This window comes from Hevea brasiliensis, chromosome 14 (genome assembly GCF_030052815.1).
Source record: "Hevea brasiliensis isolate MT/VB/25A 57/8 chromosome 14, ASM3005281v1, whole genome shotgun sequence".
NCBI lineage: Eukaryota > Viridiplantae > Streptophyta > Magnoliopsida > Malpighiales > Euphorbiaceae > Hevea > Hevea brasiliensis.
The window spans coordinates 23,046,416-23,296,827 of NC_079506.1; the positions used below are offsets into that span (position 1 = coordinate 23,046,416).

A 250,412-nucleotide genomic window follows, 5' to 3' on the forward strand; every position below is an offset into this window, starting at 1 on the left:
GAACCTCCCTTTTGGAACCAAGAGGACATTGTCCTTCAAGATTATAGTTTTATGGCTGGCATAATATCCATCTATTAGGATATATGATGTTATTTATCTAAGCAGATACACGTTATTTCAGTTTCCATAGTTAAGGTGAACATCTGATCAAAATTAATCAAACTGTCCAAACTGCCTCAATCCAATTCCAATATCTTGGTTTTAATAATGTTTAGGTTGGTTTAGGTATCAAAATATGTTCAGCTTGAAAATTGGTTTGGTTGGATTAAGATTATTACAAAACATATCCACCCTGAATCAACTCAACTCTACTAAGCCTTTATCCCAAAAATTTGGGGTCGGCTATATGGATTCGCTTTTTCCACTCTGAACGATTTTGGGTTAAATCCTTAGAAATGTGTAATACTTCTAAGTCATGTTGTACTACTCTCCTCCAAGTCAATTTAGGTCTACCTCTTTTTTTCTTTCTATCCTCTAACTTAATGTGCTCTACTTGTCTAACTGGAGCCTCCGTATGTCTACGCTTCACATGACCAAACCACCTTAATCTCCATTCTCTCAACTTATCTTCAATTGGCACCACTCCTACCTTTTCTCTAATACTTTCATTACGGATTTTATCTAGTCTAGTATGGTCACTCATCCACCTTAACATTCTCATCTCTGCAACTCTTAACTTAGATGCATACGACTCTTTCAGTGCCCAACACTCACTACCATATAACATAGCCGGTCGTATGGTGGCAGACGGTAAAATTTTCCTTTTAATTTATTGGGAATCTTACGATCACATAAAACTCCTGGCACGCGTCTCCACTTCAACCATCCGGCTTTAATCCTATGACTAACATACTCCTCACATCCCTATCTACTTGAAGGATCGAGCCTAGATATTTAAAGTGATTTCTTGTGAACTGTAACACTCCATTCAATATAACTCCTTCCCTATAACCTGTTTTTCCTTCACTGAACTTGCAATGCATGTATTCTGTCTTCGTTCTACTTAACTTAAAACCCTTTGACTCTAGAGTACTTCTCCAAAGTTCTAGCTTCCTATTGACTCATTCTCGTGTCTCATCTATTAGAACAATATCATCCGCAAACATCATGCACCAAGGAATACTCTCTTGTATATGTTTCGTCAGTTCATCTAAAACTAATGTAAAAAGGTAAGGGCTTGTGGCTGATCCTTGGTGTAATCCAATTGAGATCGGAAAATTTCTTGTGTCCCCTTTCACTGTGCGCACAATAGTAGTTGCTCCTTCATACATATCTTTCAATACTTGTATGTACCTAATAGATACCCTCTTTTGTTCTAACACATTCCATAAGACCTCTCTTGGAACACTATTATAAGCCTTCTCCAAATCAATAAAAACCATATGTAGATCTTTCTTCACATCTCTATATTTTTCCATCAAGTTTTTAATGAGAAAGATCGCTTCCATAGTTGAACGACCGGGCATGAAACCAAATTGATTGAGAAAGATAGAAGTATCATGACGTAGTCGATGCTCCACAACTCTCTCGCACAACTTCATAGTATGGCTCATGAGTTTAATTCTCCTATAGTTTGAGCAACTCTGTATGTCTCCCTTATTTTTAAAAATAGGTACTAAAATACTCTTCCTCCATTCATCAGGCATTTTCTTTGAGTTTAGAATCTTATTAAATAATTTAGTTAACCATGCCACTCCCATATCTCCCAAATACTTCCACACTTCAATTGGAATTTCATCGGGTCCACAGGCTTTACCCACTTTCATTCTCTTAAGTGCTTCCTTTACTTCTAAAGATCTAATCCTTCTAGTATAATTTACATTCTTTTCTATTGTTCTAAAATCTATATTCACGCTATTTCCATTTTGACTATTATTAAAGAGATCATTAAAATAATTTCTCCATCTTTCTTTAATGTCCTCATCTTTCACCAACACTTTTCCTTCTTTATCCTTAATGCACCTAACTTGATTGAGATCTTGACATATCCACCCTGAATCAAACAATGGAAATTTTTGTTTAAATTTGTAAGAAGGAAATCTATTAGGATGATGCCCTATTCTGTTTCTTTTTGTAACTATTCATCTGCATACTCTTTATAGTGAAATTTTCTTTTAACAAAGACAAAATAAATAAATAACTAAAAAGATTAGGAAAATCGAGTAAATGATTCTTTTGAAAATAATGAAATCAGGCTAAATATGGATAAAGTTTAAACTTCCTTGGGTTAAAAAAAGGAGATGCTGTAAATGCTGAGAAAAAATGATTGACATTCTTTCAGAATATCCATAAGTAACCCTAATGCCTAATTGAAATTCTGATTTCACAATACAAAAAAAATTTTTGTTAAATGCATTATTAGAATCTTAGTCTATATAAATAACTCAATTTTAATGCAGTTGAATTCTTTATGAAAAATACAGTTTTTGGAATGTAAAACCAATAAGCTCTTAATAACTATAACATGAAATTTTAAATAGCATTTATTTAATATTGCTAACATCATGAGCCTACATTGATTTTCAACAGTATTTTGAAATTTCTCCTTCATAACAGACATAAGGGAAACCGTTTCTCTCATGCTCTACATGTCATTGGTTCTCCATTCAAAGTAGAAGAATTCAGTTATGTAGAGTCCATGCTATATCAGTCAGCTCTATCGCTATGATTCTAGAATATCCATATCATCTATTTCTCTTTCAGGGATATGTTGGAAATAAATCGGCTGTCTTTCCTCTTGAAATACTTGGCTTTGATGTTGATCCAATCCATTCAGTACAATTCTCAAATCACACAGGCAAGCAGCTTATACTACTTCACTCAAACAGTCTCAGGACTCTGAAGCCTGATATATGGTGCAATGTCATTTGTCAGTCTGTATAACTTCAGGCATGATTTGATGGCGAAAACATATGTCGGTTTATGTTTGATCAATCTGTAAATTGAGCAGGATATCCTTCCTTTAAAGGCCAAGTTTTGAATGGACAGCAACTATGGGATTTAATAGAAGGCCTTGAAACAAATGACTTGCTGTATTATACTCATTTGTTAACAGGTATATTACATTTATTGCTCTGCTTGTTTCTAATTTTTAAGAGATTTCTCTCCTGTGCCATAATGGGTCTATGTCTCTCTCAATTGAGAGTTTTGATGTGAGTTAAGAAAGAATGAAAGAAAGAAAGAAAGGAAAAAGAAAGAGTTTATGACATTATAAAAAAAAAAAAAGAAATGAAGTTTCTTTTCGTGAAATGGCCATTTCCGCCAGTCATTTACACCTGTGATTTTAGATTCTACATCATTTGTCGGAAAATTGGAAAATCTTGGATCACCAGATCAAATTTCTGTCATGTATTCTGATATATTATGTATCAGCCAATAGTTAAAGTCATTAAGTGGCAGGAGCATTTCTTGGTCTTTCAAGTATTCAAGCTTTTGTTGAAACAATTAGTGTAAGAGATGATTATCTCAATTTTTGAAATATACCTTTTAACTCTGATGTCCAAAATAACATTTTGGAAATGATTGTATGTCTGCATGTATCCTCTAAATTTTAAATTCATGTTCTCAGCCAATTAAAGTAAAAAAATCTTGTATGATTTATCAAGCTTGAATTATATTTTCTCATGTCTTCTTTTATGGATTCATCTCACCTGTAATATAACATCTCTACACTTATATTCCAATAGTATGGCACTTTTTAAAGATGAAGCTTGATTGCTGATTTAAATATGGTGGACTTCATAGAATAAACTTCTGTCATATTCAGTAAACTGATTAGAGTCTGATTTGTTCCTTAACAATAAAACATATAATTTGTAAATGAGACTGTTCCCCTTTTCCTCTTTCTATAAATAAAACTTAAAATACTATATAAACATTTATTCCCATCATTAATGCCAAGACTATGGTGGCCACCTTTTTTAACTCTATCAAATATCAATTGTAGCCAGCCATTAAGGATAGCTGCCAGTGTGTAGTTGAAACCTGAATGATAGAAACACATCTTGGTCTATCTATAGAAATACATCTTTTACTCTTTTCAATGGTTGCAAGTGTAAAATAGTAACTTCTTAAATTTTTGTTATCTTCTAAATAACATTGTTTAAAACTTGTTCTCCATTCCACCACAACTGTTGATATTTTCATCTTTCATTATTTTCTCACTCAACCAGTTACCAGAGCTCAACCTGTTAAAGCCCTCTGCATGTTATGATTAAGGAAGTGGAGTAGTTAGTAAGTTGTGAGGGGAAATATAAGAGTTACTAGAGAGGGAGGAAGTAGTTATAGAACCGTCAGAGATCTGTTGTAATTAGTTGAGTGTGTCTATGATAGTTATAAGAGGGGACTAAGTATAAAATGTAGAAAAAGCACTTGTATTTCTCATTCAAGAATCAAATACAAAGAGTTATCTCTCTTCTTCTCTATATTCTCTCTAAATTTTCCCCTCTTTCTACTTTTTTTCTCAACCAAGTCTCTTTCTAGCTTCCTTTCTCTGTGTCTGGATTAAGTGCAGGTCTGATACATAACAAATTGCTATCAGAGCTTGGTTCCGAGTGGGCTTAAGCTGAAAAATGGTTCATCTGAGTTGCACCCAGGCCAGAATTAGGTTTCTTTCTGATCTTCTCTCTTTCTCTCTTCTTTCCCTCTAAATTTCTTCCTCTTCTTCCTCAATTTCTTCTTCCTTCTTACCCAGAATTTTCTTCCCTTTTTTTCCAGAAATTTCTTCTTTTTCTTCTCTACTATTTCTTGCTCTGTTTCTTCTTCTCAATAGAACCCTGTTTCTGCTCTTTTTTTCTTCTGAGAATCCAAATTCCCTTCACATTATCTTCCTTTCATTCTTTTTCTGTATTTCTTTATTCCTTGAAATATAGATTTCATTCTCTCTGTATTTCTTTCTTCCTTTTCTATTTTTTTTTTCTTTCCCAAGAGCCCTGAAATTAGGTTTTCTTCCTTCAATTTTGGAAACCCCTCTTTCTTCCTCAAATTTCTGCTTCTTTTCTTGAAATTTTCCATCATTTTCTTGAAATTCTTCTCTATTCTTGATCTTTCTTCAATCTTTTCTTTTCTTCTATTCTTTCTCTTTGTTACCAATTATTAGCTCTGAAACTCTGTTAGGGTTTCAGATCTAGTACGTGGAGAGACTGATTTAATTTTCAGCTCTTGTGTGTCAGAAATATGACTAGATTTGTGATAGTAAGTCAAGAAATGGTTAGGATTGCTGAGCTGGAAGAAAAGATGAGGGATTTCCAAGAAGTGTCTCGGGGCCTAAAGGAGGAGGTGAAGAAAACTTCTTTGAAACTCAATTCTTTCAGGAAGGAATTTTGAGCCTTTATGAATATTATGATAAAAGATAAGGGTAAAGAAGTCTGCAGCAATGAGGATGAATTGGCCAGATTTGATAACAAGGTTTCTGAGAATAGAGCACTGTTGCCTACTCCCAAAGACTTTTTTAATTCTCATCCAAAGGATGAAGAGCCCCAATAAGAATGGCAAGGGCACTGAGATGGAACAGGATTTCATTATTGAGATGCAACAGAATTTCATTGCTAATACATTTAGTGTGATTGAGCATTCTAAGGAGGAAAATACTAAAGAGCGTGATGAGTGGCAAGTAGATAATGCAATGGGGAAAACAGGAGGTGAATATGAAATGAAAGTCCTTTGTTCAATGATACAAAGGATGATTTTGTCTCAGTTAGAAATGGAAGAAGTGTTTGAGCAGAAAATTACAATATTAGAGATTCAAGCTGCACAATCCAAAGAAATGTTGGATCAGAAAATAGCATTGGAGATTAAAGTTGCACAACCAACAGTCCATAAACCTGAAATTTCTTGCATCAATGGGGATGCATTGAGCTTACTAATGCAAGAGGACCTTGATTTTGAGTTCTATTCTTGTGTTTTCCTAATTTCCATGGAGGATAAATGAGAGAAATCAAGAAGGCTGAAGAAGAAATTAATCTTGAAGGGGGCTACATCTATAATTCTTGAAGAAGATGAATTTGAAAGATGGAGAAGGCAGAAAAAAGGGCAAATATGAAGAATCAGTTCCAGTATGCAGGATATTAGATTTGCACATTAAGATTCATTACAAGTCCCAGTAGTAGCATGTGGTCTATAAGTGCAATATGTTTTTGCTGATTGTTATTTCTTTCATCATTCTTCAGGACAACAATGATTTCAAGGAGTGGGGAATGTTATGATTAAGGAAGTAGAGTAGTTAGTAATTTGTGAGGGGAAATATAAGAGTTACTAGAGAGGGAGGAAGTAGTTATGGAACTGTTAAAGATCTATTGTAATTAGTTGAGTGTGTCTGTGACAGTTATAAGAGGGGACTGCATATAAAATATAGGAAAAGCACCTGTATTTCTCATTTAAGAATCAAATACAAAGAGTTATCTCTCTTCTTCTCTATATTCTCTCTAAATTTTCCCCCCTTTCTACTTCTTTTCTGAACCAAGTCTCAAGCTTCCTTTCTTTTTTTCTGGATTAAGTGCAGGTCTGATACATAACACTGCATTATGTTGTCTTGCTCTTTTGGCCTCCTATAATTTCTTGCTCTTTCGGCCTCCTATAATTTCTTTCTTTTTTCTTCTGAAGCTTTATCTTAAAATTTCTCTTAAGTAAATAAAAGTTGTTTGATATATAATTGCAAGGAATGTTGTTAGGCTCTTATATTTATTGGTTTAGTTTTGGCTGATGTTGTTAATGAAAATGGTTTTCTTTTGTTGAAGTATGAGGATAGTTATATGGTGTATGTGGTACTAGGTTTGAGGAGTGGGTTTCAGTCAACACTGTTGGCATTTGGTTTTGGTCGATCATAGTTGGAGTAGACATGCTTTCCCTTTTGTTGCTTTCAAAACTGATTATTGGATTTATGGAAAGGTGGGGCTCCACAGTCATGGCATATATGAGTTAGCTAGGAGAGAAGGTGGCGGTGCTAATTGGCGGTGGGTTCAGATGCAATAACATTGCTGTTGGGAGTAGTGGTTGATCATTGATATGTTCTTTTTGTGGAGTGGTGGTAGTGTGCAGTGTGAAAGAGAAAATTGGAATTGGTGGTGGTGGTGGAAGGGGACAAATATGGCTGAACTAATATATTGATGCAGTGTAAGCAGGATTACACATAGCTTGTTGGCTAAAATTTTACAAATAGTAAAATTAAACTTCACAATTGATAAAATTAATGGCAGTCAAAATGGCAAATTTGATTTAAGTTTAGTTTTTTTCTTTTAAGGGATGGAAAATCACAAAAGAGCACAAGGGGATACTGCTCAATTACAAAATGAAATTATTGACATGATAGAGAATAAAAAATATCTAAAAATTTATAACCATTAAAAGCATTCTCAAAATTCTGTCCATTATACCAAATATTCGTTTGACTTATTGATAGTCACAGAAAGAGATTCTCTTACTTTGTAATAGCTATTATCAAGTCGACTTTAAAAAAAATGTTGGCAAGTTGTGATCTATTCAATTTTGGTGAATAGCAGTTATTCAATCTGCCACTAAGGAGGCAGAGTGGGATTGGGGATTTGAACACGGAAAATTAGATAAGATTTTATTTTTGCTTTCCATGGTAGTTGGCACTTACCTTTATCATTTAGTTGGGAACTTTCTAGTTTCATTTCAATGTGGCTTAGTTCTTGATGTTGTATTTGCCAGGTTATATTGGTTCAGTTTCATTTTTGGACACTGTATTGGAAGTTGTCAACAAGCTTCGCTTCATAAATCCCAAACTTACATATGGTAAGTAAATAATTAAAGTTGGAAAAGTCTTTGCAATTAGTTTTGCTTCTATCTTGCTTGCAAGAGAGGGGGAAAAAATGAAAATCTGGATACTTTTGCAATTTGAATTTATTTACATATTAAATAAATATTTTTTCTTTTCTTTTTTTTTTTTCCTCAATTGATGGACAGATATTAGCCTACCTATTTTATTTTTGATAATTTTCCCCTTCCTTTATATGATGCAAGGTTTTGAGTGTATAACCAAATATCAAAGTATTAGCATAAGCAGTATAATTTTGATGACAGAAAATGGATAACTGATTAAATAAGCAGTACTAGTTTTATTCTTTGAACAAAATAAAATGTATAAAAAAATTCATGTTTTTGCTAATATAGTTGATTTTAGAATTGACATTGGAGGTTTTCTTGAAGAGTTAAAGATTAGTTAAAATGACTTTCAAGGATCAAAGATGGTATTGTAGATAATGCATTATTGAGGTGTTCTTAGTTTGTTGTTTACTTTTCAAATTTCTTGATGTCTAGTAAAATTAATGAGCTTGTCATTCACTTAAACAGCTTAGTCTATTGACATGGAATGTATTAGTGATAATTTTATTGGAAAATGGGAGAAGGTTCAAAACAAAGGAAGCATTCTGCAGTGAAAATGGGAGAAAAGACACAAATCTGAGGCAAGTTTGGGTGGTCAGTAAGGGGAGCTACGATTTTTAATTAATTTTTAAGCTCTAGTAGTCGTAGGCCAACTTGGACTAGTTAGGCTAGGACTAGTTAATTTCCTACTTTATTTTTATTTTTCTAATGTATTTGGATTTAGTTTAAATTCCTATTTAGTAGAGCTATTTCCCTATTGGGATTGAGAGTCTTAAAACTCTATAAATACTCCTAAAACTATGTATTTCATATTCAGATTTTAATTAATAAATTTTCAGCAGAAATTTTACTCTCAAATTTCCTCTCTTACGTGTGTGTGTGAGTGATTTATCTAGCTTCGCTAGGTCAGGTGGTATTAGATCAAGGATGGCAACTGGCGATGATGATAACAATGGCCCTCGCAATGATGATCGAAGAGCTAGAGCCCTTGAACCAAGAGACGATGCATTGCAACATTTAGAGCAGCGTTTGGAGCAACTACTATCGCATGACGGAGCCAAAATTTTAGTTTAGGGGGGCCTAAATAAAATACACGATTTGTTAATAAATTACTTACTTAGGTGTTGATTGAAGGGATTGATTAACTAATGATGATAACCATTTTATAATTATAAAACAAAATTTATATAAAATTACTATTAAACTAACTTAAAATTTTTAAAACCCTTAAGATCCCATACTCATCAAAATTTAATATAAGAATAGAAAAAAAAATTTTTTTGAAAAGTTACTATTAAATCATTGAAAATTTTCAAAATATCAGGGGGTCCAATGCCCCCCTTGGCCCACCCTTGGCTCTGTCCCTGCATGAGTCCTAAGGAGAATAAGATACTTGAGGAGAAAGTGGAGGAGCTCTTGCGAAAAGGGCTTATCAAGGAAAGCATGAGTCCATGTGCTATTTCCGCATTGTTAACACCTAAGAAGGATGAGAGTTGGAGGATTTGTGTAGATAGCCGTGGCATCAACAAAATTACGGTGGGCTATAAATTCCCAGTTCCTAGATTGGATGATATACTAGATCAATTACATGGTGTTAGATAATTCACCAAGCTAGATTTGAAGAATGGATACTATCAAATACACATAAGACCTGGTGATGAAATGAAAACAACATTCAAGACAAAGGAGGGGCTTGTCATGCCATTCGGGTTGTCAAATGCACCTAGTACCTGCATGAGATTAATGAGTCAGGTATTGAAACCTTTTATTGGACACTTTATGGTTGTTTATTTTGATGACATTTTAATATATAGTAAGTCGGAAGAGTGTCACTTAATGCACTTGAGGAAGGTGTTATCAGCCTTGCAAGAGAATAAACTATATATCAACCTTAAGAAGTATAGTTTCTTGACTATTCTCGGGGTATGTTATAAGCGCATAAGACATACAAGTAGATGAGGCAAAGGTCAAAGCAATCAAAGAGTGGCCAACCCCAACTACTATTTTGGAGGTTTGAAGTTTCCATGGGTTAGCCACATCCTATCAGCGATTTATCAAAGATTTCAACACCACAGCAGCGCCAATGACTGAGTGCTTAAAGAAGGGAAAGTTCCAATGGGGCGAGGAGGCCGTAAATACCTTTGCAATTCTCAAGGAAAAGTTTTGCACCACACTAGTACTAGCTTTACTAGACTTTGAAAAGCTATTTGAGGTGGATTGTGATGCAAATGGAGTTGGGATTGGAGCGGTTTTATCCCTAGAGAAAAGGCCAGTGGCATATTTTAATGAAAAGCTAAGTGATGTTGGGAGGAATTGGAGCACCTATGACAAAGAGTTCTATTCAGTGGTGCATGCTCTTAAATTTTGGGAGCATTATTTGATAGGCAAAGAGTTCATTTTGTATTCATACCACGAGGCCTTGAAGTACCTAAATAGCCAAAAGAGGATTAGCAAGGATATGCATGCAAGGTGGTGCCAATTCTTGCAACGATTTCCTTTTAGGCTCAAGCACAAATCAGGAGTTCAAAATAGGGTGGCGGATGATTTGAGTAGACGTGGAGCATTATTGATAACTTTGAGCCATGAGATTGTAGGGTTTGAGCAACTAAAGAAACTCTACACCAATGATGAGGACTTTGGAGAAATATGGGGTAAGTATTCTCAATGTCATCCTTATGAAAATTTTTATGTGCTTAATAGATATTTGATGCATTAGAACCAGCTTTCCCTTCCTCAATCCTCATTACGGGAGAAGGTAATCTGAGATTTGCATGGAGGGGGACTAGCGAGCTATTTGGGAAGAGATAAGACCATTGCAATAGTAAAAGAAAGATATTTTTGGCCTCAATTGCGCAAGGATGTAACTAGATTTGTTATAAAGTGCTTTACTTGTCAAACTTCTAAGTGACAATTTCAGAATACTAGTTTATACACGCCTTTGTCTATACCTAAAAATATTTAAGAAGAGTTATCCATGGATTTTGTGTTGGGGTTGCCAAGAACACAATGGGGAGTGGATTTGGTATTTGTGGTTGTTGATAGATTTTCCAAGATGACACATTTTATTCATTGTAGAAAGACTTCCGATGCAATTTGTGTTGCTAAATTGTTCTTAAAGGAAGTGGTTTGTTTGCATGGGGTGTCTAAGTCAATCACTTCAGATCGAGATAGTAAGTTCTTGGGACACTTTTAGAGGACCTTGTGGAAACTTTTTAATCATATTTGAATTTCAATAGTACAGTACATCCTCAAAGTGATGGCCAAATCGAAGTAGTCAATTGCACATTAGGAAATCTAATTTGAAGCATCTGTGGTGATAAATCCAAGCAATGGGATGTGGCTTTGTCCCAAGCTGATTTTGCCTACAATAGCGCTATTGGAAGGTCTCCATTTTCAGTAGCATATACAAAAGTGTCTCAACATGCTCTTGACTTGGTCAAATTGCCTAAAGAAGATGACAAGAGTGTAGCAGCCAAGCATATGGCAGAACAAGTTGTTGAGGTGCACAAAGAGGTAAAGCTGAAGCGAGAAGAGGCTAACAAGAAGTACAAAGAAGCAGCTGATAAACACAAGCGAAAGCAAGTGTTTGAAGTGGGTGACAAAGTGACGGTGTTCCTAGGCATGAAAGGTTTCCCATGGGTTGTTATAGCAAGTTCCAACCAAAGAAATATGGACCTTATAAACTTGTCAAACGAATCAATGATAATGCATATGTTATTGATTTGCCAGATAGCATGGGAATTTTGTGAACTTTCAATGCAGCTGATTTGTATCCATACCGCTCCATGGATTAGCCTTTGTATCCTCTTAATGACTCAAACTCGAGGTCAAGTTTTTCCCAAGTGGAGGAGACTGATATGGAATGTATTAGTGATAATTTTATTGTAAAATGGGAGAAGGTTCAAAGAAGAAAACAAAGGAAGCATTCTGGAGTGAAAACGGAAGAAAAAACACAAATTTGATGCAAGTTTGGGTGGTCAGTAAGGGGAGCTACAAATTTTAATTAATTTTTTAGCTCAAGTAGTCCTAGGTCAACTTTGACTCCTTGTTTACAAGCTACAACAGCAGTAATTGTTCCAGAATTAATTTTGAGGCTTTTTCTATTCTATTTAGGACTCAATCATGTTTCCTTCTTAGACGATGACTAATTAATTTCCTACTTTATCTTTATTTTCCTAATGTATTTGTATTTAGCTTAAATTCCTATTTAGTAGAGCTATTTCCCTATTAGGATTGGGAGTCTAAAACTCTATAAATATCCCCAAAATATGTATTTCAAATTCAGATTTTAATTAATAAATTTTCAGCAGAGATTTCACTCTCAAATTCTCTCTATCCCATGTGTGTGTGTGTGTGAGTGATTTATCTAGCTTTGCTGCATCATCTATACATATGTGCATATATGTGTGAGCATATGGAAGAATGTTTTCTTTAATCTGATGGATCTTTTTAAAAAGCAACATCTCATAATTTCATCTGGTAGAGTTACACTAGATTTGCAATCTTTCATTGTTACCTTTCGAGAAATCAGTTCTCCAGTCAGCTTTGAGGAGTTAAAGCTCTTAATTGCATTGAAATTAAGGCCATAAGCGTGACATTTGTTGTTTTATAGTATAATATATTTGTAATCGTCTTTGGGTTAGGATTGTTGCTATGTCTCAGACATTAGCACTTCACAAAGAGGGTTTTTTATTTTTTTTTATCTTTGCTATTCAAAACAAAAGCAAAAAAAAAAAGTCCATTCATGAAAATTTTGCTTTGCTTGTCCAGTTTGTGATCCAGTAATGGGTGATGAAGGGAAGCTTTATGTACCACCTGAGCTAGTAGCTGTATATCGTGAGAAGGTGAGCTATCCAATTGTTAGATTTTTCTTTTTTTTTTTTTTCCTTTTTTCTTTATTGGTCTTTGACAGGGATGCGAACTTGTGATCCAATTTGTTGGATTTGAGTATCAATGTTTATCATTTGCTTTAAAATTTAATTTTAATTTTAAACTCCTTTTACAACATAATTTGCCTCTTGATAAGTCATAACTTCATTATTTAGCAACATCAAAAACCACATATTTGGTATTCAGATTGGACTGATAACTGATTGTTTGGATGAAACAACTTGCTCATACAATTGTCATTGCATTTGATCTTCAAATCAATTTGTTTCATTAAGAAACATCTTGATTGAAAGGTAAAGTACTTTAAATTAAACTTGATGTCATGATCAGATGGGCTTCATACTTTTAGGTTGTTCCAGTGGCTTCAATGTTGACCCCCAACCAGTTTGAAGCTGAAAATTTGACTGGGTTAAGGTATTTGCTGATATGATATGAGTGAAGTGCTAAACTTATCTTGTTCAGTATGTGATCTTCTTTTTTTTTTTTTCTTTTATTTTATTTATCTGTTTTCCCTAATAAGTAGCTTCATTGATTATTAGTTAACTCAATTGTTGAGCAAATTTTGATTGCTTTTTTCTTGTCCTTTTCTGATAGTGTGGAAGAAATTTGTGATGTTGAAAACAATGTATCTGCAGTCAACTGCATTAAAAAGCAATAAATGTTGAATGTGTGAATGAAGTTTTATATGTATGCTTAAAAGTCATTTTCGCTGGTTAACCCTTGTTTTTGCCTTTCCAAGTAGGGGTGAGCATTATTCGATTCAAACCGAATAAACCGAACCGAACCGCCTTAATTCGGTAATTCGGTTTAGTTTTTAAGATAATTTAGTTCGGTTCGGTTTTATATTATAAAAATTTCAGTTTTTTCGGTTTGGTTTGGTTTTGAAGAGAAAAAAAAAATCGGTTAAACTGAATCGAACTGAATAGTTTTATTGATTTTTGAATTGATTTATTTTTATAGGGAATTTATGAATTATATGTAATTTTTTATATATATATAAATTGTTTAATTTTATTAATTAATGGTTATTAGGTTCAAATCAAGGTCAAAATTAGATCAAATAACTTGAAAATTAAGTCTAAATTAAAAAATAATAAAAAATAAAAACCGATTGGGTTGAACTGTACCGAACCAAAATAGAGCGGTTTGGTTCGATTCGGTTTTTTACCCATTTTGGTTCTGTTCAGTTTCTAAAATATGTAATTCGATTTTCATGATTTAATTTAGTTTGGTTTGGTTTGTTTCGGTTCAGTTTGAATCGAATGCTCACCCCTATTTCTAAGGGAGGGAGGGGGAAGCAGGGTTCGTTGATTGTTGCCTGCCCCATGAGGCGGTTATTAGACTACAAGTATGGTGCCCATGGCATTTGATATTACCCCTGAGATTATAGACTTGGCGAACCTCAATGATTAAGGGGTTTACATCAATTTTTTTCCCTTTAAATCATCGTGGACATCAGAACCAAGCTCAACCATTATCACACCTGCAGTCTTTAATGAATGAATAGAAAGCATTAATGCTACGTGTACTGCATATAATTTTTAGACTCTAAATTTTTTATAAATTCAGGAGAAGGTGGTACATATTGAAGATTTTGCAGATTAAAACTCTAGTGCTGATATTATATACAAGGAGGATGGAGCCAGATGCGTAATTTCATGTTAATGATGTGTTCTCGTCCAGTATTTTGTCCTACTCATTTTTTTTATTCTTTTCTTTTCGTAAAATACATAGTTAATTATTATTTCCTTTTCTTTTCTGTAGGAGCTTCATCCCTCTCCTTTTTTCTATGAAAATTTACCATCACTTCATTTTGCCTAAGCTTTATTTTTATATAACTGTGAAACTCATACTCAACTCAACTAAGCCTTTATCCCAAAAATTTGGGGTCTGCTATATGGATTCTCTTTCTCCACTCTAAACGATTTTGGGTTAAATCCTCGGAAATAACTGTGGAACTCATAACCATGGTAATTTCAATTTTAAATCTGTCAGAATTGAGTAAAAATTGTTCGATTCTATATTCTTGTTCTATCTTTTGCTTTTCATTGCAATCAATCTTTTGCCTTCTAACAATATTCTTATTACAGGATTGTGACTGAAAAAGATGGTCTTGAAGCTTGTAATATTCTTCATGCTGCTGGACCTTCGAAGGTTTTGTGATATATTTTTATTTTGAACCTACTTCAAAATTCTAGTATCTACCACATTTCAAAATTGCTTCTTTTGGGCTTGGTTTCTTGCCTGCAAATCATTATTATTGATTGTCTGGGTAACATGAGGCTTATAATTGGTCTCCTTTGATGTTTTGGTTATTCATGGCATAGTATGCATTTGCTTAATTAGTGCATATTCACCTCATCAAGGATCACTTATGTTATCGCCTCTCCATACTTTACTTTTTCCCTCTTGAAGGCAACAAGAAAAATTCATTTATAAGCTGCTTTTTGCTTTATAAAATCGACATCTTATAGCAAAACTCAACCTTAAGCTCTGTATCTACTTTTGTTAATCATGTTATTTTTATGAGAAACTTGCCTATGCACTGATTGTTGGTAATCTCAAAGCAAGATGTTTACCTTTGATGAATTTCAGGTTGTAATTACCAGCATCAATATAGATGACAATCTTCTTCTCATTGGCAGTCATGAAAAGGAAAAGGTAGGCTAATGGTATGTGTTGGGGTTTCCATTTCATTGCTTCAGAGTCTAAGCTGATGCCATCATCACTATATCAGACGTCAGTTGCCAAAACATGCTGCTTTGTGGGTGCTATTTTTTTGGAGTTATCTAAATCTAAATCTATGCCCCTTTTAGCAGATTGATAAAAACTTATGTGTATATTTAAGAAATATATTTTATTAGTAAAAGATTTATGATTTTTAATATTGATGTGGAACTAGTCTCCGAAAGAGTTGAATGGTAAAAAACAACCCATATAGCCGACCCAAACTAGTTTGGGATAAGGCTTAGTTATCTTTATTTATATTTTACTAGTACAGTGGTGAGAGTTTTGGGTTTGCAAACCAAAGGGCAGGTTCAAGACCGAACTGCCATTTCATGCAAAATTTTTCTGGTAAATTATTTGTGATGCCTAGTTAATGGACTTTTTGGTTTTTTCCCCTTTGCAATATGTTGTTTGTTTTCTGAACTTGTTTGTATATTCAGAGCTTTATTTATTAATGTATTCATGTCGATTCTATGCTAGGGCCAAGATCCTGAACGATTCAAGATTGTGATACCCAAAATCCCTGCATATTTTACGGTATGCAAATTTTCCTTTTGAATCCCTTAACTAGTTGAATGTGTTTTGCTTTTTGATGTTGTTAAAAAAAGAAAAGTCCAAATAGTCTGATTTTCATTTTCTTTTTCCCCTTTTTTGATATGGTTGTTTTTTAGCCAAACATTCATTTATATATGTCATAATCATAATGAATTAGGCTTTTGAGATCTTTATTGGTCCAATGATGTGTATAATTGTTTACCATTTGGTTATTGAAAAGAGCACATTATACATAGTTATGAACAAGTTTTTGTCATGCCTACTAGAACATTTGTACCAGTTCAAAGATGATGAAATGGAGGACTCTGACCCTGTTTCCATTCCTTGAAACATATTAAATGCGGAGTGTTTTATTATGGAATTTTAGTATCTCACTGAAGTTAAATGTGCAATGTAAATCATTTTGAGAATATAACTGTGAAGAATTAAAATGGTAAAAAGAAGTAATACACTGCATTTTTAATATGCAATGTAAATCATTTTAGCATTTTTAATATTAACTATCAAATAAATTATGTATGACGTGGGTTGTCTTTTAGTTTTTTTAAAACACAAAAACTATTTAAAATTATATTTCTTTAATTTTTTATTTGGACCATCTCTTTGTTATATCAGTTTTCTTTTGTAATAATTTATTATGATTATCCATTCATATACAACTACAAATTTTTAAAAGACTAAACTTTTGCAATAAATTATTTCTGACTTTAATTTTTAAATTATTAGATACAGAAGATCATAATGATATTTAATTACATTCTTTATGTGAATTTGCTCATTGATGTATGTACTGACATGCTTGCAGGGAACTGGAGATCTCATGACTGCACTTCTGCTTGGATGGAGTAATGTAATGTATCAACATTGTATTTCAATTTAAACTTGTTACGAGACATTCTTGTCATGATAATGTTTTTTTTAAATTTTTTATCACATCTTCTGTTCCTTCCATCCAGAAATATCCTGACAACCTGGACAGGGCAGCAGAACTTGCAGTATCAAGCCTGCAGGTATTATTTTTCCCAAGTTTTCTCTCAAGTGTGTACAAGAATAGTCAGAATGATAAAAAGCCTTCCAGTGTCTATTGCATATTACAAAAATGCTTCAATAAATTAATACGATTATATTCTGGAACACATTATTAGCTGTTTTAGCAAAGGAAAATTACTAGAACACCCAAGATTTAGCTTAGTTAGCACTTGAGCCTCTACTGTTTACAAAAAGAATATTGGGGATTTCTTTAACAGATTCATTATATATAGAGATGAAATGGAATTATTGTCCATATAAAAGTGACCTCTAATTAGAATAAACCCCAAAACAAGTTTTCCTCCTTCTATCGTCTTCTCTGACTCTCCCCTTTTTGATTCCCATGGCTGGCAAGATAAAAGACCCATCACAATATCTTTTGTCCATCTCCTGTTTCTTCTTTCTCACTCCCATGGCAGGCAACTTCCACTCATCTACTCCACAAATCCAAGACTAAGGCTCTACAATATCTGCCTTCTTATTTCGATTATTCCAAAAACAGTGGATTGAAAGCCGACTGTAATGCTCAGTGGAAGAGTAAGAACCGGAAAATGATGTTTAAAGGATTGATGGAATTTCTATTTTTGAGCTAAAGAAATTATGGACTTGATCCCTTAAAGCATATTTTATTAAAGGAACTTTCTCTTCTGTATTTGCAGCAGTTCAAAAAATTAGTATACCCTTTAACCAGAAAATATTCAACTTAAATTCCTATACACTCCATATACCAAGAAATGCTGAAAATATCTTTTTCATAAAACAAATGAATCCAAAGTCTTGTAGTTTTATTTTACACAATTATATCTTGCTTCATAAAATGGTACGATTAGTTGTTGGATGTCTACCTATAATTGCAGGCAGTACTGCAGAGGACTGTGAATGACTACAAAAGATCTGGATATGATCCACAAACAAGCAGTTTAGAGATCAGATTAATCCAAAGTCAGGATGACATTCGCAATCCTGAAGTTATATACAAAGCTGAAAAGTATTAATAAATAGGTGTAGTGTGTTGAAGTTTATGGGCACTTTGCATACGCAATTGAGACCTATTTGGTTGGACACAATTTTGCAATTCCTTTTGCAGCTATGCGTTATCTTCTCAAACATGTAATTTTTTAATGTTCAGCCACATTTTTTGAATTTTTTTTTTTTTTATGTGAGTGAGGAAAATCAAAATCACAAAATTAAACACAACAGTGCGAAGCATAAAATCACCAAAAGGATCACGAGAGTTCCAATGAGGAAGCGCAGCAGGAGGATCTGCCAGCTGATGAGAACCAGAACCTACTGGAAAGGATGACGTACAACTGGTCAATAAGTCCGCACAAAAATTAGCCTCTCATAAAATAAAATTTAACTTGCATTTCCCAATCTAACAGCAAGAACTGTGTAACAAACGCCACCTATGATCTGACGCTGCCAAGCGGAACTTCAATACCGAGAACACTGGGATTATCATTCAGAGATGATCTCTCGAAACTCTGGTCCACTCAAGACGGTGGCCAAAACCTATTTGAGCTTCTTTTTAGTCGCCAGAATATTTATTGCAACGGGATAAGTCCGAGGGGACCAAGAACTTGGTTGCAGCATTGCTTCAGGGAACATTAAATGATTGAAATGATTTGTGGACAAGATCTTATCCATTGTAAGATGAATAAGTTGTAATCAATTAAATGTGAATGAAAACAGAATTATTCTTTTAATTATTTACAAGTTTGTAGACAAATAATTGAAATGGCAGCGAGTATTCGATATAAAAAGCCAATAATTTTTTATTCAACCTGGTAAACTCAATCAGATTCTATTTAGAGTCGAAAGGATCTATAAGTTATTTTAATTAGTTTAAAATTTAAAATGATTCAAATTGAAATAATAATGATAATAAAGAAGCAATTAGATATATTAAAAGAAGGGGGGTTGGGATTTTGGCAAAAAAAAATGTCAAAATCATATTTAAGTTTTATCTACCAGAGTGTTGGAATCGTACATTGGTCAAATTGTTTGAATTGTGCCCTTTTCCTTCCTTTTTGTTATGGGTAACCAAACATTAGAGGTCACGTTGTTTATTGCCTCAGGAAAAATGTCCACTTTGAATTGTATATATTTGATAATGCGTTCTTATCCCTACCCATTTTTTCAATTCTAGATTTTTTCTTTGATCTTGTCGGTTCAATTAATTTAATGAATGAATCTATATATAATTTTAAAATAAAAAATTAAAAAATTAAATTAGATTAAATGAAACTAGACTAAACTAATGCACTCCTAATATAATCAATTAGATTACTTGATTTAATCTGATTTTCAATATCATAATTCTTGTATCTTTTTATCTCTTTGAAAAAAAAGATTTTTTTTTTAAGGTTAATTTGAAATAACTTATTTATAAAAAAAAGAATTTAAAAGAATTCTAACACTCTTATGCATGAATTCTATTTCTTTTAAAATAAAATTTTTTTAAATTAAAAAGAATCAAATTCTTTGATTCCAAACATAAAAATTTGTAAAAAAAAATCAATTAAATTGAATTTTTATAAAATTTTATACTCAAATAAGGGGTTAATAATTGTTTACATACAACAAAGATATGACAAAAGTGTATTTTAGACATTTTCATAATTCTGATTTAGTTTTTTACTTTAATTTTCTTAATTTAATTATATTATATATTTTCTCTGATGTAAAAGTTCTATTAATTTTAAGGTTTGATAGTTAATTAACATAAAAAAATTTTAAAATTATATATAAATAAATTTAAAATATGAATACATACAATAAATACAAACATGTGCAATAAAAAATATATATATATAAAAGAAAGAAGGGAAAAATATGAACAAAACTATCCACAGTAATTTGATATTACAACAACGAAAAGATTAAATTTAATTAGCTATTAAAAATTAATATATTTTAAATAAAATAGAAATATCCTAAAATTAAGAGAAAAAAAAAACTAAATTAATATGTTAAGGGTGACTACATTAATGTTAGCTTTGTATTTTTTAATAAAATTTTTAATTTATTTCCTATTTCTACATTGACTACTATATTTTTATGTATGTATTTTAAATATAAAGAAGTAAGAATATATACATTTAATTACCTAAGCCTATTAAAATTAAAAGAAAATATTGCACAAATACATATAATATATTTTCAATAGGAAATTAAATAGGTTAACATATTAGAAAGTAAAAGAGATTGTTGAGCACAAACTTTCTTTTTTATTTTCATTTTTTTATAAGAATTTATATTTAAATTTTATTTATCTATAATATTATTTATAATATTATAATTTAAAAACCATGAAATGTAATTAAATTATAAAAAAAATGTTAAAACTGTCATAATAATAGAAAAATAAAAGATAAAAGTCTATTTTATAATGTAATTCTATTATAACTTGAAAAGTAATATAAATATACCTTAAATAGAAAAAAAAATTAATGAGTGAAAAAATAAATTAGTAAATAAATAAATATTTTATTTTATAATTATTTATTTTATTTTTTTAAAATTTGAATCAACATTAAAAATCTATGAACCATCCTTGAGAATGAGACTGACATTGAGATATTATAATTCTAAAAACGATTCCATCTTCATTGAATTAAAGTTGATTTTGTTTTATTATCTTATACTCCCTTCGTCTCATTTTAATTGTTGTTTAAAAAAAAAATTATCTCATTTTATTTACTATTTTAAAATTTTAAATATTATTTTTTAAACTCTATTATTATCTTTAATGCATTTAATGTCTCATATCACGCATGATTACTCAATTTTATGAATATTTTTATAAAAATAATTAAATTTTAATTTTTTTTATAAAATTAACTAATTTTAATTTAATTTTATAAAAATTATTATAATATTAAATTATATATTTTTAGATTAACACGTTGACTTGTTAAATATTTTATAAATAAAATTACTTAAATAATAATTTCTGATGGAAAAAGAAACAGAGAAATAAGAGGAGTTTGACAATACGAGAATAATCGAATGCTTTTCATGAATTATATTTTCTTTTCTTTAAAAAAAAGCAATAGATTAACTTCTAAATCTTTAATTTTTAATTATAATAATTTTTATGAAATTAAATTAAAATTTAATAAATTTTATAATAAAAAATTAAAATTAAATAAGTTTTATAAAAACATAATATTTTACCTGATATTCCAAAGAAACTCAGCAAGTTCATAGAATCATATCTCTTTATTAAACGATTTGAAAATATCCAAAACCCACCACCTTACAACATTTATTATGTTAGGTTTCAATTAATCAACGAACCACTCAAATTCTTTTAATTTTTAATTTAAAATTTTAGATTTAAAGTTATTTATTTTAATCCCATCTAGAAACTTGCTTTATTTGTATGTTCATATTGTCTTTTTAGATTCAGCCAACCTTTATTAAAATTCAAACTCGAAATTTTATTTTTATAAAAATTATTTAAATAGTATTAAGTTAAAATTGTTATTATGCATTTAAAATTTTTGTTGAATTATTTTTTTTATCTTAATTAATTTAATTTTATGTAAAAATATAATATGTTAATTTCTATTTTTTTTTACTTTATTTCTAATTAATGAAATATTTTTTCTATTTTTTTTAAAAAAAAATCAATAAACTTCAATTTAATGGTGCTATAGCCATTTTCAAGTTTTGAAAATTCTTAAATTGAAGTCTTAATCCGAGAATCTCTCACTAAGTAATTAAAATTGAACAATAACAAATATCGAAAAATTCCTACTTATCTCCCGTCGGTCGATGAATTCCGTAAAATATGGAGAAAAGCCGTTGATAGGAAAAGAGAACAAAATACCCCCAAATGAGGCAGACCATGTGTTTGATGAAAAGACAAAGAGAGGCCAAATGGTGATGGAATGTAGAGCAAAAGACAGATGATGGCTGGTGGTTGATGGCTTAATGCCTGCTTTGTCTCTTGCATTGGCTTCTTTTCCCATGGATCCTTTTCTCTTCTCAAAAAGCTGGATGAGGACTTTAACACGTCACTGCATCCTCTGTGTTTTGGGTCCAGTCTTCTGCTCTTCCTTTCTGTGGGCCCTTTGTATGGCCCAATTCCAGCTCCCAACCAGGTTTCACATGTACACAATATCTACACCTGCCACTACTGCCTTATGCTACTCCTGCAGTGCAGGAAATTTGGTGAAGATGCTGACTCCCATCTACATACCCCTTTGTTTACAGCCTGGAATTGAGGCCCACCTTGACCAATTTTTATATTTTTATAAATAAATTTTAAGAGTTGTATTTAAAAAATTTTATATTATATTTTTAAATTTTGGATAATTATATTATAATTCTTAAAATTCAAGCTATTGAAATTTATCTGCTTATCATCTTATCCACAATTTGTGGGCTCCATTTTAGCCATAGTGGCAAAGAGGCTTAGGAGAGGTGACAACTGGCAATGAGGTTTAAAATTAAAATAGTAAATTATTATTAAGTGTTTATAATTTATTAAAATTAATTATTTAATTTTTATTTTTTTAAAATTAATAAAAATATTTTTATATTTTATAAAATTAAATTCTTTAAACTTTTTATTAAATTTCTATCAAAGAAAACGTAATTAATTGGTTTTAATCTTTGATTAATAAGACTAAATAATATACACAATTAAAATTATATAATTGAATAATATAAATATTAAATATTAAAATAAATTGACTAACGTTTTCTTTGATAAAATAATAAAAAAGTTTGATTTTATAAAATATAAAAATATTTTAATTAAACGTTAAAAAAATAAGGATTAAATAATTATTTTTGATAAAAATACAAGGACTTACTAATCATTTACCCCAATTATAAAGACTAAGGGGATGCTAAAGATGAAAAAGGTGGGGCATAGTTTTGGCCTAAGTTGAAAAAAAAAAAAAAAGGAATAATAATAATAATAATAATAATAATGAAAAAGAGACAATCTCGATGTAACCATACACCAGGAGAAAGGTTGAGGGAGAAAGCAACTTATCATGGGTGATTGGACCATCTAAAGTACAGTGCTAGCCCACAGTTACGCTCTTCCATGTGTTGGTATTTACAGGCACTCGGCGAATCGAATTTAATAAAATGAATTGAATGGTATATAAGTAAATTTAGAAAATTGTGATGATTAAAATTTGAAAAGAATAAAGCTTAATTTGCTCGAAAATGTTTAATTTAATTTATTTTTAATTTGTATTTAATTTAATTTTTATAATTTTAGTTTTAGTTTAAATTGGTCCAATCTTCCTCAATTGATCTGTGTGAACCATTTTTTAATATTTTTTTTTATTTTTAGTATTAAAATATTATTTTATATCAAAAATATTATTTTTATTATTTAATATTATTAATTAAAATAAAAAGTATGAAAAAAATTTTATTTTTATATTTTCATATAATTAATTAAATTAAAAATTACTATTGTAATTAATTTTAATTATTGTAATTAATTTTAATTATTTAAATTAAAAATATTATTTTATATTTAATTATTTTATATTTGCATTTTTTAATTAAAATTAGAAAATTATAATAAATAAAATTAAAAATATAAAATATTATTTTTTCATGTTATTAATTAATATTAAAAAGTTAAATATAAAAAACTAACTAATTATAATTATTTAATTAACATTAAAAATAATTAACTAAGTAATTAACATTAAAAATATATATATATATTTTTTTTTAAAAAGACAGCTCATGCACTAAGTGATGAGTGAGTTACACATTGGACTAAATTCAATATAAATTAAAACTAGAATGATTAAATTGGACAAAAAATTAAAAATTGATTAAATTGGACATTTCCAATAAGTATAGGGAGTCAAATTGAATTTTATTCTGAATTTGAAAAATAATACCCATATTAGATTTAAGTAGAATTTAAATCTTATATGTTAAGTATCTGTTATTCAAACTTATTTGTATAAATTATTAATTGAATATAAAGTATAAATTTTTTATAATAATATTTCTAAATTTTTTATATAACATATTTTTAAATAAATAGAATTTAAATATTTTAAAATTATTAATTTTTAAAATATAAATTATTAATAAAAAATATTTGTTATGTTAATTATTAATTAAAATATATAAAATTAAACTGGTTTGAGTATTTTTTTTCTTATAATAATCGAGTTTGGGACAGATTTTGATAATCAGAGACAATTTTTAGTTGGGATGAGATGGATTTAAATATTAAAAATATTAATTGGATTCGGGTTCGAGTGTGGGTAGTGTAACACACATATTAGCATAGCCTGGTACATTTTACTGTTTCGGTGGCCGGTGTCGGTCCGGACAATTAAAAGAAGTAGAACATCGTCTAAGACACCTAAATAAGCCCTAAACGTAAATAATTAGTAATTACCTGTCACGACCCAACCTATGGGCCGGACCGGCACTAGGACCTGGGCCAGCCTAAAGCCCCCGAGGCCCGTAGTAAGCCTAACTGTTCATTAACCCAACTCTAAGGCCCATTTGGGCCCAATATCAAGAAAACAAACGGACAGAGTCCGGCCATAAAAATGGACTTTCCAACGGGGAGTTTTTGACTCACCCGACCTGTAAACACAATATATAGTCATTTGGGGAGCTCAGCTCACCGTCCACATACTCATCAACATAAAAAAATAAATGGGAGCTCAGCTCCCTCATCCAATCCATCAAACATGCATAGCATATTAAGTTTACAGGTCCCAAAATAATAATTTAGTTTACAGACCCAAATCAAATAAACATTTCTAACACATGCGGAAATTCTAAGATTTAACAAGTTTATACAAACAGTAATAATTGACCTGCGAGGGAGAAAGCAGGTTAACCTCAAAAAATATCCTCCTGTGGCCTGTAAAAATTTTTGAACAGGAGTGAGCGTTCGACTCAGAGATTAAAATATCAATTTTAACCATAATCTCTATAACTATCTAAAACTAATGCAACTCGTGGAATGAAGTGCAACATCAAATAAATTCACATCATAGCATCAAAAGGTAATTTGGAGCACTCACACACCTGTAGTATCAATCATAACATATGGGAGCCGATCCCTATACGACTCTCTTAAATCCAACCCAGTGCCGGTAATTACTCAAGCTCGGACTTCCACTTAATAACCAAATCGAGGGTCCCAGCGAATTACTCAAGCCGTGACTACCCCTCGAAGGATCGGGTCCCAGCGAATTACTCAAGCCGTGACTACCCCGTCCTATCCATAGTCCACACCACATCACACGCACGCACACTGCTCCAAATTACCACAACAACATCCATGGCACATCAACAGTTATGAATGCAACATAAATCGTGCCTAGAGTTTAACTACATAAATATATACATATAAGTGATGCATGGGCATGCTTGAACATATAATAATATCGAAATTATAATTAAAATTAATATTCTACTCACAGACTTGACGATGGTCACTGAGGCGGCTGGGCGGAGGAAGAAGAAAGGTCGACTCATCGACAATTTTATTACAATCATTTAATAAATTTGACTCAATACAAACAAAGAAAAAGACCAATACGTCCTAAGTCGTGCCAAAAATCCGGCAGAGTTTCCCCCTATACCTAGGACCTACCCAACCTGCAAAATGGCTCAAAACACACTTCTATATTCACAATCCATATATCCACAGTTCAATCATATCACACAGCCCCTCCTGGGCCCATCAAATCAGTCATCCATCACAATACGCAAAATTTCAATTTAGTCCTTATTATTGATCATTTTTGCAAAAACTGCCCAAACAAGCTCTAAAAATTATAAAACTTTGCCCCGCGGTCCTTAGCAATATTACTAAGCTATTGCAAAAAGAATCGTAATTTTCTAATCTACCACGAATATTTTATGGATTTTTAATCCTATTTAAGCACTAGAAAATTACGAAAAAGCAAGGTTCGGGTTTACCTTTGCCGATTCCGACTTCGGGGACGCACTCGGGACGTCTGACAATGGGGGGGTAGCCAAAACCTCGGTCCAATTCGGAGACTTTTCCGGTAACGGGTCTGTCTAGCCGAAAATTCACAGACCCGATCAACTGTCGAATTTCCGCGAATTGAGGATACCTACACGAAGCCCATAACACGGGGGTTAGTACATAAATTTTTCAGAATTTTCTAAGCTCATTTAATGCTCAAAAAAACACTGCGAAGTTCCGTGGGACCCACCAAAAAACGGTGTCGAAAAATTTCGAAATTTATGTCGTTGCGAAGCTCTTGACGAGTGGAGCGTGCTGGTAGCCTCGGTTTTCTAGTGGGATTCACGGTTTTCGAGAAATCTAGCCCAAAAGTCGAAATGGGCTAAAAACTTCCCGAGCAAAAATTGGACAAACCGCTCGATGGATTTCGGCGTTCTTGGTGTCTATGGAAAGCTCTCGCAGAGTAGATGATTTTAGACACAAGACCCGATCCAATTGGTGGCCGGATCGACCGGATTTTGGCTGGAGAAGCCGAAACGCCACGCGCGCAGGGGAGGGGCGTTCGCGCACGTTTCCAGCCGTTTGGGGCGGCGGCCGGTCGGCGGCAGGGGAGGGGAGGAGAGAGAAAAGAGAGAGAAAAGGGAGAGGGAACGACGCGCGCGGGGAAGAAAAAGGGAAGAAGGAAAAGGCCGGTCCGATTCGACCAGTCCGATCCGGTCCGGTTCGATTCGGCCGGTTCGATTCAGAATACAAAATTTTGAATTTTTACTCTGCCTCGGGACCGAAAACGGGTCCAAAAATTCCAAAAAAATTCCAGAAAACTCAGAAAAATACGTAGACTCCAAATATATTTTTAGTTTTGCCATGTGGTCTTTAAATTAATTTTTAAAAAATCATCAAAGTTTATATTTTCGGAAAATCGAACCCGATTTTTAAAATCCGAAAAATCTCAAAAAAATTCCTAAATTTTAAATAAAATTAAAATACCAAAAATGCTCATAAATTTAAAATTTTTGGGGTGTTACATTCTTCCCCCCTTACAGAAAATTCGTCCTCGAATTTTACACAAGGCAGAATAAAGCACATGATTATACATTGAACAGATAGGGGTACTTGCTATGCATGTCCCGTTCTGACTCCCAGGTGCACTCTTCCACTGACTGGCTCCTCCACAAAACCTTAACCATAGGGATCTGTTTGGATCTTAGCTGTCTTACTTGGTAGTCCACTATGGCTACAGGTTGCTCCTCAAATGTCAAGTTCTCTTTTAGCTCTATCACATCCGGCTGCAGTACATGAGAAGGATCGGGAATGTATTTCCTGAGCATGGAGATGTGGAACACGGGATGAACGTGAGAGAGGTTGGGTGGTAGCTCCAACCGGTAGGCAACTGCTCCAACTCTATCCGTAACCTCAAAAGGTCCAATATACCGAGGTGCCAACTTGCCCTTCTTTCCAAATCTCATGACTCCCTTCATTGGAGAAACCTTCAGAAATACATAGTCGCCCACTGCAAACTCCACATCCCTTCGTGCAGGGTCCGCATAACTCTTACGCCATCGAAAATTTGTTTTGATCGTTCCCTGATTAAAGGAACTACCTCTGAAGTATACTACACTAGGTCTACATCATGCACCTTCGCTTCCCCCATTTCTATCCAACACAGAGGAGACCTACACTTTCTTCCATATAATGCCTCATAGGGTGCCATCCCTATGCTGGAGTGGTAACTGTTGTTGTAGGCAAACTCCACCAAAGCTAGCTGCTCATCCCATTGACCTCCAAAATCCAAGACACTCATGCGAAGCATGTCTTCCAGTGTTTGGATTGTCCTTTCGGACTGTCCGTCCGTCTGAGGGTGGAAAGTCATCAAGTTTAAGCGTGTGCCAAGTGCCTCTGCAACTTTCTCCAAAACCAGAAGTGAATCAGGCCCTCTGTCAGATATTATGGAAGCCGGAACTCCATGCAATCTGACTATTTCTCGAATGTAGAGTCGGGCGTACTGTGCCACAGAATATGTAGTCTTCACAGGCAAAAAGTGAGCTGATTTGGTTAGACGGTCCACAATTACCCATATCGAATCATATCCTCGCGTGGTACGAGGCAACCCAGTCACAAAATCCATGGTGATCATTTCCCACTTCCATTCTGGGATAGGGAGCTCTTGCAGCTTCCCTGACGGTCTCTGGTGTTCAAACTTCACCTTCTGACAAGTCAAGCACTTGGACACAAAGTCTGCTATGTCTCTCTTCATGCCATTCCACCAATAGCTATCCTTCACATCATGGTACATCTTGGTGGAACCTGGGTGGACACTGTACAGTGTATAGTGTGCCTCTCGCATGATTTCGTTCCTGAGGTTGTCCACATCGGGCACACATATCCTAGAACCTTGCACTAGGGCGCCATCATTGGCAAATCCAAACTCACCACCTTCACCTTGCTGTACTCTTTCTATGATCTTCATCAATTGTTGGTCTCTGTGCTGGGAAACTCTAACTCTGTCCCTCAAGTCTGGCCTCACTGAAAAGTGAGCCAACAATACCCCCTCATCTGAAAGATCTAGGATTAAACCTTGATCCATCAACTCATGTACCTCCTGAATCAATGGTCTCTTCTCTACTGAAATGTGCGCCAAACTGCCAGAAGATTTTCTGCTCAAGGCATCTGCTACAACGTTGGCCTTCCCAGGGTGGTACTGGATGGTGCAATCATAGTCTTTCAGAAGCTCCATCCATCTCCTCTGTCTCAAGTTTAAATCCCTCTGCTGAAAGATGTACTTCAAACTCTTGTGGTCGGTGTATATCTCGCACACTTCACCATACAGGTAGTGTCTCCAGATTTTAAGTGCAAAGACTACAGCCGCCATTTCCAAATCATGGGTGGGGTAGTTCTGCTCATGCCTCTTCAGCTGCCTTGAAGCATAAGCCACTACCTTTCCATTCTGCATCAAAACACACCCTAGGCCAACTCTGGAGGCGTCACAATACACGGTGTATCCTTCACCACTCACAGGTAGTGTCAACACAGGGGCAGTGGTTAGACACTCCTTAAGCTTCTGGAAACTCACCTCACAGTCATCTGTCCAAATGAATGGAACATTCTTCCTGGTCAACTTAGTTAGGGGAGCCGCTATCCTGGAGAAATCTTGTACAAAACGCCTATAGTAGCCAGCTAAACCCAGAAAACTTCGCACCTCAGTGACTGTTGTAGGCCTAAGCCAATCAGTTACAGCTTCAATTTTCTTGGGATCCACTTGAATGCCGTCACTAGAAACCACGTGTCCCAAGAATGAGATGCTTTCTAGCCAAAATTCACATTTTGAAAATTTGGCATATAGCTGGTGCTCCCTCAACGTCTGCAACACCATCCTCAAGTGCCACACGTGTTCTTCCTCGGTCCGAGAGTATACCAGAATGTCATCTATGAATACGATGACAAAACGGTCCAAAAATACCTTGAACACCCTGTTCATCAAGTCCATGAAGGCTGCTGGTGCATTAGTGAGTCCAAAAGACATCACCAAGAACTCATAATGACCATATCTTGTCCTGAAAGCCGTTTTGGACACGTCCTCATTCCTGATTCTCAACTGATGGTAGCCTGATCGCAAGTCTATCTTGGAAAAGAATCTAGCTCCTTGGAGCTGATCAAACAAATCATCGATCCGAGGAAGTGGATACTTGTTCTTCACAGTCACCTTGTTCAGCTGTCTGTAGTCAATACACAACCTCAATGACCCATCCTTCTTTCTCACAAATAAAACAGGAGCGCCCTAAGGTGAAGTACTCGGACGTATGAAACCCTTGTCCAAAAGCTCCTGTAGTTGCTCCTTTAACTCTTTCAATTCTGCTGGTGCCATCCTGTAAGGTGGCATTGATATGGGGTTTGTACCCGGAACAACATCAATGCAGAACTCTATTCCCCTTTCTGGTGGCAACCCTGGAAGCTCCTCTGGGAAGACATCCATAAATTCTCTGACAACAGGAACATTTCCCATGCTGACACCTTCTACAGATGTATCTCTCACCAATGCCAAATACCCTTGGCATCCACGCCTCAACATTTTTCTAGCACTAATTGCTGACACCAAATTATATGGAGCCACGCTCCTGTCACCATCAAAGCTAAACTCTTCCACACCAGGTATGTGGAAATACACTTTTTTGTTCCTGCAGTCTAAAGTGGCATAATGAGTTGACAACCAATCCATCCCCAGGATTACATCAAAATCCATTACTGGTAGAGGAACCAAGTCTGCTGGGAGGATCTTTCCATCCACTACTACTGGGCTACCCGGAAAAACCATATCTACATCTATGTTGTCACTAAGTGGGGTAGCTACCGACAAAGGACATTCTAAGGTTGTAGGGTTTCTACCCAACCTCATGGCAAACACAGGGGAGACAAATGAGTGCGTAGCACCCGGATCTATCAAAACACGAGCCTCATAAGAACAGACCAGAAGAATACCTGCCACAACTGCATTTGAAGCTTGAGCATCCTGGTGGGTCAGGGTGAAAACTCGAGCTTGACCCCTACCCTGAGTGGCAGAACCCTCCACGTCCCCCTTGTCCTCGGCCTTGTTGGCCACTGAACTGACTGCCTGCCATGTTGGAAGCACCCGGATACAATTGTCGAGGAACATTCGCAACAGAACCTTGTGACCCCATCTGTGGCTCGCTGAACACGGGGCATTCTCTAGCAAAGTGACCTGGTTGGCCACACACAGAAGCATACTCGATCCCATCAAACAAGGTCTGAATGTCCTCTTCCACATCGTGCACAAGGTGCCAAGAAGGATCTGAACTGCACTAATCTGCCAGACCGAACCGTGACCACCGCTGGATCTGCACTCGGTGCAATCCTCATGGTCTGTGTCTAAAACCACTTCTCTTGCTCCTACCCTTTCCTCTGTAATTACTCTGGCCACCACTATCCGGAGTACCCATTTGGGGAACACCTGAAGAACCCTCTGCTCTATTTTTCTTTGCTCTTCCGCTGTCATCCACAGCATAGCTAATCTCAATCTGTCTGGCTCGATCAACCACCACATCAAAAGACTGACCAGACATCATGGCCAGGTTTGCATACCTCCTGTCAAGCCCCTTTAGGAACCTCTTCACCTTCATAGTTTCTGTAGCTACTGCTGTAGGGGCATATCTGCTCAATTCCAGAAATTCTGTAGCATATTCATCTACAGACCTGCCATTCTGTCTTAGGGCCTCAAAGGCCCACTGTTTCTGATCTCTGAAACTTTCTGGCACAAACCGATTGATGAACAGTTCCACAAACTGAGCCCATGACAAACCCTCCATCCAAGGTAACACATAGTCATTCATCCATTGTCTAGGCATAGGCCCCATGACATGCTGCATACACTCTATCAGTCTCCTATCAGTCAACTATAATTATGTTCCTGCCTGTTTGCAGGAATCCAAAAACCGATATGCATCATCTGACACATCATAAGTACCAGGCACCAACTTCTTGAAATTTATGATCTGTTTGTAAGGTTCCCCTCTTGGTGCGGTGGACTGCTGCTGCTGTGGAGGGTGGACCATATACTGCGCCATCATATCGATGGTTCTCTGCAACCCAGCTAGAGTAGCAGCCATTGGGTCCATGGGACCCTGTGCCATAAAGGACTGATCCTGTACTGGGGGTGGCTGCTCCTCTACTTGAGCAGCTCTAGGCCTCCTACCCCGCCTCCTCGGGGCAGGCGCCTCATCCTGTGCCGACACCTCGTCAGGCACATCTGGTTCAGTGCGATGGCGGCTCTCGCTTCTACGCATTTTCCGAAATTCAAGAGATTAGCCCACAAAATTCAAAACTGCACATTGCACAGCTCTATAGACTCATATTTACACACAATATATGAAGCAGAAACTAGAAGCAAAGACGACAATGCAAGATGAATATGGACCCTATTTTTCTGCATGTGACTCCTAGTAGACTCTTCCCAACACTTTAGACAATTGTTCCCTATGAATCTGGAGCCTAAGCTCTGATACCACATTTGTCATGACCCAACCTATGGGCCGGACTGGCACTAGGACCTGGGCCAGCCTAAAGCCCCCGAGGCCCGTAGTAAGCCTAATTGTTCATTAACCCAACTCTAAGGCCCATTTGGGCCCAATATCAAGAAAACAAACGGACAGAGTCCGGCCATAAAAATGGACTTTCCAACGGGGAGTTTTTGACTCACCCGACCTGTAAACACAATATATAGTCATTTGGGGAGCTCAGCTCACCCTCCACATACTCATCAACATAAAAAAATAAATGGGAGCTCAGCTCCCTCATCCAATCCATCAAACATGCATAGCATATTAAGTTTACAGGTCCCAAAATAATAATTTAGTTTACAGACCCAAATCAAATAAACATTTCTAATACATGCGGAAATTCTAAGATTTAACAAGTTTATACAAACAGTAATAATTGACCTGCGAGGGAGAAAGCAGGTTAACCTCAAAAAATATCCTCCTGTGGCCTGTAAAAATTTTTGAACAGGAGTGAGCGTTCGACTCAGAGAGTAAAATATCAATTTTAACCATAATCTCTATAACTATCTAAAACTAATGCAACCTGTGGAATGAAGTGCAACATCAGCAATAAATTCACATCATAGCATCAAAAAGGTAATTTGGAGCACTCACACACCCTGTAGTATCAATCATAACATATGGGAGCTGATCCCTATACTGACTCTCTTAAATCCAACTGGTGCCGGTAATTACTCAAGCTCGGACTTCCACTTAATAATCAAATCGAGGGTCCCAGCGAATTACTCAAGCCGTGACTACCCCTTGAAGGATCGGGTCCCAGCGAATTACTCAAGCCGTGACTACCCCGTCCTATCCATAGTCCACACCACATCACACGCACGCCAACGCACGCACACTGCTCCAAATTACCACAACAACATCCATGGCACATCAACAGTTATGAATGCAACATAAATCGTGCCTAGAGTTTAACTACATAAATATATGCATATAAGTGATGCATGGGCATGCTTGAACATATAATAATATCGAAATTACAATTAAAATTAATATTCTACTCACAGACTTGACGATGGTCACCGAGGTGGCGGAGGAAGAAAGGTCGTCTCGCTCACGACAATTTTATTACAATCATTTAATAAATTTGACTCAATACAAACAAAGAAAAGACTAATACGTCCTAAGTCGTCTTGAAAATCCGTGAGTCTCCCCTATACCTAGGACCTACCCAACCTGCAAAATGGCTCAAAACACACTTCTATATTCACAATCCATATATCCACAGTTCAATCATATCACACAGCCTCTCCTGGGCCCATCAAATCAGTCATCCATCACAATACGCAAAATTTCAATTTAGTCCTTATTATTGATCGTTTTTGCAAAAACTGCCCAAACAAGCTCTAAAAATTATAAAACTTTGCCCCGCGGTCCTTAGCAATATTACTAAGCTATTGCAAAAAGAATCGTAATTTTCTAATCTACCACGAATATTTTATGGATTTTTAATCCTATTTAAGCACTAGAAAATTATGAAAAAGCAAGGTTCGGGTTTACCTTTGCCGATTCCGACTTCGGGGACGCACTCGGGACGTCTGACAATGGGGGGATAGCCAAAACCTCGGTCCAATTCGGAGACTTTTCCGGTAACGGGTCTGTTTGGCCGGAAATTCATAGACCCGGTCAACTGTTGAATTTCCACGAATTGAGGATACCTACACGAAGCCCATAACACGGGGGTTAGTACATAAATTTTTCAGAATTTTCTAAGCTCATTTAATGCTCGGAAAAATACTGCGAAGTTCCGTGGGACCCACCGAAAAATGGTGTTGGAAAAATTCGAAATTTAAATCGTTGCGAAGCTCTCGATGAGTGGAGAGTGCTGGTAGCCTCGGTTTTCTCGTGGGATTCACGGTTTTCGAGAAATCTAGCCCAAAAATCGAAATGGGCTAAAAACTTCCCGAGCAAAAATTGGACAAACCGCTCGATGGATTTCGGCGTTCTTGGTGTCTATGGAAAGCTCTCGCCGTGTAGATGATTTTAGATACAAGACCCGGTCCAATTGGTGGCCGGATCGGCCGGATTTTGGCCGGAGAAGCTTGCGCAGCAGGGGAGGGCGTTCGCGCGTGTTCCGGCGTTGGGGGAGGCGGTGAGGGGCGGGATAGGGAGGTGGCCGCGAGGGGGACGCGAGGCGAGGCGTGGCCAGGGGAGAGGAGGAGAGAAAAGAGAGAAAAGGAGAGGGAAAGACGCGCGAGAAGAAAAAGGGAAGAAGGAAAAGGCCGGTCCGATTCGACCGGTCCGATCCGTCCGCTCGATTCGGTCGGCTCGATTCGATTCAGAATACAAAATTTTAAATTTTTACTCTGCCTCGGGACTGAAAACGAGGTCCAAAAATTCTAAAAAAATTCCAGAAAACTCAGAAAAATACGTAGACTCCAAATATATTTTTAGTTTTGCCACGTGGTCTTTAAATTAATTTTTAAAAAATCATCAAAGTTTATATTTTCGAAAAATCGAACCCGATTTTTAAAATCCGAAAAATCTCAAAAAAATTCCTAAATTTTAAATAAAATTAAAATACCAAAAATGCTCATAAATTTAAAATTTTTGGGGTGTTACATTGCCAAATAGTTAAGTATAAATAAGAAAAACAGAATACAAGAAGTTAAATAAGTCGGGAGTCACAGCGATGGGTGACCTTCTCGGGAATGACTGCAAGGTCAGTCTAAACTCAAATTTCGAATCATAAAATGTAACGTTGCGATCCTTAGGACTATTGCGAACACAGTGGAAAAGAGAAAATCACGAAAAAGAATTGTTAAGCAGGTCAAATAATTAGGTCAGGGATCCAAAAGAAATATTGAATTACTTGCAAATCGGATTGAACCGGCAATGGGCAATTTAGTCAGTTCACCCCTAGAACTGACTCCTGACCTATCTGTCTAATAAGATTGGAGAAAATAAAATTTCGGGATCAAGAATTAAATTAAATAACTAATAAAAAAAAAAGAAAAAGGAAAAGAAAAATGTTTATTTACATCATGCATGACATAAGCATGATGTAATAAACCTAATATTTACAAAATTGGAATTGTGGGATAATTACTAAGTTAAAAGACAAGGAAACTCTAAAAGCTCTCAACTCTCCCAAAGGTGAGAAGTGTGAAAATGAGATAGATGACTCTTAACGTATACAGGAAAGGTATTAAATGCCCTTGGTTTTTGCAAAGGCGGCTAGGGCAAATTAATAGTCGTGATCGTTCCATAAATTTAAAGATTTAATAATAGTATAACTCAGACGCGAAAACAATTATTCTCCTCAAGAGTGACGTGGCATGATCTTAAAAAAAAAAAAACCTTTTAAGAACCAATATCAAACCTAAAGATTCGGACATATAAGGGGGACTAATGATGTTATTCACCCTACTTGGGTCACCTAGTGGGCGCTCGCTCTCCCGAGTGACCCAACCAGGTCTTGAATAGGTGCCTAGATGACCAAAAAGAGAGAATTATTTACCTTTTCCAGACAAGACCTGAGATACTTGCATGGTCGAGTTAGAATCCTATTTCAAAGGGGACTTTTAGACTAACAAGGACTCTAATAATGGATAAATCGATATATCTAGAAATTAATTCTTATCACAACTCAATACTCTTGGTCTTAATAAGAGTCTAATTAATATCTATATATATAGGAACTTACAGGTATACACGGTCCAACTTGTTCTCTCATTCTTCACTCTTAATTCTCCAGTTCTTAATACTAACTTAGGCATCAAAGTGATGATCAATTAACTCACTTGATGTTCTTGAATTGATTTGGATATTCGTACCCATGGAGATTCTTGAAAACAACATCATTTTCTTCCTTTGAAACTCAAGAATATTAAATATTTTCATAAAATATTATATAAAATGTTTTTTTATTTTCTTATTCATAAATAATATTGTAAACTAATGTAGTTTAAATTTTAATTATTGAAAAGTTAAAATTTAATGGTTTAATTTAACTCAAAAAAAGTATGGGAACTCAATTCGGTCTTCCTAAAGCAAAAGGGCAAATTCACGACTTTTCCCACCCAACAATTATATATTTTGCTTTTTATTTTTTTAATATTAACATAAAATAACAAAAAGAGACAATGGTGAAATCCACTCTGTTTGGATCTGTTGTTGTTGGATTGGGCCTTAGCCCGCCTCTAGTGCTCTTCCAACGAAATTTCCAATTTCAGTTTCAGATAAAAAAAAAAAAAAAGTCACTCTGTTAAAAATCATCCCTCTCCTTTTCCTTTCTTCCTCTGCTGTCAACCTCTTCTCTCTTAGCCTCCTTAGTCACTTTCTATCTGCACAATCACACAAACATACAAAGAGAAAGAGAAAGAAAAATGAGCCTTTCTTTTGTATAATGACTAGTGGACCAAAACCCTCTTCTTCAATCAGAAGAAGATGGCTATCCAACAGCATGATGAACAACAAAGCTCTTCTTTCTTGCTAGACTCCACTCTCTACTGTGAAGAAGAGAGATGGGAAGAGGAAGAAGAAGCAGAAGAGGTCTGTCAAAATGAGAGTTTACATGTAATCTGTGGCCAGAATGGAACAAGAAAGAGTCCTTTCCTATTTTCATCATTGCTTGAACAAGATTTGTTCTGGGAAGAGGGGGAACTTCTCGCACTCTTCTCCAAAGAAGAAGAAGAACAATCCCAATTCAATGTCTACAATGTGGAAACAGATTATGGTCTCTCTATTGCTCGTCAAGAGGCTGTGGAGTGGATGCTTAAGGTCAATGCCCATTATGGGTTTTCGGCTCTTACTGCAATCTTGGCTGTCAACTATCTTGACAGATTCATCTCCAGCTCTTATTATCAAAGAGACAAGCCATGGATGATCCAACTTGTGGCTGTGACTTGTCTTTCTCTCGCTGCAAAAGTAGAAGAGACCCAAGTGCCTCTGCTCTTAGGCCTCCAAGTATGTTCGTTAAAAACCTTACATATTAATTGTCACTTTACTGTTCCCATTTGCTCATTCCATATGGGTTTTTTCTTTTTACTGGTTGTGTATCAGGTGGAAGACACAAAGTATGTGTTTGAGGCCAAAACCATTCAAAGAATGGAGCTTTTAGTGCTTTCTACGCTTAAATGGAAGATGCACCCAGTGACTCCACTCTCATTTCTTGATCACATTATTAGGAGGCTTGGATTAAAGACCCATCTTCATTGGGAGTTTCTAAGGAGATGTGAACGTCTTCTACTTGCTGTACTCTCAGGTAAAAATATAATCCATAACGTCTCTGTAAATCAAACAATTTTAACCATAATTTATAATCTTGCCTTTAAAGTTCCTGACCATTCAGTTTACGTTTTATCTGATGGATTTTGTAGATTCAAGATCCATCAGCTATCTTCCTTCTGCATTGGCTACTGCTACAATGATGCACATTATAGACCAAGTCGAACCCTTAAATCCGATGGTCTATCAGAATCAGCTTCTGGGTGTTCTTAAAATCTGCAAGGTTCTTTCATCATTCTTGAATCTCGATTGTTTATTTATATATAACATTTGAACACGGCCACCAAGAATCTGACATGACACACTCATTATTACATGACTTTTAATAAGAGCTCATCAACAACTGCATTAATTTGTAACAGGAAAATGTGATCGATTGTTATGAACTCATTCTTAAGCTATCAAAGACCAAAACCATTGCTTCTGTTGTCTACAACAAGTCTCACAAACGAAAGTATGAACCAATCCCCAGCAGTCCAAGTGGTGTGATTGATGCTACTGTTTTTAGCTGTGACAGCTCAAACGATTCCTGGGCTCTGGGGTCTTCAGTCTCTTCATCGCCAGAACTACTTTTTAAGAAGAGCAGAGTCCAAGACCAATGGGTTTTTGTGGACATCGTTGGCAGCCCTCGTTAATCTGAAAAAAAAAGGAAGAAAATCTATATTTTATTATGTTTATTCATGTCTTTCTCCCTTTTCCACTCTGCAATTCCAAGATTGTCCACTATAGAATCCTGCCATGGAGATGGGTGTCATTTTCTAGAGAAGAGGAAGGATGAGATGAGAGGGTAGTGTTTCAATCTCCCTCTTATTTTATGTCTTTGGCACTGTACGTGTTAGTCTTTTTTAAGAGAATACTTTTCATATGGACATATTAATATCATATTCATAAAATAAATAATTCAAATCATTTTTGTTCATTTGTTAATATTATTGTTCGTTCTCTTTACTTTTGACATTTCTATTTTTAATGATATGTTTGGTTCATAATTGTGATTAACTGAGAACTAGTGATTAGTGCTTAACTTTTGATGAATTATAAAATAGGGAAGATTAAACAAATGGGGTTTGTTTGCATGTGAAGAGAGAAACAGGTTGTCTTGTCGGCCAGTGGGGTTTGGTTGGAGAGAGAGTTATGGATTGGCCAACCTTCCCTTTGCAGCTGAAAGTGACCGTAATATCTTCTCTCCCTTTTTCTTTTTTCTTTGTCTTAGCAAACCTAATCCCAACCTAAAACTCACCACCTCATCCATTGCTCTTAAGATTTTCTCCACCTTTTGGCTCCAACTGTTGCCTGTTGGCATACAGGCTATGGACATAGACTCGTCTTTCTTCACTTTAGGAGCGCGAAGGACTGAACATCTAGTACGGATTCTGTAGAGGCTGCGACCACTCCACTACTACAAATGTTATAACTACTTAATTTTACCGCTGTAAGTTAATAACAATATAAATAATTATTACTAATAATATATAAAAATATAGAATAGCAATTATTATTATCATTAATAATTTTTAATTTTATTATAAAATATTTATTATCGTAATTTTATAATAATAAATAATTTATATATTGTTATCATAATCTTATGTATTATATTTTATAATAGTAACATTATATTTGTTAGTGTTTATTAAATATATTTAATTATTATTAATTTTACATTAAAAATTATTAATATTATATAGAATTATTTAATAATATAGAGAAGAAAAGTGGGGCTGGGGAGAAGTGTTGATTGTACTCGTAAGCATATTAGGGAAATGATTTTGCTTTGACCAATGGTAAATGAGGAATCTTTAGAATAATGTAGTTTACTTTCAACTAATTTGTCTGTTCAAGTACAAGTTTAGCAATGCTAAGCTCTAATACATCTTCCTATATATATATATATATATATATATATATATATATATATATATATATATATATATATATATATATATATATATATATTTGGGGCTATGGGTATTTATTTCTGACACTTCTTTTAGATGAGATGTGCGGGATGGTGGGGGTGCCAACCAATCGAAACCAGTCGAAGTTTGAAGAGTAGTTGCTAAAAATTTTTTGATTTAGAGACGAAGCCGAGTTTGACATGCTTTTTAAACAACATAAATATTAATTAACTCAAATCTTACTTATTTAGAAATATATCGAGTTTTGAGTGACTTGTGAAAAGCTCAACTCATTTACGAGAATAATGAATTTAAAATTTAGGGTTATAAAATTTAAATTTACGTGACTTTCTCTAAGATAATAAATTTAAAATTAAACATTTTTAATAAAATGAATTAACTTGTAAGCTTATTTATAAATTGACTCATAAATTTATTAAATAAGTTAATTAACGATTCTTAACATGTTGTATATCAATAAATTTGAGTTTGAGTCGCATATTAAACGTGTTTAAAAATTAAATTCAAGCTCGACTCATTTAGGAAACAAATTAAGCTAAATCTGGTTTATTTACAACTCTAAGGAATACCAAAAAATGGAAAAGAAAAACATCAAGGGATAAAAAGTTATCCCTCATTTAGAAGCTTAATAAGATTGAAAAAAATTTATATGATTTAATTTAATTGAATTTAATTTAATTTTACATTCCATTTGAAATTGGTGTAATACAAATTATTTTTCTTTAAATATTAAGAATGTTTTAAAAAAATTTATGTAACTGATAAAGTAAATTCTACTTTATCAATAACAGTGATGGAGTGAATCAATAATAATTATAATAATTCATATGATAAAATATAAATACGAAAATAAAATAACAAATACAAAAAATAAAATAATAATGGAAGATGCATATCCCCAAAATCTGTCTAATAAAGTTATTTAATATCATTTGAAAAGACTGATATTTAACAAAGAAATAAAATAAAAATAAATAAAAGTGAACCTAATAATCAACATCTAATTGTTGGATGTAATTTGAGCAATCTATCTAATCATATTCTCCTAATAATGACTTCAATTTGGGTATATGCATGGATATTGTCTAATTATGTTTTAAGGAGAAATTATTGGCCTAATTTGCTTAGATAATCATAATTAAAACAAGTAATGTAGGGTTCCCATATGGTAGCCTAAAGACAAAAGAATGATTAATTATTACGTTGCTAAGATGTATAAAAACCAAAGCAAAAAGCAGAATGTCAAAAGCAGTACTCATACGTATATAATTGTTTTGTTTACTTTTTAGAGATAAAATTGAAGCTATCCCATTCTCATAATCAAGGCACATGCAAGGGTATGACTTTGGAGATTTTGTACATAAAATTTGAGAAAAAAAAAAAAAAGAAATGGGCAATATTCTACCACCCATCACTTGTAATAATTTTTTAATTAGTTTTACTTGAATAAGTTCAATGAGATGTGGGCAAGGGCAACTCAACCTCCATTCCCAATGAAGAATGCTAACTTTTATCAAGCCATTGAAGCAAAATTATAGAAATCTTTCCAAAATCATTGAAGTACCAATGTTTTTTACATCATAAGGATATGAAAATTAATAGCATTTGTTTGTTGCTGTTCAATTATAGGTAAGCTTTTGTGTCTAATGCTTCCAAGCCTCAGGGCTATGGCATTTCCCAGCACCAATAAAGCTGTCATGCACCTTATGGGCATATTTTTCCCATGATATGTGCCCCAGGCCCTATATTTTTGGGTGTATGTTCGGTGTGCAGCCATCTATGTCTGTCTATTGCTAGATGTTGTGCTTCTAGGGAATTATTGTGCATATTACATAAACTATTATGATAAAAGCTGATTTGAGATGAGCAGTGAAATTGGAATTGATTTCACTCAAGGTAAATTACACATTTGGACATGGTATTTTTATAATGCTTTGCATCTCTTTGTGAGTTGTAGCGTCCTTTTGCTGCATTTAGGTGTTGCGAGGTTATCCTTTTCCTAATCCGTCATGGCCCATCAAAACGACGATGTTTCTCAATATTTTATCATTGTTAGTTAATTCATTTGATGTAATATCTACCTTATAATATAACTTATTATAATCACTGTTTTTTAGGTGCATTGATTAGGTTATTATTCTGTCTCTATTTTATGGTTGACGGAAGATTAACCCTTTCTAGTATTTGCATAAAAAGTGAAGTTCTTCTAAGGTTGTCGATTTTACGAATCAAACACTTAACCAATTCATAGGATGCAGTGTATGTTGATCACTATATTAGACTTGCTTAGTTTATATATTAGACTTACTTAGTTTATATAGCCACTTTTTGATGCGATGACAATTTAAATTCTTAATATTATGAGATTATGAATTCAAAACATGAACTTGGATGGAGGCTAAAGCCAATAATTTGCATATTTGTCATATAAAAATATTTAATTCTTCAATTCAATTGTGTGTAGATATTTGTTATAATTAATTCACATATCAAGAAACATATAAGTTAATTTTTACAAATCATACTAAATTTATTTCTTTTTAAATATAATTAAAATAGCTAAAGTTAAATTATTCATACTAAGATTATAAAATTGAAGAAAGGAAAAATATTTTCTTTATACTTTAGTCTAGAATTCGAGGCTCAGTTAAAAAAGAATGTCACAAATAACTTTAAAATCGACATTGGAGACATTGTAATTAAAGTTCTAAAATTACAAAAGCTATTCTCGAAGCTTTCTCACTTTAAAACTTTAAAATTTAAAGTTTGAAGGCATTGGAGAATAAACTCAACTTTTTTTTGGGTTAATTTCTTAAACAATAATTTAAATTGAATGAATTGCGCTAACAAAAAGTGAAATTTCTCATTGAAAGCCAACATCATGTTATCTTGATTTGATTGGAGAGTTATAAAAAAAGAAAAACAGCTACTCATTATGTAATTCACTCAGCAGACCCATAAAAATATACCAATCTGGTATGGTGGCCACAGCCTTATTAATCCATGCCAAGCTAGGTAAACTCTAGATTTCAAATTCAGGATGATTGGTTTTGCCTGCAATATTAATTCTGTGAGTTGATGTGTGCTGTTTTGGATAATTGCACAGCAATAATTTATGTGCTTTTAATGCACAATTCCATCAAATTATTGATTATTGAAAAAGTAGGAATATGGCCTAGCTAAGCACAGTCCCATGGAAGAAGTTTCCAGGAAACAGCTAAGGCTTCCTTCACTTCAATATTGCTTCTGTGTGTCAAAGTTTAATTGGCCTAATTTGCAAACCTTAAATAGCATAACAGCTTTGCTTCTTGGCTATCAAAATAATTTGGCAACTTTCTTATTAGTGGTTGCATGCTAAAAACCAGACCATTTTAAGAAGTCACAGTAAAAAGGGTTACCATTGCCAATCTGTGATATGACCTTGATTTTTATTTTTCTTTCTCCTTTTTGCCCATGATATGACTTTGATTAATTCAATCTTTTGTGGGCTTTTCAGCTCATATGATCACTACTTACCACTCATGATAAGGAAATGCAAAGTTCTTCCTGTTATGATATATGGGTCCCTGTGAATCCACAATGATCTAAAATGTCATTCCAATATTCGTCCAGGAGCCCCATTAGCTGTTCAATTGCAAAAGTAACAAGTTTCTATTGACAAAATCATTCTCAGCCAGACTCAACAAGGTTTAAGACTAGATATTTATGGTCCAGTGAAGTTAGAATCATCCACAGGTACAGTATTCAATATTCAAAATCTCAAAATCAATATGAAAAGAAAATCCCATGACCCAAAAATAGGTGCAGCTTTTATATTTCTTTATGGGGTGGTGTTAGAAATAATTGAAGCTGCAACTGCTACACCATCAAAGGCACATGCCAAGACTCAGAACCTCTATACAGTCACAAGAAGAGTATTTAGTTTGAAACATTAGCATTCTGACAGTGGAAACTGAAAGACAATAAACAATGGGTGAAAAGGAAAGACAGCTAGAAAATAATCAGAAATGAGAGTAGAATATAATGGAGAATGGACAAAACCCATTTTCAATATTTATTTTATTGTCAACAAATTCAACCTTTCCTTTCCTGTTGAAGTGACACTTAAAGGCTCTTGACTTTGGATTGAATTTTGCTTTCTAATTTTGTTTCTTTTTCTTGTATATGATCATTGGAGCCAGCAGATATCCAGATAAAAAGGAGAGCTTGAAAATTTTATGATCACTGCTGATTCCTTGACATATTTCTGATGATCAAGAAAATTCTTGAAGTAAATAAACCATTAAAGGCAAGACAAATATGAATTAGTTATTGGGCTAATGACTTAGTATTTGAGTGATTATTTCATAGTATATGAGGTCAGAAATTTAAATAATAATTTCATTCTCTTATAAGAATTTCTTATTAATGTACCAGAAAAGTAGATATTAGCTAATAAAAATTTACTATTAGAAAATTTTAGATTATAACTATTGCATAGATAATGATTTAATTTTAACATAACAGTTAAAAGTTTTGTGTGTGTGTGTGTGTGTCTATATATATATATATATAGGGGAGAGCAGTTTTCGGTTTTAACCGAAAAATCGAATCGAACCGAGTCAATTCGATTCAATCGGTTTGGTTTTAAAACTCAATCGGTTCAGTTCGGTTTATAATTTTGATAAATTTATTTTAATCGTTTTTTTTATTTTCGGTTCAGTTCGGTTTATAATTTTGATAATTTCGGTTAATCGGTTCGGTTCGGTTATTTTTCATAAAAAAATAAAAAAAAATCAAACCGAACCGAAATTATTAATATATATATATATCAAGGAAATCAAAGAAAACCGAACCGAACCATAAGATTTAGGTTTGATCAGTTTAAAACCTAACTGAACCCAATTGGAAATCAAATGCTCAATTTATAAATTTTGGTTTGATCGGTTTAAAACCGAACCGAACCGATATTTATCTGTTTGGTTTGGTTCGGTTTTCTCTTATTAATCGGTTTGGTTCGATTTTTAAATTTTTTATTTTCGGTTTTTGGTTTTATTGGTTCGGTTCGATTCGGAACCGAACCGACCTTTTGCACACCCTATATATATATATATATATGAAGCATTAGTAGAAGGAAAAAAGAAATGGTAGGTTTAGGACGTTTGGCAAATAATGTTTCTGAAAGGCAGAAACTCAGCTCAGCCAACGTTGTCATGCTTCACACAAAAATTCAATACACATCCCTATTTGAACGGCCAACACATATATCATATGGAAATTTTTATCTAAATTCGATTCATCATCAAATGCAAACATATGAGGTTTATGCATTTAGTAGTGAACTAAGATAGCTTAATATCATATTTAAGAAGAATTATAATCCTAATAGGTAAGGGCAAGCTGGATTTGGATTTGGCAAAAATTTTTTGTAATGTTAATGTAAAGCTTTTAATCATTTGGCAACACCTTATTTTCTTTTTAATAAAGTTATTACTTATTATTTATTTAAAAAGAAAAAAAAAGGATTAAAAATACCGATGTTATTGTAATAGACGTCTATTACAATAACAACACTGAACATTAGTGTTAGAGTTGCTTTTAAATCTTTTTATTAAATCTAATATATTTTATTCATAAAAACTTTAAAAATAATTTTTGATTTCGAAAATTATGAGAGCTTTCATTAAATGGAGATGTAATATAAATTTAAAATACAAAATTTTTTATTACTATAATTTTATATAAAAAAAAATTTAAAATAAATTGCCTACATAAAAAATGATAGTAATTATTTTATTTTGAAGGATTTGATCGTGTTGACAAAGCATTTGAGTTAGTCATTCAACGGAAAATATAATCCACTTGGTAGTGATTTACCATTATTCGACTCTAAGGTATTTCTACAAGTCTAATTTCTTTATTTTTTTTCCAAAGATAAGATTCATTCAAAACCAACCTTATAAGGCAAGGGAAGAGGATACAAACATGATTTGTGTCAAAGGATTACAGAAAAAGAAATCATGTAGCAAACATTTTTTAACTAAAGAATGAGCTACCAAGTTCCTAATCCTATTGACATGGAAGAAAAAAAGGATTAATATAACTGTTAGTAGTATGCCCTAGAGTATATCATAAAATTATATCTTGTAAATATTTATTTCCCTTTTAATGACATTTATATTTTCTTTTAATATAAATTGTTTATATTTAATTGAAGATTTCCTTTAACAGCTTGTTCGATATTTCATTCTTAAGACGTTAAGAATATGAGTGACGGAATATTATAGTACAAGTGTTATAAATTTTGGATTACAATCTAGGATACCTCATTAGGGATGATTTATCCGGATAGATTGTCATTCTTGTTTGTTTCTATGGATTAGTATAAGATACTAATGATATGGAATGGGAGTCTCATACAATATTACAAAGAAAAATGATGGGCACTTATGAGATAAGTAAGCTGAACTAGTGACACGAATATGACATATACATAGAGTTTACTCTTCTTAATACATTATCATATAGATCATAATAGTGCATGCAATCCCTTGACCTGAGATAACACAGTTATCTTGTATATAGGTTGTTTGAGTTTGATACTGCTTGCATGCTTATACTAGGTATGAGTATATGGACATGTGTTGACTCCGACTAGTTATATATGGAGATAAGTGTTAGTCAAGATGTGATATGTTACCCTAATTAAATAGGGATAAAATCCTATGTCCATTTAAATTGTTCTTGATAAATCAAGTTCCTAGCCAGAACAAATAGACTTAATCAAAAAAGAGTTTCTGACTAGATAGTCTTATTAATCAATAATTAGAATTAAAATAAGGACATATGATTCTAAGCATCAAGAGTTTGACAAAAACCATGACTCTAGCAAGAATCAAAATTTTGTAACGGAAAAATTTTAATGCATGGTATGTATGATCAAGGTTCATAAGTCAAGGAATAATTCATAACTAATTGGGTAGTCATGGTACATTATGCTAGATGTCAATCATGATTTATGAGAATTAAAAATGAAAGGAAAATTTCATTTTAAGTGTGGAATAGTTCCAATAATATTAAAGAGTTAATATGATTCTCATTACCAATTAGTAATGAACCTAATAAGTCACACATATAAGAACAATATGACTAAAACAAAATTAATTTGATTAATTGATTCAAAGATTTAGTTAATTAATCAAATTAAAATATTTAGTTTGCAATTAGATTACAAAGTCTCTAGCACGATTTGAAACTAAATTCTTCAATTTAAGTATACAAGTTAATATTTGAAGTGTTTAAATATAAACTTGATTAATTAAGCATAAGGTAGGAAATTAATTTTGGTTAATTTGACTAATTTTGACCTGGTCAAAGGAGAGAGAAAGTGTAAATAAATTAGTATTTGTTCATATACTAATTAATTGAAATTTTAATTTCTTAATTATCTTAGTTTGACAAGTGGCCAAATTAAAGTTAAAAAACTCATTTTATAATTAAATCAAATTTGAACACTTGTAAAATTAATTTTAATTAAGGAAATTAAAATAAATAAAAAAGAAGAGAAAGAAAAGAAAAAGTTATCTTTTTCTTTCTCTCAACATTGCCGTCCATTCTCTCTCTCTCTCTCTCTCTCTCTCTCTCTCTCTCTCATAACCAAGTTTCCTTCCTTTCTTGCTTAATTCAAGAGAGATTAATTGTTATAACTCTTGAATTAAAGGTTGAAAAAACATTTCTCTTCACCTCCATAAAGCTAAACAAAGAAAATCCTAAACCTCACCTTGTTTCTATCTTGGCCGAATCAAAGGGAGAAGAAGGAAGGGTTTTTGGTTATTTCAAAGGAGCTTTGATCTTCTTGTTTGTGTGGACAAGCTAGAGGATCAACTCTTGGTGATCTCACTACCTGGATTAGGTGGTTAAATTTGATTCTGCGCCTAATGGATAAATTTCCCTATACTTTAACTTGTTAATTTTGGAGTTTTAGTTTCCTAATTGCAATTAGGCATGTTAGCAATTGAGATCTATTTTGATATGATCAAAATTAAGCGTTTTGCTATAGTACAAATTGTATGCATGTTGCATGAACACTAGGGTTAAGAAAATTTTAAATTCCTAACTTTGCACCATTAGGTGCATTTTTTCTTTCAATTGGTGTTAGAGCCACCCTAATTTGTCATTAGAAAATTTAATTCATGTTATATGATATTTAGGACTAATGAAAGTAGCATTGGATGCAAGTTAGAACAAGAAAAATTCAAGAGAAAATGCCAATTTTGAATTCGGCCCATGTTGTGAACATGTGTAATCAAATGTTGTTTTTATGGTTTTTCTTATTTTTCTTGATGGTTAAAATGTTTAATCAAAGTCCCAACATAAATATAGCATGCTTATGAATGAGATTCATGAGAAATTAATTTAATTTTGAATATTGGATATTTAGAATTAAATTTCATATTCAAGAATTGGATGTGTAAAAATTCAAGAAGGATGATCATGGACTTAGATAGACCTATGTGATTAGTTTATTCATTTTTATTTTATGGGATTGTAATAATCATTTTATTATTTACAAAGGGATGTACTATAAAGTGGTTATGATTAGTCCTAGGTTGTAAATTTATTTATTTGGGTTTGCATGCTCAATTCTTTTGTATTTTCACCTTGGTATGCCATGGATACATTATGTAATTGGCTTTGGTGGAGATTACAAGAAGACAAAGAGCTTAAATCATTGATAGAAATTAGTGGGAGTACAAGACTTCAAGAGTTGAAGATTGATAAACATAGTTCCAATAGATGAATATCAACTTAGGATGCCCTGAAATCCGATCCTTGTGGCTAGGATTGGATTTACATAGAATAGTCCATAATCATGCCTTTTACATTACTATTGATGAATGTATGTATGAGATATGTATGTTTATGAATGTATATGAGATATGCATGAAAATGGTTAATGTACAAAATGAGACCAAATAGTAATTAAGTCGGCCAAGAAATCTTCCAATGAAATAATTAAGTTAGTAATGGTGTTTTTTTGAAAATTATATCATGGCTCTCCACTAAGGCAATTATTTAAGAAATTTTAAACATTTACATTGTTGTCTATGGTTACATAGGAATGATGTATTTGATTTAAGAGATTTTCTTAAAATAATTGTTAAACATGAGATATTGTAAGTATGTAAATACTTTAGTGATCAAGAATGGATGTATCTGAGATCATTAAAGTTCAAATTTGCATGCTTACTGACTTAGTGAGCTTAACTTAATTAATACAAGATAAACCAAGAATAGATGTACTTGAGGTTTTGAGTATTAGGAGCCAAATAATTGATTGAACCTCACATGACATGTGATGAGTAAAGAGTTACTCACTTATGAATTGTTATGAATCCAAGAATAGATGTACTTGAGGATAATTAACAATTTATAAGAATTCAATCACCCATTAGAAATCCATTCCAACTAGGATTTCCATTTCCTACTTTGGAAGTGTATGATTCGCCAAATTAGTGGGAGGACCAATTTGATTAAAAGACCATAATCATTTTGGTTAGTCACATGGTATAATATACTAATTTGAATCTTGTTATTTTCTGCAGTTTAATATGATAAAATGACAACATAACCATCCAACATTTTAGCTGGTATACTTGATAACAATAGGCTAATTGGGCCTAATTTTTTGGATTAGTTGAGAAATCTAAGGATTGTCTTGAATTTAGAGCGTATAGGATACGTTCTAGATTCCAAAATTCCTAGTCCTTTATCAGAAGGAGCCACACAAGAGGAACATGACACTTTGGACAGGTGGAAGGAACATGACACGCGAGTCAAGTGCTATATGCTTACTTCTATGCCAATGAGTTACAGAAGCAACATGAGAAGATGCAATCTGCATCTGAAATCCTGGATCACCTGCAAGAGTTATATGATGAGTATAGCAGAAATGCTAGATATGAGATATCTAAGCAGCTATTCAGGATGAGGATGACAGAAAGGATGATTGTGGGAGATCATGTACACAAAATGATCAGGCTTATTGAGTAGCTTGAGGCACTTGATTTTACTATGAATTTCACATTGCAAATAGATTTGATCTTGCAATCCCTTCTAGAGTCATTTTGATCTTTTATTACAAATTTTTATATGACAAAACAGGAATGTACTTTAGCTAGTTTGTTGAATTTGCTAGTCATTACACAAAAGAATATGCCTGGCAATAAGGGAAAAGAAGTTGCCTTAGTTGCTTCTTCTTTTGGTAATAAAAAGAAGAAAACTTCAGTCCCTGGTCCTTCTGGGTGGATTGCCAAAAACAAATCCCAAAAGAAAAAGAAGACTAAAGTTGTTGCTGATAAAGGAAAGTGTTTTCATTGTCAGAAAGATGGGCACTGGAAAAGGAATTGCCCAGAGTATTTGGCATCTCTGAAGGACAAGAAGGATAAGCTTTCAGAAGGTATGTCCATATCTTATTATTTAAATTTCGGTAATACTCATTGTTTATTTATAGCTTGGGTTTTAGATACTGGTGCAAGTTCTAACTTATGTTTTGATATGCAGGAACTAGCAAGTAGTGAAAGCTTAGATGCACAAGATGTTAGACTCCGTATTGGCAATAGAGCAACTATTACAGCATTAGCCATAGGGTCTAAATCAATGTACCTAAAAGAAAGTGTTTTGTTTTTGGATCATATTTTGTATGTACCTGATGCTTTCCAAAACATCATTTTTGTATCTAGTTTGACTAGTAATGGACATGAATTTCATTTCATAGATGATGTTTGCAATATTTATTTTAGAAATAAAATTGTTGGCATGGGTTATTTACAAGATAGTCTTTGTTATTTGGATAATGAAAACAAAATAAATTAAAGAAATCAAATTGAGTTTAATGCCATCATTGAAACCAAATTAAGTCCAAAACAACTTTGGCACTTAAAATTAGGTCATATTACAAATGATAGGATTACAAAATTGGATAAGATGAGGATTTTAGATAGGATTACAAAATTAGAGAAGATGAGAATTTTATCTTCAATAGGTTCTGAAACTACTCCAACTTGTGAATCCTGCCTTCAAGGCAAAATAACTAGATCACCATTTATTAAACAAGGGTTAAGGGCTAAAGAAGTTTTGGAGTTAGTACATAGTGATGTATGTGGCCCATTTAAAAAAATGGCAAGATGTGAGTTTTACTACTTCATTACCTTTACAGATGATAAATCAAGGTATGGGTATTTGTATTTAATAAAATACAAACATGAATCCTTTGAAAAGTTTAAAGAATTCAAATTAGAAGCAGAAAAACAAACAGGAAAAAGTATTAAAATTCTAAGATCAGATCGAGGGGGTGAATATTTAAGTACTGAATTCAATGAGTTCTTAAAAGAACATGGCATTATTTCTCAATTAACTCCTCCTAAAATGCCATAATTAAATGGTGTATTTGAATGGATAAATCGTACTCTATTGGATATAGTACGAAGTATGATGAGCTATACTAACCTTCTAATCTCTTTATGGGGATTTGCATTAGAAACAGTTTTGTACCTTATTAATTGTGTCCCTTCCAAATCAGTCTCTTCCACTCCATATGAGATATGGTATAGAAAGCAACTAAGTCTTAAACATATTAAGATTTGGGGTTGTCCAGCTTATATTAAAAAGCTAAAGACTGATAAATTGGAAACAAAATTAGAAAAGAGACGGTTTGTTGGATATCCAAAAGATAGTTTTGGATATTATTTCTATATTCCTTCATCACAAAGAGTTGTGATAAGTAGAGATACTATTTTTCTTGAGAAAACATTTATTCAAGAAGGTGGCAAAGGAAAGAAGATAGAATTAGAGTTAGAGAATTCTGATCAATAAACAGATAAAATGGATATTAATTCACCCAGTGAGCCTAAACCTATTGATGATGTATACACATCAATTCCTCGAAGATCAAGCATAATATCTTATCCTCTAGATAGATATGGATTTCTTCATGAGAATAAACAAGAGTTATTTGTTTATGAAGAAGTAGATCATGGTGATGATCCTATGACTTATGAAGAAACTATATCAGATATAGACTCTTAAAAAATGAACAGAAGCCATGAAATTTGAAATGGATTCCATGTATAAGAATCAAGTTTAAGATCTTGTAAACTCACTTGAAGGTATTGTACCAATAGGGAATAAATGGGTTTTCAAGCAAAAAATTGGTTCTGATGGAAAGGTTGAAACATATAAAGCAAGGTTAGTAGCGAAAGGGTTTTGCCAAAGGTAAGGGATTGATTATGAAGAAACATTCTCGCCTGTAGCCTTGCTGAATTCATTAGGATTTTATTGGCAATAACGGCATACTATGATTATGAGATTTGGCAAATGGATGTCAAAACTGCTTTTCTCAATGGATATATAGAGGAAAACATTTTCATGAAATAACCTAGGAGTTTTGAATCCAGGGATGGTTCTAAAGTATGTAAGCTTAAAAGATCCATTTATAGTCTAAAACAAGCTTCGAGGAGTTGAAACATCTATTTTGATGAAGCCATTAAATCTTTTGGTTTTATCAAAAATGAAGATGAACCATGTCTGTACAAGAAGGTTAGTGGGAGTGCACTCACTTTCCTTGTCTTGTATGTGGATGTCAAATTATTAATGGGTAATGATATCGGTATCCTAACAACTATTAAAATCTGGTTATCTAATACTTTCTCAATGAAAGACTTAGGGGACACAACCTATATTCTGGAAATTAGTATCTATAGAGATAGATCGAAAAGAATAATACTTTTGTCCCAAAATCTATACTTGGAAAAGGTATTAAAAAGGTTTAACATGCTTGATTCCAAGAGAGGATTGTTTCCTGTAAGGCACGGTATTCATCTTTCCAAAGAAATGTCTCTAAAGACACGTGAGGAAAGAGAAAAGATGGCAAGAATTTTATATGCTTTAGCAATTGGAAGTCTTATGCATGCCATGTGTATAAGGTCGGATATCACTTATGCTGTTAGCTTGACTAATAGGTTTTAATCCAATCCAGGTCTAAAACACTGGACTGCAATCAAGAATATCCCTAAGTACTTGAGAAAAACTAAGAATTTACTCTTAACATATGGAGGAGGTGATTTACAACTAGATGGATTTACAGATTTTGATTTTCAATCAAATGTGGATGATAGAAAGTCTATCTTGGGTTTTGTGTTTATTTGTAATAGAGGTACAGTCAGCTGGAAAAGTTCCAAGCAAACAATAACTGTAGATTCTACTGCAGAGGCTGAGTATATTACTGCATCTGATGCTACAAAAGAAGTTGTTTGGATAAATAAGTTCGTTACAGAACTTAGAATGGTTCCTTTGCTTGTGTCACCAATTCCTCTATATTGTGATAACAATGGCATTGTTATTCAAATAAAGAAACCTTGATCTCACCAGAAATTTAAACACATAGAAAGGCGCTATCATATTATTAGAGAAATAGTTGAGAGAGGTGATGTAGCCATGTAGAAGATAGCTTCAGTTGATAACCCAGCTAATCCATTCACCAAGGCCATGACACAAAGCCAATTAGATCGAGATCTTAAGAAGATGGGTCTAAAATTTTATAATGATTGGCTCTAGTGCAAGTGAAAGATTGTTAGTAGTATGCCCTAAAGCATATCATAAAATTGTATCCTGTAAATATTTATTCACCTTTCAATGGCATGTATATTTTCTTTTAATATAAATTGTTTATATTTAATTGAAAATGTTTAATAACTTGTTAGATGTTTCATTCTTAAGACGTTAAGAATATGAGTGATGGAACATTTTAGTATAAGTGTTATAAATTTTGGTTCACAATCTAGGATACCTCATTAGGTATTATTTATCTGGATAGATTGTCATCCTTGTTTGTTTCCATGGATTAGTATGAGATACTAATGATATAGAATGGTTAGTCTCATGCCATATTACAAACAAAAATGGTGGGCACTTATAAGATAAGTAAGTTGAACCAGTGACACGATGACATATACATAGAGTTTACTCTTCTCAATACATTGTCATATAGATCATAATAGTGCATGTAATCCCTTGACCTAAGATAACACAATTATCTTGTATATAAGTGGTTTGAGTTTGATACTGCTTTCATGCTTGTACCAAGTATGAGTATATGGGCATGTGTTGGCTCTGACTAGTTATATGTGGAGATAGGTGTTAGTCAAGATGAGATTTTTTACCCTAAGTAAATAGGGATAAAATTCTATGTCCAATTAAATTGTTCTTGATAAGTTAAGTTCTTGGTCAGAATAGATAGACTTAGTCAGAAAAAAGTTTTTGACTAGATAGTCTTATTAATCAAGAATTAGAATTAAAATGAGGACGTATGATTCTAAGCATTAAGAGTTTGACATAAACTATGACTCTAGCTAGAATCAAGATTTTGCAACGGAGAGATTTTAGTGCATGGTATGTATGATCAAGGTTCATGAGTTAAGGATTAATTCATAACTAATTGGATAGTCATAGTACATTGTGCTAGATATCAACCATGATTTATGATAACTAAAAATGAAAAGAGAATTTCATTTTAAGTATAGAATAGTTCCAATAATATTAAAAAGTTAATATTATTCTCATTGCCAATTAGTAATGAACCTAGTAAGTCACACACATAAGAACAATATGACCAAAGCAAAACTAATTTGATTAATTGATTAAATGGTTTAGTTAATTAATCAAATTAAAATATTTAGTTTGTAATTGGATTGCAAAGTTCTTAGCATGAGTTAAAACTAAATTCTTTAATGGAAGTATGCAAGTTAATATTTAAAGTGTTTAAATATAAACTTGATTAATTAAGCATAAGGTAAAAAATTAATTTTGGTTAATTTGACTAATTTTGACGTGGTAAAAGGAGAGAGAAAGTGTAAATAAATTAGTATTTGTTCATATACTAATTAATTGAAATTTTAGTTTCTTAATTATCTTAATTAAAGTTAAAAAAACTCATTTTATAATTAAATCAAGTTTGGACACTTGTAAAATTAATTTTAATTAAGGAAATTAAAATAAATTAAAAGGAGAGAAAGAAAAGAAAAAGTTATCTTTTTTTTCCTCCCAACATTGCTGTCCATTCTCTCTTTCTCTCTCTCTCTCTCTCATAACCAAGTTTCCTTCCTTTCTTGCTTAATTTAAGAGAGATTAATTGTTATAACTCTGAAATTACAGGTTAAAAAAGTGTTTCTCTTCACTTACATAAAGCTAAAACAAAAAAAATCCTAAACCTCACCTTGTTTCTATCTTGGCCGAATCAAAGGGAGAACAAGGAAGGGCTTTTGGTTGTTTTAAAGGAGCTTTGGCCTTCTTGTTTGTGTGGACAAGCTATAGGATCAACTCTTAATGATCTCACTACCTAGATTAGGTGGTTGAATTTGATTCTGCACCTAAGGGGTAAATTTACCTAAACTTTAACTTGTTAATTTTGGGGTTTTAGTTTCCTAATCACAATTAGGCATGTTTCCAATTGAGATCTATTTTATTATGACCAAAATTAAGTTTTTTGTAATAGTATAAATTATATGCATGTTGCATGAACACTAGGGTTAAGAAAATTTTAAATTGCTAACTTTGCACCATTAGGTGCTTTTGTTCTTTCAATAACTAGCCTAAAATCGAGTCAAAAAGCCAGCAAAGCCAGCGTTACAGTAAAAAAGTCAAAGAGTTAGCAGGGTCAAAAGAGAAGTGACTCGATCGAGCATTAAAACACTCGAACAAAACCGAGCCAAGCATCAGTCCACATACAAGCTACTGAACATTAGTACACATTCTCATCCAGTATACTCGAACAACACCTAGCCAAGCACTAATATGGAAAGTCAACCACTAAGGAAGATTTACAGGCATGAATCTCGGAGTAAGAGTCGAGCATGCCAAGGTTCTAACCACTTATCTCACAATGGCTCTTTGAAGGCTTCAGACTACAAAATAGAAGACAAGGATCTAATCAGATATGCTTTTCTACATTACTTTACTGAAACTTTGTCAAATTCCTACCTTTTCATATTCTCTAAAGAACCAATATCTAATTTGAGTGTTAGAATGGTTGACCATTAGGCCACCGACCTCACTTCTCACTTCCTTTTTGTGTTATAGACTGACCTAACATCAAAACTAGTCAAAGACGCTCACGACAACATCTAGGACTAACAAACTTTGATCTCGTACAAGTCCAAGGTATTTCATACTATTATTGCACTCCTATCCAAATAGCACTACATCTAACAACTCCATGATATGAAAAGATATACATACAACTCTATGTTATGAAAAGATAGCAAATCCTCATGGAAGTAAGAACAGATCTAAGTACAACTATATACCCATTTTAAATGGATATAGATTTGAAAATATATTATTTGAAAAACATACAATATTGCAATAATAAAAAAAAAAAAGAAAGGTAATCATTGGTGACAAAATTTACTGATAATTACTCTAAAAAGCTAAAAAGAAATTGGAAGAAATTTAACAAAAGAAAGCAAAAGATAGAGAGCTTTTAAATTAATTGCATTAACATGAAGTTTTTAACTTGAAAAACAATTAAATAATTTTTTCAATAACCTTTAAAGCAATATTTAAAAAAAAAAAAAATCCTTTTTTACTCTCCTAAATTTATCCCAATCAGGGGCCAAGCTGTCATGATGAAAAAAAATAGCAATAAAGAAATGCCACTAATAAATCAAAACTCATTAACATCAATGAAAGAAGCAGCCATCATTGCAAAAGCATCATCGTCGTCTAAAATGGGACTGCCAAATTGAAATTGATGTGAAACCTTGTCCTGCATTGCATATGATTGTTTTGTTGAAGGATTACTTTCAAAGAAGTACTAAACCATTAGCGATTACGTAACAGCTGGAATATGAACCTACCAATGAGCCCAAAATCAGTACGACAATTTGTTTTGGGGTCAGAATCTAACCGTAGGCCCATATAATGGCAACAGATAATTTAATTGCTAATGGATCAACTACCTCTTTTCTTGATTTCCACTTAGGGCAAAAAAAGTATATTCTCTTTTTTATAAATTATATTTTAGATTTAAAAAATTTATTTATATTATTTTAAGTTTTTATAACTAGAATATATTAAATTTAATTTTAAATTAATTTTTAATATTATCTAACTAATAATTTTAAAAAATAATTTTTTAAATAACAGTTTAACCGTAATATTAAACAGGCCATTATTGCATTAAGGTATATGAGGTAAAATTACTATGAAAATTAATTAAAAAGCCTACATATATTATATATATATATATATATATCTTCATCTTTGCACTTTTGTACAAATCTTTTATCCAAGATTGCAAAATTAGTGCTGACCTAAATTAGTCAAAATTTCGAACAAAAATGAAGCATTCACTCACTTGAATTGAGAAAATCAAAATGGCCGAAGCTGGGAGTCCAATTTCCATACAGTTGGCCCAACTGATAAAAGAAGATCACATTACACATTCTAGTCATAACAATCAAGTGGAAAGCTGTTGAATTGGGCTCTTTTTTCCAGTGGTAATCCACATACATAGAGCCCAAGTTCTAAGGGCGTTACCTTCAATATAATTAGTTAATGATAATTACAATTAGAGTACGTTTGTTTTAACTTATAAGCCGATAAAATCAGTTCATAAATTTTAAATATAAGTTAATTTATTTGTTTATAATAATTTTTAAGCTTACAGAGACTTCACTTTTTCTTTTGATGCTTATAAATTAGTTTGATCAAATATTTTTTTTTATATTATCCTTATTTATTTTTTAAAATTTCATCATAAATTTTTAATATCTTTTTTAGTCATTTAAATAATAAATATGTTAATAAATTATTTTTTATCAAACACATTAACTATTTATCAATCAATTATAAGCACTTTAACTAATCAAGTAACTACTTAAAATTTTAAATATTTATAAGCATTAGGTACTTATAAGCTGATTTTTATAAGTTAAGTCAAATATCCCTTTACATTCGTATAATAAATTTATTTACACCTTATATCATTTCTTATTTTTTATATTTTCAAAAAATTTATAATTATAAATGTATTAAATGATTTAAAATTATAATTATTTTTAATTAGAATTTTTCTATAATTAAAGATTTTAATTGTTATTATAACATGATAAGATACCTAATATAATGAAATAATTATTATAAATCTTGAAAAAACATGTTAATTTTTATAATTAAACGTTTAGTAATGAAACAAAATTATACATTCAATGAATGCGTTATACAAATTTTATAATAATATAATAAAAATATTAAAAAATAGTGTATTATTGCGATAATTTATGGATTTCCAATCTTATTATATTAAGACATTGACAGTAATTATGAAAGAATTTTTATAATTAAAGTAAGTTAGAAGTTTTGGAGCCGAGTATTCTAACATTATTAATTTTATTGTAACTTTGAGGCAAAATGGTCTAAATAAAAGATAGATATTAAGATGGCAAATCTTATCTTGGTGATGCATACGTACATTATTAGTTCTCAAAAAATCAATTAAATTGTAATAATAGCAATAAATTTTAAGTTTTAAATTAATTTTATATTATTATTAGTGCAGTTTATAAGTGTTTATCTTATTATACAGAAAATTAATTAGAGACGTAAACTCTAAACCTCTTCAAAAAATCTTCAATGGATTAAAAAACTATGCCAATTTCTGTAAGTTAACAAAGCAATGGAGATGGTAGGGATAATGTAAACTTGGCATGATTCCATCACTACGATAAAGAGGCCATTTCATGTAGGCAATCTTATATGGAATTGCAAACTAATAAATGCAGGATATGTAAATAAAAGTGAGTCCTATAAATATGAAAGTGAACCCAAAGAAAAAAAAAAAAAAAAAAAAAAAAAAAAAAAAAAATATATATATATATATATATATATATATATATATATATATATATATATATATATATATATATTTGAAAATAACTGTATTTATCCATGCGTTAAATATTCAATGATTTGTTATTTCATATATTCATCCTACATTGAATCACAATGCCACCATATAATTTCTTGAAAGGAAGACAAGAAGCAAACCAAAAATGCAAAAATTTGTTTATCGCCATCATAAACAGCAAAGCCCGTATTCACTTTGCCTTCTTCCTACACGATGCCAAACCAGTCCAATTCAATGCTCACTCATTCATATAATGGGACATTTGAGACTTGTTAAAAATTGTTAATATCACACATTGTTTTTGGATTGGACTAATGTGGCACTTCTAAAATCTTGGGTACTCCTCTTTGAGTTAACTTTGATAGTGGAATTAGGCTTGGTCATTTTCTTTATAAAAATTACAAGTCTGTCTTATCATATCTTGCTTATATAAACAAGGAGAGTGGGAAATGTTCATTTTATCCATTTCACACATCTTTTCCCTCCATTTCTTCATTACTTTTAGGAGATAACTAGCAAGGTGGGAATTGTCATGGAAGTTAAATCCACTTGCATTGGAGAAGAAGGTAGCTTTAGAATTTCAGAGAAAAACTCAAGGCAAAAGCAGTTATAAAGAAAATGCCATTAAAATTTTGAAACTACCTTTTTGACAAATCTCATCAGGGATCAATTTGTGAATTACCCAAGTATAAACATATATATTAATATAGTATTAACATGAAGGGAACGGTCTTGTAGTCCCTCTATTTACTAGGCAGTGCTGAAATCCCCAACCCAACCATAAAGTTTTGGATCACCTACGAACAACACGTCTAAAATTTTTATGTCTGTTAAAATTTTATAACTTTTATATTAAATTTACATATATTTCAAACGTGTACTTATCTAAATAAATAATTTAATAATTTTTTTATTCGCTTAGTTTTAATTGAAATTGACTTAAAATCTCATAGTTTTAAAGATCACTCAAATATTATTGAGTTAAAACTCATAAGCAAAATTTGATAATTTTGATGGGAATGTGCAATTATTACAATTCAAAAAGAGATAGAGAGGAGTGAAAAGACATATAAATGAGAAAGACCTATAAATTCATTGCCTTAAGATTTTGGGTTATAATTTTGGGTTATATTTAGTGTTAAGCTGATGAGTATGCGATGATGTGTGATACCAAGGGTACCAAGAATGAATGACACGTGGTGCAGTATTAAAGATTATATGGAAAAAGATATCGGAATAGAGTTTGGTATACGGGTGGATGAAAGGCTTGTCCGACCTATTCTTAAGTGGATCTGGAAGTTCTCCAAACGTCTTTCTGTAAGACAGTAAAAGGTTAGAGAGCCAAGGGGGCCTTGTCCCACTTGGCACTACAATGCTTAAGTTAGTAACTCTAGGAAAGAAGGACAACTAAGAAAATAAGGATTTAGAGTGTAAGAGTTCGAATGTTTTAGCTTTAGGGAGTGTAGCTTTATATACTGACAGTTAACTCAATAAGAGAGTGCTAAGTGTTGTTATGAGATACTAGTGTAGTGATAACCTCCAGCTTAGGTGGCGTTTTACTCAGAGCTTATCTTTAGTAATAGGCGCTTTGTCATTCTTGCAATGGTAGTTATTGTGTCAATGATGATGACATTTGTTATAGACACCGTACCACTATTATTTGGCATATTAATGCACTTGTCTCATTGACTAAATGACTCTTCATTTGTCAGGAGGGTATGCCTCTCCTCTCGAGTGCTATTTCGAGGGATTGGGTTTCAATTCTGCTTAGTAGCTTCTTTGGAGCAATTCGATTCAATTTTTTTGATTGGTCAGTGTTAGCATAATTACAGCAATTAACATGATTATAGGAGTTTTGTGTAGCATAATTATAGCAATTAGCATGATTATAGGAGATTTGTGTAGCATAATTACAGCAATTATTATTCTTGTCTAAATTAGCTCATATTCTCATGTATAAATAGATGTAATATCTCTGTAAATCTGAAACAGACAAATACACAGACAAATATACAATCCTTTCCTTCATTACTTGTATTCTTTCTTCTAACATGGTATCAGAGCCGTAAAGTTTTTATTTCTAGTTTCTGGGGTCTCTCTTCTCTCTCTACAACCTGTTCTGGTTCATTCTTTCATTCCTGTTATTATACCAAAGAGCTGTTTCCAAATCCTGATCCAGGTGATTGTGATGTGCTCAATATTACCCATCCAGTTTACCTGCCTCTGTTGAATCTGCACCAGTTGTTGATCCAGTACCTGTGCCTGCATCTGCTCCTAGCACTACTCTTCGTCGTTCTACCCGTCCAGTTTGATTCCTGTCTCCTCTGTCAGCCAAACCGCTGATATATTCACCAAAACGCATCCTCCCGCTCACTTTCAGGATCTCTTAAGCAAACTCAAGTTGGCACCTGTGCTACCACCTTGAGTTTGAAGGGGGGTGTTAGCATAATTACAGCAATTAACATGATTATAGGAGCTGGAGCTTTGTGTAGCATAATTATAGCAATTAGCATGATTATAGGAGATTTGTGTAGCATAATTACAACAATTATTATTCTTGTCTAAATTAGCTCATATTCTTATGTATAAATAGATGTAATATCTCTGTAAATCTGAAACAGACAAATACACAGACAAATATACAATCCTTTCCTTTTTCCTTCATTACTTGTATTCTTTCTTATAACAGTCAGATCACACGACCTTTGTCGAGTGTTCATTTGGGCTTGCTACCCTCGTATACGGATTCAGCTTCCTTTGTATTTTAGTCTATGGGAATCTAGGCATCACCGATCTAGCAGTTGAATATTTTTAAGTGTATCAATGTTCTTTCACAATTCTCATCAAGAAGAATTATCCTCATGCATATTGGGCGTCCTAGATATCTAACAAGTGGTAGTATCAGAAACAATAGTTTGACAGGGATGAGTATGGAGATGGTGTTAGTGATTCTAGTGGTGCTTCTACACATGCATGGGGAAGAGCAAGAAGACTTTCAGTAGCCCAATGGAGTAGTAACGCAATATGCAAATGTTAGAATTTTCATGTTGAAAAGAGATGAAATGAGTGAAAAACATATAAATAGGAAGAATCCATAAAACCATTGTCTCTAGGTTTTAGATTAGATCATGATGTCAAGCTCATTAGTATATTTTTTCATAAGGCACATTTAAAAAGATTTTACCCAAGTGTTTTGAGCTCTACATCTCTAACAAATTTCATTTTTTTTCTATCTTGTTTTTATATGATACCTCTTTATATAAAATCTTTATATAGTGAAAATATAAAGAGGAAGATTAGGCCACTTTATATTAATTTTGTTAAATATTATAAAAATATACTTTTGTGTTATAATTTTTTAGTTACATACATATGATTTCTTCTCAAAATATATAAATTATTCATAAACATTATTTTTTTTTCTTGAAATGAACTAATAGCATTCAAACTCTAAGATTTATCATATACAATTTAATGATAATATTAATGGACATATCATATATCTATTTTTCAATGATTTATAAAATTATAAGATCAATATATTTCTTTCCTCAATATTAGAGTTTTGTTCTTATGATTGAGAGTCTTGTCTCCTCTTAGTGGGGTTTTGTTTTTATTTCTTACAGTTTTGAAAGATTTTTTTTACCGTTTCAAATACAGTGTGGATCGTCGATTCCTTTTAATTAAAGATTTTGGATGTTTAAGTATACGAATAATGATATTCTATCGATGGAGATTAATAGTGTGATATGTTCCTTCATTGAGATTTAGTGGCCATTTTAATCTCTTTTGGGGGCGGGTAAAAGAGGTATTAAGTTTTCAAAAAGGCTATGTTGCAGAAGATTTCTTTTATTATTATTATTATTATCAAAAAAATTATTTTCCTATGTTGAAATCATTTTTGAATAGAAACTTCGAATTATTCTTATTTATATATATATATTTTGTCTTATAAGTACATTATGATTCATATACATTATGATTGTTATGAATGAATTGGTGAAAAAAATAGTGCCCACCGCCGATTAATCATTGAATTGCCATTTCTAAATTTTATCGAAATTCTTAACTTCTTAATTAATGTAGTGTTAAAAATAATTTATAGTGTTAAAAATAATTTTCTTTTTTCTTTTTTTACAATTCTCATTATAATAATGTAATACCAAAAAATACATTATATATAGAAGAATTGAATTCTTTTTTTTTAGGAGATCATATAAAAAATTAAACTTGTTTATTTACATCTTCACTTGGAAGATTGAACTTGATTTATTGAATGAGAAGGCCTCTACATAATAAAAATATATAAAATATAAATATTTCATTCATATGGGGCATACTAGGCTACTAGCTGGATTGGACCTACCCCAAACATATACATTTATTATAAGATTAGATCAGGCCATAAATCTCCTACACATACCTAAATTTGTTGGGACACTGATAATTGAATATCAATCTTAAATTTAATTAAATGGGTGATATTCAATTGATCCAATCTTAAAATTCAATTCAACCCCTATCACCAACTTAATTAGAGATGACAATATTTCAAGTATTTTTGGATATCTAATTTATTCTAATTTTCATAAGATAAATTTGAGTAATATATAATTAGATTTAGAATAATTTTAGATTTAATAATTAATAAGTATATTAGATTAAGATTTTATATTATTATAAGAAATAAAAAAAATAATTACAAAATTACTGACCAAATAATTTTAATAGGTAAGTATTGATTATTTATTAAAAAAATTAAGAGAATTAAAATTTAAATTAATTTTTACCAACTAAAATATCATCTTATTACTAATTGATAATTTACTAACCAAATTATTTAGTAGGTAAAATGATAGCTACCAATAATAAAATATACAACTAAATATTGTGTCAGTAATTACTAACTATAAAGCATTTAGCAGGTAAGATTAAATGGAAAATAAAAAATAATATTTTAAAATGAAAAAAAAAATACTGACTACTATATATATGATTAGTAATTATTGACTATTTTGAGACTTGATGTAATAACCCAAAATTTTTAAATTATAAATAAAATAAAAAGAAAATATTATGGTTATTATTTTTATTTATTATATATTATAATTTTTATTCTAGGAATGAATCTAGACAACATGTATGTCCAGATTCATTCACAGATTAAAAAAAAAAAACCAGCACCCCCCCTCCCCCTTTAAACTCTCCCTCCCGTCACTCTCCCTCCCCCTCCCCTTTTCTTCCGGTCAGCGAGCCTCCAGCCACTATGACCTACCGGCGAAGCGTCCCCCCCACCCTGGGCTACGCCAGCGAGCTGCCAGCTAGCCGGAGCAGCGTCGACAGCGGTACAAATGGAGGAGTTTTCTTCCTCAACGCTCGCACAGTGGGCAGCAACTTCCCGACTCAATTCTGGCTTCATCCGACGTCCGATCAAAGCGATTCAGGTGGCGTTGGAAAGCTTGTTCTGAGAGCTTTCTTTTGATGCCAATTTTGCAGCAAATGGAGGTCGAATGAGTGAGATATGGAGGAGAGAAATTTCAAGTTTTTCAAGCTTTTGGGTCAGATCTAGGACGATCTGACCATTTGATTGACGATCCGAGACAACCTATGGACTGATGGAGAGGAGAGGAACATGATGGTATGATCAGATCCGGCAAATGTTGCCAGCGATCAACAACCGGCCACCGTGCGCGATGGTTCCGGCGGTGGCTCCGATGGGCTTTGGAAATAATTCAACTTCCAAAGGCTTTCTCATTTATTTTTTGAAATTTTTGAGATACAGATAAATTTCAGGTAAGAATATTTTCATTATTTCTCTGTCTGTGGAGTATAAATGTAGTGTTTCTTAAATAGAAAAAATTGGAGAAAAATTCTAAGAAAAATATATGATGAAATTAAAATTATTTGGAGATATTCTATGGTGTTTATTGAATTTTTGAGTGATTGTATAATATTTTTGAAAAATATAGATGGATTTTAGTTAGATTTTTAGCATATGGACATATAAGATTATTTGAAATTATGATATTTAAATTTTATATGATTGGTTGAAGCTTGAGGATGGAGGTTTAAATATGTGAATATTGAATTGGGTTGAATTAAGAATATATTAGCTGTTGAAAACTTATGAAATTGAGTAATATTCTTGAATAAAATATTCATGGGTGATTAGAAAATTACCATTACTTTTGCGATAGCTTTATAACTTTATTAAGGACCACGGGGCGAAATTTTAGAATTTTTAGAGCTTGTTTGAGTGGATTTTTGCAAAATGTCAATTATAGGGACTAAAATGTAATTTTTAAGATTTTGAGTATTGCTTGGTTTGGAGGACCCAGGAGGGGCCATATAATGATGATGAGATATGGGTTGAGTTTATAAGTGCTATTTGAACCATTTTTTGCAGGTTGGGTAGGTCCCAGGTATAGTGGAAACTCTGCCGGATTTCCGGCATGAATTAGGCTGTCTGTTGTCTCTTTAGAGTTTTATTTTGACTTAGCACTAATAAATTTATAATATAATTATTTAGGTGATCGATTTTAGCTATTTTTCTCCATCCAACAGCCATAATAGTCCTCTTGTACTGTGAGTAAAATATTAATTTTAATTATAATTTTAATATTATTATATGTTCAAGTATGCCCATGCATCACTTATATGTATATATCTATGTAGTTAAACTTTAGGCACGTTTTATGTTGCATTTACAACTGTTAAAGTGCCATGGATGTTGTTTGCGATAATTTGGAGCAGTGTGCGTGCGTTGGCGTGCGTTTGGTATGGTGTTGGATATGGACAGGATAGGTAGACACTGTTTGAGATCTTCGCTGGGACCCAATCCTTCGGGGTAGACACGGCTTGAGTTCTTCGCTGGGACCCTGTATTTGGTTTATTAAGCGAAAGTTCGGCTTGAGATCTTCGCTGGCAAAGGTTGGATTAAGAGGGCTGTATAGGGGATCAGCTCCCATATATGTATTGTTTGATACTCTCGGGTGTGTGAGTGCTCCAAATTGCCTTTTTGATGTGATTTGTATGAAATTTATGATGATGTTGCATTTCACTCTACAGGGTGCATTAGCTTTAGATAGCTATAGAGATTATGGTTAAAATTGATATTTTACTCTCTGAGTTGAACGCTCACTGCAGTTCACCATATTTTTCCAGGCTACAGGAGAAGACCTTATTCAGAATAACCTATTCCTTTCCTCGCAGGTTATGAAAATAAAAATTACTTAATTGTATTATTATTATTATCTAAATTTGTAATTTAGAACTCCGCATGTACTAGTAGTAGCATTAATCCTGTCAGGGATTGCATGAATTTAAGTTTTTATATTAATAAATGAAAAATTTTTATGAGTTTTAAATAATTTATAAATGATGTAATAGGGTTGAGCTGAGCTCCCCTAATTTTAGTTTCTGATAATTACTGGGCTAAGTTGGCCTGAAATAAAATTATGACAGTTTAATTTAAATTATTTTATATGCATATTGGGCTTAAATTGTGGGCCTAGTCATGGGTTGAGGAATAGTTAGGCTTACTACGGGCCTCGGAGGCTTTAGGCTGGCCCAGGTCCTAGTGTCAGTCCGGCCCATAGGTTGGGTAGTGACAAAGTTGGTATCAGAGCTTAGGCTCTAGATTCATGGGAAATAATATACTTGGGAGTGTAAAAGGAGTCTTGTTAGGATGTTACATGCAGAGTATAGGATTCTATTTCATCTTTTTTTGTAATTCCTTGTTTCTAGATTCTGCGTTATACCTTGAGAAATATAAAAGTGCCTCAGTTAGTGTCTCGATTTTCATGGAGTACATAGAAATGTGAAATAGAGTTAGCAGACATGTTGAGGTCTGTCATGAGGATACGTACTCCAAGAAATGCTATGTTTCTATCTGTATGGGTTTAAATGGTGTGCCCATTTCGTGCAAGGCATGAGTACATAAAGGTGAGTCTTGAAAGTACAGTTGCCCTAGATAAGGATGAGGATACCACTGCTGGTAGTCATCAGTGGATGACCCAGTCAAAATAAGTTTATGATAATAAAAGATTCAAGAGAGATAAGAAATTGGGAGACTTAGTCTGTCAGAACGTATCGTAGTAACTATACAATGTTCTCAATGTCTGCTCTGTAAGCTACAGATTACAGTACCGACATAGGATTATTGTGTAGAGCTGCATACTTCCCTATAGTGCTTATGATGAGGATGTTTGTAGGCAGTCTCTGTTTTGGTACAGTTATGCCAGAATAGGATTCTATTACTATAAAAGAGTTTGAAAATCCTAGGTAGAGATTTAAAACCCTATAGCTTGAATATTAAAGGGTCATAGTTGCAAGGTAGCTAGAGTCAGTGACTCAGTTACCCTAACATGAGCTACAGTTACATCAGGAATTGCTGAAAGACTAGCGGTTTTAGTATAGTCATAAATTAAAGGTAACAACTATAGGGTGAGGCCATTTGGTCTTTGATATGGGTTCTTAGAGAGTTTAGGCATTGTAATGGGCCTTTTGCCTAAAGTTTAGTGAAAAACAGTATCTTCCTTGTGTAGCAGCAGGGCGCAGGGTACGATTTTTCTCCCCTAAGGGAGACAGGATGCTATGGATAATGTTCATAGCCTGTGAAATGACGCTTTAAGGGGTTTGCAGTATGATAAAAGAGTAGATAGCCTGACATGGTTATGGCAAGGTGGAAGATGTAGTACCTTTTTCATAGTCAATTACGATGTAAAGTGGTCTTATTCTTTCAAGAGGGATACAGATTTATTATTAATAATGGTGACTAATAAAATAGTGCCCTAGATGGGACTGTAGAGTGTGGTAGAGAGTAGTTGGCTCGATTATTCTGGAGATTGATACAAGTTCCATTATAGGAATCATATATAACCAGATCATGATGGATGTAAATCCTTTGAATTGGATGACGGGTTTGGGTGCCCGGTATCTTAAGTTTTAGCTAATTGAGTAAACATGGAATATATATATATATAAAATAAAATAAATAATAATAATAATAATAATAATAATAATAATAATAATAATAATAATAATAATAATAATAATAATAACAACAAATAAATAAAAATTGTTGCAGAATCAGTTCTCGAGGTAGTAAGGGTATTATGTAAGCGAAAGGATAAGAATAGAGATCATACAATAAAAGTATGACAGTAATTTCCTGAGTTCCTTTCTAACATTATATTATTCAAAACAATAGTATAATCTAATTATAATAGTGTTAAGAGTAATAAATTGGCGAAGATAAATCACAGAAGGCCAATGGATAGAGAAAGTACAGAATGAAAGTTTGGACAATTGATTGCAGATGCAATATAATCTAAATGCCAGTGGAAGTACTTGATGCATACATTTTGCATAATCATTTAGGCTTAATTTCATAGCCATTTTTAGTCACTTTTAGCTAATTTCATTAGTTATTTAGTTAGTTTTTCATAATTGTCAATTTTGGATTAATTTGCAAATTTTACTTTGTTTTGTAGGAAAAATGGTGTTTTTGAAGGACTAAAAAGAAATTTTGCCATTGAGGAGTGATCTCTACAGCCAAAGATGTCAAAAACAAGTTTCAAAGTTGAAATATGCATTGGCCAAATTGCGCATAACTTACCACATAAGTCATGCAGATCTGCATAAGGAGAAGAATCACTGTTCCAATACCTGCCGAATTGTGCATAAAGAGAGTGCATGGCTTATGCAGATTCACCCCCCCTTATGCAATCTCACGGAATTGTGCATAACCTATGCGCCTGGTCATGCAGTTTCGCATAAGTGAGCTGAAAACTAGCGAAATCGCATAAGGGACTGCATGACTTATGCAGTCCACTTATGCAGTCCCACAAAGATTTCATTAATGAGCTGGCAGAAGATTCCCTCAGAAAATCTCTCCTCAAACACACCATTTTAGGGCTCCATGTCAGAAAATGCTATAAATAGCCCCATTTCCCATTTTAGAATGGAGGAAGAAGAGAAAAAGGAGCAGGAGCAGCTGAAGAGTCACAATCATTTTCCACACCATTTCTAACCAGATTTGGGGATTTCTTTCTTTTCTTATATTTTTCCTACATTTCTAGTGTTGAGCTTTTTGTTTCTTAGCTTAGATTAAAGTTTTATTTCCATATTAACTCACAATATCTTGTAAATATTATGGATAGTGAGTAGTTTTAATTAGATTCTGGAGTAAGGGTTGCAATATTTGAGATATTTTGTGGATTTTGATTGGGTAATCCATATTTTGTAGTCTTAATGAGTTTTATTCATTTCTTGTGTGCTTAATGACATGCTTAGTGTAGGATCCCATTAAGTAATGTTCTTAATCCATGGTTGAGGCACCGAAAGGAAAAGGCCTTGTGATAGATAATCAAGAAATTGAACTTAATTAACTTAGATCTAGAAATAGACTAAGGATTAAGAGGATTCACAGATTAATTAAAGAACTTAATGGGTTTTAATTAACTCTAACTCCACGAAAGTAGGATTAGATTGATTAAGGCACTCTTTGTCTCACTCGAAAGGGTATTCAAAGGATTTAAGAATTAATCTCCTTAAAACCCGTAAGTTCCACAAGATTGAATAACCAATTTGAAATCCCAAAATAGCTCGAATATGAAATCCCGAACTCCGGAATCGCCTTTTTATCATTATTAATTTCTAATCAAATTTAATTGCTTGCCATTTTAAATTTTGCCATATTTCAACTTGCTTATTTCAAATTGATGCAATTTTAGTTTAATTAATACATTGTTGGATAAATTATTAATTTTGCACATATAGATTTCATACTCCAATACCCATCAATTTATTGCTTTGATTTCAAAAATAGTTCAATTTAGTCAACTTTTTATATCAAAAATTCAATCATTAACACAACTCCTCGTGGGAACGATATCTTTTCTATATTACTTGTACGACCCGTGCACTTGCGGTTGGGCCACATCAAGTTTTTGGCGCCGTTGCCGGAGAGTTGTTTGTTTAAGATTGAATTCTTGATTATTTTAGTTGTTTATAGTTTTATCTTTGTTATCTTTTCATTTTGTGTTTGTTTGTTCTTTTTCAGGTACTTATAATCTTTTATGAGAAGAGCTAGAAGCACAAGTGACACATCCTTATTATTTGATCCTGAAATTGAGAAATTTTATAAAGCCAACAAGAAAGAAACCAGAAAAAGGAAAGAAGCCTTGAGAGAAATTGAAATTGAAGCAGACATGGCTGATGAAAGAATTAGAATTGGTGGCGGTAATGCTGGAAATGATCGAAACAATGAAAATGCAGCCCAAGGTGAAGAAGTTGTAAATGCTAATGTGCCTAGGGGAAGTATGATGGATCATGCTTTTCCTCGTTTTGATGACTTGAGAGAAAGCATAGCAAGACCAAGAATTGATGCAAATAGCTACAAGATGGATTTTGGAGTTCTTCAAATGATTCAAAATTCCCAATTCGGGGGACATCCTTCTGAAAATCCACACACACATATAAAGAAGTTTGCTATGATCTGTGACATGCAAAAACAACCTGGAGTGTCTGATGATGCAGCAAGATTGAAGCTATTCCCATTCTCTTTGAAAGATAGAGCACTAGATTGGCTTGATTCTTTACCTCACAACTCCATTACAAATTGGGAGCAACTTACTGATGCATTTCTTGCACAATATTTTCCACCTGGAAAAACTCAAGAATTGAGGAACCAAATGACAGCTTTCAGACCAAGAGAAGATGAAACTCTTTATGAGTCATGGATGAGATGGAAGGAATTAGAGAGACAATGCCCACATCATGCCATTCCAAAATGGATGATAAATCAGAATTTTTACACAAATGTCACTCCTGCAATTAGAGGGATTATTGATGCTCAAACAAGAGGAGAATTAATTATTAAGCATGAAGATGAAGCTTATGAGCTACTGGAGAAAATTGCAAAGAATACTCATCTTTGGAGTAGTCCAAGAGGACCAGCTCCAACTCAAAAGAGGCAAGCTACTGGAATGTATGAACTTGATCCATTCAACATGATTAATGCAAAGTTTGATGCACTTACAAATGTCTTGGCTAAGAAGATGGAAGATTTAAGTATGTTGGTTAGTTCATCATCATCATCTGGAAGTTCACAACAAGTTGCTTATGCAGAGGGAACTACCAGCTGTGGAGTAGATTATGGAGAGCAAGCAGCATATGTTGGTAATTATGGAAACAAGCAAATGGGGAATCCTTACTCTCAAACTTATAATCCAACTTGGAGGAATCATCCCAACTTTTCATGGGGAAATCAGCAAAGTCAAGTTCCAAATCAGAATTTTCAGCCACAACAACAACAAGGAATTCCATATCAGCAAAATAGGCAACCATTGCCTAATTTTCAGCAGAAAAATATGAATCCCTCACCAAAATAGCAAGAACAAAGTTCCACCACAGAAGCTTTATTACAACAGATTCTTGCTAACCAAACTAAGCATGATAAGGAGATGAGAGAGATGAAAGCAAGGTTAGAACAGATGCACACACATAACAGAATGCTAGAAAATCAGATTGCACAACAAGCATCTTCCTCAAGTACCAAGTCTTTTGGAAAACTTCCAAGTCAATCAGAAAACCCAAGAGAGCAGTGTCAAGCTATTACTTTAAAAAGTGGGAAAGTTGTAAATAATGAGAAGAGTGAAAATAGTGAGAGGAGAGAAAATGAGAAAGAAATTGATGAGAATGAAAAACAAGAGAGTGAAAAACAAGAAAGTGCAGAAAAATGTAAAGAGAAAATTGAAGAGAAGGAAGAGAAGTATATACCTCCAGAACCTTACAAGCCACAACTTCCCTTTCCACAAAGATTTCAAAAAGCTAAGCTTGATAAGCAATTTGGGAAGTTCTTAGAGGTTTTGAAGAAGTTATACATAAATGTGCCTTTTATTGATGCTCTTTCACAAATGCCCTCTTATGCAAAATTCTTAAAAGAAATTCTCTCAAACAAGAGGAGACTTGAAGACCATGAAACTGTAACTTTGACAGAAGAATGCAGTGCTATTCTCCAAAGGAAACTTCCTCCAAAGCTCAAGGATCCAGGGAGTTTTTCAATTCCATGCCACATTGGGGAATCATGTTCTACAAAAGCTTTATGTGATTTAGGGGCTAGTGTTAGCCTTATGCCCCTCTCCATTTATGAGAAGCTCAATATGGGAGATCTTAAACCAACCCACATTTCTCTTCAGTTAGCTAACAGATCAATTAAGTATCCTGAAGGGATTTTGGAGAATGTGCCTCTGAAGCTTGGGAAGTTCTATATACCTGTTGACTTTGTCATTTTGGACATGGAGGAGGATTCTAATATCCCAATCATCTTGGGAAGACCCTTTCTAGCTACAGCAGGAGCATTGATTGATGTTAAGGGAGAAAAATTGACTCTTAGAGTTGGTGAAGATCAATTGGTTTTCAATATTAATAACACTATGAAGAAGCATCATTCTGAAGCTTATACTTGCTTGAGAGTTGATATTATTGATGAGCTGGTTGAAGAACACTTGAGAAAGAAATATCCAGACGATCCACTTGAAAATTGCTTGGTTCATGGAGGAGGAATAGACTATGACAACCCTCATGTGGCTGCATATGCTCATCATCTAGAGGGAAGTCCACCATTCATTTCTGCTCCAGTTTTTCAACTTACACAAAAGGAAAAAGTCGAATCTAAGCAACCATCATTCAAGGAAGAAGATGCACCTAAGGTAGAACTTAAGCAACTTCCTTCTCAGCTCAGGTATGAATTTCTTGGCACTAATAACACTTATCCAGTAATTGTAAATGCAAACTTGAGTACCTTAGAGGTTGATAAGTTGTTAAGAGTGTTGAGGCAATTCAGGAAAGTTTTAGGATATACCATAGATGACATTAAGGGAATAAGCCCACACTTTTGCATGCATAGAATTATTTTGGAAGAAAATTGTAAGCCATCTATTGAACATCAGAGGAGGTTGAACCCAAATATGAAAGAAGTTGTTAAAAAGGAAATTTTGAAGTTGCTTGATGCAGGGATCATATACCCTATCGCAAACAGTACTTGGGTGAGCCCAGTACATGTTGTCCCAAAAAAAGGTGGAATGACAGTGGTCAAAAATGAAAATAATGAATTAATTCCCACATGAACAGTGACTAGTTGGCGAATGTGCATAGATTACAAAAAATTAAATATTGCCACTAGAAAAGATCATTTTCCACTTCCCTTCATTGATCAAATGTTATAAAGACTGGCTAGGCATTCTTATTTTTGCTATTTAGATGGATACTCAGGTTTTTTTTCAAATCCCTATCCATCCAAATGACCAAGAGAAAACTACTTTTACTTGTCCATATGGAACCTTTGCTTATAGGAGGATGCCATTTGGGTTATGTACTGCACCAGCCACTTTTCAAAGGTGCATGATAGCAATCTTCTCAGATTTCATTGAAGATATAATGGAGGTTTTTATGGATGACTTTTCTGTTTATGGATCTTCATTTGACATATGCTTGGCTAACCTTTCTAAAGTTTTGCAGCGATGTGCAGATACTGACCTTGTGTTAAACTGGGAAAAGTGTCATTTCATGGTTCAGGAAGGGATAGTGCTTGGACATTTGGTATCTAACAGAGGAATAGAGGTTGATAAAGCCAAGGTTGAAGTGATAGAGAAGATGGCTCCTCCTATCAATGTCAAGGGAATTCGAAGTTTTCTAGGACATGCTGGGTTCTACAGACGCTTTATTAAGGATTTTTCTAAAATAGCCAAACCTTTGTCTAATTTGTTAAGTCATGACATACCATTTGTATTTGACCAAGAGTGTTTGGATGCCTTTTGCAGGTTGAAGCAAGCTCTTATCACTGCACCAATCATGCAACCACCTGATTGGAGCCTACCTTTTGAAATTATGTGTGATGCTAGCAACTATGCAATTGGAGCTGTTCTTGGTCAAAGAAAGGACAAAAAGGCTTATGCTATTTATTATGCTAGTAGAACATTGGATGAAGCTCAAACAAATTATGCAACAACTGAAAAGGAATTCTTAGCCATTGTCTTTGCATTGGAAAAGTTCAGACCTTACATTATTGACTCAAAGGTGGTTATATTTTCAGATCATGCAGCCATCAGGTATTTACTCCGTAAAAAGGAGGCTAAACCTAGGCTCATTAGGTGGATTCTGATGCTACAAGAGTTTGATTTGGAGATTAGAGATAAGAAGGGAGCTGAAAATGTAGTTGTAGATAATCTTAGTAGGCTGAAATTGGATGATGAAGAAATGGATGAAATCCCTATTAATGAGTTTTTCTTGGATGAACAACTTTTCTCTCTTATTGCTAAACTACCTTGGTATGCAGACTTGGTGAATTATCTATCTTGTGGAGTTTTACCTCTAGGAATGACATGGCAACAAAAGAAAAAGTTTTTGCATGAGGCAAAATTTTATAGATGGGATGATCCTTTACTCTTTAGGAGATGCTGTGATGGTTTAATAAGAAGATGTATTCCTGGTGAGGAGACACAGAGTATTATGCATCATTGCCATGCTTCTGATTATGGAGGACATTTTGGAATCTCTAAAACAGCTAGTAAAATTTTGCAAGCTGGTTTCTTTTGGCCAAATCTTTTTAAGGATGTGAGGAAATTTGTGTTGGAATGTGATAAATGTCAAAGGAGTGGAAATTTGTCAAAAAGAGATCAAATGCCCCTAAATGATATTCTTGAAGTAGAATTATTTGATGTCTAAGGAATAGATTTTATGGGGCCATTTCCTCCTTCATATGGTAATAAATACATTCTAGTTGGAGTTGACTATGTGTCAAAGTGGGTGGAAGCTATTGCAACTCCAACTAATGATGCTAGAGTGGTAGTGAAATTCTTGAAGAAATTTGTTTTGAGTAGATTTGGAGCTCCTAGGGCTATGATTAGTGATGGTGGTTCACATTTTTGTAATAAGCAATTTGAGAGCTTAATGAGGAAGTATGGTGTAGTGCACAAGATAGCTACCCCATACCACCCTCAAACTTCAGGACAAGTTGAAATTTCTAACAGAGAACTCAAACATATCTTGGAGAAAACAGTAAGCAATTCTCGGAAAGATTGGTCTGTCAAACTAGATGATGCTTTATGGGCATATAGGACTGCTTACAAAACCCCTATAGGAACTACTCCCTTTAGGTTGGTGTATGGTAAGTCTTGTCATTTGCCTGTGGAGCTAGAACATAGAGCATATTGGGCTATTCAGACCTTGAATTTTGATCTTAAGCAAGCTGGTGAAAAGAGACTATTGCAACTTAATGAGCTTGAAGAATTGAGGATGGATGCTTATGAAAGTGCCCGTATTTCTAAAGAAAGAACTAAAGTTTGGCATGATAAGCATCTTAGGAAAAAGGAATTCAAAGAAGGTGATTCAGTTTTGTTGTTCAACTGAAGATTAAAATTGTTCCCTGGAAAACTTAAATCAAGGTGGACTGGTCCATATAGAGTTTCTAAGGTTTTCCCTTATGGAGCAATTGAAATTTGGAGTGAAAAATCTGGGAATTTTAAGGTCAATGGGCATAGATTGAAACATTACATAACTGGAGACCCAATAAAGAGAGCAAGCTATTATAAGCTCTCCAATCCCTCACCTCTTTTCAGTGAAGTGCATGAAGAGTCCGGCTAAGGACTATAAATTAGCCCTCTTGGGAGGCACCCCAAGTTCTTTTATTTTGCTTTTGTTGATTTACTTTTATTTGCATTGCTTTTGTTTTTATCTTAAATCTCCCCAAATTCAATTTTTGACATTGTTGAATCTTGTCCCTTGTAGATGTATTTCAATGGAGGAAGGTTGGTGAACCGTTGGGGAGTAACTCTTAATATGATATTTTGTCCTTCAACTCTCCCAAAATTGATTAATTTTTGCTGCATAACCTGTGCAGGTTTGCCTCCTTGTTTATGCAGAGGAAAAAAAAAATGAAATTTTGCAGCAAAGAAGGGTCTGCAGCAGATGGCTTATGTTTCTTGGTGAGGTTGGGTGTGTAACTTTTAAGTATTTATGCTTATCATGTTAATGTGATGGTAAGTGGGTCATTTTTGTAGTTTTGAGCTTATTTGGGTTGTGAGATTTAAGGTGGACATACTACATTTTCTTGGCATAACTTGGGGAGTCCATTCTCATTTGTGGATTAATGCAACTTTATGCAGATTTTATTGAGTTTTAATGTGCTAAATGTTGATTTGCAGAATTTGAGTTGAAATGGCATGATTCACAAATGCCTCTTATGCAGGATTCACTTCTACAAGCTTGTGTGATGCAATTTTGATGGATTTTGTATATATTGATGTGTTTTTGGTGACAATTTCTCATGATTTATGCTTCATAGAATTATATTTCTTCATTCTAGGGTATTTTTCACACTTGCAAATCATTTTCAATTGTAATCTCAATCTTGTTGAATTGTGCATAAGCAACTGCATAGCTTATGCAGCTTTTAGATCACAAATTTTGCCATTTTCTCATCTTGCTAAAAACTGCATAAGGATGTGCATAGCTTATGCAATCCTGCATAACCACAATTCTTGCCATTTTTCACCTCTGTTGCAAACTGCATAAGGATGAGCATAACTTATGCAACTCTGCATAGCCACATTTTGTCAAATTTTATATCTGCCGAGACTTGCATAAGAAGAGCGCATGACTTATGCACTTCTGCATGACTTCAAATCCTGCATTTTCTCTTTCCACCGAGACCTGCATAAGGAGAGTGCATAGCCTATGCATTTCTGCATGACCACACTCTCCAAAAACCAAAACCTGCCGAGACCTGCATAAGGAGAGTGCATAGCCTATGCACTTCCGCATAACCACGAACTCTGAATTTCAAAACCTGCCGAGACCTGCATAAGGAGAGTGCATAACTTATGCACTTCCGCATAACCACCAACTCTGAATTTCAAAACTTGCCAAGACCTGCATAAGGAGAGTGCATGACTTATGCACTTCCGCATGACCTATTTCTCTGAAATCCAAAACAGGCCGAAACTTGCATAAGTTAACGCATAAGCTATGCATTCTTGCATAATCAGTTTTTCACACTATTTATCTTCCACCGAAACCTGCATAAGAGAGTGCATAAGTTATGCACACCCACTTTTCCCCTTATGCAGCCTTAACACATGTCCTGTTCAAATCAAAATTTGTTTTCGGCACCCATTTTCCCACCTCCACCTCCCGATATTCCTGTTCACTCCTTTTCCCCCCACGTCCATTTATTCCGGCATTACCCCTCCCCTTCTGCTCCACTCATCTTTTCGCCGCCTTAGCCCTAGCTACCCTCTGCATCTTTCATTTTCTCCCTCATCTCCTCCATCCTCACCATCGGCAACCCAATGGAGTCGCCTCCTCATTCCCCTCAAACCTCCCCTCTCCAAGTTTCGCCCTTGGCAATGCGGCCTCCCAACCCCAATTCCCCTCCACAAGAAACCCCTCCTCCACCTCCCACAGCCACTTACAAGAGAAAAATCAGGTCGAAATCCACCCGACCCATAGCTTCTGCACCTCCTCTCTCAAAACGCAAAGAACCACCCACCACCCTAATGTCAGAGCCTCCACCCAAAAACCCAAAAACTTCAGCCTCCACACAAGCCAAATCACCCTCTTCCAGCAAAAAGCAAACATCAGTAGCAACACAGGTATCAAAACTACCTTGGCCTCTTCCTGATGCAACTCACAAGGCAACCTTTAAGAGACTCAAGGACAGGAAAATGCAACCCACTAGGTATATTTCTGCAGAGGCCCTTCAATCAGCTGGTTTATTTGATAATGTTGTTGCCTACCTTGATGGTATGGGTTGGATGGAATTTGTGCATAAGCAAGAAATAGTTTATCTAGCTTTAGTTTTGGAATTTATTTCCTCATTTTCTGCTACCTTGAAATTGCATGACATAGATTATACGCCAACTATGAAATTTAGATGTTTTGGGCAAAATAGAGAGTTATCATTGGACCAATTTCATAGCATTTTTGGATTTGCAATTGATGGGCTATTTAGGGTACCATATACAGGGGTAGAGGTAGCAAACAAAGGTATTTGGAATGCTGCTCAGTTTTGGAGAATTATCACAAACCAACCTCAGACTTTTTCTGCTGGCAGATCCAAAACTTCTCAAATACTAGACCCTGCACTTAGATTTATCCATAGGCTTATTGCTAGCACTATCTTAGGCAGAGGGACTAGTTCTGGTGCTGTTGGGAAATCCAAATTATTCATGCTATGGTGTGCTTTTCACAAAGTTAAAGTTTCTCCTGGTTACTTCTTTTGTGAGCATGTGTTACATATTGCCACCAAATCCATAGGTGACATTGTCTTGGGTGGGCTCATAACTGTTATAGCCAAGCATTTTGATTTTAATCCAGAAGAGCATCCACTATCAGCACTTTCAGACACCCTATATTTTGATGCTACACACCTATCCAAAACAGATTCACTTAATCGACACTACACAACCAAAGAATGTAAATTGAACCCATCAGACAACCAGAGGGACAATCATCCCACCACCCAACAAAGACTGATGAACCTACACCACCCCCTCAGTGTAACGCCTTCACCGTAGGTAATCCGTATATTTTACTGTTCCGATGACTAATATCTGTTCGGACAGTCAGGATGTCTAGAACTATACTTAAACTATAGTGAGGAGACATAAATTAATGAAATAAATATTAAAAAAAATATAGGAAAAATTTTGAGAAAAATAAATTAAAGTTTAGAGAATTTATAAATTGGTATAAAATAATAAAAATAACCCGATGAGCACCATGAAAGGCATTTTGGTCATTTTACCCCTAGAGGTGAATTTTGACTTAAATGTCAAATTAAAATTAGAAAATAAAATAATTAACATAAATTAAATTTATGAATTTGAATTTGGAAAATGAGAAGAGAAAGAAGAAGAAAAGAAAAGAAAAGAAAAGAAAAGAAAGGAAATAGACTTATGGCATTTAAAAATAAATAAATAAATAAATAAAGTACAATAATTATAGAATATATATATATATATATATAAGACACAAGAGATAAAAATTCACCAACCACAAGTCTTCTTCATTTCCTCTTCTCTCTCTCCTTGCCATCTCCATGTTCTCTCCCCTCCACCATTTTTGCTCAAGCTTTGAGCTTGAGTTTCTCTTCATTTATCCACCAAAACCCATGGTCCCCTTCATTAAAAATTTAGCCCACATCATAAGGAAGCTCTAGGTACCCATAGGGAGAAGGAAAGTTGAAGTTTTGGGAAAATTTTCAAGTGGGTCACAAGAGGTTAGTGCCTAATCTTCCTTTCTTCCTTTATTCATCCTTGAGTTAAGGTTAAAATGAAGTGAAATTTGTAAGAAATTAAAAGAAATAGGTGAGTTATGAGGGGAGTGAATTTTTGGTACCCATGGTGAGTGATGGTTTTTGATAACTATGATGTATATAAAGTGATTTAATGATGTTGGTTGATGCATTATAAGATTAGAAGTTGATTTACATTGAGATTTTATGATATTAAAATTGTGAGTTAGGGTTTGGTCTAACTTTGGTATTTTTGTATTATACCATGCAATTGGGATCGTTGAGATGTGTTGATGATATTTAGAAGTGCCTTGAATGTCAAATTGAAGCAAGGAAGTTGGAGGAGAAATGAAATTTTGGAAGTGCTATTTTCTGCAGGTTGTGTTTATTGAGGGCAATGTACATTTTAGGCCATAAATGAAATTGTGTGACCCCAATTGGTATGAGGCCAATTGGAGGTGAAACTAGACCCAAAATAGCCCATATTCTATGAAGAAACCATGCCCAAATTCTGTCCAAAACTTGACCTAAATACTGCCTAAATTCGGATTACCCTGAAACTGCCAACCCAGAAAATGACCAAATGAACAGTACATATTCATTTGGTCATAACTCTCTCTATACAAGTCAAAATGACCTAAAATTTTACCCATGGAAAGTTTAGACATAGGGCTACACTTTTCATGAAGACCACTTAACCCAGTTTTGCATTTAACAAATTCAAATTGTTAGCACAAATTGGGTCACTGAAACTGCCAACCCAGAAATGACCAAATGAACAGTACGTGTTCATTTGGTCATAACTCTCTCTATACTGGTCCAAATGACCTAAAATTTTACCCATGGAAAGTTTAGACATAGGGCTACACTTTTCATGAAGACTACTTAACCTAGTTTTGCCTTTAACAAATTCAAATTGTTAGCACAAATTGGGTCACTGAAACTGCCAACCCAGAAAATGTCCCAAAATACTATTCCTTTGGTATTTTGACCATAACTTAAGTTCTATAACCCCAAACTCAGTGATTCAAAAACTGAAATTCAAGTTTAAACATAGAGGAGCAATTGTTATGAAGGAATTGTGACTAAATAGACATCCCAACCTATTCAAATTCCTAGATAAAAATAACACATCAACATGAACCTAAAGAAAGGTTCATGGGAAAAATGCTATATAGGATAATTAAAATACTCATAAGGAAAATTTAATATTAAAAATGATATGAATATGTAAATTAGGACTAATGTCCTATTAATATGAAATTTATGGTACCAATGAACAGTACTAGAAAATAGTAATAGTTAATAGTGCTAAATTAATTAAAAATATTTAATTGCCTATTGTATACCTAGACTTATTTATTTAGTTGGATAAATTGGTATACCAATTAGGGACTACAGATAGCAGTACTGCTTACAGAGCAAATCATGAACTGACAATATATGTCTGGTATGATTGTTCTACAGGCTATATGCCTACTTACTGGCCATTGTGCCTACTTTATTTCTGGCTTTACAAGCCTGACAGCAGGTCTCGTGCCCGACAGCTGGCCTCGTGCAGCCATGGATGTATCTGGGGTAGACATATGGCTGTCTAACCCGTATACTCCCGTGTATCCAGCTTTTATAATTTTTTATAGGTTTCTTGGGCATTGATAATAATTAATTAATACTGAATATATAATAAGTAAACAGGAAAGATCCCAATAATTTTAATTGTTTCCAAAGTGTAATAAAAAAAATGTAAAAGACCCAGAATTTATGATTTGTAAATATTAATTCAATTGTTTAATTATTGTTATTATAAATTATGCACCACTAAGCGTTATGCTTAGCGCGTTGGTTTTCCATCGCGTAGGTACTGAAGATCAGCAGCTGCCACAGTAGTATTCGGACAGAGTTCCGACCAGATCTGCCACCGATCAGAGTCACCTCATCAGTCTTTTGTATTTTGGTAGGGCCCATGTGTAGACTAGTATTTTGGTTCATTATGTCTAGTCATGATGTAATTACTAGTTTATGATGTATTTTATTTTGGACTTGAAATGAAAACTTATAATTTATTATCTATGAATTTCCATATGAATGCAATAGATGACACTTCATTTTGAGATCTCATAAATAGTTGTGAATGATATGATAAAAGAGAATATGATATGAAAATATGTGAGATGACTATGAATATGTTAACACGTGATAGTGGAACCCGCCAGATGCTAATAAAACAGATGAGGATTTGTTCGGGTCTCCACAGAAATAAGATATATATATAAAAAAAAATTCTACACATAAATTACCTGATTTTAAATGACATTAAAATTTACAGTAGACATGACAAGACAAGATAGGGTGCTCCGGCACCGAATGTGGCACTTCTTGCTCGGCTATACAATAGACGGGTAAGGGGCGTCACACTCAGTCTACACAGGACACCCCAGCAGCTTCTGCACAGCCCACACCTTCTGCAGCTGAACCCTCTTCATCCACAGCCCCTCCTGCCTTCAACACTAAAGCCTTATTCACCTATCTTGAAAGGCTTAGTGATGATATATACTTTATGGATAGAAAGCTTGAATCTGGTCTTGATACCCTCAAGGATCGTCATGATCAACTCTTTGATTTTGTCATGGAAACCAGAGACAAGCAGAAAGAATTAAAAGAGATGATGAAGCAGCTCATGATTTTTCTGGGAATGCCACCTCCACCTCCATCACCTCCTCCAGCACCATCACTTCGACAGCAACCAGCTCCAACCAGCCCCTTAGCAACATCTTTGGACAAGGGCAAAACAATAGAATTAGATTAGTTTCTGTTTTACTTTTGTTCAAACTTTTAGGAGTTTTTCTTTGTAGATATGTTCAAACAATTTTAGTTTGTTTTGAATTCTGTTTTTCTTGAAGTTCTATTGGATGGCTATTACATTAGTTTTTCATTGATTTTCATTGCTTTTACTGCCCTTTTGTGCATATTTGTCCATACATTGTATATATTTGGATGCTTCTACTGGTGGTTGCACATTTTTCCTTGCTACTCATCATGCAGCAGCTTTTGAATATACTGCACAGGCTGTGAATTCCCTTATGCAAATGTTTTGCATAGTCTGTGCAGTCCTTATTGCCACTCATGCAGAACCGCACAGCTTATGCACCCCCTTATACACCTGTTCTGGACAGCACTTTATTCTGCATAACCTGTGCAGCTTCTTATGCATCCCCATTATTTCTTGAATTCTCATCTGCTCTATACCAGGTAACTCTTTCTTTTTGCTCTTAACTTTCACAATTCCTGGTAATTACTACTTGCTTTGAGTTTTGGTAATATACTGCTTGAGACATTAAGGACAATGTCTAATTTTGAGTTTGGGGGTGTGCATTTGGATTTTTGCTACATTTTTTTTTTACATTTTGAGTATAGGAACATGTCATCCAATTCCATTTATATACACTGTAAATATTTTACATATACATCCATACATACATATACATAACACATTTACACACACATTATACATCACTTAGAAATTGCACACATTGCACACAAATAGACAAATAGATTCACTCCATTTAGTTAATGCATTGCTCATTTTTAGGAATCATACATCGTGCATTAAAATCTTTTGCCAAATCCCTTGAGTATTGAAAAGTTACCTATGAGAGTGATTTGACTTACCTTTAGTTGGGTTTGTGGATTGAAAGTTTCCTAAGAGGTGCAAGGTTTTGAAGTGTCTATCCCTTGCCTATATCTTCTTAGCCAAAAAGCCACCCAACTAGTCCTTTAGAGATTGGAATGTTTAGAGGGAGTTATTGGATATAAAGTAGTCAAATGATGCCTCACCAATCCTAGAACAAATTTTCTAAACCTTTCAAGGCGAAATACCAGCTTGTACTTGAAAAGAGAGATGATTAGGCATTCTTTGATTTAAACCTTCTCATTTTAAACCTTTGGCCCTTTTCCTAATTAAAATTGACCCTTGCAAACCCCTTTGAGCCTTTTTATCCCTAATTTTTCTTGAAATCCTTATTGTTACCTAGCCAATGAACCAAACACTCCAACCCTTTTCATGAGAATAATTATTTATAACATTAGGTACATAAAAAAAAAAAGAAAAAAAAATTTAATAAAAGGGAGAAGAAATGCTTGTCACCTTGTAAAAGTGCTAGTATATGTGCTTTTCACCATTGTTATTCAAAATGAAAGAAATCCACCCAAAGTATTAAAAGAAATGAGTTTGGGGGTGGCAATTTTAGGGACAATCATCAAAAGAAAATGCAAGATACAAGTTTAAAGAATCAAAATGTCCCTCCATTTTTATGTGTTTTGTAAACTATGCTAGCACTTGACAATCCTCATTGTGTATTTCTCTCTCCCATATAAATATATAAAAAAAGAAAAAAATATAATAAAATAAGAAGTGTACCTTATGTTGTCAAGATTGAAAATATTCTCATGCTTTGAATCCTTTTTACCCATCTTTCTTCTTAGCCTCATTTTGAACCCCATGGCCCCATTACATCCCTAAAAAGACCTTTGATCTCTTGATAGTATTAGCTACATTAGTGGAGATAGGAGTAGGGAATTTGCCTATGGGATTGAAAAATTATCCATTCATTTATTTAATTCCATCATTCTACATAGAGGCACTTTGACTATTAATTATTCTAGAATTCCTTTTGAGCATGACTCTCTCTTTTGATTGGTTGGTTTGGGGATTTTGAATGATAATTGACTTGATGGCTAAGCGGTGAAAGCTTGGATAAGCATTAGATTCTTTGCATTTTGAAGGATGGGTATATGGATTGCTGGTATGGCTAAAGGTGTGTTAAGTTACTCTAATAGGTGATTTTCATAGCTCTTTGGATAAGGCACCCCTAAAAAATTTGTATCACATTCTAAAGTTTGCTTGAGGACAAGCAAAAGTTTGAGTTTGGGGATATTTGATTCATACATTTTGCATAATCATTTAGGTTTAATTTCATAGCCATTTTTAGTCACTTTTAGCTAATTTTATTAGTTATTTAGTTAGTTTTTCATAATTGTTAATTTTGGATTAATTTGCAAATTTTACTTTGTTTTGTAGGAAAAATGGTGTTTTTGAAGGACTAAAAAGAAATTTTGCCATTGAGGAGTGATCTCTACAGCCAAAGATGTCAAAAACAAGTTTCAAAGTTGAAATATGCATTGGCCAAATTGCGCATAACTTGCCGCATAAGTCATGCAGATCTGCATAAGGAGAAGAATCACTGTTCCAATACCTGCCGAATTGTGCATAAGGAGAGTGCATGGCTTATGCAGATTCACCCCCCCTTATGCAATCTCACGGAATTGTGCATAACCTATGCGCCTGGTCATGCAGTTTCGCATAAGTGAGCCAGAAACCAGCCGAAAACTGCATAAGGGACTGCATGACTTATGCAGTCCACTTATGCAGTCCCACAAAGATTTCATTAATGAGCTGGCAGAAGATTCCCTCAGAAAATCTCTCCTCAAACACACCATTTTAGGGCTCCATGTCAGAAAATGCTATAAATAGCCCCATTTCCCATTTTAGAGGAGGAAGAAAGAAAGGAAGAAGAGAAAAAGGAGCAGGAGCAGCTGAAGAGTCACAATCATTTTCCACACCATTTCTAACCAGATTTGGGGATTTCTTTCTTTTCTTACATTTTTCCTACATTTCTAGTGTTGAGCTTTTTGTTTCTTAGCTTAGATTAAAGTTTTATTTTCATAGTAACTCATAATATCTTGTAAATATTATGGATAGTGAGTAGTTTTAATTAGATTCTGGAGTAAGGGTTGTAATATTTGAGATATTTTGTAGATTTTGATTGGGTAATCCATATTTTGTGGTCTTAATGAGTTTTATTCATTTCTTGTGTGCTTAATGACATGCTTGGTGTAGGATCCCATTAAGTAATGTTCTTAATCCATGGTTGAGGCACCGAAAGGAGAAGGCCTTGTGATAGATAATCAAGAAATTGGACTTAATTAACTTAGATCTAGAAATAGACTAAGGATTAAGAGGATTCACAGATTAATTAAAGAACCTAATGGGTCTTAATTAACTCTAACTCCACGAAAGTAGGATTAGATTGATTAAGGCACTCTTTGTCTCACTCGAAAGGGTATTCAAAGGATTTAAGAATTAATCTCCTTAAAACCCATAAGTTCCACAAGATTGGATAACCAATTTGAAATCCCAAAATAGCTCGAATATGAAATCCCGAACTCCGGAATCGCCTTTTTATCATTGTTAATTTCTAATCAAATTTAATTGCTTGCCATTTTAAATTTTGCCATATTTCAACTTGCTTATTTCAAATTGATGCAATTTTAGTTTAATTAATACATTGTTGTATAGATTATTAATTTTGCACATATAGATTTCATACTCCAATATCCATCAATTTATTGCTTTGATTTCAAAAATAGTTCAATTTAGTCAACTTTTTATATCAAAAATTCAATCATTAACACAACTCCTCGTGGAAACGATATCTTTTCTATATTACTTGTACGACCCGTGCACTTGCGGTTGGGCCACATCAGTACTAGCTAGAATGGTCAAAGGACCAAATCTGAGTAGCACAGATATGTAATAACGCGGTAGAGACTCTGAAAGATATAGTTAGCAAGTACAGCTGTCATGTTAGGAAGAAGAATGAAACCAGGGATAGAATAGTCAAGTTCTATTTTGGGTAAGACAAATGAAATAAATGAAAGGACAACCTGAAGGGCGCATAATAAAAGGAACAAAGTTAAGATATAGGGTAGGCTAAGTGTTATTATTGGCAAGGTGAATGACAAGGATGGAGAACCCGAAATGGGACCATATTAGTGAGAATAGTGATGGAGGTATAGAATCTAGTAATGTGATACTCATAGCATGATGTAGTTGAGATAGTGACAGGGGCTAGAAGATAGAGCTTAGAGTTGCATGATTGGATCATACTCTATCTTTTCCCTATTCCTAAAGTGAAGTGGATAGCAATGGGGTAAGATTCTTTTAACTTGTTAACATTATCAAGAAGATTAAGCAGAGAAAAAGAAGTTAGTAAGTAGTAAATTGAATAAAAGTCAATCTAATGGATCAAATAGGTATGATGAGAGGAAAAGAATGATAGATAATGACACAGAGGCTTTAGGTTAGACTTTTGAGATAGTGAGAAGGTAGTTAGAGGTTCATTATGAATGTTAGGCAAACATTTTTAGTGTGTCCAACAAAATCACTTTGCAGTGAAGCAATAACGACAGAACAACAGTAGGGGTAGAACGAAAAGTGACAAGTATGAGTGGTTATAAATCACTAAAAAGTTCAAGGACCAAATTAATGACCATAGATAAGGGTGAAATTAGTGCTGGAAGAATCTATTAGTGAGAGAAATCTTTCAGGATTCAACAAAAGTTAAGGGCACAATATAAACGATGATAGATATGAATCATTAGTCAAGTATAAGTAAAGTTAATAAATTATAAAATATTATGTCAGAAAGGACAATGGTACGGTAAAGGGTTCATACAGATGATACCTTATAGGTAGAGCACAATTGTGCTAGGAGATGATGAAATTTGAAGAGAAAGACCAAGAAACATAGGTTAAACGTAATAATATGGACAATCGGGCGTAGTTGAATATAAGAGGATATTTTTCTTTCTTTTCAAGTTTAGCTTGTACTTTTGGTTCTAGAGGGTTATATAAGGAACAGAGACTGAGTCAAGAAGACCTAGTTATTTGAGTGTTTGGTAGGCACCAATTCATACACAATTTCCTGATATGAGAATGACAGTAAGTGCATACCTAGTGTTAAGTATGAAAGGACGATCAGAGTAATGACAGGAGTTAAATTGAGTTAGCTACTAAGGCTTGCAATTGTTTTAAACTATGAGCTGGAGGAAATACTAATTGTGGATGAGTTTCAATAGATGAAATTATTGCTAATGGGAAAAGTTGAGGCTGAAGTTTGGAAAGCTATAGGCAGTATATGTGATTATATTAAGGAGAATGAACATGTGAAGTATTTTGTTTGGAATTGAGGCATGGCACATATTTCCCACAGCCGTGTTAGTTCAGATGGAACTTATAATTTCTAGGGCTCCTATCCATCTAGGATGAGCAATTTCCTACTAAGGCTAGTAGGGAATGATAATGTTCTGATAGTTAAGTTGGGAAAAAGGGATACAAAAAGAATTTTCTATGGTTAATTACAAGTGTTACATAATGTGAAGAATGTTCTGGTAGGGGTCAATTGTAAGATTAAAATTCTCGAAGTAATGGAACTAGTAATCAAGATAGGACTAAGAAATAAAAAGAAAGTTAAAGTTGATGATGGGATGGACATCCTTGAAGGAAAAGGTGTAAGGGTGAGAGAGGACTAAGATTAAGGAATAAGTACAGCAGGTTGAAAAGATATCAACGATAGCAGAAACAGGAAAAGGAAGTGGATAAGATTCAAAGGACATGAAGAAAGCCCAGTAGAGCTAGTTATAACGATGAGGATAAGAAGGAATAGGTATGTTAGGAACACACTAAGAGATGTTTGAAACAAGTTATTATGAGATGATAGATTAAAGGAGTAGTAGAGCCTCGATCTAAGTGCCAATGTGTCAGAAGTAGGCCACATACTAAGACTCTTGAGGAAGAAGTCTAGATATTCTCATTCTAGAGGAGGAGTGAGAATTGATAAAGTCGCATGGATTGAGTTGTCAGAGAATAGAAACACTTTTGTCACATAAGAGAAGAGACCCAGTTTGCTTTCCAATGTTGATAAATGGTACACTTAGCCCTTGGAGAGAACTCTACCTAACTAGTTACATGAGATGGACAGAGGTTGGTCTAAGTACCTTAGTAATGACACAAAAGAGATTAAAAATTTGAAGTATCATGGGAGTGTGAAGATTTATAGGTATTGACCACTGAGGTCATAAGAAGAGTGAAGATCTCGAACAAGATGCCTAGATTATGTGCTATAGGAAAGCTACTCATAGGATGCCTTAGGATAAGAAACATAAGTCATGTTTTGGGGAAACAGAGATTATTAAAACAAAGGAATGAGGACTGAAATCACCAAAAGACACGTTAGGGCGTAATAAAAGTGAGGTAAGCGCCAAAGTTGATTAAAGTTATCAGATATCAAGTCGAGAGTAGTGAAGGTATAGTGAATACTTGAGATGTCAGAAAAATGCTCAATGAATAGCCAAGAGATAAGAGTATCTCTAGGAAGAGATGATGACAGTTAGGACACTATAGTAGAATCAGAGAGCAGTAGAATGTCACCTATAATATATGAAAAGTTTGAAGAATAAATGTTTTATCAATCTCTGCATAGCTAGAGGAGTAATGATTGCACTTGTTCTAGTAATCTTCTTTTCTTTATCTCTTATTTATTCGAAAATTTGAGGACGAATTTTTCTTAAAGGGAGAAGAATGTAACAACCCAAAATTTTTAAATTATAAATAAAATAAAAAGGAAATATTATGGTTATTATTTTTATTATTTTTATTTATTGTATATTATAATTTTTATTTCTAGGAATGAATCTACACAGCATGTATGTCCAGATTCATTCCCAGATTAAAAAAAAAAAAAAAACAGCAGCTCCCCCCCTTTTAAACTCTCCCTCCCGTCACTCTCCCTCCCCCTCCCCTTTTCTTCCGGTCGGTGAGCCTCTAGCCACCATAGCCGGCCAGCGAGGTGTCCCCCCCACCCTAGGCAATGCCCACGAGCTGCCAGCTGGCTGCGCCGGTAGCGGCGCAAACTGAGGAGTTTTCTTCCTCAACACACGCACAGTGGGCAGCAACTTCCCGACACGATTCTGGTTTCATCCGACATTCGATCGAGGCGATTCAGGTGGCGTTGGAAAGCTTGTTCCGAGAGCTTTCTTTTGATACCAATTTTGCAGCAAATGGAGGTCGGATGAGTGAGATATGGAGGAGAGAAGTTTCGGGTTTCTCAAGCTTTTGGGTCAGATCTAGGACGATCCGACCGTTGGATTGACGATCCGAGACCACCTATGGACTGAAGGAGAGGAGAGGAACATGATGGTAGGATCAGATTCGGCAAATGTCGCCGGAGACCGGCCACCATGCGCGGTGGCTCCGGTGGGCTTTGGAGATGATTCAACTTCTAAAGGCTTCCTCATAAATTTTTGGAATTTTTGAGACAGATAAATTTAGGGTAAGATTATTTTCATTATTTTCTCTGTCTGTGGAGCATAAATGCAGTGTTTCTTAAACAGAAAAAAATTGGAGAAAAATTCTAAGAAAAATATATGATGAAAGTAAAATTATTTAGAGATATTCTATGGTGTTTGTTGAATTTTTGAGTGATTAAGAATATTTTTAAAAAATATAGATGGATTTTAGTTAGATTTTTAGTATATGGGCATATAAGATTATTTGAAATTATGATATTTGAATTTTATATGATTGGTTGAAGCTTGAGGATGGAGATTTAAATATGTGAATATTGAATTGGGTTGAATTAAGAATATGTTAGCTGTTGAAAACTTATGGAATTGAGTAATATTCTTGAATAAAATATTCATGGGTGATTAGAAAATTACCATTACTTTTGCGACAGCTTTATAACTTTATTAAGGACTGCGGGGCAAAATTTTAGAATTTTTAGAGCTTGTTTGAGTGGATTTTTGTAAAATGTCAATTATATGGACTAAAATGTAATTTTTAAGATTTTGAGTATTGCTTGGTTTGGAGGGCCCAGGAGGGGCCATATAATGATGATGAGATATGGGTTGAGTTTAGAAGTGCTATTTGAACCATTTTTGGCAAGTTGGGTAGGTCCCACGTATAGGGGAAACTCTGCCAGATTTTCGGTATGAATTAGGCTTTTTGTTGTCTCTTTAGAGTTTTATTTTGACTTAGCACTAATAAATTTATAATATAATTATTTAAGTGATCGATATCAGCTATTTTTCTCCATCAACCAGTCACAATAGTCCTTAGTGTACTGTGAGTAAAATATTAATTTTAATTGTAATTTCGATATTATTATATGTTCAAACATGCTCATGCATCACTTATATGTATATATCTATGTAGTTAAACTCTATGCACGTTTTATGTTGCATTCACAACTGTTAAAGTGCCATGGATGTTGTTTGCGGTAATTTGGAGCAGTGTGCGTATATTGGCGTGGGTGTGATATGGTGTTGGATATGGATAGGACAGGTAGACACGGCTTGAGATCTTCGCTGGGACCCAGTCCTTTGGGGTAGACACGGCTTGAGTTCTTCGCTGGGACCCCGTATTTAGTTTATTAAGCGAAAGTCCGACTTGAGATATTCGCTGGCAGAGGTTGGATTAAGAGGGCTGTATAGGGGATCAGCTCCCATATATGTATTGTTTGACACTCTCGGGTGTGTGAGTGCTCCAAATTGCCTTTTTGATGTGATTTGTATGAAATTTATGATGATGTTACATTTCACTCTACATGGTGCATTAGCTTTAGATAGCTATAGAGATTATAGTTAAAATTGATATTTTACTCTCTGAGTAGAACGCTCTCTCCTGTTCACCATATTTTTCCAGGCTACAGGAGAAGACCTTTTTCAGAATAATCTGTTCCTTTCCTCACAGGTTATGAAAATAAAAATTACTTAACTGTATTATTATTATTATTATTATTATTATTATTATTATTATTATTATTATTATTATTATTATTATTATTATTATCTAAATTTGTAATTTAGAACTCCGCATGTACTAGTAGTAGCATTAATCCTGTCAGGGACTGTATAAATTTAAGTTTTTATATTAATAAATGAAAAATTTTTATGAGTTTTAAATAGTTTGTAAATAATGTAACAGGGTTGAGCTGGGCTCGCCTAATTTTAGTTTTTGATAATTACTGAGCTAAGTTGGCCCGAAATAAAATTATAACAGTTTAATTTAAATTATTTTATATGCATATTGGGCCTAAATTGTAGGCCTAGTCACGGGTTGAGGAATAGTTAGGCTTACTACAGGCCTCGGGGGCTTTAGATTGGCCCAAGTCTTAGTACCGGTCCAACCCATAGGTTGAGTCGTAACACTTGAAAATAAAGTTTAAAAAAAAGAAAATTTAAATGCCAAATTGTCAACGATTGTGAGTTTGGTATGTAAAATTAAATAAAAAAAATAAAATTTAAAATGTTAAAAAAATACTAACTACTATTTGTTGCTACCGACTATTTTGAATTTGGTTGGTAAAATAAAAAAAAATAAAAAATGAAATTTAAAAATGTAAAAAATTACCTTGATCACTCTTTATGGTTCCTATTCCCGATTACTTGAGTTTGGTAGATTAAATTAAACAAAAGATAAAAAAATAAATTTTAAAATGCTAAATAATTATACTGACTACTGCTTATAGTATCGACTACTTTGAGTTGAGTTGGTAAAATTAAAAAATAAAATAAAAAATAAAATTTTAAAATGTCAATAACTACACTGATTACTCTTTATGATTGGTAGTTACCGTCGATTGACTATATTGTATTTGTAAGTAAAATAAAAATAAAAATAAAATTTTAAAATATCAAAATATATATTAACTATTAATTATAGTCAGTAATTATTGACTATCTTTAAATGGTTGGTAAAATTAAAAAAATTTGAAAATACTAAAGAAATTTATCTATTACCACTTGTGATTAGCAGATAACGAAGGTAAAATAAAATAAAATAAAATAACTTTAAAATGTAAAAATATACTAACTAATCGGTAAATAAAATTACTAACTAAAATTTTCCTAAAATAGTCAATAATTTTAATAATTAAATTTTTAATTTTTTGTAGTGATTATGTTATATGTATTTATACAAATAAATATTAAGGTAGTGATAATTGTTTTTTTTAGTTATTTGGTAGTCAAATCCTTTGGTTAGAGAAAATTTGTTATCTCTTAAAAAATATAAATATTTAAATTATTAAACTGATGATTCGAATTTTCATATATTTTTCAACCTGGCGATCTTTTTTCTCATAAAATATAAGAAAAGTCCAACACAATTATTAATTAGTGTTTATTTTGCGGCACTTGTTTTCACAATAAAATATTAATTTAATGTGGGCTTCATTTAATATTCTTAAATAGTAAATATATTATGCTATTACGACCAGAGTTGACTGTCTAGGATATGAAAAAAAAAATAAAAAAGAATTAAAAACAGAAAAAATGAAGGGAATCTTGGTTATTTGGGTTTGATTCGCAGCTTGTCTTACTCGTCGTTATCAATAAAACATACTTAGCAGCAATTTTATTAATAAATAAATTTAGAAAAACCAAAGCATGAATAAATCAGACCATTCTTTAGTTAGTAGAACAATCCTTTACACCCAGACTTATGGTAAAGAAACCTGGCAATTGGGAATACATCTGTGACCAAAACCAAAAAGTAGCTAGTAAAATGACAATTACTTATGTAGAGATGAGTTGGCCAATAATTTTCTTATTAGGATTTAACCACTCTCAATCATAGAGTCCACGTTTGCACGCTGATATAGCCTAGCCTAGCCTAGAGGTGAGCAGATTTCGATTCAAACCGAATCGAATCAATTCGGTTCAATCGATTTGATTTTAAAATTTAATCAGTTTGATTCGGTTTTATATAATAAAAATTTCGATTATTTCGATTTGGTTCGATTTTAAAGAGAAAAAAATCAATTAAACCAAACCGAATAGTAATTTTATATATTCAAATCGAACCGAATTGATTTTTGAATTGATTTATTTTTATGGAGAATTTATGAATTATATTTAATTATATATATAAATTGTTTAATTTCATTGATTAATGGTTATTAGGTTCAAATCAAAGTCAAAATTAGATCAAATAACTTGAAAATCAAGTCTAAATTAAAAAATCAATAAAAAATCAAAATCGATTGGTTTGAACAGAATCAAACTAAAATAGAACGATTTGATTTAATTTAATTTTTCATTCATTTCGGTTCGATTCAATTTCTAAAATATGTAATTTAATTTTTATAATTTAATTTGATTTGATTAGATTTGATTCGATTTGAAATGAATACTCACCTCTAACCTAGCCTCTTATATATGCAATGTCTGCTGTTGCTCAAGATTTTTGCATTTGTGTTTTTGTCAATGGACTTGTTCTCTTGCACAATGTTTGCAGCCAGTGCTCTGGCTCGCAAGGACAATTCTGTTACTTTGGAAAAATTATATTATACAATAGTGATTTCATGTATGATGACCTGCATGGAATGACAAGCTAATTATAAAGCAAAAATTAAATTATAATAGGTTTTATAAAATTTAGTTTTATCTATGTGTTAAAAACAGTTTTTTTTTTTTTTCAAATGATAACTACCATTTTATACTTAATTGTTACTCTATAATTAGTTTGATATTCCATGTTAAATACTGACATGGAATCACAGTTATACTATATAATATCTCATTTCTTTAATATAATCCAGTTATATATATAACTCATAATTGAAGTAGGATTCATAGAGATAATTTTTTTTTTATTTGAGTAAAAAAAATCTCTCAATAAGATAGAGGATTATTTTCTATATCAAGTAAAATCCTGTTATAATAATATTCTTAAATTGAATTGAATTCATAATAAAATTAAGATTGAGGCGATTAATACTATAAATAAAAATATTTGTGAAAAAAATTAATTTTTAAAAAATGGCTCTTATCTATTGTAATTTCATGAAAGGGAAGAGACATAGAATTCAAAAGGAATGAATTCTCATCCATTAATAAGAGTTATTACCATGTAGTTGAAGATATTCATGGTAGTGCATAATATAGTTGTAGTAAATTTATTTAGGCTATGTCTAGAGAATAATGACATGGACTAATAAATTTATTTACTATGAATAGTTTGTAGTGAATATCTCTTGAGCACGGTAATTGAGATAAATAGTAGATCATTTTAAGCTTATAATTGTTAATTGTTTAATAATAGTGGAAACTCGTATATGTAGCTTCATGTTAATATAGTGAATAAGTTTTGTTATTTTATATATTTACTTTATTTCTATATAAATTACACGCTTTTACAATTATAACAAGATAAAATTTAATTTCAACAAATAATTTTGATAAGTTTAGTTAAAGGTAGAGTTGCTATATTGATTTTATTATTATTATTATTATTATTATTATTATTATTATTATTATTATTATTATCCAATCGGAGTAGCTTTCTTTTTGGTAAACCTCACTCCATTTGCTATTAGAAATCAAGAATGAGAGTAGGTATTTCAGCTCTCTTCATTATTTTTATCTTATGATTATTATAATTTATATTGTATAAATAAATAAATTATTTCTTACACCAATAAGACTCTGTGGCAACCAACCTTGTCTGGATTCCCATGAAAAATAAATCATTCGCAAAAATGAGCAAAACAAACCAAATCGCCATCAAAGAAAATTGGAACTAGAATTTAAAACCATTTTTCATTTTTTACATTTTAAAAAATAAAAAAAAAAAGATCAAGCTACACCCTCATTAATAATTTATTGAGAAGAGTGTTAAGGATTTGAAATTTTATATTTTCTCTAATTTAAAAATTAATTAACAAATCTTATGACGTTGGACAAGGTAAACAATCGATTGTGACAGCCATTGTAATCGCAACACTACAAATACAAATAAATATATATTGGGAAACATTATCCCTAAAATTCGCCATTTGAGAGAACCAAAAATAAAATAAAATAAAATAAACTAAAATGGATCAAGCTGCACCCTCATTAATAATTTATTGAGAAGAGTGTTAATTATTTGAAATTTTATATTTTCTCTAATTTAAAAATTAATTAACGAATCTTATGACGTTGGATAAGGTAAACAATTGATTATGACAGCCATTATAATAGCAACACTATAAATATAAATAAATATATATTGGGAAACATTACCCCCAAAGTTGACCATTTGAGAGAACTAAAAATAAAATAAAATAAAATAGAATGGAGGAATCTTGGCCCACATAAGAAGTTGAGCTGGCTTTTTTTTTTTTGAGAAGAAGCAATTTTTTTTTTTAATTATAGTATATATTTCTTTCGATGTACTATAAGAATATATCGCAGCAAATATGTTTATTTGATTGGCAAAAGATAAATCACTTATATCTCAAATAACATTAACCTTTATAAATAAAAAGTATAGCAACGTATAAAGTATTTTCAAATATTTAATTCGATCAAATTTATATAAATTTAATTAATATATAATTAATTTGAGATGGTTTGATTTAAAAAAAATAATATTACTTTTTTTGAGAAAAAAAACAATTTATTAAAAAAGAAAAACAAAGAAAGAGAACAAATTAAGTTTGCAGTGTTAGAGTCAGTAGTGGATGATCAACATATAAAATTTAAATTTATTTATATAAATAATTAATTAATATGATATTTATATTTTTATAATAAGATTTATAAATTTTTTATATATTATATTTAAATAAATATAATTTAAATATTTTATAAAATTATTAAATTTTTTAAAAATAAATTATTAATAAAAAAATATATTTTATTTATATTATTAATTAAAATATATAAAATTAAACCGACTTAATATTATATTAAAATAGTAATAATAATAATAATGAAGTTTAAAATAAGTTTAGATAATTTAAAATAAATTTTAATTAAATTTAAATTCAAGTAAAGTAATACACACGGAATATCCTTTCCGTTGCAATCTATTAATATAAGGAAATTCTATGGTTACTTGGTTTGTTATAAAGGATAATTACTTTATTATGGAAAGTAAGATAATTTCGCATAAATTTATTACTCATCTTATTATACTTTAGTAAAATGATTTTTTTTTTCGGTAAATTAATTCATTATGAAAATTTTATTAACTTAATAAAAAAATAAAGTTTCCTCAAATGAAAAAGTACATATAATATTTTTTTTAAAAAAATCTAACAGATAAATTATGTATGATAAATTTTATTAAAAAATTAACAGCACAAGTTTAAGTTTATTAAATATTATTTATTAGATTTTAAAAAAATTATGTGTTTTTTTAATGAATTTTTTTTTGTTAAGTTAATAAAATTTTTATAATTAATTATTTTACAGAAAAAATAATCATTTTACAAAAATTTCATGAGCTGAATTATAAATTTGTATCTTATTTTTCATAACAAAATAACTATACTTTATATAAAACTAAGTAATATATATATATATATATATATATATATATATATATATATTAGATTTAGCAGCAATACATCTAAAATTTGCTGTTATAGGTTTATAGTAGTAATATATAAATTATTGCATGTTGCTGCTATAAAATTATAATTATAAATATTTTATAATAAAATTGTAGTTGCTAAAAAAATTTAATTACAGGCAACAATAATTGTTACTGTAAAAGTTTTTAATAACAACAACAATTACTATTATATCTTTTTTATTTATCATTAGTCATAATTGTTTATGTTATTGGTGTATGTTAACTTTATAAGCTACAAAATGTTTAATTTTAACATTTATTGTAATGCATGTTAGTCGGAAGAAATTTTTGGTTTTAATGAGTGTGCCTTATTCGCATTAATCCCTCAGAAATTTTTTTTGGCTAGATAAATTTTTCAGACTGAATACTCAATGCATGCAGTATGTGACTCAAAGGAATAACTGTCTAGTATAACGATGATTCTATGTAGATAACTCATATGAAATGAAAAATAAATAAGAATTAGTCATATATTGATAAGTGGACTCTATAAAATTATAACTATTAGATAACTAACAAACAGTTTTTCCTTTTCTAAAATTTAATAACTGAAATTACTGACATATTTAATTTCTATTAACTTGCCATTCTATGTAACTGCCTGCATGAAATCACATTTTCATAATATAATTTCTCAACTCAAAGGTGTGCTAATTGGTAGCTTTAGATTTTCTGGCAATAGCTTACCTTTGCACCACTTGGAACTCAGAACCTAAATACTGAATATGGGGATATTTATTAAAACTTGAAATTAAATTCGTTGTTTATTTTTCTTAAATATTGAGTATAGGAATTATTAAATTTTCGTTTTTTTTCACTTATCAAAATTTCAATTAGAAAAATTAAATGAAAATCTTAAAAGAAGAAAAATACTAAGCAAGAGAAAAAAAAATAAAAACCACAAATTAGAATATGATTTATTATTATTATTATTATTATTACTATTATTATTATTATACTATTTAAGGCAATATATTTGAGCATATTTATCATTAAATTCGCTATCATAGACTTATTCTTCTTAATCATACATTATTTTTTTTCATTGCAATTATTTGTCAAAGTTATTTTATTGTTACAATGAATATTTAAAGGAAAATAATTAATAATTATTTAAAAATAAAAAATTAATTTAATTTTGATAATTATATAATCATTCAAAATTTTAATAAAAATTTAAATTGCATTTAACATAATTAATTAAGAATTTATCATTAACAAAGGTTTTAGCATGATTTTAAAAAGGTAAAATATAAAATAAATATTAAATTATATTATATTAATTAGACGCACACTCAAAACGACTAATTGAGGTTTGAATTTAAAATTCTATAAATTTTAGTACCATTGAGTTCAAGCACATTAAATAAATTATATTAATTTTATTATCTTCTCTCTGTACCTCTTGTTTGATCAAATCTGCCCCTTCCATTCTTTATATAAACTCTCCTTCTTGTCCACAAGAAGTACGGAGAGAGAGAGACACAGAGAGAATTAACAACAATGGAAGACAATGATGCATGTATCCATGGCTGCCCTCATTGCCAGCATACGCCATCATTTTACTTGTTCTTCTCCTCCCCAACATATCCCAAACTGTTCTTTTTTCCATGATCATGATGTCCTTACATTCCCTTGTTCTTCTACATGCCAACATAAATGTCCATCACCGCCGCCACCTGTTGAAACCGAAGAGAAGATCAAGGAAAAACCATCCCTCAAGGTACGGAAGCGGACCAAAGAAGAGATAATTAAGGAGACTACAAAAGAAAATCGAGAAAAACAGCCTACGGTGAAGTCCAGGCTCCCTGAAATAGACGAGGAAGATCCATCTTGGAGTAATTTTTCTCTCTCATTCATACCTAGTCAAATAGTTTCTCTATGTTCTATAATAAAATGAAGACGCAGGTTATATATGCAGCATTATTAATTACAGTGTAGAATAGCAATGGATTGAGTAATCTGGCGTAATTGAATCTTAATAGAATAAATTGCAGTAATATATAATTGGATTAAGAATAAGTTTGAATTTTGTCCGCTTAATATAAGAATTGCTGAAGTTACATCAAATTAATTACATGACTTATTGACATGTTTAATATAAATAAGAAAACCATTAAATTTTGTTTTTCAATTGATTATTTGTTCTTTAAAAGTGTGTTTCATATCAGTTATTTATTAGATAATGTAGATATATCATAACAATTAACACTCATGATAATCTGATCACAATACTATCATCAACATCTTTTAAACTTTATTTGGACAGTCCTATTGTATCAAATATCAATGCAATTTAATGGTGGTGGGAAAGAAAATGAATAAATAAAATTATTTTATTTGAACAAATATCTAATGATCTTGATATGTTATAGGTAAGAGTGTGTGTGATTCTTAGAGTCCCGAATCAAACTAAAAACTGCACCAAACTAAACTTATTTTATCATTTTAACTCGATTATAAAATCATCTTATGATTTTTATTATGATAATTTAGGTATGACTTTTCATGTAAACAATTGCATAAAATTGTTTCAATACCAAAACATGAAATGAAACCATTTTAAACCAAACAAAATTGAAAAAAGAAATTGTAATTATTTTTAAAAATAGGGATAAATTATGAAAAAAAAAATTATTGACAAAATTGAAAAAAGTGAAAATATTTGACATTTTTTACCTTAAGCACGGAAAATGGCTCATATGAATGCAGGTGATCTAAGTCTTTATATCACAGCACTTCAGCATAGCCTAGTGATAACTTGGACTTCTATGATCAGTCCCTACATGCTAGCGGCGGTGATGGGTGGTGGAAATGTAAGAAAGTAATGATGTCTTGAAATTACTTAATTAATTAATTAATTACTTATTTCTCTTTGTCTTTGATTTTAAAAATTAATCAGGTGGGGAAGGCCGAGGCAATCCAGAGTTCGCTCTTTACAGCAGCCATAAGCACAATCTTGCAGTACAAATGGGGTTCTCAGTTTCCTGTGATGATGAAAACATCCGACAGCTTCATAAGCACTGCCATCTCCATTGCTATATCAACTAACAATAAATATAGTGCCACACTTCTTCCACGTCAGGTTAGTTAATTGCCTCATTTCGTCAATGCTTGCTATCTATATCCTATACTCTCTTAAGTTTAAATTGTCAATAATTTGATTAAAATTGAGCAATGTTGAAATCAACACATCCCAACTGACCAGTTCACTATATATATATATATATATATATATATATATATATATATATAATCCTAAATAATAAACATGGATCCATTGCTTGTAGGGCAATGAATTCAGAATTTTCAAACAAATTCATGCACATTCATGTTTCAAAATAGTTATCCAAAACCCTAAAGCATTCCACTCACTATCTATCAAATTTCACAACAAAATCAAGGAAGAAAAATGGCAATAGGCCTATTCAGGGTTTATAGAAAAAGCATTCAGAAAGAGTGAGAGAGAGAGAGAGATGTAGTATGTGAAGCTCAACTTCTGGTGAGAAGTAAAAAGTGATTGAGGGTTCAATCGTAGTCACCTCAAGCTCATTAGGTTCAAGTGATTGAGGTGAAATTACTGAATCGCAATCAAGAGATAGAAAACAGTAAGGAACGCAGAAATTTAATCGTAGGAGGGATCAATTAAAATGTATAATTTATTGATCATTTCTTTAGGTGTTGATTGAATAGATTGCTTAATTATTGATAACGATAATTATGCAATGATTAAGAATTGCTATATAGCTATAAATATAGTGACAAAATTAAATATTTTAACTTTTTAAATAAAATTAACTTGCTAAAAATTAAATGGAATTGATATAAATTCAAAAATACAATGAATGTTAATATTATGAATTACTAAACATAGTGGTATAAAATTAAAAAGTTTGTACAATTTATCTCAAATCTAAAATTTTCAAAACAATCAAGAATAACAAATTCAATTAAAATTATAAATTAAATAAAATAAATGACATGGTTCACTACAACAAAAGTTAGAATTAGCAGCAAAAAATTTTGCAGCGACATTAATTTTATTACTATAAAGTTAACATATAACATCAACATGAATAATTATTGTTAATGGTATATAAAAAAGATATAACAGTAATTATTATTCATTATTATTATCATTAATAAATTTTTAGTAGTAATAATTATTACTGTCGATAACTTTTTTTTACAACAACCATAATTTTATTGTAAAATACCTACAGTCATAATTTTTTAGCAGCAACATGCAGCAATTCATATATTACTGCAAAAAGTATAAAATTTGCTGTCATAAGTTTGTGTCATAAGTTTGTGACAGTAATATAAGAATTGTTGCATGTTACTGCCAAAAAATTATAATTATAAGTATTTTATAATAAAATTATGATTGCTGCAAAAAAAAAAAATATTGGCAGCAATAATTATTGCTATCAAAACTTCATCAATGATAATAACAATGAATAACAATTGCTACTAAATCTTTTTTATGTACCATTAGCAGCAACTGTTCATATTGCTGCTGTACATTAATTTTATAGTAGTAAAATTAATGTTATTGCAAAATTTTTGCTACTAATTCTAATATTTATTGTAGCGGTTGCAACTTCTAATATTATGAAAAAAAATTTTTTTCTAATCAAAGTATGAAAAGATTTTAATAAAATACAGATTCCAACAATAATAATGAGATTATGAAAAGAAAATTACTAAAATTTTAAATTAATAAAAAAAAATAATGAGAAACTATGTTAGACTTCATTTTGATAACTTTTAACACTTGAGCAGTCTAGTTCCCCCAAAAAAATTGATAGGAGTAATAAAAAATATTACTTATTTACAAAGTTACCATTATACCATCTAAAAACCTTAAATTTTCAAGAGGTCTAATGCTTCCCCATCTAATGTTTGTCTATCCTTGGATAGAAGGGGAAAGGGAAAGATAGGTAGGGGGTAAAATTAGGGTTTTCAAAATAAAATGAGGGCGAAGGTTAGAGGCGATAAGAATGGCAATGGGTGGGTCGAAAGTAGGGATCGTTTCTCTTGCCCCTGCTCCACAGTAGATCGGGATCAGGGTCAGGGTCAGGGTAGGAACTTTCTCACTAGAAAGTAGAGCAGGGCTCTTGCAACAATTTTATTTTTATTTCAATTTGTCATTATGAAATATAAATTTATTTATGAAAAAAATTATAAATTAAAAATATAAATTTAAATATAATCTTAATATTATACATATATTTTTTGTTAAAATTATAATATTTAAATATATAATAAATACATAAAAGTAAATTATTTTTAATAATAATAATAATATTATTATTATTATTATCACCGGGTTACAGGATCAGGATGGGAATACTTCTTTCCATTACTGCACGCACAATATACTCGAATTTGAGATAAATCGAATCGAATTCAAGAAAAATTGCTATTTTTAAAAGGTGAGTTTTTTTTTTTTTTTTTTTTTTCAATTGCTAAGAGAGGATTGTTGCAAGTTAAATTAAGAAGATGCATAAAATGGTAGGCTTACAAATCCTTCATTAATTCTTCATTAATTAACAATGCATTGATGATAGATCACATCATTAATTCAAAGTTTATTATTTATAAATTAATAAAAAGATGACAACTCTATTGTTACTTTTTTTTTTTAAATTAGTACATAATCGTGATAATGGTACCGATAAGTGTTGGGTGTAACTACAAGTTTTATTGTGCTCTTAAAAAGAGAATTTATATTTATTTTTAAGAGAATGCATTACTGAGAAGGATAATCGCATTCTAAAAAAATTAATCTTATGTAGGCCTTAAAACAGGCATATTAAATATTTTAGTAAATAAAAAAAAACAAATACTGATTAAATATTATTAGTAATACACAAATAAACATAAATATAAAGATCAAGTGTGACAGTTGTTTTATGTTTTCCTATGAATAAAAGGTAAATTATAATTTAATTTTTAAAATTTGATAAAATTTATGACTTAATTTATATATTTTTAAAACCAAGAAATTAAATTCTTAAAATTTGACAAAACTTATCACTTAGTCTATGCCTGTTAGAATTTTATTAAGTTACCGATAATTTTAACAAAAATAATAAAAATGCCTTTAACTTTATTTTCAATCTAAAAATAATTTAGTATCTAAGATTTTATTTTCTTAATAATTTAGTCCCTAAGATTTTATTTTATTAACAATTTAGTCCTTTGTATTTTTAAAGTGTGGTTCCCATTAAATTAAAAATTTTAAATTTAAATTACTAAAATATGGATTAATTACTTTGAGGTCTCTAAAATTTTGCTTTATTATAAAATCATCCATATATTTTATAAATTGATCCTTAAATATTGTAACTATTTATAAATAAACCCTTATAATTTTATAAAATTCTATTTATTTTATTATATATATATATTGTATTATTACTATTATAAATAAAAAAATATGACTCTGGATACAAATTGTTATTAAAATAAAATTTTAAGGATTAAATTGTTTTTAAATTAAAAATAAAGTTAAAAGCATTTTGATATTTTTTACTAAATTTAATAAAAAATTAATTGTAATTTTAATGGTATGAACTAACTTATTTAAGAAGGGCTAGGTTTCCTCAAAGCTCCTTAGGTTTAATATTTTTTTTTTCTAAAATAGGTTTTTATTTATTTTTACTTTTTCAGTGGCTGTGCTAACATGGTCTTTTTGTATACTTTTGTGGGTGGCTTTTTACATTAGAGGTTTAAACTATCCATGAGACGCATACAAGGAGCAAGTATTATTGCGTCCTTACTCCAAATCATCATTGGTTTCTCTGGTGCGACGGTGCTCTTTGCAAGGTACAATAATATATATATATATATATATATATATATAATATTTCTAAAGAAATGTCACAAATATTTTTTCGTTAATAACTCTTTTTTATATTTTCTTATAATAATTATTATTTAATTTTTTTATTTTTTTAATTATCAATATTATTTATAATTTTACCTTAAAATTTACTATTTAAATTATTATTTTATTTAAAATTTAATTTTTAAAAATTAAAATCTTTTGCGATTAAATGTAATATTTAAAAATTATTTATATTATTATTTTTATAAATTTATTTATGCGAAAATATTATTTACCAAATGTCACACTCTATAATAATAATAATAATAATAATAGTTTAAAATAAAAAATAATTTAATAATAAAAAAAACAATAATAATAATAATAAAAGGTTAGTGATAGCCATTAATTTAAAAAAAATTAGCCATTAATTTATGATCTCATAATCAACTATCATATAATTTAATTACTTTAAATTATTATATATCTTTAATAAATATTTTTATTATATTATTATACTTTCTATCATTTTTATTATAAAATCTTTGTCAAAAAATTTAAGAGATAAAAAGTGTAATCTACATAAAAAATTATAAAAATAAAATATAGAGATTTGACTTATTTATAATTACTATGTATTAATTTTTATATTAATAATTTAATATTCTTTTTATTTCAATTTTCTATGATTAATATATGTATATATATAATAACCATAGGAATATTTCCAAGGAAATGCCATGTGACACTTTCCCGAAAAACTTGCCTCGTGTCACCTTCTATTAATAATTCTCTTTTATACTCTTTTATAATAATAATAATAATAATTATTATTTATTTATTTTATTTATATTTTAATTATCGATATTATTTATAATTCTATCTTAACTATTATGATTTAAATTATTATTTCTTTAAAATTTGATTTTTAAAAAATTAAAACATTTTGTGATTTAATATAATATTTAAAATTATTTATATTATTATTTTTATAAATTTATTTATGCAAAATATTATTTACCATATGTCACCCTCAATAATAATAATAATAATAGTTTGTAGTAAAAAATAATTTAACAACAACAATAATAATAATAATTATTATAATAAAAGGTTAGTGATGGCCATTAACTTAAAGAAAATTAGCTATTAATTTATAATTTCATAATCAATTATCATATAATTTAATTAACTTTAAATTATTTTATATCTTTGATAAATATTTTGATTATATTGGCATATTTTCTATTGTTTTTATTATAAAATCTTTATTAAAAATTTAAGAGATAAAAAGTATAGTCTATATAAAAAGTTATAAAAATAAAATATAGAGATTTGACTGATTTATAATTAGTATGTATTAATTTTTATGTTAATAATTTAATAATCTTTTTATTTCATTTTTCAATTATTATTATTATTATTATTATTATTATTATTATTATTATTATTATTATTATTATTATTATTATTATGACTATTGAATTGAAATAACAAAATAAATGAGAAATATTTTACTGTTATAAAAATTAAATTTAAATACTTTTGTTACTGTTTTTCAATTACATAATATTTAATTATAAAATTAAACTATTATTTAAATAGTTTTTATTTGTTTGTCTATATATAATATGCCATATGAGATATTTAATACATGTTAATTACTATTTTTTCACTGAGTATTTTCATTTCTCCTAAGTGCTCTCAAATCTTTTTTTGATTTATTCTATTTCTTTCAAAAGTTATTAATTATTCTATTTCTTTAAAAAGTTATTAGTTCTCATTCTCAAAATTTATTCATTTAAATATATTTAATTAATATTTATTTAATTACTGATTTTTTAAATAAATTTCTTATTTAATATTTCTTAAAATTTTTAATATTTTATTTCATTATAACTATATATCAAATGTAATTATAACTAATATTTTGATTATCCAAATTTCATTATCATTAATTTTTAATAGAAATATTTTTCAAATTTTAATTAAATATCTAAATTTTTATGCTTAAATTATCTCTCAACTATATTTTCATATAGAAGAAGAATTTCAAAAATAAAATACAAAAATGATTACATCGAAAATTTAACTACAAGTAAAGAAGATTAAAAAAAATAAAGTTATAATATTAAAATTATAAAATTTATCTTTTGAAAAATAGGACATGTTTTTAATATTTATTATATTAATAAAAAATAATGGCATTTTAAAATTTTAATTTTTATGAAATATATTTATCTTATATTATAAATTTATGTAAAACGATAACCATTTTTGTGAAAGAATTATTTTATAAAAAATATATCAGATTAATAAAAAAAATTACACATTATAAAAATTTAAAGATATAATATTGTTAAAGAATAATGTAATAAAATGTTATTTTTAATTAATAATAATGTTATACATTTTCATTATTATTAAAATTAAATAATTCAATTCATTATTAGTAATTTAATATATTTATTTAATATATTAATAATAAAAAATTATATTTATATATATTTTAAATAATATTATTTTCTCATTAATGTAATATATTTTCTATAATCTAGATACATAAATTATGAGATAAAATATAAAAATTTTATAAAATTTAAATTATTTTTGAAATAAAGTAATTTTATTACGTTTTAATCGAAATAATCATAAAAATTACTATTAATATATGTATAAAAAGAATTAAATAGGTATTTTAATTAATTACACTATAAATAAATCTAAAATTTATTATTATAACAGATTAAAATTTTTTTAAATTAAATTAAATAAATAAAAATTTTAGTTGAAAATTAATTTAATGATATTTAGAATGTAATTAAATATTAAATTAACAAATAAAATTATAAATTATCCATACATAGCACGGGCATCATGCAAGTATCTATATAAAATAAAGAGGTATTCTCAAGAAAATGATATGTGGCACTTTCTTTAAAAAGTTTGTCACGTATTACTTTTTATAAATACTTTTCTTTATACTAATTATTATTTTGGTTTTTTATTTTTTTTAATTATTATTATTATTATTATTATTATTTACAATACTACCTTAACATTTATGATTTAAATTATTATTTTTATTAAAATTTAATTTTTAAAAATTAAGACTTTCTGTAATTAAATGCAATGTTTAAAAACTATTTATATTATTTTATAAATACTAATTATTATTTAATTTTGTTTATTTCTATTTTAATTTTTATTATTATTTACAATATTACCTTTACATTTATGATTTAAATTATTATTTTTTTAAAATTAGATTTTTAAAAAATTAAGATCTTTTATAATTAAATGTAATATTTAAAATTTATTTATATTATTATTTTTATAAATTTATTTATGTAAAAATATTATTTGTCATATGTTATCCTTATTATTAATAATAATAATAATAATAATAGGTCATTGATAACTGTTAGTTTAAAAAAAATTAACTATTAATTTATGGTATCATAATCAATCATAAATATTCTCTTTTATACTAATTATTATTTAATTTTTTTATTTCTGTTTTAAGTATCATTGTTATTTATAATATTATCTTAACATTTAGTATTTTAATTATTTTGTAATATATAACTACTATTTAACACATAATAAATGACCATAACAAATAAAAAAATATTTTGCAATTACAAAATAAAATACAAAATTTTAAAAATCCAATGTGTAGGAGATACAATGCTAGGGGCTGATGATTTAGCAATATGCATATAAATAAATTTAAAGTAATAGAATTTAATTATTAATAAATGAAGTTCTACTTAATTTAACAATATGAAAAATAAAAAGACCTCAAGCCAACACAATTTTACAATAATAGTTATTTTTATAAATATATATAAATTTAATTACATATCAACTGCTTATATTTTATTACTCAAAACAAAAAAAAAAATTTAATATATATTAAAAAATGCTAAAAATGATTTCATTAAATCATGGTATATTATGTTGTACTGTAAGATAAATTGTAATGTATATGTTATAGTAAATTATAAAATTTTATGATCATATTTAACTTTTATTATTTAGTAATTAATTATGATTATATTTTCATATATAATCTAAGTAATTTTTTTTTTTTATGTATAAACAGAATTCTATTAGTTTAATTAAAATTAAAAAAAAAATATAACCAAAAAGAAAAGGCTCCACAGAAGTTTCTATTTACAAAAAGAATTGATTTGAAGAATAAAGTCTTTTTTTTCAGATTGTACAAATTATAAAAAAAAAAAAATAATATTGAAAACAATAGACATTTACATTGAAACAAAAATTTTAAATTTTTGAAAGTTTAAAATTATTTATTTATTTTTTTATATAGAATTTTGTTTTGCATGCTTTGAAATTTATAAAAATAAAATTTTTATTCTCTTTAAATATTAACAAAATATTAGAGTAATTATTATATTATAATAATATAAAAGTAATTATTAGAGATCAACTGCTTATAATAAATTTTATTTTTAAATTAAAAATTATAATATAATTTCTTATATAGTTAAAATCATTTGAGAATCGAATAATAATGTTAAAATTTTAATTTATATTATTAATATTAGTTAATATTTATAAAGATATTTTTCTCCATTCATAAATTCATCCTCTCATTTGCACATAATGAAACGTGTATCACAAAAAAGTATTGACATTCAATTAAACCTTTGAAAATAAGCAAAATCTATTCCAAGACTTTAAAATTAAGTAAGACTTAATCTAAAGTCTTAGTGATAAATAAAGCAAACATAGCTTTAGTGAAAGAAAATATCTGAAAAAGTTGAAAAAAAATATATATAGAATATAAATGCTAATCTAAATAGGAATTAATTTTAAAGTCCTAATCTAAATAAGAATAAAGTTTCAACTAACCTAAATTAACTAAGAACACAGATAAAACTTTTTGGGAAAATATAGTCTCTAAATAGAGCCAGGAATCCTTGCAAAATTGGAAAATCACAAGTCTACAGGTATGGTCGCATGCATCATATAGCCAAACTTTGTGTTTTTAGGCTAGCACGTGACTTGGACGTGTACCATTCTATGCATGTGTGATTTGGCTCATTTTCTCTCAAAAACTGTCAAGGATTTAGTGATTTCAACACCAAAACCGTGCCACACTTAGCCAATAAGATGGACTAAGTCAGCCTCCACTTTGTTAGCCCAACAAGTAGACTAACAAGAGTGATAAAAGTCACTTCAGGAAGCCAAGCACACAAAAGGAACAAAGGAGGAGAATTTGGCAAAAGGGAAAATTGTATTGCTCTTGAAGTAATATTTTACAAGGCTTTTGTGTACAAGTTGCAATACATTTGAAAATATGGAATGTGAATGCAAATGAGTTGCCTAAGTCCCTATTTATAGGCTTCTCCACCTCTTCAACATGTGGTGGAGAAGGCACCTCCAAAAGGGATGGAAAGGATTCAATTTCTTCCACCTCCATAGTTTGGATAGTAAGGATGAAGTCTCCTTGAAAGATTTGCACCTCTTTAGTTAGATATTTTCATGGCAACTTGCATGGAGAATTCTAAAGTTTCATAGAGGGTACTCAAAGTCACCTTCTTAGAAGTTTTAATTCCTTAGGAGTTACTTAAAGGTACCTTCCTAGAAGTTTCAATTCCTTAATGGCTATTCGAAGTCATCTCGTGGAAGCTTCCTTAGAGGTGTGAAGAAAAGGCTAGACAATTCTGGGACTTTCCACACAAGTCTCCTAATTGTTAGCATATTCTAGGCCTTTTTGGAGAGTTCCAGCCAATTCTGTCGCAACTGTTCACCTAGTTGGCCCATAGGTGCTCTTATGCTACCAACCATGCTAGCCACATGCACTGCTTGCTCCATGCAGCACGTGTCTTTCCTCCATGCCTGCAAGACTTGTGCCTAACTTTGCTAGCCAGTAGTTTCGCGAAGAAAATTTTGGATCCTATGGGAGTTTGGGGTTAATGTGTTACAAAACACATGGCTTGTGCTGGATTCTTCTTCTTATTATTTTTTTTAATGCCCTTATGCACTTACACTTATTAAAAACTCGACCTCAAGTTAGTCCAAACAATAAATGCACAAGGTTCTCCCATATCATTTTCCTCTACTTACAATAAATTTGGTCTCAAATTTTAAAGTGTATGAGAATTAGAATCTTTAGTGGAAGATCACGCCATACTACATTCATCAATGGTATCAACAAGATTAGCTTGAACAAAATTGAATTGATAAATTTCACATCTTTCTTGGCCTCCATAAACTCACTTGGATAATAAAATCAATAAAAACACTAGGAAAGTTATTAGAGAAAATTTCAATCTTCATTGGACCTTCTATGGCTTGATGTTCTTCTTTCCCCATAACACTATATTCAAACCCTTCATTGTCCACCATAGCAAAAGGCATTTCAAAATTCTCAAATTCAAATCCAAGATGATCCCTTTATTTTATAAAGCCTTTTGATGGATTGTCTTCAATCTTTTGCGAGAGCATCAACCTTCTTACTCATCTTGCTCTACCTCTTCTTCATTATCCTCTCTATTTGGTCCACAATAAATTTCATCATCATTATCATGTTTTTCAATGATGACGATGGCTTTTCTCTTTGGACATTCATTAGACCTGTGCCCTATCTCATTGCTTGTAGCATTTTTTACGAGCAGGTTTTGCATATGGATATTATTGGTTTTGGAAGGATTAGGAGTTGTACCTTATTGCTTCTACCCTTTGGATTTTTGTTGTTCACCTTTTCCATGCTGGCACTGTTTGAGCTTGATTTTCCTTATGCAACTTCCTTTTCTTTTTTCTAATTCCCTATGGTTGTCATCTCCACTATACTTTTGATAGGGATCATTGTAAGTTCTTTCTTTCATCACCATTTCAACTTTTAAGGCTAAGTTCCTAGCCTCTTGAATACTCAACACCATTTGGATGCCAATTTGTCATGTATAGAAGGCTTCAAACCCCTAAAATATCTTGCAACTTACTGATCATCACTTCTAGCCAAGTGATTCCTTATCACCAGCCTTAAAATCTTAGTTGTATACTCATTGACACTTAATGTTCCTTATGAGCAATTTTGATAAGTTTCAAAGAGAAATTGCTCATAATCAAGACATAGGAAACTTCCCCTTAACAATTGATGCATTCTCCTCCATGAAGCAATTGGATTGCTCCTTTCTTGCCTTCTAGTCTCCTTTAATTGATTCCACCATAAGGAAGCCCCTCCTTTCAATCTATACGCCACCAATATCATCTTTCATTCCTCCAAAATTTCTGCATATTCAAAGAAACGATCCACCCTGGTCAACCAATCAAGGAAACCTTCAATATCAAGGTCTCCACTAAAGGTAAGGATATCCATCTTCAACTTGAATTCATCATCTCGTCTATAATTTTGTTGGAGATTTTGGCCAACTCTCCCTTGTCCTTAGCATGGAACATACCTAAAATCCATCTCCTCTTCAACTTTTGTATCATGCTCTACCACGGTTATTCTTCTAGGATTAACAAAAATAGGATCAATTGCAGCTCCACTGGGATTAACCCCTTTGGCTTGAATGAGTTCTAGATTCCTATTTCCACCAATATTCAACTTGGTGTACAATGGCTCTTGAAACTCCTGATATTAGCAGCCCACATCTGTTCCTAATTGCTCCATAGCATTCTGCTATTCTTTGATCGTTCTCCAAATAGTGGGCAACCTCTTATCACTGTCATGAGGTTGATTGCCACTAATACTACCAATATTATCTTAATAAAGGTGAAGTCCCTGCTCTAATACCACCTAATGCGACGAATAGTACAGAAAAAAATCGACACACGATCAATCTCTTGAAAATAAATAAGATATAATCCAAGATCTTAAAATTAAACGAGACTTAATTCAAAGTCCACAGGATAAATAAAGCAAACAAACCTTTATTGAAAGAAAACATATGATAAAGCTGAACAAAACTTTAAAATACAAGATTACATGGGTATTTATAGAGTTTTAAATACTAATCTAAGTAGAAATTAATTTTTAAGTCCTAATCTAAATAGGAATAAAGTTTTAATTAACTTAAATTAACTAGAAAACAAAGATTTATAAAAATATATAAAAAAAAATGATAAAACAATCTAGGAAAATATAGTCTAGATAAAGCTAGAAATCCTTGCAAAACTGGAAAATCGTAGCTCTGTAGGTCTGGTCCCAAGCATCACACATCCATGCTATATGTTCTTGGGCTGGCATCGGCCTGGTCACGTACCATTTTATGCATGTGTGATTTTGTCCCCTTTTTCTCCTGAAAACACATTGTTTGTGTTAGATTTTTTTTAATGCCCTTATTAAATTTAACAATATTAGAATCATTTTCAAAATTGTAAAGTTTTGATTTTAAATTTTAATTGAAGTTAATTATAGAAAAAATTACAATTATTGTTGATATATAATAATAACTAATAAAATGCGATTTCCTTCTTAAATTATTAAATATTTTTTTATATAAAATTTTAAATCCTTGAAACACTTGGGCTTATATATCTTTTTTTTTTTTTTTTTTTTTTTTTTAAACTAAGAAGCTCTAATTTGGATTTCTATTGATGCCAGTCGTATTGCTATTGTCGCTTCTATTCCTCTTGTTACTGTCACCGGAGTTGGGTTGTATCAACGTGGATTCCCTCAGGTAATTAAGACGTATAAGCGGTCAAGTTTTGATAATCTATTCATGATTTGCATAATTCATAAGAATAAATGAATTGAATAGCATAATTCATAACACTTTATTTTCAGCACATTATAACTAATTTTTACAATTTAAAATTTCAGCGTTTATTTTTATTCAAAACTTAAAATTTACCTCTTTAGCATTTAATTTTTAGTTTTATTAAACTCCACCTGCCTTTATGCCTATATTATGAAAATCTTTTAGCACTTAAGACAACAAAATTTTAAAAATATGGTACTTTAATTCTATTATATATGAAATATTTAGGCACTTTGAATGAAACAGCCAAAGTGAAAAACAATTTTAAGAGGGACTCAGGAAATAGGGCTTGTTCACCTGTGGAAAACCATAATGGTTTTCTAGAAAAATTTTCCAAGAAAACTGGAAAACATAATTTTGTGTTTGCATGTGTCAGTTTTCCGAAATCTAACCAAGATTTGGAAACAATTTTTAGTTATTTTCGACTTCTTTATAACAAAATTTCTTTTTCTAAATGGAATATAATGACTTTCTTATCACCAAAATTATACTATAACTTTTCATAATTAAAATTAAATAATTATTTAGGAAAGTATTTATTTTCAATGATAACAATTTAATCATATTATTATAAAAAAACTTAGTTGGTTCAGACATTTTTGAGCTCCTCAAATCTCAGTACACTATGTAAAGTTACTTTGTTGTTAATTTGATTCATTCATGGTGGATACACTTTGTCAATATTTGCCATTGACAAAGTACATTTGCTGCATAACATTCATTATATCATTAGACAAATTCTCAAAATCCTATTTCATACCCATTTCGTACCTTTTTTTTTATTTAACAGTGACTATGGTTTAAATAAAATGTTTTTTTTTTCGTGAAAATTTTTGTGCAGAATAAATTTATTATTGACTTAAGACATAACATATAAGATGAGATCCATATATAAAATAGACGAAACTCACAAATTTATTTATTAAGTTTAAGTAAAATTTTCTGTCAACTTATTTGTTAACTAGTTGCCATATGGGTGGATAGTTTTCGTTGAAATTGCACGTTCTATTGTTGCATTTTCCTCCATTAGAGTATTAAATTATGCACGATATGACGTTTATTTTGATTGGTTTAATGTTTGTAGTTGAAGAAGTGTATTGAAATTGGACTCCCAGCAATATTTATTGTGATTTTCTCAACCCAGGTGAGTGACATGACTATGGAAACTTTTTCCAGGTCTTCTTGTGTGTAGCTAAAATAATAGATGACATGATTATCATTTTTTTCAAGTTCTCTTATATCTTCCTAGCATAATAGGAAAAATTATGCAATGAAACTAATGTACGTACAATAATTTTATTATAACCGTTGATTGTGATGGGTCTCACGTGAGTTTCACCATGATCAATGACTATGATTAAACCGTTATATGTAAAACAGTTGCACCAAATAAAAGTTCACATAACAGGGAACAACTTTTAACCTGACACCCAATTTTACATTCAATTAACTCATTTGAGTTTAATATAATCAATTTGAATTTGATCTAAAATGTAAATAAATAAAATTTATATTTATGTTTTAAAAAATAATATTTTGACCTAAAGATAATATAAAATTCATAAATTGATTAGAGATTGAATTAAAATTTTTTCTATATATTGTACCAAAAAATATATTTTTTCATAGGGCAATTTATCCATCTTAAAAAAAAACCTGCAACGACCCTGATAGAAAATAATCCGAACCGATCAATTTTCCATCTTTTACTAGCATGTGATTTGTCATAATCAGATGGTAATGAAAATTTGATGTGCATTACTGCTCAGTGCCTATGATATTACAAATGTTGATGTATAAATTAACCTCTAGGGTGTAAATGAATCTAACCAGGTTGAGTTTTAAAGAATTCAAATTTAGTTCATCAAAATTTTTTTGAACTTCAGTCAAGCACAAAATTAATTTGTGTCAAACTCAAGCTGAATATCTATAAATTCAAGCTTGACTAGTTTAGAAAACCAGCTCTGAACAAGTCAAGCCAAACCAAAATTTTTATCAAATTGACTCTAGAGCAATTTACGAATAATTCAACTCATTTACAGAGTGAGATTTAGAAATATAAAGTTTAAACTACATGCTTTTTTTTAGCTCTCATATAAAAAAAATTTTAATTTTTGTAAAAAATTAAATTTAAATTACAAATAATTATATTTAATAATACATTTTATATATTATATTGATTATATCATAATTTTAAATAATATATTATTTTTAAAATATTCATAAATAAAATAATAAATATTCATAATATAATGAAAAATAATAGTTAATATAAATATTTTTATAAACAAACCTGTTCATAAGCCTACTTAATGAGTATACTCTCAAGTCGACTCGTGAGCCTGCAAACGAGCTGATTCATGAGCCTTAACGAGCCGAACACTATAAAACTTGTGCTCGGCTCTTTTATTAAACGAGCCTAAAAAAATTGTGTTTGAGCTCGAATTATTTTCTAAACCAGCGAAACTAAGCCGAGCTTTTATTGAGCCGAACCTCGAGCAGCTTGCGAGCTATTTGATTCATTTATACCCCTATTGATTTTTAAATTTTATTTAAAAAAAAAAGTTTAATAACACGTCAACTTTAAAAATGAATTCCCATCTCACCAACGAATATTATAATTTAATAAACTTAAAAAAATTGAATAAATAAATTAATCCCCACCTTTACCAAAGAAGTCTATTGATACTTTTAACTAGTTCAATTTTTCCTTTATTTTTTTTTAAAAAAAAGTTAATATCACTTCAATTTTAATATTGACTAGGATTATAAGATTTATTTTACTCCACTTTTTTAATTTTACATTTTAAAGGTCATGCTACCATTAGATATTTCGGGTGAAGGTTAAGAATTAAAATATATTTTCCTATGATATATATCCCTTACTCTTAAATTTATTATTATATATTATATTTTGAGAAGAAGTTTTCATTTTTTGAAAAAAAAAAATAAATACCTAATATTTGTTAGTTTATTTTTCTTGTTTGCAATCAGGTGTTTTCCCGTTTTTGGAAATCAGAAAATAGCATTGCTAGGCGATTTGCAGTCACATTATCGGTGGCATTTATATGGACTATTTCAGAAATTGTGACTGCTTCTGGCACATTCGATAATGCTTCTCAAGAAAAACAAGCCAACTGTCGTACTGATCGTTCTGGACTCATTGCAGCTGCACCTTGGTGAGTTTAGTTCTACCAATTCAATCCACTGAATTAGTCGCATTATCGTTTTCTTAACCTCAGTATATATTATTTCATGTTACAGGCTAGAATCTATCCCTGAAAATTAAATTTTTTGAATTAATTACATCATTCTGTGATTGAAAAAAAAATTATTTAATGATATAATATTTTAGATTTAATAAAAAAAATTCAAAATTTTCCATAATTTTTATAATTATATCCCATCATTTTAATTTTAGTGATTTTGTTTAGTTTTAAAAATTACTTACAATAATTTTGTCTATTTAATCAAAATGGCTAAATTTTAAAAAATAATAATTTTTTTTTTAATGTTTTAATTGTCCCGTTTTTCTTTTCTTCTCCCCCTACTTCTTATTCCTCCTTCCCTCTTACCAACCCCCAACCCCTCCTTTGACCTCTATCTTTCTTTTCCTATCAGTCATTGTTATCTTAACAAGAGACTATTGGCATCAATAACAGCTAGATCGCCATCTTGCTATGTAATGTGTAATTGGTGTAACATGTGTATTATTATTGGATTTTATGTTAATTTTTCTAGGAGGCTGGTAGGCGTATGATCTTGAGTTTGTCAGTAGAGAGAGGGTTTGAGTTTTTACAATGTGAGACTGTCGTAAAACCTTCTAATCTGGTTTAGTGTTGCTTTTTTAGGAATGACAATTGTTTTTAAATTCAATTTGATTTGCTCAAATTCGATCAAATTTTTTTTTTTTTAATTTGATACTGTGTAAGGTGGGGAAACGAAGAGAAAGTCATAACCTACCTTGCATAATAATTTTTTTATTAAAATATAATATGCTTTTATAGATTGTATAAAATATTATAATTTTAACAATAAAATATAGGTATATTATTAAAATTATATTTAAAATTTATATTTCTAATTTATAATTTATTTTTTAATAAATAAATTTATTATATTATATAATAATAAATTAAAATAAAAAAAATAAAAAGAAAAATCCATGCGGGGAAATCTGCCCTGCCTGCCTCCCCAATGGGAAAGTCCTACCTCGACTCTAAATTCTTGTGGGGCAAGGACGGGGACCGATCCCTGTCTCTAACCCACCCTTTTATCATTTCTGGCTTTTTCATAACATTACTATGATATTTTGGTATTAACGTCATTAAATTTGAGGAAAGGAGTCGTCATTCGAATAATAATTAAGATAAAATTCATTAGAATGGACGTTAGTAACTTAATTTGAATAATACAATTATTTAGTTCACATAACTTTAAATATATAAACTATTTAATTTTTATAATTTAAATAATTCAACTATTTTGTCTCTTTTGACTAACTCGACTAATAAAAAATTACTTTAAAATAACAATAGGAACTAAACAGTACATAAACAAAAAATTACACTAAATTTATATTTTTCAAAATAAAAAAAAATTAAATAATTAATTTTATTAAAATATAGAGACTAAATAATAATTTTTCCGATTAACAAATCTTCTTCTGTTACAATTTAATTTGTTGGTCTACCCAATTTGTACACGCGCAACCTGCGTCTAGTCTCATCCCATCTGGTGACAGAGAATTGAATCGGTAAAACTTTCAGTATATACTAATATCTTACTTCAATATATGCAGGATAAATATACAATTGATCCATCCATTTCAATGGGGAAATCCCACTTTTGAAGTTCGTGATGCTTTTTTAATGATGGTCGCTTCTATTGTTGCTACCATAGAGGTTTGATTTTTCTTCATTTATAACTAAATATGATTGGTATTTAATGATTTTGAACCCGCGCCACTTTGTGCTTAGCTCCTTTATTTTACTTTCCCCTCCCATTGATACGACTATGTTTATGCAGTCTATTGCTACATTTTCTGCCGCAGCAAGACATAGCAAAGACGTTCGTGCATCCCCTCCTACACCCGATCATTCAACTGCTAAGAAGGTATCATGCTTATCTCACATAATCGTGGGTCATTTTGAATTTTTATTTTATTATTAAATTTAGATTTTTTTTTTTTAAATGACATTGAAATTTCATAAGATTATGAGGGATTACAAGGGGAGGCTAAAAAGGCAAGTCCAAAATAAAAAATATCACCCAGAAACTCAAAAGCCATGGTAATGAACCCGGCCCATAAAAAACAGCAGAGATGTCAGAGAGAAATCTGCAGAAACCAGTCAGTCCCAGACTTCTCCACTGACGCTATACCGTACAGTCACTGGCTGACCTTCACAAGCAGCCCAAAGGCAAAACTCACTCCACCAACAACACTACACAGCACAACTGAAGCAAAACACAAGCCTAGACATGGCTAAACCAAAGAATATCAACAGAAGGAAACCCATAAACACAAAGAGCACTTTAAGAGTCGAATCATTCCCCCCTCTGTCGCCTAAGGAGAAAATGAACCCTTAATGGTTTGAGCTTCCGATGCTGAGCCACCTAGCGAGGAGAGCAGAGCCGACATCAACTGGGATGTTGGATGACACAGACACCTACCACCATCAGCTTTTCAATCCCCACCAGTTACCATCCTCGGCTAAACAGGCCACCGCTACTCAGATCTAGCCATGGCAAACCCCCAACCAAATCCTTCATTCAAAACCTCTGCATGCTTGCCCTAAGATCTGGCAAACAAGACAAACAAAGCAAAACTGTGGACAACCAAACTGGAAAAAGGAGATGGAAAACCTTTACCAAGCCAGACTAATCTACTTGTGTGTTGTTGATTTGATCGTTTGAAATTGTGGGTTTATCCAAATTAACTAATGAATCGTTATAGAAAGGATTTCATGTTAAAAATATTAATTTTTTTTTAAAAAAAATTAATTTTATTCATTTAATTTTTAATTTAAAATTTAAATTAATTAAATCAATCTAAACATGTGAATTTTGGATCAATTTTCTAATTGGCTTGCCAATTTCATCCCATTTTATTAATAAGACTTTGTTTTCTGCAGTGCGATCATGAAAATTCTTATCGCTCAAAAGGATTAGAGAGTGCCCTGCCCATTGTGCCTTTTGTACTGCGTAATGCAATCGGGTTTCAGGTAACAAATAATGCACATCTTTTAGAATAGTATGTTCATATGGTATGGGGTAAATTCTTCTAAAAAATAAATTAAAAATAATAATAATAATAAAAGAATAAATTACTCTTTATTATCTCATGTATAGATATTTTTTAATACACCCAAACTTGCTTTGTTGCTTTTTTATCTACATTACGTGTTTATTAGTAATGAAAATTAGGGTATGATTTGTGTATTAAAGATTCTATAAATGGCTGGTTTCATAGAAATTTATATACTAATTATAAGACCTTTCATCTACCATTATCGTTGTTTCTGGATTCTGCATCACTTCTTATTAACTTTTATGGATTTCCAGGGAATTGGAACTTTTATTGATGCAGTGTTTGGTATGGGACTTGGCTCCATTGCTTCAACGTAATGACTAAACTTTGAATATCCAGAATAAATAGCTCCTCTGATCTTTACTTTATTATAATTTGGTGTTTCACAACCAACCTTTATGATTTAACACTTTCACAATCTCAATTTTATAACTTTGCATGGCATATTTTGGGAAAACAAGAGGAAATAGAAATGTGTATATATGAATTTTTCTTGCCTATTCACCAAAGACCGTGAGTCACGGTATTATCATACATCTTATATCTTTGATAAATCAAATTTAAATAAAATTTTTCATATATGTATATTGTATTTATTTTGGAAAAACAAGTTTATACTCATCGATCAATTTATAGATACACATATATACGTGTAGCTTGTGTGTTATAAATGACTTATCTGTTTAGAGTTAAAGTTGAAATATTTTTTTTAAAATATTACAATTTAAATAACTATTTTACAGTTTTGAGATTTTAAAGTTGAAATAACTATATTGGTATTTATTTTATCTTGTCTCAGTTGATGAAGCTTATAGTTGCGCTGCTTCTGAGCTTTTGGCTTGTTTTTATCTAATTCATATACTTAAACAATGCTGCAAATTAAGAGAGGAAGATAAAAGAGTTGGATAATATTATGAACCAAGACCCTCCCATCCTTCCTCATCCCCCATCCTCTTCTATCTATTTTGAAAACTTTCCATATGATATAGACTTGTTTATCTATGGAAACTCTTCTCAAAATCTTGGCATATTACTGAAGTGTTCACTCCTTACAGACTAAATAGACAGCGTAGAAAGTTTGGTTATGTTACTCTGTGACCACAAGAGCCTTCAACCTTCCCTTGAATACCTTAATAATCTCAGGGTCGATACTTGCAAATTGTAGGGTTTTCATCATCGTCACTAAGTAACAGAAAGCAACATCTACATCCTAGACATTATAGCTCAAGACAAACTTTTTCTCACAACAAGGTTTCATGGTCATCATCATAGAGGTGGTAATCATCAATGACATGACTTCCACAAAGCAGAACAAACAGAGTCTCATAGCAAGGTTCGATCAGATAGAGTTTCTCACAAAGTCAACCCAGCCATAAACCCACAAGCTAAATTAGGTTGTGGCATGAACAAAAAAGGTAAAGAGAACAAAATCCATCAGTCTTACAGTCAACAAGCAAAGTTGTCTCGCCATCAACAAATAAAGTTGACACCCTTGGTTTGTGTCCTGAGTTACCTAGAAAATTGTACATAACTAGAGGATCCTTTGAAGCACTGTTCGACAATTTGGAATGGCTTCAGCGTAGCATGGTTAGCATTCTCAAAAACCCTGCCCAAGCTTTCAAGCATTAGCAAGCAGGTGTGCATTTTATTTCAGCCTCTTCCTTGCGCGGCATCGTGATGTTGCCAATGTTCCTTTCTCTAAAAGATTGGAAGCTTTTACCTCCCCCTTGAGTAATTGGCTTTCAAGGTGGTTCTCCTCTGTTCTCTCTTGGGAGAAGAACTTTACCCCCTCAAATCGATTTGCATGGGTTCAATGCCATGAAATACCGCTTCATTTTTGGTATCCCAATTTTTTTGTTTGGCTCAATAACTTCTGTGGCTTTTTCATCTCTCTCGATAACAGCACCTCCAAGAAGCTGAAGTTAAACGTGGCAAGGATTCTAGTTTCGAGATCTAATCTAAAGTTTATTCACAAGATTATGGCAATGAAAATTGGCAGTATCAAGTATCATATCACCTTAATTGAAACAGTGCAGCAAGGCATTCCTCATGGCAAGGAATCTCAATCCTCTGCCACCTACAGTTACAACATCATCTTCCCTTCTCTCCTCGTCATCCAAATCCTTTCCACGTGCCTAATCTGGACATCTGCATGAACTACTTTATCCCCCTCTCCCAGTTGATCTGCAATCACACCTCAAGCTACTCTGTCTCCAATGATTGACGATGCTTCCCCCCTTTTAGAGCTCTTCATTCTAGATCAAATGGAAGACATACAGCCATCTTCTCCTATTTGCATCAAGCCACTCGGTGTCTCTTTTCTCAAGAACCGTTTAGTGTAGAATCTTAACAATTGGTCAATGGAAGACATTAGCTCACATCTCTGTCCTCCTTTGAATCCAGTGTTGTTACTAGAAAAAGGGGCATGCATCATCACTCCTAGGCTTGAGCTAGAAGTGGGCCCTATTTTAGATGTTGATCCAGAACCCTTAATCAACAGCCAATTCTTTCATTCGACCCATATTCATCTAGCTATCTCTTCTTATCGCGCAAAATCTCACAAATGCGCGAATCGTTAACAAGTAATAAAGTGATGAGTAAAGTATTGTTTCAATGAGAATTATATTGAACACTAAACTACATAGCAATTATAATTATCTAGACGATCAAAATTTAGACATATGATGAAATAAAAAATAATTATTACTAAAGGCAAAATATTAACTAATTAACTAAACTGAATATTTATGAATAAAAGCATTTCAGAACTAGGGGTTCATACTTTAATTAACTACAATTCAATCTAATTTTTTTAATAAATGGGAAATTATCACTTTAAAGGAAATTAATTCTAACTTATCTTAAATCCTCTCTCAAGGTACTCAAGTTATATTTTAATTAATCCAAATTCTATTTTCGTGGTATTTGAATCAATTAAAACTCATTAAGTTTCTTGATTAATTGTTAGATCTATATAGAATTTCAGCCTATCTCTAGATCAAGAACCCTAGGTTCAAAATCTTATTCATCTAATATTAATTTTCCAACTTTCAATTCTTCAATTAATATATAAAATTAATACTAAGTGGATACTAACAAATACTAAGTGGATACTAATACATTGCATGCATTAAAAATATAAGAAATCGAATCAAAACTAAAATTCCAATTTATTGAATAAAATTAAACTAAATCTATAATTAAATTGAAAGTGCTACATCCCCAATCTTATAATAAAAGAAACTACTCAGTCATGGTGAGTTTTACAATCAAGTTTATAAAATAATAAAGAAAAGACATGAGAAGAAATTGAACGAAAGAACCCAAATGGAAAATTACAGCCTTGGACTTTTGGAACTTCAGTTGGAACTTCCTCTAAAAATCTTACAAATCCCTCTCTCCTCTTGCCTTTCTCAAAGCTAGTTTTTGCTTTCTTGAAAGTAAAAAGGTTAATCCCTCTCAAACTCTAACTTATAGTATTTATATTAGTGAAAAACCCTTATTTCAAAGTTCTAAAAGCCTTAGAAAACCTCTGAGAACAACCAAGAATCGTGGAAGGTCAAATTGGATTTTTTTTATCATCGAAAATAGCACGGGCCATGTAATTTGGGTTAATTTACACAGCCCTACCCCGTGTAGGGCTCTGGGACTTGAATTCTGAAGTTTCTTGCGCTTAGGTGATAACATGGGCCATATTATTTTCACACGGGCCATGTATTTTTACGTATACAGGCCGTGTTATTTTTACACAGGGCATGTAATCTTACATCTCAGGAACATGGGCCGTATTATGTTCTGGGACCTTTTACACTGCTTTTTCACATTCCGACACTTTTCCAATCACCTTTATACCTTTCCGGGCCATCTATACACACCTAATAAAGGCTAAAAATCATGGGATGAGATCAAATTAAAACAAAAATTAAAAGATAACTAAATATGCTAGAAATAAACATGAAAGTAACTAAATACTAATAAAAGGAAATGAATATGCTTCCTAAATGGCTACATGAATCACTTCTCTTCCTTTGAGCAAGCCTAGCCTTCTTCTGTTATCCTTGGCAACAAGTTGAAGCCGTCTCGCCTTCTCAAGCAAAGATGTAAGTGTAGATTTGTTTCAAATTTGTTCTATTTTTTTGCCAAAGCTCTCTCGAGGTGGAAGGAAAAAGTTAAGAAGTCCTTAGACCATCCGATAGCGATATTAAAAAGATGAACAAGTTCCACAGAAAATCGTTTCACTTGCAAAACTCATTGGACATTTGCCTTGAAGCATGGCCAAAGTCATTGTTGGCAAAAAATTGGGCCTCGTTAGGTGGTGATGCAATATTTCCTAAAGCAGATTAAGGGTGACATGAATCTACTTCAAGGCAGTTACCAATAGCAATTCTTTCGGGATATTATAGCTTTGTTTTCTTCGGTTCTCTGTTGCTCATGGCAATCCCTCTCTTTCTCAAAGCAATCTCTTCTTTTCCTTCTCTTTTTTGGCTTGCTACAGCTTGGTTTCTCGGTATCTCAGGATGTGTTCTTTCTTTCACCTTTAATTTGCTTGTGGCTCCTAATTAGCATCTTCGTTGTTCTTTGTTCTAGAATCTTTATTCTTCTTTTGTTTGTTCTTGTTCCATTGTTCCTTTTTCAGTGTTGTTTTTCTTTTACCAGTTCTCTAGCTTTTAATAAAATCTTTTGCTTATAAAAAAAAAAAAAAATTGTTGCAAATAGGAAAACTTGCGGTTTCTTCTAATATTACTGTATATTAATTTAGTTTGTTCACTCAATGCCTGATCTAATGAGATCATATAACATCTTTAACAGGAAAACTTGCGGTTATTCTCGCTTCTATACCCTTGCCAATTGTTGCAGTTCTGTATATTGTATTCTTTCCCTATGTGGGTATGTATCCTAACCTTTATATATATGTTTTAGTGACTCTCTCTATATATATACTCTCTCTATATATACATATATTAAAATTCTATAAAAAAAAAAAATATTTTCTTTTAAGAAATGTTACTCACTAAACCGGTAATATGTAGCATGAATTAACCACTCTAATTTTATATTAATGATTCATTAATTACTAAGGATGAATTGTGTGCCTATAAATCAGTACACATTGCGACAAAACTTATTTAGATCTATGGATTTAAGACACATATATGTGAATCTCACTTATTTTATAATTTATTTTATAAGTAAGTTTCACTCATATGTTTTTGTTTTGGATCAACATGTACTAGATCTAAGTAAAAATTTTCCCTAAACATTGTAAGCACTCTTGCATCGATCTAACATCTAAGTTGATGACATTCTGCATTTGCTTTTTATTAATTAGTATTCGTCATATTTTATACTTAGTTAATGGACTTTTTGAGTGAGACTCATTTGTGGGTTAACAGTTTCAACTGGCCTTGAAGATATCAATTACTGCGATTTGAATAGATTCAGGCCAAGGTTCATTCTAGGGTTTGCTCTCTTTGCGGGTGTCTCCATCAATAACCACGACAGTGCATATGACGTATTTTCTGGTCAACCCCTTCCTAATAACTCCTCCTGGGTGAGTATGCATGCTTCAAACAGATGTAGCTGCTTGTAGGGACTCGGAACACTAATGAAACTGTTCCATTTTATTTTTCGTGGCTTTCAGTTCAATGACTTATTGCAAGTGATTGCCTCATCCCCACCAACAATTGCAAGTGTATTAGCCATCATTTTTGACGTTTTGATGGCTAAACCCTCCATAGAAGAAGGGAAAAAGGCTGAAGAACCACCGAAGAAGCCAGACAAGGAGCCGAAAATGGATGCGGTGGAGGTGGTGCAATTGAGACCTCTAGCAGATGATTTGAAGTCTTTAATTGATAAAAATCATTCAGCGGGTTCTCTCTTTGCGAAACTGTTCTCACAAAAACATTGATACACTTGAGTGTATTCATTATTCAGTATATTAATAATTCACTTTTTTTTTTTGAATGTTAATATTTCACTTTGTTAAAGAGTGATTGTTGCGTGATTTACATTTAGCTAATAAATAATTATCATGTATTAATTATAATTGATATAGACTCGCTTATACTCGGCATTCACTTGTTTGATTTGGTGCAATACTCAGCAATTATGTATTCATTCTGTTTTAATTCTGCTGTAGACACCGGAAAGGCTTAAGAGGGTGGAAATTCATTCAAACTAGGGGTGAGCACTATTCAATTTGAATCGAATAATCCGGACTGAACCGTCTTAATTCGGTAATTCAATTCGATTTTTAAGATAATTCGATTTGGTTTGGTTTTAGAGAGAAGAATTGGTTGAACTAAACCAAACTGAATTACTTTATTGATTTTTAAATTGATTTATTTTTATAGAAAATTTATGATTTATATGTAATTATATATATATATATATTGTTTAATTTCATTTATTAATTGTTATTAGGTTCGAACTAATGTCAAAATCAGACTATATAACTTGAAAATTAAGTCTAAATTAAATGTGTTAATTCATATCAAATAATATTAATGAGTCGTGTTATGTCGAATTAACCCAATACGATTTAATATTAATCATCTTATTATATAGCCCGTATAATAAAAAAATCATATTTGTGGTTAGATTTTGACATGATTTATTAATTGTGTCGTATTCATATCGACAATAATTATATTTGTGTTTGTATTCATGTCAACACAACACAAAATGAACACGAGCCACCGACCCGAATAGCCACCTATCGAACAGTATAACGAACTTTATAGCTTATACGTGTGTAAATTGATCTAACTCTGTTGGTTCTTGTTGTTTGAAATGATATTTTATCCTAGTCGGTCCAATATTTTTTCCCTTTATAAAAAAAAATACATATCATTTATTCAACAATGGTTAGTTCAGCTGGCCAGTTGGTAAAGATAGAAGTCCCTCTTCTATTTTTATTAACCATGGTTCAACTTCATTGGAAACCATGAGATTATTTATTCTAAATATATGAGGTTGATACGAAGGAGTGTACTCTCAAGACATTTAGGGAGAGGACTTAATTTCCGTACACAAATAAAAAAAAAGTGACATTCAATTAATAAAATAGCCATACATCTACCATTAAGAATATTGATACCGACAAATTATGATATAACCCTACGACATAAGAAAAATCTCCGAAAACCTACAGAGGATCACATGGCTATTGAATTGATTTCTTGTCTCAACATCTAGTAGAGACATTACAATTGTTATAGTCTTTTAAGATATCACATTTATGCCACAAAATTGATCAACAATTATCCCAAACCAACAGACACCTTCCCATGGAAAATATAAAAATAAAATCCATAAAAGAGAAGAAGACAGCCACATGGCAAATCAGCTCCTCATAGAAGGAGAAAAGTAAAACCAAAAACTCCACAGAATGCAAAAAATAAAAAATAAAATGTTAGAGAAGACATTGAATCTCTTATTTAATTATGGTAAGCTTCAAGTGCTCAGCCCTTAGGTTAAGAAGCATCTTATATTAGAAGTAATTTTTTAGTCTCTTATGGATAGAGGAATTGTTGAGTTTGTTGGAACTGAAGAGGAAAATAACTGCAGCATGATATGGGGAATGAAAGTGAATTGAAGTAACTTTGATAATTTAAGAGGCAGCTTCATACCAGCTCATGATATAAGTACTTTAATTCCCCATGCAGTATTGCATTTTTCTTCCGCTTCAGTTCCACCAAAAACTTGACAATTTACTTAACCATATTAGTATGGTAAAATATGTCTTCCATTATAGGATGCTTCTTGAAGTAAAGGGTATGCACTATGAGTCTTTGATAAAATAAAACAAAAGAGAAAGTAGCCTAAATTAAAGAGAAAAATAACATAAACTAAGAAGAAAACAATAGATATGACTTTTATTGGAAAATAACTTCAATTACATGAATATAATTCTCCAATAATGCTAAGATGCTATGTTCTTTCAAAAGAATAGACAAACAAATAAGAATGCATCATATTTTATCAGAAGGCCACACTTAAGAAATTAAGCAATTAGATATGCTCGTTGGTACGAGGGGAGAAGAATTAACCCCATCAATATCCTTCTTTTTTTTTTTTTTTTGCAGTGGATAGAAATTTCCGTAATAGCGCTTTTAAGATTCTTTCTACACACATATATCTATAATTATACTGTAATTACAAGATTAGCCAGTAGTCAGTATCCTGGCTTAAACTGCCCTATATAAATTTTCTTTCTTGTGTTCTGCATTTGATAAGACATTTAATTTGTTGCAAAGATGTAATAAATTGACAATATTCTATACTTTTACTCCTTTCTTTGCCTGGCGAGTGATTGCTTCAAAGTTAAAATGAAGGGAAGAACCTGTTAAGGTTGTAAGGCAGTGAATAGAACTCTTCACTCCTAACGTCTTGATCAAAATTTCTGAACTTGCTCCACCAGTGCCTACCGCTGTCTCGCCGGGTCGAGCTGTGCCTCAGACTGTGAGTGAGGTCCAAGAAGAATGCAACCATAATTGCCACTGTTGCCGGAGATGAGAAAATCAATTGCATTATGTTGTTGAACTGCAAGCAATAAAGAAAAGCAGAACTTCTTAAGAGGATGAACATGAATTTCTGTCATGTAAATGGATACAATTGCTATACCACAGAATTTGCAGCAATTCAAACGTGCATACCCAGGTGGCACCAGTGTGAACAGGGCCACGTCCAGATATTAAAAGATATTCATTGAAGTACTGTGGCACAGAGAGGCCCATGAAGAGAGAAAAGCCAAGGATAAACTTTGTCCTGAAGCTATTCAGGTTGCAGAACTGGAGAAATCCAAGACCAGCTGAACCTGCTCATGCCACAAGCATATCACAATAAAGTTAATTTAAATTGTTACCTTTCAAAGTGATTAATTAAACAGTTGGACAACAGAGCATGCCTGACCAGAATATGTTACGGTACTTAACTGAATTTTTTTTTTTTTCAGCAATAAGTTTCTCAACTAATCAACTTGTTCCTCAATTTAGTTATGGTGATACCACACTCAAAATAGAATGCAGCCACATTATTGACCAAGATTTAAGTAAGGGATGCTTACAAACATAAGCGAAGAGGACACAGTACAGAGCTGCCATAATTGGCAAGGGTATGGAAGCAAGAAGAGCCCCAAATTTTTCTGTTAGAGATGATTCATGACACCATTAGAGCAACCAATGATTGAACAGAATTATATACATTTTCCTAAGGTCCTAATCTCAATATTGTTTAAGAAGAAATGTAAAATAAAACCAAAAAGTACAATAGAGAATTATATACAAAAGTCTTTTGCTCCTGCGAGTGGCTTTGGAAGGCACCATCTTCTTCCTGGTGGGTTTAGCAGCAGGTGGCTGAGAACCTTGGTCAACCAACTGGCCATGCTTCTGTGCTTCATCTTCATCAGATGGAGATTGAAGGGCAGCAGCTAGGGACTGGTATGGATTTGACACGGTAGACTTAGATCTTTTTCTACCTTTCTTGGCTAGAGGTGCAGCAGCTGCAGATAGTTGAGATGGAGCACTCTCTTGGTGATCCTTTAGAGAGGCTTCCTTCTGCTGTGTAGAGGCAGCTGTGGGTTCCAGAAGTGGTTCACTCTGAGGTTCAACAACTGGCTCACTTTCGGGTTCTACAACTTTTTCACTACCATGCTCAATAGGGACATCAGTTGCAGGTCCAACTTCAGGTTCAACAACCTGTTCACTAGTATGTTCAACAGGGGCTTCAGCTGCAGGTTCAATTTCAGATTCAACCACTTGTTCACTTTCATGTGCCACAGCAGCCGGAGACTCACCAACCTTATTACCTTCACCCCTACCAGTACCATGAGCAGAGACTTGAGTAGCTGGAGATGAGGCATCATTTGCAGGTACATCAGTCTCAACTTTGGTTGGGAAACCAGTTTCCTTGGCCTGCTGAAGATCCACAATCAGTTTCTTCAATTCCTCATTTTTAGTAAGCAAGTGACTCACTTTGTAGTCAACCACATCCAGAAATTTTCTCAGAAGTTCAATGGACTGATGGGTTGTACTAAATTGCTCATTAATAGCAGTTTTTAGCCCTTGAAGCTCACTCATAAACTCATTTGTAGAATTTGAACTAACCTTAGCTGAGGAAGAACCACCTTTTTCAAACCGTTTCTTTCTTCCATCAGTATCAGAGTGAATTTTGATGCATAAATTTTGCATAGTCATTTAGGTCTAATTTTATAACCATTTTTATTTGATTATTAGTCATTTTTAGCTAATTTCATTAGTTAATTAGTTAGCTTTTCATAATTATCAATTTTGCATTAATTTGTAATTTTTACTTTGTTTTGTAGGAAAAATGGTGTTTTTGAAGGATTGAAGAGAATTTTGCCATTGAGGAGTGTCTTCTACAGCCAAAGATATCAAAAATAGGTTTTCAAGCTGAAATATGCATTGACCAAACTGTGCATAACTTGCCGCATAAGCTATGCAGATCTGCATAAGGAGAAAGATCATTGTTCCAGAACCAGCCGAAATGTGCATAAGGAGACTGCATAGCTTATGCACATTCTCGCCTCCCTTATGCACCTTCACGGAATTGTGCATAACCTATGCACCAAGTCATGCAGTTTCGCATAAGTGACTCGAGATCAGTAAAATCGCATAAGGGACTGCATAACTTATGCAGTCCACTTATGCAGTCCCATAAAGAGTTCATTAATGAGCTGGCAGGAGATTCCCTCAAATAATTCCTCCTAGAACATACCATTTTACGGCTCCATGTCAGAAAAATGTTATAAATAGTCTCATTATCCCATTTTAGAGGAGAGACAAGGGAGCAGAAAAGAAAAGGAGGGGCTGAGCAGAATTTGAGGAGTCACTTTCACCTTCCACACCATTTTCAACCAAGATTTGCAGATTTCTTTCTTTCCTTACATTTTTCTACATTTCTAGTGTTTAATTTCTTATTTCTTAGCCTAGATTAAAGCTTTATTTCCATTTAAACTCAATATATCTTGTAAGCATTATGGATAGTGAGTAGTTTACTTTTGATTCTGGAGTAAGGGTTGAAATATTTGAGATATTTTGTGGATTTTGATTGGGTAATCCATATTTTGTGGTCTTAATGAGTTTTATTCATTTCTTGTATGCTTAATGACATGCTTAGTGTAGGATCCCATTAAGTGATGTTCTTAATCCATGGTTGAAGCACCGTAAGGAGAAGGCCTTGTGATAGATAATCAAGAAATTGGACTTAATTAACTTAGACCTAGAAATAGGCTAAGGATTAAGAGGATTCACAGATTAATTAAAGAATTTAATGGGTCTTAATTAATTCTAACTCCACGAAAGTAGGATTAGTTTGATTAAGGCACTCTTTGTCTCACTCGAAAGGGAATTCAAAGGATTTAAGAATTAATCTCCTTAAAACCCATAAGTTTCATAAGATTGGATAACCAATTTAAAATCCCAAAATAGCTCGAATATGAAATCCCGAACTCCAGAATCGCCTTTTTACCATTGTTAATTTCTAATCGAATTTAATTACTTGCCATTTTGAATATTGCCATACCTGAACTTACTTATTTCAATTTGATGCAATTTTAGTTTAATGCAATACATTGTTGAATAGAATATTGATTTTGCACATATAGATTTCACGCTCCATTACCCATCAATTCATTACTTTAATTTCATAAATACTTCGATTTAGTCAACTTTTATATCAAAAATTCAATCATTAACACGACTCCTCGTGGGATCGATATCTTTTCTATACTACTTGTACGACCCGTGCACTTGCGGTAGTGACGCATCAAGTTTTTGGCGCCGTTGCCAGGGAGTTGTTTGTTTAAGATTGAATTCTTGATTATTTTAGTTGTTTATAGTTTTATTTTTGTTATCTTCTCATTTTGTGTTTGTTTGTTCTTTTTCAGGTACTTTTAATCTTTTATGAGAAGAGCTAGAAGCGCAAGTGACACATCCTTATTATTTAATCCTAAAATTGAGAAATTTTGTAAGGCCAACAAGAAAGAAACCAGAAAAAGGAAAGAAGCATTGAGAGAAACTGAATTAGAAGCAAACATGGCTGATGAGAGGATTAGAATTGGTGTTGGTAATGCTGGAAATGATCGAAACAACGAAAATGCAGCCCAAGGTGAAGAAGTTGTTAATGCTAATCTGCCTAGGGGAAGTATGATGGATCATGCTTTTCCACGTTTTGATGACTTGAGAGAGAGCATAGCAAGACCAAGGATTGATGCAAATAGTTACAAGATGGATTTTGGAGTTCTTCAAATGATTCAAAATTCTCAATTCGGAGATCATCCTTCTGAAAATCCACACACACATTTGAAGAAGTTTGCTATGATCTGTGACATGCAAAAACAACCTGGAGTGTCTGATGATGCAGCAAGATTGAAGCTATTCCCGTTCTCTTTAAAAGATAGAGCATTGGATTGGCTTGATTCTTTACCTCACAACTCCATCACAAATTGGGAGCAACTCACTGATGCATTTCTTGCACAATATTTTCCACCTGGAAAAACTCAAGAATTGAGGAATCAAATGACAGCTTTCAGACCAAGAGAAGATGAAACTCTTTATGAGTCATGGATGAGATGGAAAGAATTAGAGAGATTATGCCCACATCATGCCATTCTAAAATGGATGATAAATCAGAATTTTTACACAAATGTCACTCCTGCAATCAGAGGAATTATTGATGCTCAAACAGGAGGAGAATTTATTATAAAGCATGAAGATGAAGCTTATGAGCTATTGGAGAAAATTGCAAAGAATACTCATCTTTGGAGTAGTCCAAGAGGACCAGCTCAAACTCAAAAGAGGCAAGCTGCTGGAATGTATGATCTTGATCCATTCAACATGATTAATGCAAAATTTGATGCACTTACTAATGTTTTGGCTAAGAAGATGGAAGACTTGAGTATGTTGGTTAGTTCATCATCATCAGCTGGAAGTTCACAACAAGTGGCTTATGCAGAGGAAACTACCAGCTGTGGAGTAGATTATGGAGAACAAGCAGCATATGTTGGTAATTATGGAAACAAGCAAATGGGGAATCCTTACTCTCAAACTTACAATCCAAATTGGAGGAATCATCCCAACTTTTCATGGGGAAATCAGCAAAATCAAGTTCAAAATCAGAATTTTCAACCACATCAGCAACAAGGAGTTCCATATCAGCAAAATAGGCAACCACTGCCTAATTTTTAGCAGAAAAATATGAACCCTCCACCAAAACAGCAAGCAAGAACGAAATTCCACCATCAAGCTTTATTGCAAATGATTCTTGCTAACCAAAATAAGCATGATGAGGAGATGAGAGAGATGAAAGCAAGGCCGAACAGATGCAAACACATAATGTATCGCCGAAAACCAGATTGCACAACAAGCATCTTCCTCAAGTGCTAAATCTTTTGGAAAACTGCCAAGTCAACCAGAAAACCCAAGAGAGCAATGTCAAGCTATTACTTTAAGAAGTGGGAAAGTTATAAATGATGAGAAGAGTGAAAATGATGAGAAGAGAGAAAATGAGAAAAATACTGATGAGAGTGAAAAACAAGAGAGTGCAGAAAAATGTAAAGAGGAAATTGAAGAGAAGGAAGAGAAATATATACCTCCTGAACCCTACAAGCCACAACTTCCCTTTCCACAAAGATTTCACAAAGCCAAGCTTGATAGGCAATTTGGGAAGTTCTTAGAGGTTTTGAAGAAACTTTACATAAATGTGCCTTTTGTTGATGCTCTTTCACAAATGCCCTCTTATGCAAAATTCTTGAAAGAAATTCTCTCAAACAAGAGGAAACTTGAAGATGATGAAACTGTAGCTTTGACAGAAGAATGTAGTGCTATCCTCCAAAGGAAACTTCCTCCAAAGCTCAAGGATCCAGGGAGTTTTTCAATTCCATGCCACATAGGGGAATCATGTTCTACAAAAGCTTTATGTGATTTAGGGGCTAGTGTTAGCCTTATGCCCCTCTCCATTTATGAAAAGCTCAATATGGGAGATCTAAAGCCAACCCATATTTCTCTTCAGTTAGCTGACAGGTCAATTAAGTATCCTGAAGGGATTTTGGAGAATGTGCCTCTGAAGGTTGGGAAGTTCTACATACCTGTTGACTTTGTCATCTTGGACATGGAGGAAGATTTTAATATCCCAATCATCTTGGGAAGACCCTTTCTAGCTACAACAGGAGCATTGATTGATGTCAAGGGAGAAAAATTGACTCTTAGGGTTGGTGAAGAGCAATTGGTCTTCAATATTAATAACACTATGAAAAAGCATCATTCTGAAACTGATACTTGCTTGAGAGTTGATATCATTGATGAGCTGGTTGAAGAACACTTCAGAAAGAAATATCCAGAAGATCCACTTGAAAATTGTTTGGTTCATGGAGGAGGCATAGACTATGACAACCCTCATGTAGCTGCATATGCTCAACACTTAGAGGGAAGTCCACCATTCACTTCTGCTCCAGTTTTTCAACTCACACAAAAGGAAAAAGCAGAATCTAAGCAACCATCATTCAAGGAAGAAGATGCACCTAAGGTAGAACTTAAGCAACTTCCTTCTCAGCTCAGGTATGAATTTCTTGGCACTAATAACACTTATCCAGTAATTGTAAATGCAAACTTGAGTACCTTAGAGGCTGATAAGTTGTTAAGAGTGTTGAGACAATTTAGGAAAGTCTTAGGATACACCATAGATGACATTAAGGGAATAAGCCCACACTTTTGCATGCATAGAATCATTTTGGAAGAAAATTGTAAGCCATCTATTGAACATCAGAGGAGGTTGAACCCAAATATGAAAGAAGTTATTAAAAAGGAAATTTTGAAGTTGCTTGATGCAGGGATCATTTACCCTATCTCAGATAGTACTTGGGTGAGCCCAGTACATGTTGTCCCAAAAAAGGGTGGAATGACAGTGGTCAAAAATGAAAATAATGAATTAATTCCCACCAGAACAGTGACTAGTTGGCGAATGTGCATAGATTACAGAAAATTAAATGTTGCCACTAGAAAAGATCATTTTCCACTTCCCTTCATTGATCAGATGTTGGAAAGACTAGCTAGGCATTCTTACTTTTGCTATTTAGATGGATATTCAGGTTTTTTTCAAATCCCTATCCATCCAAATGATCAAGAGAAAACCACTTTTACTTGTCCATATGGAACCTTTGCTTATAGAAGGATGCCATTTGGGTTGTGTAATGCACCAGCCACTTTTCAAAGGTGTATGATGGCAATCTTCTCAGATTTCATTGAAGACATAATGGAGGTTTTTATGGACGATTTCTCTGTTTATGGATCTTCATTTGATATATGCTTGGCTAACCTTTCTAAAATTTTGCAGCGATGTGCAGATACTGACCTTGTGTTAAACTGGGAAAAGTGTCATTTCATGGTTCAGGAAGGGATAATGCTTGGACATTTGGTGTCTAACAGAGGAATAGAGGTTGATAAAGCCAAAGTCGAAGTGATAGAGAAGATGGCCCCTCCTACCAATGTCAAGGGAATTCGAAGTTTCCTAGGACACGCCGGGTTCTACAGACGCTTTATCAAGGATTTTTCCAAAATAGCTAAACCTTTGTCTAATTTGTTAAGTAATGATACACCATTTATATTTGACCAAGAGTGTTTGGATGCCTTTTGCAGGTTGAAGCAAGCTCTTATCACTGCACCAATCATGCAACCACCTGATTGGAGCCTACCTTTTGAAATTATGTGTGATGCTAGCAACTATGCAATTGGAGCTGTTCTTGGTCAAAGAAATGACAAAAAGGCTTATGCTATTTATTATGCTAGTAGAACACTGGATGAGGCTCAAACAAATTATGCAACAACTGAAAAGGAATTTTTAGCAATTGTCTTTGCATTGGAAAAATTCAGACCTTACATTATTGACTCAAAGGTGGTTATATTTTCAGATCATGCAGCCATCAGGTATTTGCTCCGTAAAAAGGAGGCTAAGCCTAGGCTCGTTAGGTGGATTCTGATGTTACAAGAGTTTGATTTGGAGATTAGAGATAAGAAGGGAGCTGAAAATGTAGTTGCTGATAATCTTAGTAGGTTGAAATTGGATGGTGAAGAATTGGATGAAATCCCTATTGATGAATTTTTCTTGGATGAACAACTTTTCTCTCTTGTTGCTAAACTACCTTGGTATGCAGACTTTGTGAATTATCTATCTTGTGGAGTTTTACCTCTAGGTATGACATGGCAACAAGAGAAAAAGTTTTTGCATGAGGTGAAGTTTTATAGATGGGACGATCCTTTACTCTTCAGGAGATGTTGTGATGGTTTAATAAGGAGGTGTATTCCTGAAGAGGAGACACAGAGTATTTTGCATCATTGCCATGCTTCAGATTATGGAGGACATTTTGGAATCTCTAAAACAGCTAGTAAAATTTTGCAAGCTGGTTTCTTTTGGCCAAATCTTTTTAAGGATGTGAGGAAATTTGTGCTGGATTGTGATAAATGTCAAAGGAGTGGAAATTTGTCAAAAAGATCAAATGCCCTAAATAATATTCTTGAAGTGGAATTATTTGATGTTTGGGGAATAGATTTTATGGGGCCATTCCCTCCTTCATATGGTAATAGATACATCTTAGTTGGAGTTGACTATGTGTCAAAGTGGGTGGAAGCTATTGCAACTCCAACTAATGATGCTAGAGTGGTAGTGAAATTCTTGAAGAAATTTGTCTTGAGCAGATTTGGAGCTCCTAGGGCTATAATTAGTGATGGGGGTTCCCATTTTTGTAATAAGCAATTTGAGAGCCTAATGAGGAAGTATGGTGTAGTGCACAAGATAGCTACACCATACCACCCTCAAACTTTAGGACAAGTTGAAATTTCTAACAGAGAGCTCAAGCATATTTTGGAGAAAATAAAGGAACAATTCTCGGAAAGATTGGTCTATCAAACTAGATGATGCTTTATGGGCATATAGGACTGCCTACAAAACCCCTATAGGAACTACTCCCTTTAGGTTGGTGTATGGTAAGTCTTGTCATTTACCTGTGGAGCTAGAACATAGAGCATATTAGGCCATTCAAACCTTGAATTTTGATCTTAAGCAAGCTAGTGAGAAAAGGTTGTTACAACTTAATGAGCTTGAGGAATTGAGGATGGATGCTTATGAAAGTGCCCGTATTTACAAAGAAAGAACTAAAGTTTGGCATGATAAGCATCTGAGAAAAAAGGAATTCAAAGAAGGTGATTTAGTTTTGTTGTTTAACTCAAGATTGAAATTGTTCCCCGGAAAACTCAAGTCAAGGTGGACTGGTCCATATAGAGTTTCTAAGGTTTTCCCTTATGGAGCAATTGAAATTTGGAGTGAAAAATCTGAGAATTTCAAGGTCAATGGGCATAGATTGAAACATTACATAACTGGAGACCCAATAATAGGAGCAAGCTGTTACAAGCTCTCCAATCCCTCACCTCTTTTCAGTGAAATTCATGAAGAGTCCAGCTAAGGACTATAAATTAGCCCTCTTGGGAGGCATCCCAAGTCCTTTTATTTTGCTTTTGCTAATTTACTCTCATTTTCATTGATTTAGTTTTTATCTTAAATCTCCCCAAATTCAATTTTTGACATTGTTAAATCTTGTCCCTTGTAGATGTAATTCCATGAAGAAAGGCTGGTGAACTGTTGGGGAAGTAATTCTTAACTTGAGAATTTTGTTCTTCAAAAGAACTGATTTGGTTTTTGCTGCATAACCTTTGCAGGAGCTGCAATCTGGTTTATGCAGAGGAAAAGTACATTCTGCAGCAAAAAGGGTGTCTGCAGCAAAAAGCTTGTGTTTTTGGTGAGGTTGGATGTGTAACTTTTTAATACTTGTGCTTATAATGTTAATATGGTGGTAAGTGAGTCATTTTTGCAGTTTTGAGCTTCTTTGGGTTATAGGATACAAGGTAGAAATGCTGCATTTTCTTGGCAAAACTTGGAGAGTTCATTTCTCATTTGTGGTTAGATGCAACTTCATGCAGATTTTATGGAGTTTTATGTGCTAAATGTTGATTTACAGAATTTGACTTAAAATGGCATAGTTCTCAAAGGTCTTTTATGTAGGATCCATTTTTACATGCTTGTGTGATGCTTTTTTGATACACTTTGTATATATTGATGTGTTTTTAGTGAAAATTTCTCATGGTTTATGCTTCATGGAATTATATTTCTTCATTTTAGGGTATTTTTCACACTTGCAAATCATGTTCCATTGCAATCTTAATTTTGTTGAATTGTGCATAAGCAACTGCACAGCTTATGCAATCCTGCATAACCACAATTCTTGCCATTTTCCACCTTTATTGCAAGTGCATAAGGAGAGTGCATAGCTTATGCAACTCTGCATAACCTCATTTTGTCAAATTTCATATCTGTCAAAACTTGCATAAGGTGAGTGCATGACTTATGCACATTTGCACAACTTCAAATTCTGCATTTTCTCTCTCTGAAACAGATAAGCAGCAGAGTGCATAACCTATGCACTTCTGCATGACCAGAAACTCCAAAAATTCAAACCTGCCAAGGGGTGCATAAGCAGAGTGCATAACCTATGCACTTCTGCATGACCAAAAACTCCAAAAATTCAAACTTGCCGAGGGGTGCATAAGCAGAGTGCATGACCTATGCACTTCTGCATGACCAGAAATCAGAAAATTTCAAAAGTTGCCGAGACCTACATAAGCAATGTGCATAGCTTATGCACTTCTGCATAACCAAAGATTCTGAATTTCAAAACCCACCGAAGAGTGCATAGCTTATGCACATCTGCATGACCACCAACCCAAGTTCCAAAAATTGCCGAAGAGTGCATGAGCAGAGTGCATGACCTATGCACTTCTGCATGACCCGATTTTCTGAAAAACCAATTTTGCCGAGAGGTGCATAAGGGGAGTGCATGACTTATGCACTCCCGCATGACTTCACTTCCCAATTTTCAAAAGTTGCCGAGACCTGCATAAGCAACGTGCATGGCCTATGCACTTCTGCAACATATTTTTCTGAACTTCAAAACAAGGCAACACTTGCATAAGCTGGTGCATAAGTCATGCACATGCACTTTCCCCTTATGCAGTCTTTCACAAAACCCATTTAAATCAAATTTTTTTCCTTTTTCTTTCCCACCTTCACCCCGATAAACCTGTTCACTGCCCTTCTTCTCTCACAATCCTCATTCCGGCATAACTCCTCCTCATGCCTTCTTCTCCATTTCGATTCTCACTACATTTGCCCTAATTCTCATTCTTCTTCGATTTTCTTCTTTCCCCATTATCTTTTCCATCTTCTTCATCAGCAATGGAGTCACCTCCCCACTCCCGTCCAGCTTCTCCTCTCGAAGTCTCTCCATTGTCATCGATACCCCCCACTTCCAATTCTCCTCCACAAGCGACACCCCCACCACCTCCCCCAACCACATACAAACGTAAAATCCCGACCAAAGCAGTGCGACCCAAGTCCACTCCCACTACTCTGTCCAAACGCAAAGACCCACCCACCCCATTGTCGGAACCGCCACCCAAAAAGCCAAAAGCTCCAGCCTCTACACCCTCTTCCAGCAAAAAGACAATTTCGGCAGCCTCACATGTATAAAAGCTACCCTGGCCTCTTCCTGATACAATTCAAAAGGCAGCTTTTAAGCGACTCAAGGATAGGAGGGTCCAACCCACTAGGTATATATCTGCCGATTCTCTACAATCCCTTGGTTTATTTGACAATGTAGTTGCATATCTTGATGGGATGGGTTGGATGGAATTTGTGCATAAACAGGAGATAGTTTATCCAACTCTAGTTTTGGAGTTTATTTCTTCATTCTCTGCTACCCTTAAATTGCATGATGTAGACCATAAACCAATTATGAAATTTAGATGCTTGGGGCAAAATAGAGAGCTGTCATTGGACCAATTTCATAGCATTTTTGGTTTTGCTATTGATGGGTTATTTAGAGTACCACATACTGGAGTAGAGGTAGCCAACAAGGGCATTTGGAATGCTGCCCAATTTTGGAGAATCATCACAAACCAACCTCAAACTTTCTCTGCTGGAAGATCAAAAACATCCCAAATACTTGACCCTGCACTTAGGTTTATTCATAGGCTGATTGCTAGCACAATATTGGGCAGAGGGACTAGTTCTGGTGCTGTAGGAAAATCTGAACTCTTTATGTTATGGTGTGCATTTCACAAAGTTAAGGTTTCTCCTGGTTATTTCTTTTGTGAGCATGTGCTGCATATTGCCACCAAATCCATAGGTGACATTGTTTTGGGTGGCCTCATCACTGTCATAGCCAAGCATTTTGGTTTTAATCCTACAGAGCACTCAATACCAGCACTTGTGGACACTTTATATTTTGATACTGCACACTTAACCAAAACAGGGTTCAATTTGTCATATTTTGATACTGCCCACCCTGCAGCAGAAACTGAGCCTATTGCACAACCAGAAACCCAACCTTTCACATCACCCCACAAAGACCCTACTACACCTACCCCACCCCCTCAGCCTGCTCAGGACACCCCAACAGCCTCTGTTCAGCCCATTCCTCCTACAGCTGAACCTACCTCATCCACAGCCCCTCCTGCATTCAACACTAAAGCCTTATTCACCTACCTTGACAGGCTTAGTGATGATATCTACTTTGTGGATAGGAAGCTTGACACTGGTCTTGATACACTCAAGGATCGTCATGATCACCTATTTGACCTTGTCATGGAAACCAGGGACAAGCAGAAAGAATTGAAGGAAATGGTGAAGCAACTCATGATCTTTTTGGGCATGCCACCCCCACCTCCATCACCTCCTCCAGCACCATCATTTCGACAAATTAGCAGACCACCACTTCTTAGCAACATCCTTGGACAAAGGCAAAACAATAGACATAGATTAGCTCTGCTTTACTTTTGTTCAATCTTGTAGGACCTTTTCTTTGTAAATATGTTCAAACATTTATAGTTTGTTTCAAATTATGTTTGTTTGTTTTGAATTAGTTTGTTTTAAATTGCTTTTTCTTGAAGTTTTATTGAATAGCTATTACATTAGTCTTCTTTAATTTTCATTGCACTTATTGCCCTTTTGTACATATTTGCCCATACTGTATATATTTCAATACTTCTCTGCTGGTTGTACATTTCCCTTGCCAATTCCCATGCAAAGACTTTTGTATACACTGCAGTTGTATTTCCCTTATGCAACTGTTTTGCATAACTCAGGCAACCCTTTCGCTACTTATGCAAAGATCGCATGTGTTGTATTCCTTATGCAACTGTCTGCATAGCCTATGCAACATATATTGCCTCTTATGCAAGACCGCACGCTTATGCACCTTACTTATGCACATGCTCGACAAAGACTTAACTCTGCATAACCTGTGCAGTTTCTTATGCATCCCTTTATCTTGAATTCTCATCTGCTACATACCAGGTAACTCTTTCTTTTTGCTCTTAATCTTTACAATTCCTGGTAATTACCATTTACTTTGACTTTTGATAACACATTGCATGAGACATTGAGGACAATGTCCAATTTTGAGTTTGGGGGTGCACATTCTGATTTTTGCTTAATTTTTGCTTCATTTTTCACATTTTGAGTATAGGAACATCTCATCCCATTTCATTTTCATATATTGTAAATATTTTACATATACATCCATACATACATATACATAACACATTTACACACACATTATACATCACTTAGAAATTGTACAAATTGCATACAAATAGACTCCCTCCATTTAGTTAATGCATTACTCATTTTAGGAATCATGCATCATGCATTAAAATCTTTTGCCAAATCCCTTGAGTATTGAAAAGTTGCCTATGAGAGTGATTTGACTTACCTTTAGTTGGGTTTGTGGATTGAAAGTTCCTAAGAGGTGCAAAGTTTTGAAGTGTTATCCCTTGCCTATATCTTCTTAGCCAAAAAGCCACCCAACTAGTCATTTGGAGATGGAAGTGTTTAGAGGGAGTTATTGGATATAAGGTAGTCAAATGATGTCTCACCAATCCTAGAACAAATTTTCTAAACCTTTCAAGGCGAAATACCAGCTTATACTTGAAAAGAGAAATGATTAGGCATTCTTTGATTTAAACCCTCTCATTTTAAACCTTTGGCCTTTTTCCTAATTAAAATTAACCCTTGCAAACCCCTTTGAACCTTTTTATTCCTAATTTTTCTTGAAACCCTTATTGCTACCTAGCCAATGAACCAAACACTCCAACCCTTTTTCATGAGAATAATATTGAATATTAGGTACACTTTCTAAAAATAATAGAAATAAAAATAAAAAAAGAAGAAGAAAAAATATACAATAAAAGGGAGAAGAAGTGCTTGTCATCTTGTAAAAGTGCTAGTATATGTGCTTTTCACTATTGCCATTCAAAATGAAAGAAATCCACCCAAAGTATTAAAAGAAATGAGTTTGGGGGTGGCAAATTTTAGGGACAATCATCAAAAGAAAATACAAAATGCAAGTTTAAAAAATCAAATGTCCCTCATTTTTATGTGTTTTGTAAACTATGCTAGCACTTGACAATTCTCATTGTGTATTTCTCTCCTCCACTTATATATATATATAAAAAAAAAGAAGAGAAAAAGAAAAAAAAATGTAATAAAATAAAAAGGTGTACCTTATGTTGTCAAAATTGAAAATATTCTCATGCTTTGAACCCTTTTTACCCATTTTTCTTCTTAGCCTCATTTTGAACCCCATGGCCCCATTACATCCCTAAAAAGACCTTTGATCTCTTGATAGTACTTGCTACATTAGTGGAGATGGGAGTAGGGAATTTGCCTATGGGATTGGAAAATTATTCATTCATTCATTCAATTCTATCATTCCATGTTGAGATACTTTGGTTATTGATTGTCCTAGAATTCCTTTTGAGCATGACTATCTCTTTTGATTTGTTGGTTTGGGGATTTTGAATGATAATTGACTTGATTGCTAAGCGGTGAAAGCTTGGATAAGCATTAAATTCTTTGCATTTTGAAGGATGGGTATATGGATTGTTGGTATGGCTAAAGGTGTGTTTAGTTACTTTAATAGGTAATTTTCATAGCTCTTTGGATAAGGCACCCCTAAAAATTTTTGCATTACATTTTAAAGTTTGCTTGAGGACAAGCAAAAGCTTGAGTTTGGGGGTATTTGATGCATACATTTTGCATAGTCATTTAGGTCTAATTTTATAACCATTTTTATTTGATTATTAGTCATTTTTAGCTAATTTCATTAGTTAATTAGTTAGTTTTTCATAATTATCAATTTTGCATTAATTTGTAATTTTTACTTTGTTTTGTAGGGAAAATGGTGTTTTTGAAGGACTGAAGAGAATTTTGCCATTGAGGAGTGTCTTCTACAGCCAAAGATGTCAAAAATAGGTTTTCAAGCTGAAATATGCATTGACCAAACTGTGCATAACTTGCCGCATAAGCTATGCAGATCTGCATAAGGAGAAAGATCACTGTTCCAGAACCAGCCGAAATGTGCATAAGGAGACTGCATAGCTTATGCACATTCTCGCCTCCCTTATGCACCTTCACGGAATTGTGCATAACCTATGCACCAAGTCATGCAGTTTCACATAAGTGACTCAGAATCAGCCGAAAACTGCATAAGGGACTGCATAACTTATGCAGTCCACTTATGCAGTCCCATAAAGAGTTCATTAATGAGCTGGCAGGAGATTCCCTCAAATAATTCCTCCTAGAACATACCATTTTAGGGCTCCATGTCAGAAAAATGCTATAAATAGTCTCATTATCCCATTTTAGAGGAGAGACAAGGAAGCAGAAAAGAAAAGGAGGGGCTGAGCAGAATTTGAGGAGTCACTTTCACCTTCCACACCATTTTCAACCAAGATTTGCAGATTTCTTTCTTTCCTTACATTTTTCTACATTTCTAGTGTTTAATTTCTTATTTCTTAGCCTAGATTAAAGCTTTATTTCCATTTAAACTCAATATATCTTGTAAGCATTATGGATAGTGAGTAGTTTACTTTTGATTCTGGAGTAAGGGTTGAAATATTTGAGATATTTTGTGGATTTTGATTGGGTAATCCATATTTTGTGGTCTTAATGAGTTTTATTCATTTCTTGTATGCTTAATGACATGCTTAGTGTAGGATCCCATTAAGTGATGTTCTTAATCCATGGTTGAAGCACCGAAAGGAGAAGGCCTTGTGATAGATAATCAAGAAATTGGACTTAATTAACTTAGACCTAGAAATAGGCTAAGGATTAAGAGGATTCACAGATTAATTAAAGAACTTAATGGGTCTTAATTAATTCTAACTCCACGAAAGTAGGATTAGTTTGATTAAGGCACTCTTTGTCTCACTCGAAAGGGAATTCAAAGGATTTAAGAATTAATCTCCTTAAAACCCATAAGTTTCATAAGATTGGATAACCAATTTAAAATCCCAAAATAGCTCGAATATGAAATCCCGAACTCCAGAATCGCCTTTTTACCATTGTTAATTTCTAATCGAATTTAATTACTTGCCATTTTGAATATTGCCATACCTGAACTTACTTATTTCAATTTGATGCAATTTTAGTTTAATGCAATACATTGTTGAATAGAATATTGATTTTGCACATATAGATTTCACGCTCCATTACCCATCAATTCATTACTTTAATTTCATAAATACTTCGATTTAGTCAACTTTTATATCAAAAATTCAATCATTAACACGACTCCTCGTGGGATCGATATCTTTTCTATACTACTTGTACGACCCGTGCACTTGCGGTAGGGACGCATCAAATTTCTCTAAGTACAATCAAATCTATCCTAGAACTTTCCTTAGAAACATTTATATTCAGCTCTTTAAACAAAGCAGTCAAGAGATGTGCATAAGGCAATTTTCCAATCCCATAAGCTTTACACATATTCTTGAAAATCAAATAAGCCAAATTCATCATTACTTTGTTAACAATGTGCCACATGATGCACATATCCAGGTAACTCAAATAGCTATAGCTGCCAGACTTAGGACAAAAAATGTAGTTCACCATACTGTGAATGAGTTTATGTTGAAAAGCTTTTGTGCTAGTGGACTTTTCATTTGTGACAGTGTTGGCAGGGAAGACTTCATTTTCAAACTCAGCCAAGTTAAAGCCTGGAACCCTAGCAACATCTCTATGAGTGAAGATTTTATTTCCATCATTAGGCAATTTCAAAGCTTTAGCAATCATCTCAACAGAAACAACATATGCACTATCATTCAAAACAACTTCAAATTTGTCTTCGTCATCAACTGTTCTTAGAGTTCTATAAAAGTCTTGAACCAGTCTAGGGTAATACGCATTTGTACACTCACAAACAGTCATCCATTCTTGAAACTCAAAAAGTTCTTTGAATTGAAAATTTACCTGACCAAAGTAATCCCATTTGATGAATTTACAATCAAGCAGCGCTTTATCAACAGAACCCGAAGATTGGGCAGCACCCTTTTTGCGTTGGGTATCAATCCCGCGCATTTTTCTCCTCTTTTTCTTTTCTGGTGCCGATACAGCGGGTTCGACAACCTTAGATGGGTCGGAGGATGCACTAGTTGATTCAGGTTCAGGTGAGTTCTTCTTTTCTTTCAATTTCTTCCGTAATGCGGCGACAGGGAGATGACGAAACAGCAGCAGCAGCAGGGGTTTTGCATTTAGTGCGAGCCATCGATGGGAAATGAAGACTAAAAAGAATGGTGAAATCTAAAAATGGCTTTTCGGTGCAGTGATGAATGAAGGAGAGATGAGAGAGATAAGCAGTCTGATGAAAATGGGTTAGATTTGCCAAAAAAAAAAAATATTTGGAAGTGTAATGCCTTAAGCCAATGCAGAGGAGAGAGGAAAAATGGGTGACGGTTTTCGTGTAGCAAAGGTTTAAGTTTCTTGAGTCCCGCGCTTTTCCATTCTAGTGTACTTTATCTGAACCTTTTTTTTTGTTATTTCAAATATGTCTATCTATCTTTATATGCACATATATATATTTCTATATGTCTGACACAGCACTGAGAATGTCATACCAAATGTGAATAGATAAGTGCAATGTTTGAAGTGCAGAGAGTTTCAAGCACAATCACTTTTTGGTTTGAAATTTGAACAGTACACTATATAGTAAACTGATTTTAGTCACGCAACATTAGCATACAACTTAGTAAACTAATATCCTGAGTACACAAACAAGTTAGCTAATGTTCTTTAGAGTTTTCTCAGCAAATTTATATCACAGCAAATTACTCACACATTGGATAAAATGCAAATATATTAAATTACTATGACTTAAATTTCAAGCAAGTGGTTCACTCATGCCAATTTCCCTTCTAATTTTACAAAAGGTTTCCTCATTAAGTGGTTTTGTAAAAATATCAGCAAGTTGATTTTCAGAGGCAACAAATTCTATTTTGATATTTCCATTTTGAACATGATCTCTAATGAAATGATGTCTGATCTCAATATGTTTTATTCTTGAATGTTGGACTGGATTTTTGATCAAGTTTATGGCACTTGTGTTATCACACCTAATTGGAACAAGATTATATTTTAAACCAAAATCTTCCAATTGTTGTTTCATCCATAAAATTTGAGCAACACAACTACCAGCAGCTATATATTATGCCTCAGCTGTAGATAAAGCTACTGAAGTTTGTTTCTTACTGTGCCAAGAAACTAGTGCAAGACCAAGAAATTGACAAGTACCTGAAGTGCTTTTTCTATCCAATCTACTTCCAGCAAAATCGGAATCACTATAACCAACAAGATTAAATGATTCACATTTTGGATACCATAAACCAATTGAGTATGTGCCAATGAGATATCTAAAGATCCTTTTAACTGCACTTAGATGGGATTCTTTTGGACATGATTGAAATCTTGCACACAAGCAAACACTAAAGTGTATGTCTTGTCTAGATGCAGTAAGGTACAAAAGAGAGCCAATCATACCTCTATAAAGCTTGGTATCTACTTCTTTACCTTTTTCATCGTTGTCCATTTTAATTGTTGAACTCATAGGAGTGCCTATGCTCTTCAAATCTCCCATTTTAAATTTCTTCAACATATCCTTGATATACTTTGATTGATTTATGAAGATGCCATCTTTCATTTGCTTAATTTGAAGTCCAAGGAAGAATGTGAGCTCACCCATCATGCTCATTTCAAATTCATTCTGCATAATCTTAGAAAATTTCTTGCAAAGAGATTCGTTAGTAGCACCAAAAATTATATCATCAACATAAATTTGCACAATGAGCACATCATTATGATGCTTCTTAACAAAAAGTGTTGTGTCCACTTTGCCTCTTTGGAAATCATTTTGTAAAAGGAATTTACTAAGCCTTTCATACCATGCTCTAGGAGCTTGTTTTAAACCATATAAAGTTTTAGTAAGTTTATAAACATGATTTGGATGCTCATGATTTTCAAAGGCTGGAGATTGTGCAACATACACTTCCTCATCAATATAACCATTTAAAAATGCACTCTTGACATCCATTTGATAAAGCATAAAGTCCTTGTAATATGCAAAGTCACACAACATTCTAATAGCTTCAATTCTAGCAACCGGAGCAAAGGTTTCATCAAAATCAATCCCTTATTTTTGGTTGTAGCCTTGAGCCACTAGTCTAGCTTTGTTTCTAACAACATTGCCTTTTTCATCCATTTTGTTTCTAAAAATCCATTTAGTATCAATAATTGAATGATCTTTTGGTTTAGGAACTAAATTCCAAACTTTATTTCTCTCAAATTGATTTAGTTCTTCTTGCATGGCAAGAATCCAACTTTCATCATTTTGAGCATCTTCAAAACATTTAGGTTCAATTTGTGAAACAAAAGCAACATTACCAAAATATCTTCTCAATTGTGCTCTAGTCATCATCCTCTGAGATGGATCATCAATAATGTCTTCTTGAGGATGATTTCTATGGAATCTCCATTCTTTAGGTAAATCTTCATGTTGGGGCTCATTCACTTGTAATTCTTCCAAATTCGACATTTCTTCATTGATTTGATCATTATTGGCATCATGGACATCTATTGCGGTATCTCCTTGAGTTTCTTTATCTTTGTCATCAATTTATTCCATTTCTTGACTTGATATTATATTTTCTTTTCCAAATACCTGCTCATTATTATCATCATAAACATTTTTCCTTCTAATAGAAGGGTTAGCCTCATCAAACAAAATATGAATAGTTTCCTCAATAACTAAGGTTCTTCTATTGAACACTCTATAGGCTTTACTCTTTGTTGAATATCCAATAAAGATTCCTTCATCAGATTTAACATCAAACTTCTTTAAGTTATCCTTCTTGTTATTTAAAATATAACACTTACAACCAAATGCCTTGAAATATGAGATATTTGGTTTTCTTCCTTTCCACAGCTCATAGGGGGTCTTTTTCAAAATTGGTCTAATCAAAATTCTATTCAACACATAGCAAGATGTATTAACAGCTTCAGCCCAAAAGTACTTTGGCAAATTATTTTCATTCAACATAGTTCTAGTCATTTCTTGCAAAGTCCTATTTTTCCTTTCTACTACCCCATTTTGTTGTGGTGTTCTAGGAGCTGAAAAATTATGATTGATTCCATATTTATCACAATATTTCTCAAATAAATGATTTTCAAATTCAGTTCCATGGTCGCTTCTTATAGATGTGATGCAAAAACCTTTTTCATTTTGAACCATTTTACTAAAAGAGGTGAATTTTTCAAAAGTCTCATCCTTGTGAGCAAGGAAGAATGTCCATGTATATCTTGAATAGTCATCAACAATAACTAAAACATATGACTTCCCACTAAGACTAGTAGGAGATACGGGTCCAAATAAATCAAGATGAAGCAATTCTAATGGCCTAGTGGTAGACACAATATTTTTAGATTTAAAAGATGCTCTAGTATACTTTCCTAGTGCACATGCTCTACATTGAAATTCATTTTCATAATGAATCTTAGGAAGACCATTAACAAGTTCTTTCTTAGACAATTTTGAGAGTGTATGCATCCTTGCATGACCCAGTCTTCTATGCCACAAATAACTAGAGTTATCAAAAGATACTAGACATGTACCATGATTAGTTTCAAAATTATTCATGTCAAGCAAGTAAACATTATTGGATCTATTGGCAATGAACAATGTGTCATTATCTATGTTATTGATTGTACATAGAGAAGAAGTAAACTTTACCTCAAAACCTTTATCACAAAGTTGGCTTACACTTAGCAAGTTGTATTTCAATCCTTCAACAAGCGACACATATTCAATACAATGTTTGGTTCCAATTGTGCCATTTCCAGTTATTTTTCCTTTTCCTTTATCTCCAAATTTTACATGTCCTCCATCTTCCATTGTGATTTTTGAAAACTTGTCCTTTTCACCGGTTATGTGCTTTGAACAACCATTATCTATATACCATTTTTTACTTTCCTTCATCCCTTTGAAACATACCTGAAATTTAATCATTGAGCTTTAGGTACCCAAGCAACTTTGGGTCCTTGGGGTTTAGTGACCTTAGGTAAGGTTCCCTTTGGCACCCATACCTTCTTTACCTTATGAAGATCCTTCCTAAGTGCACAAGAACTAATCATATGACCTCTTTTATTGCAATAATAACATTTGATATTGGGCAAGAAGGATGTAGATGCTTTAATGAAATGATTCTTATATTTACCATAGTTCATGAAACCATCAAAACCAATTCCATATTTTTCATTTGAAATTCTTTAGTTTCCAATAAGTACATCTAGAGTTTCTTTTCCTTTTGTAAATTTTGCCAAATCATTTGTCAAAGATACTATCTTAGCTTCAGAAACTTTATTTTTCTCAATGAGCATTTCACAAGTTTCTTTTGAGATTTTCAACTCTAAATCTAGTTCTTTAAACAAAGCAATTTGTCCTTTGTAAAATTCATTTTCTTTATACACATTGGACATGACAATATTTTGTGATCTCAATTATTCAATTTCTAAATTCATTTTAGTGCACTTTCTCTTGTAATTTCTATACTCATCATATACTTTAGCAAATGCAAGCTCAAGTTCTTCTACATTAGGAGATTCATAAGAGTTACCTCATTGTCACTTTCTTCTTCCTTTTGTGAACTCTCAAATTTCTCTTCAAATGCCATCATACAAAGGTGAGCAGTCTCCTTGTCACTTGATTCATCATTTGAAGATTCTTCACTGTTGCTCCATACTACTTTCATAGCTTTTTTGCTCCTATCTTCTTTTCCTTTCTTCTTTTTGAGTAATGGACATTTGGGCTTGATATGTCCAGGTTTGTGACACTCATAACATACAACTTCTTCTTTTGATTCCCTGAAATGTTTATCCTTGGGAGTATATTTTTTCAAGAATTTCTTGTATTTGCTTCCTCCCTTCTTGAAAGCTCTTTTGAATTTTCTTGTAAGCATAGCCATTTCATCATCATCATCACTTGAAGCACTTGAGTTGTCACTTGAGTCAGCTTTGAATGCAACTCCTTTCTTCTTATCTTCATCTTTGTTTGACTTGAGAGCAATGCTTTTCTTCTTCTTTTGCTCATTTTCAACTTCATCTTTCTTATATACCATCTCATGTGCAATGAAAGATCCAATGAGTTCATCATAAGTGAATGTTTTAAAATCCTTGGTATCTTGGATAACTGTTGTCTTTGCTTCCCAAGATTTTGGAAGTGATCTAAGAATTTTCTTCACAAGTTTGGCTTCCTCAAATTTTTTACCAAGTGCTTTGAGAAGATTTACAAGATCGGTAAACCTTGTACTCATATCCGCAATTGATTCTCCTGGCCTCATTTCAAATAGCTCATAATCTCGGATAAGAAGGTTTGCTTTGGACTCTTTAACGACATCAGTTCCTTCATAAGTGACTTCAAGCTTATCCCAAATTTCCTTAACAGATTGACATCCTGAAATACGATTGTATTCATTAAGGTCAAGTGAGCAATGCAAAATATTAATAGCTTTAGCATTTATAGAAATTTTCTTCCAATCATTGTCATCATATTCATCTTCATGTTTTGGAACTTTTGTAGTTCCTGGACCATTCTTTTGAGGAATATATGGACCATTTTTAATAATTCTCCATGCATCAATATCTACAGATTATATGAAATTTCTCATTCTTACTTTCCAAAATGAATAATTAGTGTCATTGAAGAGTGGTGGTCTAGTGATTGAGTAGCCTTCAGCTAGTGGTGCGGGTATACCGGCAGTATTGCTAGATGAACCAGCCATTATGGATCACTCTAAGGTTGTAACACCCTAAGCAAGAGAGACAGGCTCTGATACCAATTTGTTGTCCCAAAATAGTCCAAAAGGGGGGTGAATTGGACTTTAACAATTTTTCGGCCCTTGCTTGTAGCCTAATGAAAAATTGTGGCTTTGTTCAACTAGGTGCTCCTTAATATATAATGACAGTGAAGTGTATTTCAATAAAGTGTCTCTAAATTGCAATTCGAGCTTTAATCAATATTTATAGCAATTTTTAACATAACATGCATCACAAAATATTCAACTAGTGTCTCATCATACTCATAAATTCTCAAATATACCAACTCAATCTATTCATTTAACATTCAATGTTATGTATAAAAATTAAACTGCACAAAAGTAAAGAGGTTAAGGTTAGAGAGATCAAACACAATAATTTTTATAGTGGTTCGGCTTAACTAGCCTACATCCACTTTCTCAAAGAACCCTCTTTGAGTCTTCTCTCTACTATGTGCTCTTTTAAAGGCAAGAGACTAAAAGCCTTTTACACTTTTTTAACACCAAGCTTTTACCAAGGCAGCTTGAACCTTTGACAAGTGCTATCTCAAGCACTTACTCTCTCTCAAGCTTCAATAGGTGCTTATACAACCTCTCTTAAATGCAACTTAATGTTTTAACACTCACTCTTACTCAATACAAATCAAACTATAAAGAAGAGATGAGTTGATTTGCCAATGGTAGCTCAAAGACTTTAAAGCTCTTGAATGAAAGTAATAAATGAAAAATCAAAGTTGGAGTTCAAATGTAAGCTTTCATCAAGTGTAAAATGAAGTAAAGAAGGTGTATTTATAGTCCCAAATCATTTTAGACCGTTTGAAACCTTTCTGGAACGTTATACACACTGCTCAAGACAAAATGGCTGTTATTTTGTCTTTTTTGTGTGAAGTTGAGCAGCTCTAATCATTTAGCAAACTAATGAAATTTTGGCAACAGCAGTAAACTAATGTTTTAGCAAACACATTAGCAAACTAATATTTTAGCAAAGCAGTTAGCAAACTAAGTCAACAGCTGCATGTCTCAACTTGTAATATTAAAAAGAATGATTTAGACCTTAAGAGAAAAATAAGTTCCAATAGCAATATCCAAGGTCATGATGAGAAAAAAAAAAATAATTAGAAAATAAAGTTTCATTTTTGAGCTTCATTCGACTAAACTCTCATCTATTCTTTTCACATAAGTCTTAAGACTCAATTTCTAATTTTATGACTTTCATACTTTTACTTTGAGTCTTGACTTTCATAATCTTGGTCTTTCTAATCTTGGATTTGTCTTGAAATGCCTTTGAGTATTATTTCTCTTTAGGTGCAACTTCAAAGATTCTTTATGAATAAGAAAAGAAATCTACACATCACTTTAAAGTTGGGTTAGATAGATTCTGTTTGAGTTTTGTTATCATCAAAATCAATGCTCATTTTGAGCTACACAGAGTCAACAAAATGTGTGAAAATTTATATATTTAATAGGTAAATTTTGTTATATTATTTAATTTTTAAATATATATTATAATTTTTTTAAAAAATTAAATATTAAGAAAAAATTAATTTATTTTTTTAAATAATAAAATTTATTACTTTAATTATATTAATTATTTTTTTTAAATTATTTAAAAATATAAGTAGCCCTATTGCATATATGCATTCATGTATTATTTGACATTAATCTATTGAATATGTGGATTATTTTTTCTATTAAATATCTAAACTTATTAAAATTTTAATAATTAAATATAAATTCACCATGTTAACAATGATTTATAAAATTAAGAAAAAATTATTAATATCTTTTTATTTTACTATTTTAATCTAATTTTTTATTAAAAATTGAACAAAAAATTATACTGAAATCCTTATCATACCAAATTAAGATAAAAAAACTAATTATCATAATTATATATATTAATATAAAAAAATACTTTTTGCCTTTATGGTTTTTCTATGAATTTTAAATATATTTTTTTATGAATTTGAATTATGACTTGAGTTGAAAAAGTCTATAACCTTCTTAGCACACACATCCCATTCCGCCGCCTCTTTTCTGCATATCTCCGGTATCTTATCTCCTCGGCGTTCACCGGCATTGGAGCCATCCATATATTTAATGAGTCATGCTAGCAAGCAACCTCTGCACGATACAAATCACTATTATTAGCATACGTTACACCACTTCCTTGTTTTCGAGTATAGGACTCGGATTTTACTTCATTTGGTTGCTCATGGAAGGATTTGATAGCGTTCAGGGTTGAGTCGAGAACCGATTGAGGAAACCATGGTTGATCACTTGAAAGAAACCACAGTTGGTAGCAGCTCCCTTGACTTGGCTAAGGATTTGTGGTCTGTGGTCGTTGGAGTTTGTTAAATTCCCGGTAAAATTACATTTTAATTTATTTTAATTTATTTTAATTTATCTTAATTTTACACATCAAAATGATTAAACAATTTAATATGCAATTCAACCATTTATATATACCTAGTTTTGTTCATTCCGGATGTATGGATTGATTCCCAACAGAGTTGATGTTGGATAGGTCGATAATGGTTATGCTAAGAGATGACTGAGATGTGTTTGGCTTGAGATCAGCTAGAGCTTCTGGTGCGTGCGTGAATGAAGATTTTGGGAAATGGAAGTGATGCCAGAATCTGAGAGACCCTTCACACCCATCTTCGATTCATCGAATTTTTTCAATTCTTCCATTCGATCGTAATCTAAAGGAGAAGTTGCAGTAGCCATTTTCTTTAATTTTTGAGTGATCGATGGATGATAGGATGGTTCTGGGCCTTTATTACTAAGCCAAGAGATTGACAGCGTAACAATTACGGATTTGATGTAAAATGGAATAAGCTTCAATTTTATTTATTGGGTATTTATTGAGGGTGATTTAATTTAATTTATTTTTAATTTTTAATCTAATTTAACTCATAAATTTAGATTTATGTTTAAATTAACTTAATTAATAAAAATATTATTTTTTAATATTAAAATATAATATAAAAATAATTTATTTAATATTTTAATTATACAAATTATATAATATAAAAATAATATTTTAATATCATTTTTAAAATATTTAATTATTTTGTTTAAATAATATTAAAAAATGACTTTTGTTAATATTAAAATATTATTTTTATACTGTATAATTAATTAATTAATTTGTTTATATAACAAATAATTTATTTAAATAAATTATTTAATATTTAAATATTTTTTAATATTAAAATATTATTTTTTATATTATATAATTAATTAAATAAAAATATTATTTTTATTATTGAATATTATTAATTGAAATAGTAATAATTTTAATTAATTATATTAAAATATAAAAATATTTTTTTATATTTTCAGTTTAATTAATAATATTGAATAATAAAAATAATATTTTTTATTTTTATTAATTAATTATATAATATAAAAATAATATTTTAATATTTAAAAAAATAATTAAATAATTACATATTTTTATTAATTAGACTAATTTGAGCATAAATCAAAATTTATAGATTAAATTAAATTAAAAATTAAAAATAAGTTAAATTAAACCTCACCAACAAGTATAAGAGACAAATTAAACCTTATTCCGATATTCTCAATTTAATTCAATTTCATAGATAGAGATCAGTCTTATATCTAAAATCCTATGCATCGTTTGTTTTAAGAAAAATAATTTATATATAATATATATTTTTTTATTATTTAATTATAATATTAAATTAATAATATATATTTATATTATATATATATAAATATTTTAATAAAATTATCAAAATTTATAAAATAATATCATCTTTTGAAAATAAAAAATTATTATATATATATATATATATATATATATATATATATATATATAAATTAATTGAATTTTTTTTTCAAAGCATAAATTAATTGACTTAAATATTTCATTTTGAATCATATTAATAAATTCTATATACAAACCTATGCAATACCTGGGCATATAATATTATATATTAATATTATGGGTAACTTTAAGAATTCAAATAATTAAACAAAAATTCATATATCACTCATTCATGGTATGCAATAATTAAACATTTATAAATTAAACACTACAAATAAAAAAAAAGTGATATACAATAAATATAATTAATATAATTATATTCTCAATGTCATAATTAATAAGTATATAAAATATAGAAAAATTAAAAAATTAAAAATATCTAAAAAAGATAAATAAAAATACCAAACAAAAATAGAATTACATTCTATTTACTTTATATATATATATATATATATATATATATATATATATATATATATATATATATATATATATATATATATTATTTAAATTTATATATACACACTACATGCAAGTCTTTTTTTATTTTTATAAAAAAATGTCATTCAATCAATAATTTAATTATAATATATAAATGCAATATTTTAAATTATATATAATAGTATAAAACAAAATGAATTTTTAAATATTATATAAATTTTGTTTTCTATTTTTTTTTTAATTATTACAATATTTACACTTTTTTAATAGAGTTATCTACCATAATTGATAAACTCTTTTTCATGGATTTCTTTTAACAACTCTGGGTTTTTTTCCCCTTCTCGTGAATATTACAACTTTTCAATTTTCTACATCCACCAACCACCAATGCAAATTCATCATTTGGATGTTGACATTTCACTATCTCTGTTGTATGTAATTGACTGAAATAAAACCCACTTCCTTGTCACACTGAAATGCTTTCATATTAAATGTATGAGAAATTTTTACAAATATCAGGTCCTGTTTTTTTTCCCTTAGTGAATTTTTTTTTTTTTGGCTATTTTCGATGAGTTTTTTGACGGTGGATGGTTAACTTCTTTTAGTTAGAAAATTTTAAATTTTCAAATATAAATAATAATTTTCCAAATCTATTAGTACAGTTTGCTCTCGACATTTGGTGGTTTAAATTATTTTGTGAGCTAAGGTAGAAATTTTTTGAAAGGATAATTTTGTAATAGTTTTTTTAATTATCCAAAAATGAAAAAGAAACAATTATTACTCAAATAATTATTCTCATTTGCTCGTATCATTTTCAAAAGAAATTTTTAATAATTTATATTTATACTTTTTATTATAAAAAAATTATGTTGTACTTATTATTATTATTAAAGAATTGTGAAAATTTCTATTAAAATAAAATTTAACTATAAACACCTCTTTCTTTTCCATTAGCATAACTCAGCTTTCATTATTGGATGTTACAAGTCCTAAAATTACTAGACATAGAGTAAAGCCACAACATGAGGATGCTCGTTCATTTAATTTTTATAATTGAAATTAAATTCATTGTTTATTTTTCTTAAATATTGAGTATAGGAATATCTTTTTCACTTATCAAAATTTCAATTAGAAAAATTAAATGAAAATCTTAAAACAAGAAAAACACTAAGCAAGAGAAAAAATAAAAATAAAAACCACAAATTAGAAAATGATTTTTTATTATTATTTAAGACAATATATTTGAGCATATTTATCATTAAATTCGCTATCATAGACGTATTCTTCTTAATCATACATTATTTTTTTTTAATTGCAATTATATGTCAAAGGTATTTTATTGTTACAATAAATATTTAAAAGAAAATAATTAATATTCATTTAAAAATAAAAAATTACTTTAATTTTGATAATTATATAATCATTCAAAATTTTAATAAAAATTTAAATTGTATTTAACATAATTAATTAAGAATTTATCATTAACAAAGGTTTTAGCATGATTTTAAAAATGTAAAATATAAAATAAATATTAAATTATATTATATTAATTAGATGCACACTCAAAAGGACTAATTGAGGTTTGAATTCAAAATTCTGTAAATTTTAGTACCATTGAGTTCAAGCACATTAAATAAATTATATTAATTTTATTATCTTCTCTCTGTACCTCTTGTTTGATCAAATCTGCCCCTTCCATTCTTTATATAAACTCTCCTTCTTGTCCACAAGAAGTACGGAGAGAGAGACACAGAGAGAATTAACAACAATGGAAGACAATGATGCATGTATCCATGGCTGCCCTCATTGCCAGCATACGCCGTCATTTTACTACTTCTCTACCTGTTCTTCTCCTCCCCAACATATCCCAAACTGTTCTTTTTTCCATGATCATGATGTCCTTACATTCCCTTGTTCTTCTACATGCCAACATAAATGCCCATCACCACGGCCACCTGTTAAAGCCGAAGAGATCACACCACCCCTCAAGGTACGGCGGACCAAAGAAGATATAATTAAGGAGACTACAAAAGAATATCGAGAAAAACAGCCTACGGTGCAGTCCAGGCTCCCTGAAATAGACGAGGAAGATCCATGTTGGAGTAATTTTTCTCTCTCATTCATACCTAATCAAATAGTTTCTCTATGTTCTATAATAAAATGAAGACGCAGGTTATATATGCAGCATTATTAATTACAGTGTAGAATAGCAATGAATTGAGTATTTGTTAGTATCTGGCCTAATTGAATCTTAATAGAATAAATTTCAATAATATATAATCGGGTTCAGAATAAGTTTGAATTTTATCCGCTTAATATAAGAGTTGCCGAAGTTATATCAAATTAATTACATGACTTATTGACATGTTTAATATAAATAAGAAAACCATTAAATTTTGTTTTTCAATTGATTATTTGTTCTTTAAAAGTGTGTCTCATATTAGTTATTTATTGGATAATGTAGATATATCATAACAATTAACACTCATGATAATCTGATCACAATACTATCATCAACATCTTTTAAACTTTATTTGGACAGTCCTATTGTATCAAATATCAATGCAATTTAATGGTGGTGGGAAAGAAAATGAATAAATAAAAATATTTTATTTGACCAAATATCTAATTATATTGATATATTATAGGTAAGAGTGTGTGTGATTCTTAGAGTCCTTAATCAAATTAAAAAACTGTATCAAACTAAACTTATTTTACTATTTTGATTTGGTTATGAAATCATCTTATGATTTTTATTATGATAATTTAGGTATGATTTTTCATGTAAATAATTGCATAAAATTGTTTCAATACCAAAACATGAAATGAAACCATTTTAAACCAAAAAAAAATTAAAAAAAAATTGTAATTATTTTTAAAAATAGGGATAAATTATGAAAACAAAAAAAAAATATTGACAAAATTGAAAAAAAGTGAAAATATTTGACATTTTTTTACCTTAAGCACGGAAAATGGCTCATATGAATGCAGGTGATCTAAGTCTTTATATCACAGCACTTCAGCATAGCCTAGTGATAACTTGGACTTCTATGATCAGTCCCTACATGCTAGCGGCGGTGATGGGTGGTGGAAATGTAAGAAAGTAATGATGTCTTGAAATTACTTAATTAATTAATTAATTACTTATTTCTCTTTGTCTTTGATTTTAAAAATTAATCAGGTGGGGAAGGCCGAGGCAATCCAGAGTTCGCTCTTTACAGCGGCCATAAGCACAATCTTGCAGTATAAATGGGGTTCTCAGCTTCCTGTGATGATGAAAACATCCGACGCCTTCATAAGCACTGCCATCTCCATTGCTATATCAACTAACAATAAATATAGTGCCACACTTCTTCCACGTCAGGTTAGTTAATTGCCTCATTTCGTCAATGCTTGCTATCTATATCCTATACTCTCTTAAGTTTAAATTGTCAATAATTTGATTAAAATTGAGCAATGTTGAAATCAACACATCCCAACTAACCAGTTCACTATATATATATATATATAAAATCCTAAATAGTAAACATGGATCCATTGCTTGTAGGGCAATGAATTCAGAATTTTCAAACAAATTCATGCACATTCATGTTTCAAAATAGTTATCGAAAACCCTAAAGCATTCTACTCACTATCTATCAAATTTCACAACAAAATCAAGGAAGAAAAATGGCAATAGGCCTATTCAGGGTTAATAGAAAAAGCAGTCAGAAAGAGTGAGAGAGAGAGAGAGATGTACTATGTGAAGCTCAACTTCTGGTGAGAAGTAAAAAGTGATTGAGGTTCAATCGTAGTCACCTCAAGCTCATTAGGTTCAAGTGATTGAGGTGAAATTACTGAATCGCAATCAAGAGATAGAAAACAGTGAGGAACGCAGAAATTTAATCGTAGGAGGGATCAATTAAAATATATAATTTATTGATCATTTCTTTAGGTATTGATTGAATAGATTGCTTAATTATTGATAACGATAATTATGCAATGATTAAGAATTGTTATATAGCTATAAATATAGTGACAAAATTAAATATTTTAACTTTTTAAATAAAATTAACTTGCTAAAAATTAAATGGAATTGATATAAATTCAAAAATACAATGAATGTTAATATTATGAATTACTAAACATAGTGGTATAAAATTAAAAAGTTTGTACAATTTATCTTAAATCTAAAATTTTCAAAACAATCAAGAATAACAAATTCAATTAAAATTATAAATTAAATAAAATAAATGACATGGTTCACTACAACAAAAGTTAGAATTAGCAGCAAAAAATTTTGCAGCGACATTAATTTTATTACTATAAAGTTAACATATAGCATCAACATGAATAATTATTGTTAATGGTATATAAAAAAGATATAACAATAATTATTATTCATTATTATTATCATTAATAAACTTTTAGTAGTAATAATTATTACTGTCGATAACTTTTTTTTACAACAACCATAATTTTATTGTAAAATACCTACAGTCATAATTTTTTAGCAGCAACATGCAGCAATTCATATATTACTGCAAAAAGTATAAAATTTGCTGTCATAAGTTTGTGTCATAAGTTTGTGACAATAATATAAGAATTGTTGCATGTTATTGTCAAAAAATTATAATTATAAGTATTTTATAATAAAATTATGATTGCTGCAAAAAAAAAAAATATTGGCAGCAATAATTGTTGCTATCAAAACTTCATCAATGATAATAACAATGAATAACAATTGCTACTAAATCTTTTTTATGTACCATTAGCAGCAACTGTTCATATTGCTGCTGTACATTAATTTTATAGTAGTAAAATTAATGTTATTGCAAAATTTTTGCTACTAATTCTAATATTTATTGTAGCGGTTGCAACTTCTAATATTATGAAAAAAAAAATTTTTCTAATCAAAGTATGAAAAGATTTTAATAAAATACAGATTCCAACAATAATAATGAGATTATGAAAAGAAAATTACTAAAATTTTAAATTAATAAAAAAAAATAATGAGAAACTATGTTAGACTTCATTTTGATAACTTTTAACACTTGAGCAGTCTAGTTCCCCCAAAAAAAATGATAGGAGTAATAAAAAATATTACTTATTTACAAAGTTACCATTATACCATCTAAAAACCTTAAATTTTCAAGAGGTCTAATGCTTCCCCATCTAATGTTTGTCTATCCTTGGATAGAAGGGGAAAGGGAAAGATAGGTAGGGGGTAAAATTAGGGTTTTCAAAATAAAAAGAGGGCGAAGGTTAGAGGCGATAAGAATGGCAATGGGTGGGTCGAAAGTAGGGATCGTTTCTTTTGCCCCTGCTCCACAGTAGATCGGGATCAGGGTCAGGGTCAGGGTAGGAACTTTCTCACTAGAAAGTAGAGCAGGGCTCTTGCAACAATTTTATTTTTATTTCAATTTGTCATTATGAAATATAAATTTATTTATGAAAAAAATTATAAATTAAAAATATAAATTTAAATATAATCTTAATATTATACATATATTTTTTATTAAAATTATAATATTTAAATATATAATAAATACATAAAAGTAAATTATTTTTAATAATAATAATAATATTATTATTATTATTATCACCGGGTGGGTTACAGGGATTAGGATGGGAATACCTTCTTTCCATTACTGCACGCACAATATACTCGAATTTGAGATAAATCGAATCGAATTCAAGAAAATTTGTTATTTTTAAAAGGTTATTTTTTTTTTTTTTTTTTTTTTTTTTTTCAGTTGCTAAGAGAGGATTGTTGCAAGTTAAATTAAGAAGATGCATAAAATGGTAGGCTTACAAATCCTTCATTAATTCTTTATTTATTTACAATGCATTGATGATAGATCACATCATTAATTCAAAATTTATTATTTATAAATTAATAAAATGATGACAGCTCTATTGTTACTTTTTTTATTATTATTTTTTAAAATTAGTACATAATCGAGATAATGGTATTGATAAGTGTTGGGTGTAACTACAAGTTTTATTGTGCTCTTAAAAAGAGAATTTATATTTATTTTTAAGAGAATGCATTACTGAGAAGGATAATCGCATTCTAAAAAAATTAATCTTATGTAAGCCTTAAAACAGGCATATTAAATACTTTAGTAAATAAAAAAAAACAAATACTGACTAAATATTATTAGTAATACACAAATAAACATAAATATAAAGATCAAGCGTGATAGTTGTTTTATGTTTTCCTATGAATAAAAGGTAAATTATAATTTAATTTTTAAAATTTGATAAAATTTATGATTAATTTATATATTTTTAAAATCAAGAAATTGAATTCTTAAAATTTGACAAAACTTATCACTTACTCTATGCCGTTAGAATTTTATTAAGTTACCGATAATTTTAACAAAAATAATAAAAATGCCTTTAACTTTATTTTCAATCTAAAAATAATTTAGTATCTAATATTTTATTTTCTTAATAATTTAGTCCCTACGATTTTGTTTTATTAATAATTTAGTCCTTTATATTTTTAAAGTGTGGTTCCCATTAAATTAAAAATTTTAAATTTAAATTACTAAAATATGGATTAATTACTTTGAGGTCCTTAAAATTTTGCTTAATTATAAAATTATCCATATATTTTATAAATTGATCTTTAAATATTGTAACTATTTATAAATAAACCCTTATAATTTTGTAAAATTCTATTTATGTTATTATATATATATATATTGTGTATTGTTACTATTATATATAAAAAAATATGACTCTGAATACAAATTGTTATTAAAATAAAATTTTAAAGACTAAATTATTTTTAGATTAAAAATAAAGTTAAAAGTATTTTGATATTTTTTATTAAATTTAATAAAAATTTGACTATAATTTTAATGATATGAACTAACTTATTTAAGAAGCGGCTAGGTTTCCTCAAAGCTCCTTAGGTTTAATATATTTTTTTTCTAAAATAGGTTTTTATTTATTTTTACTTTTTCAGTGGCTGTGCTAACATGGTCTTTTTGTATACTTTTGTGGGTGGCTTTTTACATTAGAGGTTTAAACTATCCATGAGACGCATACAAGGAGCAAGTATTATTGCGTCCTTGCTCCAAATCATCATTGGTTTCTCTGGTGCGGGGGTGCTCTTTGCAAGGTACAATATATATATATATGCGGGGGTGCTCTTTGCAAGGTACAATATATATATATATATATATATATATATATATATATATATATATATATATATATATATATATATAGTATTATCAAAGAAATGCTATAGACACTTTTCTTAAAAAATTTATCATGTGTCATTTTTTATTAATAACTTTTTTTTATATTTTCTTATAATAATTATTATTTATTTTTTTTAATTATCAATATTATTTATAATTTTATCTTAAAATTTACTATTTAAATTATTATTTTATTTAAAATTTAATTTTTAAAAATTAAAACCTTTTGCGATTAAATGCAATATTTAAAAATTATTTATGTTATTATTTTTACAAATTTATTTATACAAAAATATTATTTACCACATGTCACACTCTATAATAATAATAATAATAATAATAATAATAATAATAATAATAATAATAGTTTAAAATAAAAAATAATTTAATAATAACAAAAATAACAATAACAATAATAATAATAATAAAAGGTTAGTGGTAGCCATTAATTTAAAAAAAATTAACCATTAATTTATGATCTCATAATCAACTATCATATAATTTAATTACTTTAAATTATTATATATCTTTAATAAATATTTTTATTATATTGTTATACTTTCTATCATTTTTATTATAAAATCTTTGTCAAAAAATTTAAGAGATAAAAAGTGTAGTCTATATAAAAAATTATAAAAATAAAATATAGAGATTTGACTTATTTATAATTATTATGTATTAATTTTTATATTAATAATTTAATATTCTTTTTATTTCAATTTTCTATGATCAATATATGTATATATATAATAACCATAGGAATATTTCCAAGGAAATGCCACGTGGCACTTTCCCCAAAAAACTTGCCAGGCTTCATTTTTATTAATAACTCTCTTTTATACTCTTTTATAATAATAATAATAATTATTATTTAATTTTTTTATTTATATTTTAATTATCGATATTATTTACAATTCTATCTTAACATTTATGATTTAAATTATTATTTCTTTAAAATTTGATTTTTAAAAAATTAAAACATTTTGTGATTTAATATAATATTTAAAATTACTTATATTATTATTTTTATAAATTTATTTATATAAAAATATTATTTACCATATGTCACCCTCCATAATAATAATAATAATAATAGTTTGTAGTAAAAAATAATTTAACATCAACAATAATAATTATTATTATTATTATGGTAAAAGGTTAGTGATGGCCATTAACTTAAATAAAATTAGCCATTAATTTATAATCTCATAATCAACTATCATATAATTTAATTAACCTTAAATTATTTTATATTTTTGATAAATATTTTGATTATATTGGCATATTTTCTATTATTTTTATTATAAAATCTTTGTTAAAAATTTAAGAGATAAAAAGTGTAGTCTATATAAAAAGTTATAAAAATAAAATATAGAGATTTAACTGATTTATAATTAGTATGTATTAATTTTTATGTTAATAATTTAATAATCTTTTTATTTCATTTTTCAATTATTATTATTGTTATTATTATTATTATTATTATTATGGCTATTGAATTGAAATAACAAAATAAATGAGAAATATTTTACTGTTATAAAAATTAAATTCAAATACTTTTATTACTGTTTTTCAATTACATAATATTTAATTATAAAATTAAACTATTATTTAAATAGTTTTTATTTATTTGTCTACATATAATATGCCATATGAGATATTTAATACATGTTAATCACTATTTTTTCACTGAGTATTTTCATTTCACCTAAGTGCTCTCAAATCTTTTTTTGATTTATTCCATTTCTTTCAAAAGTTATTAATTATTCTATTTCTTTTAAAAGTTATTAGTTCTCATTATCAAAATTTATTCATTTCAATATATTTAATTAATATTTATTTAATTACTGATTTTTTTAATAAATTTCTTATTTAATATTTCTTAAACTTTTTAATATTTTATTTCATTATAACTATATATCAAATGTAATTATAACTAATATTTTGATTATCCAAATTTCATTATCATTAATTTTTAATAGAAATATTTTTCAAATTTTAATTAAATATCTAAATTTTTATGCTTAAATTATCTCTCAACTATATTTTCATATAGAAGCAGAATTTCAAAAATAAAATGCAAATATGATTACATCAAAAATTTAACTACAAGTAAAGATGATTAAAAAAAATAAAGTTATAATATTAAAATTATAAAATTTATCTTTTGAAAAATAGGACATTTTTAATATTTATTATATTAATAAAAAATAATAGCATTTTAAAATTTTAATTTTTATGAAATATATTTATCTTATATTATAAATTTATGTAAAACGATAACCATTTTTGTGAAAGAATTATTTTATAAAAAATATATCAGATTAATAAAAAAATTACACATTATAAAAATTTAAAGATATAATATTGTTAAAGAATAATGTAATAAAATGTTATTTTTAATTAATAATAATATTATACATTTTCATTATTATTAAAATTAAATAATTCAATTCATTATTAGTAATTTAATATATTTATTTAATATATTAATAATAAAAAATTATATTTATATATATTTTAAATAATATTATTTTCTCATTAATGTAATATATTTTCTGTAATCTAGATACATAAATTATGAGATAAAATATAAAAATTTTATAAAATTTAAATTATTTTTGGAATAAAGTAATTTTATTACATTTTAATCGAAGTAATAATAAAAATTACTATTAATATATGTATAAAAAGAATTAAATAGGTATTTTAATTAATTACACCATAAATAAATCTAAAATTTATTATTATAACAGATTAAATTTTTTTTAAATTAAATTAAATAAATAAAAATTTTAGTTGAAAATTAATTTAATGATAATAATTTATCTTATTTAGAATGTAATTAAAAATTAAATTAACAAATAAAATTATAAATTATCCATGCATAGCATGGGCATCATGCAAGTATCTATATAAAATAAAGAGATATTCTCAAGAAAATGATACGTGGCACTTTCTTTGAAAAGTTTATCACGTGTTACTTTTCATAAATACTTTTCTTTATACTAATTATTATTTTGGTTTTTTATTTTTTTTAATTATTATTATTATTTACAATACTACCTTAACATTTATGATTTAAATTATTATTTTTATTAAAATTTAATTTTTAAAAATTAAGACCTTCTGTAATTAAATGCAATATTTAAAAACTATTTATATTATTTTATAAATACTAATTATTATTTAATTTTGTTTATTTCTATTTTAATTTTTATTATTATTTACAATATTACCTTTACATTTATGATTTAAATTATTATTTTTTTAAAATTAGATTTTTAAAAAATTAAGATCTTTTATAATTAAATGTAATATTAAAATTTATTTATATTATTATTTTTATAAATTTATTTATATAAAAATATTATTTGTCATATATTATCCTTAATAATAATAATAATAATAGGTCACTGATAACTGTTGGTTTAAAGAAAATTGACTATTAATTTTTGGTATCATAATCAATCATAAATATTCTCCTCTATACTAATTATTATTTAATTTTTTTATTTCTTTTTTAAGTATCATTGTTATTTATAATATTACCTTAACATTTAATATTTTAATTATTTTGTAATATATAACTACTATTTTAACACATAATAAATGACCATAACAAATAAAAAAATATTTTGCAATTAAAAAATAAAATACAAAATTTTAAAAATCCAATGTGTAGGACATACAATGCTAGGGGCTGATGATTTAGCAATATGCATATAAATAAATTTAAAGTAATAGAATTTAATTGTTAATAAATAAGGTTCTACTTAATTTAACAATATGAAAAATAAAAAGACCTCAAGCCAACACAATTTTACAATAATAGTTATTTTTATAAATATATAAATTTAATTACATATCAACTGCTTATATTTTATTACTCAAAACAAAAAAATTTTAATATATATTAAAAAATGCTAAAAATGATTTCATTAAATCATGGTATATTATGTTGTACTGTAAGATAAATTGTAATATATATGTTATAGTAAATTATTAAATTTTATGATCATATTTAACTTTCATTATTTAGTAATTAATTATGATTATATTTTCATATATAATCTAAGTAATTTTTTTTTATGTATAAACAGAATTCTATTAGTTTAATTAAAATTAAAAAATATATATATATATATATATAACCAAAAAGAAAAGGCTCCACAGAAGTTTCTATTTAAAAAAAGAATTGATTTGAAGAATAAAGTTTTTCTTTTCAGATTGTACAAATTATAAAAAATAATAATAATATTGAAAACAATAGACATTTACATTGAAACAAAAATTTTAAATTTTTGAAAGTTTAAAATTATTTAATTATTTTTGTATATAGAATTTTGTTTTGCATGCTTTGAAATTTATAAAAATAAAATTTTTATTCTCTTTAAATATTAACAAAATATTAGAGTAACTATTATATTATAATAATATAAAAGTAATTATTAGAGATCAAATGCTTAGAATAAATTTTATTTTTAAATTAAAAATTATAATATAATTTCTTATATAGTTAAAATCATTTTAGAATCGAATAATAATGTTAAGATTTTAATTTATATTATTAATATTAGTTAATATTTATAAAGATATTTTTCTCCATTCATACATTCCTCCTCTCATTTGCACATAATGAAACGTGTATCACAAAAAAGTATTGACATTCAATTAAACCTTTAAAAATAAACAAAATCTATTCCAAAGACTTTAAAATTAAGTAAGACTTAATCAAAAGTCTTAGTGATAAATAAAGCAAACACAGCTTTAGTAAAAGAAAATATCTGATAAAGTTGAAAAAAAAAATCTATAGAATATAAATGCTAATCTAAATAGGAATTAATTTTAAAGTCCTAATCTAAATAAGAATAAAGTTTCAACTAACCTAAATTAACTAAGAACACAGATAAAACTTTTTTGGAAAATATAGTCTCTAAATAGAGCCAGGAATCCTTCCAAAATTGGAAAATCACAAGTCTACAGGTATGGTCGCATGCATCATATAGCCAAACTTTGTGTTTTTAGGCTAGCACGTGACTTGGACGTGTACCATTCTATGCATGTGTGATTTGGCTCATTTTCTCTCAAAAACTGTCAAGGATTTAGTGATTTCAACACCAAAACCGTGCCACACTTAGCCAAGTCCCTATTTAAGTCCAAGGGACTAAGTCAGCCTCCACTTTGTTAGCCCAACAAGTAGACTAACAAGAGTGATAAAAGTCACTTAAGGAAGCCAAGCACACAAAAGGAACAAAGGAAGAGAATTTGACAAAAGGGAAAATTGTATTGCTCTTGAAGTAATACTTTACATGGCTTTGTGTAAAAGTTGCAATACATTTGAAAATATGGAATGTGAATGCAAATGACTTGCCTAAGTCCCTATTTATAGGCTTCTCCATCACTTCTGGCCAAGTGATTCCTTATCACCAACCTTTAAAACTTAGTTGTATACTCATTGATTCTTAAGGTTCCTTATGAGCAATTTTGATAAGATTCAAAGAGATATTGCTCATAATCAAGACATAGGAAACTTCCCCTTAACAATTAATGCATTCTCCTCCATGAAGCAATTGGATTGCACCCTTCTTGCCTTCTAGTCTCCTTTAATCGATCCCACCATATGGAAGCCCCTCCTTTCAATCTATATGCCACCAATATCATCTTTCATTCCTCCAGAATTTTTGCATATTCAAAGAAACGATCCACCTTGGTCAACCAATCAAGGAAACCTTCAATATCAAGGTCTCCACTAAAGGTAGGGATATCCATCTTCAATTTGAATTCATCATCTCTCCTATAATTTTGTTGGAGATTTTGGCCAACTCTTCCTTGTCCTTAGCATGAAACGTACCTAAAATCCATCTCCTCTTTGTTATTTGTATCATCCTCTACTACAATTATTCTTCTAGGATTAACAAGAATAGGATCAATTGCAGCTCTACTGGGATTAACCCCTTCAGCTTGAATGAGCTCTTGATTCCTATTTCCACCAATATTCAACTTGGTGTACAATTGCTCTTGAAACTCCTGATATTAGTAGCCCACATCCGTTCCTAATTGCTCCATAGCATTCTGCTATTCTTTGATCATTCTCCAAACAGTGGGCAACCTCTTATCACTGTCATGAGGTTGATTGCTACTAATACTACCAATATTATCTTAATGAAGAAGAAGTCCCTACTCTAATATCACCTAATGCGATGAATAGTGTAGAAAAAAATCGACACACGATCAATCTCTTGAAAATAAATAAGATATAATCCAAGATCTTAAAATTAAACAAGACTTAATTCAAAGTCCAAGGGATAAATAAAGCAAACAAAATTTTATTAAAAGAAAATATCTGATAAAGCTGAATAAAACTTTAAAATACAAGATTACATGAGTATTTATAGAGTTTCAAATACTAATCTAAGTAGAAATTAAGTTTAAAGTTCTAATCTAAATAGGAATAAAGTATTAATTAACTTAAATTAACTAGAAAATAGAGATTTATAAAAATATTAAAAAAAAAGTGATAAAACTATCTAGGAAAATATAGTCTAGATAAAGCTGGAAATCCTTGCAAAACTGGAAAATCGTAGCTCTGTAGGCCTGGTCCCATGCATCACACCGCCATGCTATATGTTCTTAGTAGGGTTGTGCACTGTTCTTGGAGGAACCGAACCGTATCGAACCAAATTTATACATATGTTTTTTAGATGTATTAAATACTTTCAATATATATATATATATTAATTCTTAATTATATTTATATCTTATAGTTAAATATTATATGATTAATAAATAATTAAAATGTAGATTATATGATATACTTATACTATTATATTATATAATATATTAAATCCTAAATTATATATACACTTAAGTATAGCTAAAAGATATATTATATATTAATAATTCAATTTAAAATTTAAATGCTAATTTAAGAATGACTTTTTAAGGAAATAATGACATAAAATTGTTTTAAAAATCGAGAACCGAACAGAAATCGTACTGATCCGAACTGAAATCGAAGAACCAAGAACCATACCGAACTGGAACCGAAATAATGAAGAACCGAACCGAAACCGTACTGAAATTTCTATTCGGTTCCAATTCCTAGCCAAACTCCGAATCAAATCGGAACCAAACACCCCTAGTTCTTGGGCTGGCATCGACCTGGTCACGTACCATTTTATGCATGTGTGATTTTGGCTCCCTTTTCTCCTGAAAACACATTGTTTGTGTTAGATTTTTTTTAATGCCCTTATTAAATTTTCAAATTTGTAAAGTTTTAATTTTAAATTTTAATTGAAGTTAATTATAAAAAAAATTACAATTATTGTTGATATATAATAATAACTAATAAAATGCAATTTCCTTCTTAAATTATTAAATATTTTTTTATATAAAATTTTAAATCCTTGAAACACTTGGGCTTATATCTAGTTTTATTTAACTAAGAAGCTCTAATTTGGATTTCTATTGTTGCCAGTCGTATTGCTATTGTCGCTTCTATTCCTCTTGTTACTGTCACCGGAGTTGGGTTGTATCAACGTGGATTCCCAAAGGTAATTAAGACGTATAAGGGTCAAGCTTTGATAACCTATTCATGATTTGCATAATTCATAAGAATACATGAATTGAATAGCATAATTGATAACACTTTATTTTCAGCACATTATAATTAATTTTTACAATTTAAAATTTTATTCAAAACTTAAAATTTACCTCTGGTATCTTTAGCATTTAATTTTTGTTTTATTAAACTCCACCAACCTTTATGCCTATATTATGAAAATCTTTTAGCACTCAAGACAACAAAATTTTTAAAATATGGTACTTTAATTCTATTATATATGAAATATTTAGGCACTTAGAATGAAACAGTCAAAGTGAAAAACAATTTTAAGAGGGACTCAGGAAATACTTAGGGCTTTTTCACCTGTGAAAAACCATAATGGTTTTCTAGAAAAAATTTCTAAGAAAACTAGAAAGCATAATTTTGTGTTCATATGTGTCAGTTTTTCAAAATTTAACTAAAATTTGAAAACAATTTTAAGTTATTTTCCACTTCTTTATAAGAAAAGTAAAACAATTTTAAGTTATTTTCCACTTCTTTATAAGAAAAGTTCTTTTTCTAAATGGAATATAATGATTTTCATATCACCAAAATTATACTATAACTTTTCATAATTAAAATTAAATAATTATTAAGAAAAATAGCTATTTTCAATGATAACAATTTAATCATATTATTATAAAAAAATAAATAATACATTTTAAAAAATTTTGAAAGTAATTTAAGTTTTAAATATATTTTATAATAATTTATTTTTTAATTATGAAAATGTGATTTTTTATTTTTTAAATTACAAAATTATTATATTTTATTAATTTATAGGTGAACATATGTTTCCTGTTTTCCCTTGATTTCCATTGAAAATAAAAATTAGAGTTTTCATAGAAAACAGAAAATAAAATATAGAAAACTGTTATCCAAAAGTAAATAGGCTCTTAGAATAAATTACAATTTAAAGTCACTTGGGGTGAAAAGTAATTTGAAAGTACTTAGGTTGAAAACAGTAATTTTAAAGGCATTTAGGGTGAAACAAAATTTCAAATCTTTGGAAAACTCTAAGCGTAATATAATATTAGGAAAAAAAAATCTTAAAAATAACGCTCACTTTCTTTTTTAAGCCACTTAGGGCGTAAACACGTATATGCATGAACATAATTACATGAATGCTTCTACAATATGAGTTTTTTTTTTTTTTTTTTAATAATCCATTCTGATCTTATTCTCAAGTGAAATTTTTTTTGTTATTTTTGCCAATATAATTTTTGATACAAATGATGATTGTATAAAGTTTTAATTTATTATCTTTCGGAAGGACAGGTTTGTATTATGAGATCTATTTTGGATTTTTGGTAGTTTTAGCATAAGTTAATTTAAAGTATCTTTTATGCGTGTTAGTCGATTTTGTTCAATAGTTAAAGATGTATCATTCACTTAAATGTCAGGATTATGTCGTTGGTTCAGACATTTTTAAGCTCCTCAAATCTCAATACACTATGTAAATTTACTTTGTTGTTAATTTGATTCATTCATGGTGGACGTATTCGCCATTGACAAAGTACATTTGCTGCATAACATTCATTATATCATTAGACAAATTCTCAAAATCCTATTTCATACCCATTTCGTACCTTTTTTTTTCTTTAACAGTGACTATGGTTTAAATAAAATGTTTTTTTCATGAAAAATTTTACACAGAATAAATTTATTGTTAACTTAAGACACAGTATATACGGTAAGATCTACATATAAAATAGACGAAACTCATATATTTATTTGTTGAGTTTAAGTAAAATTTTCTATTGTTGAGTCAACTTATTTGCTAAGTAGTTGCCATATGGGTGGATAGTTTTCATTGAAATTGCACGTTCTATTGTTGCATTTTCCTCCATTAGAGTATTAAATTATGCACGATATGACGTTTATTTTGATTGGTTTAATGTTTGTAGTTGAAGAAGTGTATTGAAATTGGACTCCCAGCAATATTTATTGTGATTTTCTCAACCCAGGTGAGTGACATGACTATGGAAACTTTTTCCAGGTCTTCTTGTGTGTAGCTAACATAATAGATGACATGATTATCATTTTTTTCAAGTTCTCTTATATCTTCCTAGCATAATAGGAAAAATTATGCAATGAAACTAATGTACGTACAATAATTTTATTATAACCGTTGATTGTGATGGGTCTCACGTGAGTTTCACCATGATCAACGACTATGATTAAACCGTTATATATAAAACAGTTGCACTAAAAAAAAGTTCACATAACAGGGAACAACTTTTAACCTGACACCCAATTTTACATTCAATTAACTCATTTGAGTTTAATATAATCAATTTGAATTTGATCTAAAATGTAAATAAATAAAATTTATTTTTATGTTTTAAAAAATAATATTTTGACCTAAAGATAACATAAAATTCATAAATTGGCTAGAGATTGAATTAAATTTTTTTTCCTATATATTGTACCAAAAAATATATTTTTTCATAGGGCAATTTATCCATCTTAAAAAGAACACCTGCAACGACCCTGATAGAAAATAATCCGAACCGATCAATTTTCCATCTTTTACTAGCATGTGATTTGTCATAAGCAGATGGTAATGAAAATTTGATGTGCATTATTGCTCAGTGCCTATGATATTACAAATGTTGATGTATAAATTAACCTCTAGGGTGTAAATGAATCTAACCAGGTTGAGTTTTAAAGAATTCAAATTTAGTTCATCAAAAAATTTTTGAACTTCAGTCAAGCGCAAAATTAATTCATGTCGAATTCAAGCTGAATATCTATAAATTCAAGTTTGACTCATTTAGAAAACCAGCTCTGAACAAGTCAAGTCAAACCAAAATTTTTATCAAACTGACTTTAGAGCAATTTATGAATAATTTAACTCATTTACAGAGTGAGATTTAGAAATATGAAGTTTAAACTACATGCTTTTTATTAGCTCTCATATAAAAAAAATTTTAATTTTTGTAAAAAATTAAATTTAAATTACAAATAATTATATTTAATAAATACATTTTATATATTATATTGATTATATCATAAATTTAAATAATATATTATTTTTAAAATATTCATAAATAAAATAATAAATATTCATAATATAATGAAAAATAATAGTTAATATAAATATTTTTACAAGCAAACCAGTTCATAAGCCTACTTAATGAGTATACTATGAAGTCGACTTGTGAGCCTCCAAACAAGCTGATTCATGAGCCTTAACGAGCCAAACACTATAAAACTTGAGCTTGGCTCATTTATTAAACGAGCTTAAAAAAATTGTGTTTAAGCTCGATTTATTTTCTAAACCAGTGGAACTAAGCCGAGCTTTTATTGAGCCGAATCTTGAGCAGCTTACGAGCGATTTGGCTCATTTACACCCCTATTAATTCTTAAATTTTATTTTTAAAAAAAAAGTTTAATAACACCTCAACTTTAAAAATGAATTCCCATCTCACCAACGAATATTATAATTTAATAAACTTAAAAAAATTGAATAAATAAATTAATCCCCACCTTTACCAAAGAAGTCTATTGATACTTTTAACTAGTTCAATTTTTCCTTTTTTTTTTTAAAAAAAAAGAGTTAATATCACTTCAATTTTAATATTGACTAGGATTATAAGATTTATTTTACTCCACTTTTTTAATTGTACATTTTAAAAGTCATGCTACCATTAGATATTTCGGGTGAAGGTTAAGAATTAAAATATATTTTCGTATGATATATATCCCTTACTCTTAAATTTATTATTATATATTATATTTTCAGAAGAAGTTTTCATTTTTTGAAAAAAAAATTACCTAATATTTGTTAGTTTATTTTTCTTGTTTGCAATCAGGTGTTTTCCCGTTTTTGGAAATCAGAAAATAGCATTGCTAGGCGATTTGCAGTCACATTATCGGTGGCATTTATATGGACTATTTCAGAAATTGTGACTGTTTCTGGCAAATTCGATAATGCTTCTCAAGAAAAACAAACCAACTGTCGTACTGATCGTTCTGGACTCATTGCTGCTGCACCTTGGTGAGTTTAGTTCTACCAATTCAATCCGCTGAATTAGTCGCATTATCGTTTTCTCAACCTCAGGCTAGAACCTATTATTTCATGTTACAGGCTAGAATCTATCTCTGAAAATTAAATTTTTTGAATTAATTACATCATTCTGTGATTGAAAAAAATTATTTAATGATATAATATTTTAGATTTAATAAAAAAAATTCAAAATTTTCCATAATTTTTATAATTATATCCCATCATTTTAATTTTAGTGATTTTGTTTAGTTTTAAAAAATACTTACAATAATTTTGTCTATTTAATCAAAATGGCTAAATTTTAAAAAATAATTTTTTTTTTTTTTTTTTTATGTTTTAATTGTCCCGTTTTTCTTTTCTTCTCCCCCTACTTCTTATTCCTCCTTCCCTCTTACCAACCCCCAACTCCTCCTTTGACCTCTATCTTTCTTTTCCTATCAGTCATTGTTATCTTAACAAGAGATTATTGGCATCAATAACAGCTAGATCGCCATCTTGCTATGTAATGTGTAATTGGTGTAACGTGTGTATTATTAGTGGATTTTATGTTAATTTTTCTAGGAGGCTGGTAGGCGTATGATCTTGAGTTTGTCAGTAGAGAGAGGGTTTGAGTTTTTACAAAGTGTGACTGTCGTAAAACCTTCTAATCTGGTTTAGTGTTGCTTTTTTAGGAATGACAATTGTTTTTAAATTCAATTTGATTTGCTTAAATTCGATCAATTTTTTTTTTTAATTTGATATTGTGTAAGGTGGGGAAACGAAGAGAAAGTCATAACCTACCTTGCATAATAATTTTTTTATTAAAATATAATATGCTTTTATAGATTGTATAAAATATTATAATTTTAACAATAAAATATAGGTATATTATTAAAATTATATTTAAAATTTATATTTCTAATTTATAATTTATTTTTTAATAAATAAATTTATTATATTATATAATAATAAATCTGCCCTGCCTGCCTCCCCAATGGGGAAGTCCTACCTCGACTCTAAATTCTTGTGAGGCAAGGACGGGGACCGATCCCCGTCTCTAACCCACCCTTTTATCATTTTTGGCTTTTTCATAACATTACTATGATATTTTGAAACTATTCAATTTCTATAATTTAAATAATTCAACTATTTTATTTCTTTGGACTAACTTGACTAATAAAAAGTTGCTTTAAAATAACAATAAGAACTAAACAGTACATAAACAAAAAATAAGTAGACTAAATTTATATTTTTCAAAATAAAAAAAATTAAATAATTAATTTTATTAAAATATAGAAACTAAATAATAATTTTTTTATTAACAAATCTTCTTCTGTTACAATTTAATTTGTTTAATTTGTTGGTCTACCCAATTTGTACACGCGCAACCTGCGTCCAGTCTCATGACTCTCATCCCATCTGGTGACAGAGAATTGAATCGGTAAAACTTTCAGTATATACTAATATCTTACTTCAATATATGCAGGATAAATATACAATTGATCCATCCATTTCAATGGGGAAATCCCACTTTTGAAGTTCGTGATGCTTTTTTAATGATGGTCGCTTCTATTGTTGCTACCATAGAGGTTTGATTTTTCTTCATTTATAACTAAATATGATTGGTATTTAATGATTTTGAACCCGCGCCACTTTGTGCTTAGCTCCTTTATTTTACTTTCCCCTCCCATTGATACGACTATGTTTATGCAGTCTATTGCTACATTTTCTGCCGCAGCAAGACATAGCAAAGACGTTCGTGCATCCCCTCCTACACCCGATCATTCAACTGCTAAGAAGGCATCATGCTTATCTCACATAATCGTGGGTCATTTTGAATTTTTATTTTATTATTAAATTTAGATTTTTTTTTAAATGACATTGAAATTTCATAAGATTATGAGGGATTTTGGCTAGTCCAAAATAAAAAATATATATATTTTATCTAGTCTCAGTTGATGTAGCTTATAGTTGCGCTGCTTCTGAGCTTTTGGCTTTGTTTTTATCTAATTCATACACTCAAACAATGCTGCAAATTAAGAGAGGAAGATAAAAGAGTTGGATAATATTATGAACCAAGACCCTCCCATCCTTCCTCATCCCCCATCCTCTTCTATCTATTTTGAAAACTTTCCATATGATATAGACTTGTTTATCTATGGAAACTCTTCACAAAATTTCATCCCATTTTATTAATGAGACTTTATTTTCGGCAGTCTGATGATGAAAGTTCTTATCGCTCAAAAGGATTAGAGAGTGCCCTGCCCATTGTACCTTTTGTACTGCGTAATGCAATCGGGTTTCAGGTAACAAATAACGCACATCTTTTAGAATAGTATGTTCATATAGTATGGGGTAAATTCTTCTAAAAAATAAATTAAAAATAATAATAATAAAAGAATAAATCACTCTTTATTATCTCATGTATAGATATTTTTTAATACACCCAAACTTGCTTTTTTATCTACATTACGTGTTTATTAGTAATGAAAATTAGGGTATGATTTGTATATTAAAGATTCTATAAATGGCTGGTTTCATAGAAATTTATATACTAATTATAAGATCTTTCATATACGATAATCGGTGTTTCTGGATTCTGCATCACTTCTTATTAACTTTTATGGATTTCCAGGGAATTGGAACTTTTATTGATGCAGTGTTTGGTATGGGACTTGGCTCCATTGCTTCAACGTAATGACTAAACTTTGAATATCCAGAATAAATAGCTCCTCTGATCTTTACTTGATTATAATTTGGTGTTTCACAACCAACATTTATGATTTAACACTTTCACAATCTCAATTTTATAACTTTGTATGGCATATTTTGGGAAAACAAGAGGAAATAGAAATGTGTACATATGGATTTTTCTTGCCTATTCACCAAAGACCGTGAGTCACGGTTCCATCATACATCTTATATCTTTGATAAATCAAATCTAAATAAAATTTTCTATATATGTATATTGTATTTATTTTGGAAAAACAAGTTTATACTCATCGATCAATTCATAGATATATACATATATCCGTGTAGCTTGTATGTTATAAATGACTTATCTGTTTAGAATTAAAGTTGAAATATTTTTTTAAAATATTACAATTTAAATAACTATTTTACATTTTTGAGATTTTAATGGTTAAAATAGATTAAATTTAAATTAAATTTCAATAAATATATTTTGAAATAATATTTTTCATAAAATAATAATGCAAAATAAATCCTTCTTTTTTCTTTTTTTTTGTAATAGCAAAATTATAAACCTTTCTTTATTGGAGTGTATTGAGTTTTGTGCCTAATCCATGCTTTCTTAATGCTGTGAGCTAATTATGCTTTGTTGTCCATACAGTGAACATGTAGGTTTATTGGGATTAACAAAGCGAGTCAGCCCAAGGATTGTGCTTGTAGCAGCAATTTTTCTGCTTGTATTTTCTATGATAGGTAAACTACATCACCAAACCCCCACACAGCGCCCCCTCCTATATATATATATATATATATATATATTGGTATCTATTTTATCTTGTCTCAGTTGATGTAGCTTATAGTTGCGCTGCTTCTGAGCTTTTGGCTTTGTTTTTATCCAATTCATATACTCAAACAATGCTGCAAATTAAGAGAGGAAGATAAAAGAGTTGGATAATATTATGAACCAAGACCCTCCCATCCTTCCTCATCCCCCATCCTCTTCTATCTATTTTGAAAACTTTCCATATGATATAGACTTGTTTATCTATGGAAACTCTTCTCAAAATCTTGGCATATTACTGAAGTGTACACTCCTTACAGACTAAATAGACAGCGTAGAAAGTTTGGTTATGTTACTCTGTGACCACAAGAGCCTTCAACCTTCCCTTGAATACCTTAATAATCTCAGGGTCGATGCTTGCAAATTGTAGGGTTTTCATCATCGTCACTAAGTAACAGAAAGCAACATCTACATCCTAGACATTATAGCTCAAGACAAACTTTTTCTCACAACAAGGTTTCATGGTCATCATCATAGAGGTGGTAATCATCAATGACATGACTTCCACAAAGCAGAACAAACAGAGTCTCATAGCAAGGTTCGATCAGATAGAGTTTCTCACAAAGTCAACCCAGCCATAAACCCACAAGCTAAATTAGGTTGTGGCATGAACAAAAAAGGTAAAGAGAACAAAATCCATCAGTCTTACAGTCAACAAGCAAAGTGTCTCGCAATCAACAAATAAAGTTGACACCCTTGGTTTGTGTCCTGAGTTTCCTAGAAAATTGTACATATCTAGAGGATCCTTTGAAGCACTGTTCGACAATTTGGAATGGCTTCAGCGTAGCATGGTTAGCATTCTCAAAAACCCTGCCCAAGCTTTCAAGCATTAGCAAGCAGAAGGTGCGCATTTTATTTCAGCCTCTTCCTTGCGCGGCATCGTGATGTTGCCAATGTTCCTTTCTCTAAAAGATTAGAAGCTTTTACCTCCCCCTTGAGTAATTGGCTTTCAAGGTGGTTCTCCTCTGTTCTCTCTTGGGAGAAGAACTTTACCCCCTCAAATCGATTTGCATGGGTTCAATGCCATGAAATACCGCTTCATTTTTGGTATCCCAATTTTTTTGTTTGGCTCAATAACTTCTGTGGCTTTTTCATCTCTCTCGATAACAGCACCTCCAAGAAGCTGAAGTTAAACGTGGCAAGGATTCTAGTTTCGAGATCTAATCTAAAGTTTATTCACAAGATTATGGCAATGAAAATTGGCAGTATCAAGTATCATATCACCTTAATTGAAACAGTGCAGCAAGGCAGTCCTCATGGCAAGGAATGTCAATCCTCTGCCACCTACAGTTACAACATCATCTTCCCTTCTCTCCTCGTCATCCAAATCCTCTCCACGTGCCTAATCTGGACATCTGCATGAACTACTTTATCCCCCTCTCCCAGTTGATCTGCAATCACACTTCAAGCTACTCTGTCTCCAATGATTGACGATGCTCCCCCCCTTTTAGAGCTCTTCATTCTAGATCAAATGGAACACATACAGCCATCTTCTCCTATTTGCATCAAGCCACTCGGTGTCTCTTTTCTCAAGAACCCTTAAGTGTAGAATCTTAACAATTGGTCAATGGAAGACATTAGCTCCCATCTCTGTCCTCCTTTGAATCCAGTGTTGTTACTAGAAAAAGGGGCATGCATCATCACTCCTAGGCTTGAGCAAGAAGTGGGCCCTATTTTAGATGTTGATCCAGAACCCTTAATCAACAGCCCATTCTTTCATTCGACCCATATTCATCTAGCTATCTCTTCTTATTGCGCAAAATCTCACAAACGCGCGAATCGTTAACAAGTAATAAAGTGATGAGTAAAGTATTATTTCAATGAGAATTATATTGAACACTAAACTACATAGCAATTATAATTATCTAGACGATCAAAATTTATACATATGATGAAATAAAAACTAATTATTACTAAAGGCAAAATATTAACTAATTAACTAAATTGAATATTTATGAATAAAAGCATTTCAGAACTAGGGGTTCATACTTTAATTAACTACAATTCAATCTAATTTTTTTAATAAATGGGAAATTATCACTTTAAAGGAAATTAATTCTAACTTATCTTAAGTCCTCTCTCAAGGTACTCAAGTTATATTTTAATTAATCCAAATCATATTTTCGTGGTATTTAAATCAATTAAAACTCATTAAGTTTCTTGATTAATTGTTAGATCTATATAGAATTTCAGCCTATCTCTAGATCAAGAGCCCTAGGTTCAAAATCTTGTTCATCTAATATTAATTTTCCACATTTCAATTCTTCAATTAATATATAAAATTAATACTAAGTGGATACTAACAAATACTAAGTGGATATTAACACATTGTATGCATTAAAAATATAAGAAATCGAATCAAAACTAAAATCCCAAGTTATTGAATAAAATTAAACTAAATCCATAATTAAATTGAAAGTGCTACATCCCCAACCTTAGAATAAAAGAAACTACTCAGTCATGGTGAGTTTTACAATCAAGTTTATAAAATAATAAAGAAAAGACATGAGAAGAAATTGAACGAAAGAACCCAAATGGAGAATTACAGCCTTAGACTTTTGGAACTTCAGTCGGAACTTCCTCTGAAAATCTTACAAATGCCTCTCTCCTCTTGCCTTTCTCAAAGCTAGTTTTTGCTTTCTTGAAAGTAAAAAGGTTAATCCCTCTCAAACTCTAACTTATAGTATTTATATTAGTGAAAAACCCTTATCTCAAAGTTCTAAAAGCCTTAGAAAACCTCTGAGAACAGCCAAGAATCGTGGAAGGTCAAATTGGATTTTTTTATCATCGAAAATAGCACGGGCCATGTAATTTGGGTTAATTTACACAGCCCTACCCCGTGTAAGGCTCTGGGACTTGAATTCTGAAGTTTCTTGCTCTTAGGTGATAACATGGGCCATATTATTTTCACACAGGCCATGTATTTTTATGCATACAGGCCGTGTTATTTTTCCACAGGGCGTGTAATCTTACATCTCAGGAACATGGGCCGTGTTATGTTTTGGGACCTTCTACACTGCTTTTTCACATTCCGACACTTCTCCAATCACCTTTATACCTTTCCGGGCCATCTATGCACACTTAATGAAGGCCAAAAATCATGGGATCAGATCAAATTAAAACAAAAATTAAAAGATAACTAAATATGCTAGAAATAAACATGAAAGTAACTAAATACTAATAAAAGGAAATGAATATGCTTCCTAAATGGCTACATGAATCACTTCTCTTCCTTTGAGCAAGCTTAGCCTTCTTCTGTTATCCTTGGCAACAAGTTGAAGCCGTCTCGCCTTCTCAAGCAAAGATGTAAGTGTAGATTTGTTTCAAATTTGTTCTATTTTTTTGCCAAAGCTCTCTCGAGGTGGAAGGAAAAAGTTAAAAAGTCCTTAGACCATCCGATAGCGATATTAAAAAGATGAACAATTTCCACAGAAAATCGTTTCACTTGCAAAATTCATTGGACATTTGCCTTGACCCATAACAGGAAGCATGGCCAAAGTCATTGTTGGCAAAAAATTGGGCCTCGTTAGGTGGTGATGCAATATTTCCTAAAGCAGATTAAGGGTGACATGAATCTATTTCAAGGCAGTTACCAATAGCAATTCTTTCGGGATATTATAGCTTTGTTTTTTTCGGTTCTCTGTTGCTCATGGCAATCCCTCTCTTTCTCAAAGCAATCTCTTCTTTTCCTTCTCTTTTTTGGCTTGCTACAGCTTGGTTTCTCGGTATCTCAGGATGTGTTCTTTCTTTCACCTTTAATTTGCTTGTGGCTCCTAATTAGCATCTTCGTTGTTCTCTGTTCTGGAATCTTTATTCCTCTTTTGTTTGTTCTTGTTCCATTGTTCCTTTTTCAGTGTTGTTTTTCTTTTACTAGTTCTCTAGCTTTTAATAAAATCTTTTTGCTTATAAAAAAAAAATTGTTGCAAGTAGGAAAACTTGCGGTTTCTTCTAATATTACTGTATATTAATTTAGTTTGTTCACTCAATGCCTGATCTAATGAGATCATATAACATCTTTAACAGGAAAACTTGCGGTTATTCTCGCTTCTATACCCTTGCCAATTGTTGCAGTTCTGTATATTGTATTCTTTCCCTATGTGGGTATGTATCCTAACCTTTATATATATGTTTTAGTGACTCTCTCTATATATACTCTCTCTATATATACATTTATTAAAATTCTATAAAAAAAAAATATTTTTTCTTTTAAGAAATGTTACTCACTAAACCGGTAATAAGTAGCATGAATTAACCACTCTAATTTTATATTAATGATTCATTAATTACTAAGGATGAATTGTGTGCCTATAAATCAGTACACATTGCGACAAAACTTATTTAGATCTATGGATTTAAGACACATATATGTGAATCTCACTTATTTTATAATTTATTTTACAAGTAAGTTTCGCTCATATGTTTTTGTTTTGGATCAACATGTACTAGATCTAAGTAAAAATTTTCCCTAAACATTGTAAGCACTCTTGCATCGATCTAACATCTAAGTTGATGACATTCTGCATTTGCTTTTTATTAATTAGTATTCGTCATATTTTATACTTAGTTAATGGACTTTTTGAGTGCGACTCATTTGTGGGTTAACAGTTTCAACTGGTCTTGAAGATATCAATTACTGCGATTTGAATAGATTCAGGCCAAGGTTCATTCTAGGGTTTGCTCTCTTTGCGGGTGTCTCCATCAATAACTACGACAGTGCATATGATGTATTTTCTGGTCAACCCCTTCCTAATAACTCCTCCTGGGTGAGTATGCATGCTTCAAACAGATGTAGCTGCTTGTAGGGACTCGAACACTAATGAAACTGTTCCATTTTATTTTTCGTGGCTTTCAGTTCAATGACTTATTGCAAGTGATTGCCTCATCCCCACCAACAATTGCAAGTGTATTAGCCATCATTTTTGACGTTTTGATGGCTAAACCCTCCATAGAAGAAGGGAAAGAGGCTAAAGAAACACTGAAGAAGCCAGAGGAGGTGCTGCGAGTGGAGGTGGTGCGATTGAGACCTCTAGCAGATGATTTGAGGTCTTTAATTGATAAAAATCATTCAGCGGGTTCTCTCTTTGGGAAACTGTTCTCGCAAAAACATTGATACACTTGAATGTATTCATTATTCAGTATATTAATAATTCATTTTTTTTTTTGAATGTTAATATTTCACTTTGTTAAAGAGTGAGTGTTGCGTGATTTACATTTAGCTAATAAATAATTATCATGTATTAATTATAATTGATAAAGACTCGCTTATACTCGGCATTCACTTATTTGATTTGGTGCAATACTCAGCAATTATGTATTCATTCTGTTTTAATTCTGCAGTAGACACCGGAAAGGCTTAAGAGGGTGGAAATTCATTCAAACTAGAGGTGAGCACTATTCGATCTGAATCGAAAAATCAAATTGAATTGTCTTAATTTGGTAATTTGGTTTAATTTTTAAGATAATTCAATTCGGCTTAGTTTTAGAGAGGAAAAATGGTTGAACTGAACCGAACCGAATTACTTTATTGATTTTTAAATTGATTTATTTTTATAAAGAATTTATGAATTATATGTAATTTTATATGTATAAATTGTTTAATTTCATTTATTAATTGTTATTAGGTTCAAATCAAGGTCAAAATCAGACTAAATAACTTAAAAATCAAGTCTAAATTACAAAATCAATTCAAATTTAAAAACTGATCGGTTCAAACCGAACCGAACCGAAATAGAGCGTTTAGGTTCAGTTTGGTTTTTCATTCATTTCGGTACGGTTTCAAAAATATGGAAATCGATTAATTCAATCTTGATAATTTAGTTTGGTTCAGTTCAATTTGAAGTAAATACTCAGCCCTAATTCAAACCAAGCTTGAATTGTATCAAAGGCTTACTTTTCTTTGCTTCTCGATCCTTTTCCGTTAAGGGAAATTTTTATTAAAACTCAATTTATCATAAATTCAAAATAAAAATAATAAGATTTTATCCATGATTTTAATAATTAAATGAGTCAAAATCAATTGCTTTAATATAACTCGATATTAATTGATATTTACTTCAACTAAAATAAATTCTAATCATAATTATACAAAGATTATCAAATCTAAAAATCTCTTTCAACTACTAATATGACTCAAGCAAATTTGATATACTTTATAGATTTATAAGAATTTATTTATTTAAGATTCATTACTTGAATATAGTTAAATCTTATATTTATGCAAGAAAATCGTCTATGCTCAATTTTCAGCCCAGCAGCAATTTGTTTCTTTCACTGTGGCTACGTGGCAGGCCCTAGTTATGAGTTGGTGGGCCCAGCTTTCCATATCTTAATTTAGAATTATCATGTTTTCTTCTCTCCATTAGTATCTAATTTAAATTTTTCGTTTTACCTCAATTTAATACCTTTTAATTCATCAAAAATTTAATACTAGCCTCTTCTTTCTTTATATTAATTTGTATGATTGTTTATTAATGTCGTTTATTACTAATCAACTTGAAATTTAGCATGCATAATCTACAAATAATTTGAATCTAATGATCAGTTTGTAAAATTCTTAATCATCAAAATGGTTTTTTTTTATTAACAAAATGGTTATCGAATAGGTGGTAATTTTAGAAATGATATAGACATGATATACGAACACTATATAGATATGATACAAAAATAAAGGATTTGAGTTGAGTTTATTCATGTTTGTATCAAAATCATGTTGACCCATTTACAATATTCCAATAATCATGCATGTTGCGAGTTTACCCGTAAACCCAACTTGACACGCTTTATTATTCATATCACATGTCAACATACATTTCATCAACCCATTTTGACTCGTCAAATTATTTAACCCGCCAACCTGCATATGATAATATTAAAAAATAAATGTAGCACCCCAATTTTTGCAAAAATATTAAATATGATTATTATTAGAAAAAGAAATAACATTTATAATATTTTGGGGAGAAAGTTAAATTTGAAATTTTGATTTATAAGTGAAGATTTGAATTTTTGGGTGTAATATGGACTTCGGAAAGATCAAGGACCAAATTAAACTTTTCCTCTTAAAGTGGGACAGCTGGCCACATTGAAAAAAAAAAAAAAGAAAAAAAGAAGAAGAAGAAGAAGAAGAAGAAGAAGAAAAGAAACCGCAAAAGGAAGAAAGGAGTATCGGGAAAGGGAAGGAAGAAAGGAAAAGAAAGAAAGAAGGAAAGAAGGGGAAGAAGAAAAGGAAGAATGTCCAGATTTTTTAGGTTTCTCCAGCAACGATGGACACCGGCAAGGGAAAAAGAGGGAAAGTGGTCTGAAAAGCAAGAAATTAGAGAGAGAAAAGGAGAAAGATGATGAATAGGAGCATAAATAGGGATTGAGTAGGGGCAGCAACTTTATCTTCTATCCAGGTGAGTTTGGTGCATTTTTCACAATTGATTTTTGGATATGTTTGAGCTCTATATGTGTAGAAGTTATGATTAAAATTTGATAATTTTTCAACAGTTGAATTTGGAGAAATAAATTGTTGAATATAAGCTGTCTGCATTTAGAATTCTAAATTTTGGCTACTGAAATTTAAAGAAAATAAATAGTTTGAATGCTTAGAAAATTATGAAATTTTGTAGAGATGATCTTCAGGATGTTGGGGCTGTTTTATTAAGATTTGGTGAATTTTAAACTTGTGATTTGTGAGATATAAATTATCTTATATTAGTTGTCTAAGTAAGAGCTATTCTGAAAAATTCAGAATTTTAAGGGTATAATATGTATTTTGATATTTCATGATGTAGAGATAATTTGATGCTAAAATTTTTACTCATGTTGTATTTGGATGTCTTGAACATATGGTTAAAATTTGGAATTTATCTGGCTATTAGAATATTTTATATAAATTTGAATGAACAAATTGCCAATTTTGATATTAAGGATTAGGTTAAGTTGAATATGTTATTTTGATGGAACTAAAATTGTCTTAAGATGGTATATGGTGTTCAATAAATTTTTAAGTCATTGTGGAATATTTTTGGAAAATAAATATAAATGTTTAGTTAGATTTTTAGTGATACGGATATATTGTGGAATTTTCTAATTTAGATTTGTATATGAAGTGTTAGAATTAATAGTTGTATGAAGATATAAGTTGAAAATTTATGTAAGTTTATATAATTATTGAATAGTAGATTTGAGTTTTGTGATAAGAAATTTAGTCTAATTTTAAGAGGGAATACTATCGAATATTCATTAGAAATTTAATATGGAATTGGAGTTTTATTGATTAACTTAATTATAATTATATCATGATATTTTAATAAGTGTTTTTGAGATTGTGGTTTTAATTAGACTGTAGAGGAGTTCAAGAACCGAGCTGGAGATTAGAGTTTTGGACATAGCTTAGGATGCTTATAGGCGTCAAATGAGCATTGTGTTGTGTTGTGGTGTGTTGTGTTGTGTTCTGTTGTGAGCCTAAGGCCTTTTGATTGTTGAGATATAAATGAGATTTTTTTTGCAGAGAGGTTAGGTTCTAAGTATAAGAAAAACTCTGCCAAATTTTCTATACCAACCTAAAAAGTCTTGTCTTTTGTTTATTTAATTAATTATTGTTGTTATATTATTGATAGCTATTTGGTATGTTTGCTCAAGTGATCCAAATCAACAATTTTCTTCTTCTCAGCAGAACCAATAAGCATTGGATTGCACTGTGAGTAGATATTGATTTTATTTACAATTTTAATATTATTAAATTATATTCAAAGCATGCTCACGCATTCATTTATATATATATATATATAGAGAGAGAGAGAGAGAGAGAGAGAGAGAGAGAGAGAGAGAGTTAAATGCTAGGCACGCCCTTGTGTTGCATATTTTATTGATGAACTTATTTGTGGATGTCCCCTTGAGGTAATTTGGAGCTTTGTGTATATGTTGGTATGCGTATGGTGTGGGATTGCTTGTATGCTTGGGATTTTATTACTGTGAATGGAGAGAGCTGAGCTCCCAAATATTTATTTGTCTATTTAACGATTGTGAGGGTGAGCTGAGCTCCCCAGATTATTTTATGTTTACAGGTCGGGTGAGTTAATAATTCCCGTTGGATAGTATAATTTATGACCGGATTCTGATTATTTGTTTTCTTGAATTTGGACTACATCCATGAACTTTATAGTTGGACTAAAAATAATTAGGCTTACTATGGGTTTCGGGAGTTTTATGCTAACCCAAATCCTAGTGCCGGCTTGGCCCAGAAATCGGGTCGTGACAATAAAATTATTAGAATTTTGTTACTTTACAATAATTGATTTGTTTTTTCTTTATTAAAATTAATTTCATTTGTGAATTTATGTAATAAATTAAAAAAATATATATTATTTTTTATTTATTGATTTATTTTTTAATTTTAGTTAAAATATTGATTAGCTAAATATTAAAATATCACTTACTTAATTTACGTTAGATTTTATATTTTTATATATTATTAAATTATGCATGATTAAAATTGTGTAAATTTCATTTAATATATTATTTTATAAAAATAAAAAATTTAAAATCGTGTCAAAACGAATCAATCAAGTTATATTAGATAATGTCAAACATATCAAATGAGTCGAATCGTGTTAAATGTATTAATTCATATCAAATAATATTAATGAGTCGTGTTATGTCGAATTAACCCAATACAATTTAATATTAATCATCTTATTATGTAGCCCGTATAATAAAAAAATCATATTCGTGGTTAGATTTTTGACATGATTTTTTAATTGTGTCGTATTCATATAGACAATAATTATATTTGTGTTCGTATTCACGTCAACACAACACAAAATAAACACGAGCCACCAATCCGAATTACCACCTATCGAACAGTATAACGAACTTTATAGCTTATACGTGTGTAAATTGATCTAACCCTGTTGGTTCTTGTTGTATGAAATGATATTTTATCCTAGTCGGTCCAATATTTTTTTACTTTATAAAAAAAAATATACATATATATCATTTATTCAATAATGGTTAGTTCAGCTGGCCAGTTGGCAAAGATAGAAGTCCCTCTTCTATTTTTATTAACCATGGTTCAACTTCATTGGAGACCATGAGATTATTTATTCTAAATATATTAGGTTGATACGAAGGAGTGTCCTCTTAAGACATTCAGGGAGAGGACTTAATTTCCATACACAAATAAAAAAAAATAAATAAAAGTGACATTCAATTAATAAAATAGCCATACATCTACCATCACCGAAAAATTATGATATAACCCTACGACATAAGAAAAATCTCCGAAAACCTACAGAGGATCACATGGCTATTGAATTGTTTTCTTGTCTCAACATCTAGTAGAGACATTACAATTGTTATAGTCTTTTAAGAGATCACATTTATGCCACAAAATTGATCAATAATTATCCCAAACCAACAGGCACCTTCCCATGGAAAATATAAAAATAAAATCCATAAAAGAGAAGAGGACAGCTACATGGCAAATCAACTCCTCATAGAAGGAGAAAAGTAAAACCAAAAACTCCACAGAATGCAAAAAATAAAAAACAAAATGTTAGAGAAGACATTGAAGCTCTTATTTAATTATGGTAAGCTTCAAGTGCTCAGCCCTTAGGTTAAGTAAATTTTTAGTCTCTTATGGATAGAGGAATTGTTGAGTTTGTTGGAACTGAAGAGGAAAATAACTGCAGCACGATATGGGGAATGAAAGTGAATTGAAGTAACTTTGATAATTTAAGAGGCAGCTTCATACCAGCTCATGATATAAGTACTTTAATTCCCCATGCAGTATTGCATTCTTCTTCCGCTTCAGTTCCACCAAAAACTTGACAATTTACTTAACCATATTAGTATGGTAAAATATGTCTTCCATTATAGGATGCTTCTTGAATTAAAGGGTATGCACTATGAGTCTTTGATAAAATAAAACAAAAGAGAAAGTAGCCTAAATTAAAGAGAAAAATAACATAAACTAAGAAGAAAACAACAGATATGACTTTTATTGGAAAATAACTTCAATTACATGAATATAATTCTCCAATAATGCTAAGATGCTATGTTCTTTCATAAGAATAGACAAACAAATAAGAATGCATCATATTTTATTAGAAGGCCACACTTAAGAAATTAAGCAATTAGATATGCTCGTTGGTACGAGGGGAGAAGAATTAACCACATCAATATCCTTCTTTTTTTTTTTTTTTTTGGCAGTGGATAGAAATTTCTGTAATAGCGCTTTTAAGATTCTTTCCGCACACATATATCTATAATTATACTGTAATTACAAGATTAGCCAGTAGTCAGTATCCTGGCTTAAACTGCCCTATATAAATTTTCTTTCTTGTGTTCTGCATTTGATAAGACATTTAATTTGTTGCAAGGATGTAATAAATTGACAATATTCTATACTTTTACTCCTTTCTTTGCCTGGCGAGTGATTGCTTCAAAGTTAAAATGAAGGGAAGAACCTGTTAAGGTTGTAAGGCTGTGAATAGAACTCTTCACTCCTAACGTCTTGATCAAAATTTCTGAACTTCCTCCACCAGTGCCTACCGCTGTCTCGCCGGGTCGAGCTGTGCCTCAGACTGTGAGTGAGGTCCAAGAAGAATGCAACCATAATTGCCACTGTTGCCGGAGATGAGAAAATCACTTGCATTATGTTGTTGAACTGCAAGCAATAAAGAAAAGCAGAACTTCTTAAGAGGATGAACATGAATTTCTGTCATGTAAATGGAAACAATTGTTATACCACAGAATTTGCAGCAATTTTAGTTAGTAATTTTATTTACTGACTAGTTAGTATATTTTTACATTTTAATGTTATTTTTTATTTTATTTTACCTTCGCTATCTACAAATCACAAGTGGTAATAGATATATTTCTTTAGTATTTTCAATTTTTTTTTAATTTTACCAACCAAATTTAATTTTTCCTACGAAACTCACAGTCGTTTTCAATTTGGCATTTAAAATTTTCTTTTTAATTTTACCAACCAAATTTAATTTTTCCTACCAAACTCACAATCGTTGGCAATTTGGCATTTAAAATTTTCTTTTTAATTTTACCAATCAAATTTAATTTTTCCTACCAAACTCACAATCGTTGGCAATTTGGCATTTAAAATTTTCTTTTTAATTTTACCAACCAAATTTAATTTTTCCTACCAAACTCACAATCGTTGGCAATTTGGCATTTAAAATTTTCTTTTTTTTTTTTTAACATTATCTTCAAGTCTCAAAATAGTCAATAATTACTAATCATATATATAATAGTCAGTATTTTTTTTTTTCATTTTAAAATATTGTTTTTTATTTTCCATTTAATCTTACCTGCTAAATGCTTTATAGTTAGTAATTACTGACACAATATTTAGTTGTATATTTTATTATTGGTCGCTATCATTTTACCTACTAAATAATTTGGTTAGTAAATTATCAATTAGTAATAAGATGATATAATTAGTTGGTAAAAATTAATTTAAATTTTAATTCTCTTAATTTTTTTAATAAATAATCAATACTTACCTATTAAAATTATTTGGTCAGTAATTTTGTAATTTTTATTTTTATTTCTTATAATAATATAAAATCTTAATCTAATATACTTATTAATTATTAAATTTAAAATTATTCTAAATCTAATTATATATCACTCAAATTTATCTTATGAAAATTAGAATAAATTAGATATCCAAAAATACTTGAAATATTGTCATCTCTAATTAAGTTGGTGATAGAGGTTGAATTGAATTTTAAGATTGGATCAATTGAATATCACCCATTTAATTAAATTTAAGATTGACATTCAATCAACAGTGTCCCAACAAATTTAGGCATGTGTAGGAGATTTATGGCCTGATCTAATTTTATAATAAATGTATAAGTTTGGGGTAGGTCCAATCCAGCTAGTAGCCTAGTATGCTGCTGCAACCTAACATGTTCATTGGCTTTTATTCAATGCTATCCTTATCCGGGACGATACAGTACGATTGATATTTTATATTAATAAAATCCTTGCTTATAAAAAAAGCTTTTTATATTAAAAAAAAAAGATTTCAAACTTTATTTTTTTTATGGTTGTTTTATATTAAGTTTAAAAAATAATAATTATTCTCATTTGCTCGTATTATTTCCAAAAGAAATTTTTAATAATTTATATTTATATTTTTTATTATAAAAAAATTATGTTGTACTTATTATTATTAAAGAATTGTGAAAATTTCTATTAAAATAAAATTTAACTATAAACACTTTTTTCTTTTCCATTAGCATAACTCAGCTTTCACTATTGGATGTTACAAGTCCTAAAATTCAAAGGTATTTTATTGTTACAATAAATATTTAAAAGAAAATAATTAATAATCATTTAAAAATAAAAAATTACTTTAATTTTGATAATTATATAATCATTCAAAATTTTAATAAAAATTTAAATTGTATTTAACATAATTAATTAAGAATTTATCATTAACAAAGGTTTTAGCATGATTTTAAAAATGTAAAATATAAAATAAATATTATATTATATTATATTAATTAGATGCACACTGAAAACGACTAATTGAGGTTTGAATTCAAAATTCTGTAAATTTTAGTACCATTGAGTTCAAGCACATTAAATAAATTATATTAATTTTATTATCTTCTCTCTGTACCTCTTGTTTGATCAATTCTGCCCCTTCCATTCTTTATATAAACTCTCCTTCTTGTCCACAAGAAGCACGGAGAGAGAGACACAGAGAGAATTGACAACAATGGAAGACAATGATGCATGCATCCATGGCTGCCCTCATTGCCAGCATACGCCATCATTTTACTACTTCTCTACCTGTTCTTCTCCTCCCCAACATATCCCAAACTGTTCTTTTTTCCATGATCATGATGTCCTTACATTGCCTTGTTCTTCTACATGCCAACATAAATGTCCATCACCGCCGCCACCTGTTAAAGCCAAAGAGATCACGGAAAAACCACCCCTCAAGCTACGGCGGACCAAAGAAGATATAATTAAGGAGACTACAAAAGAATATCGAAAAAAACAGCCTACGGTGAAGTCCAGGCTCCCTGAAATAGACGAGGAAGATCCATGTTGGAGTAATTTTTCTCTCTCATTCATACCTAATCAAATAGTTTCTCTATGTTCTATAATAAAATGAAGACGCAGGTTATATATGCAGCATTATTAATTACAGTGTAGAATAACAATGAATTGAGTATTTGTTAGTATCTAGCCTAATTGAATCTTAATAGAATAAATTTCAATAATATATAATCGGGTTCAGAATAAGTTTGAATTTTATCCGCTTAATATAAGAGTTGCCGAAGTTATATCAAATTAATTACATGACTTATTGACATGTTTAATATAAATAAGAAAACTATTAAATTTTGTTTTTGAATTGATTATTTGTTCTTTAAAAGTGTGTTTCATATTAGTTATTTATTAGATAATGTAGATATATCATAACAATTAACGCTCATGATAATCTGATCACAACACTATCATCAACATCTTGTAAACTTTATTTTGACACTCATATTCTATCAAATATCAATGCAATTTAATGGTGGTGGGAAAGAAAATGAATAAATAAAATTATTTTATTTGACCAAATATCTAATGATCTTGATATATTATAGGTAAGAGTGTGTGTGATTCTTAGAGTCCTTAATCAAATTAAAAAACTGTATCAAACTAAATTTATTTTACTATTTTGATTTGGTTATGAAATCATCTTATGATTTTTATTATGATAATTTAGGTATGATTTTTCATGTAAATAATTGCATAAAATTGTTTCAATACCAAAACATGAAATGAAACCATTTTAAACCAAACAAAATTGGAAAAAAAATTGTAATTATTTTTAAAAATAGGGATAAATTATGAAAACCAAAAAAAAATTATTGACAAAATTGAAAAAAAAATGAAAATATTTGACATTTTTTTACCTTAAGCACGGAAAATGGCTCATATGAATGCAGGTGATCCAAGTCTTTATATCACAGCACTTCAGCATAGCCTAGTGATAACTTGGACTTCTATGATCAGTCCCTACATGCTAGCGGCGGTGATGGGTGGTGGAAATGTAAGAAAGTAATGATGTCTTGAAATTACTTAATTAATTAATTAATTACTTATTTCTCTTTGTCTTTGATTTTAAAAATTAATCAGGTGGGGAAGGCCGAGGCAATCCAGAGTTCGCTCTTTACAGCAGCCATAAGCACAATCTTGCAGTATAAATGGGGTTCTCAGCTTCCTGTGATGATGAAAACATCCGACGCCTTCATAAGCACTGCCATCTCCATTGCTATATCAACTAACAATAAATATTGTGCCACACTTCTTCCACGTCAGGTTAGTTAATTGCCTCATTTCGTCAATGCTTGCTATCCATATCCTATACTCTCTTAAGTTTAAATTGTCAATAATTTGATTAAAATTGAGCAATGTTGAAATCAACACATCCCAACTGACCAGTTCACTATATATATATATATATATATCCTAAATAATAAACATGGATCCATTGCTTGTAGGGCAATGAATTCAGAATTTTCAAACAAATCCATGCACATTCATGTTTCAAAATTGTTATCCAAAACCCTAAAGCATTCCACTCCCTATCTATCAAATTTCACAACAAAATCAAGGAAGAAAAATGGCAATAGGCCTATTTAGGGTTAATAGAAAAAGCATTCAGAAAGAGTGAGAGAGAGAGAGAGAGAGATGTAGTATGTGAAGCTCAACTTTTGGTGAGAAGTAAAAAGTGATTGAGGGCTCAATCGTAGTCACCTCAAGCTCATTAGGTTCAAGTGATTGAGGTGAAATTACTGAATCGCAATCAAGAGATAGAAAACAGTGAGGAACGCAGAAATTTAATCGTAGGAGGGATCAATTAAAATATATAATTTATTGATCATTTGTTTAGGTATTGATTGAATAGATTGCTTAATTATTGATAACAATAATTATGCAATGATTAAGAATTGTTATATAGCTATAAATATAGTGACAAAATTAAATATTTTAACTTTTTAAATAAAATTAACTTGCTAAAAATTAAATGGAATTGATATAAATTCAAAAATACAATGAATGTTAATATTATGAATTACTAAACATAGTGGTATAAAATTAAAAAGTTTGTACAATTTATCTCAAATCTAAATTTTTCAAAACAATCAAGAATAACAAATTCAATTAAAATTATAAATTAAATAAAATAAATGACATGGTTCACTACAACAAAAATTAGAATTAGCAGCAAAAAATTTGACAGCGACATTAATTTTATTACTATAAAGTTAACATATAGCATCAACATGAATAATTATTGTTAATGGTATATAAAAAAGATATAACAGTAATTATTATTAAAAAAATTATTATTAAAAGATAAGTGTTGGGTGTAATTACAAGTTTTATTGTGCTCTTAAAAAGAGAATTTATATTTATTTTTAAGAGAATGCATTACTGAGAAGGATAATCGCATTCTAAAAAAATTAATCTTATGTAAGCCTTAAAACAGGCATATTAAATACTTTAGTAAATAAAAAAAAACAAATACTGATTAAATATTATTAGTAATACACAAATAAACATAAATATAAAGATCAAGCGTGATAGTTGTTTTATGTTTTCCTATGAATAAAAGGTAAATTATAATTTAATTTTTAAAATTTGATAAAATTTATGACTTAATTTATATATTTTTAAAATCAAGAAATTGAATTCTTAAAATTTGACAAAACTTATCACTTAGTCTATGCCGTTAGAATTTTATTAAGTTCTAAAATAAATTTAGTGTCTAAGATTTTATTTTCTTAATAATTTAGTCCTTAAGGTTTTGTTTTATTAACAATTTAGTCCTTTGTATTTTTAAAGTGTGGTTCCCATTAAATTAAAAATTTTAAATTTAAATTACTAAAATATGGATTAATTACTTTGAGGTCCTTAAAATTTTACTTAATTATAAAATCATCCATATATTTTATAAATTGATCCTTAAATATTGTAACTATTTATAAATAAACCCTTATAATTTTGTAAAATTTTATTTATGTTATTATATATATTGTATTATTACTATTATATATAAAAAAATATGACTCTGGATAAAAATTGTTATTAAAATAAAATTTTAAGGATTAAATTGTTTTTAAATTAAAAATAAAGTTAAAAGCATTTTGATATTTTTTACTAAATCTAATGAAAAATTGACTGTAATTTTAATGGTATGAACTAACTTATTTAAGAAGCGGCTAGGTTTCCTCAAAGCTCCTTAGGTTTAATATTTTTTTTTTTCTAAAATAGGTTTTTATTTATTTTTTACTTTTTCAGTGGCTGTGCTAACATGGTCTTTTTGTATACTTTTGTGGGTGGCTTTTTACATTAGAGGTTTAAACTATCCATGAGACGCATACAAGGAGCAAGTATTATTGGGTCCTTACTCCAAATCATCATTGGTTTCTCTGGCGCGGGGGTGCTCTTTGCAAGGTACAATAATATATATAGCAACATAGTATTCCCAAATAAACGCCACTGACACATTTCTTAAAAAATTTATTATGTGTCATTTTTTATTAATAATTTTTTTATATTTTTTTATAATAATAATTATTTAATTTTTTTATATTTTTTCAATTATCAATATTATTTATAATTTTACTTTAAAATTTATGATTTAAATTATTATTTTATTTAATTTTTAATTTTTAAAAATTAAAACCTTTTGTGATTAAATGTAATATTTAAAAATGATTTATATTATTATTTTTATAAATTTACTTATGCGAAAAATATTATTTACCACATGTCACCCTCTATAATAATAATAATAATAATAATAATATAATTTAAAATAAAAAACAATTTAACAATAACAATAACAACAAAAAACAACAATAACAATAATAATAATAATAATAATAAAATTTAGTGACAGCCATTAATTTAAAAAAAAAATTAGTAATTAATTTATGATCTTATAATCAACTATCATATAATTTAATCAATTTTAAATTATTTTATATCTTTAATAAATATTTTTATTATATTATTATATTTTCTATCATTTTTATTATAAAATCTTTGTCAAAAAATTTAAGAGATAAAAAGTGTAGTCTACATAAAAAATTATAAAAATAAAATATAGAGATTTAACTTATTTATAATTATTATATATTAATTTTTATATTAATAATTTAATATTCTTTTTATTTCACTTTTTATGGTTAATATTTATATATATATATATATATATATATATATATATATATATATATATATATATATATTAACCATAAAAATATTTTCAAGGAAATGTCACGTGGCACTTTCCTCGAAAAATTTACCACGTATCACCTTCTATTAATAACTTTCTTTTATACTCTTTTATAATAATAATTATTATTATTTAATTTTTTTTATTTATTTTTTAATTATCAATATTATTTACAATTCTACCTTAACATTTATGATTTAAATAATTATTTTCTTTAAAATTTAATTTTTAAAAAATTAAAACATTTTGTGATTTAATTTAATATTTAAAATTATTTATATTATTGTTTTTATAAATTTATTTATGCAAAAATATTATTTACCATATGTCACCCTCCATAATAATAATAGTTTATAGTAAAAAATAATTTAACAACAACAACGACAACAACAACAACAACAATAATAATAATAATAATAATAATAATAATAATAATAAAAGGTTAGTGATGGTAATTAACTTAAAGAAAATTAACCATTAATTTATAATCTCATAATCAACTATCATATAATTTAATTAACCTTAAATTATTTCATATTTTTAATAAATATTTTTATTATATTGGCATATTTTCTATTATTTTTATTATAAAATATTTGTTAAAAATTTAAGAGATAAAAAGTGTAGTCTATATAAAAAGTTATAAAAATAAAATATAGAGATTTGACTTATTTATAATCAGTATGTATTAATTTTTATGTCAATAATTTAATAATCTTTTTATTTCATTTTTCTATGATTAATTAATGGTTATTATTATTATTATTATTATTATTATTATTATTATTATTATTATTATTATTATTATGGCCATTGAATTGAAATAATAAAATAAATGAGAAATATTTTACTATTATAAAAATTAAATTTAAATACTTTTGTTACTGTTTTTCAATTACATAATATTTAATTATAAAAATAAACTATTATTTAAATAGTTTTCATTTGTTTGTCTATATATATATATATATATATATATATATATATATATATATATATATATATATATAATATGTCATATGAGACATTTAATACATATTAACTACTATTTTTTCACTGAATATTTTCATTTCACCTAAGTATTCTCAATTTTTTTTTTATTTATTCTATTTCTTTCAAAAGTTATTAGTTATCATTATTAAAATTTATTCATTTAAATATATTTAATTAATATTTATTTAATTACTAATTCTTTTTATAAATTTTTTATTTAATATTTCTTAAACTTTTTAATATTTTATTTCATTATAATTATATATCGAATGTAATTATAACTAATATTTTGATTATCCAAATTTTATTATCATTAATTTTTAATAGAAATATTTTTCAAATTTTAATTAAATATCTAAATTTTTATATCCAAATTATCTCTTAACTATATTTTTATATAGAAGTAGAATTCTAAAAATAAAATGTAAATATGATTACATCGAAAATTTAACTACAAGTAAAGATTATTAAAAAAAAAAGTTATAATATTAAAATTATAGAATCTTTATTTTGAAAAATAGAATATAATTTTAATATTTATTATATTAATAAAAAATAATGACATTTTAAAATTTTAATTTTTATGAAATATATATATCTTATATTATAAATTTATGTAAAATGATAATCATTTTTGTGAAAGAATTATTTTATAAAAAATATATCAGATTAATAAAAAAAATTTACACATTATAAAAATTTAAAGATACAATATTGTTAAAGAATAATATAATAAAATGTTATTTTTAATTAATAATAATATTATATATTTTCATTATTATTAAAATTGAATAATTCAATTCATTATTAGTAATTTAATATATTTGTTTAATATATTAATAATAAAAAATTATATTTATATATATTTTAAATAATGTTATTTTCTCACTAATGTAATATATTTTTTTAATCTATATACATAAATTATGAGATAAAATATAAAAATTTTATAAAATTTAAATTATTTGTGGAATAAAGTAATCTTTTTTACATTTTAATCGAAGTAAACATAGAAACTACTATTAATATATGTATAAAAAGAATTAAATAGGTATTTTAATTAATTACACCATAAATAAATCTAACGTTTATTATTAGAACAGATTAAATTTTTTTAAAATTAAATTAAATAAAAGAGAAAATTTAGTTGAAAATTAATTTAATGGTAATAATTTATCTTATTTAGAATGTAATTAAAAATTAAATTAACAAATAAAATTATAAATTATCTATGCATAGCATGAGCATTATGCCAATATATAGGGGTGAGCATTCGGTTCGAACCGACCCGAACCAAACCGAACAGAATTAAATTATAAAAATCAAATTATGTATTTTAGAAACCGAACCAAAATAAGTGAAAAATCGAATCGAACCGAACGCTCTATTTCGGTTCAGTTTAAACTGATTGGTTTTGATTTTTAATTAATTTTAAATTTAGACTTGATTTTCAAATTATTTGTTCTAATTTTGACTTTGGTTTGAACCTAATAACCATTAATCAATGAAATTAAATAATTAATATATACAAAATTAAATATAATTCATAAATTTCTCATAAAAATAAATCAATTTAAAAATCGATTCGGTTCGATTTTATTCAATTTGAACATATAAATTACTATTCGGTTCAGTTTAATTTAACCGATTTTTTTCTCTTCAAAACAGAACTGAATGGAAATAACCGAAATTTATATAATGTAAAATCAAACCGAACCGATTAAATTTTAAAATCGAACTGATTGAACCGAATTGACTCAATTTGGTTTGATTTTTCAGCTTGAACCAAAATCTGCACAACCCTACAAATATCTATATAAAATAAAGAGATATTCTCAAAGAAATAATACATAGTACTTTCTTTGAAAAGTTTGCCAAGTGTCACTTTTATAAATACTTTTCTTTTTACTAATGATTATTTTATTTTTCTTTTCTTTTAATTATTATTATTATTTACAATATTACCTTAATATTTATTATTTAAATTATTATTTTTATTAAAATTTAATTTTAAAAAATTAAGACCTTTTGTAATTGAATGTAATATTTAAAAATTATTTATATTATTTTATAAATATTAATTATTATTTAATTTTTTTTATTTCTATTTTAATTTCTATTATTATTTATAATATTACTTTAACATTTATTATTTAAATTATTATTTTTTTAAATTAGATTTTTAAAAAATTAAGATCTTTTATTATTAAATGTAATATTTAAAATTTATTCATATTATTATTTTTATAAATTTATTTATGTAAAAATATTATTTGCCACATGTTATCCTTAATAATAATAATAATAATAATAATAATAATAATAATAATAATAATAATAATAATAAAAGGTCATTGATGACTGTTAGTTTAAAAAAAATTACCTATTAATTTGTGGTCTAATAATCAATGATAAATATTCTCCTTTATACTAATTATTATTTAATTTTTTTATTTCTCTTTTAAGTATCATTGTTATTTATAATATTACCTTAACATTTAATATTTTAATTATTTTGTAACATATAACTACTATTTTAACACGTAATAAATGACCATAACAAATAAAAAAAATATTTTGCAATTAAAAAATAAAATACAAAATTTTAAAAATCCAATGTGTAGGAGATACATTGCTAGGGGCTGATGATTTAGCAATATGCATATAAATAAATTTAAAATAATAGAATTTAATTGTTAATAAATAAGGTTCTACTTAATTTAACAATGTGAAAAATAAAAAGACCTCAAGCCAACACAATTTTACAATAATAGTTATTTTTATAAATATATAAATTTAATTACATATCAACTGCTTATATTTTATTACTCATAACAAAAAAAAATTAATATATATTAAAAAATGCTAAAAATGATTTCATTAAATCATGGTATATTATGTTGTACTGTAAGATAAATTGTAATATATATGTTATAGTAAATTATTAAATTTTATGATCATATTTAACTTTCATTATTTAGTAATTAATTATGATTATATTTTCATATATAATCTAAGTAATTTTTTTTATGTATAAACAGAATTCTATTAGTTTAATTAAAATTAAAAAATATATATATAACCAAAAAGAAAAGGCTCCACAGAAGTTTCTATTTAAAAAAAGAATTGATTTGAAGAATAAAGTTTTTTTTTTTTCAGATTGTACAAATTATAAAAAAAATAATAATATTGAAAACAATAGACATTTACATTGAAACAAAAATTTTAAATTTTTGAAAGTTTAAAATTATTTAATTATTTTTTTATATAGAATTTTGTTTTGCATGCTTTGAAATTTATAAAAATAAAATTTTTATTCTCTTTAAATATTAACAAAATATTAGAGTAATTATTATATTATAATAATATAAAAGTAATTATTAGAGATCAAATGCTTAGAATAAATTTTATTTTTAAATTAAAAATTATAATATAATTTCTTATATAGTTAAAATTATTTTAGAATCGAATAATAATGTTAAAATTTTAATTTATATTATTAGTATTAGTTAATATTTATAAAGATATTTTTCTCCATTCATACATTCATCCTCTCATTTGCACATAATGAAACGTGTATCACAAAAAAGTATTGACATTCAATTAAACCTTTGAAAATAAGCAAAATCTATTCCAAGACTTTAAAATTAAGTAAGACTTAATCTAAAGTCTTAGTGATAAATAAAGCAAACATAGCTTTAGTGAAAGAAAATATCTGAAAAAGTTGAAAAAAAAATATATATAGAATATAAATGCTAATCTAAATAGGAATTAATTTTAAAGTCCTAATCTAAATAAGAATAAAGTTTCAACTAACCTAAATTAACTAAGAACACAGATAAAACTTTTTGGGAAAATATAGTCTCTAAATAGAGCCAGGAATCCTTGCAAAATTGGAAAATCACAAGTCTACAGGTATGGTCGCATGCATCATATAGCCAAACTCTGTGTTTTTAGGCTAGCACGTGACTTGGACGTGTACCATTCTATGCATGTGTGATTTGGCTCATTTTCTCTCAAAAACTGTCAAGGATTTAGTGATTTCAACACCAAAACCTTGCCACACTTAGCCAATAAGATGGACTAAGTCAGCCTCCACTTTGTTAGCCCAACAAGTAGACTAACAAGAGTGATAAAAGTCACTTAAGGAAGCCAACCACACAAAAGGAACAAAGGAAGAGAATTTGGCAAAAGGGAAAATTGTATTGCTCTTGAAGTAATATTTTACAAGGCTTTTGTGTACAAGTTGCAATACATTTGAAAATATGGAATGTGAATGCAAATGACTTGCCTAAGTCCCTATTTATAGGCTTCCCCACCTCTTCAACATGTGGTGGAGAAGGCACCTCCAAAAGGGATGGAAAGGATTCAATTTCTTCCACCTCCATAGTTTGGATAGTAAGGATGAAGTCTCCTTGAAAGATTTGCATCTCTTTAGTTAGATATTTTCATGCCAACTTGCATGGAGAATTCTAAAGTTTCATAGAGGCTACTCAAAGTCACCTTCTTAGAAGTTTTAATTCCTTAGGAGTTACTTAAAGGTACCTTCCTAGAAGTTTCAATTCCTTAATGGCTATTCGAAGTCATCTCGTGGAAGCTTCCTTAGAGGTGTGAAGAAAAGGCTAGACAATTCTGGGACTTTCCACACAAGTCTCCTAATTGTTAGCATATTCTAGGCCTTTTTGGAGAGTTCCAGCCAATTCTGTCGCAACTGCTCACCTAGTTGGCCCATAGGTGCTCTTATGCTACCAACCATGATAGCCACATGCACTGCTTGCTCCATGCAGCACGTGTCTTTCCTCCATGCCTGCAAGACTTGTGCCTAACTTTGCTAGCCAGTAGTTTCGCGAAGAAAATTTTGGATCCTATGGGAGTTTGGGGTTAATGTGTTACAAAACACATGGCTTGTGCTGGATTCTTCTTCTTATTATTTTTTTTAATGCCCTTATGCACTTACACTTATTAAAAACTCGACCTCAAGTTAGTCCAAACAATAAATGCACAAGGTTCTCCCATATCATTTTCCTCTACTTACAATAAATTTGGTCTCGAATTTTAAAGTGTATGAGAATTAGAATCTTTAGTGGAAGATCACGCCATACTACATTCATCAATGGTATCAACAAGATTAGCTTGAACAAAATTGAATTGATAAATTTCACATCTTTCTTGGCCTCCATAAACTCACTTGGATAATAAAATCAATAAAAACACTAGGAAAGTTATTAGAGAAAATTTCAATCTTCATTGGACCTTCTATGGCTTGATGTTCTTCTTTCCCCATAACACTATATTCAAACCCTTCATTGTCCACCATAGCAAAAGGCATTTCAAAATTCTCAAATGCAAATCCAAGATGATCCCTTTATTTTATAAAGCCTTTTGATGGATTGTCTTCAATCTTTTGCGAGAGCATCAACCTTCTTACTCATCTTGCTCTACCTCTTCTTCATTATCCTCTCTATTTGGTCCATAATAAATTTCATCATCATTATCATGTTTTTCAATGATGACGATGGCTTTTCTCTTTGGACATTCATTAGACCTGTGCCCTATCTCATTGCTTGTAGCATTTTTTACGATCAGGTTTTACATATGGATATTATTGGTTTTGGAAGGATTAGGAGTTGTACCTTTATTGCTTCTACCCTTTGGATTTTTGTTGTTCACCTTTTCCATGCTGGCACTGTTTGAGCTTGATTTTCCTTATGCAACTTCCTTTTCTTTTTTCTAATTCCCTATGGTTGTCATCTCCACTATACTTTTGATAGGGATCATTGTAAGTTCTTTCTTTCATCACCATTTCAACTTTTAAGGCTAAGTTCCTAGCCTCTTGAATACTCAACACCATTTGGATGCCAATTTGTCATGTATAGAAGGCTTCAAACCCCTAAAATATCTTGCAACTTACTGATCATCACTTCTAGCCAAGTGATTCCTTATCACCAACCTTAAAATCTTAGTTGTATGCTCATTGACACTTAATGTTCCTTATGAGCAATTTTGATAAGTTTCAAAGAGAAATTGCTCATAATCAAGACATAGGAAACTTCCCCTTAACAATTGATGCATTCTCCTTCATGAAGCAATTGGATTGCTCCTTTCTTGCCTTCTAGTCTCCTTTAATTGATTCCACCATATGGAAGCCCCTCCTTTCAATCTATACGCCACCAATATCATCTTTCATTCCTCCAAAATTTCTGCATATTCAAAGAAACGATCCACCCTGGTCAACCAATCAAGGAAACCTTCAATATCAAGGTCTCCACTAAAGGTAAGGATATCCATCTTCAACTTGAATTCATCATCTCGTCTATAATTTTGTTGGAGATTTTGGCCAACTCTCCCTTGTCCTTAGCATGGAACATACCTAAAATCCATCTCCTCTTCAACTTTTGTATCATGCTCTACCACGGTTATTCTTCTAGGATTAACAAAAATAGGATCAATTGCAGCTCCACTGGGATTAACCCCTTTGGCTTGAATGAGTTCTAGATTCCTATTTCCACCAATATTCAACTTGGTGTACAATGGCTCTTGAAACTCCTGATATTAGCAGCCCACATCTGTTCCTAATTGCTCCATAGCATTCTGCTATTCTTTGATCGTTCTCCAAATAGTGGGCAACCTCTTATCACTGTCATGAGGTTGATTGCCACTAATACTACCAATATTATCTTAATAAAGGTGAAGTCCCTGCTCTAATACCACCTAATGCGACGAATAGTACAGAAAAAAAATCGACACACGATCAGTCTCTTGAAAATAAATAAGATATAATCCAAGATCTTAAAATTAAACGAGACTTAATTCAAAGTCCACGGGATAAATAAAGCAAACAAACCTTTATTGAAAGAAAACATATGATAAAGCTGAACAAAACTTTAAAATACAAGATTACATGGATATTTATAGAGTTTTAAATACTAATCTAAGTAGAAATTAATTTTTAAGTCCTAATCTAAATAGGAATAAAGTTTTAATTAACTTAAATTAACTAGAAAACAAAGATTTATAAAAATATATATAAAAAAATGATAAAACAATCTAGGAAAATATAGTCTAGATAAAGCTAGAAATCCTTGCAAAACTGGAAAATCGTAGCTCTGTAGATCTGGTCCCAAGCATCACACATCCATGCTATATGTTCTTGGGCTGGCATCGGCCTGGTCACGTACCATTTTATGCATGTGTGATTTTGTCCCCTTTTTCTCCTGAAAACACATTGTTTGTGTTAGATTTTTTTTAATGCCCTTATTAAATTTAACAATATTAGAATCATTTTCAAAATTGTAAAGTTTTGATTTTAAATTTTAATTGAAGTTAATTATAGAAAAAATTACAATTATTGTTGATATATAATAATAACTAATAAAATGCGATTTCCTTCTTAAATTATTAAATATTTTTTTATATAAAATTTTAAATCCTTGAAACACTTGAGCTTATATCTTTTTTTTTTTTTTTTTTTTAAACTAAGAAGCTCTAATTTGGATTTCTACTGATGCCAGTCGTATTGCTATTGTCGCTTCTATTCCTCTTGTTACTGTCACCGGAGTTGGGTTGTATCAACGTGGATTCCCTCAGGTAATTAAGACGTATAAGAGGTCAAGCTTTGATAACCTATTCATGATTTGCATAATTCATAAGAATAAATGAATTGAATAGCATAATTCATAACACTTTATTTTCAGCACATTATAACTAATTTTTACAATTTAAAATTTCAGCGTTTATTTTTATTCAAAACTTAAAATTTACCTCTTTAGCATTTAATTTTTAGTTTTATTAAACTCCATCTGCCTTTATGCCTAAACTCAACTCAACTCAACTAAGCCTTTATCCCAAAAATTTAGGGTCGGCTATATGGATTCGCTTTTTCCACTCTGAACGATTTTGGGTTAAATCCTCATAAATGTGTAATGCTTCTAAGTCATGTTGTACTACTCTCCTCCAAGTTAATTTAGGAGAGTAGTACAACATGACTTAGAAGCATTACACATTTCTGAGGATTTAACCCAAAATCGTCCTATATTATGAAAATCTTTTAGCACTTAAGACAACAAAATTTTAAAAATATGGTACTTTAATTCTATTATATATGAAATATTTAGGCACTTTGAATGAAACAGCCAAAGTGAAAAACAATTTTAAGAGGGACTCAGGAAATAGGGCTTGTTCACCTGTGGAAAACCATAATGGTTTTCTAGAAAAATTTTCCAAGAAAACTGGAAAACATAATTTTGTGTTTGCATGTGTCAGTTTTCCGAAATCTAACCAAGATTTGGAAAAAAATTTTAGTTATTTTCGACTTCTTTATAACAAAATTTCTTTTTCTAAATGGAATATAATGACTTTCTTATCACCAAAATTATACTATAACTTTTCATAATTATTTAGGAAAGTATTTATTTTCAATGATAACAATTTAATCATATTATTATAAAAAAACTTTGTTGGTTCAGACATTTTTGAGCTCCTCAAATCTCAGTACACTATGTAAATTTACTTTGTTGTTAATTTGATTCATTCATGGTGGATGCACTTTGTCAATATTTGCCATTGACAAAGTACATTTGCTGCATAACATTCATTATATCATTAGACAAATTCTCAAAATCCTATTTCATACCCATTTCGTACTTTTTTTTATTTAACAGTGACTATGGTTTAAATAAAATTTTTTTTTTCGTGAAAATTTTTGCGCAGAATAAATTTATTATTGACTTAAGACATAATATATATAATGAGACCCATATATAAAATAGACGAATATATATGGTGAGACCCATATATAAAATAGACGAAACTCATATATTTATTTGTTGAGTTTAAGTAAAATTTTCTATTGTTGAGTCAACTTATTTGCTAAGTAGTTGCCATATGGGTGGATAGTTTTCATTGAAATTGCACGTTCTATTGTTGCATTTTCCTCCATTAGAGTATTAAATTATGCACGATATGACGTTTATTTTGATTGGTTTAATGTTTGTAGTTGAAGAAGTGTATTGAAATTGGACTCCCAGCAATATTTATTGTGATTTTCTCAACCCAGGTGAGTGACATGACTATGGAAACTTTTTCCAGGTCTTCTTGTGTGTAGCTAACATAATAGATGACATGATTATCATTTTTTTTCAAGTTCTCTTATATCTTCCTAGCATAATAGGAAAAATTATGCAATGAAACTAATGTACGTACAATAATTTTATTATAACCGATGATTGTGATCTCACGTGAGTTTCACCATGATCAACGACTATGATTAAACCGTTATATATAAAACAGTTGCACTAAAAAAAAGTTCACATAACAGGGAACAACTTTTAACCTGACACCCAATTTTACATTCAATTAACTCATTTGAGTTTAATATAATCAATTTGAATTTGATCTAAAATGTAAATAAATAAAATTTATTTTTATGTTTTAAAAAATAATATTTTGACCTAAAGATAATATAAAATTCATAAATTGGCTAGAGATTGAATTAAATTTTTTTTCCTATATATTGTACCAAAAAATATATTTTTTCATAGGGCAATTTATCCATCTTAAAAAAAACACCTGCAACGACCCTGATAGAAAATAATCCGAACCGATCAATTTTCCATCTTTTACTAGCATGTGATTTGTCATAAGCAGATGGTAATGAAAATTTGATGTGCATTATTGCTCAGTGCCTATGATATTACAAATGTTGATGTATAAATTAACCTCTAGGGTGTAAATGAATCTAACCAGGTTGAGTTTTAAAGAATTCAAATTTAGTTCATCAAAATTTTTTTGAACTTCAATCGAGCTCAAAATTAATTCGTGTCAAACTCAAACTGAATATCTATAAATTCAAGCTTGACTATTTTAGAAAATCAGCTCCAAACAAATCAAGCCAAACCAAAATTTTTATCAAACTGACTCTAGAGCAATTTACGAATAATTCAACTCATTTACAGAGTGAAGTTTAAAAATATAAAGTTTAAACTACATGCTTTTTTTAAGCTCTCATATAAAAAATATTTAATTTTTGTAAAAAATTAAATTTAAATTACAAATAATTATATTTAATAAATACATTTTATATATTATATTGATTATATCATAATTTTAAATAATATATTCTTTTTAAAGTATTCATAAATAAAATAGTAAATATTTCTAATATAATGAAAAATAATAGTTAATATAAATAATTTTACAAATAAACCTGTTTATAAGCCTACTTAACGAGTATACTCTCGAGTCGACTCGTGAGCCTACAAACAAGCTGATTCATGAGCCTTAACGAGTCGAACACTATGAAACTTGAGCTCGGCTTATTTATTAAACGAGCCTAAAAAAATTGTGTTTGAGCTCGACTTATTTTCTAAACCAGTGAAACTAAGCCGAGCTTTTATTGAGCCAAACCTCGAGCAGCTTGTGAGCGATTTGGCTCATTTGCACCCTTATTAATTTTTAAATTTTATTAAAAAAAAAGTTTAATAACACCTCAACTTTAAAAATGAATTCCCATCTCAAACGAATATTATAATTTAATAAACTTAAAAAAATTGAATAAATAAATTAATCCCCACCTTTACCAAAGAAGTCTATTGATATTTTTAACTAGTTCAATTTTTCCTTTTTTTTTAAAAAAAAAAAAAAGTTAATATCACTTCAATTTTAATATTGACTAGGATTATAATATTTATTTTGCTCCACTTTTTTAATTGTACATTTTAAAGGTCATGCTACCATTAGATATTTCGGGTGAAGGTTAAGAATTAAAATATATTTTCCTATGATATATATCCCTTACTCTTAAATTTATTATTATATATTATATTTTGAGAAGAAGTTTTAATTTTTTGAAAAAAAAAAATTACCTAATATTTGTTAGTTTATTTTTCTTGTTTGCAGTCTTCCCGTTTTTGGAAATCAGAAAATAGCATTGCTAGGCGATTTGCAGTCACATTATCGGTGGCATTGATATGGACTATTTCAGAAATTGTGACTGTTTCTGGCAAATTCGATAATGTTTCTCAAGAAAAACAAGCCAACTGTCGTACTGATCGTTCTGGACTCATTGCTGCTGCACCTTGGTGAGTTTAGTTCTACCAATTCAATCCACTGAATTAGTCGCATTATCGTTTTCTTAACCTCAGTATATATTATTTCATGTTACAGGCTAGAATCTATCTCTGAAAATTAAATTTTTTGAGTTAATTACATCATTCTGTGATTGAAAAAAAATTATTTAATGATATAATATTTTAGATTTAATAAAAAGTTAAAAATTTTCCATAATTTTTATAATTATATCCCATCATTTTAATTTTAGTGATTTTGTTTAGTTTTAAAAATTACTTACAATAATTTTGTCTATTTAATCAAAATGGCTAAATTTTAAAAAATAATAATTTTTTTTTTAATGTTTTAATTGTCCCGTTTTTCTTTTCTTCTCCCCCTACTTCTTATTCCTCCTTCCCTCTTACCAACCCCCAACCCCTCCTTTGACGTCTATCTTTCTTTTCCTATCAGTCATTGTTATCTTAACAAGAGACTATTGGCATCAATAACAGCTAGATCGCCATCTTGCTATGTAATGTGTAATTGGTGTAACATGTGTATTATTAGTGGATTTTATGTTAATTTTTCTAGGAGGCTGGTAGGCGTATGATCTTGAGTTTGTCAGTAGAGAGAGGGTTTGAGTTTTTACAATGTGAGACTGTCGTAAAACCTTCTAATCTGGTTTAGTGTTTTTTAGGAATGACAATTGTTTTTAAATTCAATTTGATTTGCTCAAATTCGATCAAAATTTTTTTTTTTTTAATTTGATATTGTGTAAGGTGGGGAAACGGAGAGAAAGTCATAACATACCTTGCATAATAATTTTTTTATTAAAATATAATATACTTTTATAGATTGTATAAAATATTATAATTTTAACAATAAAATATAAGTATATTATTAAAATTATATTTAAAATTTATATTTCTAATTTATAATTTATTTTTTAATAAATAAATTTATTATATTATATAATAATAAATTAAAATAAAAAAATAAAAAGAAAAGTTCATGCGGGGAAATCTGCCCTGCCCGCCTCCCTAATGGGAAAGTCCTACCTCGACTCTAAATTCCTGTGGGGCAAGGACGGGGACCGATCCCCGTCTCTAACCCACCCTTTTATCATTTTTGGCTTTTTTATAATATTACTATGATATTTTTATATTAATGTCATTCAGTTAGAGGAAAGGAGTCGTCACTCGAATAATAATCAAGATAAAATTCATTAGAATGGACGTTAGCAACTTAATTTGAATAATACAATTATTTAGTTCACATAACTTTAAATATATAAACTGTTCAATTTCTATAATTTAAATAATTCAACTATTTTATCTCTTTTGACTAACTTGACTAATAAAAAGTTGCTTTAAAATAACAATAGGAACTAAACAGTACATAAACAAAAAAATAAGTAGACTAAATTTATATTTTTTAAAATAAAAAAAAATTAAATAATTAATTTTATTAAAATATAGAAACTAAATAATAATTTTTTCAATTAACAAATCTTATTCTGATACAATTTAATTTGTTGGTCTACCCAATTTGTACACGCGCAACCTGCGTCCAGTCTCATCCCATCTGGTGACAGAGAATTGAATCGGTAAAACTTTCAGTATATACTAATATCTTACTTCAATATATACAATTGATCCATCCATTTCAATGGGGAAATCCCACTTTTGAAGTTGGTGATGCTTTTTTAATGATGGTCGCTTCTATTGTTGCTACCATAGAGGTTTGATTTTTCTTCATTTATAACTAAATATGATTGGTATTTAATGATTTTGAACCCGCGCCACTTTGTGAGGGATTATGAGGGATAACTAAATAAGAAGGCAAGTCCAAAATAAAAAATAAAATATCACCCAGAAACTCAAAAGCCATGGTAATGAACCCGGCCCATAAAAAACAGCAGAGATGCCAGAGAGAAATCTCCAGAAACCAGTCAGTCCCCAGACTTCTCCACTGACGCTATACCGTACAGTCACTGGCTGACCTTCACAAGCAGCCCAAAGGCAAAACTCACTCCACCAACAACACTACACAGCACAACTGGAGCAAAACACAAGCCTAGACATGGCTAAACCAAAGAAGATCAACAAAAGGAAACCCATAAACACAAAGAGCACTTTAAGAGTCGAATCATTCCCCCCTCTGTCGCCTAAGGAGAAAATGAACCCTTAATGGTTTGAGCTTCCGATGCTGAGCCACCTAGCGAGGAGAGCAGAGCCGACATCAACTGGGATGTTGGATGACACAGACACCTACCACCATCAGCTTTTCAATCCCCACCAGTTACCATCCTCGGCTAAACAGGCCACCGCTTCTCAAATCTAGCCATGGCAAACCCCCAACCAAATCCTTCATTCAAACCCTCTGCATGCTTGCCCTAAGATCTGGCAAACAAGACAAACAAAGCAAAACTGTGGACAACCAAACTGGAAAAAGGAGAGGGAAAACCTTTACCAAGCCAGACAAACCCCAAAGGGCAAGGGAGGCCACCGAAAAGAGAACTCGACTGACTCGAGACTAATCTACTTGTGTGTTGTTGATTTGATCGTTTGAAATTGTGGGTTTATCTAAATTAACTAATAAATCGTTATAGAAAGGATTTAATGTTAAAAATATTAAATTTTTTATAAAAAAAATTAATTTTACTCATTTAATTTTTAATTTAAAATTTAAATTAATTAAATCAATCTAAACATGTGAATTTTGGATCAATTTTCTAATTGGCTTGCCAATTTCATCCCATTTTATTAATAAGACTTTATTTTCTGCAGTCTGATGATGAAAGTTCTTATCGCTCAAAAGGATTAGAGAGTGCCCTGCCCATTGTACCTTTTGTACTGCGTAATGCAATCGGGTTTCAGGTAACAAATAATGCACATCTTTTAGAATAGTATGTTCATATAGTATGGGGTAAATTCTTCTAAAAAATAAATTAAAAATAATAATAATAATAAAAGAATAAATTACTCTTTATTATCTCATGTATAGATATTTTTTAATACACCCAAACTTGCTTTGTTGCTTTTTTATCTACATTACGTGTTTATTAGTAATGAAAATTAGGGTATGATTTGTGTATTAAAGAATCTATAAATGGCTGGTTTCATAGAAATTTATATACTAATTATAAGACCTTTCATATACCATAATCGTTGTTTCTGCATCACTTCTTATTAACTTTTTATGGATTTCCAGGGAATTGGAACTTTTATTGATGCAGTGTTTGGTATGGGACTTGGCTCCATTGCTTCAACGTAATGACTAAACTTTGAATATCCAGAATAAATAGCTCCTCTGATCTTTACTTGATTATAATTTGGTGTTTCACAACCAACCTTTATGATTTAACACTTTCACAATCTCAATTTTATAACTTTGTATGGCATATTTTGGGAAAACAAGAGGAAATAGAAATATGTACATGTGGATTTTTCTTGCCTATTCACCAGAGACTGTGAGTCACGGTTCCATCATACATCTTATATCTTTGATAATTCAAATCTAAATAAAATTTTTCATATATGTATATTGTATTTATTTTGGAAAAACAAGTTTATACTCATTGATCAATTTATAGATATACACATATATACGTGTAGCTTGTGTGTTATAAATGATTTATCTGTTTAGAATTAAAGTTGAAATATTTTTTTAAAATATTACAATTTAAATAACTATTTTACAGTTTTGAGATTTTAATGGTTAAAATAGATTAAATTTAAATTAAATTTCAATAAATATATTTTGAAATAATATTTTTCATAAAATAATAATGCAAAATAAATCCTTTTTTTTTTGTAATAGCAAAATTATAAAACCTTCTTTATTGGAGTGTATTGAGTTTTGTGCCTAATCCACGCTTTTTATTAATGCTGTGAGCTAATTATGCTTTGTTGTCCATACAGTGAACATGTAGGTTTATTGGGATTAACAAAGCGAGTCAGCCCAAGGATTGTGCTTGTAGCAGCAATTTTTCTGCTTGTATTTTCTATGATAGGTAAACTACATCACCACCAACACCACCCCCCCACCCCCCTTATTTTATCTTGTCTCAGTTGATGTAGCTTATAGTTGCGCTGCTTCTGAGCTTTTGGCTTTGTTTTTATCTAATTCATATACTCAAACAATGCTGCAAATTAAGAGAGGAAGATAAAAGAGTTGTATAATATTATGAACCAAGACCCTCCCATCCTTCCTCATCCCCCATCCTCTTCTATCTATTTTGAAAACTTTCCATATGATATAGACTTGTTTATCTATGGAAACTCTTCTCAAAATCTTGGCATATTACTGAAGTGTTCACTCCTTACAGACTAAATAGACAGCGTAGGAAGTTTGGTTATGTTACTCTGTGACCACAAGAGCCTTCAACCTTCCCTTGAATACCTTAATAATCTCAGGGTCGATACTTGCAAATTGTAGGGTTTTCATCATCGTCACTAAGTAACAGAAAGCAACATCTACATCCTAGACATTATAGCTCAAGACAAACTTTTTCTCACAACAAGGTTTCATGGTCATCATCATAGAGGTGGTAATCATCAATGACATGACTTCCACAAAGCAGAACAAACAGAGTCTCATAGCAAGGTTCGATCAGATAGAGTTTCTCACAAAGTCAACCCAGCCATAAACCCACAAGCTAAATTAGGTTGTGGCATGAACAAAAAAGGTAAAGAGAACAAAATCCATCAGTCTTACAGTCAACAAGCAAAGTTGTCTCGCAATCAACAAATAAAGTTGACACCGTTGGTTTGTGTCCTGAGTTACCTAGAAAATTGTACATATCTAGAGGATCCTTTGAAGCACTGTTCGACAATTTGGAATGGCTTCAGCGTAGCATGGTTAGCATTCTCAAAAACCCTGCCCAAGCTTTCAAGCATTAGCAAGCAGAAGGTGTGCATTTTATTTCAGCCTCTTCCTTGCGCGGCATCGTGATGTTGCCAATGGTCCTTTCTCTAAAAGATTGGAAGCTCTTACCTCCCCCTTGAGTAATTGGCTTTCAAGGTGGTTCTCCTCTGTTCTCTCTTGGGAGAAGAACTTTACCCCCTCAAATCGATTTGCATGGGTTCAATGCCATGAAATACCGCTTCATTTTTGGTATCCCAATTTTTTTGTTTGGCTCAATAACTTCTGTGGCTTTTTCATCTCTCTCGATAACAGCACCTCCAAGAAGCTGAAGTTAAACGTGGCAAGGATTCTAGTTTCGAGATCTAATCTAAAGTTTATTCACAAGATTATGGCAATGAAAATTGGCAGTATCAAGAATCATATCACCTTAATTGAAACAGTGCAGCAAGGCATTCCTCATGGCAAGGAATCTCAATCCTCTGCCACCTACAGTTACAACATCATCTTCCCTTCTCTCCTCGTCATCCAAATCCTCTCCACGTGCCTAATCTGGACATCTGCATGAACAACTTTATCCCCCTCTCCCAGTTGATCTGCAATCACACCTCAAGCTACTCTGTCTCCAATGATTGACGATGCTTCCCCCCTTTTAGAGTTCTTCATTCTAGATCAAATGGAAGACATACAGCCATCTTCTCCTATTTGCATCAAGCCACTCGGTGTCTCTTTTCTCAAGAACCGTTTAGTGTAGAATCTTAACAATTGGTCAATGGAAGACATTAGCTCACATCTCTGTCCTCCTTTGAATCCAGTGTTGTTACTAGAAAAAGGGGCATGCATCATCACTCCTAGGCTTGAGCTAGAAGTGGGCCCTATTTTAGATGTTGATCCAGAACCCTTAATCAACAGCCCATTCTTTCATTCGACCCATATTCATCTAGCTATCTCTTCTTATTGCGCAAAATCTCACAAATGCGCGAATTGTTAACAAGTAATAAAGTGATGAATAAAGTATTATTTTAATGAGAATTATATTGAACACTAAACTACATAGCAATTATAATTATTTAGACTATCAAAATTTAGACATGATGAAATAAAAAATAATTATTACTAAAAGCAAAATATTAACTAATTAACTAAACTGAATATTTAAGAATAAAAGCATTTCAGAACTAGGGGTTCATACTTTAATTAACTATAATTCAATCTAATTTTTTTAATAAATGGGAAATTATCACTTTAAAGGAAATTAATTCTAACTTATCTTAACTCCTCTCTCAAGTACTCAAGTTATATTTTAATTAATCCAAATCATATTTTCGTGGTATTTAAATCAGTTAAAACTCATTAAGTTTCTTGATTAATTGTTAGATCTATATAGAATTTCAGCCTATCTCTAGATCAAGAGCCCTAGGCTCAAAATCTTGTTCATCTAATATTAATTTTCCACATTTCAATTCTTCAATTAATATATAAAATTAATACTAAGTGGATACTAACAAATACTAAGTGGATACTAACATATTGCATGCATAATATAAGAAATCGAATCAAAACTAAAATCCCAAGTTATTGAATAAAATTAAACTAAATCCATAATTAAATTGAAAGTGCTACATCCCCAACCTTAGAATAAAAAAAATTACTCAGTCATGGTGAGTTTTACAATCAAGTTTATAAAATAATAAAAAAAAGACATGAGAAGAAATTGAATGAAAGAACCCAAATGGAGAATTACAGCCTTAGACTTTTGGAACTTTAGTCGGAACTTCCTCTGAAAATCTTACAAATCCCTCTCTCCTCTTGCCTTTCTCAAAGCTGGTTTTTGCTCTCTTGAAAGTAAAAAGGTTAATCCCTCTCAAACTCTAACTTATAGTATTTATATCTAGTGAAAAACCATTATTTCAAAGTTCTAAAAGCTTTAGAAAACCTCTGAGAACAGCCAAGAATCGTGGAAGGTCAAATTGGATTTTTTTTATCATCGAAAATAGCACGGGCCATGTAATTTGGGTTAATTTACACAGCCCTACCCCGTGTAAGGCTCTTGGACTTGAATTCTGAAGTTTCTTGTGCTTAGTGATAACACGGGCCATATTATTTTCACACGGGCCATGTATTTTTACGCATATAGGCCGTGTTATTTTTACACAGGGTGTGTAATCTTACATCTCAGGAACATGGGCCGTGTTATGTTCTGGGACCTTCTACATTGCTTTTTCACATTCCGAAACTTCTCCAATCACCTTTATACCTTTCTGAGCCATCTATACACACCTAATAAAGGCTAAAAATCATGGGATCATATCAAATTAAAACAAAAATTAAAAGATAACTAAATATGCTAGAAATAAACATGAAAGTAACTAAATACTAATAAAAGGAAATGAATATGCTTCCTAGATGGCTACATGAATCACTTCTCTTCCTTTGAGCAAGCCTAGCCTTCTTCTGTTATCCTTGGCAACAAGTTGAAGCCGTCTCGCCTTCTCAAGCAAAGATGTAAGTGTAGATTTGTTTCAAATTTGTTCTATTTTTTTGCCAAAGCTCTCTCGAGGTGGAAGGAAAAAGTTAAAAAGTCCTTAGACCATCCGATAGCGATATTAAAAAGATGAACAAGTTCCACAGAAAATTGTTTCACTTGCAAAACTCATTGGACATTTGCCTTGACCCATAACAGGAAGCATGGCCAAAGTCATTGTTGGCAAAAATTGGGCCTCGTTAGGTGGTGATGCAATATTTCCTAAAGCAGATTAAGGGTGACACGAATCTATTTCAAGGCAGTTACCAATAGCAATTCTTTCGGGATATTATAGCTTTGTTTTTTTCGGTTCTCTGTCGCTCATGGCAATCCCTCTCTTTCTCAAAGCAATCTCTTCTTTTCCTTCTCTTTTTTGGCTTGCTACAGCTTGGTTTCTCGGTATCTCAGGATGTGTTCTTTCTTTCACTTTTAATTTGCTTGTGGCTCCTAATTAGCATCTTCGTTGTTCTTTGTTCTGGAATCTTTATTCCTCTTTTGTTTGTTCTTGTTCCATTGTTCCTTTTTCAGTGTTGTTTTTCTTTTACTAGTTCTCTAGCTTTTAATAAAATCTTTTTGCTTATAAAAAAAAAAATTGTTGCAAATAGGAAAACTTGCGGTTTCTTCTAATATTACTGTATATTAATTTAGTTTGTTCACTCAATGCCTGATCTAATGAGATCATATAACATCTTTAACAGGAAAACTTGCGGTTATTCTCGCTTCTATACCCTTGCCAATTGTTGCAGTTCTGTATATTGTATTCTTTCCCTATGTGGGTATGTATCCTAACCTTTATGTATATGTTTTAGTGACTCTCTCTATATATATACTCTCTCTCTCTCTCTATATATATATATATATTAAAATTCTATAAAAAAAATTATATTTTCTTTTAAGAAATGTTACTCACTAAACCGGTAATAAGTAGCATGAATTAACCACTCTAATTTTATATTAATGATTCATTAATTACTAAGGATGAATTGTGTGCCTATAAATCAGTACACATTGCGACAAAACTTATTTAGATCTATGGATTTAAGACACATATATGTGAATCTCACTTATTTTATAATTTATTTTACAAGTAAGTTTCACTCATACGTTTTTGTTCTGGATCAACATGTACTAGATCTAAGTAAAAATTTTCCCTAAACATTGTAAGCACTCTTGCATCGATCTAACATCTAAGTTGATGACATTCTGCATTTGCTTTTTATTAATTAGTATTCGTCATATTTTATACTTAGTTAATGGACTTTTCGAGTGAGACTCATTTGTGGGTTAACAGTTTCAACTGGTCTTGAAGATATCAATTACTGCGATTTGAATAGATTCAGGCCAAGGTTCATTCTAGGGTTTGCTCTCTTTGCGGGTGTCTCCATCAATAACTACGACAGTGCATATGATGTATTTTCTGGTCAACCCCTTCCTAATAACTCCTCCTGGGTGAGTATGCATGCTTCAAACAGATGTAGCTGCTTGTAGGGACTCGAACACTAATGAAACTGTTCCATTTTATTTTTCGTGGCTTTCAGTTCAATGACTTATTGCAAGTGATTGCCTCATCCCCACCAACAATTGCAAGTGTATTAGCCATCATTTTTGACGTTTTGATGGCTAAACCCTCCATAGAAGAAAGGAAAGAGGCTAAAGAAGGACTGAAGAAGCCAACGGAGGTGCTGCGAGTGGATGAGGTGGAGGTGGTGCGATTGAGACCTCTAGCAGATGATTTGAGGTCTTTAATTGATAAAAATCATTCAGCGGGTTCTCTCTTTGGGAAACTGTTCTCGCAAAAACATTGATACACTTGAATGTATTCATTATTCAGTATATTAATAATTCACTTTTTTTTTTGAATGTTAATATTTCACTTTGTTAAAGAGTGAGTGTTGCGTGATTTACATTTAGCTAATAAATAATTATCATGTATTAATTATAATTGATATAGACTCGCTTATACTCGGCATTCACTTGTTTGATTTGGTGCAATACTCAGCAATTATGTATTCATTCTGTTTTAATTCTGCTGTAGACACCGGAAAGGCTTAAGAGGGTGGAAATTTATTCAAACCAGGGGTGAGCACTATTCGGTTTGAATCGAATAATCCGAACTAAACCGTCTTAATTCGGTAATTCAATTCGATTTTTAAGATAATTCGATTTGGTTTGGTTTTAGAGAGAAAAATTGGTTGAACTGAATCAAACTGAATTACTTTATTGATTTTTAAATTGATTTATTTTTATAGAAAATTTATGATTTATATGTAATTATATATATATATATATATTATTTAATTTCATTTATTAATTGTTATTAGGTTCGAACCAATGTCAAAATCAGACTAAATAACTTGAAAATTAAGTCTAAATTAAATGTGTTAATTCATATCAAATAATATTAATGAGTCGTGTTATGTCGAATTAACTCAATACGATTTAATATTAAACATCTTATTATGTAGCCCGTATAATAAAAAAATCATATTCGTTGTTAGATTTTTGACATGATTTATTAATTGTGTCATATTCATATAGACAATAATTATATTTGTGTTCGTATTCATGTCAACACAACACAAAATGAACACGAGCCACCAACCCGAATAGCCACCTATCGAACAGTACAACAAACTTTATAGCTTATACGTGTGTAAATTGATCTAACCCTGTTGGTTCTTGTTGTCTGAAATGATATTTTATCCTAGTCGGTCCAATATTTTTTTCCTTTATAAAAAAAAAATACATATCATTTATTCAACAATGGTTAGTTCAGCTGGCCAGTTGGCAAAGAAAGAAGTCCCTCTTCTATTTTTATTAACCATGGTTCAACTTCATTGGAGACTATGAGATTATTTATTCTAAATATATCAGGTTGATACGAAGGAGTGTACTCTCAAGACATTTAGGGAGAGGACTTAATTTCCGTACACAAATAAAAAAAAAAGTGACATTCAATTAATAAAATAGCCATACATCTACCATTAAGAATATTGATACCGACAAATTATGATATAACCCTACGACATAAGAAAAATCTCCGAAAACCTACAGAGGATCACATGGCTATTGAATTGTTTTCTTGTCTCAACATCTAGTAGAGACATTACAATTGTTATAGTCTTTTAAGATATCACATTTATGCCACAAAATTGATCAACAATTATCCCAAACCAACAGACACCTTCCCATGGAAAATATAAAAATAAAATCCATAAAAGAGAAGAGGACAGCTACATGGCAAATCAACTCCTCATAGAAGGAGAAAAGTAAAACCAAAAACTCCACAGAATGCAAAAAATAAAAAATAAAATGTTGGAGAAGACATTGAAGGTCTTATTTAATTATGGTAAGCTTCAAGCGCTCGGCCCTTTGGTTAAGAAGCATCTCATATGAGAAGTAATTTTTTAGTCTCTTATGGATAGAGGAATTGTTGAGTTTGTTGGAACTGAAGAGGAAAATAACTGCAGCACGATATGGGGAATGAAAGTGAATTGAAGTAACTTTGATAATTTAAGAGGCAGCTTCATACCAGCTCATGATATAAGTACTTTAATTCCCCATGCAATATTGCATTTTTCTTTCGCTTCAGTTCCACCAAAAACTTGACAATTTACTTAACCATATTTGTATGGTAAAATATGTCTTCCATTATAGGATGCTTCTTGAAGTACAGGGTATGCACTATGAGTCTTTGATAAAATAAAACAAAAGAGAAAGTAGCCTAAATTAAAGAGAAAAATAACATAAACTAAGAAGAAAACAACAGATATGACTTTTATTGGAAAATAACTTCAATTACATGAATATAATTCTCCAATAATGCTAAGATGCTATGTTCTTTCATAAGAATAGACAAACAAATAAGAATGCATCATATTTTATTAGAAGGCCACACTTAAGAAATTAAGCAATTAGATATGCTCGTTGGTACGAGGGGAGAAGAATTAACCACATCAATATCCTTCTTTTTTTTTTTTTTGCAGTGGATAGAAATTTCTGTAATAGCGCTTTTAAGATTCTTTCTACACACATATATCTATAATTATACTGTAATTACAAGATTAGCCAGTAGTCAGTATCCTGGCTTAAACTGCCCTATATAAATTTTCTTTCTTGTGTTCTGCATTTGATAAGACATTTAATTTGTTGCAAAGATGTAATAAATTGACAATATTCTATACTTTTACTCCTTTCTTTGCCTGGCGAGTGATTGCTTCAAAGTTAAAATGAAGGGAAGAACCTGTTAAGGTTGTAAGGCAGTGAATAGAACTCTTCACTCCTAACGTCTTGATCAAAATTTCTGAACTTCCTCCACCAGTGCCTACCGCTGTCTCGCCGGGTCGAGCTGTGCCTCAGACTGTGAGTGAGGTCCAAGAAGAATGCAACCATAATTGACACTGTTGCCGGAGATGAGAAAATCACTTGCATTATGTTGTTGAACTGCAAGCAATAAAGAAAAGCAGAACTTCTTAAGAGGATGAACATCAATTTCTGTCATGTAAATTGATACAATTATTATACCACAGAATTTGCAGCAATTCAAACGTGCATACCCAGGTGGCACCAGTGTGAACAGGGCCACGTCCAGATATTAAAAGATATTCATTGAAGTATTGTGGCACAGAGAGGCCCATGAAGAGAGAAAAGCCAAGGATAAACTTTGTCCTGAAGCTATTCAGGTTGCAGAACTGGAGAAATCCAAGACCAGCTGAACCTGCTCATGCCACAAGTATATCACAATAAAGTTAATTTAAATTGTTACCTTTCAAAGTGATTAATTAAACAGTTGGACAACAGAGCATGCCTGACCAGAATATGTTACGGTACTCACTGAATTTTTTTTTTTTTCAGCAATAAGTTTCTCAACTAATCAACTTGTTCCTCAATTTAGTTATGGTGATACCACACTCAAAATAGAATGCAGCCGCATTATTGACCAAGATTTAAGTAAGGGATGCTTACAAACATAAGCGAAGAGGACACAGTACAGAGCTGCCATAATTGGCAAGGGTATGGAAGCAAGAAGAGCCCCAAATTTTCCTGTTAGAGATGATTCATGACACCATTAGAGCAACCAATGATTGAACAGAATTATAAACATTTTGCTAAGGTCCTAATCTCAACATTGTTTAAGAAGAAATGTAAAATAAAACCAAAAAGTACAATAGAGAATTATCAATGATCAGTAGTTAAGACAAAACAGAAAGATCATAATATAGAATACTGCACCTAATACAGAAAAGAAAAGCATAAAGCCTGCTGATATTTGAACAACTCTCCGACTTCCAACTCGTGTTAATCCCAAAAGACCAGCATTTTCACTACAAGTACACAAGGAATTATCATAACACAACATTAGCAGAAGAAAATATTATGATTAGAATGTCCATTAACTCAATATGCTAAACCATTTAAGCCTTTCAGCACTTTTATTCATCAGCCTATGTGATTGACAACAAAACTTGAATGGACAACAGAATTTTTTCCAATTCATTTGCAATCTAAAAAGCAATACACAGATTTTATTCTTAAACTGTCTTCAAAAGGATGGTTGTAGACTTGTAGTTTAATACAAGTAAAAAAATAAATAAATAAAAAATAAAAATAAAACCTGTTTTTTTCTCCTTTTCTCACCAGAACGCCACAATATATAAAGTAGATTGAAAAAACCTCGAAGCTGGTTTAAGATTTTTTCAAGTTAATTATCATGCATTAAGTATAATCAAATGAAGTTCAGAGTAGCAGACATCATCTAAAAATTATCTTCTACAACGAGAAGGAAACATCCAACTTCAAAAGTTCAAAGTCGTTACACTGAAGCAGTGGAGCCACTTCCTGTACCAAAACCTGCAGCCAGCAATGTTCCAATTCCCTGGATATTTAGAAGTCAAAAAGGTGTTAGAGAAATCAAAACCAGCAATTATGGAATGTAAGAGATCCTAAAAAGAATGATAATAGAACACCCTAGGATCATTCATTACCAGCCATCCAATACCACGGCTGAGTACAGAAGGTGGTATTGGAGTAGCACTGCCATATCTTGATGCTGCAATGATTGTTCCACTAGACTGCAAACAATAATTGAAAAAAAGAATAATAATAAGATAGATAAGCAAGTAATAAGGTACTAGCTAGAAACCTTTTGGAAAGATACAAGTAGTTATAAAGGCAGAACATGAACAAAGGACCCTATAATTCAAGGCATTCAAACAATTATATCCAGCTTTCACTTTGTTGACCTTCACAAGACTAAGAGCTTTGAGATTGCTCCAGAAATAAGTTGTCACAAAACAAAACTTTGAAATGGCATCTTCTCTAGTGTGTCTGGCTAATTTTGTTGTAAGTGATGTTAAAACAATAAGAACCACAAGCATATTTTAGAACCAGTCACATCCTCGATTTCAGGAAAAAATGAAACACGCAGATGATTATATTGAGCATCCTTTTTGATGACTACTTACAACAGAGACCCTTTCCTGACCTTCATAAAGCATAAAGCTGCACTAGAACTTGAATTAGACATTGGTAGAAGTAAGAGGTGAAGAAATACTCTTGAAAAAATTTACCTCAACAACAGCAACAAAACAAGCAGCCATCATTGCAAAAGTATCACCAGCATCAAAAGTAGGACCTCCCCATTGAAACGGATATGGAACTCTTATCCTGCACACAGAGTGAAGTAAAATATTAATTAATGTCATTGATTTTCGCTCGAGATAGTGTATAAGCTTAAAATATAATAATAAATCAACAAACTAATAGCAGTAGAATACAATGATAAAGGTAAGTGTCTCTCTTTCTGATGTAGGACACCAATCACCACATTCTGAACTACAAATAATATCCTAAAGTTAATGAGAGGAGTATAGTTAATTATTTTATGGTAATCTCAAAATTAAAAATGTGTGATAATGAAAAAGCATATGCTTTCAAATCTAAATGCATCGATGAAGTTGTCAGGCATATAATGACAAGCCGTTCAGCAGCAAATTCTACTTCATCATATCGTAGAAAAACAGAAATTAGATAAAAGAAATGATGAGCAATAATCCTGCATTGCAGCTGTTTTTTTCAACTTCGCTCTTGTTGACAATTACTTTAAGAAGCCTTCTTTTTGGTATACATTATAGGTGTATTATATCCACATAGTAAAAAATAATAATAATAATAATAAATAAATAAATAAATAAATAAATTAGTAGTTCACTCCATGCTGTGCTTTTTAGTTATTAGTTGCAGTACATTAGCCACTGGATTTAGGAAAGAGCATGACACATTGCAGATTGCAGGAAACAATAAAATGTGTACAGCTGTACATTATTAGTAAAGAGATGCATTAAAATGAACCAAAGCTCAGTTCTTTTATTTGAGCTCACCAAGGAGCAGCACTAAGTAGCCCAGAACGATCAGTGCGGCAACTAATTTGTGTGTTTGGAGGTTTATTATCATATGCACCAGCTACTGTCAAAATTTCTGCAAAAACCCATACAACTGCAACGGAGAATAGGACTGCAAATCGAGCCAGTATGATTCCTTTTGATTTCATCATATGAGGAAGAAACTGCAACAGCATTGGTTATAATCAAGATGAAAAAACGTAATAAAAATAGGTCAATTATTTCCAAAAATTAAGGATACACAATAAACATAGGCGATTCATAGTCCTACTAAATCAGCAAGCATTAATAGCAAAAGGGTAGAATAGAAACATTAAATGAAGCCCAGAACTTTATCTCCATCCTAAGACCCAGTCTGGGAGGTAATTCATAGTTCCTCACCAGACCAGATTACCATTTATAATGTCAGTTGAAGCAAAGTATGAATGCAAATAATGTCACTCTCACCTGAGATAAGAAGACCACTAAAAACAATGCTGGAAGTCCAATTTCAATACATTTCGCCAGCTAGAAGCATCAACAGAAAATATTATACAAGTTAATTTTCAAATTGAAGAAAATGAAGCACTAGAACATATAGTTCCATACAAAATTGTTTCATCAGTAAAACAAACGATTTAAAAAATCTAGAGAATCAGGCAGCAAAGATCAGAATGAACCATCTGTTCATATAATCGACAATGGCAAACAGAGAAAATAAATCACAGAAAAGGTGTTATATAGAAGCAAGGAGTTAATACAAAAAAGCTCAGTTTATATCATCAGATTCGTTAGCCTGACGAAAATAGTTGTTAATTGAAAATGATTGTCGATATTAAATAAAATAAAAAGGACATGAAGTCATTTTATCTTCCCTAATAAGTGCACTTCTCACCAACAAGGCGAAAAGAAAATGTTTACAGAATTGTTGTGAAGCATTTAAAGACTCGTCCTCATGTCTGCTTAAAAGTTCTGGTCAGTGACAATTCAAAGTTTCAAACAAATATTTTTTCTCCTTTTTCCAAACTGAACATGTTTTGGAATTATCTTGCACTTGTGACTTCGATTTTTACATAGGCAACTAAAACTCGTTGTTCAAGAAGTTTTAGCAGTCTTACTTGTGGAAATCCATGTGCATAAAGCCCAAGTCCAGTGAGAGTCACAGGTGGAACAATAGCAAGAGGGCTAAGCAATCTACAAAAGACATCCGAAAATGAAAGCAAGCAGATGATGGATAAAGAAATCTTAAATCCATTACAACAACTTACCTTGAAAAAATTCTCCAAAACCCAAAGAAACCAATAACCATTTGAAGGATCGAGGCAATGATAAGTGCTCCTTGTATGGCTCTCATGGATTGTTTAAACCTCTAAAACCACAAAGGAGAGTAATACAACGATCATCAACACAAAAATGCATTAAAACATCGATTAACCAATTTTAAACTAAATCTTCACTTCCCTAGTATTATTTTCAAAATACTAGTAAATTTTAAGCATAAGCATTCTCTTCCATCTTCTTCAAGACCCAATGCAACAACAAAAAAACAAAATAAAATAAAAATCATAGCATTCAGTAAACCAACCTGATGAGGACTGAGAAATGCGTTGTTATTATTGTTGTTATTGTTAATAGACAAAATAATGGCGATGGCAGGGATAATGAAAGCATAGGATCCTCCAAACACCACTGGAAGTCGAGTGCCAAACCAAGTCTGCAAGAGCGTGTTTATTCCAGCAACAAAAAGCAATGTGCTTATCAGCTCAGCCTTCTCCACCTAATACCAAAACGGGAATAATCAATTCAAAAAGAAATCATATAAACACGAATCTGAAATTATGACAATTCTGCTATATAAAAGTATTGCACCGCATTACATTGCCACCACCCATCAAAGGGACGAGTATGGAAGGAATGATCACAGTAGTTCCAAGCATCACTAGGTAGTGCTGAAATCCTAAAGCGATGGCCTCAGCTGCAATCAATGGGGAAAGTTTTATTAAAAATTAATTTTTGCACAGGAATTTATTATTAATTTGACCATTACAATTCACCATTAATACTCAACCAATGCCTCAAAGGAATAATTTTTTTGAAGGATGTCATAATACGAAGTCAAATAGGTAATTTTTCTTCTTCATAAAAATTTGAGCCGTTGCCATTATAGATTTCATTATTCTACCTATGAAAACGTTACATCAAGTGTGATCTAAAGAACATTTATTTGGAAGCAATATGATCAGAACCAACCAGTGAGCCAAAATTAAATATGCAGATGGCACAAAAAGGAAAATTATACATCTTCTACACAAATTTTTTAAGAAAGAAAACGCAACGCAGTAATTTTTACATGGAAAAGCTCTGTTTGGTTAATGGGAAAATGCAGGAAAACAAGATCATAACTGTAAATAAGTTGCTTAAACCCCAAGAAATCGAACCTTTTTTTCTGATAGAAGACTTGGATAATTTTCTTTATTTAACTTAAAACGGTAAAAATATACAGAGTCCACTAGCTGATTGGGGAAGGAGAATAAAATTAAAGAATTGAAAACTTTTCGTTCATTTTTCTGTTCTTTAGCTTCCCTAACCTTTCTTGGCTACCAAACAGAATCTATAAAACCGATGATCATTTCATTGATCAGCATTCATCAATATTTCCAAATTTGTCAAAAAATAACATGTAATACAAGTAGTAGAATTAAAAATATATATATAAAAAGAGAGAGAGAGAGAAAATGAAGGAATCGACAATAGAAAATCGCGAAGTAATCGGAATTGCATCAATAGGACAAATACACATCTGAGAAAACAAAGCATTAAAAAAAGCGCGGGAAATCCGTCAACAGTGAACGAATCATTTGAACAAAGAGAATCCAAGTGGTAAATTTTTTAGCTAAGCCAAAACACAGCAGAAAAACAAAAATGGAGACTGATAGTGATAAGAGAGAGAGAGTATACGCCATGAAGGAGAGCTGGAAACGCAGAAGTCGACACCAGGGAGTTGATCCTTAATGGGAAAAGGTGCAAACTCGTCGACCTTGGCACCGGCACCGGCACCGGCACCACCACCGGCACCCGCACCGGGACCACCGCCTCCAAGTCCAACTGCCATTGTGAGTTTGTAAAAGCGTACAAGGCTGTGTGGTTTCAGTCAGGTTTTGGCAAGAGCTAACAATTTGCAAAGAAAAGTTTATAATGGGAAGCAAATCCAAAATTCAAATACACTCTCTGTGAGTAGTCAAGAGAAGAAAAGGAGAAGAAGGCGCGCGTTAGGCGGTGACTGTTATGACTAAGAGATGCATGAGACGTACATTTTCCTTCCTGTCTCCAGCTACCTCTCTCTCTCTCTCTCTCTCTCTCTCTCTCTCTCTCGTGGAATTTTTAGACCGTACAGAATATTTTTTTGTTTATATTTTTAATTTATTATGTAAATTATTTCAGAAATTTTATTTTAATCTAAAAATTAAAAACGTCAAGAAGTTCTAGAAATTAGATTTATTTTTTTATTTCAATTAAGAAATTAATAAAATTAATTCATAAATTTTAATTTTTAATTAAATTAAAATTTTAAATTAATTTAAATAAAAAATTAAAAATAAATTAAATATTGACGAAATTGAACGTTGTACTTTTTTTAATAATTAGCGATCATTAATTACAATAAAAGAAGTTATTGTAATAAAAAAACAATCATATATGAATAAAATACAATATAATTTTTTTTTTCTTCATTGGACTTGATTGAATTTAAATTCAAATTCAAATCTTATAATTTTAAAAATAATTTTAATATCATTAATTAACTAATATTAATAAATACAAAGTAATGTGATGCGAGGTTAAGGATGTAGGATAGCCTGATTTGGTTCAATACATATTGATAGTGTCAAGTTTGAGTCTTTATTTTTTAAATATTTTTACTAAATAAGGACATGAAGGATGTAAATAGTTAAGAGTATAACAAAATTAGGAAATTATCTGTGTTAATGTACGTGAATATTAATAATTTTAAATTTTTTAATTTTAATATAGAAAAATAATATAATGTAATTTTTTATTTTTAATTATTAATTTTAATATTTTATAAAAAATTGTTCTAACTGAACTTTTAACTTCATTTTTCAATCTATGACCATACATGAGATTCAACCATAATATTACTATTAACATTTTCAAATTTACATTTTAATACCCATAATTATTGACAACAATGATTTTTTTTTTTATAAAAAAAGTAAATTCATTAAAGAGTAAAATAAGTGTAAGATCCATGACTCATATACAAGAGATAAATCTGATCCCTAATCTAAATAATCCAAATTCAAATAAAAGGAGAATGACACCTGATAATACTGTAAAAGAAAATATCACATGTTAAACTTTTAAAAATATCTTTCTGTTTCACATATATATATATATATATATATATATATATATATTTCTCAATTTCACAACCATGCTTAAGTATAAGAATTATTATTGCTTCCCCAGGTACAAAACCTATACAGAAAAGGTAAAATAAAAAAAAATAAAAAACCCATTTTTATATTTAAAATTTAAATTAACAAAATTAAGACATACTTTTTATTATATAATTTATCAATTATTATTGAATTTATTCAAGTTCCAATAAATATGAAAAAAAAATAAAGTCAATGGAGTATGGTTTGGTATACAAAGCAACAACTTTTTAGAATTATTTATATATTTATTTTAGGTTCTGATGACAAGTCTATGCCACGTTAAGTGTCTTCATTAGGAATTATTAATACCACCATGCTTTATTTACAATTAGATATATTTATAATTTATTTTTTATAATATAATTTTAATTTTTTTACTAATTTTAAGGCATAATTCTTAAATTTTTATACGAATGAAATAATAAAAATTTTAAAAATATTAAAAAAGAAATTTATAAAAATTTAAGAGTTAAAATAAATCATAATTATTTAATACTCTAGTCACACTGAAAAATTAGTATTAAATTGTTTAAATTGAAGCAATTAATAATGTTGTTAGTAGTGGAGCTGTCTATTTGTTGTTGATCGGCTAAATCCTAAACGCCAAACATTTGTTTATTTATTTAATTGTTTTACTGTAACACGAACTTATATATATATATATATATATATATTATAGAAAAATTAATTTATTTTTTAAGGGAAAGAAATGTTAATTTGTTGATTAAAAAAATATAATTTTATATATATAGATTGGAGGACAATTGAGTTAACAAGGACATTTTCACAGATATGGTTGGCCTATAACCATCAAACCATGGAAAATAAATAAAATTATATTGTAATTAAAGAAAAGGTAACTAAAGAGAATGAATAACCTTTTTATAACTATTTATGTTGAATTCACGGTTAATTATTTTATAAGAACTATGAGCATGAAGGTTTCGGTTTAAGTTTTAATGTCAATTTTGATTTAACTCTTTTTTATATGATTTTGATGACATTTTATGATTTAGATTTTTTCTAAAATTTATTAACTTTTAAATGAAAAAAATGTGATTTTGTTTTGAAATCAAATATATTAAATTTCAGGAGAGTATTTGATAAATTACAATTTAATTCATTTTAATTTTAACTTATATAAGTGATTAGGTTATTTTACACATCCAAATGACTAACCAAATCAATGTTGCAATCTAACCACTTATATTTACCCTTTTATATTTATACTTTCCTGATGTGGGATTTATAATCTCAACAAAATAGATTTATTTTGGTCTAGTTTAATCATGATTAAGTTAATAATAGTTTTAATCAATTTTAATTTTATTTTTTTAAGGAAAAATAACTTTTATTAACCAGAACGGAAAATATAGCTTTAAAATTACAGTAAGAGAAGAAGATTCTGAACTAGCCTCTGAACTAGCTAGTTTGCTGATCTAGCTATGGTGGCTAGCAAATGGGCGACAGAGTTCACAAATCTCCTTACAATCACTAAAGAACATTCACTTAGCTCATCTAGTACAAGCTTACAATCATTAACTACAAAACAAAAGAAGACATATCTGTAAACCTTTGAACAGATTAAACAAGAATGTAACACCCACTACTTTTTGATGTTGCAATTTTCTGTCATGGATGGGAAATTCTTGTAAAACTTAGGGTTTCACGGACAAGGGAAATAGTGGTAAGTTCTATATATATGATATGATTTGTTAAAGGTGCATTCAAGAGTGCAAACGTTTTATTTGTTTTGGCCAAGAAAGTTTTACATGTTGTTTTTGGGCAAAAGGAACTTTGGCAACTAGAGGTTGGACTTTCGACAGCCGAAATCCTTTTCACTGATCAAATGTCCTTTTGGATATAATGGATTCCGACAGCAGAAAGCTGGGCTTTTGGTAGCTAAAAGTCTCCTTAACAATAGGGGTATATAGCCCATTTCAGTTCAGATTTTAAAGAAAATTGTTTTACTTATTTCTCTCTCTCTCAACTACTATTGCATGCAAAAGAATTTTCGTTGAAAATTCTTGGATTTGAGAGCTTGAATACCTGATCTTGGTTGGGGAGCTCAAGAATTCAAGAATTGTTGAAGAATTCTCAAACCTCTTTCTCAATCTCGAGTCAAAAGGAGAAAGGTATTTTTTTTTTCTTTTCTTTTGTTTTTCAGGATGGCTTTGGGTATGTACACATGGGTAAGAGATAGCAATTAGTTTTGCATGTGACTTTTGTGTAGTTTTAAACTTTTAATTTCGAGAAGGTGGTTGCATGTATGAGGGTCTTAATTTGACTGCAAGGATACGTTTTGTTTTGAGCTTTTTCTTGATAAGTCTAAGAAGTCTATAAACATGAATTGATTAGTTTTTGAAGAAGATTACGTTAATTGAGTTCATTGGATGATTTGTATTTTGATGTTTTTGAAGGAAGTTTGAGAAAACTTAAAATTTCACCCCTTGATTGGATGAACGTGTTTCTTTTAGGTTTTCAAGTTGGTAGAGGTCTTATGTATGTGTTTGTATGGTTGGATCATGTTTAGAGAGCCTTGAGATGGGTTTTTGAAGTTTTGAGAGCAAGTTGCGACAGAATTTAAACTTAGGAATTCTAGAAATTCCTAAGTTTGGCTGTCAAAGACCATTACTTCGATAGCCAAAGTGGCTACAGTTTCTCTAGAGATTTTCAGGTTCAGTTGCCAAAACCCAGGACTTCGGTAGCTACAGTCGCCACTGCCCAAATAAGGCATTTCAAGTTTAAGACTTGGCAGCTGAAATCCCATACTTTGGCAACCGAAGTTGGTTTTGCTAGCCTTATTTTCCTCTTTGTTCTAAGGCTCCAAACTTGTTTTTATGATCCAACAGGATCTAAAATAAGATATTTAGCATGTGTATAGAGTTGTGAGCTCCGAATAACTCTTTAGAGTCTGATATCTATAGGATCAGACTTGAGAAACTCCGGGAGCTAAGGATCGAAGGATAACTACCATTCGTGTTAGGTGGTAGATAGGCTACAAGAGGTGTGTAACACTAACCCTAATTAATGAAACTTATGTAATTAAAATCATAATCATCTACATGTATCATAGCATTATTTATTAAGATGTATGTATCTAAAACACGAAAATGTTGTATTTTTGCATAATTATTGTTGATGTTGATGGACTTTTGATGACCCACTAATTTCCCCCATGATACAGTTATGATATATGTTTATGATCATGCATGATAGGATATGAGATGATGTGGTAAGACTAAGTAAGGCCTGATAAGCCCCTGACTCACTATGTTTTAAGCGGAAGTCTTGAGGAGCTTCTGTATGAGCTGAGCACATTCGAATTGTTATATATTTAAGTGGAAGTCCTAAGGAGCCTCTATATGAGCTGGACACATTGAATATGGGAAAACACTAGTTACAAGTTCATCTTACATAAAATGTTTGTGATATGAAAAACTCATGTGATTGATGCATTACATATGTATGAAACAAAAAATTTATGTTTGGTTAGTTTACTCACTGAGCTCTTTGAAGCTTATCCCTTTTCCTTAACCCCGGAAGCAGAGTTACAGGAATAAATGTGTCTTCTGGGAGAGCTAGTAACAAGAGAAGCTTTAGCAAGTTATGTGTATGATGAGTTTAAAGAATGGGCATATAAATTTTTATAGTTAGATATTGTGCTTGGTTGTAAAGAATTTTACTAAGTTTTGTTTAAGTTTAAGATATGTAAGAATGATACCTTAACCTTTAAAGCATCCTCATTGGATAGTTATACATGTATGAGAGAATTACATTTTAGCATGTATAAATGAAATGAAAGGGTTCAAATTCTGAGCTAGTTTAAAAGAAAAAAAAAATGATGTATGCCCTAATGTAATTGCTAAAGTGTGATTGTCTATGAGTTGCTTAGGCTTTGGTTCATTTGGAATGATTTATGTTTCACAGGTTTGGGCTTGAAACAAATTCTGACAGTCTTAAGTTGACTTATTCTCTAGCGCCAACAACGGCTCTAGAATTTTCCCCTTGCCTCTAGCTACCTTTCTATCCCTCTCTTCTGGAATTTGTAGACCGTGTAGAATAATTTTTACCTTAAAGCTATAATTTTGCCAATTTTTAATTTTTTTATTTAAGTTATTTTAGAAATTTTATTTTAAACATATTTTAGTCTAAAAATTAAGAAATTCAAGAAATTAAATTTATTTTTTTATTTAAACTAAAAAATTAATAAATTTAGTCTATAAATTTTAATTTTAGTTAAATTGAGCTTTTAAATTAATTTAAAAAATTAAAAATAAACTAAATTAAGCTTTCTCAATAAATAAATGCCAAAATTCAACCTTATACTTTTTTTATAATAATTTGCTATCATTAATTGCAATAAAAGAAGTTATTGTAATAAAATATAATCATATATAAATGAAATACAATATAATGTTTTTTTCTTCATTCAACTTCAATTGAATTCAAATTCAAATCTTATAATTTTAAAATAATTTTAATATCATTAATTAACTAATATTAGTAAATACAAAGCAATGTTATGCGAGGTCAAGGATGTAGTCTAGCCTGACTTGGTTTAATATGTTTATTATTTATTGATAGAGCCGAGTTTGAGTCTCCACTTTCTAAATATTCTTACTAAAATAAGGATATGAATGAAAGTAAATAGTCAAGAGTATAACAAAATTAAGAAATTGTCTGTGCTAATTGTCGCAAGGTATTTTGCGGTCGCCTGGACGAACACTCACCGAAGTGGGAAAGAGTAAGGAGTCGCCACTTTAATTTTGAGAAAAATTAAAGAAAACCATTTGTGAAAATAAATTAGAATGAAACCACTTCGAAAACAGAGATTCTAGGTTCGGGGTCCGTATACGGGCGGGGAAGGTGTTAGGCACCCCGCTTCGTCCCTCTATGAGGGCAAGCAGATTTAACATTATGCTCTTTATAAATTAAAATCGATAGCTAGGGGGGGTGGGTTAGGATGAAGATGTTAATCCTTTTGATAAAAGGAATATTTAATTTTTCACTAGTTTTCGGGTTACCCAGATACATAAGTAAATGAGACGACCTTAGTGAATTGATGTTACGTAGCGGTTTTCGTTTATGGGATTACTTTGCGCGTTTATTAAAATTTGATTTTGAGATTCGGATAAGAAATCTCCTCCGCTCTCTGTATATTTATTAAAATCCGATTAGAGAATCGGATAAGAACTCTCCTCCGATCTCTATATATTTATTAAAATTTTGATTAGAGAATCGGATAAGAACTCTCCTCCAATCTCTGTTTGTTTGAATGAGAGCCGGGTAAGGACTTTTCCGACCTCCTAAAATTTGATTACAATTACATACCATAAGAACCTAAGACTAAGGGTTCTGGCATCCAAAGACGCCGGGGACCCGAACGAGGCTTTCTCTTAACCTATTGGTACCTTATAGCTAAGGAAAGGATGTTAGACTGAATTTTACCGATCTCCTATGTGATCATCTTACCAGTACCTTTCGACATGCAATATTCGATCTCTTTTGTTTGCTAGTCTAGGATCCGACCTTACTTCGATCCCCCACTATGCCCAGTTATCTTCTGAGCTAGTCTAGTGGTTTGACTTCATAATTTTCCTCTGATTTACTATCCAAACTTTTATTGTTTTGAATAAACTTTCATGTTAAGATACAGCTACCAGCATTTTACCAAACTACCTATACGTTACTCAGGACCAAAACACCTACATTTGAAGGTAATAAAGGCTAAAAAAATAAATGACATGAGCGGATGAGCAAAAAGTAAACTCAAGAGGATAACCACCTTCGTGGGGTTTTTAACACAATATAAACTTGACGAAAAATACGAGTATGAAAACAAAGAAAATAAATATAAAGAAAACGAGCACTTGGTAAAGCAACGGTTTAAACACTCACCTGTAGTGAGTTGAATCTATCGAACTAACTATGTAGTCACAAAATATAGTAGAGCTGTGCGCTGATAACCTGGGGACTAATGTTCGCCTTGGAATGAAGAGTACCAATTTAAAATGCAGTCAAACCGAAATGACAACAATCGAGTTTGAATGGGGTTGAGCTTGGAAAATGAAAGTGGAAATGAAGGCAAAACTAAAACTAAGAGAGGGTATCACAGAGTAATGAACGAACTGAAAATGGAGAGTTTCAGTATTCAATACCTCTTCGAAGAAAATACTTTAGAAAACTGGTTTCTGAAGTTTTTTTCTATTTTTGAAAACTTAAAAATAGCAGAGTAGCAAAACTGAATTAAGTTTCAGAGCTTTTCCACTATAGTCACCACCCTTTTCTTCGTCCTCTCTCAACAGTTTTCATGCAGGTATTTATAGGGAACGGGTATTCCTAATGAAGGGTCAGGATTTTCTTTGAGGGAAATGGAAGGTTTGGATTTTAAAGGACATGATCTGATGCTTGGGAATTAAAGAGAATCAAAACAAACGACTGAGATCCTTTTCTGAATATTTGTCCTTTCTCTTTTCTAATCTGACGGCTCAAAATTTTCTTGTCAAGGGCGATCCGAGGGCTGGGAATAAAAAGCGCCGGTCTTGTCGTCTTCTTCTTTGATCCAAGGGCTCCAGACTTGTCCTTACAAGTAAGACCAACGGTGGAGATTGGGATGTACAGGACTGTCATGACATACTCTGGCACCTGTCAGTAATGTGGACGATTCTGCAAATGAGGCGTGCGGTGGAAATCTCGTCTGCAACGCTTTAATTACCTCGGCTTTGATTATGACGACAGTTATTGGAAGTTGTCTTATTCTCTTTGCTTTCCGATCTCCCATCCCTTCCAATCTTTCTAATACGATCCTTTTCCGATCTCTCATGCCGGGCCCCCTCTTCCGGTCTCTCCCACTCCAGTCTTCTCCTTTATCTGGTCCGGTTTAGTCAAAGCATTTATTCCTTCGATTTCCGAGGCGTCCGCTTCGTTTTCTGCTAGCAATAAATGCTCAGACCTTCTCTATATATATACCTCCAACAGGAAACCCCTCCGCATTTGATTTTCTCCTCTTTCCTTCTCACTTTTCCTGTTTTAGCAGCTCCGGCAACAATCCCAGCCGTGATAGCTGCCTTTGATCTTTTTTCGGCTATTCACCTTGTTTATCAATTGAAAATTTACGACCCCGGTGATCAGAAAATCACTATGGCCACCTCAGATGACAGTGAGAGAACTGGACTAATTTACCGACCCAAATCGAAAATATCGATTGTGTTGACCTCGAATCGATCGACCGATGTAATCGGCGAACTGATTTCGGGCGAGAAGACTGCTAATTTCCCTCCGATCTTTGGTGACTGCCCTTCGAAGTTCATTTGGCTTCTCACCACATTGGGTGTCCTGACAGCGGCTCGGTTCCGAGCGATAACATTGACGATGACTTCTCTTATCCTCATGAGAGTCATAGTCACCCCATCTGAGCTGTACATCTATCCGATGTCGATGGTCGGTCTCCTGATCAATCACATCTTTTGATTCAGCCACGAGACTAGGCTTTGACATAGGCCTTTACTAGATAGGATGTATTGCCGATCTCTAGAGATCGCCCAAATAGTGTAATCTGACCTTTAATGTAATCCGATCTCTAGAGATCGCCCAAATGATGTAATCTGACCTTTAATGTAATCCGATCTCTAGAGATCGCCCAAATGATGTAATCTGACCTTTTGGAAATGAAATTTTATTTTGACAATTATCATTTTATTATTATTACATTGATTATTTTTCCGATCTCTAGTGTGTTTATCCGATCCGATTCCTAACTGAACAGCCCCTAACCGATCTGCAATTCTAAACAACCACCTTAATCTGCCGGTCTTTAACCAGCCGATCTCTCCTTATTCAATTATGAAATTTTCGGAATATTCGTGAGACGTGTCAGAAAAAGCTGACGAATCCCGCTAACCAATGCGCCGCTTGGGACACCGTGAGCATTAAATGCTCAGACAGGTATAAATAGGGGATGGGTCAGCCAGTTGCTCCCTTATGTCATTTTCAGTCTCTCGCGAGAGGTTCCAAAATCCTCTCATTTTTTCAAGTTCTTCCGACACCGATCACACTCCGGTAAGGGTTTTGATCTTTCTTTTAGTTTAAATTTTCTCTTTTCTTTGAAAATGAGCGGCGCCGATGGTCAGAGAGCGGCGAGCCCCCCTTCCGTTCACGTCTCGTGGTCGTCAAATGAAGTTGAGGTTGTCGGACCGGGCGGGCGATCTGAACCTCCTACATCCTCCGTTCCAGCCCGTGGTCAAGCGGCATCCTCAAGACGAACGCATTCTTCAGGGAGAGAAAACCTTCCCGTGGACGAGCTGCCGTCAATCCTTCAAGAAACCGATCTGCAGTCGTTTACCCAAGAATATAACCTTCGGGCATATTCGTATGAGCTTATCAGGTGTCATGGCGACCTCCGAGCCGATCATTTCTTTGAAGAAAATGATATGATCATGGTATACGAAGAGCAATTGAAAGCCGGGCTGCGGTTCCCTCTTAATGACTTCTTCAAGGAAGTTCTGAAATTCCACCAAGTCTGCATAGCCCAAGTACACCGAACTCATGGCGGATCCTAGTAGCCTTTAGAGGCCTCTGCCGAGCTAAAGGACTCCGTCCAACAGCGAAGGTGTTCGCTGAGCTGCATAGGCTAACTTGTCGAAAGGACGACGAGTATTGGTTCTTTCAGGCGAAGCCGCATTGCGGACTCTTTACCGACCTGCCTTCCTCCCTAAAGAATTGGAAAAATCGCTTTTTTATTCTGAGGAGCAAGGTTCCGAGCGGTTTTGAGGGTTTTCCGCGTAGCTGGCTGCATCAAGGCCCATTACTTCCGAAGCGCATCACCCTGAATAGGGAAAAGGGCATAATGGTGATGGAGTTGAAATATCAGGCGGCCACTCAGAAGTTCTCCTATTTAGATGCGATGACGGCCGAACTGCATCATTGGACAATGCAGCTAATTACCGGGGAAGAACGTGGGCTTCAGCTCTCTGACCTCAGTTTTGGTACTTTCTATATCTCTGATCTCTGAGCCCTTAGCGAACTCACTGACTTTTTCTCTGTGCAGGCATGGCGGGCGGCGAGGCTTCCAAGGAGAGCCGAAAGCGGAAGAGAGAGGTCTCTAGGAAAGTGCGGGAGATGAAGCGGGCCGAGGCCTCTCAGATGCCAAGGCACGATCCAGGGGAGACACAAGGAGGTTCATCCCGACCCTCGGGACCGTCGATCTCTGAAGTAGAAGTGGTTCGGTCTCCTCCACGACATGAAAAGCCACCAACACCTCCAACGGTCACTTCAAGTGCGGAAGGGGGTCCTTCCCAACCTCCTGTGAAGACTCTTTCCCGAGGCGCTCAAGTCCTAATCCACTCGCTGGAGAAGAACTGCACGGTTCGAGAGAATCCAGGCTTGGCTAAGGTCTTGGGGGCCTCCATCTGCCTTCAGGAGGATCGGGATAGGCTGACCCCGAACAGTCTCGATGATATCCTGACCCGGACTATGAGCCTGAGTGTGGAGAGTTTGGTGAACTAACACATTGTCCGGGAGAAGGCTCACCGTATGAGGCAGGAGATCGAGAAGGTGGGTCATGAAGCAGCTTCCCTCCGATCCCAACTTTCATCCGCCCAAAACTACATAGCTGAAATTGAGGGGCGGATGAAGTTCTACGATGATAAACTGGCCGAGCAAGCTCATGTTCTTGAAGAGGTTCGGGCGCTCCGAGCTGCTGATGTCGCTCGCCTCACTGACGAACTCAAAGCAAAAGAAGAAGAGGCAGTGACAAGGGAGGCTGGTGCTTATGTGAACACCCATGGGGACCTTTTGGCCGAGCTCAAGAAGCGTTATCCTGAAGAGAACTTTTCCTGGATGGTGGATCTGGCTCCCCAAGACGAAGATGATAGCGAAGAGGAGGCTGAGGGTAATAGAGAGGGTGAGCAAAATGTAGAACAGGCTGGAGGATCACCTCCAGCCGAATGACTTGTATATATTTTTAATTTGAAATGAAATAAAGTTCCTTTTTTTTTTGTTCAATGACTAGATGAGATCGGAAAGTATCTAAGTTGCATAAGCGCCTGATTGTCTGAACATATTAGAATAACTTGAAAGCAATTATTAACCTATGTAAGAGAGATCAGTAAAACACTGTAAACAAACACTGAACGGAACTTATTATCAAAATTGGGAACCTGATTTGAACACTTAAGATCGGAAGCACCATTAAGCCGAATTAAAACCTTAACTTTATTGAACAACTATCCACAATATTTATGAAAGAGGGATCGGATAGCATGAAGACCTGATATTGGTTCGATTTCGTTTGACGAGAGATCGGATGTGTGATCGACTGGCAAAGAAACTTGGTAATTGATTTGAGAGATCGGTAAGGATTTAAATGATATGGAGACTTAGTATTGGTTCGATTCCTTTTGAAGAGAGATCGGAAATGTGATTGTCTGGCAAAGAAAGATCAGAAATGTGGTTGTCTGGCAAAGAGAGATCGGAAATGTGATTGGTTGGCAAAGAGAAACTTGGCGTTGGGGATCGGTTTCAGAGTTTATTGATTTCGGGGATTGGCCAAAATATGGTGTCAACACTAATATACATGGCTATTAATAATGTTAAATCTTTTAATTTTAGTATATAAAAATAATGTAATGTGACTTTTTTTATTTTTAATTATTAGATTTAATATTTTTTATTTAAAATTAATATTAACTAATTATAATAAAAAAATATAAATTTAATATTACACAAATTATTAAAAGACATATATAAAATGAATTGAGAATATATAAAATGCTAAAGTAGATAAGTATTAGCATAAACCTACATTAATATCTCAAATAATTATAAAAAATATTAATTATATATATATAATTTTTAATTTTAATAATTTTATTTAATTTAAAAAATTATTCTAACTATATTTAAATTTTATCAACTGTGCTTTTAACTTCATTTTTTAGTTTATGACCATATATGAGATTCAACTTTATTATTACTATTAACACCTTCAAATTTATACTTTAATACCCATAATTATTGACAACAATAATTTCATTAAAGAGTAAAATGAGTATAAGATCTATAGCTCATATACAAGAGATAGATCTCATCCCTAATCTAAATAACCCAAGTCCCAAAAAGATGAAAATGCCACATTACAATACTAAAAAAGAAAATATCAAATATCAAATATCACATATTCACAATCATATTTAAGCCGTGTGTTATATGATAAGAATTAATTTTACTTCCTAAAATATATAACTTTCATAGAAAAGGAAAAAAAAAATAATAACCCGTTTTTAGATTTAAAATTTAAATAAATAAAATTAAGAGAGATACCTTTATTATTAAATAATATAATTTATCAATTATTATTCAATTTATTCAAGTTTCAATAAATATAAAAAAAAAAAAGTCAATGGAGTATGGTTTTGTATACAAAACAATAACTTTTTAGAACTATTTATTTATTTATTTAGGTTCTGATGACAAGTCTGCGCTACATTGAGTATCTTCATTGAGTAAAAAATTAATAATGAAATTTATTATGAATTATTTATACCATCATGCTTTATTTACAATTATATATATTTATAATTTATTTTTTATAATGTAATTTTAAATTTTTTACTAATTTTAAGGCATAATTCTTTAATTTTTATACGAATGAAATACTAAAAATTTATAAAAATTTAAGAATTAAAATAAAAATAATTATTTAATATTCTCGTCACTCTGAAAAAGTAGTTTTAAATTGTTTAAATTGAAGCAATTAATAATGTTGTTAGTAGTGGAACTGTCTATTTGTTGTTGATCGGCTAAATCCTAAACACCAACCATTTGTTTATTTATTTAATTTTTTTACTGTAACACGAACTTTTTTTATATATAAATTTTAGAAAAATTAATTTATTTTTTAAGGGAAAGAGATGTTAATTTGTTGATTAAAAAAATATGATATATATATATATATATATATATATATATATATATATATATATATATATATATATATATATATATATAGGAGGAAAATTGAGTTAACAAGGACATTTTCACATATATTGTTGGCCTATAACCATCAACCCATGGAAAATAAATAAAATTATAATTAAAGAAATTAAATAGATTTATTTTGGTTTAGTTCAATCATAATTAAGTCAATAATAGTTTTAATCTATTATAAGCTTACAATAATTAACTACTACACCAAAATATGTCTTATTTTGAATTTTAAAATATTTGAATTTTAAAATTAAATTATAAATGTAATTTTTCTTATAATTTTTTAATTTTAACATAAACTATTTTTTTTTATCAGACTTAAAATATAAGTTTGTTCATAATATAATGCATAGAAATTGACTGCGATGTATTACCGCAACAAAAAAAAAAAAATCTAGCACACATTGGCGCTTGATTTCAAAGTTGTTTAACAATCATGCAATGAATAATGCTTTATAATATAATTAAAAAAAAAATTATCCCATTAACTTTGTGTAATCGCTTTATAAATTAAAATAATAATAATAATAATATTTCTCTTTTATTTAGGAAAAATAATTTTTTAATTAACTCAATAAGTTGTTATACATTATTTCACATTAAAATAATGTATACAAAAACTATAATATATTTATTTTAAAAATTTTATTCCATTTCATTTCTCTAATATTATGCACTCTCATATATACCAGAGAGAAAAAAGAAAACTCTTATAAAAATATAAATAAAATTATTTTGTTAAAAAAAAAAAGGGTAGAGTGGAAAATGAAAAACCCATAATCATATTTAAGGATTTTTATTAATTTACTTGTAATCTAAGTTTCCTTGATATCTAATCAAATTAAGTAGGAGAAGAAGGTGAAAAAATATAACTACATTAGCAAGAAAATAAAAGATTTTAACCCAATCCACGTCTCTTCACACTTCAACCTTTGGATATTCAAAGGAAGATGCACCAAACATAATGTTTTTTTTTATTTTTAATTAATTTGAAACACAATAGATAATAATAATAATAATAATAGTATTTTTAGTTTGATCTGGTATAGCTTCTTTTCTTAAACAGTGAATAGTTTGGAAATTTATTTTGTAATCCAGTTGCCAGTCATTAGTTGTCTAGAGAGAGAGAGAGAGAAACCTTTGTTTTTGTTGATTTTTTCTGTGGGTGTCTCTGTTTTCCTCTATTTTTAGTGGCCTCCCCTATCCCACCCAAGCAGGGGATGGTCTTCGTCCTCCAACATAGACTATAGTATACCCTCTCGGCTTCTAGATTAGGTGTATAAATATTTTATTGTGATTTCCGGCAATTCTTACGTTGAGGGTCTGATTTGAAGATCTGTACCCTATTGCTTGTGTTTTCATTTGGATTTATTCTGGTTACTAATGGTGAAGGCTTGAACATCTCTAAGGTCACATGCCTATTCTTCTTCTTGGATGGTGACCCTTAAGGAATGCCAATTGTCACGACCCAACCTATGGGTCGGACTGACACTAGGACCAGAACCAGCCTAAAGCCTCTGAGGCCCAACTCTATTCCTCAACCCAACTCTAAGGCCCATTTGGGCCCAATTTCAAGAATTCAACAGGACAAAGTCCGGCAATAAAATGAACCATTTAACGAGGAGTTTTTAGCTCGCCCGATCTGTAAACACAATATATAATCATCTGGGAAGCTCAGTTCACCCTCCACATAATCAAATGTCATGAAAATAAATGGGAGCTCGGCTTACTCATCCAATCCAACATACATGTTTTTAATAAGTTTACAGATCCAACATGGCAATTATATTACAGACCCAAATCAAATAAATATTTCTAACACATGCGGAATTCTAGGAGTTAACAGAATTATACAAACATTACAGACATTAATAAACGACCTGCGAGGGAGAGAGGTATGTTAGAACTCAACAAGAAATTTCTTGTATTCTGAAAAAATAAGGTGAACAAGAGTGAGAGTTCGACTCAGATAGTAAAATATCAATTTTAACCATAATCTCTATAGCTATCTAAAGCTAATGCACCCTGTGAAGTGAAATGCAATATCATCATAATTTTCATATAAATCACATCAAAAAGGCAATTTGGAGCACTCACACACCCGATAATGTCAAACATTACATATATGGGAGCTGATCCCCTATACAGCCCTCTTAATCCAACCTCTGCAAGCGAAGATCTTAGCCGAACTTTTGCTTAATAAACCAAATACGGGGTCCCGGCGAAGATCTCAAGCCATGTCTACCCCGAAGGACTGGGTCCCAGCGAATATCCCTCAAGCCGTGTCTACCCATCCTGTTCATATCCAGTACCATATCACACGCATGCCAACGCACGCACACTGCTCCAAATTACCACAAACAACACCCATGGCAATTCATCAATTAAGAATGTAATATAAAACGTGCCTAATGTTTAACTACATAGATATATACATATAAGTGATGCATGAGCATGCCTGAACATATAATAATATTAAAATTATAATTAAAATTAATATTTTACTCACAGACTCAACCGAAGTCACTATGGCGGCTGGACGGACGAGGAAGGCTGTCTCGGCTCACCTGACAATTTTATTACAATTATTTAATATATTTTACTCAATACAAACTAAGAAAAGATCAAAGATGTCCTAAATCATGTCGAAAATACGGCAGAATCTCCCCTATACCTAGGACCTACCCAACCTGCAAAAGGGCTTAAAACGCACTTCTATATCCACAAACTATACACCCACAACTTAATCACATCACACAGCCCCTCCTGGGCCCATCCAAATAGTCTTCAATCACAATATGTAAAATTACAGTTTAATCCTTATAATTGACCCTTTTGCAAAAACTACCCAAATAAGCTCTAAAAGTTCTAAAAGTTCTAAAACTTTGCCTCGCTGTCCTTAGCAATATTACTAAACTAATGCAAAAGGAATTATAATTTTCTAAGCTACCAGGAATATTTTATGAATTTTTAATCCCATTCAAGCACTAGATAATTAAGAAAAAATAAGGTTCGGGTTTACCTATGCCGATTCCGACCCTGAGGACGCACTCGGGACGTCTGACAATGGTGAGGTAGCCAAAATCTCGACCAAATTCTAAGACTTTTTTGATAGTCTATTTGTCAGGCCGAAAATTTACAAACTCAGGCAACTGTTGAATTTCTGTGAATTAAAGGTACCTACAAGAAGCCCACAATACGAGAGTTAGTATATAATTTTTATGAAATTTTCTAAGCTCATTTAGTGTTTGGAAAAATACTACGAAGTTTCGTGGGACCCACCGAAAAATGGTGTTGGAAAATTTTGAAATTTATATTGCCGTGAAGCTCTCGACGAGTGGAGCCCTCCAGTACTCTCGGTTTTCTCTTGGGGTTCACGATTTGTGAGAATCCTAGCCCAAAAATTGAAATGGGCTAAAACTTTCCGAACAAAAATTGGGCAAACCGCTTAATGAATTTTGGTATTCTTGGTGTCTATGGAAAGCTCTCGAGGTGTAGAAGAGTTTTGACACAAGACTCGGTCCGATCGGTGGCCGGATCGGCCTGATTTTAGCTAGGAAGGTGAAGCGTCGCATGCTCATAGGGGAGGACTTTGCACGCATTTTTCGGCCGCCTGGAGCGTCGGCCGGCGACGGGGAAGGGCTGGGCTGTGCGCCAGCGAGTGGGGAAGGCTGGGGTGGTAGCGACGCGGCGAGCGAAGGTGAGAGGAGAGAGAAAATAGGAGAGAGAGAGGGGACGTCGGGCGCGCGCGAGAGAGAAGGAAGAAGAAAAAGAAAATGCCGGTCCGATTCGACAGGTCCGAATCTGATCCGGTTCAATTTGGCTGGTCTGATTTATGATACAAAATTTTAAATTTTTACTCTGTCTTGGGACCGAAAATAAGGTCCAAAAATTTCGAAAAAATTCTAAAAAACTCAGAAAAATTCGCAGAGTCCAAATATATTTTTAGTTTTGCCACGCGATCTTTAAATAAATTTTTAAAAAATATCAAAGTTTTATATTTTCGAAAAATCGAATCCGATTTCTAAAATCCAAAAAATTTCAAATAATTTTCCAAAAATTAAAATAAAATAATATATTAATTTTTACTCACAAAATAATAAATTTAAAAATTAGAGGTGTTACACCAATGAACCCTACTCAAACCACCCTCCCCTATCCAGGAACTTTGATTTTCAGTTGTGTTGGATCCTAGGGCTAGCTTTCCATGCCTTTGAGTAGGGGTAGCCACAGTTCAAGAACCGCCGGTTACAGTTCCTGAACCGCCGGTTTAGGTTCAATGAAATCATAAACCTGAACCAAACCACCAGGGGACAGTTTGGAAGACGGTTCCTGAACCGCCAGTTCCGGTTTGAGCCCCGGTTTAAAATGGTTTGAAGGGCGGTTCAAAAAAGAAGGGTTCAAGACAGTTTGGAGGACGGTTTGGAAGTAGTTTAAGGATAGTTTAAGGGTAGCTTAGACAAAAAAAATTAAATAAAAATTTTATTAATTCAAAATTTAAGTTATATTTGTAAAAATATTTTAATTTTTCTTAGAAATCTTTCAATCAAAATAAAATAAGAAAAAAAAAAGAAAGAAAATAATTTATCTTTAAGAAAAAATTTAATAAATAAAGACTTGAACCTGATTAAAAAACTAGAGATGAAATTAATTTTTTTAAAAGAAATTAGCAAAAAGTGTATGAACTTAATTTTGCCTAAATATCCCTTTAGGATTTAGAGGAATAAAAATTTCTAGTTCTATTACTTGCCTTTTTTTTTAAATTATATAATAATTGATAATTAAAAAGTATAAAAGAGAAAAAAAATTAAAATGAAGGGTATTGGAAATTTTATTGAGGATTTAAAATAATAACAAAGTAATTGAGATAGTATTGAAAATTTTAGTAAGTATATAAAATAATAAAATAGGAAAATTGAGAGAGTATTGGTGTAACATCCTCACTTTAGCTATTCCGTACAGTCTACTGTTCCGGTGACCAATATTGGTCCGGGCAGCTAGAATGTTTGAAATTTTAAATAAACTAGAGTGAGGAGTTATAAAGAAACTAAATAATGCTCATAACAATCAAGAAAAATTTATAGGAATGAAATACACTAAGGTTAAACAAGCCGAAACCCCAGTGATAAGTAACCCGAAGGGGAAGTGACGGTAAAGGCCGTTAACAACCCTAGACCCGGGGAAAATTTTATAAAATAATTTTTGGGACTCCAGAGAAGAGTCATTGAGGTTCTTATGGCATTAGAATGCCAAGAAAATACTTAGAAAAATTTTTCTATCGGTACACACAATTTTGGCTCGTTAAGCCAAACGGAGCGCATTTTTGTCATTTCGTCTTCAGAGATGATTTTTGGCCAACTTGTCCATTTATGTAAATAATTTATATGACATAAAATGTGATTTGGTGCTCCGCCACACTGTGTAGCATATCTTGCTCGGCTACACTGTAGACGGGTAAGGGGTGTCACATTTAGTGGACCTTTCTACATTGAGTTATGGCCAAATGACTAAACACTGTTCATTTGGTCATTTTGCCAAATTCCCACTGCAAAAATGACTAATGGAACAGTAAACACAAAGCTTGAAATTTGAAATTTTTGAATAATTAACATTAAGCTTAGAAATGGTATTGGCAACCAATACCAACAATTTTAGAATGCAAAATGTGGTATGTTGGGAGTATTAAAACCAATGTACCTATTGTCCATGTAAAAGTCAACATTTTGTTGACTAATAAATTGAATAGTAACACCAAAACTTGAATTTCAAGAATTGTGAAACTTAAAAGTGTAATATGCCTTAGTATACCTAGCAAGATTGGTTTGGATAGGTTGGCATGCCAATAGGGTTGTGTTAGCAGTACTGCATATGGCTTCATCCCATTCTGTGTTTCATGGCCTCTCATGCCATTCTATGATAAAATAGCCTTTGGCTATGTTAATTGAGTTATTATACTTGAATTATATCCTTGATGATTATTACAACTTATTAGCTGTTCTGTTGCACACCGGGAGACACAATGTGACCAATGGTGTGATGGTCCGAGGTACTTAGTACCCAGTGCCAATTTACCCGTTTATCCAGTCCAGTCGACTAGTATGGGTTACTCGGGCAATGATAATGAATCTTATAAAATTTTAATCGAATAATACTGCAATATATATCAGAAATTAAGTCTACCAAAAATGTAAATCTACATTCTGCATATTTATATTATTTCAGTTATTTTATTTTATATTGTCACTACTAAGCAGAATTGCTTAGCGCGTCGCTTTTGCCACTCGCAGGTATTGGAGACATAGCTGGGGAGCCCAGCAGACATCAGACAGGGTAAACTTTCAGAGTTGCATACTGAGTCCAGAGTCACCTCACATTGCAGTGCATTTGGTAGGACATTAGGTCACTTTTGATATTTTGATATTTTGTATTTTGTAAACTTCTGTAATGTATATTATAAACTCATGTAATTATGCTTTTGATGTAATTATCCATGAACTATGTTCAGTAATAAATGTAAGCATTTCTCATTGAGTTGACTGTGATATGAATTGAATTTAATTTTGAGATACTGAAATCATTTGAGAAATTGTTGAGAATATATTGGTGGTTGACTGAGAATGAAGTGATGATTTTATTGGAAGTGTTTTTAACAGATTCAGAAGAACAGTTTTTTCAATTTAGATTAATCAAAAATTGTAAATAAATAAGTAAAAAGGGTAAATTGAATTGAAATATGATTTCATGCTCCGACACTCTGTGTAGCATATCTTGTCCGGCTACATTGAAATTAAAATGAGTGTAGAAAATAATTATTTAGAGAATTTGAGAAAAATTGAAAAAATATTAAGAATTGAAGAAAATACAAAAAATAATTGTGTAGAGAATTAATGGTATATATAAATAAAGTAGGAGTGAGGTAACATATTTATTGAATTTTTTTATGTTTAAATTGCCGATTGAATCCTGTTTGAAATCGTTGATTCAATCTGGTTCATGATTCTTAAAAAATATGAACTTGAACCAAATCGCATAAGGATGATTTCGGTCCGGTTCGAAACCGGTTATGATTTTGATCAGTTTTGATCGAATCGATTTCGGTTCAGTTCCGATTCAAAACCGGACCGTGGCCACCCTACCTTTGAGCTCCCAATGTTGATTGTGGATGGATTTTTACTTTGCTTCTATAGCTCTGGGAAAAGCTTTCTTTCGAGGTCTCATATTTCCAGCTCTCTGCCTAATTAATTGACCGAATGCTCTTCTTGGAAGCTTCCTCAACTCATTTTCAAGGTCACATTGATAATTTTAAGGCCCTGAAATTTATAATAAATCTTAACATCATAATCTTTTCTAAATTTATTGAACATTGCTTTAAAAATATTATTAATAAATATTACCTCCATCCATTTTTATTTATATTTTTTAAAAGTAATTTTTATCTATAATTATCTATTATTTTGAAAAGATAAAGGATTATTAATTATTTAATTTCAATTTTACTCTTATTTTTATTAAGCATAATAATTATTTATACAATTTTCTAAAACTTATCTTAACATCTCATTGTCTCTCTTTATTAGATAAGATAAATAGTAATTTATTTAAATTAAAAAAATATATTTCATTATAATTTAAATTATTTAATTACTTTCTTAATAGTGCATTATTTAATTGATACTATGCAAAGTATAGACCATGCAGCTTTAATGGAAAACCCTCTGTTTTCTTTAAAATTTGACAAAAATAAATGAACATAGATGAGTATTCAACCATATTATATTATTAATATCATAAAATATTACTTTATATATATATATATATATATATATATATATTGTGCTTAGTAAATAGGTTGCTTCACTCTAAAAAAAAAGAAATCAATATTATCTAAAATTTTTAAAAAATAATTATAAATATAAAATTTAATAAAAGCATAAAAATAATTAAAAATGAATTTAAAATAATTATTTAATAAAGACCAACAGTGAAAATTATCATTAAAGTTGCTAGCCCCACAATTTAACTGTCAATTAACAGAGCAAATTGTACTCATTGTTAAAATCTATAAATTGTGCTTACTTGTTGTCAAATTACTTTATACTCTATCCTCTTTCCGTTTATTTTTATTTATTATTTAAGATTTTTATATAGTAATTAAATAAGATAAATTTTAAAAAATTATAAAAATAATAAAAAAATTAATTAATATTTTTTAATATTTTCAAAATAATAAATAATTTTGAATAAAATAATTTTAAAAAATGACAAATAAAAATAAATATAGAGAATAATAAATTAATCTAAATAATTTTTTCCAATTTAATTTATTAAATTGTACTAATTAAATATAAAAATAAAAATTTAAGAGTGTAATAACTAAAAAATAAAAATAATAAATCAAAATTAAAAAAAAAAAAAAGAGTGTAAAATGCTTTGTTTTTTTAATGCCTTCCTCATAAGTCATAACTGGGTTACGGTTTGTGGGCTTCCTTGCTCTTTTTGGATCATGTGGTATTGGGCTAAACCTTATTTTGGGGTTTAGAGCATTCTTGTATTCTTCTGATTGAATTTTTTTATTTTTTTTTTTTTTTTAAATTGAATTGAAGATCTCTGCTCCAAACTATTGAATCTTGATCCTTGTACACATTATACCCCTAGTTTGACAGTCAAAAGTTATATAAGTCTTTCAAATAAATTTTTTAATTTTTAAAAATATATCAAATAAACACTTTACTATTTTGGGGATAAATAAAATCTTTAACTTTTGAAATTAAATTTTTTTAAAAAAATTCAAACTATAATTTGCCTCCATATAAATTCAACCAAAGCCGTAGATGAAAATCTTCAAGTGCATTTACGTATTTAATTTGCAACATTTTGGTAAGTACCTGTTTCATTATGTAATAGATTAATATATTATTATTTTTAAAATAATTTAAGAAATTTCTCTATAAGTTCATCATTTTCGCCATAATTTATGCAAAGAAGCTTCTTGAATTATTCAGTAAAGAACAATTTATCAATTTACTATAAGATGTAGTTGATACTTACCGGAATGTTACAAATTAGGTATATAAGATATTGATTGAATTTATATTAGAGACAAATTATAATTTAATCTTTGTTAATATATTTTTAACAATTAAAGAAATTATTTGTCAAGGATTTATTTGATATATTTTTAAAAATTTGAAAGACTTATTTTATTTTTTTAAAAAGTTAAAAGACTCAATTGAATCATAAAACACTTTAAAAATTTACATGACTATTTGACATAACTTTAAAGGTTTAAATATTCCTTTTGCAAAGTGTTAGGCCTAATGGTTTAAACCACAGTTATTATTTTTATCACTTAATTTTATTTAATTATTTCAAATTAAAATAAATTTAGAATAGAATTAATTACTTGAATCTAAATATCTGTTTGTTTTTCATTCTATTTTTAAGACAAATCAAATTAGCCCTGAATTATTTTTCTCTAATTATAAGTCTCATATTAGGCTATATATTTTGATCACATGTGATGATTTTATCTTAAAATCAGTTAAATTTTTTTAATTTTAGGTACACTTTTGATTCTTAATTAATCTTTTTCTGTCCCTATAATGACACTTTTTAATTAAAATATTCATTTTTCACAAAGTCATATATGTCTCATATGACTACTTTATCAATGCAGGCCATTCATAATCTTGATTTAAACTGCTTTAATTTTCTAAACAAATGGCATATGATCAATGCCATTTTGGGAGAAGGATGGAAAACACAAAGAAATGATTTGATATTTTCTTGGAATTCAAATTTGAAATTTTATGGTTGAAAATGAATTTAATATTTTTTTAACTCAACTTTATTAGTAATAATTTTTTTTTCCTGAAAAATTCATAAACTAAAATTTTAATTAATATTTAAATTTAAAATTTTATAATTTTAAAATTAATTTTAATATTATTAAATTAAAAGTGTTAATTTTAAATCAAACCAGTAATCATAAATTCAACTTATAGAATGTACATGCAAAAGATTTAATGAGAGCTGATAGGGATAATCTGAATAATTTTTCTTCATTTTTATGATACAGAAGATATGAAGGTTTCGAATTTGATGCTATATAGCTCATTAATTATTATTCGACTCATTATTTATCTATAAAAAAAAAATTGGGTTATGAGAATTATCAGAATAGAAAAATTTTTACCTAAACTTAGTTCATTATAAATTCAATACACAAATAGGAGTGTGCAAACGGTCGGTTCGGTTTCGAACTGAACCAAACCAATAAAACCAAAAATAAAAAATAAAAATTTTAAAAACCGAACCAAACCGATTAATAAGAGAAAACCAAACAGAATCAAACCGATAAATATCGGTTAGGTTCAGTTTTAAACCGATCAAACCGATAAATATCGGTTCGGTTCGGTTTTAAACCGATCAAACCGAAATTTATAAATTGAGCATTTGATTTCCAACTGAGTTCGGTTCGATTTTAAACCGATCAAATCTAAATCTTCGTTTTCGGTTCGGTTTTCTTTAATTTCCTTGATATATATATATAATTTCAATTCGGTTCGATTTTTTTTTATTTTTTATGAAAATAATCGAACCGAATAACCAAAATTATAAAAAATTATAAATCAAACCGAATCGATTAAATTTATAACCAAACCGATTGAATCGAATTGACTCTGTTCGGTTCGATTTTTCAGTTTAAACCGAAAATTGCTCTCCCTTATACACAAATATATAAAACTCGTGTATTTTAATAGGTGATATCATCATATATTTTATGTTTCAAATCTATTATAGATCAAATTTAAGAAAAAAAAAATCAAATGCAACAAATATAATAAAATATTTTAATAGTGTAACTGAAAAATTAGTTGATGATTGGATTTATTTTATTATTTTTCTCAATGAAAAATCTTTTTTAAATTTATTAAGATTTTGAAGTCTTTGATAATTATTTAAATAAAGGGAACATCATCTTTTCTTGCCACTTGGTCTCCATAAATTATTTTATGCAGTGTTGCAGGCCTCCTTCCATTTGATTATTTTTACATCTGAAAGTAAAGGAAACAGAGGAGAAAACATAAATAATAAAATTTATTAGTCTCATCTTATTTCCCTTATTTGGAATCAGTAAAATTTAATTTATTTATTTTTTTTTATTAATTTTCATGTTTAAAAAATAATTTAATTTTTAATTTAAAATAATTTTAATTTTAAAAGAAATATTAAAAAGTATAATAGTATTATAACTTAATTAAATTATTTTATTACAGACAAATTATTTTAAAAAAAATCAAGTATTTGTCAAAATAATTAAAAATGATTGAATTTATGGATACCGTGTAATTCAATTCAAAATCAAATCATTTTGCGTCCTGTGTGAAATTAAATATGAAAACATACAATGCTATATTCAAAATAACAAGAATTTGAATTCAAATTCGATCCATTTGTCACATTAATCATATTTAAATAATAAATATATTTGAGAAGTGTGAACGCACGTGTGAAAGCATATGCAATATGAATTCATTATACCCAGGAAGGGTCTATATGATACAAAACCCATATGTGTTTTGACCTTAGACCATGACCATCTAATCCTACCTGCTGTCCAACGCTCCATAAATTAAATAATAATTATTTATAATATAATGATATATAATACTAATATAAAACCAACCGATTCACAAATTTATAAATAAATCGATTTATAAATTTTAATAAGTTAAATATCACAAAAATTAAGTTCAGCTTAATTTATTTATTATATGAATTTAAAAACTAAACTTAAATTTATAAATGAGATGAATCGAGTTAGGCTTTTATAAAATTAAATTGAAATTTAAATTATTTATTATCAGCTTAATTAGTTTGTACTCTCCTCAGTTGTAAAAAAATATAATTTTATTTTCTTTTTGTTTTTTCAATTTGCCCATAATAATGATATATATATATACTTAAGATAATTTTTATAACCCGTCTTTAAATTTTATCTCGTGTTTTATTTTTATCATTTAATTTTAATTTATTATTAAAAAATCTCTGAATTTTAATTTTATCTTATAAAAAATCCCTTTATCCTTATATAGCAAATTTTTAGGTTAAACAAAAAATGAAATTATATTTTTATCTCCTTTTCTTTTACGCTCGTAAAATATTGACTATTTTAATTACTATCTAAACTTATTATAAAAAAAATACTATTATCATCACAATAATCTGCTTTATAAAAAATAGAGAAATTAATATTTACCAAAAAGTATTAAAACTATATTTTACACTTTATACTTTAATTTAAAAGAATTTTTTAATTTGTAATTTTATTTTTATAAATTAAAGGTATTTTTTATGAAATAAAATTAAAATTTTAAATTTTTTCATAATAATTAAAATTAATGAATAAAAATAAAATATAAGTAAAATTTAGCATTAACTATAAAAATTACCCTCAATCCTTATGCTAAAACCAAAAACACACAGACCAATAATTTGGTCTATTTGCATTACACAAGAAGACAGAACCACGAATTTCTATGCATATTAAAAAAAAAAAACGATACTGATCAACGAACACAGGCTGCTCAAATTATTATATATTTTTTTAAATAAAAAAAGCCTGTAATTTGGAAGCTTCTATGCAGCTTAGAATGAAATTTTGGGTATCTATAAAATATAATATTTTATTAAATAAAATATTTTTATAATTAAAAATACAGTGTCTTATACTTTGAGAAGTTAAAGGTTTATTTAATAGAAAATTAATTTCATTTCAAAAACATTGAGATTATTACAATATTAGAAAGCTCCAAAGAAAGATAAATAGCCTATATTTAATTTAATTCAATTTTTTTATCAATTTTCATATTTAAAATAAAGGATTTTAATTTTTTTAATTTAAAAATATTATTTTAAAAAATAAAAATTAAATATAATTATTTAAAAATTTGATTGAATTAAATTTTATTTTATTTTTTTTAATTTATTTAATCTTCATGAGATTTGATTTAGAAAGTGTGAGTAGAGAAAGCTATAGCTAATATGAAAATGTGTTTTATAATTATTAAATTAAACATTTATATTTAAATTTATGCATCCATACATTGGAATGAATAAGATCGATTATAATGAAGCTCATTGATAATTTATCTATAAATAGATAATAAACAAACAGATTTAAAATATTTTGCTAATTTTAATAAAAATTACTAATGAAGTAAAATTCATTGTTAATTAAAAAATATATAAAAAATTAAGACAAATATTTATTTATTAATAATAAAATAGTTGTATCAAAAAAAACAATATTGCTATTATTAAAATGAATTTACTGATAGAATTTGTAAATAATAATTTATCATAAATATATGATAATAAAATTATTACAATATAATTTTATAAAACTTACAAAAAGTAATATAATTTTATAAAATTACAAGATAAATATTTTTTAATCAA

General features: G+C 30.7%; 7 protein-coding genes and 2 non-coding genes across 12 annotated transcripts in view; 5 read left to right on the forward strand and 4 right to left on the reverse strand.

The window, feature by feature from the left end:
• LOC110647661 (pyridoxal kinase) overlaps positions 1 to 18,186 on the forward strand; it is a 19,755-nt gene extending 1,569 nt beyond the window's left edge. The window contains exons 3-13 of one of the 3 annotated variants that reach the window (XM_058133676.1): positions 2,704 to 2,797; positions 2,951 to 3,055; positions 7,669 to 7,752; positions 12,613 to 12,686; positions 13,082 to 13,146; positions 14,823 to 14,886; positions 15,328 to 15,393; positions 15,940 to 15,996; positions 16,820 to 16,869; positions 16,971 to 17,024; positions 17,901 to 18,186. In XM_058133676.1, coding sequence (XP_057989659.1) covers positions 2,704 to 2,797; positions 2,951 to 3,055; positions 7,669 to 7,752; positions 12,613 to 12,686; positions 13,082 to 13,146; positions 14,823 to 14,886; positions 15,328 to 15,393; positions 15,940 to 15,996; positions 16,820 to 16,869; positions 16,971 to 17,024; positions 17,901 to 17,922 — 735 coding nt within the window. In that variant the 3' untranslated portion in view covers positions 17,923 to 18,186. The remainder of the gene's footprint in view (positions 1 to 2,703; positions 2,798 to 2,950; positions 3,056 to 7,668; positions 7,753 to 12,612; positions 12,687 to 13,081; positions 13,147 to 14,822; positions 14,887 to 15,327; positions 15,394 to 15,939; positions 15,997 to 16,819; positions 16,870 to 16,970; positions 17,025 to 17,900) is intronic. The other 2 variants (XM_021801609.2, XM_021801610.2) reach the window with 2 other exon arrangements.
• Positions 18,187 to 36,284: 18,098 nt separating this feature from the next.
• Positions 36,285 to 38,223, forward strand: LOC110647660 (cyclin-D3-1). Its single transcript, XM_058135326.1, has 4 exons — positions 36,285 to 36,975; positions 37,072 to 37,273; positions 37,389 to 37,519; positions 37,659 to 38,223. Exons 1-4 carry the CDS (start codon positions 36,457 to 36,459, stop codon positions 37,929 to 37,931), a joined length of 1,125 nt encoding a protein of 374 aa, XP_057991309.1. The 5' UTR covers positions 36,285 to 36,456; the 3' UTR covers positions 37,932 to 38,223.
• Positions 38,224 to 69,839: 31,616 nt separating this feature from the next.
• LOC131173570 (small nucleolar RNA R71) lies at positions 69,840 to 69,946 on the reverse strand. Its single transcript, XR_009143886.1, has one exon. It is a non-coding gene; the product is annotated as a small nucleolar RNA R71 (small nucleolar RNA).
• Positions 69,947 to 97,230: 27,284 nt separating this feature from the next.
• LOC131172914 (nucleobase-ascorbate transporter 6-like) lies at positions 97,231 to 123,589 on the forward strand. Its single transcript, XM_058134456.1, has 16 exons — positions 97,231 to 97,540; positions 98,415 to 98,518; positions 98,605 to 98,787; positions 102,436 to 102,536; positions 111,119 to 111,194; positions 112,360 to 112,419; positions 114,270 to 114,454; positions 116,077 to 116,179; positions 116,304 to 116,390; positions 117,410 to 117,499; positions 117,840 to 117,898; positions 119,240 to 119,332; positions 119,489 to 119,637; positions 122,374 to 122,472; positions 122,979 to 123,136; positions 123,227 to 123,589. The coding sequence occupies exons 1-16, from the start codon at positions 97,231 to 97,233 to the stop codon at positions 123,491 to 123,493; spliced, it is 2,124 nt and encodes a 707-aa protein (XP_057990439.1). The 3' UTR covers positions 123,494 to 123,589.
• Positions 123,590 to 125,546: 1,957 nt separating this feature from the next.
• On the reverse strand, positions 125,547 to 126,734 carry LOC131173172 (nucleobase-ascorbate transporter 4-like). The gene is made up of 3 exons (XM_058135100.1): positions 126,653 to 126,734; positions 126,243 to 126,403; positions 125,547 to 126,129 (listed from the first exon to the last, which is right to left on the reverse strand). The coding sequence occupies exons 1-3, from the start codon at positions 126,687 to 126,689 to the stop codon at positions 125,911 to 125,913; spliced, it is 417 nt and encodes a 138-aa protein (XP_057991083.1). The 5' UTR covers positions 126,690 to 126,734; the 3' UTR covers positions 125,547 to 125,910.
• Positions 126,735 to 130,109: 3,375 nt separating this feature from the next.
• Positions 130,110 to 130,216, reverse strand: LOC131173657 (small nucleolar RNA R71). Its single transcript, XR_009143970.1, has one exon. It is a non-coding gene; the product is annotated as a small nucleolar RNA R71 (small nucleolar RNA).
• A 24,526-nt stretch (positions 130,217 to 154,742) lies between these two features.
• LOC110650670 (nucleobase-ascorbate transporter 4-like) lies at positions 154,743 to 180,528 on the forward strand. The gene is made up of 15 exons (XM_058134457.1): positions 154,743 to 155,192; positions 156,082 to 156,185; positions 156,272 to 156,454; positions 160,104 to 160,204; positions 167,770 to 167,845; positions 169,803 to 169,862; positions 171,714 to 171,898; positions 173,373 to 173,475; positions 173,600 to 173,677; positions 174,103 to 174,192; positions 174,522 to 174,580; positions 175,239 to 175,330; positions 179,442 to 179,519; positions 180,024 to 180,181; positions 180,271 to 180,528. The coding sequence occupies exons 1-15, from the start codon at positions 154,859 to 154,861 to the stop codon at positions 180,526 to 180,528; spliced, it is 1,959 nt and encodes a 652-aa protein (XP_057990440.1). The 5' UTR covers positions 154,743 to 154,858.
• Positions 180,529 to 189,156: 8,628 nt separating this feature from the next.
• Positions 189,157 to 215,080, forward strand: LOC110653071 (nucleobase-ascorbate transporter 4-like). Its single transcript, XM_058134458.1, has 14 exons — positions 189,157 to 189,496; positions 190,388 to 190,491; positions 190,578 to 190,760; positions 192,802 to 192,902; positions 202,194 to 202,269; positions 203,678 to 203,737; positions 205,096 to 205,098; positions 205,579 to 205,760; positions 208,481 to 208,607; positions 208,942 to 209,000; positions 209,652 to 209,743; positions 213,817 to 213,894; positions 214,410 to 214,567; positions 214,657 to 215,080. The coding sequence occupies exons 1-14, from the start codon at positions 189,157 to 189,159 to the stop codon at positions 214,921 to 214,923; spliced, it is 1,830 nt and encodes a 609-aa protein (XP_057990441.1). The 3' UTR covers positions 214,924 to 215,080.
• A 1,890-nt stretch (positions 215,081 to 216,970) lies between these two features.
• Positions 216,971 to 223,827, reverse strand: LOC110650669 (nucleobase-ascorbate transporter 4). Of its 2 annotated transcripts, none has more exons than XM_021805754.2 (14): positions 223,456 to 223,823; positions 222,375 to 222,472; positions 222,083 to 222,274; positions 221,766 to 221,866; positions 221,616 to 221,691; positions 220,966 to 221,025; positions 220,498 to 220,682; positions 219,688 to 219,784; positions 219,103 to 219,189; positions 218,935 to 218,993; positions 218,351 to 218,442; positions 218,084 to 218,161; positions 217,675 to 217,835; positions 216,971 to 217,561 (listed from the first exon to the last, which is right to left on the reverse strand). In XM_021805754.2, the coding sequence occupies exons 1-14, from the start codon at positions 223,607 to 223,609 to the stop codon at positions 217,343 to 217,345; spliced, it is 1,659 nt and encodes a 552-aa protein (XP_021661446.2). In that variant the 5' UTR covers positions 223,610 to 223,823; the 3' UTR covers positions 216,971 to 217,342. The 2 variants fall into 2 exon arrangements, with proteins under 2 accessions (XP_021661446.2, XP_021661448.2); XM_021805756.2 differs by having other exon boundaries at positions 217,407 to 217,561; positions 217,643 to 217,835; positions 223,456 to 223,827.
• Between the last annotated feature and the right edge of the window lie 26,585 nt (positions 223,828 to 250,412).

Bases quoted from the DNA above. Each gene is read 5' to 3' on its own strand.
- LOC131172914 (XM_058134456.1), top strand. From the start codon at position 97,231: ATGGCTGCCCTCATTGCCAGCATACGCCATCATTTTACTTGTTCTTCT. The intron at 102,537-111,118 runs GTACAATAATAT...TATTGATGCCAG, and splicing joins GCGACGGTGCTCTTTGCAAG to TCGTATTGCTATTGTCGCTT. The intron at 119,638-122,373 runs GCAAGGAATCTC...TGATCTAATGAG, and splicing joins GCAGCAAGGCATTCCTCATG to ATCATATAACATCTTTAACA.
- LOC110650670 (XM_058134457.1), top strand. From the start codon at position 154,859: ATGGAAGACAATGATGCATGTATCCATGGCTGCCCTCATTGCCAGCAT. The intron at 167,846-169,802 runs GTAATTAAGACG...TAATGTTTGTAG, and splicing joins ATCAACGTGGATTCCCAAAG to TTGAAGAAGTGTATTGAAAT. The intron at 171,899-173,372 runs GTGAGTTTAGTT...CAATATATGCAG, and splicing joins CTCATTGCTGCTGCACCTTG to GATAAATATACAATTGATCC.
- LOC131173172 (XM_058135100.1), bottom strand. From the start codon at position 126,689: ATGGCAGCTCTGTACTGTGTCCTCTTCGCTTATGTTT. The intron at 126,404-126,652 runs GTAAGCATCCCT...TGGCATGAGCAG, and splicing joins TGTCCTCTTCGCTTATGTTT to GTTCAGCTGGTCTTGGATTT. The intron at 126,130-126,242 runs GTATGCACGTTT...TATTGCTTGCAG, and splicing joins TTCACACTGGTGCCACCTGG to TTCAACAACATAATGCAATT.
- LOC110650669 (XM_021805754.2), bottom strand. From the start codon at position 223,609: ATGGCAGTTGGACTTGGAGGCGGTGGTCCCGGTGCGGGTGCCGGTGGT. The intron at 222,473-223,455 runs GTATACTCTCTC...CATTGATTGCAG, and splicing joins TTCCAGCTCTCCTTCATGGC to CTGAGGCCATCGCTTTAGGA. The intron at 218,162-218,350 runs GTGCAGTATTCT...CATCTCTAACAG, and splicing joins GCTTTTCTTTTCTGTATTAG to GAAAATTTGGGGCTCTTCTT.
- LOC110647660 (XM_058135326.1), top strand. From the start codon at position 36,457: ATGGCTATCCAACAGCATGATGAACAACAAAGCTCTTCTTTCTTGCTA. The intron at 36,976-37,071 runs GTATGTTCGTTA...GTTGTGTATCAG, and splicing joins CTCTGCTCTTAGGCCTCCAA to GTGGAAGACACAAAGTATGT. The intron at 37,520-37,658 runs GTTCTTTCATCA...AATTTGTAACAG, and splicing joins GTGTTCTTAAAATCTGCAAG to GAAAATGTGATCGATTGTTA.
- LOC110653071 (XM_058134458.1), top strand. From the start codon at position 189,157: ATGGAAGACAATGATGCATGCATCCATGGCTGCCCTCATTGCCAGCAT. The intron at 205,761-208,480 runs GTGAGTTTAGTT...GGCTTGCCAATT, and splicing joins CTCATTGCTGCTGCACCTTG to TCATCCCATTTTATTAATAA. The intron at 213,895-214,409 runs GTATGTATCCTA...GTGGGTTAACAG, and splicing joins TGTATTCTTTCCCTATGTGG to TTTCAACTGGTCTTGAAGAT.